Raw genomic sequence first — 269,279 nt, 5'->3', positions numbered from 1 at the left:
AAACTAGAAAAGAAGAGAAAAATTGGGTTCATCCTATCAACGTGAGACAAATGACAATCAATCACATTTGTGTTCATGATCAATAAAATCAATGGACCCAGTTATGCCATGTGTCACGCTACCTGAGGGAGATAGTCTTTTTAGCATTTTTTGAAATAAAAAATATAAATCAGTAAGATATAGTTTTTTTTTTTCATTTTCCATTTATTTTTAGTTTTTTAGGTCATAGATGAAGAAGAAAACGTTGTGGATGCAGGTTTGAATTTCTAACATGCAACTTGGATGAACTTAACAAGTGTGAGCCCTTTCACATTCACAAGGTATAGGTGAACATGAGGGCGTTAGAAAAGTCCATATTCGACTCAAGGTGCACGTTAGAATACCCTGATCCCCCCTCCCTCCCTCCCTCCCTCCCTCCCTCCCTCAAATGTTTGATATGAAGAAGAAGGGTATAGTAAGAAGGAGTGTGAGCTACCTCTCTATAGATAGTACCATCGTCTAGGACGTTCCAACCGGCCTCTTCACAGAGGGCCTTGAGCAAGTCATTGTGGTCAGGATGCTTTGGCAGAGAGTAATTTCCATGAGCACGGAGCCCCACAAAGATGTTAGCCGCTATAGCTCTACGGTTGCGCTCACGCTGTCTGTTATTCTCCCTCTCCCTCTGAGATGGCCTTCGCCATGAACTCCCCACCACGCCTTTCGCATTGCAACGCCTCACCACCCACGGCCCCGTACTCGTCTTTATGCACCCTCTCACCTTCCTCTTCTTCTCTCCATCCCCCACTCTTTTGCCTATCTCCATCGAGTGATTTGAGTCTCTCTCAGCTTGATTGTTTGTGATATGTAGATCCCAAGTTATATATAGAGTGGGAAAGAAGAGCATTCAAACACAGATGCCCATGCTTTCTAGATGATATACCTAAATGCCATTGAATTTCTCATGGGTATCGTAAGTATTTTGTTGGCATTCTTTGTTTTTTGGTTGGATTCCTAATTATTTCAACGATAAAAATCTCTGAAAAAGCCTCCATGGGGTTATTTTTGTCTTTTTGAACTTTCTATTTTTTCATATGCAGTCAAAACCGTAGGATGTTTTGTACAGAGGATTGCCTCGGAAGCAATCGGTACTGAACGGTCAAAAAACAAGCTTTTTCCAAAATAACTACTATATTGTTTCCCTCTCGTACACTGTACATGACTTCCATTTACAACAAGTTAAATGGGTATTTTCGTAATTTAGTGAGCATAGAAGGTTACATACATGGCACACTCTTCCCTTTGAAAGGGAGAATCTCATATCAAATCTCTTCACATGTGTGAAGGAAAACAACGAGGAGAGAGTCGAAATCTCCAGTGCATTAAAAAACCAATAGCTAAAAATACATCTTATGGGATGTTTTTTTCATCGTGCTTGATTAAAGGTCTAGAATCATCCGACTGAGGGTGGGACCGAGGTAAAAAGAGAAGGAATTTCACTGTTAAAAAATGGGTGCTGATACTTTTCCATTTCAGAACTGTGATACAGTAAAAGGGCCTCTAATTTAAACTAAATAAGCAAGCAAAAGTATGGCAAAAGCCCACCAATTAAATAAGAATGCTACCCAAATGTAATTCGTATTTGACTAATAAAACCATCTAATTTATGGAGATTTCCCCGGTTGAGATAGGAGAGTCCCTTTTTACTTTCAAACCAATGAATGAAATGTAGGGCTGCAACTTGGGTTGGGTAAAGGTGTAGTGTTTTACCCGATTCACATCATCAACACGATCTTAAAAAACCATGGGCCGGGTTTAGGAATCTCGGGTTTTTTTAAAAATAAACCGCCCCTGTGCATGATAAACAATTTTACAAAAAAAGAAAAAAAAAAAAGAGAAAAATGATGAGCAACACAAATGGCACAATATAGCATCAGGCTGTAAATTTCTTATCTCCTGAGAGCCTACAATGTGACTAGTTGGAGGGTGTAAATGAACAGAGCTCGAAACAAAATGAGAATGTTGATATTCAAGAATGACATCATCTATACCTTACATGCAATATTACGCTGCACAGAGTAATACCTAATAAGTCTCTGCAGGATCTTATTATTGTTAATCTCACTTTGAAATTATGAATTTCTAACAATGCATCTCACTTGGACAAATTAAAGGCATTCCAACAATGTGTTAATGGCATTCCAAAAAATATATATTTCTTTACAACTTTGCAAGCAAAGGTATTAGAATCTCTCCAAACAGTATCCCATTGTCTTAAGAATTGTGGACTGATACGTGCCAGACTGAAAAAAACAGAGTAATCCCTGAGTAAGAAATATCATGGACCCCAGTACGGAAGGAAGAAAAGGCAACATCATTCGTTATGAAGGCAAAATGAGTAATTTAATAGCATCATTCACACTATCAAATAAGCCCGCATATCTGATGAAATACAAACATTTCAGCAATTTCCCTAGGCTGATGTTTGAAACAATTCCCAAGTACAATATTTTATATGACCTAAATCAACAAGCTAAATCGCAGCAGCTCCCCAGGTAGGAGTTGAATTCAGTGTCAATGACATAAAATAGATGTCTTCAGGAGGTACGCAACATGGTTGAGAAAAGAGTAAGGTTACTGCCCACCTGCTCCAATGAGTGGGATTTCAAGAGAAGAAACATAGGAGCTCCCTATGCACTGGAAATGTCTACATGTTTGTCGCCATTCACATATTGGAACATACAATGAAGTATCAATACTTGAATAAACAATTCCAAGACCTCCCCAAGCAAGGGAAATGTTTACATGTTTGTTACCATTCATATAATGGAACATAGTCGTTGTGATTAACAATGAGGTTAAAAAAAAAAAACTGAATAAATAATTCCATCTACATGATTTGCAAGCTTTTTCTACAGCCAAAGGCTCAAGAAATATGGGTCTCCACTCGAGGTCAGACTGCAACAATATTGGCACGTCTCGGTTTTTTGAGTGGTAAACAGAATTCATTTATGGGCCGTTTGGATACACGGGTTTAAGAATCTTGGATTTCCCTCAAAATTGTAGATGGGAGACGAGAGAAGAAAGAGACAAGCCATCATTTTCTGATTTCTCCCCCTTCTTCCTGACAGCAAGGAAGAAGGAGATCGTCCCATGTTTCCAGGTTTTAAAAATCTCAGGATGGGGGGGATATTTCTATAACCTGGATTTCTTAAAATCCCAGAAGCGCTGTCAGGACAGCATGCAGCAGCTTGATCATGAACCCTCTTTTACGCTGTTTTTAAACTAAAACCTGGATTCTAAAATCCGCATATCCAAACAGCCCCTTAATGAAGGGGCAAACCTCAGTGAACGAGGTGGACAGGTACACCAATAACAATAAAAAAGAAGGAAATACAAAAAGAGAATCAAGGCACAAACTAGCCAGATGTGGGGCCTGGCAATCTTGAGCTCAAAGATGGTCAAGCAAAATAAAGTGACTCCTAGGAGACCCCACTCGCGCTAGAGCATCTGCATCTAAGTTTGTTGATCGCCAGACATGTCAGAAGTCTATGTAGTGGCCCAGGGATATTCTTAATCTCCTTTATAGAATCAGCTAATCTCCAAGTGTGAATAGAATCATCTCTCAAGCCATCTAATCACATTGTGGGAATCACCCTCAATAATAAGTTTGATCCAACACTTTAATACCATAAAGAAGCGTCAATTTCTCCACCTCAGTAGTAGTCTCTAACATAACTAGACCCTACCTAGTAGGCCAAAATCAAACTTCTATCAGCCGTCCTCAGCAAGCCTCGGATAGCAACTGGTCCAAGCTTGCCGAGGCTCAAGCCATCAAATTTCAGCTTCAGCTTCTCCAGAGGCCAGTGATTCCCATTTTGGGTGAGGGGCCTCTGCACATCTTGATCTCCTCCCAAAACATGTAGAAGGATGTCACTGATATTTCTTTGAAAGCAAGACGAACTGAAAGCCCACTGAACAACTAATGAAAATATCTGCCTCCAAAACCTATCCACACTCTTAGATACACCTTTGAAGACTCTGTTTTCTTTCCTTCCAAATCTGCCAGAGAAAAGTTGAAAAGAGAAGACTCCATAGCATCTTGCCTCAGTGAGACCATGGGGCGAATACCCACGACTCTACTAGGTCTGCAATGTGACTAGGAAGAACTCAGGAGACTCCAAAAAACTTGAACACAAAGTACCAGAGCTTATTAAGTGTAGCCATATAGTGGATGAGAAAATGATCAACAGACTAGGTATCAGCAAGGCAAAGGGCACAATGATTGGCAATGATTTTATGGAGACTGTAAATGATCGACAATAAGAATTCTCTTGAAACAGACAATCCAACAAAACATATTCACTCTCATCAGGGCAGGGATAAACCAACAAACCTAGCCAGGCAATTGGCACACCGAGAGGGCCAAGATTTTGAAAGATAAGCCGTGAAGGAGCCAATGGGAGACCATTTCCAGAGTCTCTTGTCCTTGCCTTGTCTTTTATATTTTCCTATCTAAAATATTTATACAAAAATCTTCATTCCATTCCACTTTCCCATTGGTCCTATAGTTATTTGCTACGCTAATCTCTTTGAGCGGAGCCCCTCTAAAGAGCATAGGGAAATCCTCTTTTAGAGATCAAATCCCAAACCCGTTATTTAGCCACACCCGTGATTCGTTTCTCCCTTTCCCACTTCGAACCATATACCTTTCGAAAATAAAGCCTTTACTTTCATGATACCTGTAAAAATTGTTGTCCCCTTCAATCTATATCTGTCCAATGGTTCCCAGCCTTAGAAACCAGAACCATATTTGGTGTCCATGGTCTTTCTCCACAAGTATTCTCTGCCTTCTCTGTATTTTCACAGCCATTTTCCCAACAATGCTTTATTCATCAAACTTAGTTTCCTCAAGTTGAGGCCTCCCTCCTGGATAAGCTCCCATACCTCATCCCAACTTACTATGTGATATTTTCTATTGTCCACTTTATCATTCCATAGAAAGATCCTTCCTAATTGTTCCATTCTGCGAAGCCGGACAAAGAACTAAGGACACGAAATAGAGAGGGAAATTTGCTAGGATAGTCTTGATCAACGTGATTCTGCCGCCTCAAGAAAGCAGTGACTTTTTCCAAGGGGCTAATTTCAATCCCCTCAACGACAGAGTCCCAAAGGGTTCTGTTTGGATGCCTGGAGAGGAACCCGAAACTGAAAATATAACTTCGCTGAAAAGGAAATGAAAGGATAGGAGTTGCTGTTTGGTGGACATAGAAAGGGAAGGTAAGAATCAAGCCGTTGTCAGGTTTTCTTATGCAACTATCATGTAAAAATGAATTACTTAGGGATCAGATTTCTAGGCTATTCCGATAGTTCGACCGTGGAATTCCGTTGTTTCGGTATTTCCAGAATATGAGTGTGAAAGAGAATTGTAGAGGGTTTCAGGAGATAAACCGGAAGATTTCAATTGGATGAAGCAAAAGATTTCGAGTTGATTAGGTAGAAGATGAAACAGAAGAACCATGGAGGGAAGAAGATTTCGCCGGAGTGGGGAGGTGTCTTCGACGGTGGCTACGAGCAGCGACCGTTAAGGCTGGGCACAGATCATGACTGGTTCGTCGGCAACCAACTGCTGGTTCGCCTCCTGCAACTGACCATTGTATGTTGGTTCACCTCTTGTTTCCGGTGTAATTTTTAAGGAAGCAAAACAGGATGCTTTTATAAGGAAGCAAAATGGGGGGAGAGAGAGGGGGAGGGAGGGAGGGCGGAAATGAAAGATGGCATCCTTTTTCAGGGCGATGGGAGATCCTCTCTTAGTGATTTTTAGGGCTAAAAAATAGGAAAAGATTGTTATGTACGTGATACAGCCTCTTTAGGAAAAGTTTATTGTTAAGAAGACAAGTGGATAAAGAACTAAATGCATCTATTTGAATATGAAAAACTAAGCCTGAGATTAGGTTTAAGATTTAGGTAAGAGATGTTATTACCATTTCAACATTCCCAAGGCCCTCTTTGACAGCTTTTGCAAGGCGAGCTTTTGCAAGGCGCAAGAGATTGGTTTTTGTCATCTGTTCAGTTGGGGATTTAGGTACTTGGATAGACCAGCGCAGAGGAGGGACAACCGGCAGTGGGGAAGGGAGGTGAGGTTTGGGAGTACTGAGCGCATCATCTTCTTCTTCCTAATCGAGCTTACATGAACAGTGGGCAACACGGAAGGTGGTATTACAAAACAGAAGCTGGTTTTAGAAATAAGCTGGTATTACAAAACAGAAGCGGGTTTTAAACAGATGTAGGGCAGCCAGCGTGGGTTAAATATTAGAAAAAATGTACTTGCCCACACAATACCTGACGCAACACAGGCGCCAACTGTAAAATCCCTAATGCTCTTCCCTTAAATGTTCGAAGAATATTCTCCTCGTCAAGTGTCAGTTTATCCTGTGAGCGTATATAAAACATGCATTTCAGGTGATATGATCCATTGTCTGATATCAGTTGCGCAAGGGGATGATTATCATCGGCATACTGCTCTTCTAGGAATGGGATCAAAGGTTGAGCTGTAGATTGGATAGTGGGCTAGGCTAGTATGGCTTCCCACTTCTGTTTTGTAAAACCAGCTTCTTTCCAAAATTAGCTTTTGTTTTGTAATACCACCCTCCGTGTTGCCCACTGTTCACGTAGGCTCGATTAGGAAGAAGATGATGATGCGCTCAGCACCCCCAAACCTCACCTCCCTTCCCCACCACCGGTTCTCCCTCCTCTGCGCCGGTCTATCCAATGTACCTAAATCCCCAATTAAACAGATGACAGAAACCAATCTCTTGCGCCTTGCAAAAGCTGTCAAAGAGGGCCTTGGAAATTTTGAAATGGTAATAACATCTCTTACCTAAATCCTAAACCTAATCTCAGGCTTAGTTTTTCATATTCATATAGATACATTTAGTCTTTATCCACTTGTCTTCTTAACAATAAGCTTTTCCTAAAGAGGCTGTATCCCGTACATGACGATCTTTTCCTATTTTTTAGCCCTAAAAATCACTAATAGAGGATCTCCCATCGCCCTGAAAAAGCAGAAGAGCCATTGTCTGTTGGTTCACCTCTTGTCTTCTACAATCATTGACACACTGCTGCTGGGTGTCACTGATGATGAAAAGGGGCGCATTTATCATTTCCCATATCCTTAGACCCATGCATCATCTTGGATCAACATCATTAGCTCATAATTATTGAAAAGGATACCATCTTTTTATTTTATTATAAGTAATAACCTTCCTAAAACCATTTCTAGCGAATTGAATCAAAGGCGGCTTCTGGAATTTCCCGCTCTCCTGGGAATATATTCTAAACTAGCTTGGTTTTTCACAGCTCAATTCCTAGTAACTGGAATCTTGATCCTCCCAATCTCCGCATCATTTTACATGGCAACCATGCAGATCATTGCAACCTTACCCTTTTTCTCCTTTGTAGACTAACTCAGCTACCACCTCAGATATTTCAACTCTCAGAAATTAGAAAATTCCAATAAAATCTTAAAAAATCTATCTGTCGAACTAAAAGTAACAATTGGTGACCATATTTTCTCCAGCAGAGGAATTCTAGAGAAGTGAATTATACAGTTGGCATCTTCAATTTTTGGAGTTCATATCTGGTATCAGCTTGACCAAGACATTGCTAATCAGCTAAAGAATTCTTGTAATATCATTTCTTATACATTTCAAAAAATATATATCATTTCTTGTAGATCTATCAGATTTTTCCAGTAGCAGCTATTGCATTGCAGAACTATTAGCAGGCCACATAAATCTACCACCGAATCCTACAGGAAAAAGTTTGAGCTTCAACTGGTCTTCCATGGATAATTTTCAGTCTCTCAAATATTTTTATTTTCTTCAGTTGTCACAAGCCATGGATAATTTTCAGTCTCTTAAATAATTTTTTTTTCTTCACTTGTCACAGCTATTCCAGCATCAACTGACAATTTTCAGTCCTCAGTTGTTAGACAGTTAACTCCAACTAGTTCCCTCACCAAGTAGGCTAACTCAAGCCAATTTAACTGAAAATTAGACAGTTAAAAGTCCCAGGTAGTTCTTGCTGGTTCCTCCACTTTTCTTTTCTTTTTTTGAAATGGTAATGATTTATCAATATCGAGGAAGACTCACGACTCACAACCAAGAGGGTTGAAAGCACAAGGAGAACATAAACATAAGGATCAACAAAAGAGACCAAGCAGAGTCAAGGAAATAAAAAAATCGAATATCTCTAGAGAGGGACGATTGACTCCGACATGAGCGAGCCTGTCAGCCTCCCCGCATTTGCCATTTGCTGACCTCCGAGTATGCTGAAACCGAACCAAGTGACCCTCCAATGTCCAAAATATCATTTACCAATTCAAAAAACCTCCAAGGGGAGTGTGCCTCCCATATAGCCACCTTCTATGATGGAATTATTTAGATCTCCTCTAGCCAACAATATGATGCCTTGGAGCACAGTTCTCACTTCTGCTTCACTAGAGTCCTTAATCCCATGAGGCCCAGAGAGAACCCACTTGGTGGCACCAGACTCATCTCTGGTAAGGCCTCCAATGCAGGCCGGACCCGGGTTGCCAATGCTAGAGCCATCGAAATTTAGCTTCACGCACCCAGGTTCAAGGGGGCTCCATCTAGGGACTATCCCCACTTCAAGATCGAAATTCATACAGATCTGACTCCAACACGGCCTAATCTCTGACAGCGGGTACACTTGAAACAAGGGTGGATTCTAGCTCAATAAATAGTTAACGACATAATTCTCTCAGATGAATAGGGAGCGTTTCTGACTAAATTTTTGAAGGTGCGAACATTCTGCTCCTTCTATAAAACCCAAACTGTAGGCTAAAGGATGAGCCTCAATAAAATAAAGCCTCTCCAAGTCCAAGGTGCAAAAAACCAATGATCAAGGAGATTGACAATATGAGCTGCGAATAGCCAAGAGATTCTGAATCTGTCAAGAATTTTAGCCCAAGCCGCTCTAGCGTACTTACAATGAAGCAGCAAATGGTCCACAGACTCCCCCGCCTCCACGCAGAGGGTACAACGATCTACTATGAGCATATAGCCACGATGAAGATGATCGATGGTCTGGATTTTGACCTGTAAGGCTGTCCAACCAAACGAGCAGACTCGTAGGGGGCTAGAGCACTCTATACTCTGGATAGCTGCGACGAAAGGGCAGGAAGCGAGGTGAGAGTAGAACAACTTCACAATGAAGGCAACAGATGAGTTGAGGATACAAACCCTTTTGTCTCTCCCAGCCTTCCCAATGTAAAAATTGAGCAAAATGTTCATCATGGGAGCGACTATCGATTTATCAATCAAAAAAGTTTCGCCTGAAATCCACTTTCCACAACACAGTTTCCTTCTTTTGAAAAATAATCTTGAACAGGCACATCTTTCCTTGATGCCACTCTAAACAGATCAAGAAATATTTCCAAAAGGTGTCATTCTGAAGATTCTAAACACCATTTATCTCGCCAAAAATGAACTCTCACCAGAGGAAACCCTGAATCTAACACCTTCTATAAACTCATGCATCTATCTAAGGATGTCCCTCCATACGGTCAAAGCTTCAGATCTGTAATTGCCATTAGAAATCCAATCACCAAAGCAAGAAACATATTTAGAAGTGTTGGTCTTTCTTCCCCATACCTCCACAGTCATTTACCAAGCAGAGCTTTATTGACATTTCTGAGATTACGGGTCCCGATACCTCCAGCTTTTTTTTTTCTTTTGCACACTTGCTCCCAAGCAACCAGGTGCATCATTTTCTTGTCCTCAAGACCGCCCCACAGGAAATTCCTTTGGATTTGTTCAATTCTTTTAACAACACCAATGGGACACCTGAATAAGGATAGGTGGTTGTTGAACTCGAAATTTTACAAAAAAGGGATAAAGGTAAAGTCCCTTAGGACCCTTAGTAAAAAAGAAGAAGAAAAGAGATGTGGTGGTTACGCATTGTGTTATTCCTAAAAAGCAAAAGAAATGAACACAAAGTTAAGATACTTTAATAGAAAGGAGAAAAACCTCGACTAAGGGAAAAGAAATACCCAGATTTAAGGAAATAAAATAACTCTCGCAAAAGAAGAAAACAAGTCACCCACCTTTCAAAAAGGGAAGTTACATAACTCCTCACAAAAGGAGAAGTTGTGATCGTGGAATCTTGGATAAGGGATGAGGTGGCACCCACAAAAACTCCAAGGAGAAAAACCTGAGATCGTGAAATGAAAGATAAGGGGTGAGGTGGCAATTGCCAACCACCCAAGGAACCTCTATAAATAAGAGGAAAGATCCCTTGGAAAGGGATCCTGATCGGATCTTGGCGAGAGAAGGGAAAAAGCTACATGAAGGAAATGAGGAGAAAGGAAGGTGAAAAGAGATTACTGGCAAACAGTGTTTTCCTTCTTTTTTTCTTTGCAGGCTTCTCCCAAAAGTTCGGGAAAGGAGATAAGAAGAAGAACATTTCTCCTTCGAAAAGGAGGGAAATCCCTTTAGAGAATTCCTCTCTAAAGGTCCCTTTAGGATCTTTCCAGAGACTCCCTAAAAGGAGAAGACCTTTCTCCTCTAGGAGAAGGATAATAAAGATGAAGGCTCCAAAAAAGAAAGACGGAGGAAAATCTCTTTTGAGAATCTCTCTCTAAAGGTCCCTTTAGGATCTCTTCCCAGAAACTCCCTAAAGGGAGAAGACCTTTCTCCTCCAGGGGAAGGATGATAAAAATGAAGGCTCCCAAAAAGAAAGACGGAGGAAAATCCTTTTAGAGAATCTCTCTCTAAAGGTCTCTTTAGGATCTCTTCCCAGAGACTCCCTAAAGGGAGGAGACCTTTCTCCTCTAGGAGAAGGATGATAAAGATGAAGGCTCCCAAAAAGAAAGACGGAGAAAAATCCCTTTAGATAATCTCTCTCTAAAGGTCCCTTTAAAATCTCTTCCCAGAGACTCACTAAAGGGAGAAAACATTTCTCCTCCAAGAGAAGGATGATAAAGATGAAGGCTCCCAAAAAGGAAGACGGATGAAAATTCCCTTTAGAGAGTCTCTCTCTGAAAATTCCCTTTAGAGAGTCTAAAGGTCCCTTTAGGATCTCTTCCCAGAGACTCCCTAAAGGGAGAAGACCTTTCTCCTTCAGGAGGAAGATAATAAAGATAACATTTCCCCAAAAAAATTAATTATAGAGGATCTGTTCTCAAAAATCAGATCTTCAAAAAATCACTCTTTCTGGAGGACAATTAACAAAAGTTGTATTTAGATAAGAAACCTCTTGATGGATAATAAGAGGTGTTTTCTTCTTCAAGAAATGTAATTAACGACCAATAGAGCCGTAAGTGTATGATCCTTACCAAAATTAATAAAACCTCGTCTCGCAAGAGGGAAATTTGATCCCAATTTATTTTATGTGTGTGATTTACCTTTTCATGCATGTGAAAGTTGTTGCAAAGAGTGTAGATCGGGATATTGGCTAAGACAACTTTTATGAGAGTGATTCTACCTTCCCCCAGAGACGAGGCTCCTCTTCCAATTTGATAGTCTTCTCTCTACCCTTTCCACTATCGGATCTCATGTGTTCTTTTTAAGGTGTCCAATTCCTGAGGGAGGACCCAAATAAGTAGTTGGTAAATCCTCAATAGAGCCTTGAACATCTCAATACATTAGATCCTTGCCCAGTAAAAGCTTGGACTTTCTCATCATCTTCCAAGAGGATACCTAAAAGCTTGGACTTTCTGTAATTAAATCTTTGCCCAGTAACTACCTCATAACATCTCAAGGCAGCTTTGAGGTTTAGGATCTTCTCATCCTCTGCTTTTCTAAAAATTAGGGTGTCATCTGCGAGCTGTAGATGGGAGACTTCCATACTTTGAGGGTCAATCTTAAAACCTTCAATCGGGCCGCTGCGTTTACTTTTCTCTAGCATTCTACTCAAGATTTCAGCTATGATCACAAACTGAAGAAAGAAAGTGGGTCACCTTGCCTCAACCTGTGAGTTGACTTAAAAAAACCTTTAGGAGAACCGTTTACCAAGATGAAGAACCAGGCTGATGATACAAATCTCACAATCCAAGATCGCCACCTAAGGCCAAAACCCATTTCGCCCCAGGAAGTAGTCAAACTCAAAACAGTCCAACTCAACTCCGTCGTAGGCTTTTTCCATATCCATTTTGCAAATCACCCCTTTAATTCAAGCTTTAGCATAGGATTCTACCACCTCATTGACTATAAGAGCACTGTCTAAGATCTACCTTCCTAGAACAAAAGCTGATTGGTTGGTGGATACTACTAATGAAGAACTTTCTTTTAACCTGACAGCCGCCAGTAACTTGTATAGACATTAAGCCAAACTAATGGGCCTAAAATCAGCAATTTTGTTGGGCTCTTTGATTTTGAGAATGAGGACAATGAACGTGGCACATGTGCTCTTATCCAAAGCTAGACCCTCATAGAACACCTTAAAGAAAACATAGATACAACCTTGACAGTATCCTAGCAACTATGGTAGAAAGCCAAACAAAAACTGTCTTCGACCCGTGGCACGGTCTTTGCTCATGGAGAATAATGCCATTCTGATTTCTTCTTTGTCAAAAAGCTTTTCTAATGCCAATCTATCATGCTCTTCAATGGCTCCAAAAGACACTCCCTCCGGTCTAGGAGGATTTCCAGTTTCCAGTGAATAAAGCTCTCCATAGAAATTGGCAATTTCTTGAAGTTTTGAGTCTTTATCTTCACATCTGATGCCATTCACGTGAATCGAGCTGATCTGATTCTGTGTTATTCTAGAACTAGCAATTCCATGGAAGTAAGTTGTGTTCTTATCTCCCTCTTTTAGCCATTTGTCCCAAGATCTTTGCTTATAGTGGATCTCCTCCTAGATTAATATACGATTATATTCGTGCTTAATGGCTCCCATCCTCTGAACTTCATCCTGCTCAATCAAACCATTGTCCTCCCTCTTATTCAAAATCTTGAGTTGATCTAATAACCTAGCTTTTTTTTAACGGTAACGGATTGAATTAATCAGGAGGCAAGAACCCCGTGACCGAGATGGTCAATACAAAGAGAAAAGCAAAGGAATATACAAGGTAAAGTACAATACCATCAAGAGGGAGAAAGTTGAAAAACTCCAAAGAAGCCCTATCCACACCATCTCTGGCAAGCCTATAAGGATCACTATTTGCCATTCTTCTAACATCCTGAAATGTAATCAAAGATCCAGCTACACGGTTTGAAATCTCATCCATTGAAGAACCCAAATTTTCTTAATCACCTTCCACATAAACAGCCGTTGATTGTGAGGGGACTGAAGAATGTTAAAGATTTTCTTCTATACTCTTAGAGAGGGGTTATTATTTTTCGGTGCATGTGAGGATATGCGCATGAAGGTTACAACGACTGTTCTATAATATTGAGCATAAAACTGGACAGTTTATATTGCAATTCACATTCAAGGTCTCAATTTATTCACCCAGACAAAACATGTTGCGGAAAATCACATCTAATGTTGTGAAAGACCATTCTCGTCCTATTTCTTGGGTCACGAAAGATACACATCCACACTTCTCCCATCACTCCCGTTTTCATGTTTGTTTCTCCACCATCCATAAACTAACTATAGGGTTGAACCCAATGTTACTGGGGTCGCCATCCCGCCTTTTTACCGGTGATTCGGAGTTGTATGATCCCAAGCATGGTTCGTCCGCACCCTGTATAGCCAAAAATGGCGAGCCTTGGAAGAGAAAGAGAAAGATGCACATACACTGAGAGAGAGAGAGAGAGAGTAAAAGGAGAGCATCAATTTGTAAGGGCATACCTTCGGCACTGTTCTTGGAGAGGAAGGGGTTTACGACGACCAAGATGTTGTTGGCGAGGACAGATTTCCCTTCTCCTCATGTTCTTTGCATTGCTGATTTCGTTGATTTAATTGTTTGCTAAGCTTTTTTATGCTAGTTGGTTTTCTTAATCTTCGCTTTCTTTTTTCGTACAGGTTTTTTACTGATAACTTTCTCTTCATCTTTTATTCATATAGGGTTTTTGGGTTGAATTGGAATTAGAACTTTCTTTTTGAATAAATAGTATGGCATACATGAGGTATTTTTATTTTATTTATAAAATTTATGTGGTATGGACTATGGAATGACATTCTTGTAAAATTATATGAAATTATATATATATATATATATATATATATATAGAGAGAGAGAGAGAGAGAGTGTACCAGAACGCCCCGAATCAGCACTCCAAACCAACTCGTAACTCCAAATAGCGAACCAACTTCATACCGCATAACGGGCTCCCATCGTACCCCGTACCCATTCCCGTACCACATACCGGAACGAACCGCGTTCCAGGTAACATTGGTTGAACACAATCCTCAAGATTCTTCAAAGCATGCCATGCAAGAAGAGTACAATGCCTTCCCAATATCACAGAGGGAACCAAACCATTATCTCCTATAAACTAGGAATAAGGTCAACAGATGCAGTTGGATCAATGGGATTAAACTTGGATGTCACTTTTAAGAAATACAATGAGCACCTTATTAGGTGTCGTCAAAGATTGTAATAGAGGTATCTGGTACAAGAAGACCCTTAGCCAGCCATTAAAAATGCAATCATCCAGTCACTCTTTCAGTGTCACCATCAATGTCTGTTGGCCTATTTTACAAATGGGTCTCGTTAACAAATAGCTTACGGTCTCAAACATGTCCCTCACATTTGACTTGAAATGTTTCGAGAATCCAAATCATCCCTCTTTATTGACACCTCTAACGGCATTGTATTCAAGATCACTAGCGGTAAATTTGACCACAACAATCGTCACTACTTTAAATTTCAGTAAGAACTTTACATGAGATCTTGGCCCAACTCAAGTCTTATTGTGACATCCAAAGCACAAAAATCCACATGGCAACATACTTTTTCAACAGATGTTCACGCAAGATCGGACTACTTAAATGTATCGAAATAATTCACGCAAGACCGGGCTACTCGAATGCATCGAGACAATGGAACAAGCCTATAAACTCAATGATGAATGTTCCACCTTATCAGGGAATCTCCCATCATACTCTAACATTGAGTCAACAAGTAATAGTAGTCTTCTATATCAAAATCACATTATCTGATTATTCGTGTGTTCAGACCATTCATTGTAACTCAGAAGATTAGTATATTACGAGTAAAAAAGAAGATTAGTATATTATGAGTAAAAAAGTAATCAACTTATAAAATCAGTCTTCAGATTGACTAGACCAGGGCAATGAAACTGCTCGGCAAAATGGCTAAGATAATATTAAAATGTTAGAAGGAGAAGAAAAGATAGGAGGACGTTCTAGTTGTTGGATCGGAAAGAACTAAGAAGAAGAGATTAAAAATGATTTATTTGGATTTAAAAAGGATGAAAGGGTTCGAATGGCTAGAGTAGTGGACCAAAATTGCTGTTTAAGACCACTAGAACACACCTAAGTTGCAGACAATTTAAAATATACTGCAATCATCCATTTTGCAACCAATGATATTCCTAAATCCTATATATTTCCTAAATCCTATATATTGTTTTAGGAATGTCTAATAACTTCCAAGACACCTGTACAAGATAAATATATAGATCTAGGTCCTTCATGGAATGTTGTCTTTTCAAGTACCTAATGAACAAGCTAAACACATCATATAAAAACTCAAAAAATTCAAAGATGGCAGAAATTTTCAGGAAATACACTACTATACTTGCAAGCATACATGGGCTACACGCATTAACTCGGTAACACACAAACATAATATGTTAATAAATTTCATTTTAACAAATAAAAAATATCCCTCCAAAATATGGAATATCAAAGCCCAACCTTGTCAAAAATAATAACTCCTCACAGATGCACACAAGTACGACAAAAATTTCAAAATTTGATACAAAATGGTCTATGGAATCTTAGATTTGAACCTGATGCACAAAGGGCATGTTAAAGGTGAAGTGTATATACAGAAGACAGGGTATACAAGTTTCCAACCCCCATAATTAATCATAATCAGGCTACACACTGTCCCAACTCACGAAAATTATCAAAATCATATGAACATATGGGTCACCTTATGCAGAAGACAAACGGAGGCGCAAGGTCCATAACATAAAGCTTAGGATAGATTATTATGGGGTGAAAACAAGCTGAAAGAAAAATATCCAACAAACTATAGGCTTAACTTGGGGTTAGGCCTATAGCTCAGTTGGTTAAGTCTTCGTATCTCAACCTTGAGGTCGTAGGTTCAATCCCAGCGTACCTATAAAAAAAACTATAAGCTTAACAAACAATCAATTTAACAACCACTATATTTATCAGCGGTTGGAGTAAAAGGAACCCTCCAATAACATAGAGCTAACAATATGGACATGAAAAGTAATAAATATATGTTTAGCAAATGGAAAAAAACTTTAGCCACAATTGCATTGACTGCCTATACAATACTGGTGACAGTAATTGTCACATGGGATTTACCTTTGTCCTTACAGTTAGAATCCAGCAAATACAGTCATATAGCCACTGCATGTTGACCATTCCCTAACATCCAGTGTGACAGTACTCTAGAATCCAAAAGAACATTCAAATGTAGCACTTTGAAATGAAGTGAACTATAAATAGTGACCCCTGGAACATGAGAAATGTGTTGGCCTAATGCTATCCAAGAAAAGAAATAAGTGTTGATTTGTCAGAAATTTGCAGCCAGTCAGATGTTGCTTGAGGGTGAAATGCATCAGATAGTGTGACACTAACGATGAAGTGCTGCCTGCTTCCATGTGGTTCCCAAGTCTCCTCATCTATGTTCCATAATAGTCATTCAAGCTCTCAACAAAATAACTGTAGGGAACACTTGCTCCATAACCAACATTTGCATTTATAGGAGCTGACTGATTTGGAGCTGCATAACCCCGTCCGGCACTACTCTTTAGATTAACTTTTGTCCTTCCCTTAACAGACCTTTTGTTATCTGTAGGAAACTCGGCACTGAGCCTTCCCATCTGATGCTGCAGATCGACAAGAGAATCACTTGATGTTTTACCTTTAGGGCCCTTTTTTGCGTCAATGAGCTTGAGTTCCAGCCTATATAAAGCGTACGCATCACAGTTGTTTATCTCATATTCATAGAGATGCCATTCATAATGGTTTGAGGGTTGTGGATCCATGTAGTACGACCTCTTAAGCCCCCCAAACTCCTTCATTACTTGCTTCCTTGATTCGTGCCAACCACGCCCACTGTAATCAGGCAATGATCTTTGCTTTCTGTTGCCACTCTCAAAGGCTCTCCGAGGCTTATCAAAAAAGAGCCATTCCCGAATATACTCACCCTTGAGAACAGAAAGATCAAAGAGCTCTGCATCATTAGAAGAAAAAACACGGGTCAGACCAAGCCCACAAATATGCAGCCCTGCCAAAGTGTCTGTAAGAAGCAAGTGCATAACACAAACCAAAGATCAAACTAATTCTGAGAAACTGAACAATCACATGAAGCCAAAAGAATATAAAGGACTCATACCAGGAGCATTCCATGGAGACTTTGTAGTTGCAGCCCCCTCACATTCTGGAATACCAACATCTTTTCCTTGTGTTTTTGCAGTGAGAGCAGCAAAGAGTGGTCCATCCTTCAGATCAATGCCCCCAGGTCGCAAAACTGGAGTCATACCTGGAGGACCTTCATTCACAGCCAGAGTAGCGTGAAAGGTACTGCAATAGTCTTGATACCATTCTGATCCCCGTGCAGGCCTGGGACAATCCCAAAGCGCGCATTTTGGCCCTAAAAAGGCAGAAGGTGGAAGGCATATTGTCGGAAGTATGCCGGAAATATGCGGCAAAGCATCCTCTCCACATTGCCCAGTACCATCAAAACCAAGAAAAATGTTATGGGGGAATTCTTGTTGCAAATCAAACTGACAATAATCCAACTGACTTGTTAGTTCCAAGTTATTCAAAATTGGGTGGTGCAACCCCACAGAGTGGTTGCCTTTGCAGTGACCAACTTCTTGAAATCCATGCCCATTCGGTGCCTGACTCGCGTAGTAATCCTGAAAGAAAGCCGATTCCATAGCCATCAGTAAGTATCAATCATCCTTCTATCCAAACAGAATGGCCAATAGAAAATAACGGGAATCTGTTACAGAAAATAATTATCATCAGAGTATCAGACTACAGAAAAAACATGCCTATGTTCTGCCTTATTAAAGTGTATTTCAATGATGTTTTGCATTTAACATATAAAGTCATGACAATTTGGAAAGACATTATGCGTTGCATGGTCCACTTTGCCCCAGGCATAAGTTTTAGAGTACACTCCGGGGATAGAATTCGCTTCTGGCTAGACAAATGGTGCTCTAACCAATCTTTTCAAGAGCTATTTTCGGATTTGTATGCCATTTCTCTGTCTAAGAACAGATTTGTGAAAGAGAATACGGGTAGAGAAAATGGGAACGTGGTTTGGATGCCTCAGTTTAGAAGGAATTTCTTTGAGAGGGAGCTCACATCCGTGGCTAGATTGTTGGAATTGTTGACAGAGGTTTACATCAAGCAAGATGGGGAAAGATAAAAGGGTTTGGATCTGGGATATTTGGTGAATTCTCTATTAAATCTTTTCAACATCACCTAGTGGCTAGTCCTGTATCTTCCAAGGTAGCTAGAGTGTGGGCATTTCAAGCTCCTCCAAGAGTGAGTATTTTTTATTGGGCGGCATTGAAGGAAAGGGTTCAAACTGTGGACTTCTTGAGAGAAAGAAAGATCCTTATAGTAGATCATTGTGCCTTATGTATAGAAGATGGGGAATCGGTAGATCATTTCTTTTTGTTCTTGCACCGTAAAACCGCCAGGGTCGTTTGGGGCAAGCTGTTATGTAGGTTTGGGATAGAGTGGGTCTTTCCTTCAAGCCTCGTGGATCTTTTCCAAGGTTGGTCCCACGTACCATGGAAGAAAGAAGGTAAAATTCTGTTTTTCCAATATCCGCAGGTTCATCAATTTTCTTTCTCCCTCATAGAGGAAATAAGGTGGTGAGGTGGTATACTATATGCATCTGCTTGTTAGAACTCCTTCTAACGACCTATGCCGGAACATGTCTCTACCAGAAATCTTGTGGGTTCTTTGGAAAGAAAGAAATGCAAGAATCCCCTTCAAAAAAAAAGAAAAAGAAATGCAAGAATCTTTAAAGGGGTGTCCAAGAGCCCATCCTTCCTTTTCTTTAAAGCAAAGGCTTTAACAATTGCTTGGGTCAATAACTTTCCAAAAAAAAATTGCTTGGGTCAAGACCCTTCCTCGTTATAGATTTTTTTTTTGAATGGCTTGTTATAGATTTGTTTACGCTTACGATTTATGGGAAGGGTGGAAAGAAGTCTGTTTTAGAGTGAAGCCAAGGCAAAAAGTGATGCAAGAGTGGTCGCCCCCTCCTCCCGGCTATCTCAAGTTGAACTTTGATGGTTCAAGTTTTGGGAAATCAGGGCCGACAAGCATTAGAAGTGTCCTGAAGAATGATTTAGCGGAGGTAATTTGGGCCTATGCAGGGCCATTGGAGAAGCGGATGCGTCGAAAGCAACAGTACGCGCAGTTCATCAATGGCTTAAACTAGTGGAGCAAAGTCAATTGGCTTCCTTAGTGGTAGAAGGAGACTCCTTAAATGTGATTCGGTGGTTAAAAGGATCACAGAACCATCCATGGATATTTGATAGGTTTTTTGATGGATTGTTCGACAGGATTGGTTCATCTCCCATAGTATTTCAACACGTGAGAAGATCCGCTAATTCGGTAGCAGACAGTCTTGCAAGGGAAGGATTTTCTAAAGAGTTTTTAGCACTATTTGATTCCCTTCCTCAATGAGTTCATGTATTTTGGGGGCCTAGCTTTTTCTTCTTATTGATCTTTTGTGCTTTGACCATCTCGGTCTCTTTTTATAAAAAAATTTGTTTTTTTTTAAAAAAAATTATAAAAAGAGACCGAGATGGTCAAAGCACAAAAGAATCCACGATTGAAATTATTCAAACAAAATGCACAATAGAAGGGACTCTCTCAATGTAATAAGGTTGTTTAGTGGAACCATCCATGCCCGTGGAGATTAACACATATGATGGATGAGATCTTTGATCAAGTGGAGAATCCTCTGGTGATTCACCAGCATGTGCGGAGATTGGCCAATTCTGACGCTGATCAGTTAGCCCAATTGGGCATAGAAAGGGATAGCGTTGCCATGTTTTATTTTCTACCTCCGTGAGGGGTCTACATATTGTTGATCTTGCCTAATTCATAATAAGTTATGGTAAGGTGGCACGGGAGACTGCGAACTGAAACCTACATTCTCATATGCTACGCTCAGAGCACTCTCAACAAAAAAATTGTAAAAAGTAAAAACTGTTAAATTCAGGAGCTACGGCATGGAGAGACACGTGAGTGGTTAAGGGGGAGAAGGATAGTAGCTTGGTTTTATTTATTTCTTTCTGAATGGCAGATAGTAGCTTGCTCTTACGAAGTTTGAATTTCCATTTAATATTGATGTCAATTTTTATTAATGTTTCACATTCTGTGGACTTCCCTTCTCCACTCTTTCATAGTCTTCTTTTAATTGGATGAAATCAAATTCCATGACTAGAACTCAGTCTACAAGAATCAATTCAAACTACAACAAAATGAAAGCATCAAGCAGAGTTGCAATTTTGAAAGGAGCAAACCTCTTGATAGACAGTATTATCTCCTGTTTGAAGGCCATGAACTTCGGGTTCAGGCTCAGGTTTTGGGTTAGTTGGTGCAGCTAATGCACTCGTCGCATCGTCTTCCTCCTCGTAAATCTGCAACAGACGACAGATATCCAGGGAAAGGTTCGAAGAACCAAGGCTATTCCCCTGCATGAAAAAAAATCTCTATCAAGCACCAGTTCAAATAAACAGAAATAACCCAATAAAATTTGGATTGAATAAAGGGATTTACGCGCAATGAAGGAGCCGGAGAAGCCTCGTTGAGCTCTGCCTGCCACTCGCGCAGCATCTGGTGGACTTGCTCCTCCAAGACAGCAACATCGCTCGATCGACTCTCCTTTCGTGCGAACTGAAGATCTGTAAACATGCCTTGCAGATCGTCCACTCGGTTCTTGGCTTTGTCCTTGAATAGCTGGTGAGACGCGGACTTGCAGCCCATCTTCGAACCCTTCCCCATCCAATCTAAATCCCCTACAAAACCTAAAAAAGCGTAAAAAGCGAGCCCTAATTTCACTCACAAACCAGTAAAATCAACACTGAGTTTGCATATATAGTACAAAAAAAAAAAGAAGGAAAAATCGTTGGATCGAATAATCAAACAAAAAAAAGGATTGAAATCAAGAGCAAAACCGTGCCTGAAAAATCTCCATCCTGAAACCCTAATTTATGTTAGGAACGACAGAGCAGGCAAAACCAAAGAAGGACAGAAAGAGTAAAAAGTATGCCCTAATTTCTCTCACAAAACCGGATGCCCTAATTTCTCTCACAAACCAGTAAGATCAACACTGAGTTTGCATAGAAAGTACCAAAAAAAACCAAAAATCGGTGAATCGGAGAATCAAACAAAAAAAAGAGCGATTGGAATCAAGAGCAAAACCGCGCCTGAAAAATCTCCATCCTGAAACCCTAATTTATGTTAGGAACGACAGAACAAGCAAGACCCAAGAGGGAAAAAAAGAGTAAAAAAGTATGCCCTAATTTCTCTCACACAACCGCATGCCGTAATCTCACTCACATACCAGTAAAATCAACACTGAGTTTCCATAGATAATTTTTATTTTTTATTTTTAAAAAGAAAAAAAGGAACGATCGTCGAATCACAGAATCGAAGAATAAAATCGATTGAAATCAAGAGCAAAACTGCGCCTGAAAAAACTCAATCCGGAAACCCTAATTGGAACAACAGAACTAAAGAGGAAAAAAAGGAAAGAAAACACAATAAATTGAAGAATTGAAGAAAAGAAAGTGCTCCAAAACCCTAATAGGATTGAAAAAGATGGCTTACTGGTGAAATGAATGGAAATGGTATCGGTTGAGATGGAGGAGGAGAACGACCGGGTAGATGAATTGCCTTTTCTAGCCTTCGAAATCTCCCTCCATGAAGAGAATAACCCAAAAGCCAAGGGAATTATACTGATAATTGACAAGGTTCATGTCGGTGAAAAATACCATCTACTAGTCCCTTCTATTTCTTAATGACGGATTTACCCTCGGTAAATGCTTAGGACCATCCAACTGCCGCAGTGCCTTTCGACGATCTTCACCCCCTAAAGTATTTCAAATAATTCACCCCCTTCTGGGATGAATTCACCCGTATTTTTTAAAATGGATTGTACAGCCCAACCCACACCTTAGGATGATCCAAACCGTCCATTCGATGGGCCGGGTTGTGCCCCAAATTTCATTACCATACGATGATTCTAACCCTCCGAACTAAAGAACGATTCACATTAATGATGGATTTACCCTCGGTAAATTCTTAGAACCATCACTTTATAATGACTATATCAACGGTCATTTTCACCATCATCTCTATTTTCTAAATGGGATCCCGTTTTAGAAGTATTTTCCTAATTTTTTAAACACATAATTACTTTCTTCTATTTAATTAATTATTTACCCAAGATGTATACTCATTGTATAATTAATTTTGTCTAATTCATTTAATTCATCCAAGGTGATTGCTCTCACATGCAACAGACAGTCATGAAATGCCCCCCCGGCAAATCCCTTGTTTTTTAAAATAGGTTATATCACCCTCAAACATGGAATAAGTTTATTTTCTAAATGATAGTGTGTATAGGCATATAAATTAGAAAGTAAACTAAAACAATAATTCATGTCACCGTTGATAATCACACGTGAGCATACGTTCTTATGCTAATCTTTAGTTGTATTTAGAAAAAGGGATTTCCTAGCGTCCATAGCAGAAGGGTTTTCGCGGATGGTCTTAGAAAAATCATTCGTTAATATTCTCAAACCCTTACATACATGCAAGGTGAGAAGTAAACACTAAAAAAGTGGTAAGTTGGGATCAAACCACCGACCTCTAGGTTGAAGAATAGAGCCTTGACTATTGAGCTAGAAGCTAAACACCAAGAAGAAGGCGGGGATAAAATTTGGGCATTGATCTTTTATGCATGTTCTTATTTCACTAGTTTTGCTTTATTTGTTAAAACCCTATTAGAAACTAATTCACATGTAACGATCTGTGATGCAATCCAAAAATTAGTAGCAAATATTGAGGATGGTTATTTTATGAAGATTCACAAATGGAAGTTTCATACGGGAAAATACGAAAGTTTTCGTGAATAATGAACTATTTTTGGAAGAAACTTGCAAGTTTATATGGTGGAGTTATTGGAAATGTGTGTTATTGGAAACTTGCAAGATCCTGCAATCTTGAAGATTTGGAAAAATGCTATTTCCTATTCTCTTAATATTTTGTTTCCTAAAGCTGAGTTACAATTTTCTTATTTAGTTTGTTTTCTAGATTTGATAAGCTATAGTTGCTTTTCTTATTTATAGTTAGTTTTTAACCTAGGAAAAGTTTAGTGTTTTAGGTAGATATGCCAATATAATTTTAGCTTCTTTTTAGATTTTGGACATCTTTTTAAAATGTAATAAAAGAGATAGAGGATTGGAATTGGGGAGTTTTTGAGATTGAATTAAATTTTATCTTCACGGCATACGTGAGATTTCGTACAAGTTCTTATTGTTATTTGTTCTTTCTTGGTTTTGTTTGATCTTGGTTTTTGGGCTGCGCCAGATTGGTATCAAAGCTGCTTCGTTCCTGCGATTGGCGACGGATCGATCATGCCACCGAAAAGAAGAGGCACTCGCACTGTTCCGATGGCGGAAATTCAGACACGAGACGAACTTGCCATGTTTCGAAGACAAGTTGAAGACTTGACGGCCCGGATTCTTCACTTGGAAACTTCTTGCCAAGATGAAGAAACCAAAGAGGAAGATGAAACCCGCCTGAGCCCTTTCTATGACAGTGTGCAAATGGAGGCTCCAGTGAACCCGCATGAAAGAGACAGCCGTAGTTGGGAATCCGGACTGAAAATAGAGATGCCCGAGTTCCATGGTGGATTGTTCGCGGAAGAGTTCTTGGATTGGTTATGCACGCTGGAAAGAATATTCGAGTTCAAAGGGGTTCCAAACCACAAGCAAGTCCAACTTGTGGCTTTGAAGCTGAGGGGACGAGCCTTGGCATGGTGGACACAAGTGGAACTGACATGATTCTTTCATGGAAAATCCAAAATCAGCACTTGGGAGAAGCTGAAGAAGAAATTGAAAGAAGATTTTCTTCCTTTTAACTGCCTTCAGTTTCCTTATCAACAACCACAAAATCGAGAAGGTAAGGAATTGCTTATTGATTTAGACAAGGAAAGTCAAGATGAACCCATCTACGACGAGTACGATGATGAAGATGAAATAGTATAACTATAACCCGTTTATGATGAGTACGGGGATGATGATAAAATATTTGAACTACATGGTGACGTTGGGGAAGCCTTTGTCATTCAAAAGGAAATGATTTCACTTCAAGATATTTTTCTCGACTATCTTAGAGACAATAATGTCCATTCTACATGTACGGTGTTTGAAAAAAATTTCCTCGTTGGTTATTGACGGCAAGAGTTGTGAGAACATCCTATCAGAGTCTACCACAACCAAGTTACAGATTAACTTCACAGATCATCCAAATCCTCACAAGATTGTATGGTTGAAACGAGAAAGTGAAGAAGATTTGTTGGATGATAATGTATCGAATTCGAGGGCGAATTTTTCTCAACAGGGGGTGACTGATGCAATCCAAAAATTAGTAGCAAATTTTGATGATGGTTATTTTAGGAAGATTCACAAATAGAAGTTTCATAAGTGGAAAATACGAAATTTTCCGTGAATAAGGAACTATTTTTTGAAGAAACTTCCAAGTTTATATGGTGGAGTTATTGGAAACTTGCAAGATCCTGCAATCTTGAAGATTTGGAAAAATGCTATTTCCTATTCTCTTAATATTTTGTTTCCTAAAGCTGAGTTGCCATTTTTTTATTTAGTTTGTTTTCTATATTTGATAAGCTATAGTTGCTTTTCTTATTTATAGTTAGTTTTTAGCCTAGGGAAAGTTTAGTGTTTTAGGTAGATATGCCAATATAATTTTAGCTTCTTTTTAGATTTTGGACATCTTTTTGAAATGTAATAAAAGAGATGGATGATTGGAATTGGGGAGTTTTTGAGATTGAATAAAATTTTATCTTCACGGTATATGTGAGATTTCGTACGAGTTCTTCTTTTTACTTGTTCTTTCTTGGTTTTGTTTGATCTTGGTTTTTGGGCTGCGCCAATCTAAAATATTACAACGTGGCATTGAGCATTGTTACTTTTATCTGTGCAGGCATTTTTTTTTTTTTTGGGAGATGATATTTTCACCCCTCTGACGTGAAAATATGACGTGAACAGTTGGCAACTTTAACGATTTTTGACTTCATATCACGTTAAAAGGGGGGAATGCCTACTGAAGAGGGGTGAAAATATCATCACCCTTTTTTTTTAATTGCAAATCGATGTTTAGATTCTCTTGGTTTTATAATGGTACTCTTTCCTAAGACTCTTTTTTTCTAATTGACTATTGATACCTTAATTTTCGTGAGGTGTAGGCTTATAGCAACCTTTCATGTAATTTTAAATGTGAAATAAAAGAGAATGAATATCTTATACAATTTTAATTCCATTCGGACAATGCTCATATAGTGTATTAAGACCAGGTAAACGTTACTAGTATTTTTATTTTGGAAGAATAACATAATACGGTAGGGAAGACATTTTATTCCCAGTTAAAATGCCCATTGATTCCCCCCCCCCCCCTCCCCTCCCTACATAGTTACATTTTCAAGTCGTGGTTGGAGAGTTAGCTTTGTTTGGATTGTAGGAATTTTCTGGAAAAGTTTGGAAAGAAAAATATTTCCAAAATGACCTACTTTAACTTGAACTAATCCTATTCAATTTTTACTGAGAGGGAGCTTCAATTTATTATAATATCCCTCTAAAGTAACCATTATCATATTATTTCCCCCTAAATTGTTAAAAGAAAAAAGTTCCAATTTTAGGAAGGGGGGATTTTGGGTCATTGTGGGGTCTAGCAAATCAACAGACCTGATAACTTAGAGGCTACTCTCCACCTGTACTTTTGCTTTTTCAGGTTATTCCTTGAATTACTATTGGCATTATATCATTCCTTTTGCTTTTGTTGAAAAATATTCCCACTTGTCATGTGAAAAATTCGATTGATGTGTAGAAAGTGAGCATGAGAGGAAGGGAAAAAGAATATGATCTACACGGTTTACTACTCTTCTTTCTTCGTGCTTGCCTTATCTCTCTATTCCTTAATGATGCTCGTTTCTTCTTTATGCAAACATTATTTACCCCACCCATTAGGTTTAATTACTCGTAAACTATTTTATTCCCAAAATAACCTCAACCATTCGATGCGAATTTTAGGGTGCAACTTGGGTCGGGTTGGATCGGGTTGAGGCCTACCCTCGCCCCACCCGAAATAGCATTCCCTCAACCCTAACCCGACCCAACCCAAGCCTCGGGTTGAGGATTGTCAACCCTAACCCAATCCATCCCACTTGTTTTTTCCAAATTGGATTGAGTAGGGTTGGGTTTGGGTTCACCTTAGGCTAAAAAAAGCAAAGGTTGGGTTCAAGTTAGGTCGGGTTGACAAGGCCTCAACCCTAACACAACCCGAAATTAAATCGGGTTAGCTTTTCCCAACCCAAGGAAATGCCAACCTAACCCGAGCCAAAATCGGGTCGAACAAGTCGGGTTTGGGTTGCACCCCTAGGGAATTTGCAACCATATTTATAACATTCCTAATGCACCCGGTGAATACAGAAGGGTACTTTGGGGATTTTACCGCACACAGTGTTAAAAACTTCCATGGAGAAAGAAAGAAGAAGCATATTGTCCTCCTAGCTATTACGATGGCAAAAGGGGTTAACTTAGTGAAGAAGGAAGTTTCTGAGGCTGAGCATATGTCCCCTTTTTGGGCGAGATACGTGAAGAAGCTTGGTGACGAAAGGTATAAAGCGCCCCTCCACTATCACCCACTACAAACACGCATCTATTTAGATTCCTCTGACTGATAACATTTGCCATAAATCATTTTTTATTTTTTACGGACATGAAATGATATTTCCACCCATTTTAATTAACTTTTTCCTAAGAATGAGAGTATTTCTGTGCCGAGTTTTTATATGATGCCCGACCGTCAAGTAGCGTCAAAAAGCTTACGCCCTTGATATTTGATCCAACAGCAGCCCATTTTTAAGTATCGATGAATTGGACTTTAACAAGGTTACTTGTGCCTCATCTTCTTGATTGAAATAAACAAGAAATGAGAGTATTTCTATGCCATGCCTTTTGTTAGTCTTTTCTTGAACGTAAAGTCACTTTCAGGGGAAAAAAATAAACAAAAGGCCAAAAGGGGTGAACATGTTAGATGGAAATATAATTTCCCATTGTATCACACTTATACAAAAAATAAAAGCATAAAAAATTATTACACGTATAATTGTTAGTATTTTAATTTTGTGAATAAAAGCATACGGTGTTAAAAAAAATTAGCATATAATTGATAATATTTGAATTTAGGGAAATAACAAAATAAATGTTTTTATTTCCTGATCATAACTTATAATTGTTGAATTTTGGAAAATAACGCACACTAAACATTCTTAGTTTTAGCTCATAATTAATAAGGGAAATGTTATTAGCACTACCGTATTTTGATGAGGGCACTGCGAACTTTATTAAAAGTACGGTATGGCCCGCACCATAGGATGATCCAGAGAGTTCATTAGATGGGCCATAGCCTAAATAGGTTGTGGCCCAAAAATCATTTCCATAGGTTGATTCTAACCCTCTGATCTATAGAGGGTTAGGATCAACAATCTAACATTCAGATCGGAGGGTTAGGATCAACCTATGGAAATGATTTTTTAACATTCAGATCGGAGGGTTAGGATCAGACTATGGGAATGATTTTTGAGGCACAACCTATTTAGGTTGTGGCCCATCTAATGGACTGTTTGGATCATCCTATGGTGCGGGGCCATACTGTACTTTTAATAAATTGAGGAGTGCCCTCATCAAAATACAGTAATGCTGATGACATTTCCCGTTAATAATTATCAAATTACATAAGATAACATATTAAATGCATTTCTGTCCGGTTGCTAATTGGTAATCTTTAAGTTTTAGGGAAAATATACTATAAAAGGCTATATGATTAGAGTTTAATGGATAATTTTGAAACTTGGGGTAATAAACACACTTAATCATTATATGCCCATTTTCAATTAAATTCATGTTCCTCTGATCTTTTTTTTACGAGGTATAAAATAGCCAAAATACCCTTTCGTGTAAGATATATAAGAGAAAACCCCTATTACGAAGTACTGAAATAGGCTATTACTAAATGGCATTCCAGTAACTTGAATGGATGAGAAGAGTTTCCCTCAAAGGTTTCTTCCCCCTACTCAAGCTCGAATCAATAATTTTATCCTGCATACTGTTATAGCATCATTTATGCTTTTGATAAGAATGGAAGAAAATATCAGAGGAATAAAGACACAGAGTAAAACTTAGATGGAAAAAGGAGTAAGGTTCCACTAAAACTTGCCAATCGTGTAATTGAAAGAAAGAAATGTCATAGCTCCAAACTAGGAAAGAAAAAGAAAATGTCTAACATTTACCCATTTACACTGAGCATCAACAAGGCCCCGATTTGAGAACTACCATCCTAGTCACCACTCAAAACTATTCTCCCTGATCATCAAAGAAGCCAATAAATAAAAGTATAAAACCTCGGTGTGAGGATTGAAACCTAAATTCTCTCTTAATGAGCAAAAGAATTGTGGGAAAATCCCAAAGCCCACAAAAATCGACCCAATCAAGCCCCATGTTTGTCATTCATCTTTGTAATTTGCTCTCTTAAGACCTATAATACCTAGGTATATGACCCGCAGGAAACTAACAATCCCACTAGTAATAACCCCCTTTTTTTTTTTGTTAATCACAAGGAATCAGAAAAAGAATAAAGGACCGGAGGATTCAGCCCCGGCGATCTAGATGATCAATTTACAACCTGAGAAGGAAAAGGAAAAAACAAAAAAGAACAGCAGATTCCAAATCAAGGTGGAAGGAAAGTCGAATAATTCCAAAGCCGGGGCTAGAGGCTCCATCCCTTGCTAGCCTATCCGCCTCATTGTTCGCCAATCTTCTTACGCGATGGAAGGAGATAGAAGATCTCTCTATTCAATTCCCAATATCATCAAACTAATGAGCAAATCGCTGAGGATGGGGGAGAGACCCCTTCATCCATTTTATCGCATTCAGTAAATCCCCTTCAACGAGTATCTTATCAAGGATATCATGGTCTATGTGAGAGTCCACATCTGAAAGGGAGGGAAAGTTTCTGGGTTATATATGTGGATTCTCCCTCTCCCTATGTAGATGCGTTATCAGCATCTCCAAGGGATAGACCCCGTTGTGTGGGTCGGACACGGTTAGTATTGCTGGAAAACAAAATCGGGAAGGGTGAGAAAATCCATAACATAACACTATTTACACAGGGGGTTGAGTCGTCACAAGATGGTATTAGAGCGAAACCTCCCTCCCGTATGTGTTCCAGCGAGGACATTGTCCCCCAAGGTGGGTGGATCATGAGATCCCACATCGGAAAGGGAGGGAAAGTTTATGGGCTATATATGTGAATTCTCCCTCCCCCCATGTAGACGTATTTTCAGCATCTCCAAGGGGCGGGCCCCGCGGAGTGGGTCGGGCACAGTTAGTGCTACTGGAAAACAAAACCGGGGAGGGTGAGAAAACCCACAACTCGATAATATTTACACACAGGGGCCGAGGCGTCACATAATAGTATCAGAACGGGACCTCCCTCCAATATGTGTGCCAGTGAGGACGCTAGGCCCCAAGATGGGTGGATTTTGAGATCCCACATCAGAAAGGGAGGAAAAGTTTATGGGCTGTATATGTGAATTCTCCCGGTCCCAATATAGACATGCTTTCAACATCTCCAAGGGGTGAGTCTCGCAGAGTTTGTCGGACATGGTTAATGCTGTAGGAAAACAAAATTGGGGAGGGTAGAAGACCTAGAACAGGACAATATCTACAAAGTGGGGTCGAGGCGTGACATTATGGTACCAGAGCCGCATCTCCCACGGTACGATGTGCTAGGTGGATTGTAAGATCCCACACCGGAAAGGGAGAGAAGGCTCCTATGCTATGTATGTGAACTCCTACTCTCCCTATGTAAATAGGTTTTTAGCATCTCCAAGGGGCGGGCCCTGCGGAGTGGGTCGGGCACGGATAGTGCTGCTAGAAATCAAAACTAGGGAGGGTGGGAAAACCCAGAACATGACAATTTACATAGGGCGTTGGGGCGTCACAGTGTATCGGCATAATTCCTTGATAAACGGGTCTTACTTCTACCTCACGACAATTGGTCCGGAGAATGCCCAACAAGTTCAACCAACATGATCACGAAGAAGACCTCCTACTACTGTCAGCCCATGATTCCCTAGGTTAGAACCATCAAAGTTTATTACACTAGTAATAACTCATTATTTTTCACAAGATTGATCATCTGTTCTTGGACATTATTACCTCAACATCTTCGACCGTTATTGTTGTAATGATCGCTTTAAGGATTATTCGAATGAATCTTTGACGGGTTGACTTGTGAATGAGCTAATAGAGGAAGAAGATGTTGGGACTTTTTAAATTTTCCAAGGTGATGCTATGGGCATGCTTGGATCTATGGATTCTATGTTTTGAAAAAAAAAAAAATATTTTATGGGAAATGAGTTTTCCAATGTTTGGTTAACCCAAAGTGTAGAAAAAATTTAAGAAAATCTATGAAAGAACTTTTCAAGAAAAAACTTTTTGCACATCCATACCCTTCATTTCTCCTCTGTAGGAATTCCATGTGGGCCTCAAAGACTTTTCCTTCTCTTCCCCCTTTTCCCCCAAAAGAGAATCAAAATTTGATATATGCATGTTCGTGGTGTATATGAGGTTAATTAGTATGTAATTATTATGTAATTGTGGGTATCTGTTTTAGAGTTATGTGTAATGTAAGCGGGTTAATAGAGTAGTGACGTGCCAAACATTTATGATTGTATTTAAGAAGTTATCTCAACAGAAAATGAGGAGAATTATGGTGTATTCGGCAAGGCTTCTCATTCTCGCCTGAATAAACAGGTGGGGATCAGGTAGATGAGAATCCGTAGAAACGACTAATAGCCGCTCTTTAGAATCCTAGGTTTAAGTCGTGCAAAACGCAATAATATTAGAAGCTGACTTTCTGGGCTAGAGACACAGAATGACACAGAATGAGATTTTCTAGATTCTCCACACATCTCATTCTTGTCACCTAAAAAGTGGCGGAAACCATTGTCTAAATGGTTGCCGAACACACCCTTAGTAACCAAAAATGGAAACTTTCTTTTCAAAAGAGTCATGGTCCATCTTTAATTGAGCTGTTATGAGGTCCGGTTGCCTTGAATCAAACTATCTCCCCTCATTTTCTTTCTTTATTTGTATTACTGACAATCAATTATTAATTTGAGATTGATCTTATACAGAGGTTGAGCCTCTAGCTCAACAGTAGAGGCTCTTGTAACTCAACCTTCATTTCGCAGGTTCAATCTCAGAGTACTTTTCTGCGATTTGCTAGGGAACATCACACATAAGGCATTTCGCAGACAGACCAATGCCTTATGTGAGATGAATTAAATGAATAAGACAAAATCTGAGCCTAAGTGGCTGCTCTCTGTTGCAACAGCTGCTCCGCTAAATGCCTTGTGCGACGATGGTCCCTAGCAAATCCCTACTTTTCGTATTGTTCTTATGATGCTTATTCTTTTCTTTTTGATATAACTACTTCTCAAGGGCTGCCTCCCTAGCAATCAATCCTTGTTGGCACTTCCAAATCCTTTGGGGCACGTAACAAAATTGGGCTATCACTACAAATAAAAATGTGGGAGAGAGAGAGAGAGAGAGAGAGAGAGAGAGATTAGGTGATTCAGTCCTTGCCTATGGAAGCCAATAATTGATTGGCTGGCTTAGATCATCCAAAAGGATAACCTCCGGGTTCAAAACAAATCTAGGGAGATGATTTTTTTCGCCCCATACAGGATAATGCACCCCACTGTCAACGTGAATTGTGGGCAGACTTTAACGCTTTTTGACGTCAAATAACGTTAACAGTGGAGCGCATTATCCTACAGAAGGGCGGAAAAATCATCGCCCCAAATCTATTGGAAAAAAAAGAGACCTAAACGCGGGCCACGAGTACATGGTTTAGAAAGAACTCGTATGGATGCAAAACAGACACAACATCCTCCCCATTTCCACTTCTCCAAACAAAAAACTCTCTTTCCTTCATTCGGTAGCCTAGATGCGTCATTTGCCATTTCCGTCGTCTTCCAAGGCGTCGTTTCCAACTTGTACCAGGGTTTAAGCCGTCAAAAACCTCTAATTAAGGGGAAAAAATGCGGGTGTGGAGATCATTACGTGGCTCCTCCATTCCATCGCTAGGGGCGTCGAAGCTAAGAGGAATCCGGTTCAACTCCAGCAGTTGCAGAGCCATCGTCTTACCTCGATTCGGTGGGCCCCACGTCCTCGAAGTGCGTCCCAACGTCCAAATTCCAGATCTCAACCCTCGTGATGTTCTCGTCCGCGCTCGTGCCGTTTCCATCAATCCACTCGATACTCGCGTCAGTCTTCTTCCAATCTATATCTCTTCTTTTGATAGATACACCTCTCTCTCTCTCTCTCTCATAAGAGATGGATTTACTCATTTTTTTTTTCTTCAAATGTTCAGATGAGATCTGGTTATGGGCGTTCCATATTTGAACCGCTTTTGCCGCTGATTTTGGGTCGTGATATTAGTGGTGAAGTTGCAGCTGTTGGAGCTTCGGTTGGGGCATTCAGCGTGGGCCAACAAGTTTTCGGGGCGCTCCATCCCACCGCCCTCAGAGGTACTTACGCTGATTATGCCGTTCTTTCCGAAGATGAGCTTACGCAGAAACCAAATTCGTTAACACATGTGGTATGTTAATTCTTTAGGAATTTTTTTATATTTTATTATTATTTTTTTTTTTTTGTAGTTTCAAACTCATCAACTACACCTCCTGACTTTTCAATGCTTATGACGTAGACCCCCTCATTTACGGTCCGTCCACAAATCGAAAGGTTAGGATGATCCTATGGAGCTGATTTTTTGGGCTCACCCTATCTATGTCAGGGCCCATCAAATGAATGCGTTGGATTATCCAAACAATGCGGTCCCACTGTGTTTTTGGTCGGCGGACTATAGAAGGTTCTCTAGTCGACCGACTAGAGACGAGATCTTAATTAGCATTGATAGTGTTTCAAAAGAAGGTGTCTACCTTATACACATTGAAAAGTCAGGGGTTGTAGCTGATGAGTTTGAAACTAAAGGGTCATCGTTGAATGTGTCACAAAGTTGAGAGGGGGTAGCTGTATTTTTCCCTTTTTTTTTTTTTGCAATTGCTCTTTTCTTCGTAAGTACTTAATATCGTGTTGTTAATTTCATACTGGCACACTTTTTAGGGTAACATTTCCTTAATTATTTGGAATATGATAGTTAATTTTGCTTAATTTTACTGTGTGATATTGTAGGAAGCAAGCGCCATCCCTTTCGCTGCATTGACTGCTTGGCGTGCTCTAAAGAGTACTGCCAGGATTGTTGAAGGGTATGTCTATGAATACTTGCTTGTCGATGTAGGAGCTGATTTTTTATTACTATGCATATACATATAGAGCATTCTGTATAACAAATCTATCACACATTTTTATTTTGGTTTTTTATGTCATTTTTTTTTTCATTCAAATCACATCTATATACGTGCTAAATTTTGTAGACAACCCTTTTTGCAATTGATATCCATGATAGTACTTTCAGCTTCTATATTTGATTGAGGTTGGAGCTAGCTATATTGATGTATCTGGAACTAAGCTGTTCACCACAATGAAATGATGAGTGTCTTTACAGATTTACAACAGGGCATTTTACCCATCATGAACTCATTCACTTTACAATTTTAGTGTCTTGGGTTTTTTCTTTATTGTTATGGGTGATGAATGATGCGATGATGCTTCCTAGTGTATGATGTGAGGTACATTGTCTTTTTTTTTTTGAAAGGGCAAATAGATAATTTACTAATAAACGAGACCGAGGAAGTCCCGGTTTCTTGATATCTGTAGAGTTTATGTTTATGTGAGGTACATTGTCAAAAATGTTTGTCTTGATTGACCATGTCGGCTCCTTCCTAGGATAGCTCCACTTTAGTGTTGTTTTGTTTTGGGGGTTGTGGATGGTATAGGGGATGTATCTAGTATTGTTTTCCATAACATGACATAGGGAAGACCAAAAAAGAATAAACTTGAATCAGCAAAATAAACAAAGAAAGATAAAAAAGAAAACAAACAAACAAAGAACAGAAGAGAATAACAATAGGTGGAGGAGGTGGTGGCAGTCATGTGTGCCCTTTGCTTTCTTTTTCATATTGGTGAATGGTTCACCAGAAGGATTCTTCAAAAGCTCAAGGGTTTTTTGTTAGAGTGATTCTTTTTCCTTTTTTCTTCCTGATTATTTCTGAGACTAGTAGCAAGATGATGATAAGGGCTAAAGCTGGAGGGAATATTCATGGTTTCGTTATCTCCTCATCTGGCTAGATATCTCTCACTTGCATTTTGCGAATGCCACACTTTTATCAAGTGAAGTTAGTGAAGAGAAAGTGAGAAACATGAAAGCAGTTTTACACTTTTTTGAGGCAACTACTTGGTATTATGTTATTATGAACAACTTTCATAAGAATCTGTTATGGGGTTTGGATGGATCGAGGAATGGTGGACCGATTTGTGTTATTGTTGGGATGTAGATCTGCTTCTATTCCCAATGCATATTTGGGTCTCCCATTACATGTGGACCTAGTTAGTGTAAGAGTGGAGAGGCAGCTGTCTTTGTGAAAGAAGAGCATGCTATCTCGAGGTGGAAGAATCACTTCGATAAAGGTGGTACTTGTGAATATGCTTTTGTATTTCATGTCATTATTCTAAAGCTTGATTAGTTTGATTGAGAAAATGAGCAATTGGACAAGAATTTTATGTAGAATGATAAAGTGGAATGTAGGAAGTACCATCATGTTAGGCGGGACGTTGTTTGCAACTCAAGAAGGAAGATGGGCTTAGTTTTCGTAGACTGAGAGTTATGAACACATTGTTATTAGAAGATGAGCACATCATCTTCCAAAAAGATGTACTACCATGGCTATGCAGAAAAGAAATTCACTAAATTCGGACTTTCACATGTTTTCATACATTTGACACGAGGCTGCATCTAGTTTCTGTTTCTATAATAGTTTTTTTATTGTACTGATCTCATTCTTTTGTTTCCTCATTTTTATCTTACAAAATCCACATCCTCATTTTGCTTGCCTAGTAAACCAATTCATACCTAGCTATGGATTGCACCCATGGAAAGAAAGTGCTTCCCTGCAGATGAAAAGCAATGCATCCACACCCTAAAAGAGCGTAGAAAGAATATCAGCCAATCAATCGGGATACCATTTTTTGGGTACGTAAGCGGACTAGAAGCCACAAACTCGTGTTTGCAACACTGTTCAACTGAGATATCGGTCTAAGCCTAATGTGGATAGAATTTCACGAGAGAATAGAAATTGAAACGATTTGAAGTGGAAGTGGTCTCACTGAGAGTCGGACTCGGGCTATTGGATTCAAAGTCCAATGTCATGACCATGAGACCATGAAACCCATTTTTCTAATTGGGATACCATTTTGTTCTATTTTTTCCCTACTGGTAATGAATTCTCTCAAGGTGATAGCGCTTATGGATTAAACTTTAGCGATGATGATACCCTTATTATTATTATTTTTTTGTTTTTTGTTTATCTAGGCTATGGTTTCTCTGTGTTTTGTTTCATACTAATAACAGCAGCTCTACCACTACCACCAAAGCTTTATATTTATTCAGTATAGACTATAGAACCAATCTTTTGATAAAAAAGCACCACCCTACCAATAATGTTTATGATCAGCTGCTTTATTGGTTTACAAACCTTCTATATCACATGTCCATGTATCCCAAAAAAATATGAAATGCTTTTGCAGCCATAGTTAAATGGTTTCTTTTACTCTTGGCATATTCTTGTTTCATGCTATAGTAATGTGGCCGCCAAGGCTGCAGTCTGCTTTTCCCCTTCCAGTCCCCACATTATTAGTCTCTTCAGCATCATTTCTTTTATTTGTTACTAACCCACCTTTTTAGCATGTGGGCTCTATCAAAGCAAATAACTTAATCAGCTACACCAAACTGTAGGGAAAGTAGAGTATCTTCTTGTTGGTGCCTTGACTGTGAGTAAGCTTCAGTAGCTATGAGCATAGTTCATGGTGTGGAGCACCATAGGGCAGAGCCTTAAGAAACTTATCTCAGGTGCAGGAACTTTTGGGTTTTGTTTACTTAATAACCCTCAGTTGAGTACATATTGGTGTTATAAGGGCTATATGGAGTCTAGGATTTTCCAACTGGTCCTTTGTAGGATTTTTTTTTAAAATTTTTGGTGGGGAGGCTGGGGTTTGGTGGGACCCTTACCAGTACATACACTTTTCCATTACAATCAGAACTAACCAAAGAGAGAGAAGAGGGGAAATTACTAGGATTAATCTCTTCAACATGTATTTTCAAATGGAACTTTGACAGCATGTCAGCTGCTTCATTGACTTCTCTCCGTGTGTCAGGTTTCTCGGAAGCTAAAAGTACATTCTAGGAGTTATTCTCTTATTATTATTTTTATCTTCTCTCATGAACTTCCATAAGATACTTATTTTCATTTCATTTTTTTGTACTGGATACTTATTTTCTTTTCATTCATAGTGGATATTGTTAATGGGAGTGCAATTCAAATGTATGTAGCCACTTCTCTTGAAAAACTTTGGTATGTCTTTCTCTGTCATTCTGAGGTTTCCTATGTCACTCCCTAGACAAAGGGTGTTGGTGCTGGGTGGAGGAGGTGCAGTTGGACTAGCTGCAATTCAGCTCGCAGTTGCTGCAGGGTGCAAAGTGTCAACTACATGTGGGCCAAAAAGTATTAATTATGTTTTGGAAGTGGGTGCTGAGCAAGCTATTGATTATACCGCAGAGGTAATGATGTTGAGTTTCAGTTTTGATTTATTTTCATTGCGTAGTTCCTCTGCTTAATTAATAACTGCAAAGATTACCTTATGTTGGTGATTAGCTTTGTCCCTATACTGTTGTATGTGGTAAAATCTCACACTGCACAAGTGAAACCTCCATCGTTTAGTCATGAGTTGTTTTCACCTAGTTTTGTCCCTTTACCTCTGAAAAATCTCACACTGCACACGTGAAACCGCCATCGTTTAGTCACTGGATATTCATGCCAAATCTTTTCAGTAGGCTCTGTCATTATTATTTTTACTTAATTCACTTTATCTAAGCTGATCAATCCTGCATTCATGCATAAACAGTGATCTTGCGCATCCTTTTATGCATATACATAGAAAACCTTACTTGTAAGTAGATGAGAAGTGCAAGTGTTGTTCAATCATTAGTTCCCAACCATAAGGCGAGTGGAATCTGATACATAAATCAGTTAATAAAAGAATGGAAAAAGCTTTTATCGTGTCACTTAAGTTATAGAGGAATTCCTGAACCCAAAAATTAAAAATGATATTTCGAGTTTGTTCTAAATTCTTCATTTTATAATATCTGGAATAATCATTTCTAATTTGTGTACTTTGATTTACAGGATATTGTACTAGCAATCCAAGGGCAATTTGATGCCGTTTTAGACACTATAGGAGCGCCAGAAACAGAAAGAATAGGCATCAACTTTCTTAAGAGAGGTGGCCACTATATGACCTTGCAGGTAAAAGAAGGGAATTTTTATGAGAGCAGGAATTTCAAATACTTATTTTTTGAATGCATTTTATTGTCATTTATATTGTAGGGGGAGGCTGCAACTCTTGCAGATAGGTATGGATTGGCTGTTGGGATTCCTGCAGCTACAGCCATTTTGCTGAAGAAACAAATTCTATACCGTTATTCTCATGGAATAGGTACAAAAGGAATGATCATCCGAGTTTATCATATTAATACTGGATCTTTTGTTGTCTAGAGCTCTTTTGTCTTTGTTTCATTTTTAGTTGATGAAGATACTTATTAGCTACAAACTGCATACATCAGATAAAACACTTGTTTCTCCAATTTTGAAATATGAACCTAAACCCAGGATTTTAAGTAGTGATTTAGTGTTTCTAGATTTCTGGAAGGTATCTTTGGTCATCTCAGAATATGCCATTTCCATATTATACGGTACATAAACTGATGTTCCAAAAGGAATTTCTAAATATTGGAATGAGGAAGCCTAACTTTTATTTTAGTTTAGATGCGGAACCTACTAGAGGCTGTTTATTTAAGTGCGTGAGGAATGACACAACCTAAAGGATGAAACATTTTCTATTCTTGATGTTTGTGTGAAGAAGACTAAATTTGGAAGTTGTAAGAGGGTCTCCAATTTTAGTTAACATACAAATGAGGAGAATGCAGACACTTTTTAGGACTCAACAAAATAACAAATAAGGCCTCAGATTTTGGCACTGACCTTTGATTGAGGAGATCGCACAGTACTTGTTTGTTTTTTCCTTTTCATGTAAGACAGATGCTGTGCCTTGAATTGGATTTTATGTACAAATAGTACCATATAGTGCTTCAAAGTGTAGTGTCTTCTTGTATGTGTGTTTGAACCAAGGCACTTCTGCTAAAACAAATGGATATCTGGTCTGTTGGTGTGCAAAAAAATGAGTTTGCCACAAGGTTTCCTTGCGACACTGAAAAGATAACATTTTATATCCAGTTATGCAATGCATTTTTATCCGATGCCTACCAAACTTATCGGCACACTTATCGTTACAAACATATTTATTTTACAAGGATAGTTCATTATTTGGAAAATTGTGATATTCAACATGCACATCGAGCACACATATCCCACATGCTACTAGGATAATCCTGATCACATTTATATCCAGTTACGTGACACATTGCATGCAACACTTACCGGCAGCCTTTTTTAATCCAACCAGGCATAGAGAACGAACACTTGCTTAAAGCCAAACATGTTGATCAGTTGATATATTCATGGGCACAAGCATATTCTATGTACTATCTTTTCTTTGGTGGTAGGATTACTTTAATCAAGGCCGCTCTTGCGAATTTCCCTGAATATTTAATGTTCTTATTTAAGATTCCTAAGTCTGTTGCCAAAAGGATTGAGAAGCTTCAAAGAGATTTTCTTTGGGAATGCCATTAAAAAAAAGAGAGTTTCTTTGGGAAGCAGGGGAAGAAGATGAACATATTGTGAAGTGGCATATTGTGTGTCGTCCAAGGTTGGAAGGAGGCCTTGGTCTTTGGGAATTGAAGCATTGTAAGTATGGAGATTGGGAGAGCTCTCTTTGGAGGTTAAATATAGAGAGGGTTGGGAAGGATGGGAGGGAAGAGAGAGTTAGCGGTCGAGGCTTGGGTGTCTAGCGGGATGTCTGCTGCGTCAAAGAGGCGTGTGCTTCGTTTATTAGGTTTAGGGTAGGGAAGGGGAGGGGGATAGAGTTCGGTTGTGGGAGGAAGTGTGGTTGGGTCATAGTCCACTTTATCTTGAGGTTATGAGCCTCTATAGAATTGTTTGTGAGAAGAGAGTTTTTTTTTACTGTTTTGAAAAGGTTGGATGGGAGGCTAAAAAAATAGAACCCATCACATTGGGATTTATAGATAGAATCTTACTTCTAAGCAATACCAATCCTTGGTAGGAAAAGGATCAGAGCTATCATGTGGGATCATGGAATATCCATCTTAACAATAAATTCTCTTGATGTTAAGATATTTATGCCAAGGGCTATAGCTCAATTAGGTAGAGCATCTCGTTTACACGTGCGCACATGTATAGGATGTACTCAATGTGTACGAGCCTGCCCCACAGATGTATTGGAAATGATACCTTGGGATGGATGTAAAGCTAAGCAAATTGCTCCTGCTCCAAGAACAGAAGACTGTGTAGGTTGTAAGAGATGTGGATCATCCAAGGCACATTAGCATGGCGTACTCCTCCTGTTCGAACCGGAGTTCGAAACCACCACATCTCCGGGTCAGGCGTTGATGAGCATAAACTATCCATGTGGCTGAGAGCCCTCACAGCCCATGCACAACGACGCAATTATCAGGGGCACGCTCTACCAGTGAGCTAATAGTCCTGCGTGGGAGGCCCACTATGCCAAAAGCAAGAGAAAGCCCGTGGGGTTGGGAGTATCGTCATCTCAAGGACGATGAGCTCATTACCATCATGGTTTTAAATTTCCCCGAAACGACCGAAATTTTTCCATTTCATTTCCAGTGAATCGAAATCTCAATTAATTCCTTCCGTGTCATTATTTCCGTCTGAAATTTCTGAAATATGACCGAAAATTCGATCGAAATTCTCGAAATTTGACCGAAATGGCCAGAACAACAAAAAATGGAAATATGTTATGATTTTCATCTTATTCTATCTCATTAATGTAGAGAATGATATTTGGTAGGAAGCGTCATTGAACCTGACAACAAAGTAACCGTATCTTATGCATGTGATGTTAGATCGGCATGGGACCAATAATACCTCATGACTATGCGGTATTGACATAGAGTTGGGGTCATTGGAGGGGAGACGGTCATTGTACTTTCTTATACTTCATTACATTGTACCTATTTATTGACTTTATTGTTTCAGACATGTGCGACAATGCATGTCACTAGGTATTTGACGTGATTAAGCTATTATGGATGACTTTCTTGATTATGTTTCCGTTTCGTGCCGACCGAAACCAAAACCGAAATTTAAAACCTTGATTACTGTATTCGATATCCTTGGGTGCCTTGATATCGTGGTAATTGCATCTTGCCTTGAGGATCGTAGAATTTGGGCTTCAGATCCTAAAGGTGTGTTCTCGATTCGGTTGTTTGTCTCTTGTTTGATTAGGGGCCCACGTCAGACTAGTATTTGATCCAAATTATGATTGGTGTGCATTCATCCTAAGGTTCAGTGCTTCGGATGGACGTCGCCCATGACAAGATTAATACATTGTCCTTAGAAGCAAGTGTTGCTTCTTGGCAAATATGTGCGTTGTCTGCAAGGTCGACGAGTGGAGTGGTAATCATCTCTTTATCCATTGCTCGATTGCTAGAATCGTGTGGGGCCATATCCTTAGGTGGTTTAGCATGTTGTGTGTGTCTCTCAGAGGGGTGGATTTGTGACACCTCGGTCAGAAAGGGAGAATCCTTGGAGCATGAGTCCATTCATGGTGATTTGGTGCCTCTGGTCATAATGGAACCTTGGGAGTTCGAAGGATAAAGTGAAGAGTGTTAAGAGGGATTGTGTGTCAAGCAAGGCGGCTTATCGTTTTGTGGGCACGCGGGCAGGAGTAGTTTTTTTGGCTATTCTGTTTGTGAGATTACTCGTAATTGGCCTACTACTGTCTTGGAGAGAGTGCCTAAAGGGAAGTGCCTCCCTAAATGGACTCCACCATCCCTCAACTATATTAACCTTAACTTTGATGGAACATCTTTGTGCAATCCGGACCCTGCTAGAGTGGGTGGTGCGTTTAGGGACCATTTGGGGGGCGTGGTGGTTGCCTTCTCGGGACCTATTGGAGGAGTTATTCTAATGAGGCCGAGGTTCATGCTATTCTCACTGGTATCAGATTGTACTAGATTCTTTTTTACAGACAATGAATGCTAGCGGAGGATCTGAAGTGATTGCATGGGTTGGAGGTTCTTCTTTGGGTCTGTGGCATTTCTCCAATTTTATCAATGAAATGAGAAACGTTACTAAACTATATGACTATTTTTTTGGATTTTTTCATTCACTCCGCAGTGCAAAGGTATTGGCACTCTTTAGCCAAGAAGGGTGTCTGATGTCTCTAATGATTCATTGTATGTGGGGCAATCTTTGTCCCCTTTGTAATTGGTGCTAATGTTTCTGTTTATTTATTTTTTGAATGATAAGTTTTTGTTTATGTTACCTATCAAAAAAAAAAAAGGGTTTTTGTTTATGTTGTCTAACTTTTCTCAGGAAGAAAGTATTCTATGTAACAAGTATAGGTGATCATTATTTGAAGAGTTGGTATGCCCATTTTTTGAATGATGACATAAAAAAGGAAGAAGAGGAAAAGATGATCTTGGAAAATAGTAACTATACTCTCAGTTCCGACATTTCCTACATGTCATTAATGTTCTGTCATTAATTTGGGAATTACATAAAATATTCAGCCACATACATTTAAAGTTTCACTACTAAATCGAGAATCATGCATGGTTCCCAGACAGGTGATGAATATGTTACATGTTGGTCATTGTTGACTTGTGCAAGGCTGAAGTTTGTCAGTCTCGTCAATCATGTTCTTCCTAAACTGGGAATTCAAATACCAAGTTTGATGATATAATTAACCTTTTGAGGGATTAAATGATAGGCCATTTGAATTGCTTCTATGGGTTTTAATACCGATGAGGGTTAACATGAATGAAACATTGAAGAATTGCATGCATTGTTTTTTTGGATGTATGTAGGAATTCTCCCATGTTTTCTTCTAGTTATTCAAATGTCAAAGCAGCAGGTAGAGCCTTCTTACAACATGTCAACTCGATTTTTTGATGTGCAGAGTATTGGTGGACGTACATGAGGGCTGATTCTGAAGGGTTAGATGAGATTGGGAGGCTCTCAGAAGCTGGGAAGTTGAAGATACCTGTGGATAAGACATTCCCCATCACACAAGCAAGGGAGGCCCATGAGGCAAAAGAAAAGAGGCTTGTTCCTGGTAAGGTGGTGCTAGAGGTTGACTGACTGACTGAGGAAATTAAGCATGCATGAGCTCCATCAATACCATCATTTGTAAGTAGGACTAGGAGTCATTATATCCCTCTGTAAATGCAGCAGTTCCTCCTAGAAGAGTCATTACATCTCTTTCTTTATAAACAACAGAAGAAGATTTGCTTCTGTATAATAAATCAGGATTGTTATTCTTTTTTTAATGATGGGTAGGTGCTCCAAGGAATTCAATAAATTCATGTGTCGGATTAGACACTTTTATGGTTGCTTCGTCTGTAACTTGGCAGTATAAACTTGTTAAAAGGTCCCAAGTGAGATGTGGAAGTGCTGCTTGTATATTTCTTCTACTGTTTGGTTGTACAACTTCTGGAGTTTACTAGGCGTTTTGGCCTGTTTTTTTTTTTTTTTTGGGGTGGGGGGGCACATCAGCTACCAGTAGGGTATGTTTTGATTCAAATTACTAGAAAACTACATGCCTTGTATCCTCATGTGGCATTACTTTTGTGCCCCCCTGCCAAACTACTTGAAGCAAGGGTTTTTTGGTTTTTTTCAAAGTCACCATTTTATTCATAACCCAAAGAAAGATACAACAGTAACTTAGGGACAAGGTGCCCCGTATAGAAATTCCAGCAATAATCTCAATCCTCCTAGGCTCTACATTCCATACACCTCTAGCTCTGCACTAAAGTCAGGTCTCTACTTACTCCCCCATTGCATCCTTTGCTAATTTATCAGCCTTTTCATTTGCTGATCTCAGTATATGCTGAAATTTTGGATTAGTTATCCCCGCTAAATCTCTAATGTCTTCTCGCATCTTGTTAGCTTTCAAGCCATTTACTTTGTTTGAAGCCCAAGCCCCAAAACATGACATTTGATGACTCAACCTCAATTAGTAGGTTTGATGTAGATCCACCAAAGTTCTTGACTATAATTTAGAGCCTTTCAGACCGTTTTATCAATAATCAGAATCCTCAATTTGTCGATCTAGCTCAAGTGAAGGACTAATCATGCCACTTGAATATCTAAATCCTTTGATCTTCAAGGGATCAAGATATTTGGGGAAATCAACGGGTCGTTACATTGGGGGCCTAGTCCCTCTATAATACACCATTTTAAACCCCAAAGTAAAAGCTATAAAGCTCTAGGCTCAGCTTCGTTTGCATGCACGTGCCTGCAGATCATTTGGATTTAAGGTGGTTTTCCGCTTAAATTGCCTTCCATTTGAATCCTGAACTACTTGAAAAAAAAAATGTGGTTTTCCACTAGTAGATCCTTTGGATTTAGCACTTTTCCCTCTTTTTCTCACCTATATATTGGTACTGACACCCCTATTGCCCCCTTTAATTTAGTAAAAACACTCCGCATCAGGAAACTACACTGCTTACTACTACTCTATGAGTCTATTACACGTGTTGAGTACTTCACTTCCAATTCATCCTTACTCAATACAGGGCAACTACGTACAACCAAATTGACCCCCTAGTGAACTAATTTTGATAAGATAATACTACCACTCTCAATCGTTAATTATTACTTTGATAAGATTGACCATGGTAAGAGTTTTGCCTTGTTTGTCCCACAACAACCAATGATTTGAGTTTTTTTTTATAAAGAGAACTAATCAATGATTGAGTTTTATCCCAGAAAAAATTGAGGATTAGTGTAACTCCTACCAGAGGTGACATTTCACTTGTAAACATTTTTTTAAAAAAATATAAAGTATTTTTCAAGGATAAAAATCATATGTATAGAGCTTATCCAAGACAACCTATCTTTGAATACAAGGTAGCCCAGGATAAAGCCTGAAAACCTATCCTGCATTCAAGAGACCATTTGCAAACTCTTCATCTTAGAGTGTGTAGACATGTCCAGAGGGGGTTTCAATCCACGGGCAATCAAATTTGGATTCACCAGGCAGGTGGGAACACTTAGATTGACATTGATTCTCCCTGTCAAAGCCCATTTCTTTTAACAGTGATTCCAGTCTTCTTAGATGAACTGAAGTTTCTGACTAAATTGCAAGCAGAAATGAACACCACACCGATATTTTACTAGCTGAGTTACAATCACTAGTTGCATTAACAAAAAGGAGAGTCTGAAATTACAAAAAAAAATAAAAATAAATCAACCCAAGGCAAATAAAGAATACCTTCTTCACTAACAAATCAGGTGACATGTGGTGTAATAAGAGACTTGTTGGAATCATTTGAACAAGTTTCTTCTCTTCAAGAAGGTGTAGCCGACGACTTGCTTTCTTTGGTTGCGACATGCCTGAAATTGAGAATTCCCGAAAGCCCTCCTCGTCCCCTGGCAACCTGCTCTATTTCGTCCAGCTTATGCCTAAGATGCTCCACTTCACGCTTTAGCTCTTCATCTCTCTGCTTCATTGTCTAAATTAACACAAGGCTCAGTCATATACTACTTGCTAACTGGATTGGATTTCCTTACTTGAGGAAAAGGACGAACCTTTTGAGGAAAAATGGATTCATAATATATGCAATGTCTTTATATCCTGACTAAAAAAGAAATAAGAGTTGCCTCTGCGGCCTGTGACACTCTGATAGAAGAATCTCATATTTCGGGTTTCAAGGCAAGATGCAAAATGAGATGGGGTCATATTATCACCGGGTCCAACATACCCATCATATGCCCCTGAACCTCCCTCCAAAAGCATGCTCAGGCATTTAATTATCCAAAGAGCTTTTTTTTTTTTTTTTTGAATTGTATCGAAAGAGCTAATTATAACTGATTAAATTTCTTTTCAATAAAATGCAATAGTAAGTTTGAAATATGATGGCAAGTGCCATCAGTTTAAATTTTCTCTGCTGTTCTGAATTGAGGTACCAGACGCTTAGAAATGCTTCTTCTGTTGACATATGCTTGTTCTTTACTCTTAGGTAGCTGAATTGAGGTACGTCAAAGAATGGGCTTGTGACTGTTTGAAACTTCTAATCTATGCACACAATGCCTTCAAAATTCTTTGGAACCAAAGGTGCTCCCTCAACCAGTCTGATGAAGAAAGATAGCCCGACCACCTCAAAACAAGAAAGCCAACCACAATCTGGCACTCTCCTGATCAACACCACCACGACATCAATTATCTCAGACTTGCAGGCCTCGTTCCTTTCCAAGTAAGCCCTAAGCTTCATGATGACCACAGCCACAAAATCCAGTAACTCCCCTTTGAATGCCTCATTATTCCTTCCCATGAAAATTAGCTATTCTTCAAGCGCCCTTTTTAAAAAAAAAAAATGAATGGTAACCTAGCCTTCATCTAGACATGAATGTTAATACAGAAATTATCCAATATGATTGAAAATAAGCAATGCCTTCAAGTAATATCAATCGAGTCTTCCAAGAAAGATCGAGATGGTGAGGAAGGACTCTCCTTGACATCAAAGACTTCCCCAGATGGTGGGGAAGGACCCTCACACAACTTTGCACTCTTGATGACAAAATGACTTCCCCAGATTCGCCCCACAATCCGAGGCCACTCTTTATCAAGGAAAACTCCCGTCAACGGAAAATCACCACACCAGAGGTCATGCTAGAACTAGACACATGAACCTAAGTAAACTTTGTGCCTAATCCTTATATTAAACGAACGACTCTGTCAAGCTCATGATATCCCTCCAGACAATAATGCACTAGAATTAGTAGATGCTCGCCATCATCTACCTGCCATAACCGATCATGTACTTCTCCGCAATCACCATCGGCCAAAACTGATCGCTCAAATCTATTTGCTAAGCAGCGTTCTATTCATCTGTCTCAGATTTCTTATCCCTAGACCCCCCCTTCTGCCTTGGGCCTACAAACCATATCCCAACTCAGTAAATGGTACTTCTTGTTCTCTTCCTTGTCATTCCGAAGGAAATTCTTATAAAAATGATCCTTTCAATAACACTATATAGGCATCTAAAGACAGGTGTAGGACAAAGGCATATTGGCAAGTGCTGCCTTAATGAGAGTAATCCTTCCTCCCGAAGATAACAAACTTTTCTTTCACAGTTGGATCCCACAAACACTTGGGTGGACGACCATCGCATAACAGCTACTCCAAATAAAAGTTTGTGATAAATGCAGCAATCCAACCCAAGAAAAGACCAAACCTATCCACCTTCCCTCTCCAGCTGAACTCCCATAACAGAATAACTGGAGAGCTTTATCCTCTTATCTGACACAGCTTACCCAGGAAAAGAGCAAACCTATACACCTTCCCTCTCCAGCTGAACTCCCATAAAAGAAGACCTGGAAAAGTTTAGGCTCAACCCCGACACAGCTTCATAATATCTCAAGAGAGAGAGGCACTGCTGAAAAGGAGAGTATAGCGTACTGCAAGTGGGTGATGTGCATGGCTGATGGTTCCATTCTGATTCTGAATGCTTGATGAATCCATCATCCCTCTGATGGTAATGTTTAACAGCGAATGTGCTCTATGCTTACAAGCAGAGGAGGGGGGGGGAACAGTGAATCACTTATTGATACATTGCAATGTAGCAAGAAGGTTGTGGAGTAGATTGTTGTCAAGATTTGGTGTAGTGTGGGTCTTCCCAGCCAAACTAGTAGAACTGCTAGAAAATTGATAACTGACTCCGTGGAAGGGAAAAGGAAAGATTTTATGGAAGGTAGAATTTCGTGCTACTTTATGGGTTCTATGGATGGAAAGAAATGCACGGGTTTTCAAAGGAGTATCAAAGAGACCACTTTTCCTATTTAATAAGATGATTGCAATCACAATATCTTGGGTGAGAACCATCCATAGCTTTGCATTTGTATCCGCATATGATCTATGGTATGGTTGGAGAGTGATTTGCAATGGAGCTAGCGAAGAGCCCAAAGTGGATCAAGTGTGGGAGCCACCCGCCCAAGGACTGTTGAAATTTAATTTTGACGGCTCAAGTATGGGAAATCCGGGTCCATCCGGAATAGGGGGAGTACTAAGAGATGACCAAGGAAATGTCATTTGGGCTTATTCGGGCCCAATAGGTATCTCAGATGCAAATGAGGCGGAAGTGCGGGCCATACACCATGTAATTAAACTTCTAAGCAATGTTGAATTGGAAAAGGTGGAGATAGAAGGAGGCTCAAAGAATGTAATTAGATGGTTTAATGGAACTCACTCATTTCCTTGGAGATTTGTGGCTTTTTTTGAGGAAATTCAGGATAATATATGAGGTTCACAAATAGATGCTTATCATGTCAAGCGAAGCGCAAATGGGGTAGCGGATAAGCTAGCTAAAGTTGGGGTATCCAGAGAAAGATTGGAGCGATTTGATTATCTCCCCCCTTGATATTTTTCTTTTGTTTCCTTATTTGATCTTGTATTATCTGTATTGACCATCTCGGTCTCCTTTCGCTATTATTAATACTATCTACCATTCAAAAAAAGAAAAGAAAAGGGAATGTATGCAATATGAGCCATTGCTGGTAGAGGGTTCATATTTGAACCCCCCACCCACCCACCCACCCCATTTTTTTTGAGATGGAATCTGGATTTTTCTTAAAGGTGATATTGGTTTGTTTATGCTGTCAAACCTTGGATTTTTGGAAAAAAATTGTATCCATAACTACATAGGGAGAGCTTCAACATATGTTCCCAGAATGCCATATTTCAGTTTCAAATGGAATACTGAAAATAACAGCACTTACAAATCACTAGAAAAAGGAAAAGCTATAAACAGACAACCAGCTAAACCGGAGGGAGAATTTTGATATCTTACCTCCAGTTCCTGCCTGCGTAACTCCTCCTTTCTAGCTTCTGATCTGGCACCTCTTTGCACCTCAAAGATCACAGCAGCTACTGCGACATATTCAATCCAGTTGAACATATTAGTTGCAGTTGCCTAAATAATTATGAAAGCAAGATAGAATTGAAAAAAAAAAAATGTAAAGAAGAAGAAGACTTGTAATTCCAAGGGAAAAATCCACACAATTCAAAATTTTGTAACATTCTATGTGCACAATGACACGTATATGTGCATAGACAGACGCAATACACAAGCACACATGTGTTCAGTCCTAAGTAACACACCCAACCACAACTTGCATCACATCCACATCCACATCCACATCCACACCCATCCCCACCCCCAACCCAACCTCGCCACTGAAGCTCATATCTACAGTCCATATCAATTTGAGTGAGCGGATGAAAACATGTGCAAAAACATATATGTATATATATGCATAAACCAAAGTAATCAATAACAAATGCAATTTTAAAAGGAAATAAAAAAAGTAAGTCTAGCTGGGAACAAATAGTACCGAGAATACAAAGAGTTCCTCGATAAGATCTGCTGCAGCTTGAACGGCTTTCTCCTCATTTAAAGGGTGGATCTCAACGTTAGTTGCATGACCATAAACTCGTCTTTGTATGGTTGTGCTGAGTCGGTGGTTTGTCTGATTTTTCAATCACACAACATTATCAGAAAGAACAAAGAGTTGCAGTGCAGAAAGTCATAAAGGTTGTGTTTCAGATACAACCAAGGATGATACATGAAATTTCAGAACAAACAGAAATACACAAAACAATCGGTATTTATCATTGAAAAGAATAAATAGCAGAGCCAACTCTGCTTGTGAAAGTACAACATGATAAGAGAAACTCACAGTTGGTGGATTTTATTGTTAAACAAGTTTGACAGAATTAACCCGTATGGGTGTGGCTCTTTGGCTTAATGTCATGGGTATGCTCCCCATTGACCCGAGTTCGAATCCCCCCGATGCATTTGGTTTACGGGTGATTGCGCGCATCCATAGGGAATAGTCCCGCCCTAAAAATTGGGTGGGGATACCCTATGTCATAAAAAAAAGTCTGATAGAATTAGTCTGTGACGGTTCATTGAAAAGGCTGAAGCAAGTGGCTTAGCCCTGGATATTATGTAGGAACCCATCCATTGGATTTATCACTATAGTTTTTTCGTGGGTAATTCCACCACACATTGTTACAAAATTAGAATGAACAGCATCTCACATATTTGATTTCGCAGTTCCTGCTTAAATTCCAATTTACGTTAAGGCTCCGTTTCTTTCGACGTAAAAATGGATGTAAAATTTGTTTTATGTTGTAAAAATGAACATAAAACAAATTTTACGTCGAAAGAAACAGAGCCTAAAGTCCTAAAAAAGTAACAAAATGTGTTTCCAATTTACTTAAGTACAAAAAAACTAAACTTGCCAGGAAAAATGCAGTTGAAACTTCAAACATCTCTAATACAGAGAGACAGGGAAGGCTGAATGAAGGTCGAAAAGACAGGTACGAAAGCAAATCACTCAAGGGATTGTACACAAAAAAATAGCATTCAATGTAGTGAATTAAGTCAATAGAGATGTACAAGACATACCATAATTTATATAACTTGAATACAATTCTCAGTATAGATTTGCTATAAAATTTAAGAAATCCCACCACTCAAAGTTGATGGAAATGGAATTTTTGGGCAGTGCATAATCCTACAAATACATTAATGATATTCATGATCAACAAAGAAAAGGTAAAGTCATAGTCTAAATCTCCACAATAGATGTTAAACTCACATCTAGGATGATTACAGAAGAAGATAAGATTCAAAGAGCCTAAATCTCCATAATACCCAAATACCCAAATCGTAGAATCAAACATGATTTGGGAGAGAAGAGGAGAAAACAAAGAAAAAGAGAGAAAAGGAAACCTGGGCTATGTTGATGATGAAGTGCCGAAACCGGGAGTGCAAGCCTGCCTGTTTCTTGAGCCTAGAAGCGATGGGTTTGGAGAGTGTTTTGAGGGCGAGCGTTCCTAGCTTCACCACTGGAAGAATCATAATAATGAGAGCTTTCTTCCTTGTAGCTCCAATACCCTTTTTTCCAAGAAAAGAGAACCACGGGTATAGTTTTTGCTCCTCAGAGGGATTTGCACTATCAGTATAAACTCAGCTTGTCTTTTGCTTTTTGATCGACTTTTGGGAGCTTTGATGGGTGTTTAAATAATAAAAGACAAGCTGAGTTAGTGCAATTATAGAAAGGGAAATGATAAATGCGCCCCTTTTCATCATTTGTGATACCCAGCCGCATTGTACGTGGCAATCAGGTCACTTCACTCCTTTAAATAAAAGGTGCTCATTTTTCATTTTCCTTATAAAAACTTGGTATTGCCGAGCATTAACATCACTAGCCTAAAAATATACGAAGTGTGAATGGACAATAATAGTAAAAGGTTAAGGCTGGGGGTGCAACTTGGGTCGAGCTCAACCCAAACTTGACGGCTTCAACCCAATTTCGAATTTCGAATTTTGATTTAACTTCAGATTGGGTTAGGGTTGAGGCTTTTGGGCCACCTGACCTGACCTGAAGCCAACCTCAATTTAATTTTATTGCGATTTTCAAAGTCTTAGGTTTATGTTTTTTGGTATGGTTTTTGTTTTGTTTTGCCCCAGGCTAACTTGAACCCAGGTGAATCCGATTTGGAAAAAAATGGGTTAGGTTAGGGTTGAGAGATTTTGAGGCAGGTAAGTTGGGTTGACCATCCTCAACCTGAGGCTTGGGTTGGGTTGGGGTCTGGGTAATGCTATCTTGCTTGGGCTAGGGTTGGATTCCACCCGAACCAACCCGGCCCACATTGAAACCCAAAATTAAGGTGAGTATTTTTATTTATTTATAGTTATCTCAGAAAAAAAATTTAAAAAAATTTCTTATTCTAGGAATTGCATTTGTTGTGAGTTCCTAAAGTTTTTTTTGGGAATATTGTATATCTCCTGCCCAAAATTCACTCCAATTGCCAAAAACAAACATCCAATAATGTGTGTTATTACTAATTAGTGGTTGAATGTGAATAGTTGCCCTCAATATAGTTTTTGACAGTCTATGTCCAGACAAAATATAGATTATTCGATGATTTGTGTGCTTTTTTGCCATAGAAGATCTAAGGTAAGGATCATCAACCAAGCTATGAAGATTAATCAATTATGGGACCCATATGTAATAGTGAACTCCCTGTTATATTTTACTAAGGTCATTGCCTATGGAATCATACCTCCTTAGAAAAATCCATTAAACAAAGCCAAAAGAGGAAAATAGACAACTCTCTTTATTGGGAAAATATCATTGAAATGAATTTGTGGGGGAGGGACTTAAAGAAAATTGGAAAATTGGTGTGAGGAGCACGTTCTTAGTCGTGGAATTTAAAGAAATTTGGTGTTATGAGCACATTTTGTCTATCGAATGGGTAAGAACACAACTCTCTTTACAGGAAAAAGAAAGGCAAAGGCAAAGTTGATTGTTCGGGTAATTTAAAGAAAATTTGCGTAAGAACACGTTTTGTATCTCAAAATGGATAAGAACCCAACTCTATTTATGGAAAAAGAAGGACAAAAATAAGAGTGTGAGGAATTTAAAGAAACTCTGGTGCTAGACAGCACGTTTAGTATCTGGAGGGGGCAAGAACATAAGTCTCTTTATAGGAAAAGAAAAGGACAAAAATGAGTGTTGGGGGAATTTAAAGAATATAAGTGTGAGGAGCGCATTTTGTATCTCAAGCAGGCAAGATCACAACTATCTTTCTGGGAAAATGAAGGTTGAAAATAACAGTTGGGTGAATTTAAAGAAATTGGTTGCATAGCACATTTTGTATCTCAAGTGGGCACAATTGTATTAATTCCCTGCCTATCATATAAATGTATGTGGGATTATGAAGGAGTAGGAATTGAAAAGAGTTTCAGTAATGGAGGTGAGTGAAAGGGAGGAAGTTCATGAATTGTTGCATGCTCAAGCTCATGTATGGAGTCATATATTTAGCTTTATAAGCTCTATGTCCCTCAAGTGCGCCGTTCAACTAGGCATCCCAGACATCGTCCACAACCATGGTCACCCAATCGCCTTCTCCGACTTGATCACTGCACTTCCCATTGCATCAAACAAAACAGCTTGCTTGCGCCGCCTCATGCGTCTATTGGTACACTCGGGATTCTTCACCACTGAAAACAATGGAGTTGAAGAGTGCTATATGCTGACCCCATCTTCCAGGCTCCTTCTCAAGGATAAGAAAATGGATTTGACACCATTTTTGCTAATGATTCTAGATCCTCTTCTACAAAAACCTTGGCAATTTTTGAGTGATTGGTTCCAAGAGGATGAACCCATTGTTGCCCCATTTGAGATGGCACATGGGATGAAACTTTGGAACTATGCGAGCCAGTACCCTAAGCTTAACAACTTTTTCAATAAGGCCATGGCTAGTGATGCCCAATTTTTGATGAACATTGTTGTTAGAGAGTGTGGTTCCATTTTCCAAGGGTTGGAATCATTGGTTGATGTTGGCGGTGGAACTGGAATGGCCTCCAGGGTCATCGCCGATGCATTTCCGAACGTGAAGTGCACTGTGTTTGACCTCCCACATGTGGTCAAAAGCTCGCCTACGTGCAGCAATGTGGATTTCATCGGAGGGGATATGTTCGAATCCATCCCTCCTGCAAACGCAATTCTTCTCAAGGTACTTCAATTGCACTTTTCTTTTCAACCGGGAATTGTGTTAACCAAATTTTTGGTGTAGGGAATCTGGAATTTGGAGTGGACAACCATTTATAATTTGTATGAAAGGGAGATAGTCACATATAGGATCACCACATTAATATAATCTAATCATGCATTAAATCTAGAATACAAAAGGAGGATTAAAACTTATCTCGATCATCCATGACGGTTGATTGATTTAGGTTGGATCTTCTACTGCCTCTTAGTGTTCCACCCATAATTTAACTCTAATAATTTAATTAACTTTTTTTTGAATGGCAACAATTTAATTAACCAGTAATCTCGATGAGGTTAAATGTAGGGTTACACTGAATGTCTTAATATATAGGATAAGATGCACTGCTTACACTGGGATGCCTTCCCTTTAAAAATATTGGGTCATTGCTGTATGACACATAAGGAAAGATGAAAGAGCAGGCCAAAATCATCTTAGAAGAAAATGACGAAAAGAACTCTTAAACTAAGGCGCAATTCCTTTCAAATATTGAGAATTGATTTTGAGTCCAAAACTGATTATTGGACTCAAACTTGCATTTAAATATTTAAATGATTCAGAAATAGAAAGGTGATTGTTAATTTTGAATTCATTGGCAGTAGATACTGCATGATTGGAGTGATGAGGAATGTGTGAAGATACTGCATCGGTGCAAGGAAGCGATTCCATGTAGAGAGGATGGAGGGAAGGTGATTATAGTGGACATAGTGGTAAGCAACAACAACAACAACAACAAGGGTGATCAAATGTTGACAGAAACACAACTTTTGTTTGATATGTTGATGATGGTGCTTGTAGTGGGAAAGGAGAGGGACGAACGGGAATGGGGCAAGATATTCATGGATGCAGGTTTTCCTCACTACAAAATAATGCCTGTGTTGGGTGTGCGCTCTGTTATTGAACTCTATCCCTGATATTGTTATCTCATCATGCATTTACATAACATTGGTGTGGGTGGAGATGATGCAGGGAATTGATTAAGAATAGCATGCCCTTCGATTAATTATGTAAAATTATATGTCCTATCCGTTTGAGTTTGGGAGAGATGGGCTTCCCTTCTTTCTATATTTTGCAGGAGTGATTCTATGGAATGAACTCACTTGTATCTCTTTAATCTAAAAATAATAATATGATCTATGGAATTGATGTTCTCTTCTCATTGTTTTGATATTCGCAACTAAATATGATCTAGGACCAGCATAAGCACATTCACTACTAAATATATTTTTAAAACAATATGTGCAACTACATGGTAACACACTATAAAGTGTACTTTTTCAAAAAGCTAATTTGTGTCCGCCTTTTAAAAGATCCAAACCGTTCATTTGTTGGGCCCCAACATAAATAGGCCTTGTCCATAAAATCATTTTCATAGGATGATCCTAGCATGCTGATTTGTAGATGGACAACACTATATACAAACCCATCACGTAGTCTGGCTTGTGTCAGCTATGTGACTCTTTGAATTGGGGTTGAACAAGACTCCGATTGGATAAACCTTCGCCTCCACGAAGAGATATTCTTCGAATCCCCGAAGAACAAGAATAACCAGCTTTCAATAAAGAAGAAAGAGGAAAATTCTCTATAATTTCATAACAAGAGAGAAACGTGCAACAACCTTTTACACGGTTTTATAAAAAACAACAACTTCTTCTCCAAGTAAAACTCTACTTTCTAATTTTTAAAATTATTGACTCAAATATAAAAAAAAAATCAATAAACTATATTCATCTAAAACTTACTAATAGCTAGAATAAAAAAAAGATCTCTAACTCCTACAAGAAGGAAGCAAATAAACTAAAATAACAAACTCTCTCTAGCTTGAGTCTGACGATCTATTCAGCAATTAAGTAACCAAACCGAATTTAACTCTACTTTCAAAATAGCAACATGGACTATTTGAAAAATATCATCGTGTAACAAGAAGACGTGGGCTACATGGAGATGTGACCACTTCTTCACTTTGATCCTCAGCAATGTCTTTGGAAAGCAACCTCTATTGGCTATAGATCTTATTGACCATATTTGTATATATCTGTCATGTTCTCCAAGTATATTATATTCTTACCCACCGTAAAATGGGATCATTTTTTTTTAATTAAAAAAATCATGGTCAAATGGTTTGTGGGGAAGTGAATTAGTGGCTCACCACATGATCGATTGTCATTATCAATCATCGAATAAGAAAAGGGCATTTTCATCATTCTTTAGATAGGAATTCATATTTATAGATATAGTGACAGTTTTTCTATGAATTGGAGTGCAAGGAACCGAACCCAACCATGTTGATACCAATGAGGTGAGCACCTCTTACTTGCAAGCTTGCCCATAACTTCATCAACAACCAAAATTACAGGAGACAAGCGACCTTTTAAACAAACAACAATAACAATAAACTCTCATGACTTAGAAATTATACAAGCAGAGGGTCACGGCTAGGGAGGAATAGGATGGAGTTGCATAAGGAATACCTGGACATTGTGTTGGTTCCATCTGGGCTCCTAGCCATGTTTGGTTACCATCTTCTTCTCCTTTATAAAATCATAAGGTTTCCCCACACCACTGTAGTTGGCTATGAGAACCACAACAAGAGGGCTTGGGTTGAGAGAATGTTGCAGGTTTGAATTTTTTCTCCTCCCCCATTCTTTTATCTTCATGATTTCCTTTCCTTTCTGCATATTCATCCTTTCTATTGCAATTGCTCACATACCCGATAGAGATTTGAAGGAGTTCATTTGAAGAAATCACAGGATTTTTCCTTGGTTATTTCGGATCTTGAAGATACCCTTCAATACACTATCTGGATTAATGATAAGAGTATACCCCAACCAAATGGTGTATATGCAACAAACAAAATACCATCTGACAGCAATCAGATGGTGAGTAGATGGTTGGACCCAACAACTGCTCACTTGAGGTCCACGCATCCGTAGTGGTACTGAGCCCCGCCCATGATTCAGACAAGTTCCATTGTCGTTTTGGTAGCGCGGCATAGACTCTGTAATGGAATAAGTAGTCAACAGGGAGGAGACAAGCATTGTATTTGCCTGGAACTTACCTTAGAGAATAGTGGTTGTAGTGTTTGGTTGTCAACCTCGTAGAGTACTGGTAGGTGGTGTCATTTCCAATATGGAGAGAGGTATCATTCCCAATAAATCCAGGTAAAATTCCACCTTTTTTTGTGGATTTTGGCTTGGAAATCATATGGAGGGAACAAGGGTGACACATCACCATACATGCAATTATTAGCCAGGAGACCTCCCCAGGAGTCTCCTGGGATGTCAATGCTACATTGGCAACCAACAAGGAAAGGGTTTTGCTGATGTGCATCCAAATGACACGCAAAACTCCTAAGCCAACCCAGCTTTTGTGTAACCAAACACACCCTTAACTACTTGAATTTGCAGAGATCAGTACTTAGTTTTCAAAAATTTTGATTTCATTTGCAGGGTGCCCCAAGCGATACAGCACTGGCTCTGCAAGTGATTTCGAGCAACATAACAGCATCAACCTACCTGGCTACCCTCTCCATCACACTAAGCTCTCTCATTGGGACATGGGTGGGAAATTCTTCCTCCAAAGCAATGATGGATAGTGTAATCTACGGAGACAGGAGTGCATCGACGTCTTCCGTCAAGTACATAACTCTCCTCTCTTTTTTCTTTGTGGCCTTCACATCCTTCATTCAATCAGCAAGGTACTTCATCCATGCTAATTTCCTGATGAGCACACTCGATTCTGACATACCCGTGAGCTACGTTCAAACTGCAGTGATAAGAGGAAGTAATTTCTGGTCACTTGGGCTTAGAGCACTCTACTTCGCAACCACCTTATTGCTGTGGATCTTTGGCCCCATTCCAATGTTCATTTCCTCATTGTCTATGGTGATAGCCCTGCATATTCTTGATACCAATTCAACCCCACTGCATAAGTTTCGGTTTCACTCTAACCAAGCTCTGGAAAGAAGGGTGAGCAGACAATAGGATATTGTAATTCAGATGGTCGAGATCATGTTCATAATACCATCATCAGATACGAGCTGAGGTTGTACGTTTCTTAGATGTACCATTTCCTCAATGTTCAACCTATTGGGAAGAAATTAACTTCTTACCGGGGGTACAGGCAAGTGTCTATGTTTGATAACTGTCAGTGTTCTCCTAATTATGGTTATTGATTGCTAAATTTTACAGTGGACTAGAGAGTGGTCATAAAGGAACTTGTAATTAGAGTACAGGCTCATTTGTTTAAATGACTAGAATGCCCCTCTCATCCTCTGCTTCTATCTGGTCTCATCTCGAAAACTTGAGATCATCGAGATGTTCTAAATTAATTTCCAATGTTCTAAATTTAGTAGAACTACAGACAGTAATAGTCACAGTGGCCTTTTTTTATGAACCAACATTAATAGGGTTTTGCAAGGGAGCTAAATTTGAGAAGCACATCAAAGTCTGATTGATGAGCACAAAATAGGTCCTTGTATCGAAATTTATGGAGTCCATGAGAGGCTTTGATGTACATAATGATCAAGTAGTAGATGATATCTCTGAAGGAAATATTCCATTGAGCCAAAGTTATGAAGTCAAGGAAATGCATTTTCTCCGAAAGTTAAAGGCTGTTTGGCTAACGTCATTTGTCATTTTAAAATCTAGGATTGAAGAAAGCTTGATTATTCAATTTAGGATTTTAAAATAGGATGTTTGGATAACATACTGTAATTTCCAAGGTTTCGAAAACAAGATGGAGGGAGGAGACAGTTGTAATTTTTTTTCGAATCCCGGATTTAGAAATCTCGGGTTGCGAGAGGTTTTCAAAACCTCGTTTTAGGGAATCTACAATGGCACAATGAATCGTTTCCTCCCACCATCTTGTTTCTTCCATATGAAATGTAGGCAGAGATTGAAGATTTCAACCTAGCACCTCTAAACCAATTGAGAATGGCAACAATGAATTGAGACGCATCAATTACGTTAACAGTCATTTACCCTGTTTGTTTTAGATTATGACCAACTGATTATAGGACTCAAATTTAGTCCAATTTTCAGTTGGGGACACCACAATCGGTTGTCATAATCTAAAACAAACAGGCCCCAAGTATTGAATGCTTTACGCCAGTTTGTTGGGAACTGCTCTAGAAAAATAACTGCAAAAAGAGTTTGTTCTCAAGTAGAGCTTGACAAGTCATTCTGACTACAGACGTTGCATAACCAACAAGAATCTGAATGATCAAGGAAAATTTTGAATTTAAAACTGATCACGGCGTGTTTTCAAATCCTTTATGAGAGCTTGCAGAACTTGTATCTGAGTAACGGATATCAACTCCAGAGATGCATGTAACTGAGCAGAACTTCCAGGTTTACCACATGACTTTGGAAATATCTGAATGCAGACCCGATTGCCATTTTCACATTGAAATTCGGCTATTAACTTAAATAAACTTGTAGTTGAGACTTGAGAAAAATGGAAAACGCTGGGATATTAGAATAATTAAGGTAGAGGAAATATTGATAATACAGGTACCAGCAATAATAGCCATTCAAAGGCACATGAGGCTCCTACAAAATTAAATTAGAAACATAAATAATCATTTAAATTAATTGTAATGTATAGATCCACTTACTACACACTATAACATAGCCACGGTGAGGAATATACCCTATTGAGGCACCATGTTTCTGCTTTCCATGCTTTGTTGAATAACTTACCATCTCATGTAACGTAAAATCTGAAACTGCATTATTTTTTCTGCAGCACCCATCTTTTGAACATTTTGGCCGAAGTCGTCTGAGGCAACATGGATTCATGATGAAACCCATGCACATTAACTTTTAGCTCTCTGATCGGATTCATCTGCAGGTAAGCTGGATCACTAAATAATGGCCAATACAAAGTGAAAAGATAAAATTAAAAAAAAAAGATAAAAAGTTAATTTTTGTGTTTTCTATTCTGTTTCCCTTTTCAGCTTCTAATCACTTATAATTTTGCTTTTCAGAGAGTAGTTCCACCAATCATTTGATGGAGAAGAGGCATCAAAGAATTTCTTTAAAAACATGGTGATCAGAAGAATACAGTTTTCAATAAATCCAAAACCTAACTTAAGCAGCAACCTTATCTTTCACTTTTCTTAATTTCAGCAGCCCAGTAATCACATGAATCAGTCTTTTACATCTATATTTCGGTTAAAGCAGCTATAGATGACTACAAAGCAAGGATGAATTGGATGGGCACCCCTAAAAGGTATTAAACTGATTACATATAAAATCATGACGCCCCTCGACATTGGTGTTGATAAATACAAAAGGAAACACTGCTAAGAATGAAATCAATTGGAAAAAAAATGTGAAAGAGACGAATGACTAACAAGCACCAAAACAGAGTACATAAAAAGCCAACAGACATTCAGTTCTCAGAATGGTAACGGTTAGTAGTGTGGTAAGGCTCACTAGCCCTCAGAATGGTATTGATGAGTAGTAGTGTGGTAAAGCTCATCTGAAAAAATATTTTCACAATAAGACCGGGGGGGAATCCAAGAATTCATCATCTCAGAGGAGTTTCCAAGTGTCCTAAAATGAATGTATTTATTACGGTGCAGATATAGACAAGGCCTCTAATGTGGAAATGGACCTTTGGGAACCTAGCAAGTGGATTTTCGGATAAGAGAATGTCCATGTGTGGAACTTGCCAATCACTTTTCCCAGAAATGTTGCAAGTTCAGTCCAGATTCCATTAAGCCACAGTTCGATGGTATCTGTAGAATTTTGATACAGGCCAAGGAAAAATTCCACTGTAGACAGACGGTATTAGAGGTTTTATGTTGTATATACAGGGCTAGAATAGTTATATCACTTTATATTCCTTTTGAAAGTATATTTACACCAAAAGGGTGTTTCTGTTATTTAGGGTGAATGACTCATTATATATTAAAGGAAAACAGCTGAAGGCTGACTCCAACTGTCCTCAAAATCATGAAGCTTCACTCCTGTCTAACAACTCAACCTACACTATTTCGTGGAATTGGAAGTCAACCCAATTGCAAGGCACTCTTATGCAGGACGATCAAAGGACTAATACTTCACATTGATAACAAACTGATGAACGATGGATCTATGGAAAGGATACTAGAGCTAAAAAAGGATGGGTGAAAACTTGGGTTTAGAATCCTAAAATATATGATTAGCTTGAACAAAGATTTCTACGAGGTTTAGGGTAAGTTCAGAGGGTACAGGAATATGCATGGGACATGCAAGCATGCTGGGAAAGTGTTCTAGGAAGGTGCAGGCTATGGTTTTTGGTGAGAATAAGGGGATCACAATGAACAAAGAATAATATGAAGAAATCAAGAACTGAAAACAAAGAGGAATAAAGCAAGAGAAAGTGATCTCCCCCTCACTGGGGGATTGAGTTGGGGGTTACGGAGAGATGAAGATGAGAATGAGGAAGGGGTTAGGGAGAGATAAAGATGAGGATGAGGAAAGGGGTTAGGGTTAGGGTTGAGGAATGGAGAAGATGGAGGCTAAGGGGTTCCCTAGGGATCAAAAACCCTAGGGCTCTGATATCATGTTGAGAGAAAGAATTAGAGAAGAGAGTGAGTTAGAGAGATGATCTCTCCCTCACTAATATATTTATTAATAATGGAGAAGCATAATTACATCTATGCCCTCAGGCTTATTACATATATCCAACTATATCCAATAAAATTAAATAGAAAGATTAGACTTGGAATCACTCCAGACCTTGCCTAGGCATCACACAAGGTTTTCAATGATTTGCACACTGACGAAGGTTATTGATGGAGCCCATCCTTAGGTCCAAATTTTAACTTTTAGGTGCCTTTTAAGTGCTTTGAGTTATAGTAGGGGCACCACAGTCTTTTCCCATAAAAATCACTGAAGTTTTTTGAGATATGAGTGGTTTAAACAGGCCCTCACACATGTATCGTGGGAATTTCAAGTGGAGAGCAAGTTTTTACGTCATTAGAGCGTAAGTGCTAGGATTTGTTTGGGGTTTTTGAACTTCCTAGTTATCTTTTTTTCTTATTTATTATAAGCCTCTAAGAGCATTACATTAATAATAATGATGATGGAATGATGACGAAGGAATAAAGATTTGAAGTTTTTTCTCTTGTGTGGAAGTGATGTCTACTCCTTGCAAAGGTGCGATGCCTTGATCTTCCTAAGGTGTGAAGCCTCGGGATTGCAAGTGTGATTCTAACAGTCTTCTTCATCTTTGGTGAGATGCCTTGAGATAAGTATCGTGTTCCCCTAGCAATCTGTATTTCTCTTCTTTCTTCTATTCTTTTCTTGGTTTCTTTCACACAGACAATCTGTTCAGGAACTAAAGATATTCCATTTTCTTCCTAGAACCTCAAAATCCTATTTTTTCCCTTCTTGTTTTAGTGTTTTACCCATCCCATCTCAGCCCGAACTCTGTATCCCTTAATTTTTCCGAAAACCCTTGCCCACATCTTCCCAGCATACGTCTGAAGCGTCCAGGCATACGTTCGCAGCTTCCCGGCATATGTCTGTACCTTTCCAACATATAACTGCACCCTTCTAAATCATCCCGAAACCTAGTAGAAATATTTTTCCAATCTAATCACATAATTTAGGACCTAAAACCCTAATTTCAACCATCCTTTTGTCCCCTATTCTTAAACATATTTTCACATATTCCTAAATTATCCATATTTTCTAACTTTTTATGAAACTCAAAACGCCTTCAAGAACCTGCCCTAAACTCCTCAATCCATGGTTAGAATCACCACACATAATCCCTTCATAGATTCATCCTACATCAGATTTGGTATCAGAGCAAAGTATTAATCTTTCTGTTGATCGTCCTGCATCAGTAGTGCTAGAATCCCACTAACAAGCTTGAGTCATCACACCAAAGGAATCATAGGCATCGGACTAAGGGGTGAAGGTCTCACACCTTGGGAAGGTAGACTTCGCATCCATGATTTGCAAGAAAGCAAGAAGAACTAATTTTCATCCATAGCATCCATCAAAGAAAAATGCCATGAGGCTTACAATATATAAGAAAAAGAAGAAAACTAGAAAGTTAGGAAAGCATAAATAAAAACGCAACACTTTTGGACTAAAATACCCTCTAATGACTTAATAACTATCTCCTCACTAAAAATTTTCGTAATACATGTGCAGGGCAGGGCCTATTCAAAATACTCATAACTCAAAAAAGCCAAGTGATTGGTGGGAACCTACAACTTACGTGAATTAAATGACATCTAAATAACAAATAAAATTTAGAATATGGGCTCTAGGATAGTCCCCATCATACTCCCCCACTTGAAAAGATTCGACCCCGTTGAATACAATGATTTGCACAACGGGTGACAGTTTGTTAGCTCTAGTCCTCGAACAATTTGCAAACAGTTGGCCCTTTCAGCGGACTAAGGATTTCCATCGAAATAAGTATGTCACATGGAATCTTCTAATGAGCATAATTTCAATATAGTCTTTAAGCTTAACGACTATTGGGGAACAAATGACGTCGTGTCTTCTTTTGCAACACCATCCACATCTTTTGGCACTAACTGAACCTCTTGCAGACTCGGTCGAACTAGTCTTCTTTTTCAGCTCTATTGAATAAAGATTGTCACAATCTTTATCCTCATATAGTGCATTTTTTTAAAAGCACCCTCGTGTAATACATATGAGCTAAGCATTATTGGAACCAGCTTTGTATGACGATGGTGGCTCTGGTCCACTGCTCTAATTTCGTATTCTCTATAGAAGGTATCGGCAATAATTGTTCCAGTACGAACTTCCAATTCAGTGCAGCATGTAGAGTCTCCAAGCCTAGAAGATGTGCATGAAAATTGTAAGAACCGGTAAAATATATATATATATAAATATAAAAATGGCCTCATAGGTGGGTAATCATCGGCCATTACTCATTTTCCCCAAGTTAATCGGGCATGAGGACATCTGGCATAATGGGGCGTACACGATTCGAACCCAAGTCTAAGCTAAGATTGAACGGCTTCCTACCACTAAGCCACCGCCCCAGATGTCAACAAAAACGGAATAGATATATATATATGTTAAAAATTTCCAATAGTCACTATTCACAATTACTATTCACAAAAGTCACTATGCGAGATTACTATGCAGAAATACTATGCAAGTTCACTATTGAGATACACTATTTAAAAGTATTATTCACAGTAGGACCCACCGAGTACTATTCATAAGCGGGTCCCACATCAGCGGGCCCCATACAAGCAGGCCCCACATAAGCGGATCCAACACCAGTGGGTCCCACATCAGCGGGTCCCACACGAGCGGGCCCCACGACCAGCGGGTCCTACCACCAGCGGGACCCATCCCTAGTGGAAACGAAAATATCATCGCACCGACGAAAATAATAATAAAAAAATGCAAAAATACTATTGACCGACAAAATTAATAATAAAAAAATATTATTAACTATGCAAAATACTGTTAACCGACGAAAATAATAATTTAAAATAGTAAATAGTTTTTACTATGCAAAAGTACTATGCAAAAATACTATTGACCGACAGAAATAATAATTTAAAATAGTAAATAGTCTTTACTATGCAAAAAGTACTATGCAAAAAAATGTCTATAAATAGAGGAGGAGGAGGAGAAGAAAAGGAGAAGAGAAGAGAAGAGAAGAGAAGAGAAGAGAAGAGAGAGAGAGAGAGGAAGAGAAGAGAAGAAAGAGGAAGAGAGAGAGAGAAGAAGGAAAAAGAAAATCCACTACCAAGTAAGTCTTTTATAATAGTCTCTCTTTCATGGTTGGTTCTACCACCTAAAATTATTTGAAAGCAATGATCTCTTTCAATGGTTGGTTCTACCACCTAAATTATTTAATGATCTCTTTCATGGTTGGTTCTACCACCTACCTATATTTTATTTGAAGTAATGGTTGGTTTTACCACCTATATGGATAAAGTAATGGTTGGTTCTACCACCTATATACTTAACGGTGAAATACTAGCATAGTAACCGTAAAGTAAACTTTATCAACTTATGGTGAAATGAATAGTGACATGATGGGGCCCACATAAATAGCGACATGATGGGGCCCACATAAATAGTGACATGCAGGGCCCACATAAATAGTGACATGATGGGGCCCACATGAATAGTGACATGCGGGGCCCACATAAATAGTGACATGATGGGGCCCACATGAATAGTAGCATGTGGGGCCCACATGAATAGTGAACACAGGGAACCTTATTTTAGGACATAAATGGACACAGAAAGGACAAGTGTTGTCTGTGTGATATTAAAAGGACCTAGACTAAAATAAGTTGACCTATTTCACTTATTTGCCTACAGGAGCCATCTCGTCCTACTGCGACTATAAGAAAAGGCAGGTGACAGCTAGACCTTGTCTTGTAATGGTGTTCAATATAATTGTCTATGCAATGTAGCTCTGCTTATAAATTGCCTGATAAATACCTGCTTAGTGAATTTATACTCGCTTGCCTGGAATCAAATGAAATTATTGTCATTCCTTTTATTTATATTGCCATGGGCATTGTAATCTTTATTATATTGTTTCTAGACATTATTGAGGATGTGGATTATATTGTATGCACTGTTATTATTGTCTCTTTTACTTTGCTCGGTCTTTGGATGACCCTGCTTTGACGTTGATTCCTCCACCACAGGGGTTGAGGCATTAGATGGCGGAGCATTTGCAAATGAAGGAACCATGGGATAAGGGACTGTGTGATCAGAGAGTTCGTTCCTGGAGTCCTTGCATTTTGACGTCTTACGTTATGTATCATTTTTAAGTTGTAATAAGATTCTATCGGGATCGTCGTTGATGCTTGTATAAAAAAAAAAAAAAAAAAAAAAAAATATTTCCATGATTTTTACTTTCTTTTGCTCGTAGCGACACGACGGAAATCGGGTCGTTACAGTTGTGGTATCAGAGCTCTGGGTTTTTGTGAAATACCTGGACTTCGTGAGAGTGGGTAGATTATAGGATTGGGGTAGACAATTAAGACTTGTCGACCAAATTATATGCACTCTGATTTCTATATCCTTAATAACCTTAAAGGGAAGACACAGTACTAAATTTTAATATTACTCCATTAATGGCAACAAAGTCTTTTATTAGTTTGGTACTTCCTAGCAATGAAAAGATTATGTATTGTTCATTTTTGAAGATGTATCAGAGGAGGGGAGCTGCTAACCAGGCGAATGTCCCTACTAATGATGGACATGAACCATCTCAGCTCGTTACGCATGGCCACGTTCAACCTAATCAGGATAGTCTGCAAATGCTTGCAGAAATTCTTAGACAGAATCAGATAGCTAATCAGACCGCCCTTCAGGCCATCGCAGCCAATCTCGGGAATCGTCAGGAGTCGAGGCCTCGTAAGGATGCCTCTCAGATGCATCGTCAGTTCCGAGACTACCATCCATCTGAGTTTACTGGTTCAGGTGATCCCTTAGCGGCAGATCATTGGATTACAGAGATAGAGGGGATCTTTGCAGTAATGGAGTGCTCAAGTATTCAGAAGATGCGTTTTGCTTCCTTCTTACTGAAGGGAGAAGCGGGTGTCTGGTGGCGGACTATGATTCAGAACTATCCCGCAGTCTTGTCAGGGACTTGGGGACAGTTCAAGTCTCGCTTCAATGAGCAGTTCTTTCCGGAGCGCATAAGAGATCAATTGGCGGGGCAGTTCGCAGAACTAAAGCAGGGGGCTTTGACTGTGGCTCAGTATGGAGCCAAGTTCAGAGAGCTGTCTCGTTTTGCACCTGGATACGCAGCAACAGAGGCAGATCGGGTTCGGAAATTTGTTAGCGGTCTTCGCCCTTCCATTAAGGCGAGTATCGTTAACCTTGGTTCTAGGACCTTGGCAGAAGCCTGTGAGAAGGCCGAGGTGGCAGAAGACTGTGAGAAGTCAGTACAGGCAGCTAGATCTCAATCTATTGTTAGCAGGAATCAGGGACCTCCACCCAAAAAGCAGAGGACGGATGGTGGTTCGCAATCCAAGACCTTGTGCCCCCACTGTGGAAAGATTCACGTTGGGCAATGCTGGAGAACCATGGCAGTATGTTTTAACTGCGGAGACCCTAACCACAAAAGAAGGGATTGCCCTAAGGCACCAGCCTTCATCCAAAACCGCCCACCTTCGCCACAATATCAACCAATGCAAACAAATCAGCAGAACCAGGGAAGAAGAAATCAGTACCGCCCTCTTACCCAAGATAAGAACGCACAGCCAGGAACTGAAAAGCGTTTCTTCGCCCTAATCAACGATGACAACGAGGTACAGGATGGGGCAACAGAAGGTCAGAAAACTTATTTATAAATTTTGGATTATGGGAAACAAGGGAATTCATAGGAGTAAAATGTCTGCCTAGAGTAGAAGATTAGTAGTATTTAAGAGGCAGTGCAGATTATGATGGATTTCACAAGACGTTAATTTCTAATCAAAATTAAGATTTACAAAGTAAAGGAGATGATCTTAAATTATCATGTGTCGAGATTCTGATTATCAAGATATCTAGGTTATGGGCGTAGGAATTTCGGGGACGAAATTTTTTTTTAAGGGGGGTAGAATGTAAGAACCGGTAAAATATATATATATATAAATATAAAAATGGCCTCATAGGTGGGTAATCATCGGCCATTACTCATTTTCCCCAAGTTAATCGGGCATGAGGACATCTGGCATAATGGGGCGTACACGATTCGAACCCAAGTCTAAGCTAAGATTGAACGGCTTCCTACCACTAAGCCACCGCCCCAGATGTCAACAAAAACGGAATAGATATATATATATGTTAAAAATTTCCAATAGTCACTATTCACAATTACTATTCACAAAAGTCACTATGCGAGATTACTATGCAGAAATACTATGCAAGTTCACTATTGAGATACACTATTTAAAAGTATTATTCACAGTAGGACCCACCGAGTACTATTCATAAGCGGGTCCCACATCAGCGGGCCCCATACAAGCAGGCCCCACATAAGCGGATCCAACACCAGTGGGTCCCACATCAGCGGGTCCCACACGAGCGGGCCCCACGACCAGCGGGTCCTACCACCAGCGGGACCCATCCCTAGTGGAAACGAAAATATCATCGCACCGACGAAAATAATAATAAAAAAATGCAAAAATACTATTGACCGACAAAATTAATAATAAAAAAATATTATTAACTATGCAAAATACTGTTAACCGACGAAAATAATAATTTAAAATAGTAAATAGTTTTTACTATGCAAAAGTACTATGCAAAAATACTATTGACCGACAGAAATAATAATTTAAAATAGTAAATAGTCTTTACTATGCAAAAAGTACTATGCAAAAAAATGTCTATAAATAGAGGAGGAGGAGGAGAAGAAAAGGAGAAGAGAAGAGAAGAGAAGAGAAGAGAAGAGAAGAGAAGAGAGAGAGAGGAAGAGAAGAGAAGAAAGAGGAAGAGAGAGAGAGAAGAAGGAAAAAGAAAATCCACTACCAAGTAAGTCTTTTATAATAGTCTCTCTTTCATGGTTGGTTCTACCACCTAAAATTATTTGAAAGCAATGATCTCTTTCAATGGTTGGTTCTACCACCTAAATTATTTAATGATCTCTTTCATGGTTGGTTCTACCACCTACCTATATTTTATTTGAAGTAATGGTTGGTTTTACCACCTATATGGATAAAGTAATGGTTGGTTCTACCACCTATATACTTAACGGTGAAATACTAGCATAGTAACCGTAAAGTAAACTTTATCAACTTATGGTGAAATGAATAGTGACATGATGGGGCCCACATAAATAGCGACATGATGGGGCCCACATAAATAGTGACATGCAGGGCCCACATAAATAGTGACATGATGGGGCCCACATGAATAGTGACATGCGGGGCCCACATAAATAGTGACATGATGGGGCCCACATGAATAGTAGCATGTGGGGCCCACATGAATAGTGAACACAGGGAACCTTATTTTAGGACATAAATGGACACAGAAAGGACAAGTGTTGTCTGTGTGATATTAAAAGGACCTAGACTAAAATAAGTTGACCTATTTCACTTATTTGCCTACAGGAGCCATCTCGTCCTACTGCGACTATAAGAAAAGGCAGGTGACAGCTAGACCTTGTCTTGTAATGGTGTTCAATATAATTGTCTATGCAATGTAGCTCTGCTTATAAATTGCCTGATAAATACCTGCTTAGTGAATTTATACTCGCTTGCCTGGAATCAAATGAATTGAAATGAATGCTGGAATCAAATGAATTGAAATGAATGCAGGAAGAAAGGCAAAGGTAAGTAATTGCATACATGTTGCATACATGGGGGAAAGTGAAGGGGAACTTAAGGGTGTGGTGGAATCATCCTGGGACCTAAGGTCCAAAGGCCAACGCGAGAAGCGTGTACTGCCTTTCGTTGGCAAACCAACCAAAAAGGGAAAGTATCCCCGAGGGATAGTATCCCCGGCTCGGCAAAATGCGAGACCGTAATCCAAGTCCATAACGTCACTACCTTCAGACAGGGGTAGTGGTTAGCCGTGCGGCAAGGACACCGGCAGAAAAAAATAAAATAAAATGAAAAAGTCAGAAAAGAACTGACAGAAAAATAATTGGGGGAAAAGCCGGATGTACCTGGGGAATGTGCTGTCTCATAATTATTGCATGCATAGCATACATTGAAATTATTGTCATTCCTTTTATTTATATTGCCATGGGCATTGTAATCTTTATTATATTGTTTCTAGACATTATTGAGGATGTGGATTATATTGTATGCACTGTTATTATTGTCTCTTTTACTTTGCTCGGTCTTTGGATGACCCTGCTTTGACGTTGATTCCTCCACCACAGGGGTTGAGGCATTAGATGGCGGAGCATTTGCAAATGAAGGAACCATGGGATAAGGGACTGTGTGATCAGAGAGTTCGTTCCTGGAGTCCTTGCATTTTGACGTCTTACGTTATGTATCATTTTTAAGTTGTAATAAGATTCTATCGGGATCGTCGTTGATGCTTGTATAAAAAAAAAAAAAAAAAAAAAAATATTTCCATGATTTTTACTTTCTTTTGCTCGTAGCGACACGACGGAAATCGGGTCGTTACAAAAATATTAGTAAGTATGATTCACGCGATCCAAGTGGGACGGTAATCGTTCAAATTTGGCGTTCATACCTTCCAACAACTCAGTTATTTGATCAGAACTGCATCTACGCAACATGTTTCCAACCTGAACTTTGATACCAAATCTAATGCAGGGCGCCTAAAGGATAGATACTTCGAATAAGAAAAAAAAAGTATAGGGATAGAAAACTGGCCTGGAGTCACACAGAGTTCACCTAGACATCACACCTTAGGATATGAAGCATAATCATCAATTTCCGTTCACATTCTACTGTTTTCAGGGTCAATAGGCCCTTGTAGGGCTATCATAAGTTCATAACAGCTTACCTGCTATCAGAGCATTTTCTGTCTTTAATGTATTGGCGTGAGAAAGATGACTTATAGCTGATCCTTATGAGGAAAGCAGCTCCAATGGTAGAGAACTACAGATGAAAAGAATTCAGGATAAGCCTTGATAGATACGCAGGAAAACCCATGATACCAAAAGGTAGGATATACAAGGAACTTCTTAGGTTCAAGCAGAACTTTCTTGCCATGCAATTGAAAAATCCTAACCAGGCAATGTGCACATTTTGTCTCAATTAGAGGCCCTTATCAATTACGGAACTCATAATCACACTCCATTGACAAAAAACAATCATAAAAAGTTACCACTACCTTTTCTTAAAAGTCTGGTTCTAGGTAAAGTTTAAGAGTCGCATGTTAGTTTACTGTAAATATATACATATTGCATAGCGTTTCCCATTATTTTCCATGTTTTAAAATAAATTTTAAGGTTCTAGATTGTTTTATTCCAGGGCTGGTTTTGTGCTTTTAATTTTTCAGTTACCACTTTTTATCAAAAGTTTGGCCCTTGTAGTAACTTTCCTATCACATTAGTTTACAGGAAACAAGTGCACAATGCATAGATTTCCTGTTAATTTCCATTTTTAAATGTCTGTGCCAGGTTCTAGGTTGCTTAATTCAGCTGTTTTGTTGACTCAACCCTAGACTGAACAGATTTGATTACAACACTCGGATGTCTGAATTTCCTGAGAAAGATATCACAATAAAATACCAGATGATAATAAGCAAGAAAAAAGAAGATCAATAGCTTGCAATGCCGGATAAAATGGTTAGCACAAACAAAGGAATATTTTCTAACCTCCATTGGCAAATGCTATATCATAAACTCTTTAGATTTTGCTCATACAAGGGGCGATATTTTGCAGGCATATAATCCTTGAATCTGTGAATAATGAAATTCCAAAACTTCAGACAATGCAACTCTGTAATTAAGTTTAAGTATCTTCTTTGAACAAAAATGTAAATGCAGCAGAGTCAAGGCGATAACAGACATCTCAAGAAACTGTCATCCACGAAGCTTATCAAAATGTCCAAGAGACTTGTAATCAAATCAATTCATGTCTCAATAATGACGAATGATTTATTTCAAGAGTTGGTATAATTGGAAGGAATTAAAACAAGAGACCGAAAATTTAAAGAGCTCACTTGCTTCCATTACATTTGGAAGCTGAAAAATTAACTAAAGATGATTGATCATTAGAATAATTTTTTGGTTTCAAAAGTACACAAAATTTGGCACAAATTCCAACAAGCATGGAAGTCGAAAATTCAACCAAAAGCTATGCCATAACATAAAGCTTTAAAAATGAATGGACAGTTAGGATCAACGTTACATGATTTCTGAACATTTACATCAGACAGGTAATCAATAAAATATTACTGAATAGCAATATAAATGGTGGAATGATTAATACATGTATAATATAAGCTTACATTTGCTTTGCCTATATCCTTACTTAATATTAATAACTCAGCCAACATTTTAAATTTCTCTAGAACAATCTGGAGTAAATTGGGAATCCAATTACTTTTCATCACTAATTCTTGAAAGACAATCATTTTAAGACAAAATTGGCAGCTTCACTAGCTTTTCACCCAGAAGAAAACAAAAATATCCAATCAGGTACATAAAAAGAAGTGAGTGAATAAAGCTCCAGAATTGTTTGCGCAGTCCCCAGCAGAGAAAGGATACATGGAATATGGATGTCTTAAAATAGTGACACATACAGTACTTAAATAATAATCTAAGAAAAGGTTCCAATTTTAATTGCTAAAACCCCAAGTGAAATGATATCCCCACTCCTTTGTATTGATAATGGCACTCCGTACATGACCACTATTCTTGTTGGTGGTTGAAATCATCTAGGAAATTGTAAGAACCTTCAAAATATAATTAGAAAAAAGTACAAATTATGGACTATAGTTCCATTATTGAAACAAAGGAACATGGATATCAATTCTCAAACCATAATTACAGCCTTATAATCAAAGAGTCTTACCAATTTTAGAAACAATGGCCAGCTAAAAACAGGCTTCTAAAACTGAAAATTTAGTAACCATTTGATCCCAGTATAGAAATAGACACAAAATAGTATGTTTCTGCCCAAATAATTTATCCGTAATTTACCAATGATGATTTCTAAGCAACATGTATCTTTCTAGGGATTTTCTCGAAAATAGAAAATCTCAGGATATGTTAATTTCTTTGGGTTTAAATAGGGAAAAACGATAAAGACAAAAATATTTAAGAATATATAATTTAAGAAAGGGGACCGATATTTGCACTACCATTGTTTAATAATTGTACAAATTCAGCTTGTAATTTATTTTTTAATTGGATTCTGAGAGCTTTTTGGAACTGTAACAACCATTGACAAAGGTTTAATAAAAGGCAAGATGAGCTAGTGCAATTATCAAAACATATTGTATTCAAGACAACATGTAACATACTTTCTAATTAGGTTTTTTTTAGATTGATGTAAGAGCTGCAATTGATCATATACCAATGGTTAGTATTAAACTATAGTTTAAGATATTTTTGGTGCACACACACACACATGGGAAAAAGGTTTATGAGCTCGAGCTCTCTATCCTCGAGTGCTGATAAATTATGTGGGCCCACATTTATGGGGTGATCCAAAGCATCCATTTGGAAGGCACTTCCATAGATAGGGTGTGTACCAAAAATCAGATCCATAGGATCATCCTAACCCATCCAATAGCGGAGGGGAAAATAGACAGACACTGTTTGTCCACAAATCTGCCCATTTTCCCCCTCCACAAATGGAAGGCTTAGGATGATCCAATGGAGCTGATTTTTTTGTGGACACCCTATCTATGATAGGGCCTTCCAAATGAATGTTTTGGATCACCCCAACAATGTGGGCCCACCCTGTTTCTGCACTAGAGCGCAGCTAAGTTTATCTAAGCTCGAGCGCAGGAACAGTAAGTCCTATATATATATATATATATATATATATATATATATATATATATATATATATATATATGTATGAGGAAATAGTTTGTGATGGAAGGCCCCATCATGGATGGGGTGTATACCAAAAATCAGCTCCGTTGGATCACCCCCTCACAAACCATTTCCTAATATATATATTTCTGAAATCGAATTGTAGATATCTTCACGAATGGACACCGTAGATCACCACATACACTTGGCAAGCAGGCTGATTCTGCTCGAATTAACACAGTTGCTTGAGGTGAAGTGTAAGAAATAACTAAGTAATTTATATATTTGTGTGCACTTGGCCGAACATGGTTTTTGAACATTTTATAACACAATACAACCCGGATTATGAGTAATGCAATGAAAATTCAGGCCACTCTTCTCTCCATAGATTTCAACCTTCCTCCTTCAATCTCGTCATTTCAAGGTAATTTCTGCACCAGTTACATTATATTGATATGTTGAACACATTGATTTAACTAAATACTCCATGGCAGCTATTTGAAGATTAGCTGTTCATTATGTTGATATGTTGAACAAGTTGATTTAACTAAACACTATACTCCATGGCAGCTATTTCAAGATTACTACATCTAAATTTTGAGCCAAATATTACTTATAAAATATTTAATACCTTCTAAGAAGCACAAGCCTTTCTGGAGAAGAGAATAATCTTGCAATTGATTCTAGCACAGGAATTATCTTCATAGTTTTGGACTTTAATGCCTTCATGAGACCCACAAATTCCTTGTATTCTTCAGTAGTAAGTTTTTCTTGAACCTGTAAGGTCAACATATAACAAAACTAGTTCCTCAATAGTACTCTAATGTCATGTTCAAAGGTTAACCACTAAAACATTTGTAAAGTAGAAAAAAATGAAGATCAACTAATGCAAAGGAAAAATTCGATACAAATACAACAAATAAGATTCTTAGAAATCTTATACACACATACATATAATCATGGGAAAACCTAATGTCCCGAAAAGGAAAATATGAATTAAGACTAAATATTTATTACACAATCATTTCATCGCAGCTAGGGCCTACCATCATCCCCAAATCAAGAATAATGAACTGATTCTTTGGAGAGAAATGATGATGAATGACATACCCATCCCCTCTTTTGTTTCCAAACTATGAAGGTTGAGTCAATGGACCATGATGTCAGATCATATATAATAGAAACTTAAAACATGATGAAGTTATGAGTCACAACCACAAGTGATATGGCTTGCCAAGTAATTCAAGTCTAGAAGAACTAATGTCCCATTAACACTGTGATAGATAAAAAAAGATCGAACGAGGGTAGTGGCAGCAGGTTGGAACAGTATCCAGCAATTGTGCCTGAGCATTTGAAAATTTAATGCGTAGGATCCAAAGGTTAAGTTAATGTACCATGTCAGAGGCAGTGGATTACATTAGTTGCTTAAGATAGATACTAGATCAGGAGTCAGAATCTTTACGTTGGACTACATAAATACTACGAACTGAGATAATTGTATGGGCCAAACATACAATGCTCGATAATATACAATAGCCATATCGATATGAATGTCAACTCTTGCACATAAACTTTTTATCAAATTAATTATCCACATATTTGCAACTAAAATTATGAGAATGCAAATGCAATAATTAATATAGTATTCAATCCTTCTTCTAAGTTAAGCTACTTATGTCTCATAACTTCTTTATGTATACATGTATCACGTCTTATATCTGAAAGAAAGGGAGGAAGAATAAGATATAGAATGAAAGATAAAGTCATCAAACTTCTCATTATTGACCTATTATATAGCCGGCATTTTGAATTTACAGCGGACGCATGTCGACATGTATCAACACTCCTTTTAACACTTGTAAAATACTGCAAGAAGTGTCAAACTTAATGTTGACTACAAGGAAACCATTGCTCCCGTGGCTAAGATGAACTCGATTAGAGTCTTGATCTCTCTTGCAACAAACTATTTTTGCCCATTGTATCAACTGAATGTGACAATCCTTTTCTGGATGGGGATCTACAGGAAGAAGTCTACATGGAGCCTCCTTCAGATTTTAGACACTAAGAGAGCCAAGGTAAGGTGTGTCAACTAAAGAATTTCGTTTACGGAATAAAAAAAAGAGGGTTTGGTTCAAGAGATTCAGCAATGTGGTGAAAATGAGTGGGTATAGACAAAGTTATGCTAAACACACATTGTTTATGCAGAGAATGGGAAAGTTACTTGCATGCCTCATTGTGTATGTTGATGATTTACTGGTGAGAAGGAATCATCTATTAGAAATCAAGAGATTGAAGGATTCTTTGGTTAAGAAATTCAAAATAAAAGACTTGGGAGATTAAAAGTATTTCTCGGAATAGAAGCAGAAAGTTCGAAAAAGGGTATTATCATATCATTGCATAAATATGTTCCAAATCTTAAAAAAATACACGGGAAAGTCGGGAGAAAAAACCAGTAGATAATCGAACTGAACCCAACCACAAACTCAGTGAGTGAAGGAGAGCTACATGGCTATAAGAGTACGTACCAAATGCCGGTTGGCAGGCTACTTTATTTATCTCTTACTCTGTCTCATATAGCCTATGCAATTATTCGAACATCGGGTTTAGACCCGACTTCAGTCCCAACGGAACTGACAGTACTTCGTGCAAGTTTAAAGAATTCCAAAAGTCATGGAAGTTTATAAAAAAGTTCATGGCAATGATGGAACTTTAAGATTGAAATTCAAGAAATGCGAGAACAAGCACAAATAAACTGTAAGAAAGTTTATAGAATTCCATGCAAATCTTGTAAAAATCATGGAGCATTATGAAATTTTCATGGAAATGACGGATATTTAAGAAGCAATTTTAAGAAATGCTAGAATTAGTACAAATACACACTTAGAAACCCTCACATAAGCAAGAAAACCATCTATAATGCTTTAACAAGATCAAACACCTAAAGAAATATCGTGATCGTGCCATTTCTTTTACTTTTCAAATTACACATCTTATTATTGAAAGCGCATGAATATTACCTATTATATGGGGTTCATTGGTTATGTGGGGTGCATGTAATGAATCAAACTATGAGTGGTGAGGGTTGAAATAGGGTGTGTTATGCGATTTGTCATGAAGCAGTGTGCGGTCGAGCATTTAGCGTTTGGTCATTGGTCTAATGCTGGCTATGTTCTTCTCATATTCTATGTGGATGACACTATCATTATAAAAAGTGATACACTGGGCATACATGAATTGAAGACCTTCTGCAAAAAGAATTCTCCACCAAAGATCTAGCGTGTCTAAGATATTTTATGGGGATTGAAGTAGCTTAGTCTCGCAGTGGCCTTTCCCTTTCCCTTTCCCAAAGGAAATATGTAATGGATCTATTGGATGAGACAGGTCCTCCGGGTCTTAAACCAGCTGTTGTTCCTATTGATCCAAATACAAAGCTGCTTCTAGATGAGTGAGATTTGTTAGATGACCTTGACAGTACAGGCGGTTAGTTGGAAAGCTTATCTACCTCACAGTCACTCGCACAAATATCTAATTTGCAGTGGGGGTAGTTAGCCAGTTCATAAGCGCACCATGTACCTCTCACTGGGCAGCAGTGATTCAGATTCTTCAATATTTGAAAAGCGCGCCAGGGAAAGGCTTGATGTTCGAGATTCGGTCGACCATTTAGCATTTGGTCATAGGTCTAATGCTAGCTATGTTCTTCTCAGTCTATGTGGAAAACATTATCTTTATAGGAAGTGATACACTGGGCATACAGAAATTGAAGACCTTCTACAAAAAGAATTATCCACCAAAGATCTAGGGCATCTAAGATATTTTATGGGGATTGAGGTAGCCTACTCTCGCAGTGCCCTTTCCCTTTCCCAAAGGAAATATGTACTGGATCTATTGGATGAGACAGGTTCTCTGGTTCTTAAACCAGCTGTTGTTCCTATTGATCCAAATACAAAGTTGCTTTTAGATGAGGGAGATTTGTTAGATGACCTTGACAGTACAGGCGGTTGGTTGGAAAGCTTATCTACCTCACAGTCACTCGGCCAAATATCTGATTTGTAGTAGGGGTAGTTAGCCGGTTCATAAGCGCATCATGTACCTCCCACTGGGCAACAATGATTCAGATTCTTCAATATTTGAAAAGCGTGCCAGGGAAAAGGCCTGATGTTCAAGAGACATGGACATGAGAAGTTAAAAGGATTTAATGATGCAAACTGGGCAGGATCTCCAACAAATAGGAGATCATGGTTTTCAATTTCGACCGAAACCGAAATTTCCCGAAATTCAATTTCTCGCCATTTACCAAATTTTGGACCGAAATTTCGGTAATTTCGGTCTGAACTTTCAATTAAATGCCATTATTTATTTTTAAAAAAAAGTGTTACAAAATTTTGGCTGAAATTTCGGACCGAATTTTCGACCATTCGGTCCGGAATTACGAACCAAATTACAAAATTTCGGTTTTCGGTGGGGTCCGAAACGGTTACCGAAACCGAAATTTTAAACCAAGTAGGAGATCAACCACGGGATATTACACCTTCTATGGGGGTAACTTAGTGTCGTGGCGAAGCAAGAAGCAAGACATAATAGCCAAATCAAGTGCAGAAGCCGAATACCGGGCCATGTCACATACAAGTGAAGAACTCTCCTATATGAGATTGATTTCTCTTCCTCATCCCCAGCTCAACTATATTGCGACAATAAGGCTGCTATCCAAATTGCTACCAACCCAATTTTCATGAGCAAACCAAGCATATCGAAGTAGACTGTCATTTCATTTGTCAGAGAATTCAAAAGGGCGAGATAAGCACAATGTTCACTCGATCAGTGGACTAACTAGCTAATGTATCTACTAAGTCACTGAGTAAGACTAAGTTGGGCGACATTTGTAACAAGCTAGGAATTTATGATATATAGTGTTCGAAGAGGTAGGTGTGTGTGTGTGTGTGTGTGTCACTCTCTCCAACTCACTTTTCTCTCATTCCCTTCTCTCCTCACAACAATAATAAATTGAAGGAATGTGTTCAATGGAATATGCTAGTATAGTGGCACCCACACAAACAAAACGCAGGATCTTAAGACGAAAATCAGAAACAGATTATATAAGTAGTATACAAATAAATCTGTGGCAGATTGTGGGTCAACACTCAGAAGTATGCTAGACACATTGGCATCTCCTTAACATAATAAATAGAAGGAATGCGTTCAATGGAATATGGAATATGGAATATGGAATATGCTAGTATAGTGGTGATCACACACACAAAAAAAAAAAAAAAGCAGGATCTCAAGACTCTTGCACTAAATGAAAATATAATTATTAATCAGGACAAGAAAGCGGAGCTACAAGATTAGAGTACAAACATTCATTCTTGCAGATAAAAATATGCTATATACAACATTTCTGATACAAATAAATTAAAATAGGTCAATTACTGTGCTTCTCAATATATAAATAGAGATTTGTTTGAAGCTTCCATGAGAAATCAAAAAAGAGATTTCCTTGTCTACTGGGCACTGCATTTTTAGAGCACAACAGGGGCATCGAAGGATAGTACAATTTGATTTCTCAGAATCCAATGAAACACAATAAAGTTGCATTTGTGTAATCCAAATTAACAATGTCATTTTATGAGAATAGAATCAAAACTCTTTACCTGCATCAGGAAAGCAGAACCCCTTGTTTCATCATCCCCACAAGGAATCTCGTTTCGAACTAAACACCCAACAGCAGCCTTCTGACTGCTAATCCCTGAATTATGTTCAGGATTTGCTGTCATTCTGTCATTGTCGTTGACACTAATCGGTGTTGCCCCATATGGTGGAAGTTGAGATACCTCTTTACAATGTTTATGTGCCGTACTCAAGAAAGAAATATTGCTTTGTAAATGTGCTGATTCCACATTACATAAATGTTCATAAGAGGCATAATTTTCGGAATATTGTGTCGCTTCAGGATCTGATTTCAACATTTTATATTTCTTTGAAGAGCAAGATTTTATCGTATCTTCTGTGATTGGCTGCTCCTCCAAAGGAGAATTACCAGTTAAGTCAACCACTTCAAAGACTCGGTGTTGAGGATCTTTTTTCTTTCCATTGAGAGTTTCCAATCTATTCTTACCAGAAAATATATCTCTGGAGTGCTTCAGGGTATGATTTTGCCTGTTAGAAGAAAGAGTTGAGAGATTGGCAGGAACAATTTCCCCAAGCAGAGTACAGGTTTTGTCTCTATTGTACGCGAGCATAGTAGACAATGGCGTTTTTGAGATATCTTCAGCCTCAGCAGTCTGGCAAACATATTCAGTAAAGTAAGAAAACGAAGATTCCATTTGACAACAATAATAATTAAAAAGAAAACACTGAGAAAAAAAGCTGATATACATGAGCAATAGAGGAAAGTTACCATATGGTTGCAGGCTTTAGCTGAGAACATCTTTTTATGAAGCTCGCCGATCTTGAGCTCACGATCATTCTCTATTCAATAGTACTCAGCATTAGTTCTTCACATAAATCAGTTTTACGCAGTTAGCTGCAAGTTAGAAATTAAATAATAACAAGAAGTACCCACATCTTCTTCAGACATGAAGTATATGTACGGATATATTCATACATGTACATGCATGCTATACAATATGCATATGGATATGTATACTGACTTGTGTGTATGTGAGTGAGAGCGCACGCGCATGCGCACACACACGCACGCGCACATGCACACACACACACACACACACACACACACACACACACACACACACATATATATATATATATATATATATATATATATAGAGAGAGAGAGAGAGAGAGAGAGAGAGAGAGAGAGAGAGAGAGAGAGAGAGAGAGAGAGAGAGAGAGAGAGAGAGAGAACTAGCATTCTTTGCTTATGTGATGCATGGGTGTAAAATAGTGGGCTCCGCCCCATCAAAACATGAAGTAAAGTGGAGGGCCCCACCCAATGCATGGACTTGAGTGGAGTTGGCATGCTATCCGATGCATGGGCTTGAGTGGAGTTGGCAGGCCCCATCCGATGCAAGGGCTTGAGTGGAGATGGTGAGACCAACCACATCAAAACATGATGTAAAATGATCGACACCCTATGCATGGATTTGTGTGGAGATGGTGGGGCCACCCATGGGTGTAAAATGGCAGGCTCTGCCATATGCATGGGTTTGGTTGAAGATGGTGGGCCCAACATTGTAAATACCATTCCGTTTCGGCCGAAACATACCGATTTCGTTAGAAAACTGGAACGAAACAACAAAAAATCGTTTCATTCCTCTAATTTCAGACTAAATTTTCTGGAATCCTGAATTTCGTCCGAAATTCTCGAAATTCTGGGTTTCGGCTGAAATTTGTTCATGCAGTTGTTTTTGTTCTACTCTCCTTGTCTCTTGTTGGTTCTTCTCTCTTCTTCTGGTCTCTTCTTAGTATTTACATGTCAAGTCGTTTAAGTAAATGTCTTTACTTAAGATTTACATGTAAATAACGGAATACCCCCATTTGGATCTATTAAAAATAGTTTCAAGACCAAAATCTAAAAGGATCAAAAGTCAACTCTCCAGTTCTAGTACAAAATTCGAAAAAACGGGCCGGGCATCTTAACTTCCAAATGGTGTGGTATTTTTCCAATTTTATAAATTCATAAATTCTATCATGTCCAGACATTATCAAATCCCAAAAGTCCAGTAAAAAAATCTCATAATTTGGTGTCCGAAACAACTGACTGATAGCGATTTTCCATTAGTAATTGTTGGATCTTTTACATATTTGGTTCATTTAGTTGTTTCTTATATTTTCTAACAATTTTTGATTTTTTGGGATTTTTCCCATATTTACTATTAAAAAACAATTTCCATTGTCGTAGCAAATGAAAAGTTTAGAACGAAATGCCCAAGATGACCGAAACGTACTGTCCCGGTGACCAAAAAGAAATGGTCACCGGAACAAAATTTACAACTGCATGGCATAAAATGGCGGACCCACCATATGGGGAAAATGACTGTGCGCTGGGTCCCACATTTTTTGTGGTGATCCAAACCATTAATTTGCAAGGCCCCATCATAGATAGGGTCTGTACCAAAAATCAGGTCCATTGGATCATCCTAACCCCTCCAAAAGTGGAGGGCAAAATGGGCAGATTTGTGGACAAACAGTGTCTGTCCATTTTGCCCTCCACTTTTGGATGGGTTAGGATGATCCTATGGAGCTGATTTTTTGTACACACCCTATCTATGTAAGGGCCTTTCAAATGAATGCTTTGGATCATCCTAACAATGTGGGCCCACATGAGTTTTGTCCCCTCGAGTGCATATAAGCTATCCACGCTTGAGCGCATATAAGCTAAGAAGCACGGGTACTCTCCGGAGGCCCACGTACCCGTGTCGGGTGCGGGTCCTCTTGGGTACTCTTTGGGTGCGTACAGGGTACGCACCCGAGTTTGTGTACGTATCGGGTGGGCACCCGGTTCAAATTAAATCGAAAATTTCAGATTTATGTCTATGTATATTTATGTGTGTGTATACATATGGCTACTGATATTCGCACTACCAAGTTGTGATAATGGGCGAATTCGCCTTGTCTTTTATGTTTTAACCAGGTGTTAGAAGCTATTAGAATGCCCAAAACACTCTCAACAGCCAATTAAAACATAAATGGCAAGGTAAGTTCACCCCATAATCAAAACATGGTAGTAAAAGCATCAGTAGCCTATACATATTCATATATGCATATATATAAATATGTGTGTATGCATACATTCTAATATACGTGAAGAAAAAAAATATCTTGATGTAATCAACCAAGACGTATAAAAAGAACAAGAGAAAAGAGAAGAATAAGAAATGAGAAATAAAAAGTTTGATGTTCAAATGACTTACAACGCTTACATATATCATTCATGACTAATTACGAAAATCCCATTATCTGATGGGCCATGTCATCACACCATAAATGTCAAGAAATAGTTGTCCTGTTTTTTAACACTTCCGGAAAAGCTAGAGCAAATATATCATCCATGACACTCTTGGAGCAAATTATAATAAACTAATTTTGACCATGAGTCTTTGTATATATGTCAGTCAATTGATCTTTTGACCATAGACATAAGGTAGATGTTAGCTTGCTAGTAACCTTATCACAAACAAAATGTGACCATTTATTTCAATATGCTTAATTCTCTCATGGAACACAGGATTACTAGTTATGTAGTTGGCTGTATGATTATCACAAAACATCAACACATGCTTGCCATTTATTAAAGCTAATCTCTTCTATAAGAATCTTGAAGTAAAACATATGCAGTATGAGTCATCGCACAATACCAAACCCCTGCACTAGAACGTGCAACTACACTATGTTTCTTTTCCAAGTAACAATAATCCATATGCACTAGTGTGTCAATCTATAGTATAGAAGTGGCCAATAATATAATGTTTAGATGTGAGATAATTTGTAAATTTGATATGGAGAAGGCATATGAATGCATAGAACCGATTTCTCGACTACTGAGAGCCCCATGAAGTGGACGAGAACATATATCTCATCAACATGGTTTTTTTTCCAAGTACAAAAGGACATTTTCAAAGCTTAAGAACATTAGAGTGAGGTGATAAACTATCCCAATTCATAATTCCCCCTAGATGTGAAGGCTTTGAGTAGGCTGGTGGTGAAAGCTAATTAGTTAGTTTTAACAAGAGGTTCATAGTTGATCAGTTTAAATTTAAAAGATTAAATTTGTGGACGTGATGATGCACTATTGCATTGTGGGGCATATACTGATCAAGTGTTATATCTAAAGGCTATTTTTAGATGTTTGACGTAGTCCTTGATCACAGGGTGAGTTGGAGGAAAACTAGTGAGCTAACAATGAATGTGGAGGAAAATGTATTGCAAGTAATAGCATATAGGATCGCAAACTTCTCGTGTCTCCTACAATGCGCAATTAACTACTCAAAGCTTCATAGGTCATGTAGTGAAACGCCTTGAGAAGCATAGTTCTAAATTTCCACAAAAAACGTCACAAAAACAATCGAAATGCTTCCACTTCCATTCCCACCAAAACACATATCGAAACTGAAACGCATAGCAGAAACAAAGGTGCAAGTGTACTAGTGGTATACCAGGATGCGCTACATAATTCTGTTCATATAAATTGCACGAAATGTGGTCTATGTATTATGTATAAATACTTATATGAATTACATGTGAAATCATAACACAAGTATGTACAGAATTATCGAACATGAGTGAGTGTTTAAAAACGCGGATGTGATGCGGAATGCGACCAAGAAAAATCCTTGCCGACTGGGCGCAAACCCGCCAAGAACGCGGTTGACGCGGTCATAACTCGGGAGAGTCAAAGGAGTTTTTATTGACTCTGTAGGGCAAAATGTAGAATGCGGATGCGATGCAACACGGAATGTGGCCAAGGTAAAAGGGAGTCGACTCGGGCGAGTTCCGAGTTGAATCGACGAGTTTTTAAACACTGTGCATGACAGACCATGTCACTAGGTTTTTTACACGCTTAAACCATTATGGGCGGTTTATTTGCTTGTGTGATATTTTTTTAGTATGTCTTTGAGCATATTCTAGCAATTCATGAAGTTTTATCTTAACTATCCACCATTTGATTATTTCCATACATTTTCGTAATTTTACAAGATGTCCACCAAAATTTCCAACCAAAACTGAAACGTTTCCCTTTCCATGTCAACCGAAATCAAAACCAAAACTGAATATTAAAAGCTCATTGACAAGAAGCTTGCTCTATGGAAACAATAGGAGCTTGAATTGCTTTGATGAAACAACTACTCAGCAAATAGTTGATACACACACACACACACACACACAGAGAGAGAGAGAGAGAGAGAGAGAGAGAGAGAGAGAGAGAGAGAGAGAGAGAGAGAGAGAGAGAGATGTTGTATCCCAATATATGTGCAATTGCTCACTTTGATAAGGTATAGGAGCTTTGTGGAAGGGAGATGCGGATAAATTGCGATATCACTTTGAAAAGGTGGGATTGAAGACAATCTTGTAACTAATGAAGATTGGTGGACTCATGGTTTTAAATTTCAAAGGAAACCGTCACAAAACGAACAAATGTTTCCGTTTCTATCCTCACAAACATGAAATCTCAATGGATTCATTCCAATTCATTATTTTGGTCGAAATTTTGAAATTCAACCGAAATTCGACCGAAATGGTTGAAATGACAAAAAGGCTATGATTTGTGGACACGAACACGAGTGTCACGTGTCGACACAGACACAGAATGTCAGACACAGCAAACCACCAAAATTTAGAAACGGGGACATGGCTAAAATAGAAAGTATATATATGATACAACAATAAATATTAGTTAAAGAAGAGCTAAAAAAGAGTTTATAATAAAAGAATAGTTAATAATAAAAGAGGTAAATGCAATATGCAATAATAAAACAGAATGTCACACTTGACACGACACAAAAACGTGTCCACCCACCCACACTAAGTCTAACACTTATAGCAGATTATTTAAAAGTGTCCAAAGAAGTGTCGACACGGGTGGATATGAGTGTTGTGTCGGACACGGCAGGACACATGTGTCGGCAATAAATTCTAAGTGTCGGCCAAATCATAGCAAAAAGGGGGAAATGTTTCGATTTAAAGGGTAGAAAGCTGTTTTCTGAAAAGAAAAGAAAATCTTTTGTTAATCTGTTGTAAATTGAAAAGACCCTACAAATCAAAGAAAAATATTTTCCTGCTTTTCCATAGATTTTTTTCTGAAAAAACCTAAAAAGTTTGTATTTTTTTCTGGAAAACCCTGTTTTGGAAAACAATAAAAATTTGGAATTTGTTCCTTAAAATGTGCTACTCTAATTTGTTTTTACTAAGGCCCAATTTTTAGTTTGCACTTTGACAATTTTTACTAAGGCCCTATTTTTCAACCTTTGATTTGTTCCTTTTACTTATAAATCTCCATTCAAATGTAAATGATGCAAATAGCGGTGCCAACACCAATTGTAAATGTTAACAAGATATAAGATTTTTTATCTTTGTCAAGATGCTTTGTGGGACCATCGCCCCATCCTAGCTGAATCGAAAATGAATTTATAATGTCCAATTGCTAATTTATAATGTCTAATTGCTAATTGGACATTATAAATATGTATTTTATCTTTTTCACAGACTGGATTAAAATGCATGTAACCACATATTGAAATAAAACAAGTCTTACGTATCTTGCTTGCAACAAAGATTATCAACAACTTGTTGCCATTATCTCAATTCGCAAAAGAAGATGAAGCGGTTAGTAAATCATAGCACAGAGCTGTCAGAGATTTATATTTGATTTTTTTTTTGAATGGCTGCTTTATATTTAATATTAGATATTTTTGAATGGTTGCTGCTTCTTTTTTTCTTTTTTTTTGAATAATAGCTTTATATTTGATATTAGTGCAGCTACAGATCAAAAGAACGAAAGAAAGGCGGTGGATAGTAAAACAGATATAGAGACATGAGTGGAGAAAGAAATCTTGGATGCTGAAAAGACTGCAGGGTATCTAGTGATGTAGAACTACAGCTTCCTTGCACAGCAAATGTAAGAGGATGCACGTAGATCCAAACTCAACATATAGAGAGCCATAATGCCTTCTAGAGCTTAAACAAATACTCTCGTCAGCTATCATAATTTCAAACCAAGAGGATCACCTAGTTTGGATGCCAACCATCGATGGTGAATGAGGAAAGCAATATTTGAAAGACCTCATATTCGATACTGGGTTACCCTTAGGGTATTACGCATGCTGGTCTCTCTTTTCACTATCTCACCATGTTCTGGTGTGGTGGTGTGCAGAATAGGTGTATCCACGAAGAAAGTTGACTTCCTATGCGATTTTGTGGGGGATGTAGTTTTCTTGCGAAAAAGGAAAGAGGATTGAATGGATTGTTTTAGAGCCGTAATGCCTTCTAGAGCTTAAAGCCTTAAACAAATACTGAAATCTCAATAAGCAAACCAAGAGAGGGGGTGAATTGGGTCTCATTAAAAATCTCTACAATTTGCAATTTGTTTAAGCCCTAGAAATTTAAAGTGCGACTAGCCCTTGTTGATTAATGAATGAACAAGTAAAAGATATTACCACAATCTTTCCGTCTAAAAAAGATATTACCACAATCTTGCACAAAGGAGAGAAGAGAGAATGAGACAATGTACACGAGATTTATAGTTGTTTGGTCTATCACAAGACCTACTCCACTCTTCACGTCCACTTGCGAGTTCCACTATCTCGATCCTCCTTCAAATGGCAGGATTAATGAACCAATTACAATGATCAAGCTTCTCCTTTCGTGGGCCGAAGCGTAGAACCCTTTACAACCAAGCTTTTCTTTTCTCAAGGGCGAAAGTGTAAAACCCCTCTCACAAGCTTCTCCTTTCTCAAGGGCCGAAGCGTGAAACCCTCTCCTCAAACAAGCTTCTTCTTCTATAGGGTTGAAGCGTAGCAACCCTCTTTACAAAAATTGGAAGAAAGAAAGAAATGAAAGCTCTCAAGCCTCTTAAAGGTAAATAATAACAATCAAAGCTCACAAACACTCCAAGGAATAGATACAAATGTAAAGCCGATGGAGATCCTCTTGATATAATGTAAAAATACAAGTTCAAAGAGATTTAAACTTTCATATAAAAGTTTAGGTTCAAGAAGATAGGATTTGATCTTTCCAAAAGGTTATTTAGAAAAGTTTAGATAGTGTATATATAGCTCACAAGGAAAATATGACCGTTTGGGGATAAAACTGTAAATTACAAGGTTGAAAAAGTCAACCAGTGAAAGCCTCAATGGATCTATTTCCAAGCCGCAGCGGTCGACCGAGGCACGACGGTCGCCCCCCTTATCGGGCTCTTCTTTCGAAATTCAAAATTCATACCAGCGCGGTCGACCAGCCCAAGAGCGGTCGCTCGGCAAGGGCTTCCTATTTGAATTAAATTTTTCGCTCAAAACACTAGCGCGGTCGACCGGACCAATGGCGGTCGACCTCCAAGACCAACCTGGATTGTTTCTGTTTCAAACAGAAACATATCCGTGGTTGTCCGGCCTATCCCGGTCGACCGGCCCGCTAAATTTCGAGATACCTTGGAATTCCAGGTTCCATCTCGCGGTCGCCCGGTCGACCGGCCCTGAGTGAAATTCCATTTTTAACTTAAAAAATCAGGGACTTTGGGCTTTGGTCTTTGGGCTTTGGTCTTTGGGCTTTAGTCCTAGGTTTTCAAACACATTTTTGGGTGTGTTGTTGGTTTTCAAAGATGTAAAAACTAAAGTATGAAAACCATTTTGAAAACCTATTGAAAGTGCATTTAAAACATAAAATGAAGAGGACTCCAAATACATTCTAAAAATAAGAACCTTGAGTCATCTTAGAATGTCTTGGCTCCTTTGCACTTTCTTGGACTTCTTCGGCTTGAGTGAACTTCTTGAACTTCGTTTGACTCTTGTGACTCCTCCAATCTTCAATGCATGTTGAAAGGTGCATGAGGTGTCACCAATGACTTGTTCAACTCCAAGCTTCTTTTTAACACTTGTTGGGAACTTGTAGGATCTCTATGTTGAGCTTCTTGATTTGAACATCTTCAAGTGAGGATGCCTCCAATGTAGGTGCAAGCTCTTGGTTCCTTTACTTTCTTGATCCATAAACTATGTGCTGAGAATAGTTGTGTAATGACGATTATGACATGAAAATCCTGTATATACCACAACACCTCAAAGCAACACATCAGTCCATAAATGCTAATCAATTTAGTTTGCTAGCATCAAAACAAGAAGGTAAAATGAATGATTAACCCATGGGAACCCTTGGGCTTACAAATACTCTCATCAGTTATCATAATTTCAGACCAAGAGGATCACCTGGTTTGGATGCCAAGCATCGATGGTGAATTCACATTCAAGAGCGCCTGGAACCAGCTGAGGCATCACAACCCAAAAATTCCATAGCATACTACTTTCTCCAAAAATTGCTTGACACACTACTGTCTGGTACCGTGGCCACATTCCAAGACAGAGTTTCATAGCCTGGCAGGCCATGCAGAATCGTATAAGCACGAGAGATAGACTCAACTTCCTTGGCGGTACATAGTCTGTCCATTCTGCAACACAGATCGGGAAACCGTCGATCATCTGTTCTTCGCATGCCCCTATTCAGCTTGGATTTGGAGATCAATCTTATGGCAATTAACCCATTGAAGAAACGGAAGAAAAAAGTCCAAGAGGAAGAAGAATAGCTCCGGCATACATTCAATGGGAAGGGCAAAACCACAATGCCATTAAAGTGGCCTTCTGTGCAACCATCTACTCTGTTCGGATAGAAAGGCTTAAATGGATCCACGACCAAGACTTCAAACACAAGGAAACCATTCTCCAATCCTTTCCTGCAACTGTAAGGGATTGCCTCCTACACTTAGGAGTTAGGACCATAATTGCCAGAAACTCCTTGGGCGGGTGGGAAACCCATTTCCCCTAAAACGAGTTTCTCGAGGGTGGGAAACTCGTTTCCCCTTAAACGTGTAGGAAACATGTGTGGAACTCATGAAAATCATTTTTGAAAAAACACATAAAAAATTGTGGAATAGATATTAAAAAAGAAAACAATAGCATATATTGTAAAAAAAGAAGAAGAAAAATTTAGGTAGAAATTTGAAATTAACAAAATGTAAGTCTAAAAAACCACATATTTCAAGTTTTCCTCGTGTTTCATGTGTTTTTTACTTTTTTCTATCGTTTAGGAAGGTAGCTTGCTTCCAAGTGCTAGCGAAGGAAGCGCTCCCATATAAAACCGATACCTTATCAGATCGGTCAGATACGTCAACTTCTACTTCTACTGTGGAGCGACTGAATGAGGGAGGGGCAGATCGACTGAGACCACGCTTCTAATGCATTTCCTAAGACCGTTCTCATATGATTTTCTATCGTTTTCCTGTTTTTGGTTTTCCATATTTTTTTTTCATGTGTTTCCCGTTTCCGTTTCATGTTTCGTTTCCCACCCTGGAAACTATGGTCAGGACTCTCGGACAGCTCAAATGAAATTTAGCCTCCAATATGTGTCTTCCCTACAGGATCAATAAAAATGCCCCAAATTAATGTAGCTGGACACGTCCAGAAGAAGGAACAATAAAGATAACACGGATGCTTCGTTAGTGGGAGACGTGGCTTCAAATGGCGATCTTCTCCATGACTCCAAAGAAAAGATCATAGAATGTTTTTCCCTCAACATAGAACCCGAGAGCATCCAAGACCTGGAAATAGAAGCCAGTCTAAAGGGATTTCTCCTTGCAGCTGACAAAAAGCCAAGAATATATGGGTCGAATCAGATTCGATGATGGCGGTTAAGGTTATTCAAGGTACTTTCAAGTGTCCCCGGAAGAAGGCCACGCTAGCAAGGATTAATGATATCCTAAGCAAATTCCCTTAATGGAAATATCCCATACATGGGATGAAGCAAATGAAGCGGCAGACTACCCTTCAAAACCAGACTGCGCTTGTAAAGGGGAGGCATCCCTCTTCACCTCTCCCTTCTCCCTTTTTTCGATATTATATCAAATGATCTTAGGAGTCCTTTAATCCTGAATGTAATTCATATTCATGTTAATCCACTGGTAGGGGTCAGCCAAACCAGAGCTTACCCATCCAAAAAACAGAGAGACGTAATGTTGCAAATTTTATGTAACTAAACTGAAACTGAAATAAAGACAATATAATTATGTGGTGCAATCAAGAACAATTTAAGAAAATAGTGAATAATTTAAGAGTTGAACTTGATTATTTTTAATAATTATCTTCTTTGAAGGACATCATATTTCCAATAAATACATAGATGAATATATAATCCTATTATTAGAATAAAACCTTCACCAGCACTTAAAACATCATTCCTATGAACAACAAGCAACAGTAGATCACCAAATACACACATCAGACAATGTGACACAGTTTCAAATATATATATATATGAGGAAAGTGTTATATATTATATATTATCCAAGCTTATGGTGCGCTCGAGTGCCCAATCACATGTGGGCCCACTTTGTTATGATGATCCAAAGCATTCATTTGAAAGGCCCTTACATAGATGGGGTGTGTACAAAAAATCAGCTCCATAGGATCATCCTAACCCATCCATTTGTGGAGGTCAAAATGGACAGACACTGTTTGTCCACAAATCTGCCCATTTTTGCCCTCCACTTTTGGAGGGTTTAGGATGATTCAATAGACCTGATTTTGGTACACACCCTATCTATGATAGGGCCTTGAAAATGAATGGTTTGGATCACCACAAAAAATGTAGGATCCATGTGATTGGGCACTTTTACATATATATATATATATATATATATATATATATATATATATATATATATATATATAGCAAAACGCAGTTTCCAATAAATTAATGATGTGAACCAGAAAGCAGAAACATGTACCATGGAATTTTGGTAATGCTGATACAGATTGTGGACTACTTCCCAGAGGTTCATGCATCCCTTCATTTTCAGATGGTTCCAAAGCACGTATTGAATCTGAACCCTCTGAAAAGCATCAACCAAGGCAAATGACATAGCATTGAAACCAACAAAAGTCAATATGAAGAGTTCTGTAATGATAGCTAAGCTAGTGAATGCAAGGGTAAGTGGGACTCACTTTAATACATATATCAAAAGTTAGGTTTGACTTTGGGGTTGACAAAATTAGAGAGAATTTCTGGCCATGCATTTTTTATATTACAACAGAGGTGTTTACATAGTAACCTGAAAGCAATAATTATATCGTTGTGAAGTGTATGATATGGGGCTTGGTGATATCTCTAGGAACTGTAATGAGGGTTCCATTTTAATTGGCCTTTGATAATATGTACAACAAGAAGAAAATCTGATTATTTACAATGATCAACATTTTCTTTGACAGGCAAAGCAAAGAGCATGTGATGTAGCACAAAGACCAAACAGACTATAGGTTTAATTTCAGCTTTATCTGAGAAAGCAAATAGAGTATTTCTATGACTCTCTGAATACTCCTCCAATATGAGCAATATCAGTAGTTAATGAGGCATTACTATTGACTTTTATTGGGCTTTTAACTGGCCTTTTCAATAATAAATGACTCATCGTGATGCGATTGAATAATCATTGCAGACCTGCCATTGACTTGCTAGCTAAAATTCAAGAAAAAACGGTTGCTATTGTATGTCATCTAATAGACTAATATTTATTTGCGAACAATCCACTTATGCTTTTCCTCTTTATCAAGATAAAAGTATTCCTTTCCAGCCATACGAGACAAGATGGCCGTGAGACTCCGTAGACACCGAGACGCCCCAGGTAGCAACCCAAGAGGGGGTGAATTGGGTTTTAAAACTTTTTTGCTCTTTTTAAAGATTGATTATAAAATTAAACCAAAGATCATTTCACAATAAAAAACTAGAAGATAAAAACCGAGTGCAATATATATATATATATATATATATATATATATATATATATATATATATATATATATATATATATATATATATGGAGAGAGAGAGAGAGAGAGAGAGAGAGAGAGAGAGAGAGAGAGAGAGAGAGAGAGAGAGAGAGAGAGAGAGAGAGAGAGAGAGATGGTACTGAGGTTTTTATAGTGGTTCAGTCCAAACACTGACCTACATTCACTCCACCAAGATCCCCTTGATGACTTCACTAATCCGGACTCCTTAAGGGCGTAGTCCAAGCCATTTACAATCCCTCGAGACAGCCCCACACCTCGTAATTCGCCAATCTTCTTCCCAAGGTGGCTCCGCGCCTCGTACACTTGTCAAGCTTCCTTCAAGAGTCTTCCAGGACCCTCCGACGTATACAATGATTGAAAGAAAGAAAAGAAGCCTTCTTTAAAGGCAAATTACAACAAGAAGCTCTCTCAAGAACAATGAAAAGATTTACAAGTGGAAACCTAGATCCAATCCCTCAAACAAGGCTTTTAAGACACTCAATAATATCTCAAAATATGTTTAAGAGTGTGTGTTAGTTGATTGAGGGGGTAGAACCCCTATTTATAGATGAACAAGGCTAAAACTAGCCGCATTTCCTTCCTACCGGCTAGTTTTCAACTAGTCGAGAGAGATGGCATCGAGGTTTCTATAGTGGTTCGGTCCAAACTCGGACCTACATCCACTCCGCCAAGATCCCCTTGGTGGTTTCACTAATCCGGACACCTTAAGGGCGTTGTCCAAGCCGTTCACAATACCCCGACGTGGCTCCGCGCCTCATACACTCACCTATCTTCTTCCCGAGGTGAGATCCACTACTCGTGCACTTGCCAAGCTTCTTTCAAGGGTCTTCGGGGCGCCCTCTGAGGCATACAATGATTGAAAGAAAGAACATAAGCCTTCTCCAAAGGCAAATTACAACAAGAAGCTCTCTCAAGAACAATGAAAAGATTTACAAGTGGAAACCTAGATCCAATCCCTAAAAGATTATCCACCAGAGCGACAAGGGGTTTTAAGACACTCAATAATATCTCAAAATCAATAATATCTTAAAACATGTTTAAGAGTATGTCTTAGTTGATTAAGGGGGTAGAACCCCTATTTATAGATGAACAAGGCTAAAACTCGCACTCTGTCCCTTATATTTAGTTTTTGACTGTCTTTGGGGCTTGGAGTGTTCTTTCCTATTCTCTTCTCTTTTACGTTTTGGGCTTGTGTGGGCTGGAGGTATTGGTGGTTGGTTTCCTTCCAAATAAAATTTTACTTGCTCAAAGAGAAAAATAATATGCATGGAGCCCATGACCTCCCCTACAAGAGGGATGACAATAATCCCTCAAACATTGTGTGTGTTGGTGCAAATTGGCATTCTAATATTAATATCAACTACGTATATTTATCCCCTTTAAATATAATATACCCGCACTTTCCATCATTGTGGGAATACTCTGGCAATTCCTTATTCTTCACAATCATGAAAATGTCTTCCCAAACCCCCAGAATATGAACCCGGAAAAAAAAGAAAGAGAAAGAAACGAGAACACTACTTAGTTCTAGGGAAACACATGTGCTAGAATTTATTGAAAAAGCATAAAAAAATAAAAGGTCAAAAAACAATTTAAGCTTGAAGATACTTAACCTATGTGTACACTTTCTGTCATTTTTGTCTTTATAGGACATGCTCCTCTTTCTCGAAAAAATCTAGTCAACGTAAATACTACATCCCCGAATTTAGGGTAGCTCTGCAAGAGCAGCTGTGAAGTTAGTGAAAAGGCATTTAAGACGAACCAAGACGAAACAAATCCGCCAAACAACCTTAACATGAGGCCTAAGCCAAAGCGACATCTGGCTCTGACGATTATCAAACCTGTATAAAACAAAAAAGATGAAATCTGTTATTAAAGATATATACAATGCCAAACATTAAGGGTTCTATGATGAATTAGTCCATAGATCAATTCATGAGAACAAAGGTATATAATGATCATTAAAATAATATGACCATATCGTATGTCATGAAATGTTTATGAGATCAACTGATGCAGGGTCTTTCATGAACAATTGAACAGAAGTTGGAAGCACCAACAATGCATAGACCACTTAAGGCAGCGTAATTATTTTACCTTTTAAAATCCAAATTAAGAATGACATGAATATCAAAGATTAATGTATGCAAACATTACAAGGATTCGAAATGATTGCCCTGCCACTGCCATAGACAAAAAGCTCATCACCTTGATATATTAATCATAGTAGACCTTTTATAGTGTGATGTCAAATCATGGAAACCAAATTGAAATAATTAAACTACATGCATTCATGCAAGTTTCATTTAATGCAAGCTAATTCCAGCCAATAAACAAGGGAAAACCAAAAGGAAGGAGCCCAATCAAACTTTAAAAGAACAACTCCATCCTTGGAACTTCATTTGGTTTAATGCCTTCAACTCATATCAGGAAGAATAATTTCTAAGGCACCACAATTCCCTCAAACATTTCATCAAACAGTTCGTGGGCACTTTTTCATATCAACACAACGATTAGGATCGTTTGTTTGTGTGTGTGTGTGGTGTGTGTGTGTGGGTGTGTGGGGTGGGGGTGGGGGGGGGGGGGGGGGGGGGGGGGGTGGTGTCAAACCATAAAGGAAGGGGTTTAGAAAAGATAACCTTCGTCAGAGTTCTCATCACCATTGTTGTTAACCGTGGTTGGCCCCTTTATCAGTTCGATGTTAAAAATGTGTTTCTTCATGGCGATCTCACTGAGGAGGTGTATATGGAGCAACCTCCTGGGTATGTTGCTCAGGGGGAGATGGGTTCGTCAGTTTGTCGCCTTAGAAAAGCAATTTAAGGGCTAAAGCAGTCTCCGAGGGCATGGTTCGGACAGTTTAGTGATGCAGTCTTGCGCTTTGGCATGAAGCAGTGTGTTGTTGATCACTCTGTTTTCGTCTACCGGTCCACTACTGGTTATATATTCTTAATTGTTTATGTGGATGATATTGTGATAACTGGAAATGACAAAGGTGTAGTACATAGATTGAAGACTTTCCTCCAAGGGGAATTCTCAACAAAAGACTTGGGCCTTCTCTAATATTTCATTGGCATTGAGGTAGCACACTCTTGTTATGGCCTTTCTCTGTCACAGAGGAAGTATACTTTGGATATTCTAGAGGAGCAGATCCATTGGGATAAAACCAGCGTCTATGCCTATGGATCCGAATGTAAAATTCCTTCCAGATCAAGGAGGTTTGTTGGATGATCCAGGTCGATACAAGAGACTAGTTGGGAAATTAATTTATTTGACAGTCACTCGCCCCGATATCTCATATATCGTAGGAGTGGCCAGTCAATTTATGAGTTCTCCTCACACCTCTCATTGGGTAGCAGTGATTCAAATTACCAGATACTTGAAGGGCACATCAGGAAAAGGCTTATATTTTAGGAAAAATGGTCATGAGAGAATAGAGGGATTTACTGATGCAAATTGGGCAGGATCTCCAGTAGACAGGAGTTCCACAACTGGTTACTGTACATTTATCGGAGGAAGTATGGTGTCCTAGAAAAGTAAAAAGCAGGACATTGTATCTAAATCCAGTGCAGAAGCAGAATACAGAGCTATGTCATACATGAGTGGAGAGTTGCTTTGGTTATCTTCTTTCCTATCATAGATTGGTTCTCCATCTTCAGGACCAGCATGATTGTATTGTGATAATAGATCTGCAATTCATATCGCCAACAACCCAGTCTTCCATGAGCGAACTAAACACATTGAAGTGGACTGCCATTTCATTCGTCAGAGAATTCAGAGAGGAGAAATATTCACCACGTTCACTCGATTGGCAGACCATCTTGCAGATGTGTTTACTAAACCATTAGGGCTTGCTAAGTTAAAGGGTGCTTGTAACAAGTTTGGAATGTATGATATACACATTCCAGATTGAGGGGGAGTGTTGGTCGCATTCAAGCCCATTAGGGCATTTTGGTCTTTTTGTATGTATTACATTAATAATAATATATGTCGAGTGGGAGGGAGAATACGCAAGTCCCCCTCTTGACTCTTTCACGCCCTTTTATTCTCTCTTTCTCTCATCAACTCTCTTCTTCTCTTTCAACCATGTAATCATCTAACAGAAACATAATGAATGAAAGATGCAAATACTGATATGGAGATCCCCTACTAAAGATTAAAGATAATTCTCTAAATGCATGATCCTTTATATGGGTTACGATAGAATCTGATTCTGACGGTCCTTACTGTTCTAGCAAATTATTTATACTTTTTAAATCTATAGCTTTCTTGTGAAGTCGAGGAATAGATCATATCAGTGGCAAAGTAAACAAATTCGATGACTAAATTACCATAGTTTGGCGCCAAGTGAAAAAAAAAAAGTAATTTTAGAGGCATTACAAGAAGAAATTTAGGGTTTGTGTCCTGAAGAAGAGAGAAAAATTGAGAAGAGACAAAAAGGGAAGGGAGAAAGGAACTCGTATGAGCCAATTTCTCAACCACAGAAACCCAGGAACTTTATTAATTAAAACCTCACCAAAATTATAGAACTGGCACTGCTAAGTGATTTAAGAGGATAGGCCACATCTATATAATGAAATAACAAATAAAGAGCTAACAAAGCTGATTAATGAATAGAGCCCATTACAACAACACCCCGCACTCCACCCATAATTTCGTGTAAGTGAGCTCTTGAAACACCATTTGTTAATAAACCAGTGATCATCTTATTTGTTTCAACATAAGGTGTGCAAATTTGGCCGTGTTCAACCCTCCTTAATGAAGTGTTTTCCCAGTTCAATATGCTCCATCCTATCATTTTACCACTAATCCTTTACAAGGGAAGGCTTTCAGATTCCTGAGAATCTTGTATACAGCATTTAGATAAATAGTTCGAGGATAATGAATGAACTGGCTGATTATACTAACTGCATAGACGATGTCTGGTCTAGTAAGAGAAAGATAGATCAACCTACCAAAAGGTCTCTGAAACTCCCCAGCATCAATAAGAGGATGCAAGTTTTTAAATGTCGGTTTCAGTTTGCATGTCGATTGTTACAGAAATGGAAACATGTAGATTTCGGTCATACAACTTTTGTGGAAATCATGTAAATTGACAAAAGTTAACAGAAATGCATGCAAATGATGGAATTTAAATAAAACTTCAAGAAATACTCAAATAAGAACAAATACCCACTTAGAAAAATTCTACAAGAATGTGGAAATGCTTTGAAAAAAAAAAACGAAGTGAAAAATTGAAGAATTGAGCTTCTAGTGGACATTGAACCCGGTTTGGGAGTGATAGTGCAAGTAATGAGGGGATGGATAGTGGGGACCCTTGTTGATGGTGATGCTTCTCATTGATCAATTTCCACTTCCGAAACAAGACAGTTTACCCTAAAATCTGTGGAAGAAGGAAGAAAGAATAAAGTTTGTAAGACGATAGGGCTATTTGTCTTTAGAAATGCCCTCCCATTTTATATTGTGAGTAGTTCACATTTCACAACTAGATTGAGGCGATTGGAGTGTTTGTGGTTGGCATGAAATCCACTTCTATGCACGAAATGCGGACATGATCCTAAAGGAGGAAGTTAAGAATATAAATGGCATGATGGAAAACCACACGAAGACATGGACAAATCTGGGTATAGTAGAGCATGTCAGATGGGCGGTTTGATTAATTTTCTTGTAAATAATCCAATAATGACATGATTTTTGAAATCAATTGATGTTTCAGGTTCCATCAAAGAGGGAGATATGTTGTCTAACCTTATTGATGATGTCATATAGAAGATTGGAGAAGAGAAGGTGATGTATGATATCATTAATAACCTCTAGCTATATTAGCAGGAGGATTTAGTTAATGGAGAAGAGGAAGAAATTGTATTGGACTCCATACACTTCTCACTACATTGACTTGATTCTAGAGAACACAACTAAGTTGAAGGTATACGCGGAGACCATTGAGAAGGCTAAGCAATTAACAAAATTTATTTATGGGCATGTGTGGGGTCTTATCTTGATGAGAACCCATAGAAAGAACAACGAGCTACTCCGTCCTGCAAGTATTAAAATTTTTCATGGCCTAACTCGCATTGCATAGCTAGTATATGAAGAACTCATATCCTTGTTTTCCTCCGAGGCTTTTACGAGCATTGCTTAAGCCAAGAAAGTTGAGGGCATAATGGCATGCGCAGCAGTATTATTTGATCCTTTGTTTTGGGTACAGGTCATGAAGAATATGTGGCAACTTCGGTGAAGAAGAAAAAAAATCCAGCACAAAAATAGTTTTCACATGTCACATTATTACAGTCACCTATCAAATATAGACTATGAAGTCTGCATTGCCATTTTTGCAAAAAGATAGCACTATTTGATAAAAACTTCCAGCACAGGACCATTCAGATAAAAAAAAAAAAAAAAAAAAAACTCCACCACAGATGCATTGTCAGAAGACTAATGTTTATACAGCTCCATATAAATGCATTTTCATAATCGTCTAATAAACAATGGTTGTATTCAAGTATTCATATGTGAGAACCAGAGAGATATGCTAATATAAGAGAAACCATACTAAAACTCACAACTTGACACTTTGCTACAATTAAACTTCAAAATTTGGATGCTATCACTGGTTATTACATCGAAAGTTCATTCAAGATCAAACCTTTCATCACAGAAAATTATTGCACCATAATCATGACGATGGCGGATGACACGCCCAACAGCCTGATTCACAGCCCGAGCTGCTTGCTGGCTATACCACTCCTCTCCAGTCAGAACCTGCATATGCTAAATAACATAAAATTGTTGAAATAATAAAAGACGACAAAATTTCAAATCCATGCTTTAGAGTCTTATGAGGTTGAATTACTAATAACAAGCTTTTCATGTCTCTAAAGCAAGATCCCAAGGCCAAAAAAGAGCTACAGAATCTCTGGGTCTCTCTAAAGCAAGCTTTTCATGTCTAGTGATTTCCACATTACCTTACATTCTTTTTTCTGCGATAGAGCCTGCTGATCCAAGTATTCGCGTTTCAAACGAATCTGCCACACATTCAGGTAGAAAGTCACACACACAGAGAGAGAGAGAGAGAGAGAGAGAGAGAGAGAGAGAGAGAGGGAGAGAGAGAGAGGGAGAGAGAGAGAGAGAGAGACGTAACACAAGAAAAAGCCTGACTGTACAATATATCACAGAGATTTGGGAAGCACGGGGCATTTAATAGCAGTGTGTACGGGTGAACATGTTAGACTGTACAATATTTCACAAAGATTAGGGAAGCACAGGGCATTTAATAGCAGTGTCAGTTAGTGAACAAGCTCAAAATATAAATAAATCCAGAACATAGCATGGCATGTATTAAAAAAAATGCAAATGTCACTAGTAAAATCAAAAGAGCATAAGAAGCACGGAAGATGAGTTAGTGTTATGCAAACTGGCATTTGTTAGACAGTAAAAAAATCAGTAATGGCAGGAATGCGGTGCAAGCAGAGCTAGAATTAGGGTTTTTCAAAGGGAGACCCATCAGTGAAACGAAGGAACCAACTCAGTACATATGGGTTGGGACCGTTGGATAGTGTCGATCATTTCTGTAGCTTCTCTCCAAAGATGTCCAACTGGAGATGTTGAAGAAGTGGTGTAATTAGTGTACCCAATTAGGGGTATTCTCCACATTTCACATGTAACCTTAGTGATGCATATATAATATATTTTATGAGAGGGAGAGCCTCTTTTCATCTTCTTCTTCTCCAATGGAACTCCGTATACATCGAACATGGCATCAGAGCAATAGGTTCCGATCCCTAGGGATTTAGGTAGCGACGGAGTGAAGCAACAAAAAAAATTGAAAACCCATACTTGGGTTTTCTATGTGGAACACCCGCCCCTCCCCACACCATTTCAAAACCCTTTTAGGGTTTTCTATTAACCGCCCGCCACCCCCCTCCTTTCCCCTTTTGTCTGAAACCCAGTTTTTTGGGTTTTCTTTCGCGCGCTCCACCGTCCTGATCTTTCAGGTTTACTTGCTTCTTCTCTCCTTTGTCTGGGGATATTGTGCTTGTTGTGCTTCTTCTCTAATCGTGATCCATGGCTGATTTCTCTGCATTGATGTTTCTTTCATTGTGTGCGGTGTGTGCCGATGGGGCTTGGATTGATGTGTGGTCTGCTCCTTATGGCTACATGGTTTGCATCTACATCTTCCCAGATGTTTCGTCCGATCGTTGTGGTTGTCATTGTTATGGATTGATTCGACTGTCTGTTGGTGGTTATTGGAGTAGCTTATGTTATGGCTCTCCCCTCGAGTTCTACGGATCTTCTAACCATCCAAATGACCTCTATCAAGCTGGATCCGCCTTGGCGAATGGTGGTTGAAACCTTTTTCTTGATTGTGGAAAGGTTGAATTTATCAAGCGCGATCCTCCTCCTACTGATGATAGTCCTAGGCCAAGTGGCGAAAGGAAGGATGGAATAGTATGGAGACAAAAGTGGGGTGTCCAATGATGTACCTCAAGTTCTCTAAGCACATCTGTCAGCGGGCAGAGACTCTTTATTCTTGCGTCAACAATATGACCCGTATTTCTGACGTCTATTCTGAGCTGTTGCATCTGAAGCGTTGTGACAAGTCGGTCTCCGATTTCTAATATGAGTTTGCGGCCATGTGTGACCAGCTTGATCTGTAAATGCCCTTCACCACGGATCCTACAGTCCTAGCCAAGCGTCATGAAGACTTGCGAGTTGTTCAATTCTTTGATGCTTTAGGAAATGATTTTTTGCCGATTTGACAGTAGATGTTGGTTTGGGGTCCCTTCAATCCCTCAATGAAGCCTTTTCACGTGTCCAGCGCTCAATGCGGGTTGAGGGGCCGACTGACTCTTGAGCGTTCTGCTCCTGCTACTCAGTTTGGATGTGATCATAGTGGTAGAGGTGGCCGATCTGGCCGTGGCAGAAGCCGTCGTGGCCATGGCGGCGATCGTGATTCAAGGGGAGGCCAAGGCACTGGAAGACGTGGATCCCCCTTTGCACACACTGTGGTATGGATGGTCACTCTGTTGACTTTTTCTATGATATTCACCCAGAGTTGAGGCTGCCCAGATATGCTAATCATTCCTCGGTTAATATGTCCGAGAGTTCTGCAACTTCTTCCTCTGCCCCGATTGAGTACTCAGTCGCCCTGGTTGTCTCTCTTGTGGAATATGATGAGTTTCTGAAATTCAAGGATAAAGGCAAACAACCCACTGCAACTTTCACTCAGCAAGGTAACAATTCCTCTAGTTTTCTTACTACCTATCAGTCTTGGCTCATGGATTCTGGAGCGTACAATCATATGAGAGGTAAATCTGATTTACTTAGTTCATTTCTGTCAGATTCTTCTTCAGTTCATAGTGTTACCTTGGCTGACGGGACTACATCTCCTGTGTCCGGAGTGGGTGTAGCCTCCCCCCATTCAAGTCTTTCTTTATCATCTATTCTCAGTGTACCAAAGTTTCCGTTTAATTTGCTTTCCGTTAGCCAGTTGAGTAAACATCTTAATTGCTCTGTGTCCTTTTTTCCCTCTTATTTTTTTTCCAAGATCTGAAGATTAGGAGGAAGATTAGTTCGGGTCGTGAGGTGGACGGGCTCTCTCGATCACGTTACAACTGCTGCAAGATTACGGAGCTCGGTCGATTCCTTTCAGTCAAGGTTTAAAATTTCGGTTTCAGTACCGGTTTAGGACCTTGAAATTTCGAAATTTCGGTCGAAATCTGGTACAAAACCCGAAACCAATATTTTATTTAATATTAAATTTCGGTGAAATATTAAATTAATATTAAAAAAAACAGATTTTTTGGGTCAAATTTCGGAAAAACAGAAATTTCGACCGAAATTCCGAAATTTCGGCCGAAATAAATGACTGTTTCGATTTTGATCGATTTCGGTGTCGGTCTCCACCGAAATTTCGGATTTCGGTCGAAATTTAAAACCATGCTTTCAGTGGCATTGTCGCATGGGCCACCCTTCAATGGAAAAGCTTCAAAAGTCTACTTTGGTCTTTAGTCCTATTAATTCTTTTCGGTGAGTCTTGTGAGTTAGGAAAACACCTCCTTCTAGAGTCTCGTCCATTTGAGTTGGTTCACTCCTATGTATGAGGCCCTTCTCGGACTATGTCATTTGGTATCAGATATTACATTGCTTTTGTTGATGATTTTTCAAGAATGACATGGCTGTTTTTTTATAAAAGATCATTCTGACATGTTTGCTTCCTTTAGTATATCTTATGCTGTTGAAGTATAAAAGATAAATAACGCCTTTCTCCAACAGCTTAAGCTTTTGGAGAAGTTAGTAAGTTAACATGGTATCAGAGCCAAAGATCTCGAGTTCAAACCTCCCGGATAGCAAAAATCCACATGCGCTGGTCGGCCCAAAGTGGGACCACATGTGCCATGTGTTTGCCAAGTGGGCCACACGTGAGGGGGAGTGTTAAAAGTATAAAAGATAAATACCGCCTTTCTCCAACAGCTTAAGCTTTTGGAGAAGTTGGTAAGTTAACATATGCAAAGACTAGAAATCAATATCATTGTACTCTTGGGTGCTTGCGTATATTTTATGCCAACCACGGTTTTCTGAAAACCACATCCACAAACATGAGAAACCCCTTTGCGCTGAAACAACAAAAAAAGAACTAAACCCTCCGGGATCTCCGAGACCACCAGCTCAGCTCCTCTTCTTCAACTCAAAAAGATCAGACACACAAAGTCACCGTTAATGACTGGCGATGCGATTGAGGGTGGTGGGATTGAGGAGAGGGGGAGAGGAAGGACGGTTTAGGGTTTGGATGGAATGGGAGAGGGGGAAGTGGTAGGTGAAGGATGGTGCGCTGTTGGTGCTGTGGAGGTGGGGAAGAAGAGGAAGGAGATGAGACGGGAGAATAGGAAGTCATGAAACCGTGAAAGCGGGAGAGATTCGGGTGGCAAGAAAGAGAGAGAGCTCCGAAATCCCCAAATACCACATCTTGGATGGGCTACTGGTTCCACCTGATATAACAGTGTTTTTTCCGCCCGGCATCTTCCATTACGCCGTAAAAGTAAAACCAATCGCCGGAATCGGTGGAAATGGGATCAGACCCGGATTCTAGTTTCGGATTCCGGCAATCCAAACGCACTCTAAATGTTATGAGGGAACATTGCATATGCCATTTTATGTATGAGTAAGTCAAACAGTAACCATAATGGAAAATCTATAGCAATTGATGACTGAAAAATCAAAAGGCATCTTCAGGACTGTCCAACAGAATTGAAAATATGGTCCCTAAAGAAAAAATCTGAAAACAGTTCTCTAAACAAGGGATACAAAGAACTATGGGCAACAAGAAACCAAACCTTGGGATCAGTCTTCATGGCAAATGGCATACCAGTGATCACCACGGCTCTCCCAGCATGGTCGGCAAAATCCAAACCCTCACTTACCTGAGAACCTTAAGATAATTAACAGAAATAGTAACATGCGACATAAAGTTCAGAAAAGTGACAGACTCAAAATTCTATAACACAAAACCGCTAAAACTAAAGCCACATGTCAGACTCAATAAGTAAATAAACAGTGAGAATTACGTTGAATAAAAAATATGTTGAAATAGAAAATATAATGGTCCAGTATTAGACTATGGCCATAAGTAAAGTCAAAAGGCTCGAATGTTTCAAAGAATTCTTACGAGTCCTTAAACAAGAGAAATCCTCATATTTCTTGACCAAGGTCCTTGTAGGTTGTACATGTGAATTATTTGAGCAAAATGGTTATACATACAAGAATACCATAGTATAAAGGTTATATAACTGTGCCTATCTTCCAAAAATAGATACAGTTGCATGCATAATCAAGTGGGTTATACAAGTCTAATGTGTCCTTAAACAAGAGAAGTCCTTCTACAATGTTGATCTATTTCTTTTAGGCCAACAGGTATAGTTGACTTAAATGGTTGCCCAAAAAATAGATCCTATTCCTTGAAAGAATGCCATAGTATAAAGTTGATGAGTCCCAATTGAATGACCTGCTCTTACAGGAACAGATGAGAATAAGCTCCACTGAATGGGTAGGTTCACCTCTATTTGGTCATCAGAAAGGGTCATTTCTATGCGCAATTTCTCCTCAAGATTCTAAAGATGTTGCTCTGGCTATTTGTTCCCATGTTCAAAGTGGATCTCAAAAGCCTTTTTTCTTCTTGCACCGCTCCATCTAAGAAGCAAACTAGACTATGCTGACTAAATACTTGTGTAGTTCAAACGTAATGTGTCTGAATACTACAGGGAACTTCTCTGGCCAAAACTACCATGACCCTTCAAATTAACTATAACGTTTTTTCGTATTATTGTTGTATATTTCCAGTTATAATTTGAGTATTTGAGCTTACAGATTCCGTAATCAATACATTAACTCTGGCTATTTGTCTCATGCATGCTTTTAAATTTTCCCCGATTCTGACATGAAATGACCGAAATGGTTTTTTGTTTTTATCCGCACCGAAATGATACCGAAGCTGAAACGCATATCGAAACTAAAATCGGAAGTGCATTAGTGGTATACTACGCCATGATGAGTTAAATAATTATATTTATATGATTTCAGTGCAAAATGTGGTGCATATATCATGTATAAATATTTAAATGAATTACATGTGAAATATGATATGTATTGAATTGTTGGACATGTGTGAGAGCGTATGTCATTAACTATTACGGATGGATGTCTTTCTTATGTGATGGTTTCTAAGTATGTATTTGTGCTTATGCTATCATTTCTTGCAGTTAACATCCATTTCCATGATTTTATAGGATTTCCACTGAAATTTCTAACCAAAATTGAAATGTTCCATTTCCGTGGGACCGAAACCGAAATTTAAAACCTTGTTCCCATAGTCAAACTGTCAAAGTGGATCTCAAAAGATTTTTTCTTGCACCGCTCTATCTAAGAAGCAAACACAACTATGGTACATATACACTTGCATAACGTACCATATCCGACAAATAACCAGACTGATAAACTGAATACTAAATGGAAACTTATGTTAGCCAGTATTACTATAATGCTTCAAAAGCATATGACTCTCTTCGAATTCACCGTAATGCTTTTTGCTTAATTGATTATTAGTGTCGTATATTTGCTATTACAATTTTGAATATATGAGCCTTACTGATTCTGTAATGAATACATTATCTACTAAGTTAAATCTAATTAAGTTTTATTGTGCATTGTTTATACATGTTTTGTGTCTTATCTTATGGTACGGGACACCCATATCGATATCCATATCCAAGATTTTGAAATAACCAAGTCGTACCACCGTTATCATGCTGTTGCGTCCATATATTTACCCATATCTTGCTTTCATAAAAAAACCCCATCGCTTGTTCCTCAAGATACTAGTTCACCCTTGGAATGGTAGTATAAACAAATTAACCTGACTACTATGCGTCTCTTCTAATCAAATATAGCTCTTTCTAGAGGATTTCCAATATAAGTACCCATGGCATATTCGCTCTTTGCTCGGTCAAACTATTTTTCAGGTTAAATTTGCAACTGTTACAACGGTGAATTTGTCCAAACATCAAACCAACCCACACCAGGTCTTAATACATAGAAGATACATAAACCCCAATAAGATTTACCACCTTCGAGGCCTACTTTCCACACTTGTTCTTCCTGTTCTTCTCAGGACAGTAAAACATAAAGGGACATTTGGTCCTTTAAGGAAATAAAGTCTACTAGACATAACTAATGAATGAAAAAAGGTAGGCCTCCTCATAAAAAAAGGGTTACAAATATCATCATGGAAAATGTCAAAAAACAATACCTTAGCTTACATGGTTGTGAGTAATGAAAGCTTGCATGATAATGAGGTGGAAAGGCCTGAAATGTCATTCTAAAAAGAGGGAACAACGAGAAAATGGTGTCAAAAGAGATGGTGGAGAAGCTTTAGCTGCCAATGGTGTCAAAGGAGATGGTGAAGAAACATCATCCACCTACAAAGAAATATTGGCACCCATATATAGTGGCATGGTTTTGAAGAGGTAATGAAGTCAAGTTGTCTAATTGAACTTCCTATGAGAAAAGAGTATGAAGATAAAACTTGGTGTGACGTAGCACCCATGGATGTTTGCGACATCCTATTAGGCAGACAATGGTTATTTGAGCATGACATGACACACCATACCACACATGAATCAATAAGAGATGAGGTAGCAGGTAGAGAATCTCTCACATAGGGGTTTAATAGGATCGCTCGCCACATCCTATTGGGCAGACCATGGTTATTTGAGCATACCACACATGCATCAATAAGAGATGAGGAAGCAGGTGGAGAATCTCTTACATAGGGGTTTCATAGGATCTCTTACATTGGAGGATATGTTGAACATGCTAGCAGGATTTCTTGTGTTTTCTAAGCTTGGCTTAAGGAGTGGTTACCATCAGAAACATATATGACATGGGGATGAATGGAAGACATCCTTCAACACATCAAATCGATTGTATGAATGGATTTTGATGCTGTTTGGATTATTTAATGCCATGAGTACTTTCATATGCCTGATGATGTAGATAATAGGCCGTTTATTGGTACATTTGGGTATATAGTCATTCCAAGAATCAGCATTTGGTGCATTTGCGGCAAGTCATTGAGGTTCTCCTCAAGGAAAAGCTGCACATTAACTTAAATAAGTGCTTTTCCTTTTTTTAGATTAAAAAAAAAATTGTTTTTTCTTGTGCGACAACATAATGTTTCATGGTTATATTTTCTCAACTAAAGAACTAAAGGTAAATCCTGAAAAGGTGAAAGCCATTATTGACAGGATGATCCCATCATCAATCGGTAATGTCTGTAAATTTCATGGCCTTGCTACCTTTTATTGGAGATTTATTAAGGGCTTTAGCACCATTAAGAGTCTTATTACAGAGTGCCTTAAGCGTACCACTTTTACTTGGACTAAGGTGATAGGTCGAGCGCTTGATAAGATCAGGAAGTTGATGATCGAGACACCAATATTACAAGATTTTGAGATGTTTTTGGTTGAGCGTGATGCATTCAATGTGAGAGTTGTTGTTTTGAGGGAAGAGGGCAGGCCTATAGATTTCTTCAATGGGAAGTTTAGTTGAATTGTTTCTATAAGGAGTGTAATGAGTGTAAATTGAATTGTTTCTATAAGGAGTGTAATGACCGGTACCAAGAATGTACAATACTCGATCGTTGTCGAAGGAATTCAAAAAAGGGGCTTAGGTCATGATACATTTTCTCATTAAGGGGTTGAGAAAACAACCTACCGAGAGCACTTGGATAAATAAGGATGAGTTGAAATAATTGGATCCTGATGCATGTGTCCAATAACAGCATGTTTTCTGATCAAGGTCAAGCTCTTTACAATTCTGAGGAATTGGTGTTGAAGCAGCTACTAAATCCATGAGGAGAAGCACTAGAAGTTTCCCCATTTCTATTATCTGTGGGTTTTGGGCTTTTTTATGCTTATGGGGTTTTAATTGTGTTTGTCGGGTTTAATGACTTAAGATGGTGGGGAGCATCCACTTAAGTCATTAAGTGGTGAAGACCATCACTTTAAGTTAGTCTCTTATGTTAGTCACTTAAGAGAGATATGTAGAGCACAGATTACAGTAGTTTCAAACGCTAAGATTATTTACATGGTTGCTGGGGCATACAAGTGGCGATTATGTTGTAAAATAATCAATATTGGAGTTTATTTGAATTCGTGGAGGATTTTCTCCCCAAAAAACAGCACCATCTCGGTGCCTTTCATTCCCATCTCTGCTCTATTTTCTCTGGATTTCATCTCTTATTTATTAAAGATCAGCGCTACTCAGATCTGGCTCTATGCTTGTGAAGTTTAAGATGTGTGTACTCGAGTCTGATGGATGATCATTTATCGGGAAGGGAGATGCAAAGGATGAGAGAAGCACTATAAATATAGTTGTTGGAAACTCTTCAGTTTATGTGACATGAATGTTACGTACAACCAATGATGAGTAAGAACCAATAAATAGAATATGAAGATCTACAAAAGCAGATTTTTTACATTGAAAATTGTGAAAATAAAAAAAATAAAAAACAGCTTGGGAGTGGAGATTTCAACCAATCAGCACGTGCTCCTCTAAAGGGATTGTGAATAATAAGATTGTCATAACAGACATAACCTTCTAAGATCAGACAAAAGCGCACCTTCCCACGACAAACAGCCAAAAAAATTGCACCGGAAGTAGAGGTGTCCTTCAATTTTGTCTGGAAGTCCTGCAAAACTAACACAATTTAGCACCACCAACTCCAAAGAACGAAAATGATAAAAGAAAAATATGGAAGAACATAGGTTGACCTAAATGAAAAGCAAAGGATAATATGAGCGATTGAATTTTTTAACCTCAATTGAGTGAGAGAAAAGTGCAGACTGCTTAGGTTCTACAACAGGCTGCTTATGTTTGCAAATCCTTTCCCAGATTGTGCTTGAATTTGTGGAGCTTGCATGACTCTAAAAGAGATTGTCTCATTTGTCAAGAAAAATAACATACAGGTAATTTGAATCACTTCTCACCTTGACTATTCACTCACCGTATTCTTCCAGCACTCAATGCACTGGTCCAAGAGGTAGTAGGACGGAAAGAAAACAAGTAATCCATCTGGTACAATTCGGGCAAAATTTACTGCAGAACACCAATTAAAGAGCCATACCTCCATCAAATATATCTCTAAAAACAACGTTAAAAAAAAAAAAAAAACTCCGAAAACACAAATTGGTTAATATCAGCTCTTTCAATATCTATTGCACATACCGATAGCATTGCCAAGCTCTTGCTTATATTCTAGGGAATCACGGTTTCGATATGAGGAATTGAAAGAGCAACCTGATGGACCAGTAGGTACAACTCCAACCCAGACTTGATTGGAAGATATTACATGAGGATTCTCCAACCGAATTGGAAATTCTCTGTGGAAGGAAACAAGAAATTCTGTTTGAGCATTGATGAAAATTGTTTCATGAGAATTGCAAAAGACAAAGTGCTCAGGACAAAATTGACCAACAAGTTCAGTTCCAGCGCAAATGAGTCCAAGGGTGATAATGTTCCAGAGGTCAAAATGATAGAGCAGACACCCAATCGGAGAAATTCTCTCATAGCAATTCCTGGGCTGAAACACCACCAGCTGAGCATTCTAGACACCTTACCTGAAAAATTCAATGTCAAAAAGCAATAGAACTCAATCATAAAAAAGATAAGGCTTATCCTCACTTTATAAGAAGTGTGTCAAAAAGGCTAGTTCATCAATATTCTGAGAGGGAACAACATTATTATTTTAGAATATCCGTCGAGCTTATTCAAGAAAATAGAAGTCATGTTGATGCAGGACAATACCTAATTTAGGGAGAATCCTACACTCCTAATGGGATTAAGACTTTAGGACAGTTTAGGGCTTACGTGGAAACTAAAAGAACACTTAACAACTAACCTAGGGCTGAATTAACGCCTAATTAATCTACGGACATCAACAATAATGAGACCTAAATAGCATAAATAATTGAAAAGATCATAATTAAGCATGAACTAAACCTTATACAAATCAATCAAAGTGATAAAGATTCTTAAGATGAATTGATAATAGAAGGATTAGTTCGAAACTAGCCCTACGCATGCAACCAATTAAAAGAACTAAAAGATAATGTAAGACCTCTCAATTAGATGTAACAAAAGCATGAGAAATTAATAACAATCAATGAAGAAAAACAAAAAAATGTCCAACAGCAGGAATTGAGTCAAAACAGTCCAGATTTAGGCCGTATGGATATTTTGGTAATTTCTGCAAATCTGAAAATTGAAGGAAACTACTGTCCAGATCTTAGGTGAGGGTTTAGGTAGGTAAAAGAAAGGTAATTCTAGGGTTTAGGTTCTGACTTGATGGTAGGTTTAGGCTATGTATCTTTACAAAGGATTTTCAGGCTTGAAAAGGGTAAGAACTTGCAATAGGGCTCAAAAAGGTTCAAAGTTGAGATTCTTGTGAGTTTTAGGTGAGGTTTAATCACTAAAAAAATCCCCCAAGATCTTAAAACAAGATCTTGAAGAACAAGGGTGATCTATGGATTTTGGGTTTTTCTATTTTTAGGATTCAAGAACAAAGGAAATAGAAAATATGATTTACTAACCTTGTTTGTGCTGATTTGATTGAAGAAATAGAAGAGAATAGGTGAGAGGAGATGGGAGAAGATGGTTCCAAACCACAAGAAGAAGAGAGAAGAAGAAGCCCGAATTTCTGGCTTCAAGCAAAACACCAATTGTATTCAATATTTAAAAAGTCCCTTACATTGCTTACATAAGATGTATTTATAAGAAAAGAAACCATAGAAGATAACTTAAAACCTAAGCAACTAATCTCAACCATTCATCTAATCCAAAGTAAACTAAATAAAGTTAAAAACTTACTAAAAATAGTAAATCCCTTAATAAACCTATGCCACTTCCTAAAAACACTCATAACTTGCTCAAAACACATCCAAATCAAGTGGTCTTGGGCTCATTAGATATACAATTGAAAAATCTTTCTAATAATACTAAAAACACGCCAAACGGATGAGATTTGATGCCTAAAAAGTACGCTACAAATAAAATAACGAAAATAGAAAGTAAATAATAAAAAAGGAAGCCAATGTATGTGGCCCATGCCAGAGTCTTCGCCATCAGTCTCGTCCACATGTGCGCTTTTAAACCTTGAATCCACACCCATTGTTGATGTCCCCCTCACATATACATAAACATGCTATGCTAGAATCTGAAAGGTAAGAACCACTTCGGAGTTACCATTCAAAGAAAAAAAAGAACCACTTCGGAGTTACCATTCAAAGAAAAAAAAGAACCACTTCAGAGCAATGAACAAAAAAATGCAACAGCTCAACTGCATTATTGGACTTCAGGTGAGTGGCAAAAAGTGGGAACTGAAATACAAGTTCTAATAACTCTATATTCCGCCATGCACAAATGCCTGAATGCCAAGAAATCTGCACACTTCTACATCATTCCAGAAACAAAATCTCTAGGGTACAAACTGATCTATTAATTTGAGGATCTTAGTCTGTGCAAACATAAATAAACTGTTTATGGAATTTTAACTATTTTTCATTTGCTAATTACATGAGGGAGGCGTCATAATTTGAGATTTAATTTAGAAATTGTTTCCACCCATTGATGTTTCAACTTTCAATGGAGGCTCACTTGCAAGCAAACGAAACAGCGAAACCATACTATGGCAGCTTACGAAGGCCAAAAGTTTACAAAAGATATTAACTTCTCAAATCTACTGTTCATGTCTATACTTGGAAGAATCTGATAGAAAGACAAAATAGAAACATTTTTAATTGTTCGGCCAGCATTTTCCTGTAGCAAATTCCTATAAATAATTATTTTCACTTCAGTTACATCAGGATCCAAAGAAGGTACTAATTGATCAAGGTAGGGCAATGATACTATTATCAAACATTCCATAATTTAGAATATCAAGTGTTTACTCTTAATCCAAAGCTCAAGTAAAATAATAATAGCAGATGAGAAAGCAAAAGAACACAATCTATCGTCCTTTCTTTGTTTTTACTTTTCGTCTTTTCTCTTCAGAAGTGTAGCAAAGATCAGACCAAATACATGATAAACAGTCGAGAACAAAGAAAACTAGGTCATCCATACCTTTAAAAGCATCATTGAACTTTTCCTGGGATTCTTGGACATGAACCTTCAAACAACCAATGATATAACATCAATATAATGTGTTCATAATACTAACCATGGTAGATATCGCATCATCATCATGCGGTACAGAGGAAAATCAGATGAGGAACGAACTCCTACAACAATTCTATTGACTTATGTGACATAAAAGTTGCATCCAGAGTTCCCAAACTTACACGATAGAATTTTGCATGCCCTTTATCACCGCCTCCGAAGATTATCCTGAGAACATCCCGCATGGTTTCCAGCCTACACACAGTGCCCTTTTTCTTGTGTGGTAACCGATTCTCAATTGCATTTGCAGCTAAATATGAGAAAAATCCATCACTCCTATGCTATGTTCTCGCATAACAAGCTTCAATATTTCTCAGCTCTATCAAATATAAACTCGTTTGCAGGAACTAAAAATACTTATAAATAAAGGGTCAGCATGTCTTTTCATATGGTCTATCTGATCTTAACAACTGGGCATGTCCAATAATGTGTTACGGTACAATAGAGTAAGAACCCAAATAGCAGAAAATTAACAGGAACGTCAAGGCATCAACACCGGCCTTACCATCCTCAAGAAGTAACGCAGCATGGTCAATCGTATCAATAAGCATATTGGCTGTTTCATGTGTGATGTGTAAATCAGCAAATAATTCATAAATGTAAGGTCCTGGTCGAGTAAATCCCAACTCTTTGGATTCAACAGGCACTTCAGCAATCCGCTTCTCAAGCTTTTGTAGAAGAGCTGCAAGATTACAATATTACCCATAAACATATGGTCGTTTATAAAGTTAAATAAAAACACTGAATCATTTACCATAGTAGCATATAACAAACACCAGCATGACCATAGTAACATATAACAAACACCAGTATGACCAACGTTTTAAATTTTGGTTTCTAAATTTCGGTTTCGGTCGACAAAAATATTTAAACGTTTTGGTTTCAGTTGGAAATTTAGGTGGAAATTATGTAAAATTATGGAAACATATGAAAGAATATGAAAAGGATAGAATTTCAAGATGAAACTTCAAGAAATGCTAGAATAATCACAAATACACACTTAAAAACCATCCCATAAGCAAGACGGTCATCCATAATGGTTTAATAATATTAAACACCTAGTGAGATGCGTTGTCGCGCATGTCCGATAATTCAATACATACCACATTTCACATATAATTCATATACATATTTATACATAATACACATACCACATTTCACATGCCATGCATATAAATATAATTATGTAACACATAATGATATAGTATACAACTAACGCACTCACAATTTTGGTTTCAGATTTCGGTGGAAATTTAAAACCATGAGTATGACTAAGTTACTAAGTTACTTAGAGAAACTCATTGTTATCTTTACCGCACCAAGAAGCATCCTCAATCTGCTTCACAAAACACTCACTATTATTTCTATACACAGCAAAAATTGATAGCACTTGCACTCACCCCTCAGAACTCACTTCTACCAGTTTTAATAATACATGCATACCTAACATATTCATACACAATTAAAAGCATCCAGTCATGCATTAAGCACTAGAATGCTTCAAACCATTTACGCACATGGTCAGTATATTTAAATGCATGGATGTAATGTGCATGTGCTTATGTTGAGGATAGAGTACTATCCCCTTCCACATTTGTGTTCTATTTTCCTTTTCTGCCCTTTTAAGCGCATTCTGAGTAGCGATGATATGCTATGCATTACCAACTTGGTAAGATTTCCACAGCATGCACATGTTCAATTATTGGCCCAAAATCTTGCTCTCCGCAATCCATATTGGCCCATATTGCAAACCCTTGCATCCCCGTAGCTTAGAGAATGAGATGCATTCACTGTTAAATAGAAATTTACCTTTGAGAATAGCAAAATTATCAGGGTCAAGTGATCTATCATCAGATTTTTCTATGGCCCTCCTTGCAAGAGAAAGGCCTACACATTGATTCGCTTCAGAAATGCAAGCCGCAAGATGGCTAGCAGGCAAGTCAAACGACGCTGCATCTGCACATATGCTTTCCTGCATATGTCGTAACATAAAGAGTGTCTTATCCTTCAGAAATAGATAAAACATCATTAAATACTACTAAAGGCCAGTCATGAAAACTCCGTGAAATTCAAAAATGACACTTATGCCACTTGATTTTATAATAATTGATAAAATAAGCTTTGAGAGTGAGGGGGATAGATTTTACAACGAGTGGCTGTGAAGTATGTCAAAAGGAAAAAGTTAAAAGATGGATAAAAATCAAAACTAATGATGCAAATTAAGAATGTGCAAGAAAAGACAAGTGATTTCTTCCAAGGGAGATTTCCATCCTTGAAATAAAAACAAGGGTGCAACTTGGGTCGGGCTCAACCCGAACCCGATGGGTTCAAATTGATTTCGGCCCGGGTTGCATTGGGTTAGGGTTGGAAAAAGCCAAGCAGATTTAATTTCGGGTTGGGCTAGGGTTATTGGCAACCCGATCCGACCTGACCGTGTTCCTTTTCGAAATCTTATGCGGTTATGTATTTTGGTTAGGATTGAGAGATTTGGAGGCAAGTTGGGTTAGGGTTGACACATTGACTCGAAGCTCAGGTTGAGGTTGACGGGCTAGTGTTGGCCTCAACCCGACCCAACCTTACCTGAGTTGCAATCCTAATAAAAACCTATGAAGAATAAACCATTTCTCCTAACCCTATCAACGTAGAAGTTTAAAACACGGTAAGTAGACAACATTGAATGCCGCACTTACCAAGTTGTGTGCTTCATCAAATATGAGTACAGTATTCTCCCACTGAATACCAGAAAGAGAACCACGGTTCCCTGGATCAATAAGATAGTTGTAAGGAGCAAATAAAATATCAACCACCTTGTGAAGCTCTCTTGAGACATAATAAGGACATCTGCAAGTGAGTTAGTTTTCAATAAAAAAACAAACAAAGACCATTCATGGATATAATAACATAATGCATATGAAACTAGAGAAGAAAATTAAACCGTTTAGAGGAAACTATATAATTAACTTACGGCCCCTTGGTTCTTCCAATATTGACCAAGTCTTCAATGTCAAAAGGATCATTTCCCAGATCGGGATTATTCTTTATGTAATCTACATAAAAGACGCACAAAAACACAAGTCACGGAATATCCAAAAGGATTATGCGTTCAAGAATCTACAGAAATGCTCAATTTTCAGAAATCTACAGTATAAATAAATTTACAATGTTCCAAACTCAGATGACTTCAAAAAACTGAGAAATTTCAATTTTCCAAAACAAAAAAAAAAGAATACCATGATTTCTTGATTCTATGCATATGGTACGAAATTAGGCCAATTGGAGCAAAAGAACCAATCAGAAAGGGAAAAAGTTACCAATAATGCCAAAAAATTAGTGTAGAAAATTTTTCATAGATAAAAATACACACAAGTTAAGAAGCCAAAGCCAAAGCCTGAGAACCATTTCTCGATAATATTTTACTGATCAATTTCTTTTTCTAGTATTTCTAAGATTACAGCAGTTGAAGTTTTTATTAGTTCTTTTCAAACATACAATTGTCAATTTCCTCGTTAGAAAGAATTGGTAACTTTTTGGCTGAACGACTTCAGTAAGCAATATAAACTTCTGGTCAAAACACCACTCATCAAATAAATCCAAAGCTTATATAGCTAATTGAAACATGCTAATTGGAGAAAGGACCATCCTTCAACAGATGTAAGTCATGGAAAGGAGACATGACGCGCTACAAAAGCTGAGTACTTCAATTCTGAACCAATACTAAAAAATGAAGACATAAAGCAATGTCTCTCTCTTGAAAAATGAATATATCTAAAGGTATTTTGGTTAGCAAGTGAGTTGCATATAAAAGGGGGGTACGGTAGTCTATGATCATGCTTGATGGAGAGCGTTAAAAATGATGTGTTATGGCTTGCTAATAGCATACTCTGTTGTTCATCATTGTTAGAATATTATATAATAAAGTGATGGGAGTTGTGGATTGGTCTTTCAATCCCCATGAATTCCTTTCTTCTCTTCTTCTCTGCTTCTCCTCTTCTCCGACATCTAGATTGATTGCTCCTAAGTTCTTTACTTTTTATTTGACAATACCTTCTGAAGTTCCATTGATGTGTGAACTATCTCTTTTGACAAGGGTTCGTCGGTTGGCCACAAATTGAGTACTTGTTTGTGCATATCGACCTCAGAAGAATGAATGATTTCCAACCATTATTGATTTGAAATTGTCAAGATTGATATATACCCTAGATTTCTTATAGTTTCTAGACATGGAAGGGGACAAATCATAGTTGCCAGAGGGGAAGTGAGTGTGAGAAGCGATGCGGGAAGCGAGGGGTTTAGAAAAAAGAATGCGGGAAGCGAAAACTCTAAAGAAAATAAAGAGAAAATGTGTAGGAACTAGGAAGTGTCATTGAAAGTCAACATGAAGCAAGTAAAAAGCCCCTTTAGAATCAAATAAAAGCACATAGAAAGAATAGGATTATACTAGAGAGAAATGATTCATATAGGTAAGGATTACAAGTAGAAAAAAGGCTTAGTCGACTATTAAAATTACAAATTTTAGGAATTTACAATTTAACATGTTTCATTCATGTATTTGTCAAGCTTTTGGAAAAAAAAGTTCCATCTAATTTTCATTTGAGACTTAAGATGAGTTTTCAAGTTTTAAATGCACTCTTTTCTTAAATAGGAAGTAATTTAATGAAGAGGAAATATATAGGAAGCATCAAGAGAAGTTCCCCTAAATTTGGGAAGTGAGAAGAACTTAGTTTCGAAGTGAGTTTATGGGGAAGTGAGAAGAACTTAGCTTCCGAAGTGAGCTTTCCATCCAACTAGGAAGTTTCCTGCAACTATGGTACAAAATACTTGTGTCAGAGATGCAATGTTGAGCCTTATCTGGTTGTCGACATCTCTGTGAGACAGTGATGGACATGTAAGTGTCCACCGTATATGATCCCCAATCTGATCCAAAATTGTGAAAGTGACATGGGAACAAACAACATGTTGTGACTTGTGTGAACAAAGAATTTTTGCATGATAAATGTTTCATGTATTCTGTGAAAGAATTTTGGAACCATCTCAAAACTTTTTGTTCAAGAAATAATGTGCCAAGATTCTCTAAGTGGGGTTAAAGAAAAAAGATCTTTGACAGGGAAACATGTTAATAAGAGAGTAATTCCAATAAGCTAAAGTCTAGGTTCGACGAGATGGCACACCACAAGCTCTCTCCAGATTTAGAAGTCCTTGCATTTGTGGGTTTCAGATATATGGTGATGACTAGTGATACTAAAGATATTTCTCGAGCTATCACTTGTCCACAATGAGGAGGACCAATAGCGTTTGATGGTTCCTAGTCCCACTATTGATGTTCCTAATACATTTGCATTTGTCATTGAAGGCAGAGATATGGGTGGTGTTCATCGATGTGGCCATGGACGTAATCATGAGACACTAGAAAATGTTCATATTATAACTAGATTGGACATCTTAAGGAGACATGTAAGAATTTTCATGATAGAAATAGACACTAGTGATTTTAGCCTGCCAATACAGCTTCAGCTTCAGATAATTCCCTCAGAGTGAATGAGAAGATTCTCCTCTGGTCATATGATTGAATCTCCTCAATATCAATACTATCATTTATTTAAGTGCGGAGAAACTTTTGGAGGGTTACTACTTCCAAAGTTTCTACACAAGGATGTAACAGCAAGAAATTGTTTCATGCCACTCTTTATTCTTCATCCTCTTGGAAATATGACGCAGGACCTATAAATCATATTCAGTCTAACCTTTTGATATAGGCTCGAGACTGTTCGTATAGAAGATGCCAATATGATATTCTTGCCCTATTCATGAGTAGGAAATGTTACAACTTACAAGCTACATTCAACTTTCTATGTCTTCAGTGTCGTTATTCCAAGTTTCACTTCTACGGTGCAGGATGTCTGTATCTCAGCAAGAATATCAAGAATCAACCGTAACTTGACTTTATATATCCCATTTTTCATAAGTAGGAAATGTTACAATCTCCTTAGACTTTCTTTGTTATGGGTCTTGTTATTCCAAGTTTCACTTCTAATGTGCAGTATGTCCGTAGTCTCATCAAGATTATCAAGTATCAACTCTAACTTGACTTTATATCTGCAATGCCCGATCCCGCCAAGAGTCCGAGATGTGAGTAATCTTGATTAATCCTGACCGTAGATTCCGAAATCGATGGATCTGATCGCATTGATCTCTTTAAATTAGATATTAACGATCTAGATCTATGATCCAGCATCCTTAGGAACCTCGGATCGATCGGCTAGCCCAAGCCGGTGGCCGATCTCCTCAAAGTTGTACCATTCAAAAAAAAAAAAATCTCCTCAAAGTTGTCCATGTCGCATCCAACTGCTGTGCAGCAGGCGTTGGTGTTCATTTGTATAGAGTCGGGTTTCTCGATTTCTGCTCCCACATAACCCGGGCTGTATCATGATCCCGCTCATTAAGATATGGATCTTTATAGAGAGATAACTACTGAGCATGGTGAAGGTACAAGAAGGCCCGGCGGTGTGTGTGGTGCTTAAACAGATAGAAGGAACCCAGCGAAAATAAGCTGGTGCTCAAACTGTATCAACTGTTGATACAATCATTAATGGACGGATCGGCCTATGTGGTGGTCGGCGCTGAACTAAAGACTTCTTTTGGGATATGAATCCTCACCTTTGTCCAAAAAATATATTAAAAAAAAAGGGCGGCCCAGTGCACGAGGCTCCCGCCATTGCGGGGTCTGGGGAGGGCTAGATGTACGCAGCCTTACCCCTGCTTTGCAGAAAGGCTGTTTCCGTGACTCGAACCCGTGACCACCAGGTCACAATGGAGCAACCTTACCATTGCGCCACTTCAATTGAGGGGGAGTACAGCTCTACCATTCCATCTACTTCAAGGTATTCAGGATCAATGCAAGGGTTCGAGGGATTCAAGAGCTTGGTTAACAGCCTGTCGCCCTTAAGGCTATCATTAGCCCTCAATCCACGGATGAGACTTCAAGTACATTAGCATATACTTTTGCCCACCACACTTCTGCCCAGTCTAATTGCTCCACCTCCAAGATTAGTAATTCAGGAGCTTCTGATCATATGACTGGTGAGCAAGGTAATTTTTTATCTATTGTTTCTATTTCGAGCAAGGTAAAATTGGCAGATGGATCACTTTCTAGTATCTCTAGAAATGGTGTTTATCGTCTTTCTTGCACCTTGTCCTACGATCAGTTGTTCGTTTTACTGCATTCCTTAGATTCCTTACTAATATGATGTCTGTCAGTAGCCTTACGAAACAACGTAAGTGCAACGCAACTTTATATCCCACTTACTTTGCCTTTCAGAAGCTGGCAACAAAGATGATTGGTTGTGGTCATGAGAAAAATAGATTTTACTTACTAGATTTTATGAAAATTTATAATAAAATGTACCTATGACATTGTCGTCTACGAAATCATCCTTTGAAGTCTCTTCAGATATTGTTTCCTGGTAAATTTAGTCAAGGTTTCAAGTTTCAATCTTGTTATGTGTTTCGGTTATGACGAAAATAAAAACGCGTCAGTTTTTTATAGAAATGTTGGTGGAAATCCTGTAAAATCATGGAAACGTATCACCTTTTAAGATGAAACTTCAGGAAGTGTAAGAATAAAAACAAATACACACTTCAAAATCCTCGCATGAGCAAAAAAAATACTCGTAATGGCTTAAACTCCTAACACCTAGTGACATGTGTTGTCAAGCATGTTTGATAATTCAGTATATATAAGATTTCAAATATAATTCGTATAAATATTTATACATAATACATATACCACATTCTCAATTCATATAAATATAATTGTGTAACACATAAAGGTACCCTGTATTTGAAGACATCCGTAAAAAGGTGGGGGTGGCACCAATTGAGGAGGAGATGAGAGAGCACCGCTTAAGATGGTTTGGGCATATCCAACGTAGGCCTTGGGATGTTCCAATGAGAAGAAGTGACTCATGCCAAGTTGATGGAGTAAAAAGAGGTAGGGGCAGACCGAAAACAACTTGGGTAGGAACAGTGAGGAAAGACTTGAGGGCTAGGAATATAACAAAGAACATGACGTTGGATAGGATAGAATGGAAGAAAATGATCCATATAGACAAACCCAACTAGTGACAAGATTAGACTTAGTCAATTTGAGAAGGGTAGATCCTTTCACCTTCTTCATGAAAATTTTCTAAAGGATTCATTAGCCGACCCCAACTAGTTTGGGACAAAGGCTTAGTTGAGTTGAGTTGAGTTGAGTATAAAGGCACCCTATACCGCCAATACACTTATGGCTTTGGTTTCAGTATGTGCTTCAGTTTCGATATGTGTTTCGGGTGGGGATGGAAAAGAAAGCATTCCAGTCATTTTGTGTTGATTTCAATGAAAATTTAAAATCATGAATTTAGGTTGAATAAAGAGTCTAGGTTTAGTTGTGACAGTTGCAAGTTTGATAACTATTTATTTTCTCAATTTACATAAAAGTTCATTTCCTTTCCAGTTATTTCATTCTAATGTGTAGGGGCCTATCCTTGTAATTTCTACTTTTGGATTTCGATATTTTCATTCATTTATTGATGATTATCTGTACGCCATAGATATAAATAATGAAAAGTAGAGATGAAGATACTAACAATGTAAAACATTTTATAAAATGCCTTATACTCAATTTGATGCTAAAATTAAAGTTTTTTGTTTCGTTTAGGGAGGGGAGTATCGATATCATGGCTTAAAGGAATCTTTCCTCAAACATGGCTCGTACACCTGAACAAAATGGTGTTGTTGAAGGGAAGAATAGGCATCTTCTTAAAGTGAAGAATAGGCATCTTCTTAATAGATCTATTCGTATTAGACTCAAAGTTGCAAATATCTATTGGGATGACGTAGTGTTAATTGCTTCATAAAAGATCAATCTTATGCCCACTCCTATTTTGTAAGGGAAAATCCCTCTTCATCTCTTATCTCTCAGTGGTCCTTTGCTTTCTCTCCCACGATAGGTATTTGGTTCTGTTTCTTTTGTTCATATTGTTGGTCCTACTAGCGATTGGTTGGGAAGCTTATTTATTTGACCATCACATGTCTAGACATTACTTATGATGTGACTGTGGTAAGACATTTCATGCATAAACCATACAAAACACATTCTAAGGTATTTGAAATGATCACCATGTAAAGGCATTTTGTATAAGAATCATGATTGCTCAGATGTTTGAGGTATAGTGATGATTAGATTGGCTTGGCAGATAATAGATCCAGTGTTTACAAATGTGGATGTGGGTCAAAACATGGCCAAAGCAAATCCTAGTCGACTCGACGCGATGCAGCCAGTAATCAGTTAACGCGATCGAGTACTTGATTGATGCGGGGTTGACACGGTCAAGTACTCAGGAGAGCCGAAGAAGTTTGAATTAACTTTTTGCAGGGAAAAATGTGGACTTGGACAAGAATGCAGTCGAGCTAAAAAGGAGTCAACTCGGGTGAGTCAACGATGATGCGGCGGAGTTTTTAAACTACTAATAGATCTACCAGTGGGTATTGCATGTTTGTTAGTGGTAATTTGGTGACCTGAAAAGTAAGAAATAATCTGTCTCTGCTCATTCTTCAACTGAAGTTGAATGAATATCGATCAATGGCTTATGCTACACTAAGCTAATGTGGCTTTGTTCTCTTTTCATAGATATGGGCTTTGAGATCTCTACTCTCTACTCCTGTGAAGCTTCATTGTGAAAATCAAATCATACATATTGCCTCTAAGCTTGTCTTCCATCAGTGGACTACGCACATAGAGGTGGATTGTCACATTGTTCATGAGAAAGTGTCTTCCCCACCATCTCCACTCTATTTGTTCACTTTGCATCTCAGTTAACTAATATATTCACTAAGGCTACAGTTCACGTTCATCTACATGATATTATAAGCAAGTTAGGTAGGTGTGATATTTATGCTCCACCTTGAGGGGGAGTGTAGAATAAAATAAGGGTTTTATGCGATTGGGTCATAGGGCAAACACCTTTAAGATGTCATGTGAGAGTGTGATTTTGTATTTTATTAATCTCTAGAGTAGAGGGGTTAATATAGTGAGTGAGTGACTGTGTGTGTGTGTGTGTCAATTTTATTAATCACTTAAGGGGAAGGATTAATATTGGCACTTCGTGTTCTTCCTGAACACTTACATCACTATAGTTACATAACTTAAATTTGTAACTTATGTTTTTCCACACGAAATGAATAAAACAAGATTTGTGGGTTGGGTTTCTCCCAACCATACAAGAAAATGCAGCAAGCTAATCAAAATTAAGATATAACAACAGTAGAAGGGAAGTACCAGAAACGCGAGTGTAATGGGAGCAAGAGCGTTTCTTGCAAAGGGAATGGCAAGCATTGTTTTGTGCTCTTCCACGAAGATTCCGCACTTCGTCATTAATGCACATTTGCTCCCGAGAACCTAGTACTACCATCTTGGGCCTGCATGTTCTCTAATAGTAAATAAGTGAAAAGGCAAAGAACTTTAAGGCCATATGAAGCAACATTGTTGTTTAATACCAGGTAAAACTTCACCAATTAATGGCCCGTGAAAAGAGGCATAAAAGCAAGCTTAAGAGTCATAATGGTAAACCCATAAACTAATGACTTTGAACCATAAAGCACTCAGATAAAGTGTGGAACAAGGAACTTAATTATGTATAGCCAGCATAAACAAAGCCATTATCTTGATCCAAAATAAAGTAATCATATTCACAATTAGAAAAGCTATAAAGATCAGAATAATGCCTCCAGTCTATATTAGCCTAACTAGACAAGCAACGTCAATGCCAATATATCGGAATATGCCAAAACCATTGATGCCAAAGTAAGGTGTAGAACCTATATGTTCAATGTCAATACGTATTTATTTTTGAACTCAAGAATTTGGTTTTGTTGTAAAGAAAATCATGCACTGCACTAACATCAGCGATAGATTGGAAAAAAACAGAGGGGGGGGGGGGGGTAATAACTTCGTTTTAAAGCCAAATTAAGCTATAATCAATCCAGTTAAGAGCATTGGATACTTAAGCACAACAAAACAGTCTTTGTGCTTTTGCGACTTGTGTGGCTACTCTAGTCTCGAACAATCACCACCTGAGTGATAGTCTAAAGTGTCAAAGCTTTAGCAGATAATGATTAACACGGTGACAAGCATGCCTAGGTCAAAAGGGAATTAATATTGTTTATCGTGTCTCTTTATTGGAAATTATACGTGCATCTTATATACTTTTTACGTCTGTTTAGGCAATGATTCCAGTCATGTCTTTTGTTACCTTGCCTTATTCAGCATGTCTTGGCTGTAAGCAAATGACATGGGAAACAATTGCCAAGCCAAGCATACATCCATTTGCGGACATGCAAAGTGATGCAGAAAGGTATCAAGATAAGCAGTTCTATAATTCAAGAAAAGGACAAGATGGAGAAGTCAAGCAACCAAATAAGATGCTCTAGCCATGTCGTACGAGAACATGTGAAGGGAACATCTCTGAACAAGAAATATTACAAACAGCTTACTAAGCTAGTAAACAAGTTATACATCCAATAAAAGTATAGAAACAATGGAAAACTCTGACCAATAGATTGTGGGATAAGTCACTCAACAATGGTGTTCCCCTTTTCAATATCAACCTTCAATATAACAAAGAAACACCGCATTGCCATACAAGAACGAGCACTTCTTTAAGTTAATGTAGAGTTTCTCCTTGAGGTTCTCCTCCATGATTTGCCGCAAATGCCATAAGGTGGATTTTTAGTTCTAATTTTTTTTTTTCTTTTAAGAATGTACATCTATGATTCCCATGTGATTAAAAAGACTCAGAAGTTGGCATTTTGACTTGAGATTTACCCCAAAAGATGCAATCAGTAGGAAATAAGGAGAGAATCTCCCATATCTAGCAACACAACTCAAAAAAAAATCCAGGAAATGGAGAAAAACCTAGCGAAATACTAAAGTTGGATAGGTTTTGGAAGATAAATAGAAAACAAAAGAATCAATTCTGGTTTATGACAAATTCAACTTTCCTCTACACAAATCACGTACATAATAGCGGCTTAGAAATAATAGAAATTCTGGAAATGAGATATGGGAGGAGAAATTTAGTCAAACCTGTAATTACTAGTTTTCAATTCTCGGATTACTTGTCGGAGTTGGCTGTGAGTACGAGAAGTGTATATTATGGTAGGGAGATTATTCTCAGTGGGTGAAGTATTATCAATGTGCTCGGTGCCGAAATTTCGACCCTTTGATTGGGTTGAGAAATTGCCCAAACTCTTTCTCCACGCCAATGTGGCACAGAGCAGACACAGAGTCTTCCCCGTTCCAGTAGGACTCTCCAACAAAGCATTGCATTTCTAGCACAGTTACAAAAACATCAGAAGAAGTAGAAGAAAATAGAGGGTGGGTGAAAAAGGAGATATGGTTGTATATAGGCATGGGGGAAATGATAAGATTTTGTCACCTCTTGTAAGGATCGGATAACTTTCTCCATGTAAACGATCTGGCATTCGTAAGCTTCGAACGGGAAATCGACATCGATTCCCCTGATCTTGTAGATCGGCATTTGGTCGAGATCTGTTCAGAAATTAGGGTTCGAGAGATTTTATTCGCGAGGAGAGAAGTATTGTAGTAACTAGCAAGAAAACCCTAACCGAGAGAATAAACTTGTGAAGAAAACGAAGGAACAAATGAGAGACAACTAACATGACGATGGGAGCCTTCCCGCCCTTTGGTATTCTTCATTGTGACCGCCTCCTATTTTGATAATGGCACTCCCACAATTCTATTATGCCCCCATTCAAACCAGCTGTAAACGTCCTATAGGATAATTTACAAACAATTACGTTTTAATTTTGATCAGCTGTATGATCGTCATTGTTCTATGGAACACTCTAACACTTATGATTGAGTCCAATGAGGCAGGGTGGTGCCATGTCCACACGGTTTTCATGATACAATGTGCAGTCATCCCCAGGTAGCAGCATGTACGGTGCAGGCCCACTATTTCCTCTCCTACAATAGTTATGATGTTTTGTGATAAACACTGCACATGGCACCGACCGGCCCCATTGGACGCATGTACTCCATAACCAAAGATAATTTAGTATGGTATGAGGAAGACCCGCACTTCCTATTCTTTCTAATTTTATCACAATTGATCAGTTAACAAACCAGCCCGTCACATGCATAATGAAAGTTTAACTGTCATTCTCATTATCAGAACTTCCCCCCAGTCAGAAAGTAGCTGTTGCTATTCATTCCAAAAATCAATTCACCACTCTATATATTTAGCTAAGGAATGCAATAACATTTCTTTGTGCGCCAAAAAGAGTTTGTGTATATTACTTCCAAACTTAGATTGGAAGCATTTTTTTCACTTTTTCGATCTATAAGAGATCTTCAATTTACCATTCTTTACATTTAGCTACAGAAAAAGCATTTCTTTAGTCACTGAAGAGAATGTTTCTTATCACTTCCCGAACTTCTACTGGAAGCATTTTCACTGCTCTTCCAATCTATAGGAGCTCTTCAGTTCGTGCCACAGGCAAAGTAATGTATCAGATGCATCTTCATTTATACTGGAGTCGCTGATCTGTGAAATAGCCAACAAGGTTTTCAGCCATTCCTCATGAAGAGTGGAAAACTCTGATCTCCCTTCACTCAACCTGAAATTTTCTCCAATTGTCATTTTCATTACTTGGCTGGCATTTGATGCAACCTCGACCACGTGTTTTGGGATCCCAGCCATGAGTGCCACTTGCAGCCCATAGCTCTCTGGACATGCTCCTGAAGTGAGCTGGTACAGAAAAACCAGCTCCTGATCACTATTGAAGTTGCTTCCGGTTCTCATCTTAAAAGAGCAAGCCATGTGTTGCAGGCTCACATGAGGGTGAGAGCTAAATTCCTTTGTGAGAGGGTGATAGTGAGTGGCAAACAACAAACGACAGTGGACCTTTTCAACAAGATGGCGAAACACCTGGATAATTATTCAAAAAAGAGAGAGGATTTAGAACAAGATTATAAAGAGAAGTTGTAACGTGCAAAATGGTTTCTCAAAGCTCAAACATGACCAACCCTTCATTTGGGAGATGCTAATCTGCAATGCAATGTTTTTGTCAGAAAAAGAACAGCAGGCTACAACTTTTAATAAAGAGGATACTGGATAGAAGGGAAGTTTTATGGAGTTGGATATGCTTCTTCTGAACACCAGCACTATATCAATAAATGTTGAACAGGAATTTGGAAAGGCACAAGTATCGTAATTCTCCTGATCTTTTGGCTTTCTACAACCAGAACATGCGCACACAAGCACGATAAACACCCTCATTTGCATATATATATATATATAGGTGTGTGTGTGTGCAGAGTTGCTGCGCTCGAGCACAGAAATAGGGGTGGGCCACATTTTTGGTGGGATCCAAAGCATTCATTTGATGGGCCCTTTCATGGGTAGGGTGTCCACCAAAAATCAGCTCCATTGGATCACCTTAGGGTATCCATTTGTGGGGCCAAAAATGGACAGATTGTGGACGAACAGTATCTGTCCATTTTTAGCCCCACAAATGGACACCCATTGGTGATCCAATGGAGTTGATTTTTGGTAGGCCCCCCATCCATAATGTTTCTGTGCTCGAGCACAGCTAGGCCTAGCTGCGCTCGAGCACAGCAACCCTTCTCTCTCTCTCTCTCTCTCTCTCTCTCTCTCTCTCTCTCTCTCTCTCTCTCTATATATATATATATATATATATATATATATATATATATATATATATATATATATATATATATATATATATATTTTACTGGTCAACCACAATGATAGATGATTATCTCCTCTTATCTGCTGTTTTTCACCTATTCACGTGTCATTTTTTTTTGTAGGTAAGCTGGGATTGAACCTGAGACCTCAAGGTACAGAAACCAAGCCTCAACCATCGAGCTACAGGCCCAACCCCTCCTCATGTCTTCTTCATCTTAGTCTTAACAAGTGTAAATGATTTAACAAGGAATCAAAGCCTGTTGCAAGCATGTAGAAGGTTGGAGATAATACAAACGGTACTTTCTCCTCTCGAATTCCTTTCATTTCTCCCTTTGATCCTCTCTTCATTTTAAATGCTTCTTATTTCTCCTAGAACCTTCTCAACTCCCAAAACTCAATTTTATTTTATTTCCCCCTCATTTTGACATTTTCTTCTCATTTTAAAACCCTACCATCACACATGCTATTCTTTCTTTTTATTTACTGTGAGTACAAGGTAATTCCCCTTTACATTAGAATGATAAAACAAGAACTGCAAACTTACATGGCCCATGCTAATCTTTGTTGGTGGAAATCCTGCTAAAATAAACATATTTTTAGTTAAGATATGCTAGAAAACATAAGTTAGTTCACATTAGAGCATGACCCACTTAAGTTCGTGCATGTTAGCATCATAACCTAAAACTACATGAAATTTAGCTTCTTAATCAATTAAATAGTTGCCAATTTGATGTGAAGCGGGTTTGAGGCAATGGCTACAGGGAGAAGGATGTGCAAATCATGTGTCACGGGTCTTCAATTTGATGACGAGGTCCGTGCGGCACTTGCGATGTTTCGGGAAAAAAAAGTTAGCCAAGCAAGATTAACTCTACTCAACTAAGCCTTTGTCCCAAACTAGTTGGAGTAGGCTACTGAATCCTATAGAAAATTTTCATGAAGGTGAAAGAATCTACCCAGTTCAAATTGACTAAGTCTAATCCTGACACTACTTGGGTTCGTCTACGTGGATCATTTTCTTCCATTCTATCCTATCAATGGTCGTGTTCTTTGTTATGTTCCTGGCCCTCAAGTCTTTCCTCACTATTTCTACCCAAGTTGTTTTCGGTCTACCCCTACCTCTTTTTACTCCACCAACTTGGCATGAGTCACTTCTTTTCACTGGAGCATCCAAAAGCCTCTGTTGGATATGCCCAAACCATCTTAAGCGGTGCTCTCTCATCTTCTCTTCAATTGGTGCCACCCCCACCTTTTTACGGATGTCTTCATTTTTAATTTGATCTAACCTTGTGTAGCCGCACATCCATCTAAGCATTCGCATCTCCGCTACACTCATCTTATGCACATGCTGCTTCTTAGTGGCCTAACATTCTGAGACGTACAACATGGCTGGCCTCACAACTGTCTTATAAGACTTACCCTTCAACTTGGTAGGTATTTTACGATCGCACAAAACTCCTGAAGCATGCTTCCACTTCAACCAACCTGCTCTTATTCAGTGGTTAACATCCTCTTCAATATCTCCTTCCTTGTGTAGGAGTGAACCAAGATAACAAAAGATATCCCTCATAGGTACCTCTTGTCCAGTCATATTTACTACATCCTCGCCCTGCCTCCTAACATTACTAAAGTTGCACTCCATGTACTATCTTAGTACCGCTCAGTCTAAAACTTTTGGATTCCAAAGTAGTTCTCCATAACTCTAACTTAGTATTAAATCCTCCTTTGGTTTTTTCAATTAATATTATATCATCTGCAAATAACATACACCATGTACCTCGTCCTGGATACCCACCGTAAGTTTATCCATAACTACGGGTATCATCAAAAGCGTTATCAAGTTCTCCCAAATTCGCTACGGGTTCTCCGTTAAACAACTTATTGAAGCAACTTCACCACCTCTCCTTAACCTCGTTTTCTTTTACTAACAATCTTTGATTTTCATCTTTGATGCATTTTATACGATTCAAGCCCCTACTCTTCCCTTCTCTCATCTTAGCAAGCTTGTAAGCATCTTTTTCACCTTCTCTCGTCCCTAACCTGTGGTACAAATTCTCATAGGCCTTGCCTCTAGCTTCTCTTACTGCCTTCATAGATATTTTTTTAACCAATTTATACTTCTCAATGTTCTCCTTATTTCTACACTCATGCAAACATTTATAACACTCCATTTTCGACCTAATCGCCTTTTAGACCTCCTCATTCCACCACTACATATCATTAGACGGCGGCCTACTCCCTCTAGATTCTCCAAGTACCTCTCTAGCCACTTTCCTGATATAACTAGACATCTCATTCCACATAATATTAGTCCCTTCATCACGACTTCATGGTCCTTCTTTAAGCAGTCTATCTTTAAACATATATAGTTTTTCCCCTTTAAGAGTCCACCACCTAGTCCTCGAATGTCTAACATCTCTATCTTTTCTCTTCCAACGTTTAATGCATATATCCAACACCACCAACCTATGTTGTGAGACTAAACACTCCCCGGGCATGACTTTACAATCTTTACACGCAGCTTTGTCCTCTCTCCTAGATGGGGACCTTTGATTGAAAAAGAACAAGAGAGGGCACGGGAGCACAAGAGGTGTCAGGTTTTTCCATGTCTTTTTCATTGTTTTCCATTAGTTATAACTGTCGGGGTATAAATTTTACTTTAGGAGATTTATTTTTTAAGTTCCTAGATCCATACAAATAAGAAAAGGAGATGGTGTTAGTTATTAGCTTCAATTAGGAGTCCAATTCCCAATGTTTTACTTTTTCCTTTTGTTAGTTTTATAGTAGTGTTGGTTTGGTTTATAAAATATAACGACCAAGGTTGGTACAGAGCGAAGCAAAAGCGGAAAGTAGGAAGAAGGAAGTGAGGGTTATCTGGAAAGTGAACATAAAGCGTAGTAAATGAAAATTACATAAACAATTGTGAAAATTTTGTAAAAATTACAATTAAATTGAAATAATTTATTTTAAATGTTTGTCAAATATAAAAAAGGAAATCAAATCCAACCAAAATAAATAAATCCAAAACCATGCTCAAGATTAGAAGCCAGTGCAACAATAATTCCTAAAGACATTTAAGTACTGAACACAATATCAGAGCCAAAAAATAGTTAAATATCATATTGATTCTTATGATCAAGTGTGGCACCAACTGTGCTGCATGGATTCAGATTCGCGTGTCGGGATCCGACACGAATTCGAGGTGTTGGATTCGGCAAACATCAAAAAATAGGATTCGTTGATTCGGCAATTTTTATGAAATAAAATAATATTGAAAAAATTAAAAAATTTATATATATATATATATATATATATATATATATATATTCATGAAAATTTTGAGGGTGAGGTTCGAAGCGTTAAGAGTTTTTATTAAGAGAGTCGAAGAGAGGGGTGGGAGGGGGGTCGATGTTCAAGGGTGGAGGGTCAATTCGTTAGAGTTTTATTTAAAAAGTACTGGTTGTGCTTTTATATAAAAAAAGTTAAGAAGAAAACACGTTTAAAGGGGAAAATATACAGGATTCGCATTTTAAAACAGACAATGATGCGCCGGATTCGCCTGAAAAAAGAGGATTCGTGTGGGACATGGCTACAACAAGAATCCGGGTGTGTCCCACGCGAATCCATGTCCGATTTGCATGTGGAGATGTGTCGACACGGATTCGGCATAGGGGGGCAACGAATCCATGCAACACAAGGCACCAAGAACAAGTCAACAAACAAACATAAATTCAATTGTACAAGAAAGAAAATTAAATTCAATTAACTTTAAGTCTTAAAACTCGGGGTTTAAAAATAAAATAGAGGGAATGGGGAAACATAATAAACTCAATATGTTATGTCTTGTCTTCTTCTTGTTGTAAGCAGTAACAAAGCAATTACAAAAAAAAATGTACAACAAATTAACAGTTAAACAAAAACTATGAAACTGAAAAAAAAAGTCAAGTAGGTAAAACCACACTTCGTTTTCTTCTTTTTGGGACTAAGCACAAAAAGCCTATGTAAGAGCAGTTCTAGAAGTCCAAAAAAGGAGTAACATTTGAAGTTAGGGCTGACTATCACATTCAAAAACCTGTTCGCTGTTACCGAGCACCAAGTGCTAGTGCAAGGATAATAAAGTAAAAGTACAAATGTCATATACTCACAGAATAGGCAATAGCATATCCATCAAATGTGCTTGTTCCTCGACCAAGTTCGTCAAGCAGAACTAGAGAATCTTGAGTGGCATTTTGAAGGACTGATGCTGTTTCTGTGCATTCAACAAAAAAAGTACCTACAAAAGAAAATTCACGCTGTTCATTATCTAAGACACTACTTCAAAGAACAATATGTTGAATGACACCATACACCATTGGGCTCAACCATGAAAAATATCTAGTTCTTTTTACTTGTATGAGGATCTACAACATAGACAAGCATTGCCTTCTATTCAAGGATAATAATAAACAAACTAAAATCACATAAGGATTATAAGTAATGACAGCATATAGTTTAGGGAGCCATTAGGGGTGTAAACGAGCCGAGCCGAGCCGAGCTTGGCCCAGCTCAGCTCGGCTCGGCTCGGCCAGGCTCGACAAGGCTCGCGAGCCTTACCGAGCTCGTTAATGGGGTTTGAGAAGAGGGTTTTTGAAGTGGGAAGGCTTGGAAGTAGTAACTGGAGTTAGATCGGAGCTGGGGATGTATTGGATTAGGTGAGGGTTGCCGGAGACGAGGGTTTTGGCCGGAGAAATGGATGGTAACAACGGTGATGGGGGTGCTTGGGTCTGAATATTGAAGGAGATGGAAGTGATGAGGTGGTGGTGATGCTTGGGTGAAGAAGATGATGGGGGAGAGGTAAGATGATCGGATCTCCGGAGGAACCACCGGAGAAGACGACCGGTACCCTTTGTTCTCTCTCTTTCTTTGTTCGCTTGTAGCTCCAAGCCTCTAAGAAACCCTAAACAAACAAAAAAAAGAGCCCTTCTTCCAAGAAACCCTAACAATCCTCTTTTATAGAGAAGTAACATTTTTTTGCCACCCCCTCCCTTTCTGGACAGCCCCTCTTTAGTGTATTGTGTGACTACTCTTTATGCACAGGAAGGTGGTCCAGGGTAAAAAGGGAGCCTTAACAAGCCGAGCCGAGCCGAGCCTGGCCTAGCTCGGGCTCAGCTCGTTAAGCTTAACAAGCCGGCTCGGCTCGGCTCGTTAAGGATTCGAGCCAAGCCCTTACCGAGCCGAGCTCGAGCGAGCTTCCGAGCCCAAGCCCAAGCCCAAATTGACACCCCTAGGAGCCATTAAATGTCCAAGGGTAAAACCTCAAAAGTCCTTTGTCCAAGAGTGGACAGTATGTGACACTACATATGGAGCTCTAGTGACTTATAGCTATCGTAATTTTTTCTTTCAAGTTTCGGAGCCTCGGGCACACATGCACAAAATTAAGGCAAGCCTCCGTTTTTAGGCTGCCAACTATGGTTATTGTACTCAAGGTAGGGCTGCAACAGGGTCGGGTTGGGTCGGGTTTTTCAAAACCCTAGCCCAACCCTGGATCCCATTATCTCGGCCCTGACCCGCCCTGACCCTGAGTCAGGCCGAAAAACCTCAACCCATTACCCGCCCTACAAGGCTCAGCATAGCCCTGGCCCGCCCTGATTGGCCTGGGCCAGGCCGGGTTGGCCCTGATTGACCCTAGTGAAAATACCTGTTAAGGATGCCAAAAATAAAGCAACTACATATCATATAGAACAAAATGATCAATAAACAGAGAAAGGGAACAAAATAAGACAATATGAATTCAACAACATGATGGGCAGCAGAGACAATCAATTAATAATAATAATCTAAAGAAACATCAATTCAAGATAATAGAAAACATTACCAAAAGAAACATGCACAAATGGTTCAATTCTATAATAGAAAACTTAGAGTCGGGTCGAGCCTGGTCGGGCCGACCCGAGGTATTAACCCTAAACCCGACCAGACCCGACCCTGACTCGGGGCCTAGAAAATGAACCCTGACGCGCCCTCAGGGCTGGAAACCCAGACCCTGTTCGGGCTCAGGGCGGGCCAGGGCTGACAGGGCCAAACTTGCACCCCTAACTCAAGGTTTTAAATTTCGACCGAAACGCATTCCGAAACCAAAAAAGGACCGAAACGCATTCCGAAACCGAAATTTAAAACCTTGATTGTACTATTGTGATATGAGCAGAAACAATTAATAGTATCAATACTAGGCATTTTAGTAATTTTTGCAAGGAATATGATGTTTACCACCCCACCCTCCTTCCTTTATTTAATAGCTACCCACCTCTTTGTTATCTTAGAAAAAATATTCCTTGGTTATTATAAACAAGTGGCTATCTTACTTATGTGATAGTTTCTACTAGTGTATTTGTGCATATTCTAGCATTTTCTGAAGTTCCACCTAAAAATTCTATTATTTGCATATGTTTTCATATGTTTCTGTGATTTTATAGGATTTCCATCGAAATTTCCAACTGAAACAAAAACATCTATTTCCAAGGTGACCGAAATAGAAACCGAGTACGATGAAAGTGATGCCAAAGATTGAGAGAAAAGTAGGAGGCCAGATCATCTCGCTAGATTTTGATAGCAGGAAATCTTTTAGGAACATAAATCAATCAATTGTTGAACAACGCACATCAGGGCACGTTGTGTTAGTTTTAACTGGAACGAACAGGTATTTAAAGCACAATGGAGGCGGTTTGAATCAATAAATAACAAAAGCTTTCTCCCTTGTTCGATTTTCCAGGAAGCCTAGTTACTAGTTATAGTTGGTGATTAAAGGAAAAACACGAAGATATAATAAACTATACCAATTTGATTACCTGTCCGGTAATCTCTGCTTGATTCACTCCTCGCTCGGCTTTTGGTCTTCACAAGATTGAACACCTTGGAAGTTGGAGTGATGGCTCCTTCTTTACTGCTTGGACTTGTGAAGGAAGTTGAAGAAGAACTTTTCTTCTTTGTCGATGGAGGAAGAAGACAAAAAATCCTTCTTAGAGAATACTTGAGATAGAGAGAGATTTCTAGAGAAGTAGAGAGAGGAAGTGAGAGTGAAAAACGCCCAACCTTTGTTTCCTTCTCTATTATCTCTTTAAATAGATGGCACCTAGGGTTGGATGTCCAAGCTTGCTTGGGTGCCCATCACACGTGGGTTGCCATTTCCATAAAGCTGCTATATTACATTTAGAAACTATTTTCATAAGCTTGTAAATTTGTTCCCAAAACATAAATAGTTTCTCTTATCTTGAAGAAACAAGTTTCTTTTTTCCAAAAATTACTTTCAAGAATAAACAAAACTCTTTCCTTTTCTTAAAATATGTTTCCAAAACCAACAACTTAAATAAGGAAACCATTTCCTTTTAAAATTTGTTTCTAAAATAAGCAAGGAAACACTTTCCTTTTTAATTCTCTCTCTTTTCTCAAAACAAAACTCCAACTTTTCATTTCAATTAACTAATCTAATTAATTAATCAAGCAACTTTCTAAATATAGAATTCTAAAACTAGAAAGTTTCTTCTCCATCAAAATTGGAAATTCCAAGTTCCCATTTTCGAATTAATTAATCTAATAAATTAATTCTCCATGCAAATTAATTAAATAATCTAAGTAATCAATAACATGCATACATCACCACCATCGTATATGCGTCCAAGCGCATACACCGTAGTATGGTGTAATTCCTCCCTATATCCAAATACAATTGATCCTATCCGTCCGAGCAAGCAACCGATGAATTCCAAGACACATATTCTCCAAGAATCCATAAAGGTCAAGCGAGTTAAGAGTGGGATCGATGCAGGGATCTGACAATCTATCCTACAAGACTCAAAGAGCCCCACTGCGACCTCGCCCTATAGTCATTCCACGATCACATTAGATAAGTGGCCCCCAACAGGACATTACCATGAAGATGACCGTCCGATCATCCAAATACCCCTAATCACATCCTATGCGTATGTCCTATCTCCAATCCCCATCTACCAGGCTGGGTCCTACGAGGGGTGGACATTTATTACCCCCTAGGCCCACTCAATGATATAACTTTCCATCTATCAACCTGGGCCCACAAAAGTACTTGTAAAATCCTTTGAAACCAACAACTTCTGTTTGCTATCTAAAGGGAGAATATTGTCGTGATACTAGAGCTATACATCAAAAGTCCCATTTTTAAAACCTAGGTTTGAAATTTTATATATATATATATATATATATATATATATATATATGAGGAAACTGTTGGTGCGCTTAAGCTCACCAAACTTATGGTGAGCTTAAGCGCCCAATCACATGGCGGCCCACTTTGTTAGGATGATCCAAAGCATTCATTTGAAAGTCCCTTACATAGATGGGGGGTGTACCAAAAATCAGCTCCATAGGATCATCCTAACCCCTCCATTTGTGGAGGACAAAAATGGACAGACACAAATCTGCCCCATTTTTTTCCTCCACAAATGGAGGGGTTAGGATGATCCTATGGAGCTGATTTTTGGTACACCCCCTATCTACGATAAGGCCTTGCAAATGAATGGTTTGGATCACTCCCCAAAATGTGGGACCCATGTGATTGGGGAGCTTAAGCGCACCATAAGTTTGGTGCGCTTAAGCTCACCAACAGTTTCCTCATATGAGGAAACTTATATATATATATATATATATATATATATATATATATATATATATATATATATATATAAGTTTGGTGCACTTAAGCTCACCAACAGTTTCCTCTATATATATATATATATATATATAATTTTCTTATTTAACTTCCGTTTGTTATCTAAAAGGAGAATATTGTCGTGATTTAAATTCTATTACCTATTAACTTATGAAGTTAATATGAAAAAAAAAACTTATGAAGTTAATGAATTATATCATGTTACCCTATGGAGTTTTGTGTCAAGAGACTCACACCTATATTTGTACATGTTCTATTTATTATAACGAGGCGTGCTCGTATGGGGATTCCGTGTGAGCGAGTGCGGCTATTTAGTTGGGGCTGAGTCGTTTATTGGATTTATTTTGACTATGTTTATTAGGATTTCATGGATCCACTAATTTATTTGCTTACTCCTCAATTTATAATTAGAAGAAAAAAATTTATGGTATTTTAATACTATGCGGTTATTGTTTCCCTTCAGTTGGGATAGCGGTTCGAGTTTCGGATTCCTCAAAAATTCCGGGTCGTTATAGATTAGATGGCTCCCACCTCTCATACATGCCTCCTTCATACCGTGCTCTATTTTCTATGTCCATTGCTTGACGTGAGATTATCTTATCCAAGATTTTAAATTTTGGTTTTGGTTTTGGTTGCCACAGGAACAGAAATATTTCGATTTCGGTTGGATATTTCAGTGGAAATCATGTAAAATCATTAAAACATATTGAAACATATGCAAATGAGAGAATTTAAAGATTGAACTTCAGGAATGTTAGAATAAGCACAAATACACATTACAAAGCATTACATAAGTAAGACAACCATCTATGATGGTTTAAAAACATCGAACACAAAGTGACATGTATTATCACGCTTGTCTGCTAATTTAGTACATACCAAACTTCGCATGTAATTCATATAAATATTTATACGTGATACATATACCACATTTTACATCCAATTTATATAAATATAATCATGCAATAGATATGTGTATGATATCCCACTAATACACACATGATTTTGGTTTATGCATTATCATCATTTTGGTTTCGGTGGGATAAAAATGGAAACATTTTGGTCATTTTGTGACGGTTTAAATGGAAATTTAAAACCATGATCTTAGCCTTCCAATTTGAAAAATTATCACCAGTTAAGAACAGAATATGAGTGACTTCACTATTTAGTACAACAGATCATGAAACTACAAAATTAATAAAAAATAACATGCTTAATAATCCTGTCCGATTTTAATTACAAACATAAACCAGGTCATCAACTCATGACGATGACACTGGCATCAAATACAGTTCGTAATTGCAACACTCCTATGGGCAAAAATTGCAATATGCTATTAATTTGCCTGATTCCTTAATTATGAGACCAATCAATTTGCAAAATTCACTCTGGAGAGATTTGTAGACCTGTGGGCATCTAGATATATCCCAAGCTTTGACTTCCAATTGATTATCTCATTCCGATCGATCAGTGAACCAGGATCACTTCCTATGCAGCTTAGTAATCATGTTTCATAGTTTGGGGTCACAATGCCGGATGTCACTTGATATGGAACAAACGTCTTTATGTGACTCAGTGCACTTTGCAGTTGCACTTTATCACCTAAGCCATGTCATGACCCAAGATGTTGCAGCCACTCTCAAGTTGCCTTGACATTTTCCCTTATGTGATATGACCGGAGGGGTCACAATGCCGGATGTCGCTTGATATGGATCAAACGTCTTTATGTGACTCAGTGCACTTTGCAGTTGCACTTTATCACCTAAGCCATGTCATGACCCAAGATGTTGCAGCCACTCTCAAGTTGCCTTGACGTTTTCCCTTATGTGATATGACCGGAGGGTCAGAACCGACTCACCGACTAAAACCGTATGCCGATGGCTCAGTTCTGATTCTTACAGGCTCTCAACAAAAGGAGGTATAGTGTATAGTATGTGTTTAGGGTTAAGAGGCTCTATTTAGTAGTTGATATGTGCATTAGGTTCTCAATAGTTTGTAATTTTCGATCACGGGACTCATCCAAACCATTTGCATAACCATTCATTCAACCATATACGTAAGCATTCCACATACAAAAGCCAATACACATTCATATCCTTAAGAGGGCCTCCAACAAAAATTACAATTGTACACATTTAGGTCCCCAAAAGTAACTTTAACAATTACAGCCCATGAATAAAACCAGCTTCAAAATTTCGCACCGCACAAAATCATTTATGGGCCTTAATACTGTATTCTGGGCTTTAACACTGGGTTCAGAACTTTAATTACTAGTTGTGGGCTTTTATTTAATAGTTTTGGGCTGAGGGACTGGATCCTGGGCTACGATCCTGGATTTTGGGCTCAAGAACAGGGTCCTAGGCTCAAAATCTGGAGCCTTGCCTATGTGCTCTACAAAGTCCATCTTTTAAAGGACAAGCCCGAAAGGGCGGGCAAATTACCAGAATGCCCACAAAGCCCTAAAGGTTAGCAATTTGTAAAAATGCATTTAAGAATGCAAAGGACAACCATGTCCTTATCAAACGCAATGAGAGAAGTAGGCTGGTTTGCTTTATCAAGGTTTTGCAGGGGTATGGCCACGACTTCGACTGGATCCAGGGCTACGATCCCGGCTTTTGGGCTCAAGTACTGGATCCTAGGCTCAAAATCTGGATCCTTGCCTATGTGCTCTACAAAGTCCATCTTTTAAAGGACAAACCCGAAAAGGGGGGCAAATTACCAGAATGCCCACAAAGCCCTAAAAGTTAGCAATTTGTAAAAATGAATTTAAGAATGCAAAGGACAACCATGTCCTTATCCAATGCATCGAGAGAAGGTAGGCTGGTTTGCTTTATCAAGGTTTTGCAGGGGGGCATGAACACGATCTCGAGTCTCGACTGCTGCCAGCCGGAACCTTGACACCCTGGCAAGCCGTAACCGGACGGAGGGCTGGCCATCCCGGTGTGAAGTAGTGGCAGCAAACAAGGGGGCATGCGTCAACGGTTTCCAAGAAGGGGTGACATAGCATTTTCCAAAGGGGGCGGCAACGGTTTTGAAGCAGTGCAAGGTCACGACCTTAGCCGCGCCCAAGCGGGTCGAAGGCCCCACGACCGGACCATGCACGGCGACACACTGGAACGAAAATGGTGGCGGGCCTCCAAAAATGCCAAAAAACCATTAAAATTTTCAAAATACCTACCCTTGGATCGTTTTTGCTATGATGGGGCCCACGACCTCCAACAATTAGGCCACCTGACCCCCCATAGTTGCTCAATGTCGACGGCATCACGATCACTACCATCGATCCTCAATCAACTCCAAACCCTTGACATCGATTAATCATGGTTAATCGACAGTCAAGATCAAACAAGACGAAATATGGTAAATCCTTAAAAATATCCAAGATCAAAATACAGTATTTTCTGATAAAAGCATCAAGCTCTTCGATGATCATGGATCAAAGGGTGCTCTGATAGCAATTCTCAGTTTATTAATAAAACATTTATGCAAAAATTGATTGTACCTCCAGCCATTTTGATCAATCCATCATGTTGTGTGATCCGTGCGAAACAACAGTTGAATATGCTCCTGATGAATACCATCCATCGATTACTAGAGAGATCTTCCAATCTAACCAAGTCCAGATGCTTAGATCAATGGAATCTTGGGCTTGGCCTTGGTAGATCAAGGGCCACCGAGAGAAAAACCTAAATCACTCTTGGTGTCTTATTGTACGTCGCTCCCATGAAGCCACCACATATATTTATAATTAGAAATTCGAGTTAGGTCTCCACATGCACCACATCTCTTTCTAATTATTGACCTCCATTAGGCATTAGCTTAACTGCCTTAAACTCTTTGAGGATTTCGTCTCACACGATTCAAAAAAATACCGGATTTCGCTGGATTTGCCAAATTTAGGGATTTCGTTGATGCTTCAGTCAAACTATGTGAAACATGCAATTTTCGAAAGAAAAAAAAAAGCAACGTTTCTGTAGAAATGTCAACATTTCGACTCTGACAAAAATCAACTTTACTTTCAGATAAGAGAACAATGAAGTTCCTTTAAGATATTTCTAAAATAAAGCGAAAAACCAGTGGCGAAGAATCTTACTTGGATTTTGGCCGTGTTTTCATACCAAAATGTTTCTGTGATTTTACAAGATTTTGGCCGAAATTTCGTACTGAAACTGAAATGTTTCCATTTCGCTGACGACCGAAACCGAAATTTAAAACCTTGGTGCTAGGTTGTCAATGTGAGCCACCTTATGAAAATGTTTATAATAGAAAAGAGGTTGCAAGCAAAGAAAAATTGACTCCATATGACATATTATAACTTAAATTGAGACACGTTTCATAAATCAATTGGTCTTGACTCAATTTACTCTTGTCGATGAGCTGGGCATGATGGACATTTGGGCACTGGCTTGAGGGAGTTTGATGATAGCTACATTTTAGTGAGGCTATTGTAGGCTTCCCTTTGATCCTTACTTTCCATTCTTTTCTCCTTTTATTCCATATCTAACTTTACCTTCTTCACCTTATTTATTCAACTTATTACTTATCAAATGCATTTTTGCTCCTATCTCGGGTCCTGTCCAATTTACCATATTTTCAATTTAACACAGAAATTCAGGAATTTCCAAAGTAGCCCATATAATAAAGTTTAGTTGTTATAGGCTTTCAGCAGCATCTAAATCTATATACCAAAGCAAACTATCCTCGAGTCCTGATGTAATCTCAAAGAGAGAATATTTTTGGAGGTAATAACATAAAAATTGAAAAAAAAATAACCAAAACAGTACTAACACCGAGTGTGCAACTAGAAGCAACAAGAGCAGAAAATAGAAACCTCAAACAAAAACTGAAAATCGCCTTCAATAATCCAATAACAAAAGAAATTCATCCACCCACTATATAAAGGAGAGCCCCCTAACCCTTACTAGACTCAAACCCTATGGTACTTGGCATAACAAAACTAAATAATTTTTTTAAATACAGTTGATAACAAATTTCTGTCAAGATTCCTAAAACAGAGAAGGAAAAACTCTATTTCATATCACTAACCCCAGTATTGAACTTTGGCTACTTTTTGTGGCCTTAAACGATGAAATCCAACAAAATAAGTAGAAATAGCATTTTTAGTGTTGAAGTGATCTTCGAACAAGATACAAAGTCACTGAAAATGGGTACTACTTATGCAGAAAGTGATGCCTTCTAGAAGGCCAGGATGCTCGGACTTGGACCCACTAGGATTTTTCAATGCATCAAGTTCCAATTTTAACAGTTCATGTATAATTTAATAAATACAAGCAACTCAGCTAATTCAATGAATTTTTAATGTGAAAGGGAGAACTCACTCTCGCCTGACATGATTCGATCAGTTGCACCAAGCCGTGTGAAGATAATGTCGACGGGTGATAGAACACACATTTCACAAGGCACATACGAGCCCAACTGTAAACAATAGTAGAATAAATAATAAATGAAAAGTTCAATATTACAACTAATACAAATGCTTCAAGTTAGTCCAGGTAGTACATCAATTAATAGTCCCAGCCTTACGGCCATTATCAATTGATAGAAGTAATGGTGCAAGTTCCAAACACAAACAAACCTGGGCTAGTATAACAGCTATACATGTAGCACGCAGAAGGGTCGATTTTCCACCCATATTTGGTCCAGTCAATAGCAACGTACGAGGGTGGTACCCTGTTGTGTCTTCACCAAGATAAATGTCATTTGGGACAAGTGCACCACCATTCTCTCCAACAGCATATGGATGCCAGAGACCCTTACACTTTAGTATAGGCCCTCTAGTCTCTTGACTTAAAATCATCGAACTGGCATCAGAAGACACAAAAGAAGGTCTACAAATAGACCCAGCCGATGAATTTGCAAGGATTGTGAAGGATTGTAGTACATCGACACAGTTGAGAGCATGAATGACTTGAGACCATTGACCAACATTTCGAGCAAATGATTCAACAAGAATAGATAACTTTTCAGCATCTGAATCTTCCAAATCATGGTCCTGCTAGCATGAGATTAGTAATATGTTCTGAATTGTGGTATTGGCCTCGCCACCTTTTACTTAGAACATGTAAAATTGTAAATCGTAGAGCTCTATATCAAGGACATATGCCACTTCAATTTCAGAGAAACTAGAACAAGAAAAATGAAAGAAAACAAATAAAAACAGAATGTTGAGAAGGGTTTTGCAAGTATGTGTTGTAGGTCGAGAGAGTGAGAAGTTAATTTTAAACCGAAACATTTTCAGCTCTTGTGCAGAAACGTTGATACAACATCCCTTTGCCAAATCCAACTCAATTTTATAGTACACAACCAATGCAATAAGGGATGCTATAAACCAATCTATATCACAGATAATAAATTATGATAACCCAGAAAGTCATTCATTTAAAATGTTACGTCAACAAGATGGACTGAGGCTCTCTGTGAGAGCAGGAATTTCACCTCATACATCGCCATTAATGTTACATTACACCTTGGAATCTCTAGCAATGAAAATTCATGCATAGTGAAAGGTACCTGCAGATCCTAAAAATATATAGAAATATCTAACTAGAGTGAAGATGTTATAAGTTTCTGAAAACCCAGAGCACCAAATTATAAGTTTGCACTAAATTTAACGATTCATATCAAACGCATTGCCTCATTGCAATGGGTGGACGAGACACTTTCACATAAAATGACAGAAATAAAGTGGACCTGTCATTTAGATATATCCCGAGCTTTGACTTCCAAATGGTTCAGGATACTTATTTGTTAAATCTATCGATTTATTGTCCAAACGATAATCTGAAAACCCAATCATCATATTAAGCACTAATATGTAGATGTGAATACAGTTTTTAATAATCAATCAATCCGGTTAAAATAGAGTTCTGCAAGAAGTGCAAATTCCATGATCATAACAAGGAGTGGTTGTGCATACAATGCTAATGGATCACCTGGCAATGTCTAGTGTTGAAAATAATAGAAGATAATTCTCCACCATATTTATGGCAACTGAGAAAAAGAAAGAGCATATACAGTTTGACATGGAAAAACAATAGTATTACATAAAAAATGATAGGTATTAGCAAACCTTGTAATTCGGGAAGTCACCGTTCACAGCGACTTCAAGTTGGGTAAGAAGTTCATCAAGCCCATTATTACCGCTTAGCAATGGAAGATTCAAAACTTTCGACAATGATAAGATTCTCTGTTCTTCTTTGTGTAAAATCATTAACAAATCAACTCCAATCCTCAGTCCTTTAACAAGAAGGCCAAATATTCTCACCTGAAATATGGCAAAAAAAATTATAGATTCAAAGATCTTGATAACCAAGTGTTCGAAGCTTGTCAAAATAGTATTTTCATCTTTGTAAACATATTTTTATGATTCAAAATACTTTTTCAAAGATCTTGATAACCAAGTGTTTGAAGCTTGTCAAAAAAGTATTTTCATCTTTGTAAACATATTTTTATGATTTAAAATATTTCATCACTAACAGAGGTGTTGGTGTTCTAGTACCTGTCATGGTAGGACTTCTACAAAAAGCCCAGGAAAACAATTGTAGACAAGTTACCCTCTTGAATTACTAAAGCGTTATCGGATCTCTGCCCCATTATGGAGAAAAAATTAACCATCACAAGGCTACCCAGGAATTCATAATGTCCAAAAGCATGCATTGCAAATGGTATACCGTAGCAAAAGTATCGATATATGCAACACTATAAATGAACAAATGAACCTCATATTATAAACTGCACCGATGTAGTACAAAAAGTAAAGAGAATCTTGCATTTGTAAAATCTTAAGTTCCTATACAAAAAATGTCTACAGCTACCAATGCAGATTAGTACCAAAGCAAGATGATGGACTAAAGTTTCACCACCCTTCTTTCTATCCGGAATTAAGCGGAGCACTTCACTTGGCACATCATGTAAGTGTCCTTGTGCATTCAGTTGCATTACAATTGTTCATATGGGTAATATAGTAGACCTTAGTAAGACACAGGTATTCTTGTTTTTCAATGTATTACAAGTACAACTAATCCATAACAAAAAAAAATTTGAAAAGAATGAGGTATATGATGGATATTTTCTGTCCAGGAGGAATCAGAAAGCTCAAGAGTTTACAGCTAATGTTGTTTTGTAAGTCGAGGACAAACATTCAACAGATGTGTTTTGTAACTGTCAAACAGAAAAACTCAGTCCACTTTAATACACCCACAGTCCACCCCAACCATGGATCTTGGCTCTGATAACATGTTATTGTAAAGAGAAGAAGAAGGTCTTGGACAGAATCAACCAAGACGTAGACCAGGAAGAAATGACAAAAGAAGAAATTAAATAAGATAAGCAGAATAAGAGAGAAGAAAGAATTCCTTTGGGGGTTACAAGTTCAACCCTACAACTTCCAAGGCTTCATATAGTCTTTATAATGAGAAATTACAATAGATGCCATTACTAGTGATGGGTTTACCGTTACCCAGAACATTTATTCTATTCTTAACACCAATATTATTCAAGAATGCAATCAGCCAAGTCAACTCACAAACTGCAAACACTGAACTCAGCCTCTAGACAAGATCTTAACACCACAATCTACTAATTACTTTGGAATCAAAGTTCACCAAAAAGAGTGCAGAAAATATGATTCAGATTGGTTGTCTCTAGGAGATCCATCCTGTGCATCTTAGCAAGCTAACATAATAGGATGTCTCTGTGGGGAATAACAATATTTCATGCCCCCGTGAGGACTTGAGATGCAAAGAATATTCTTCACCCGGTCGAGCATAATCTAACACATCATGTACATATTTATGACATATCATATGGCTAATCTAACTATGGTTGAGTCAAATGACTTGACTTGCTAGATACTGCATCCTCCAATAACTGGCCCTGTTCTAGTTTAACATGGCTATATATATTTCTCCAACAGTTTGTTGCGATAAAGTACTTCATATATCAAAAAAATTAAGTAGGGATGTATTTCAACTCTTCATTGTATATCCTCTCATTTTCTTTGTAACTTTGAAATTTTAAGTTTGATGTATTATACGTGTTTAGAGCGCTGACTATTTCCTTTGTCCCACAATTTAGAACATTGTTTCTCTTCTGGAATGTAATGATCAGCTAGATTTGTAAGATCAGACATGATGGATTTCCAAGATGGAAGAAACAGACAAACTTAATTAGAATATCCTCTATTTATTGGTTTTTGGTTTACATGCCCTAAACAGATTTAGGACTGGACATGCTTTTAACACAGAGAACACAGAAGTGGATTGTTTAGAACTAACGGAACAAACAAATGAAATGGATTGGGCAGATTGCTCATTCAGTCTTTTATTTTTCTAATTAGCAGATATCAATGGAAAACCCATGGGAAGATGGAGTGTTTACAGGCTCCTATGGATGTTTCAGATATTAGAGGGCAGATCGCTCATTCAGTCTTTTATTTTTCTAATTAGCAGATATCAGTGGAAAACCCATGGGAAGATGGAGTGTTTACAGGCTCCTATAGATGTTTCAGATATTAGATGGTCCACTTTCCATCCCACCTTGATCCCAATGTGACTGATTATATGACTCATAATGTGAAGCTATATCATCCTCTGTGTCATCTTCTCGGTTTGATAATGTTAGATTATTTGATGTCTCCCTAATTCTAGTTACTTTTTTTTTTTTTTGAATGGTAACTGAATATAATAAAAAGGGAGAGACCGAAAAAGTCCCCCCACACACCCCACTATGACAGAATTACAGAAAGGAAAAAGGAAAACAATACAATAAGACATTAAGGGGGCGAAAGTCGTAAAGCTCCAGAGTCTGCTTGACCGCATCTGCTTTAGCCAACTTGTCAGCGACTTCATTAACTGATCTCCTTACATTTTGGAACGCCATAGAGCACCCAGCCGTTATATCCTTTATTTCATCGAAAAAACGAAGAAATCTCCAAAAAGGTACCACTGAACCCTTAAGCCACCTAATGACATTTAACGAGTCTCCTTCCACGATAGTGTTCGCCACCCTCTCGTTCCCTAACAGCAGAATGCCTTGATATGCGGCTCTAACTTCAGCTTCGTTTGAATCTGCAACGCCGATAGGCCTGGAATAAGCCTGCACAACTTCCCCATCTGAATTCCTTAAGACACCCCCGATCCCGGCTAGACCGGGGTTGCCCAAGCTTGATCCGTCAAAGTTCAACTTGGAAAAGCCAACAGGAGGATTGACCCATTTCTGAGAAATTTTAGGATCAGGGACTTGACTGTTGCACACCATCTGAATTCCTTAAGACACCCCCTAATTCTAGTTACTACAACTCTAAAGTTTCTCCATCCTCTTCATTATTATCAATTCATTTCCTTCTCAGTTTGTTTACTTCGCAAGTTTGCATTAATAGTTTCTGAGAAAATCTTAATTGTATGTGCCCTTCAACCCTTCTTCCTGGGTTAGAGGACCCGAATATCAAGAGGACAATTGAGGGAGCAATGAAGCTACATACAATTATATGCATTTCATCCCTGTCATAATAAAAGGAAAACTTCCTTTCGCACTAACAGTAGGCATACACCATGGTTTGTTCACTGTACATCATCTATATCAATCAAACTTATGTTCGTTTTTATGATCATAGGGGCATTTTAGGTTTGAAATTTGCTAGTGTGCTAAATGCAATCATCTTGTGAGTCCAACAAGTGTGATGTAAAGATGATCTTGGTGTTATCCTGATTTTTGGGGACCATCTCCCATTATTTTTCAAGTCTATTTTGTTAAAATAGTTCTAAAATTTCCATAGGATAATCAAAACCTAATATGAAAGTGATGTGTGTCACTGTCAATGCCCAAAATGCCTGAGGGCATACCTCCTGAGATGATGTTCTTGCAGGATGACCATGGTATTTGATAACTTACCAACTTCTCCAAAAGCTTAAGCTGTTGGAGAAAGGCGTTATTTATCTTTTATACTTTAACACTCCCCCGCACGTGTGGCCCACTTGGCAAACACGTGGCACATGTGGTCCCACTTTGGGTCGACTCTCTCATGTGGATTTTTGCTATCTGGGAGGTTTGAACTTGAGACCTTTGGCTTTGATACCATGATAACTTACCAACTTCTCCAAAAGCTTAAGCTGTTGGAGAAAGGCGTTATTTATCTTTTATACTTTAACAGTATTGAACCTCAAAACTCATGTCCTACAGTCTTTAGCTAAAGAACTTCTCATCAGATAGCAGGTGCCTAAGGTTAATTGGTCAAATCTAATGTACCTTGTGTGTTTGGCTATATCAATTTTCTGGGGGATATAAATCCTTCAACAAACTCAATAAATGATTTCTGAAGTTCATCTGCCTAGAGTATATGATCACCAAAAAATCTAGTAAGTTCTGCATTCATAAGCGAGTTGCCCCTGCATCTTCAAATGAAGCTTCCTTGGGTGAATTCCATAATCTCCTGTTGAGTACGAACAACTATGTGATGTCTCCTTACCACAAATGGAAATTGGAGTTAGCAGGTAAGCACATCACAAGTTGTTCTCCAAACTTTAAATGAAGACTCATATTTTTCCAATAATTGTGCCTGAAGAGGGAGAGGAATTTGTTAAATTGCGATGAATGACCTCAACATGTAGAGAGTTAGACAGATTTTGGCAGAAGGTTCCAACTGAACCTTCTTCGACTCCACCCATCTACCAAGAAACATTGTAAAAAAATAGGTCATCCTCCCTCTGATACTATAATATTTTATAGTTGTTTCCTCCAACTGTAATATCCTTTTGCACTTCTTTCACCTCCTTCCCCATCTTCTGCCACCCAAATAAGCAAAAACTCACTATTTCAAAGCATGCCTGTCTCCGTGGGGACCCCTTCTGCCCAATTACCAAACATTGACCAGATAAAATAAATTGGAAATTTCCTATGCTGACAACACAAAACCCGGCATGCATCAAAGTTGACTGTAATATATGGATTCTAGAAAGTTGATTTAAAAAAACTATGTTACAGAAACAATGAATACTTACAAGATTAGAAGAGCTAAAAGGCCAACATTAGCTAACAATGACGGTGGAGCGGCAATGGTTGCAAACGATGCCACTCCTAGATGATGTATGATAAATAAATAAGTTGGTAAGGGAAAATGAAGACAATATCAGTGATTAATATAACACATACAAGTTAGAAGACAAAGCATATAAGAACAATATTTTCAGTTTTTCATCCAAAATAAATGGACAATTCTCAAAAGGCATGTAGCCACAAATACCATCTAAGCAGACCACAACAAAAAAACCAAACGATGCCCAGAATATCAAACAATACTTGAAAATATGAAAACACAAAAGTATTATAAAGGAGGAAACCAAACATACACGTTGTTTCAATTCCTTTTCTCCAACAAAGGGCAATAAAAGTGCAGCAGATGACCCAACACTAGCCTTAACCCGTCCCAGAAGTCTTTCGAGATCAGGAAGTCTCCGAAGATATTGTGTTATCACTAATGTTATTTCTGGATGCCTCATTAGTCCCTCAACCATATTGAGTCTGTCATTGATTTCTCCAACATTTTTCAGTGGATGGCAGATCCAGCTCCGTAAAAGCCGTTTACCAGATGATGTGACACAGCTATCAAGATATTTATATAGTGTGCCTGACAACAACATAACATGCAACATACAGCTTATAAGGATCATCAAGTCCATGGATAGAAGTCAGATTTTGAAACTGCGAAGATAGGTATATAGCTAAACTTCTGCGACACTTGCCTGATGACCCACCATCAGAGTTATTACTGAAGATCTCAAGATTAACTAGAGTTTGACCATCCATCCTCAGGCAACTTTTATAGACTTCATAAGGAAAAATGTCTCCATTGTGCAAAGCATCATCTAGCTGATTTTATAATATGAAAATTAGTGAAGATTAAAATCTGAGAAAATTATTGAAGGACTAATATGAAAAAAACCTTACCATCAATCTAGATAGGTGATCAATAAGACCACCAAGGGCGCATGTAGCAAGATCAGTGTGGATGACACCATCAAGGGCAGAAGCCCAAGATTTGCAAGACCCTTTAAAATATTCTTTGGACTGTATCAGTTTTCTAACTTCAGAAGCATCCACGAAATATGTACCTGGCAGCACAGGATTCATTTGGAATGCAGCAGAACCTGCAGTAAACACAGAATATAGCTTGGCTTTCTAGATATCATCTTTGAACAATAGAAGAACAAACAAGAAAATTGAAAACATGTTCTGACAAACTGTAATGGAACAACAGCTAGATGACTCACTTAACCAGCAACCTCAGTTGTTTTGAGGCAGCCATAATAGTTATTTTTGCATGCAATGTCTGAAGATCAAAATGTAGCTGATTCAAGAGGGAAATCTGGTGCTACATAATTTCCTTCATTGTTAAGATGCAAAAGCTGAAGAACTAAAAGACAAAGTTAAACATTTTACAGTTGCCACTGTTTGAGAAGCTTGCATTATGTTATAAGAAGTGTCTAGACTCTCGTGACTAAGTGAATCTACACAATATTAAAGCTCGTATAGATGTATTCAAATTGAACAGGTAATGGTCTAAGCAGATAGCTATGTGTTTGGAAAATTAGTCACTCATTAACTAGTAGTGCAATGCAACTCTTCGTCACGCACTCACGCTCCCATCCTATAACTTGAAAAAGAAATGAATTCATAGAGGTTTGCAAACCAAACCATAGACGAATGGTAATAAAGATTATAAAAGGTTTACAAGTTAGCCAGATAGATACCTTCGTGGGAACTAGAAATGTCAGTACAATAAAACTTCCGTTTCACTAGGGATAATGTCATGCTGGAAAAAAAAGGTTGTTAGATACCCAAATTAATATCAAAACAAGGATAATGCGTGTCATGACCAAAAATATGTAAAAGACTCCGCATGTGATAAAGAAACCAGTACCGTAAATGTTAGAGAGAGAGAGTATTACAGATGAAAAGAGAGCCGCCAGATCTCCGACCTCTCAAGGAGCAAGACTAAAATACACTTAAATGGGTATTATTACTTAGCCCTTCTAACACCCCACCCCCTCAAGCTGGAGTGTACATGTCATACAACCCCAGTTTGTTATAAATATCACTCAACTTAGAGAGCATGTCACACTTCTCTGCCTGGGAGCTCCCTAAGGAGACTCTCTTTCTCTACCTCATTTCTTCTTGTTGTTGTCCTCCTCCTTGAGACCATGTCACACTTAACACCTTCAATTTTGCACACAACCAATCTTTCCTCACCTTATTCGATTCTTCCAACATTACTCACACACACCCTCACTATACTACACATGTAACACACCATCACAAACTCAAGTCCCTTTTTTGGGATGTTTCTCTCACAGCTACATCAAACATTCACACCATACACCAATAACTCACTACACTAAACCACACACACCAAGCATTACATACCCATTACCCTCTTACTTCATGGAAAAAGAAAAAAAAAAAAAAAAAAGCTAACCTACACGAATTGAGGCCCGTGCTCCTAGGCCATACGCCCATGTCAACATCATGGGTCTTTTTTCAAGGTTGAAAAATAAGATTGCTCGTGGGTTGGGTTTTTATCCACATGAACAACTTCCCCACTTTTCCATGGTTTCCGTCACTCTCTTCCTCTTCTTCTCGCTTCCTCTTCATCTTCTCTACTCCTCTAGTTCTTTTTTAGATTTTCTCATAGTTAACTTAAACCCAATGTTCTAGATTTATAACAATAGTAAACAAAATTGCTTATAGGATGTTTAGTTACTGAGGGTTTGCAAATCAGATCTGGGAACTTGAGAACTAATTCAATTAGGGCAACAAAAATACATCCCCAAACAATTTAAACATCACATGTTAATATTCCATAACTAGAGTATGGATAGAAAAAGTTATGACTGTGAGCTTGTTGATCAATAAAGTAAAATTTATTCAAGCACTGTTCCCTACATTAAATCTGTGATAAAATCACACCAACTATGAAAGAAACCAGACCACAAAGTGTATGTAGCAAAATAACAGGTATAAAATAACACTAAAAAAGGCTCGGATCAATCCCTAAATTGTGGCAAAGGCAATGGTAATAATGGTAACTGAATGATATGATGGTGATCAGTAACAAGGGTTAGGGTAATAGTTGGGGAAAAGTGGGTGCATGGTCACTAATCAGGAAATGTTTATCACCTGCTGAAGCATACTTTTTGAGTGCCTTGTGAGCTTCATTGGAGAGCCCTGCACCAATTAAAATAATAAGATGCAAAAATTTCAAGGAATAATCATTGCAAAACATCTAACAGAAATCTATGCAGCAAATATGCACCTCTGATTTCATATATAACCTCTTTTGGTGACACCTGTGAAAAAATTAAGTAAGAAAATATGCAGGTCCAAGAACTTAGAAACAGAGAATTGGAGGATGGCATACTTGCATCAGCAAGGCCCCCAAACCCGCAGAAGCAGCATCATCACGGATAGAGCCAACCCAAAATTTTAAAGTAGCACAATCCAAAAATGCAAATCCATACACAGTTGACCCTTTCTCCAATCCACAGTTTCCCTAAACATAGAAATAAATACATCATATTAACAATAAATAAGATTATATCTTGCAATCCAGGTATTCATCCCGCACAAAAATGGGAATGAGATAGATTTCGGCATAGCATGTACACAAAATTTTACTGGTAAATTAAAATGGGAAGATGAACTAGTAATTTTAATACATGACAAACATATCCAAGCAGCACAACTCTAAACAAAAAATATTTACGTCCTTAAAACTTGCTCAAATTTATCAAATGATGGAATTTGGACGAAGAAATATCAAGGACTTGCATGATCCCTAGACCGGCATAAAAGATGTAGGTCTGGCCTTCCCGTCTCTGTACATAATATATAGATACATATACATAATACACACACACACACACACACACACATACATATGAGGAATGCTAAGCTGAATGGCACCCTTGCAAAAACCTAATCAAGAAGCCACGCCATTGGATCCACATCACCCACCAAATTTATAATGGCACTGAAAAATCAAAATTAAAAGGAATGATTTGATGTGGTTGTGTGACTCGGATCCAATGGGGCGCCCTAGCAGATGGGTTATTTCAAGGGCGCCCAGAAGCTCCCTCCCTCCCTCCCCACATATGGGTTTGGGTGGAAACAGAGGCCCCACCCCCATCAAAACTTGAGCTGTAAATTGGTGGACCTCGCCCCATCAAAACATTGAGGGTTACAATGTTGGGAACACTAACCATGTTATGTGTGGGTGTAAAATGGTGGGCCCCACCCATGCCATGGGTGTAAAAATAAAAGGCAAATGATATTCCATCACAAAAAAAATCCCAGGTCTAGTAGGTTTGCAATTTTCATTGGAAATTGGGAAAAAAAAATTTAGAAAACAATTTCCATGGGAAATGAGTTTACAAAATGCTGGAAAATTTATTTTTCTCTGGAAAATATCCAATAAAAATTTTCCATGGAAAACAAATGACAACAGACAACTAGTGTTTAGTATTCATTATATATAGATAGTATAGTTGTGTGTGTATGAGAATAACTATGGATAATCACTATCAAGATCAATGCTACCAGGCAATGTTTGGGTCCATCCACAACTTTCAAATGTGGGACATGTGTATCAAGCTAAGTTATAAATTCCGTTTTGTTCGCCGTTTCATTTTGGCGACCGGAACGGAACGTTTAGGTTTTTCCTCCGTTTCGTTCGGTGTTTCGTTCGAAACTTTTTGTTCCGCTACGACAAGGTAATTTTATTTTTAATAGTTAAAACTATGAAAAAAATCCAAAAAATAGAAATTGTTAGAAAAATATAAGAAACAATTAAATGAACAAAATATGTAAAACATCCAACTATTAATAGATCCAAATGGGGGGTATTCCCTTATTTACATGTAAATATTAAGTAAATGGACAATAAAAATAGTAAAGAGAAAAAAAAAACAAAATTATTGGGGAATTCCGGACGAACGGGCAGAAACAGGGCACTCTGCCTGTTTCGTCCGGAATTCCAGTCTCCACCAGAACAGCCCGGAATGAACGGAATGGACTGGAATTCCGGCTGGAACGGAAAATATGCCCAAACTGTTCCGGATTCTGGACCGAAACCGGAAGATTTTATAACTTAGGTATCAAGAAAGAAACAGCATCCAATGTGAACAAAGACGATCAAAGATAACAAAATAAACCTCTTTCAATGCAAGAAGGTGAACAGCATCAGGACCCATATTGCCATCAATTGTAGTGGATGGCGTCAATACATTAACTAGTTTCCTCTGAATCACCTGGAAACACAATTAATCAGAAATAAGATGCTATATAACCATCCATCACAACATGTCTCATAGATCACGACATGTTGACCAGGCTTATCTTACGTTCAAAAACAGAAGTGCATGAAAGCACCATCTAGAAAGGAATAATAAAGACAGCCAAAGAACCAAACAAGTATAAAACTACGTGGCAAAGCACAACAGCATATAAAAAAGAATTTATGTTGCAACCAGTGCCAAGCATTTTTATATTGGTTAATCATGTAACAAAGATTAATAGAAAGCAACCAACTGAGGACCAACAATTACGTAGCATAAGAAATAAGTAAAGTGTCACCAATCTAGCCATTATGGTTTCATTATAACTCTTCTCTTTCTAAAAGACAAACATTAAAGCACGATAGGATAAGAACTTGACACTTGGCTTCTTGTACTGATAATGTCCAATATTTCCATTTTAATTCCTCTTGGCATGTCAATTTTTTTAGTTTCACCCTAAAATAGTAATCAGCGTCTCAGACCATCAGCAGAAAAAGAAAACCCACAAGGCTGGAAAAAATCAAGGAATGAGTACAGAGGAGTATTGCATTTGGAGCAAGTCATTTGAGGAATTGTATACATAATAGGCTATCGAATTTGAGGGATCATTTCAAATAGATGTTTATTCATTGAGAATGTTTTCGTATCTGTAAGACATGAAGAATGAAACAAGCATGTACGGAAGAAAGGGAGTGAGAGATGAAAGTCGTTTAACTTCATTATGATCCAATAGGTCAAAACCTCCTTTTAAAAATGATACAAATTAGATCTCTTGGGGACACACCCGTAAAAATATCACTAGTTCTAACACTCCATGAGCAACCACATGAAGATGATGGTTTTTAATTTTGACTACACCACTTTATCGAGGCGTATTGGCATGATGTCTGATGACTCTGATCATCATACCATGAAAAACAATAAACTCACAAAATAAATGGGAAGTATATTGCTTGGCATAATCATATTATCAAGTACAAATAGAAATACCAAGCTGAGTTTTGATCTCCATGTAGAATGATCTAATAATTAGAAACAATCCAAAGAGATCTTTTAGTAAATATAAATATCTCAGTCAAGAATAATCGTCCACATAGGTAAAAAATACTTAAACCCCAAGTAAGGGTGACATGAATAGGACCCCATATATTTGAATGAAATGAACCAATGAAAATGACTAAAAATGTGATTATTGACTCCGGACAAAAAAGACACGATGGTGTTTCCCAAACTGACAAGCTTCACACACTCTAAAGAATACAACTGACTCAAAGATGAGATTAATAGCTTCAATTTATGTAAAGATGGGTGGCCGAGACAAAAGTGCCACAAAAGCAAACCAGATGATGATTTTTAGGGATATAGTGAGCTAATTCAAGCTACACTAAACTCTTAATATCGAATTGAAAGCTAGCTTATATGTCTTCTTATCAAAGATGAATATGGAAGACTGCAAGACAGAGAAGGTTGTAATATCGTGTGCTCGACGCCACTGTCAAAATAGCAGGGACCTCCAGTCTTGTCCTACGCAACCTCTTGGAGGCAAGAAATGACCACATGGCCCTCATTCATTAAAATGGAAATGTGAATCATAAAGATGCATTGACAAACCCACCTCCAGTCTTTTCCTATCCCATTTTTCTATGAAGTCTACATCAAGAGAGGCCACTCAACCTTGATCAAGCTTTAGAAGCATATCACACCACCCATATTATTTGGTTGAATCAACAACTTCATGGGTGATGACAATACTAATAAGAAGAATTTGTCCACCTTCAACAAAATTGGATTGGTTTTTGGCAACCAGGAGAGGTATGATCTTTTTTATTCACATGGCCAAAATCCTTAAAATTGACCGCAGCTCTTGATTTGGAAATTTAAATGCACAAATTAGAATCATGGCAGAAGAAAAATTCTTCTACGATCTGCAGTATGTCGGGCTCAAAAGATGCCCAAAATTTCTTGCAAAGAACAAATGAGGAACCATCAAGACCATGTTTTGTCCCTATAAAAACTAATGACAGCCTTTAAACTTCTTCATTAGAGACTTTTGCGTCCAAACTGTCATTATTAGCATCAGGAAGGTAGCGTAGAACTTTATAGATCCAAGTTCTTGAGCCATAATTAGACTTGAATATTGAAAAGAAATTTAGTGTTTCTTCCTCTAAACCAATTTTAGCTTTAAATTATACATCAGTAACTTTTAGTTTGCTAACAAGTCTCTTTCCTATTGCATGCGAAATGCCAAAGAGCCCTAGATCTCTATCTCCAAAAATTCCTCATGTTCATTAATTTTAATCCATTCATTTTTAAGGCAAATCCTAGTTACAGGGTTTAATTACACAAAATGTTCAAATTCTTCCTTATCGCCTCCATGACCCCTTCAATAACCCATTTCCAAAAGGCAAGATAACCAAAAAATTTCGCCCCAATCTCCTCTTCAATAATACATTTCCAAGATTTTTTTTGAATGATGCCAAATTGGTCTTTGTTCTACCTATACAAAGCCATTTTCGGGGCTCTAAGCTTGTGGCACAAGCGAACCTGGGTTTCCTCTAACGTGATCTGAAGGCCACCAGTTGGTCATAGAAGGTGAGTGTGTTGACCACATTTGTTCGCATCTAAGAGGAGATGAACTTTTCAGGTTATCCTCATAATCAAATAGAATTGGAGCATGATAAAAAAAAGGTGGGGGAAGGATCAGTCTGAAGGATCTAGAAAATGAATCTTCCCACTGAGAAGATAAAAGGAAACGATATATGTGGGATACAAGTAGGAATAACCTCACCAATGGACCAGGTATAGTTACATCACTGGAGGGTAAGGTTGATGAGTGTGGCTAGAAATAAAGTCCGAGAATCTAGTCATTGGAGGGCTTAAGAGGGATGTGTTGGACTTTTCTTCACATTAGCGAAAAACATTACGCACCATGGCTCAGTATAGAACAAAAATTTTAGAAAATTCAGCACATATGAGAATTATCTCTGAATCACCACAGGGAGCATAAGTATTGTCATGAGCCAGGATAACAAATTACAAGACAAGTGGGAAGAGTTTGAGTACGTCTGAGTCTCTATTTGGCTGCAAAACTAATAGGTAGCGGGAGTGCTTTAAAAGGTGTTAGATGTATTTATAAATCATAGGAGCATAGTTGTCATTTCATATGTAACTTTGTTAGATGTATGTGTGTGATGTAGATGCCTAAGGGCATAGTGGTCATTGGAGGATAAGATTGATGAGTGTGGCTAGAAATAAAGTCGAGAATCTAGTCATTGGAGGACTTAAGAGGGATGTGTTGGATTTTTCTACACATTAGCGAAAAACATTCCGCACCATGGCTCAGTATAGAACAAAAATTTTAGAAAATTCAGCACATATGAGAATTATCTCTGAATCACCACAGGGGGCATAAATATCGTCATGAGCCAGGATAACAAATTACAAGACAAGTGGGAAGAGTTTGAGTACGTCTGAGTCTCTATTTGGCTGCAAAACTAATAGGTAGAGGGAGTGCTTTAAAAAGTGTTAGATGTATTTACAAATCATAGGAGCATACTTGTCATTTCATATGTAACTTTGTTAGATGTATGTGTGTGATGTAGATGCCTAAGGGCATAGTGGTCATTGTTATGTTCTCTCTTTTATATAAATACATAAGTGAGGGGGAGCATACCCTAACTCACTTTTTTCTCCTCTTTCTTCTCCTCAACAAGAAGATCAACATGGTATCGGAGCCCTAGAGTTGTGGTGCCCTAGGGACCACCATAGAACACCATCTTCTTCTTCTTCCTAATGTTGCAAGCTACATTCCAACAAACCAGGATTCAGATATGACTCCCTTTCAAAATATGATGATGAACATCCTAAATCCGAACCAAGGTTACCTGGAATGCGGTTCGTTCCGGTACGCGGTACGGGAACGAGTACGGGGTACGATGGTAGTCCGGTACGCGGTACGATGAGCGTATATATATATATATATATATATATATATATATATATATATATATATATATATATATATATATATATAATTTCATATATTTTTACAAGAATGTCATTCCATAGTACACACTACACACATTTAATACACAAAATATAAAAACCTCGTGTATGTCATACATATTTTTTCAAAAAGAAAGTTTCCGTTGGAATATATGAATATCCTTCCATAGTCCATACTACATCCATTTTATAAAAAAATAAAAAAACCACATGTATGCCCTACATTTTTTTCTCAAAATAAAGCTCTAGTTCCAATTCAACCCAAAATATATAAAATTTGTAGCTCTCTCCATCTCTCTTCTAGTCTATATGCATCTCTCTCTCTTTCTCTCCCGCGGGTCGCCGCGGTTCGTCATTTTTGGTGATCCGGGTCGTTAGTGAACCACGTTTCGGATCGTGCAACCCCGGATCGCGGATCGGAGGGCAGATGGTGAATCCGGTAACTATGATCCGAACACAAAGGTTCTTTAATCCCACTGACAAAAGTCTATGACATTTTTTGTCCTGATGCGTCTCTTCTATCCTTCCATGAGCCGATCTATGTAGATCTTTGTCCCAGGAGTTCCATGGGCGGTCCATTAGCAGAAGATAGGTAGTAAAAGATATAAGGATCCTCAATTCAACCCTCTATCAGTTGTATTTGACGGAAGAGGTCATTTTCATCGACTCAATGATTATCAGAGGGGTGTACATGAGATTTTGAACAGAGAGCGTCAAGCTGGAGTGCAACCAATTGCCAGCCTCGATCTGAAATCAGGGGAAAATTGTTACCCAAAAGATAAAGAAACAAGAAAATCTTTCACTATGTACCTAACGACAATCTCCAAAAGTTGAGAAAAAGAGAATGCTCTATCCACCCCAAGCTAGGCTCCATCCAAGTGTAAGAGGGGATCCTCAGGAGAATCTTTATCAGCCCTCTAGCCTTCCTCATCAAGGTTGTGACCACAGAGATGGACTAGCAAGGGAGAGGGAGAGGATTCATCCATCTTAGGTAGAGGCGCTACTTTCTTTGACAGAGTTCCATAGAGTTGTCAGACATACATAATTTCCTACCTGAGGACATTTTTGACATTTTTCTGCAGTTAACTTTATGTCGTATTGGACAATCAGTCGTATTGGATCATACTTGTAATTTCATTGCATCAAGAGTTGAGCATTAAAAAATGTCATATCAATAACACATACGGTTCTATCACAAACATCCCCTTTGTCAATCAATTCCTATCTCTGCAATATCACATCTGAAACATCCCATGAAAACAGATATGAGGAAACAATTTCCAACAATTATTAAGTCTAAACTCAAAAGTTAGCCAATGCGTCGTACCAGTTCTTACCCATTATATCAAGGGACAAATATAAAACAAATGATCTTTGGAAAAGTATCAATGCACATCAATAGAAAAGAGAATCTGCTATACCTTTCACAATTAAAAATAATTTTAAAAATTGACATTGATTAAAGTGAAAATTGAATATCAATGTCAATGACGTTGAGAGCATGCAATGTAAAATATGTTTGCCCTGGACAATTTTCATAATATTAATCCCAAGCAATGATTTTTACAATTTTCATAATATTAATCCCAAGCAATGACTTGTATCCAGATAAAATATGTGGAAGAAAATGAAAGAATCTCAGCCTTTATAGAGCCCAATGAAATACTCACAGCAGTTGACCCTCTGGCTTTCGCTTGAACTGATGTCTCAACTTGTTCCATTCGGCCAACTTTATACCTTCCAAAAGTGGGATCAATAGGTATGGACATGTAAAAAGATCATTTCATAATTAACATGTGGAAAGCCTTTTATGAGCAAGGCAAACTTCAAAAGTGAAATGTGATGATTGAGAATACTCTAACATGGCAGCCTGATTTACACAACCCAAACACCGAAAAAGATATGAATATGAGAGCAAAGATGGAACTTGGCGTTTTCAGAAATCTATGATGCGAATAAGGGTCTCCCATGGGAGCCATACCATGAGAGAAGATGCAGCGCATAAATAAACAAAAAGATCTTTGTACTTTTGTATTTCTATTTAGCTCTCTGTTTGTACTGGTGGGGTGGACCCACTCGGTCTTCCCTTTTTAATAAAACTTGCTACCATTCAAAAAAAAAAAAAAAAACGATAGAAGACTCAAGAGACCAAGAATATATTGATTATTTCATCTAAAAGACTTAATAAATGAAACAATAACCAAAAAAAAAATATGAAATCCAAACAAAATAAAAGCATAAGTTATCGTGCTACTACGAAAACTGGCTGCCTAACCAAGAGTGTAACCGAGCAAAATCCCTACACATCACATGGCACAGCGAGGGATAGTTTTTCCATTATAAAATAAAAACCAAAAAAATGGACCTAAGATAAAGCAAGTAGTTGTTAACGTGTGAAGAAGCTATTTGCTGGTTCCCAACTCGATTCCCATATCATTATTCTAATAGTTAAAATAAAAAGGATTTCATTTATTTGAAGTTGACAGCAACTAGTGTTAGGATTAGACTTAGTAAATTTGAGCCGGGTAGATACTTTCACCTTCTTCATGAAAATTTTCTACAAGATTCATTAGCCGGCCCCAACAAGTTTGGGACAAAGGCTTAGTTGAGTTGAGTTGAGTTGAGTTGTATATTGAGAGAAAGCTTATCTTCAATGAGCTAGTGCAGTATGTATTCGAATTCATTATTTAAAAATATCTCCAGTAAAACAGGCAAATTATATATCAAAAAAATAAAAGGGCCATGCAATGTGCTCCTTTTCACAGGTTGCAATTCAAAGAAGCATTGTAAGACAGTTCCTCATAAAAACAACAAATAGAATTCCAATAAGGGTTTGCTTGTAAGCCAGAAAATACAATGCCAGATGAACCACTAACCCTCGAGCTATTAGCTTCTGAACAGCATCATCAATTCCACTCTCAGAAATACCAACCTGACAAAAGCAGAGAATAGTAACACAACGAAGCAATATTCCTTATAAATGCTAAAAAATTAAGTTGTGAAATAAAAGCCACCAATTATCAACCTCTAACATTCAGCAGATATTCATCAAAAGAAACAGATATAGGATTAAACAAGTGGAGGAAATGAGAATCTAGAAGTTCAATACATTTGACACGGATTTCACTCAGGCAAAACTGTAACAAATGCAACAAGCGAGTGAACAGTTTTAGAGAGAGAAAGAGAAAAGAATTTGACATGGACCTTGTGCAGAGTGGGCGCATTACATACCCACTCATATGGGGCATTTCTGTCTTTTCAATGTAACCATATTCTCATATATATATATGAGAAAACGGTTCCTACACATATGTGTAGAGAGTTCTCTACACACTAGCTTAAAATACAGTGGGGGCCCACATTGTTTGGGTGATCCAAGCCATCCATTTTAAAGGCCCTCACATAGATAGGGTGTCTACAAAAAATCAGATCCATAGGATCATCCCAACCCTACGATTTGTGGAGGTAAAATGGATGTCTTTAAATCTTCACAAATTAGTCCATTTTTTGCCTCCACAGTTCGAATGGTTAGGATGATCCTATGGATCTGATTTTTTATGGACACCCTATCTATGTGAGGGCCTTAAAAATGAATGGTTTGGATCACCCAAACAATGTGGGGCCCCACTGTTTTTTAAGCTAGTGTGTAGATAACTTATCTACACATATGTGTAGGAACCGTTCTATCTATCTCTCTCTCTCTCTCTCTCTCTCTCTCTCTCTCTCTCTCTCTCTCTCTCTCTCTCTCTCTCTCTCTCTCTCTCTCTCTCTCTCTCTCTCTCTCTCTCTCTCTCTCTCTCTCTCTCTCTCTCTCTCTCTCTCTCTCTCTCTCTCTCTCTCTCTCTCTCTCTCTCTCTCTCTCTCTCTCTCTCTCTCTCTCTCTCTCTCTCTCTCTCTCTCTCTCTCTCTCTCTCTCTCTCTATATATATATATATATATATGTGTGTGTGTGTGTGTGTGTGTGTGTGTGTGTGTGTGTGTGTGTGTGTGTATGTATATATTATTTTTGTGTGGGAGAGAGTAACATATAACTCTCTTCCATCTCTTCTCCATCTTCTCTTCTCTTCCTCTCATCTCTCTCTCTCTCATGGAAGATAGGATAACATTAACATAGTATCAGCGCTAAAGGATTAATGTGCACACATCAACATTGAACAACAAAATCATCTTCTTCTCTCTTTCTTTTATTTTCTTTTTGATTTTTTTGGGGGTTATTTCATCAACCCAAACCCAAGTCCCTAACCCTAGCCGTCCCTCCCAAACCCTCATTTTTTTTGTTTCCATCCACAACCATCATTTTCCTTGTTAGTGGATGGTTCATTGCCTTGTTGATTACATCATTGATGTTGGTTGCTCTTCATGCCGTATGGTTGGTTGCTTTGTTGATACCATGTTGGTAGGTAGTTGGTGCCTCTTATGTTGATGTTTGTTGGTGGCATATGGTTGGTAGTGGCGTAGTGCATTGCTGTTGGCGATTTGTTAGTGTTCATGGTGCCTTGTTGGTGTTGGTTGTTGCTAATTGTGTGTAGGTGTGGTGCGTGGTGTTTGGTATTTTCTCGTGGTTGATCGCGGTTGATTGTTTGTATCCTACATATTCAGTATGACTACTCCAGCACTCTCCAGTACGGTTGCTGGGTCTTCTACGACCCTACCTATGGTTCCGATGACCTATGTTAAATTAAATGGTACAAATTATCATGTGTGGCCTCGGTCTGTTCAGATTTACCTTCGTGCATAGGGGAAGACTTCTTATCGTACGTCGAATCCACCTTCGCCTGAGAGCAAGGAATATGTTCAGTAGTGTCAAGAGGATGCGCACATTCAGACTCTTATGTTTCATAGCATGGAGCCGAAGGTTCGGTAACCAAAAGAAAGAATTGGAAGTGCCACATTCAACCTCACAGACTCACAGTTATGGAAGACTTCAATTCATGTATAAACTCCTGTGCTCTTGCGAACCTGAGAGCAATTGGAAAGATATTCTCTTGGGACAATCGCCCAAGCAAAGGGGCAAAAAATAGGCAAGGCTGGTCGGCCTTTGGTTAACGATTGCTGGCTTCAGGACATCCCTCTATCTTATGCAAATCAGCCCAATAACTATTACTCTTCAGGAGCACAATAGCACTGGACCGAAACCGTTTGGATTCCTGAACATGTGGCTAGATGATGAATCTCTCTTCCCAATAGTTGAAAGAGCCTGGACTACCAAAGTCAAAGGAAACCCGACGCAGTCTGCCAGAAGCTCAAGGGAGTTTGAAAAAAAGATTAATCAATGGAATAAGGACATCTTTGAGAGAATTGACATACATCTTCCCAGGATCAGAAATAGGCTTAAGTCTTGAACACATCCAACAGAATCTAGCCGCCAACCCATCATGCAAAAATCTCATTGAAGAAGAAGCAAATGCTAGGGAAGATCTTTTTAGGGTGTCAAGGATGGAGAAATCAATTCTGAAACAAGAATCAAGACTCAATTTCTCAAACTCGAAGACCATCTTAAAGCGGTAGACAAGAGAGATCTGGAAACCAGATTCTCGTTCTGATCTTGGACGCAGTACACTGGAATCCTGAAGCACCACCACGAACGCTGCCACGCGTCCGCCTGATTGGCTCAGCCTAGGAGAAACAAACTCTAAGTTCTTCTACACTGCAATCAAGGCTAGAAGAAATTCAAATAATATAATGGGTATGAGGAAGGGGGGAGAAGATATCACCACAAATCAAAAGGAAATCTCAGATATTGTAGTATCCATTTTCACTCAGCTCCTTTACAACCAGAGAACTCCAAAGGAAGAACCCCCAGACCCTATCAGAATGCTATCCCCGGAAGAATCTGCCTCCATCTCCCAACCGGTTAGCAAAGAAGAAATTGAATAAGTTGTTCTAAAAGCAAATGGAAATAAGGCCCCGAGGCTTGACGGATTCAACAGAGAATTTTTCAAAAGATTTTGGTACCTCATAGGGGATGAGTTTGTAACAGCTATTCAAAACTTCTTTAGGAAAGGAAAAATGCTCAGACAAGTGAACTTAACCTTCATTCACTTATCCCTGAAAGCAAGGATTCCTCCTCACCAGATAAGTACAGACCAATTCCTTTTTGCAATTTTCTATACAAACTATAAAAAAAGACCGTGGACAACAGATTAAAAAAGGTCTCGAATAGCTGATCGAGAAGGAGGGGCTTGGAATCAGAAAGATAGGAGATTAACAAAGCCTCCGATCTGAAATTGTTTTGGAGGACCATCAACAACAAGCAGTCCCTTTGGGCCGAACGGGTGGGAAAGAAATACATAAAGAAGGGGGACATTTGGTCCATCAACACCCCATCAAGACCATCTTGGGGATTAAGCAGCCTTCTCAAAGCAAGAAATGTAGCAAAAATAACATGTCTGCTACCTAATAGGAGAGACATAGGGGTGGATTTCTGGGAGCAACCTTGGCACCCAGAACAACCCTTAAGCAACCAAATCTCAAGGCAATGCACAGATAACTGCCTCTCCTGGATCAAATCTCTCGACGAAATTCTCTCTGAAAAGCAGCGGGATTCTCAAACAAGTCATCCATGCAACAAGAGACGAATATAATCTTGAAGGCTCTGTTCAAAACAAGCAGTGAAAATGTAATGATCTAGAAACCAACAGTCGATGGGGAATTCACTATGAAAAGCACCTGGGAGCACATCAGAATTCAACACCAAAAGAAACCATGAGCGAACATCATTCGGTTTAAAAGAACATGTCCCCAGACATGCACTGGTTGTCTGGCAAGCAGTTCAAAGAAAATTAAGCACGGTGGACAGAATTCTCCAACTGGGAGAAGCTTTGAGCCAAATTGCCGCCTATGCAAAAACATCCCAAAAACCATTGATCATCTTCTTTTTTTCAACACAGTTTAGCCGCCTGGATATGGAGATCGCTGTTATGGAGGTTCGGTCACAAAAGGACATGCCTAAAAAGTTTTGAAGATGATGCCTAAAAAGTTTTGAAGATGAGGCTCGCTTTTTCCATCTATGCAATATGGCAAAAGAGAAATCCTAGAACTTTTGAAAACAGGGAAACTCATAAACAGAGGATTCTGCAAGAGACCCTGCACTCCATCAAACACAAGCTAAACTTTGTGAATTTAGATGATGATCCAAACGAACTTAACAGACAGACAGCTGAAAACTATGGATACAAGTATAGCCCGAGGCAAATTTGCCCACAAATCCTGGAGAATTCAAATTAAATACTGATGTCTCCCTTTAGCTGACAATGGTGGGATTGGAAGGATTATTAGGAATTATAAAATATATATATATATGCATGGGATGTTCTCCCTAGAAGCAGGCAAAGAAGAGAGATATATGCTCTTGAGCTTAACGCCTTTCATGCCCGTGTCCAGCTAGCTCAATGGTTAAAGATTTCAAAACAGTGGATCGAGTCTGATTCCCTCCTCGCTGTAAACGTTATCAAAGGTAAATGCAGGGTTCCATGGAGGAAGACCACCCTCCTAGCAAGCTTAAAGGATATCCTCCAACCGTTCGAATCATGGAAAATCTCCCAAGTTGGGTGGGAGGCAAACCAAGCCGCATACTTTCATTCGAAAAGAAACTGCCCGTGTAAAGGAGACTCCATTCCCTTACCACTCACCCCACCAAATCTATTGGATATCATCAAAAAAGATCAAAGGAGACAAAGTTTCACCTGACTGAAGTTGTATTTTTTCTTATTCACATTCCTGTACTTAATTCTTTCCTTAATGAACTGGTAGGGGTCAGGCCAAAACCCCAGCTTACCCATAAAAAAAATGATCTCTCACCAATATAGAGATGGCAATCGGGCGGCATATGCTATTGCAAATTATGCGTGTGGGAGGAAATAGTTTCTGGAATTGGAAAGATATCCCTGCTATTGTTAGATGGCATGTTAGATGTGATCTATTCGGCATTCCTAATTTTCTTCATGAGTAAGGTTGTGATGGGTATTTGTTTCTTATTCATCATTCTTTTTGCAAAATCAAAAAGGCAAACATAATAAAAAAAAATTAAAAAAATCATCCCGCACAATTGTAAGATATATTCCATGCTCGGGTTGGTCCTGTAGCTCAACGGTTGTGGCTTTGTTTCTCATCCTTGAGGTCACAGGTTCGATCCCAGCTTACCTACCCCCCAAAAAAAAAAAATATATTCCATGTCTGCAAAACAATACTAAGTTACAGATCAACATTCACCCACACCACTATGCCGTTTACCAGCCATTAGATATAAAACCACTCACAGAGATGGATGTTCATATCAATATGATAAACAAATATTGTAAAATCATAAAGGCAGACATAAAAGAAATACTTTAAAATAAATAAATAAATAAAGAAAATTAAATCGCAGAATTATGAGTTTCATTTCATGCTTGCAAAGCAATCCAACAAAACAATGCCTAGTTACCTGTCTACATTTACCCACACCACTATGTGTCATTTTCCAATCAAGTTCTTTATGGCCAATTTCAGCGTCTAGTTCATAGAGCTCATAAAATTTCCCCTGGTTTTGCAAAGTTAAGATCATACGTTAGGTAGTTGTTTCAAAAATCAAGGAATTCCAGAGAGTATAAACTCTGCCACATATAACTCATAAAACAGGAAGCCTTTGGCCCATGGCAAATAGCTACCATAATAAAATAAACTAACATATTTGAACAAGGAAATTGAATAATGTCCAGAAGTTAAAGAAATGCAGAGCTACAAAGGTAAGGACTATAAAAAAGGACGTCCATGAGTGAAAGTGGTGAAAATATAAGATTTAACGGGAACATAGAAGTACAATTATGATGGCAAACACAAGTATTCAGAGCATGTATGTGTTTTGCACTCTACAAATGAGAAAAGACGATTAACTTTCAACTAGTAACATTATATAGAAGTGTCAATTTATATGATAGAACCAATGTCAAATTTGGAAGCACCTTACATGAAATGAATGAGACATTGAAAATAGCAATGAGTCCAAAAAAGGGCTAAACATAGATAGCCTAACATAAATGACAGCATATAAATAGTAACAAGTCAGCATCATCAACATCATTAACAAGGTTTACATTACACACATTGAACATTATGAACTAAACCGAAGACAAGATATCAAACCCACTCAAATATTTTCAACACTTAGCAAGCCCACCGAACAATGCCCAATGATGGTGAAATTAATGAATAGAAATGCACACACACGCACGATCACTGAGCTAAGGTCCATAACAAACAACCACTTACCACCCCCCCCCCCCACCCAGCCCCCCACCCCTCGCAATCCCAAAAAGAGAGACTCCTGCCGCATATCCTCAAGGTATAGCTTTAACCACATTAATGGTCCAATAATATTGGTTGATGGATCAAAGTTTATGTACCAATCAGTCATGAGATACTGAGATTCCTACATCCTACTAAGTTTTATCAGCCTATGGAGAGATGCTTCTCAAGCTCAAGCTTCAGGCAGCAAGGGCTCTGCTTAAGGACTTATTAGTTTAGGCAAGCAAGGGTTGTGCTCAAGGACTTAGGAGAGACATGCTTCTCAAACCTGTAAGCCTGTAATAAGCAGATTACCATTCACAAACGAATAGGAAATTGAACACAACTCCTTTAAACATCACAAACCAAGGAAACCAGAGAAGTGAGCTTCCCATCCAACTAGGAAGTTTCCGGTAACTAAGGTCTAGACAGCGTGGGACAAGACATTCTGTATCAGCTAATGGTGCCAAGAAAATAAAATATGGGGCCCACGGTCACCACAACCACATGACACTTATATGGTAGGTCCTCAACTACAAAAACAAAATCTAACCATGCAACTAGGCTTCTCTCCTTGTAAAAAATTTACTTATCAATTACTAAGGTATGCGGTTAAACGGGGTTGAGCTTCTAGGTCAATTGGTAAAGATATCGCATGTTGTCTATTCCACCAAGGAAAAGAATAATTGGTGAGTTTTTCGTATTTGGAATAATTTCGCAAATATCATGAAGTTAAACCATGACAACCATACAAGCATGACACCTGCACAGAGAAACATAAAAGACACAATCTAAATGGGAATAAAAAACAAGATATGTGAGACAAAGTATCAAATCCCGATGGACAAAAGATCAAGGACTAGATAATACGGGAGGAGAACTAAATGGGAAGGTTACCACTTTGAAGAAGAGCACAACATCCATATACTGACATTTTACGCTCCAGTACTGCTTTTGGGATGCTGTCATTTTCTTCAAATCATCAGGTGGTATGTAAAGAGTCTTCTTGTCATAAAGGACATCACTCGGCCTTCTTCCGTCAGCATCTCTTATCAATGAAGGTTTCAGCCATTCAAATTTACTGTTTACAGTTTCAGGCAAATCCTCGTGGGTGTTGTTCCTTGTCCTGGAATCTTGAACTTTTACTTTTTTATTAATATCTGGAAATAGAGAATCACGCCTATCCCCAACGTAACAATCCTCTTGAATCCGTTTCAAACGGGAGACAAGAGGCCTCATAGCCGGTGTTTCGGGCACAAATTTATCAGGGCTGCTTTCAGAATGTAAAGGATCCCATTGATCATAGTTTCCATTGAACTTGGAAGCAATGTCCTTTGAGGATTGTCGAGAGGGTGTTCCCTGTTCCGGTAATCCTTGACTGCCATCGACCTTATTTGAGATTGAGTAACAACTAAAGGAACCATTGTTGCTTTGGTTCCTGAAATTGAAAATAAAAAAATAAAAAAAAATTTGTGAGACGTGTCCAAAATGCAAGCAAACATGTTTACACATGATTGGCATTAGATATGGATAGAAGATAAAAGAATCAAACAAACTACTGCACAAGCAGCATATTGCATTACTACTTTCATTGTAACACTCATAAACATAATTGTTTTATGGTAGAGACAAATAGCAAATAAGCCCTCCCATTCACTTTCCCGACATAAGACAGAAGCCACAATATCATAAAAAGGCCTTCTTTGGGACATTTTCTGGACGTCTTCAATCATTTTGCCAACTTTGCTTCTGTTCTTCAACTGAGAATACATCACTTTGATTCAACTTATTTTTAGATTCTGGCAATTACACATATAAGAAGGTTACAAGCAGGTTTATGAAGTCTCCAATATCTCATTTTCTACCAACAAATTGAACCTTATCCTAGTCACCAAGTAAGATACTAGAGCTTGTTCAGTTCATCATACAGAAAGTGACCAGACAAGGGATGTTGGAAAGTGGCGGAATCAGTGTTTCAAAACTCGTTGACTCGGCTCGGAACTCGGCCGAGTCGACTCGGAATAGCGGCAGCCGCATTTTGGAGTCACAGACTCGGCGAGTCCGGGCCGAGTGAGCCGAGTCTGGTGGGCGTAACAAGCTTTTTTTCCCATATTTAAGGATTAAAATGGATAAAAAAGCAAGATCTGTTCAACTACCAAATACCTATAAATTTGGGTTGAGTTGTGGTTCTCCTTCATAGCCATGAAAAGCTTGGTTGCTCGCACAAAGCCCTTCTGCAGCTGGATGCATCGCAGAAAATCCGTCGGCCAGGAAAAACGTCTTCTTAAAAGTAACTAAGTGTTGGTGATGGAAGATAATATATTTGCCCTTCTTTTACTTGGGACAGCACCCAGTAGTGTAAAAGAGTAGTCAAAGATATACAAGGGGTTGTCCCAAGTAAAAACAAGGAGTGAAGACATCACTTCCCTGTTTCCTTCCTCTATACGCTATTTATTCCTCAATAAATGTGATCCTTGTCTTCCTCTGTAAGCCTCAGTAGAGTAGGAAGAATAGGGTGAGCACACTTGGCATGTTTTGTCTCATCATATCCCTTACCTGCTATTTTTAACATCCATTAAATATTAAATAATGGGATGTGTGTATTTGTCCCCTTTTCTTTCCTGAGCCAGCCACTTTTAGAGTATTTATGACTATCCTTTTACACTACAAGGAGGTGGCCCGGAGAAGGAAAAGGGGAGAATATATCATTTCCCTAAAAAAATTATTAATTGTTTATTATTTTTGGCTTATGATATTTATAGCACAAGCTCACACATAATATTTTGTGGTTCAATGTACATCATTTCCAACATATATTTTTCACCGTCTATGTTCATTGATAGAGGTAGGAAAGTGATATACTGGCCTCCTTTTCTTCCTTGGGACAGCCACCTCTAGTGCATTTATGATTACTCTTTTACACTACAAGGGGGTGGCTTTATAAAAATTAAGACTCATCTAACTTGGCCGCGTCAACCGCGTTCTTGCCCGCGTCCGCACCGAGTGGACGAGGATTTTCTTCATCCGCATTCGGTGTCGCATCCGCGTTTTTAAACACTGGGCGGAATACTTTCCAAGTACATGTTTCATCGTGGATCAGGTATATGTTCATGAGAATATAAGAAGCAACACGTTTTCTCCCCTTCTATAGCTCAACAGAATAAAACAAGGCTATTTACAACACTTCTGAGCCTCATGGCTATGATGAAAAATGCTTAGTTAAATTACAAGCAGGAAAATCTAATAAAAGATTCTATGTATTAGCATGCCACCATTTGTATTAACAAAGAAAACAGTTCTTATATGAATGAAACAAGAATATCAATGGAAAACACCATTGCATTTGAGACCTCGTGAAAGGCAATTACATAGACTTTTGCAAGTTCAAATATCAGAAGTATCAAAGGGCTGCTATATTCAGAAAGCCGTTAAGCACAAGGGTTTAAAAAGTTTGAAAAAGATGGTGGGCATGGTAAACTTAGAAAAAACTTGATTGCTAGAGTAATGTTTGATCCATATATCCACTTGGATGGCCATAGGATTTTATTCAGGTTAATCTGTGAGTTGGTCACAGGGTTTCTCATTCTAGAGATCTTTCATGCAGATATATTATTTAAAAGTAAGTTGAAACTGAAAACTACCCAAAAATGTTGAATTTGAACTATGAAGGTGCTTCAGACAGTTGTAAGTCAGTGTATTAATTAAAGAGTAAGTTTAATAAATGCTTTCGAATGGGCTTTTGTCACAGACAATTTCCTCTTGTGTTCTTCAGATGCACCATCGTACATAGATTATTTTTCTTCTCTAGATTAAACCTAATTGGTAGTATTTATGTTCTGTTTCTCGCCATGTGTAGTTGAGCAATGTTTTTGAGAACTGCTCCAGTTCATTCATATGATATTACTTTATCTACCTGTTTCCAAAGTTCTGATTAAAGGATTAGATTTTTAACATAGAGATATACACATGTGTTGCGCAATACATGTGATGTAGCACACTTTCTAATTTTATGTAGATTTTTTACTAAGCTATAATTTCTAATTCTAGATAAGCTAGAATCCTTATTAGATTAGGATTAGTTACTATAAATATTGGACGCTTGTGTATGTAAAAATCAGATCCTTACAAAACATTCAGAAACCCTAAAAAGTACATCTTACACATAGAAACCCTAAAACCTCGAAAATGTAAATCGGAGAAGCAAAAAAGTGTACCGGTGGTTGAAGCTTTCGGGATCTTCTTTCTTGACTAATTTGTGCATTATATTGGAGAATGGTGAGGGTATGGTGTTATCGTCAGCCAAAAATCTGACCTGACGAGGTAATTTTTCAGGCGGAGTCTCAGTTCCAGTAATTTCTTCTGTCTTAACATCTTTCAGAATGGGAAAGAGGGAAGTCTCGTCTCGAGAGGAGGAGTTGGGGTTGTGTTGCCTCGTAGGTAAAGGTGCCAAACGGGAGCGTTGGAGCATTTCCGTGTAGGAGGTGGAGGAGCTTTGGTCATCCTGCGAGGGTTTTCTGAAGAAGGAGAGTATCGATTTTTGGCGTTGCATTTTTCAGCAGAGGGAGAGGGAGAGAGAGAGGGATTTGAAACGACGCGATGGAAGTCTTAAAGGAGATGGGTTCCTACAGGGGGTTTGGGGGTCGGGGGGATTTGGCGCCATTTAACTTTGTCTGATCAATGACAAAAATACCACTGGTAGAGGCTTTCAATGACGGAAATGGCATTTCTTCAGATTCCAAGGAAACCCCATTACTTGGGTTTTTGGTGTCACATCGTAAAAACCTATGGTTGGTTGGCATTAGACGGATGAAATCCTTTGGGTTGCATATTTATTTGAGTAATGATAGGATGAAGGGCGCCCTTGCAAAAATCGGCTTCAAGGGCGCCCCTATTGGATGATTTCTGTAAAGTCAACACGTTTTCCACTTTTTTAGGTTAGGCGCCATCCACCTTTTCCGGCGCCGCGCTTTGCGGAAATCAGCCAACATGGGCGCCCTTGAAGCCTAATTTTGCAATGGACGTCCTTCATTCTATCGTTCCTCTATTTATTTATAATCTTAATATTTCCACTCCATGTACTTGACTTCGACGAAAATTTGCTTTTTGTTTTGAGTTCTTTAAAAATGTTTGAGAATTTTCCAGTTTCGCTCTGAGAAACTCAACTTCGACGAGATCAAAGTAAACCTCATCCCCTACGACGGCAATCGATGATCCCTTCTCTTATTTATTTTATCTATTTTGCCACCGTTACTTGAAAGCGAAACCTCCAGGTTTTTGGAGCACAACTCATTTAGGCTGTGGCCCATCTAATGAACAGTTTGGATCATCCTATGGTCTAGGCCATACCGTACTTTTAATAAAGTGAGGAGTGCCCTCATCAAAATACAGTAGTGCTGATAACATTTCCCTTAATTTATATGAAATTTATAAAGTACATATGAGTTAACATAGTCTGTCGTCTTGCTTTTCACAAATTTGGACAAAGTAAGAAGATAGAAACATGTATTTTATTTCAAATATTCAAGCCATAGGACCAGCCTATGGAAATAATTTTTGGGGCACAACTTATTTAGGCCGTGGCCCATCTAATGGACTGTTTGGATCATCTTATGCTGGAGGCCATACCGTACTTTTAATAAAATGAGGAGCACCCTCATCAAAATACAGTAGGGCTGATAACATTTCCCTTAATTTATATGAAATTTATAAAGTATATATGAGTTTACATCGTCTGTCGTCTTGCTTTTCACAATTTTGGACAAGTAAGAAATTTAAGATAGAAACATGTTCTTTATTTCAAATATTCAAGCCATATATATATATATATATATATATATATATATATATATATATATATATATATATATATATATATATATATATGTGTGTGTGTGTGCTGTTAGGAGATACATGTGATGTGACTGTTGCCATATCTTCCCTAATTACATGGCTGCTTAATCATACACAATATTATTTGCTAGGGTCCATCACAAAAGGCATTTCGCGGCTGGTCTGTCGCAGGTCAGACCAGCCACCTGTGAATGAAGACAACAACTTTTGTCTCCATTCAAGAGGTGGCTGGCCCGACCTGCGACAGACAGCCATGAAATGGCTTCTGCGATGGAAGCTAGCAATTCCCATATAATATTGATTTAGTTTTTTTATTATTTAAATATGAAAATTTTACTAACTAAATATAGAAAGTTGTTGTAATTATCAAATAAGGTTGATTTTAAACATACTAACCAATTAGAGATGTCATACATGAAAAAGGATGAACATAATCACCCCCCCCCCCCCCCCCCCCCCCCCCCCCCCTCTCTCTCTCTCTCTTCTGAGGGTAAGCTGGGTAGTTGGTCTTTTGAGGGCCTCATGTTGTGTAGAAAATATGCATGTTATCCATCACATATGGAACCCACTTTAGTTGAGGGTCCATTATTTTGATGGTCCATGTGTGGGTTCTACAACATGTGTGGATCCTACAAGAAGTTAAAATGGTTTCTTGTGGTTCATAAATCATGTATGTGGTCCGTCACATGTGAGACCCACTTGATGGCCCATTATTTTGTTCCCACATTACTTATGGGTGTAGAGGACGAGCCTTGGCGCAACGGTAAGGTTGATCCATTGTGACCTGATGGTCGCAGGTTCGAGTAACGACCTCTCTGCAAAGCAGGGGTTATCCAGCCCTCCCTAAACCCACAATGACGGGAACCTCATGCACTGGGCCGCCCTTTATTAGTTATGGGTGTATCATACATATACTTCACAATGGGCCTTTGCAGGGTCTCAAATGGGACATTAATGACAAATATGTTGTCTACCAAACATAAAAGCTCCCACGTAATAAACCCTCTAAGTGGGCCACACATACATCGGACCATGCATAGACATTACATAATTTAAACTCATAATTTGTTTTACCCCAACGCGTAAAATAATTTATCCTGACTTTTAACAAAAGCAGTCTAATTTATAACATGATTTACTCAGACTTGTAAGAAGATTTACTCATCATGGCTCAACTTCCTAAATGACTGACCCCATCTCTTACATATTTTAGTCCAACTCTTGACACAGTTTGCCCGAACCACATGATTTATAGCCTACTATATAAAACTGCTACTGTGATTTATTTTGGCTCCCTTCATAATTGACACCCTTTATAATTCATCATCCTGACTCTTAAAAATAACTACCGGTCTACCGTACTACTTGGTTTACCCGTTTTGTTACACAAATAGGCACACGAAACGGCCAAATAGAGAGTCAATGTAACACAATTCATCTTTGACGAATAAATATAGGGAAATCATATCATCGCAGCAATGTTTTAATAAGACGGGCAAAGGTTCATATCATCACTGCAATGTTCTAATAAGATGAGCAAAGGTTGATATCATTTCGCTAAATATATTTTCCAGACTTTTTATAGGGGCGTCTATCTATCTTTTTCCACGTAACGAAATTGAATGGTCCCATATGAAATCAGTCTCCGAACAAGTGTGGAATCAAACATGAAATGAAAGATCTGAGTCCCGATTTGGATCTATACCCAAATCTTGGACGTGTGAATCCAACCCAAATACGGTCTGTAGACACAAGTGGCACTGTGGCACGAATTCACAGAGAAACACACAAAACCTTGCTAAGAATGCCTCAACAACGGTTACATTCCAAACAAAATCCTAGTATATAATATATAACAGCATAATGTACTCCTGAACCCTCTCCAAAACCGGACTTTCGAGACCCTCTTATCATATAAAAGAGGGAAAACGACTAAAAAAGCAGCAGCTACAAACATTTAAACACATATGCATTTCACTTACGGAGTAATCCCATTGACGCTCTTAGCCCTTCTCAGCTGCAGTAGGCTAAAACACAATAACAGTACAGCAGGTGATTCCGTAGTGGCGATCAAAATGAATTCACGTATATATAACACTCAATCAGGTGCTCTCCTCCGATTTCTCAGTCTCCATTGGCTCAGTTGTAGCCGGAGGTGCCTCAACATCATCACCAACTGGGGTATTTTCATCACTGTGAGATTGGGGCTGTGACTTATTAGCTGGGGCTGGCCTTGGTTTCGTCATTATTGGCCTACAAAACCTGTTTAAATGCCAACTTGTTTCAACATTTTTGACCAGTAATATATAGACGGCAAAATACAGGCATAACCATGATTTGAGAAAAATCTAGAACATGACAACTTCGTTGACAACAGAGAAGTTCTAACCAGCAGCTATCAGTGCCAGATGATCCATTAGGGGCTTCACCCATAAACAAAATAAATAATCAAACGACGATTACCACTTTCGGATAAAAGTTTTTTCAAGTTTTTGTTTTAGGATCCTCAGAGTTATTGCTGTTTGGCAAAATCTAACAAAGAAAAATAACTCAGAAGTATCACCTAATCCAATAACTAAAACCGTGCCCACTAAATAAGGAAAAGTGCACCTCCATATCAAATTACATTAGTTTTGATGACTCATTTGACTTTGTAAGGAATGGAATTAACCGAGGGGCACAGGATCATCTCATGATCAAGATTGGTGCAAGGAGATCCACAACTGTTTACAAACAGAGTCATGCAGGGCTACCCCCGAGGGCCTAAAAGTGAAATGAAGATTTTCTGAATAAGTAGTCTTAGGGCCCCACATCTGCTTATGCAACCCCAACACCACATAAAAAATTATGTACAAAAGTGTCTTTTTTGTTTGGCATATCACAAGAAAAAGGAACTACAAAAACAAGAATAAAAATTAAACAATTCGAAAAAACTAGGCAAAAGTAAAACTAAGGGAACTAATATCTGCAACACCATGTTTTGATAATGGGACGAACTCAGCCTGTTTTATATTATTTTAACCCACTATCAAAGGCTATTACAATTCCCAAAGAGCACTAAGCAGCCAATCTGAGAAGTATAAAACAAAGTGAGACGGGCCATTATCAAACCATTGTGAAATCAGAAGCCAAAACTAAATATGTATCATTTAATAATGGCAGAAGTGCACACGCATAAACATGGATTTGTAAGGCATCAAACATTTGGGGCCTCGTTGGATGCCACAAAAATTGGTTCTTATTTGGAAAAAAGATTATTTTAAAGAGCTTCTGCAAAAGAAGCCCTCAGCTTCGCTTTATTTGCAAAAACAGTGTTCTAGCTTGACAATTTGCAAACATAGTCATCATGTTTGAGAGAATTATGGAAATCAGGTCATGCCATCACATGGTACCAAAATACCCATGGTAGATATTTTTTACTAACAAAAGACCAAAATGTCCTAATACGTGAAAAGACAGAAAATTACCTCGTAAAAAGACCAAAATACCCATGACTATATATACTAGCTTTCTTATACATGGGAGTAAAAAAATGGGCCCACCCTAACAAAACATAACATAAAAAATTGTGGTCCCACCATACGCATGGGCTCGAGTGGAGATCGAGGGACCTACGCATCAAAACATAAGGCAAAATGGTTAGCCCCAGCAAATGCATGGGTTTGAATTGAGTTGCTGGGACCCACCCTATCAAAACATATCACTGAGCGTCAAAGGTATTTTTGTCTTTTTACGAGGTAATTGTTTTTCTTTTCATAAAATAGGTCATTTTGGTCTTTTTCAATGAATAAAAAAAAAATCTACGATGGGTATTTTGGTCACAAATTGATGGCATGGCCTGATTTGCAGATTCAATCAAACGGGATGACTTTGGTTGGAAATTGTCGAACTAGAACTCTCTTTCAAAAAATGCAAAGTAGAAGACTTCTTTTGCAAAAAAGACCCTTACTTTAATCTAGTCTTATTTGCAAATATAAGAATAATGGTTCTTTGAAAGCCATTACCTTTAACAATTCTAGAACTAGTACAACCATCATTATTTAGAAATAATCATATTTAACTTTGAAACCAGTTGATATAAGATCATATTAAAATAATTTTTAGATGTTATCCAAAAAGGGGGCACCTTGGCCTCTTGAGGGATTCCCAAATATTTGAACTAGCAAAATATTGGCATAGATAAAAAAGAATAACATGCTAAAGTTTTCAATGGAAGTTCAAAATTTTATACCTGTCGATCATCTCAGCCTTCCTTTTCACATCAGCTGACAATAGTAGTGGAGTGGCATACTTGGGCAATAAGTCCTGCTGCTGCTTTTTCTCTCTCAGCCATGCCTCTGCCTCCCCGCACTCATTTATAACCTAACACACAAAAAAGTGATAAAAAGAGAGGGAAGAAAAACCTATTACATTTGCATGACTGTCTCTTGTTAACGATGTCCATTATCTCCCAATATAAAGTGCATTACAAACTGTTTAGTGTTCAAAAACTAGTCAACTGAAGCTGAAGTACGAGCTCTCCTTAACGGGCTCAAATGTACGCTCAAAACAATCGTGGCCCCTCATCATTGAGGGTGACTCCTCCAACACAATTGCATGGGCTGCAGTTAACTCTAAAGGTCCTTGGAGGCTTCAATAATATATCACAGAAATTAGAGATCTGGTGCGTACAATCTGTCCAAGAATTGAACATCGAAGACAATCGGCCAATGAAATGGCGGATCGACTGGCCAGCACTGTTGGATTCTATTTCAATTACAGTCCCCTCTAATGGGGTTGGAATGGGGTAGAAATGCGCCAATAGGCAATTGATACTGTTGTAATCTTTTTTCTTATTGATGTAAGCATTGGGTAGTCCTAAAGGCTATCTTGGGGAAATCTTGTCGCCCTGATTGTACTATCTTTTTGGTAATGGAAGTCAATTTTCCAAAAAAAAAGAGAAGTTTTAATTGGTTTTGGACAGAAAAGATATCACATATACTATCTGCCAAATATAAAGTGTTTCGGAGAAATAGTAAATACAAGAAAAACGAATGAATATATAAATTACAAAATAACGAGACAAGTAAGAAAGCAAGTATTTAAGAAATGTTTAATAGATAATTTGAAAGTTTTATATGTTTTTAGATAATTGCAATAAAATGAAATATCATTGTCTATAGAAGTACAACCATATATGCTTTTTTCCTTTGAATGGTATAGAACCACATGCTTATCATTCAAAACAGAAAAAAAAAGAACCACATATGCTATCAACTGCAACAATCAATCCATGATAAGCATGTGGTATAGAACCACATGGTTATCATTCAAAAAAGAAAAAAAAAAGAACCACATATGCTATCAACTGCAACAATCACATAAACCAACTGAATATTTTCAACAAAACCAATCCTAGAGATCACAATTTTAAATGCTAAAGAAGATGAGATGTTTAGATCATCCCTGATCTTCGTATATGCCATTATGATTATTAAAGATGAGCTTTTGTAAACAAATGTAGTAAGTGTGGTGGTGACCCTCGGGGTCCTTTACGCAAAGATTGAGATAAGATGCCAAGGATGAATGTGCTGGTCAAAGTGAGGAATTTGTAAAACGAGAGTTGATGGCTAATGAGTAATGGAGTATTCTAGAATAATTGACGATCTTTTTGGTTTGTAGAGTGACTGCTCCAATGATATTTTTTTCCTACCAATAGAAGTGGAATGGAATAGAACATTGTAAGAGCTTCCTATTTGATCTTCAGGTGTTTTAAAACATGTAGGTAAATATTTAAAGATTTAAGAATATTTTCTTTAGACGTATTTAGTTATTTTTATCTAAACTCTAATTGAATAGTCATATATTTATATTTATATGTAGCAGATTGATATTCCCGCATGAAAAAAGTACTAAGGAGAAAGGACATACCAAAGTTTGTCATTTCGTAGAAATTAACAGATTGGGACAATAAGAGGTTGCCAAATTGGTCCGCACCCCTAGAAAACAATGATGGCATGCTCACCGTCATCTTCTATTAATGTTTTGCACAATCAGAATCCCTATCTGATTGAGATCCACATAGGTTATTCCATTTGAGATCCCATATAGCTTATTCCAGCATACATTCGTTGTGTCCTCCACCTCTCCCAAATTGGGCTTCCATCACTACACTCCTCCCTCTCCAACTTGCAAACTTTAGGTTTCTATCCTTGAGATATTGCCTCATCCTACAGTCTCTCCTATTTATAGAATCTCCAAATACTTTGGTGTGCTCCAATAACAGTATTATGGCGAAGTTACCCTGTGAATACTTCTTGGAGGGAGTTCACAACCTTCTACTCCTTCCAATGCCTAATACTGCCTCTGCGACTAAGGTGAACAAATGGAATTTTTCCACTGACTTTGCCTAGTCGAACTCAAAACTCAAAAATGACTTCCAAGTTGAGTCTGAAATTTTCAACACGCTATTTGTTCACGGCCATTTGGGACACTATCAGCTACAATAACAAAGTAGCCCTTCTTTCCACTTTCAAATCATTTGTATTGGGACAATGAATTTATAAATGCTTCATTATGATAACACTTAATGCAGCGACAACTGCAATTAAGATAGTGGTTTCATTTCAAAAAAAAAAAAAAGACAAAAAAACCGCAGTTAAGATAACATGTAACTTCAAAAAAAAAGGATAACATGTAACTTCGTACCTTGTGTTTGTCTGCTATATCAATGTGATCAAATTTAGGATCTTTTGACATTGCAGCCTCTCTAAAGCTGTTGATGCAATAGAGAAGTTGATCAATCACTGGGCCACGCTCCAAATACTCCTTGTAACGCCCCTCAATGGGGTCACCTTGCTGCAATATAATCGAAGCTGTCAAATACGTAATTTTTTTCCAAAATCAGAGCCTAATCCAAACAATAACAAAATGCAATTACCTTTTTGAGCTCCTCAAGCTTAGCAATATAGACACCCTTGGTTTCATCTTCACCATCTTCGTATAACCAATCCTCCACATCCTGAAGTTTGAGGGTCAACTCCTCCCTCTCCGGAGCAGTTACAAAATCCTGATACTTGTCATGGAGCTAGAAGGCAAAAAAAAGTCATTAGATAAGATACCACAAGGGCAATGTAATAGAAACTAATCATTTTCGTGGAGTTACAGGCTTTACCTTGTTTCTCATGTCATAAACATATGCCTCGACGGCATTCTTCTTATCCTTGGTTTCTTCCATGACTCTGTCTTGCAGAGCCATCTCAAATTCCTTCTCCACTGCTTTCTGCACATCCTCAGGCACCATCCCGCCATATATCGTCTCAGTGACTGGGATGACTATTTTCTTTACTTTCTTCTTTGGAACCTCAACCTGAAAACCGAGAAGTCAAGAGATTAAACTTTTCTGAAGTTGAGTACCAACAATTTTCTCCAATAAAAACAGTTGTTCCTGAACCAGAACTGAATATTATATATCAGAAACAAATTGATTTCCTTTGGCCATTCAATATGTGTGTGCGTGTAATTTGCTAGTGTCCATCGCAAAAGGCATTTCGTGGATGGTCTGTTGGATGTGAGACCAGCCACACATGCTCTATCCATTTTAACCTCCACAGATCGAAGGGTTGGGATGATCCTATGGAGCTGATTTTTTGGGCAAACCCTATCTATGTCAGGGCCCATCAAATGAATGGTTTGCATCACCCAAACAATGTGGGCCCACTGTATTTTTGCCCGGCCGAGCAGATAACGTTATCTGCTTGACTAGAAACGTTATTCCTTACACACACACACACACACACACACACACACACACACACACACACACACAGATATATATATATTAGAAACAGGACATGCATGCTAGATCCACAAAACTAGTTTCAATCTACATCAAGTCACAGCATAATACGCTTGAATCCCAAATTATGTTTTATGGCAAACCAAAAAATGAGTAGTGAGTATATTTACACTTTTTTTTGAATGGTAGTGAGTATATTTACACTTGGAAAATTTACAGACATAATATGTCCCTCCCATTCAACACCACGTTTAATCATGCTCACTTCTTTTGTGCCTTGATTCCAACAAGAAGCAAGATTCATAGCCCTTGCTCCATCTGCGGCTAACAGCTTGATGCAAGAGTTCATACAACTATAAAAGATAACATGTCAAGATATGAAATACGATAAGGCATCACGTGCCAACCACTGTCTGTCTGAATAATATAATCAAAAGCATACAATTATAGATTTGAAACTAAATGAACGCCCAAGCTTGTTTTCCAAATGCAAATGCATGGAAAATCAGGTTCTCATTCTGCCACCCAAATTAATAAATGAGCAAAAGAAAATTGACAAGGCATGCATGATGCAAAATGCCAAGCCCACTTATTAACCCATCCAAATTCTATTAGTACAGATGCTTGCGTATCTAGCCACTCTGTCAAGCTAAAGCAAGCAAAGAGAGAGTGCTTTATCGGGTTGCCAGCAGAGAGAGTGCTTTACACTCCTTGTTTTACTACACTCTTCTATTTTAAGCTTCTCTGTTTAGTCAAGTCCAAAACACGAATGGGCACATAGATTCGTACCTACACGAGTCATGCTAAAAACATGCAGATCGAGCTAACAATTAAAAATAGTATATACTGTGTAAAAATATAAATTAAAAATTAAAATAAATAAATTATATACAAAAAATAAACATAGTACATGAAATGAAGAAAATAAACACAGAGTTCAAAACTTTTGTTGGTAAATGCTGGTTTTAGAGCTTTTATTGTTGTGAAGCTACATACCCTAAGCATAAGCAAGGGATTTGAAAAAACAATTTTAAATTCAGCTCATCAACTATGTTTGTCCATATTATACCTTGAGCACCTATAGCATGCTGTTTTCTGCATAGATAGGTTGAGCTATTGAAAGCCACATCCTAGATGTGGAAGCCTCACAAGCAAGTTGTGTGCAATACTGATAGTTCTATACTATTATATATGTAATTTTTTATAAATGTAAATATCTTTATAGAAATGGGAGGATTGGGAATATTGGCATTTAGATGAAGGAAAAAAGAAAATTTAAACATCCCATAGTAAATTAAATATCTTACAAATGTAAATGGGACACTTGGGCATGCAGATGAAAGGAAAAAAACGAAACATTAACTATAACATGGTCTAAGGGCTTCTTTCGATACCTCTAAATTTATTTATTTGCATACAATCTTAAAAGCAAATGGTTTCGAAGCTAATACAATTATTTGCCAATAAATTATTATAATAGTTTGGAAATAAAATAAAAAAATTTACCAGCTTTGAAATGAAATGTTAATGGCTTCCAGAGAGCCCTTCATATCCCATTTGCAAAAACTAAAATAATTACAAGAATCAATTTTGGTGGCATCCAAGATATTTGGAGACAAACACACAGACAAACATGCACATACATAAAGAGGTAGACAAACACGACAGAGACAAAAATAGGCACAGATGCATGCGCGTGCGCGCGCACCCAAAAAAATGGAAAGAAATAAACATGGATCTAGACAACACGCATGCCACACATACATATTGTTGAATGGGTGACCAAATACAAGTCTAGCCCATTACATCTGGTCCCACTATAATTGGATGGTCCTACATCCTTGATCAAATAAGGCATCTTTAGGAGCCGCTAAAAGAAGAAAAACTCCTAGTTCAGCTAATAATGATATCACAGTTACAGATTGGATGGAGATCCACCAACTCAATGGTCTTGATTACACATGTATGCTGTAAGGGACCCCAGGTTGATAATTAGGAATATATCTTGACAATGATCGCTTGGGTAGTGAACTAGAAAATTTAAGCTCTCAGTTCTTACTGGCTCTATCTTTAGTTTTTTACCTCATAAGAAGTTAGTCATAAAAGCACATTTTCTGCGGGGACCCTCTTTGCGCAAAGTGAGTGTTGTTCTCTCGTGTCCCATTTGCAAAAACTAAAATAATTACAAATAAGGATCAATTATGGTGGCATCCAAGGATGCTGGGACATGCACAAACGCATACTAGAGCACGGACACACACACACACACACACACACACACGTAGGGTTTGTTTGGTAGCTATGAAAAGCAAGAGAGTAAAAGGGAAATAATGGTTTTTTCTGTCAAAAGCAGTTTAAAGCATGTTTGGTTGACAGGATAAGTGAAAATTTGATGTTTGTGCCAATCCTTGTCGAACTGTTGTCGGTCGACCTGGCAACGAAAATAGATGCTAAAATTATCCGCATAAATCTGTTATATTTAGGCGGAAAACGAGTCTCTCTCACTCTCTCTCTCTCGTGTCACAGATTGAAACTGTAATAATGAAGAAAAAATCGACAAGAAAAGAGAAGTTCGGGAAGAAGAAGAAAACCCAGGGAGGGAAGAGATGATTACCCCAAAACTCCATCAACGAAAAACTAAAATGGGAAGAGAGAGGAGTTGGGGTTTTCTGAAATGGGAAAAGGGAATGTTCTAGGAGGGTATTGAAATGCTCCCTCTCATGTGTGTAAAGCTTCCTCGGTCTTGACGGAAAAACCTCTCTCCCAAACCTCGCACAGAAGTAAAAGAACCAAAGAAAGGGAAGAGGAGAAGAAGAAGAAGAGAAGAAGAAGAGGCGAAGAAGAAGAGAGTATGCAGGGTTTAGAAGGAGAATCATAACAAATGGTTGTTTTGTGGGTTTAAAAGGCCATCTGCTAGTTGAAGGAGCAGTAGAGGTCCGTAGGGTTTAGAAGGAGCAGCAAAGCAGTAGAGCAGAGAGTTGTTTTCTGGAGCAATATACCAAAGAAAGGGTTATTTGCCAGTTGCTCTAACGAAGAAAATGGCAAAGATGCAGATCCAGAAGACATTGCATCTTCAATGAAATTAGATATCATCTTCTTCATCAATGATCCCATGGTTGTTTTGTGGGTTGAAAGAAGCCTCTATTCTCTATCAAATAATCACTTGATTTTCTTGACACAATGCATTAAGCCTCCATTCTCTATCTATCGCCTGAGAGATGGTAAAACCAGCACATGCTCAAGCTTCAGACTCCACTTATTCCCATTCCTTCCCTTTCCCTATCGACCGCGTCATTACATTCCGTTCCCGTTCCTCTCCCGACATCCAAACGGACCTATAGAGAGACAGACAAACACAAACACAAACACAGATAGATGGACACACATAGACATGGATGAGTGCAAGAGCATGCACTCGCAAAACAACAAACAAAATGAAAAAATAAAAAAGGCAACAAATAAATGTGGCGCTGGTCAACACACAATCCACACGTACATATTGTTGAATTGGTGACCAATTACAAGTAACACATTACATATGGTCTCCCTATAATTGGATGGTCCTATACCATTGATAAAAAAGGCATCTTTAGAAGCCGCCAAAAGGAGAAAACTACTATTTTTGCTAATAACGAACTTACAGATGGGGAGGGGATCTACCAATTCATGATTACACATGCATAGACCCAACCCAAAAATAACCCGGGTGGGTTTAGAAATCATGGGTCTTGGGTTGGGTAGGGTTTTAGGTTGAAAAACCCGACTCGACTCTTATAGATCTACTATGACTTTCTTAAATATCTCTTGAATAACATGGCAAATTATTTTATAATATATTGATATAATTGTTTTCATTGGGCTGATCATGTCTAGAATGTGAAAAAAAATAGTTTCTTAAATTTTTGCACTTGATGATATAAATTTAGAGATTTTAGGCTTGAAATTTTGTCGTTTTCTACAATCTTTGACATTAGTCATTATCCTATGCTAAATAATAAAAACCTGACCGGACCCGAACCAACCCGAGAAACTATCTTGGGTAGTAGGGTCGGGTTTATGAATCTAGGGTTTTCTCAAAGAAAACTAAACCCGACCCAACCCAAAAAAAATTCTCCGGTAGGGTAGGGTTCTAGAAAACCCGACCCACACGACCCGAGTTACAGCCCTACGCATGCATGCTAGGATCCACAAATTCAATGGTCTTGATTACACATGTATGCTTTATAGGACCCTTGTTGATATTTAAGAACATATATTGGCAATGATCGCTTGGCTAGTAAAAAACAAGGGCGGCCCAGTGCACGAGGCTCCCGCCATTGCGGCTCCCGCCATTGCGGCCCAGTACATCACTCGGCCCCATCCTGTTTAATGTAGTTCCCATCAAGTCGGTCCAACAGACTAGCAATGGATACAAGCTCTCTATCAAAGAAATTCCTTCTAAATTGGGGCTTCCAAATTACACTTCCATTCCTTCTCTCCATATTGTCCTTAACAAAGCTATCCTTGAGCACTGCCATAACAAACCTTTCAGAGTTTGATTCCCACACCATTTATCTAGCCAGAATCGAATTCTTTCCTTTGTATCTAATAGCATCAGCAAATAAGTGACTAAATCTCATAAAATCTTGCAAGGTCGTTATCCCTTTGCATTTAAAGTTGTATTCTGACACCCAATGCCTTAGCACTGCCCCGTATTTGCTTTCAATGACTTTTACCCAAAGGCGAGACTCCTCATTGCCAAATCTCCACAACCATTTGCCAAGCAATGCTATGTTATTCTCCGTTATCCTTCAGATTTCCAATCCTCCAATTTTAACTGACCTACAAATTGCTTCCCACTTAACCAGCAGAAAACCCCGCTTAACATCCGAAGCGCCCCCCCCCCCCCCCCCTTTTTTTTTTCTCGCAACTGCTTTAATAAGGATGATTCTGCCTCCCTGGGCACTTATAGATGATTTATGTATGTTCCTTACATATTTATTTTTTAACAAAATTTTTAATTATTTTTATTTTCTGTGTTTCACATATGTTCATGTGTTTCCCATACGTTTTTTGTTCGTTTTACATGTTTCACATAAGTTTCCCATATATTTTCCATGAGTTTTCAAGGCGTCTCGCCCAATCTTTTTTTCATGTTTCAGAAACATTTCCGAAATGCGTTTTCGACCCCAAGGAGTTTCCGCCAACTATGGTTTAAGTATGTGCAACAAAAGAAGCTAAAATCTGGTTCTGATTCGTAGATACAACTCGTCCTTGCAAATTATCATTTCTCAAAAAAGAAAAGAAAAGAAGAAGCTAAAATATGTATAAGAACAAAGATTTTCTTTTTCTTGGAAATGATATCTGCATTACTTTGTTTTGACAAGGACACTCCCCAATAGACAAGTATTAATTGTTAATGAGAGTGCCATTATCAAAACAAGGAAGGATATCATCTCCCTTCTTTTCACTGTTTATTGAAAAAATATCGATAGCAAATAAGCTAACAAATAAATTGAATTTATTGAGTGCCGAGCACTGCAAACCTTGGCATCTGTTTCCATCTGCATGGGCTTGTCTCCAGACTCGGGAACACCATTTTCAACCCCATAACTGGAAGCAGCAGAGGTGCCTTTGGCATCCTGCAAATTTACATCACTTTCACCTGTACCAGCTGGACCAGCATCATCCATAACCTCATCAGTTTCCATCTTTGTAGATTCCTTTTTTGGCTCCTTTGCAGCTGATACCGAAACCTCAATTTCTTCTTCTTCCAAGAGCTGAAATAAGCACAATAAGGAAGTTGCGCACAATAGCCAGAAAATATGAAACTTAACAACAAAGACATTCACTTATAAACACTTCCCTAACTTACAGTTGCTGACTCTGCACACACAATGCCATGCAGATTCAGTCGAACTTTTACTTTCACTTTGGCACATTCATCATTAGTGGATTGGAAAGGAACAATCTGTCCAAAAACATTTAAAATACAACAGACTATCAATAATATGGGGTACAAAAGCATAAAACTACATAATGGAGGATACGTTAAAACCATGGTTTAAATTTTGGCCGAAATTTCGGATTTCGGTTGGGGCCGAAACCGAAATTTTGTGAAATTCGGCCGAAATTTTCGGATTTCAGTTGGGACCGAAACCGAAATTTTGTGAAATCCGAAATTTTGGCCGAAATTTCGAGAAATGGAATTTTTTTTAAAAAAATATTTATTATCCTGAAATTTCGGCCGAAATTTCAGGATTTCAGCCAAGGCTGAAACCAAAACCAAAATTTAAATCCATGGTTAAAACATAATGTTCAAGACCTAATGCTTATTGCTGATTCATTACCGTGTATGTGCTAATCTTTGTTGGTGCTTGCAATTCATCAGCATAAAGAACATCAACTGTAAATGTCCCTGATCTATAAAATGTCAAAGCCTTGACACTGGGTATCGGATTTCCCTTGGGGAATACAATCTGCTGTTGATCCCCTGCCCCGTTCTGGGAATCAGGGGTAGAACTTTTCCAGGACAAGGCAATTGAGAAGGGAAAGATGTCATTGACCTTCAAAAAAGAACATATAACAGTTAAATACGAGTATACTGAAGCCGTAGACAAGGTGTCACGCTATAGACATGCTAAACAGCAAAAAAGACCGAGCAAATACACAATATTCAGAATTTCACATCCAGTTACTCTCCACTGTATGATGACATGACAGTAACCAACATGGAAACAATAGTTTGGCTTGTGATAATGCTGCATTCCTGTTAGCTTAGCTGCCAAAGGGATAATAGAGCAATGAAAGCAAGGAGTAGGTTCTAATTTCAAGGTGCCAAGAAAACACACATACAAAACAGTACCCGTAAGGCCGTAACAGTAGTGTAAGTAAGCATTGCAAGAACAAGGATAAAAAAACCCAGTATTAATATATAAGTCTTCAATGAACAACATTGATGAATTCATAAATCGGTATCATCTGTTTTAAAACTACGAAAACAGAACCCAAAAATGCCCAAAAGGAAACTTATCAGAATTGAAATCGACGTCCAATACAGATACACAGAAAAATGACACTTCTATCATCAGATCTATCAAAAAATAAAAAGAACAACCAAATTTACAGGATCCTACTGCCATAATTGGTTCCAATGTTATTATCAAGGTAATATATAAGAAAAGGTGGACTACTTTCAAGTTCCATGTACTGATTACCAGCAAGTGAGAAAGCAATAGCGATCAGTTGACAGTGCCACTTATTAAATGAGTTCCTATGAGTCCAATTAATATAATAAATAAGATAAATCGATCGTGGGCAGGATTCCCATGACAAATAAGAAGGTTAGATGAAGATGATGTGTTCCAAAAGCTAGAAAAATACCGCAAGTGACGGGCAGTACATAAAAAGTAGGGCATCTGCAGAGCTTCTAAACAGAAACAATATGTATGGATCAAACAAAGTAAAAAAAAAAATCCTCATATTGCTTAGTAATAAAACTCACCTGGGCAACCCCAAAAGGGACTGCCTGGGTACCTAGACAGCTGCCAGATGAATATGATAGAAAAAAAATTTGGCCAAAAGAATAGATACATGAGAAGAGTAATTTATAACATGTAAATAATGTAGTATAACAAATAAATTATGTAACTAAAGAACTAAAGCTTCAGAATCTAGCCTCTTGCAGTGATTTCCACCTCAGGCCACAAGCATGACTGAACAGTACAGTTCTTGCAGTTACTTCTACGTAAATAATCTAATATGAAATATAAAAAATGGGACCTATAAACTATAGTATACATAGTCTTGTCTCTTGCATCATGGGTGATACAGCAAAATCATGGGTGAGGATTTCCTTGGATGCTAATAGCTAAGCAGCTTTGGCCTAGGTCACAATCCAATTCTGTTTATGTATGTGTCCTATACAACAGTGAGAGCCCAGAATTCATCTCATAAATTCCAGAGACAGCATAATACCTGAAATTCCCGCACTTTGAAAGTGGGGCTCAGCATAGCGCATTGAAGAGCACATCCTCGGGCAACAGACTCACTCGCATTCATGGTGCGCCTTGGCTCCTTCCCAAAAAACTCGGTCAGTATCCTGATGATTGCAGGAACACGAGAACCCGACCCAACAACTTCAACTGAGTGAATGTTATCAACACTGAGCCCGGCTACTACAAGAGCCTTCTCCAATGGTCTCTTCACCCTTTCCAAAATAGGGATGCTGATCTGCTCAAACTCATCCCTCTTGATAAACCCCCTCACATCCTTCTCATCCATCAAGCACTCAATATTCAAGGGTGCCTCAGGATTTGCGCTCAATATTTTCTTCAACTTCTCGCACGAAGCCCTTAATCTCTGGCAAGCTCGGGCATTCTGGAACACATCAATCTTGTATTCCTCCTTAAACTTCACCGCAAAATGCCGGAACAGAGCCTCATCAAAATCCCTCCCACCAAGTGATCGATCAAATGCATGAGCCAAAACTTTCAGCTGACCCTTCTTGAAACCGACAATGCAGACTTGCATACTTGCATGGCCAACATCGACAAAAGCAACATTTACTTGATCATTCTCAGGCAAGTCTGTTTTGTAAATACCGTATGCCAAAGCCGTCGCTGTAGTTTCATGCATCAAACGCAAAGGGTGCAAACCGGCAATTGTAGCAGCATCCAAAACAGCTCTTCTTTGAAGATCTGTGAAATAAACTGGAATTCCGATACAGCAATCTACAACAGCTGTATTCAGATTCTTCTCCGCTATACTCTTCAGATCCGAAAGGATCATACCTAGAACTTGTGTTGGTGTGAATGAACTCATTTCTCCAAGGTACCGTGTATGAATCAAGGGGTACCCATTAGGCCCTTCCGTGACAGAAAAGGGCATGGATTGGAGATCCTGTTGGAGATCGGGATCAGAGAATTTGCGGCCAATCAAGCGTTTTATCTGAGACACGGCATTTTTAGGGTTCATCAGAGATGATGAAGCTCCGGCCGTCCCAATGAACCGCTGCTTTTCACCAAAGCATACGATAGCCGGAGTCTCCCGCTTAGATTCATCATTGAGAACAACATCAATCCCACGTTGTCGCGCAACAGCAACAACGCAACTCTCGTTACCAAGATCGAAACCAACAACACTCATCTTTGCTAGAATACTCAGGAAAACAGTTTATCCCCAGTAAAAGAACTCACTGAACATAAATGCAGCAAAAATAAAATATTAGAAGAATCACAATTCACATAAATCTATAGAAAAACAACTATCTGTACATCAATGCAGCTAAAATAAAATGTAAGAAGAATCACAATTCACATAAATCTAGGGTTTCGTTGGCATGAAGAGAAAATTAAAAGGAAATAATTCGGAATTTTGATGGGAAAAAATCAAGAAATATAATCTGAGCACAAAATTTTCTAGCAAAAAAAAATAAAATACCTCACAAAAAACCATACGGTTTCATTGATGTGGCCAAATTAACAAAAAAAAATGTAGAAGTTCAAAATTTTTAAAAAAGAAAATAGTCCAAAAAATAAAGTTTCAATCGTAGAAAGATACTTGAAAATTTAAATTAAAAAAAAAATCTACGTGGAGAAATTAACAAAAAAAATACAGAAGTTCAAATTTTTGGAAAAAATAAAATAGTACAGAAAATAAAGTTTAAAATTGTAGAAAGATACTTGAAAAAAATCTAGGGTTTCAGTAAAATATAAAAGAAACCATAGAGAAAACCAAGAGCAGTGATAAAAAAGCGTTAATGTGGAAATAACGCATCCGAGCTCTCAATTAAATGTTCCTCACTTCATTTTTTGCCATTCAAGAAAAAAAAAACATAGATGATAGTGTAAGGATTCTCCTCAGAAGCTAAAAAAAAAGGTTAAAGAATACGTAGAATGAAAAAATTAGGGCTTCATGGGAAGAAAAATATCAGATCTACAGAGCTTTCAAAATAATGAATAGATTCATGGACGAGTAATAGAATAACAAGTGAAGTTATGTAAGCAATGAGGAGTTAGGGTTTTATGGAACGTACCTTGTGTGATTGAGGGAGAGCTTTGATAACCCTTTTTTTTTTATCGACGGTTTCGTCCTGGAACCCTCGTTTATATATGTTTGGGTGTTTGGGTCTGAAGAGGGCTCCAGAGACTTGTCGAGTGGCGTTCTAGAAAGATCTACAAGGTTGGTGGTCGCTTTGGAGGGTAATACCACGAACAATATTCTTTTCAGTATGGGCATTTATTTTTTAACCGCAGTGTAGGATTATGCGCCCCCTTTGTATCGTGATTTGAGTTCAAAAAGCGTGTCTGCCCACAATTCACTCTTTTTGACGTCAAATCAAGCTAAATTGGGGGTGCATAATCCGACAACAGGGCGGAAAAATCATCTCCCTTTCAGTATTGTTTTACATCGCGGTCTTTTGAGGGCTCTTAAATTTTCCAAATACAAGCCTTTTCTTTTCCTCTGAAAAGGGAAAGGAAATGAGAATGTGTTTTTCCTTTCCTCTTGATCTCCAAAATGTTCTCAACTCAACTCAACTTAACTCAACTCAACTCAACTCAATTCAAGAAAGCCTTTGTCTCAAACGAGCTGGGGTCGGCTAAATGAATTATTTAGAAAAAATTCATAAAGAAAGTAAAAGGAATCTACCCAGCTCTAATCCTAGTTCAAGTTGGAATTTACATCCAAACTGTTAAAAACTCTATTTCCATGCAGTGATCATATATACCATACCCTCTGAATTAGAAACTCTCTAGTGGGGCAGTGTAGTTGTGATAAAATCCTAATCATTGATCTATCAGGCTCACTACAGAAGGTTTTGTCACAAGCATCACCTTAGTAGGCAATTTGTAAACGTCAGTCCCTAGAGATTTTCTCAAGGTGTGGACGGCTAGAAATCTTGGCCCACAGGCCAGGCACGAATAGATCATGGGCAGCGCTGGCAGAGCCGATATTGTGATTTTAGAAACCGATCTTGCGAAAAAACAACCTTATCTATTCTCTTGGTAATCAGGTGTATGTTCTGGATATGGGTTCTTTTCTTTACTTATTGGAATTGTCCTTTTTTTGGTTATGTATGTCTTTTCTTTTGTTTCTAAATTCCTGTCATTCAAGCAATGACATGAGTGCCCACTTGGAATCCATGCCTATAGTTAGTTCCCGAGGCCCCTGTTGCCAAAGCGAGCAGTCCCCCCTAAAATGCATCTATTAGTTAAGGGGGTTAGGGTATGAGACGCAGAAGTGCTGCCTTTCGTTTTAGTAAACTAATAAAGAGAAATATGAGTTTGGGTATTACGGATTGAGAGAGGGGATCTCCACGATCCTATATGGTCCACCTATCTGTATCACGTCCCCCTTTTTCCCTCTTTTAGCAATAGGGGCATTTATCCTGCAATAAAGGCTTCCACAGAATGAGGCTTATAGCAAAAGGAAAGATGATTATATCCAATCAAAACCTCGCCAAGTCTCTAATCAGGGGCTCCATCACGTTAGCCAATACGAGGAGTGGTTGTTCTGTCAATATAGTAATAAGCTGGGGTCAGGCATGCCCACTTGAGTCAGGTTTTTCCATAAAAATTTTGTGAAATGAGATATCCGCGCCGATTTCTTACTTGGCACAGCCCCTTCCAGTGTAAATGAGTCGTGGCACCATGCCGTGCCCGCGTCGTGACAGCACGTTTGACACTTTGATGTAAAGGGTAGATGGCATTGTCAACCAATAAACACTAGGAAAGGAAAACACGTCAGTTAGGACAACAGGAATGTTCAGTTTCCATTGCCTGACCCAAACTTACCCATCAAACAAAAAAAGCTCACTTTACATTGTCGAAGGAAAGTGAAGTGAAGAACATCGATTTGTGATAATTTAATCTAGAACAAAATCATGTAGTTGATTCTAAGTCCTCGTAAGTCGTAAGAACATAAATTGATTGGCAAAATCATGTAGAATTGATGACCCTTGGGAATTGAATTGATTGGCAAAAGCTTATTGAAATGATGCCCTTTGGTAGATGGACCTTGTGAACTTGGTGGGTCTTGACCATGGAAGAGATTTGGCACGGTTGGTGAATGAGATGCCTCTGGTATGAAATAGATTTTGAGAAATGTTTTCCCCTTGGGAATGGGATAGATAAAGGGTATTTGATGAGAGCGATGTCCCTTGGGATATAATAAATTTAGGCTACTGATATTGGCTCTACCATGTTTTAATAACTGCACAAACTCAGCTTCTCTTTCCTTTTTTAATTGGCTTTTGAGAGCTATTTGGAAAGGGAAATGTTATCAGCCCTACTGTATTTTGATGAGGGCACTCCTCACTTTATTAAAAGTATGGTATGGCCCGCACCATAGGGTGATCAAACCGTCCATTAGATGGGCCACAGCCTAAATAGGTTGCCTTAAAAATCATTTCCATAGGTTGATCCTAACCCTCTATAGATCGGAGGGTTAGGATCAACCTATGGAAATAATTTTTGGGGTACAACCTACTTAGGCTGTGGCCCATCTAATGGACGGTTTGGATCATCCTACGGTGTGGCCATACCGTACTTTTAATAAAGTGAGGAGTGCCCTCATCAAATGATAACATGGTAATTGTAATAATCTCTGGCAACTGTTTAAATAATAAATAAAGGATGAGTTAGTACAACTATCAAAATATGGTAGTGCCAATATCATTAGCCTTAGAAAAGCTTTTATCAAAATAAAAGTAACCAACGTTGCTTGAATCATTGACTCCAAAGAGTTGCGAATTCTAAGCTAATATCATACAGTTCCTGCAAAATCCTTATTGAATACCCACATTAAGGAACAACACATAACTTGGGTACAGCCCTATTATCAAGTCTTTCCCACAATAAATGTGGTACTTCACAGGGATGGTCACAACACCTTAATTCAGAAGGCATCCTTTTAGAATTATCATCAAAGCTATCTTACCCTTTCAACAGTGGGAGATATGCTTCCCAAAGTAGCCTGAATTCAGGAACAAAACATTCAACTGCATAGAAAAACTGGAATATCCATGGGTGATATCCAAATATGAAAATGTTCGACATAGTAATAATTCATGCAGTAAAGGAGCCTGTTTGGTAGTAAAGTATGTCAAAAAATACTAACTGCACTTTGCTTTTCCTTGTTATAATACAAAATTCAAGGAAATCATGTCATATGTGCACCTGTTATGTAATGATTCTCTGCATCATTTCTATCCAGAGTTTGCTATACACTATTCTCTTCACTGTTCACCTTCATTTTCAGTAGCCGAATCCACTTCGTATCGGCCGTTGGATTGCTCATCATCTGTATTTTTTGACGGGTTGCCATCGTCAGAGTCAGAAATGATTTGAATGTGATTATGAGTAGGTTTTTGCCTCAGTCTCTTCTTCATACCATCATGAGTTTTAGTAATCATATCAGACACATTGTGTTCCTGGTGACCATTGTTGGCTGCTGTTCTCCTACTACGACGCAAACCCAGAGCCCCTATGGCCTGAGTATCTTTCTGTTTCTCGGCACCTTCCGAGCTTCTTGTCGGCTCAGGATTGTCGTTGTCCTCATCAGAATTGCTTAAGTAATCATCATCGAGATCATTTTCATCATCATTTTTTACATCATAATCCATATCTTCATCATCACCATCATTTTCATCATCATTTTTTACAGCATGCTCAATATTTTTACCTTCATTTTTTTGCTCTTGGGTTGTCTTCCCTTCCCTAATTCACAGTTTAAATCAGTGTCAGTTATGAAGCTTCAAGTACCTAAACAAAAATTAACGGAATCAAGGAATCCCATACAATCTTATTCTTTGAAAACTTTTCTACACTAATAACAGCATGAGTTCAGAATAACCCTGGAGAATTAAAACAGCAAAAAAGGGAAAAAAATATGAAAGGTACCGGGAGATATTTTTTGTGGTTTCTAGTACAAAATGCAGAGATTTCAGCACATTAATAGTAGTATAAGATAATTCTGTTCATCTCAAAACTATGAAAGTGATTTAGTTTCATTTATGAAATACAAGGATGATTGTGACTTTCCAATCTGTGAAGTTAAGAGCAAGTTCTTCGACCCTTAACATGCAGAAAGAAAATCTAAGGAACACAGTTAAGAGACTTGGAAGTATCTAGCCCTCTCTAAAATAAAGAACATGAGATGAACACTTGTCTCTAGCAGTGGACCATTTAACAATATGCCTCACGATTGTTTAGCTTCATTTTTCAAATACAAGGATGTTTGTGACTTTCCAATCTGTGAAGTTAAGAGCAAGTTCTTCTGCCCTTAGCATGCAGAAAGAAAATCTACTTAAAGAGACTTGGGAATATCTCTCTATTTTTTTTTGAAAGACAGGAGTATCTTGTCCACTCTAAAATAAAGAACAAGAGAAAAACCCTTCTCTATAGTTGTGGATCATTTAACAATATGCCCACATTTATTCATGTAGAACTTCAATTTTTCATGGAAGTGCCTTCTGTCATCTCTTTCTGAAGCGTCGACTACTTCATAATGCTTGAAAGATATTGCTCACCTAGCCATTTTTGCCTCAGCCATATAAATACTTTAAAATGCTTCCATTCCTAGTTCAGATACTTAAGTAAACACGAAAGGAAGAACAGATGCTATAAATGTCGCACAGCCCTCAAAAAATAGAATTATCTTTAGCTCTTAAAGGGGAAAAAAGAACAAACTTAGGGGATAAATCAGGAGAGTATGTATATTTATGAAAAAAACCCTACTGTATTTTGATGATTAAGATCAATATTCTGGAGATCTTTTAAGCTTCTTTCAGATATTTTCGGGAACATCTCAATCTGGCAACAAAAATAAGGAAAATCAAACAAACCCAAAGTGGCAAAAATGGAAAGAAATGCCTTGCATTGCTGCAGAACTTACTTGATAAGCTGTATTGCCTCATCAATAGAACGGTCATATTCATCTGTAAATAAAATTCAATTATTGAGAATCATTCTTACAAAACTTCAAAGGAAAAATAAGACAAATGAAAGTTGTTACTTGTTAGAAAGTTACTATTATACAGCCAATATCATTCAGTAGATTCTGCGCAATAATCAAACAACGATAGAAGGGATAACTTTCTGTTAATAATTTGTTTAAAAAGGTGATCTCTAACTTGCATGCGATGATGCAATGTTGAGTGATGACTACAGAAGCCTGACCATTATAATAACAACCATGAGTTTTGATAGCATATATAAGATCCTACATCGGAAAGGGAGAAAAGATTTCTGGGCCTTATATGTGGATTCTCCCTCTCCCTGTGAAGACATGTTTTCAGCATCTCCAAGGGGCGAGCCCCTGCAGAGTGGGTCGGGCATAGTAGCGTTGTGGGAAAACAAAACTGGGGAGGGTAGAAGACCCAGAACCGGACAATATTTACACAGTGGGGTCGGGGCGTGACATAATGGTATCATAGTAGGACCTCCCACAGTACGGTGTGCCAACGAGGATGCTGACCCCAAGGGGGGGGTGTGAGGGCATTGGCATTGGCCTCAAGGGGGTGGATTGTAAGACCCAACATTGGAATGGGAGAAAAGATTTCTGGGCTATATATGTGGATTCTCCCTCCCCCTGTCTAGATGCTTTTTAAGGGGCCGCCTCTCTACATCCGTCAGCAAGGAGTTCAGGAATTTTCCTGCAGCTGACAGCCCCATCTTACATTTCCCTTCTTTCCTCCCCTCCCCTGTTGATCGGCCTTATCCGGCACTCAATGCAACCAACGGCTCCTCTTTTCCTCTCCTGCAGTTTCCGAATAGCAACCTGATGTTCGCAGGTTTTTCTCAGCATTTTCCTTCCTTTCTTCCCCTCATTTATCTCTTATCCTCGACAAACAACCAGATGTTATAGCTGTTTTTCAAGCTCAATTTGATTACTGAATTCCTATCAGATATGTTGTTCTGCAACCCTTTATAGCAAATCCAGCCATCACTTTCCTCTCTCGGCTGTCTTTGATGTTCCCTGCTGATTTATGCCCAGTTCTACCATTTTCCTATCATTTTATTCATCACCGGTGGCTAGTAAGTAGAGCCATTGGATGTACCGTGGTTGTTGCTACCCCTCCATCCCCTCTTGGGAGCTTCTCCTCACAGAGTTCAAGGTCGAGGCACACGATAAGGTGTGATCTGACCTTTAATATCCCTCGCCCCATATACAATTCCATTTACAGCCCTATTTTTTTACCTGTCCCTTTTCCAACCATACCTTATACTTTTAGGCCCTAACTTTATTTATTGGGAAAAATACAGATACACCCCCTCAACTATTTGACATTTTCACTTCTAACCCTATAGTTTCGAAGCCACCAACGACACCCGTGAACTTTATGACAAATTTAAGTGGACCCCCTCCGTTGACGGTCAGTCACTTTAACCTGACGGAATGACTCAAACTAACCTGGGTTAATATTTTGAGGACAGAAATACCCTCCTTACTGGTTTTAAGCCATTTGCAAAGGGCTTAGGGTTACGCCATTTCCTTCCAAGCTTATTTCTTCCTAGTTGACAGTTCCTCCTCCTCAATGGCAACAAGTGGCACTCTTCTTCAAGACATCCCCCACCACAGACAATGAAACCCCGCTCCATGGCTACATAAAACCCCACATTTCAAGAAAAAAACAATGATAAAAGACAAAAAAAGCCCTAAAATCTTAGGGTTTATGTGCAAAGCATGATAATGATATGGATGAAGACAAACAAAACCCCTACATCAAGGGTTTGTGCTGATAAATAAATGAGGGTTTGAATCAAACCCTAATTTTCAGTTTTCAAGTATGGAAACCCTAATTTTTAGTTGGGGAAGACGAGGGCATTATAGTTGCTTCCTGCTCTCCGTCACATTAAAAAAACCCAACAAAATCGTTGGTGACTTCGAAACCATAGGGTTAGAAGTGAAAATGTCAGATAGTTGAGGGGTTCTATCAGTATTTTTCCTTTATTTATTTTCCATCTTTTCAGCATTGTGGATAGTATGTTATTGATAAATCTTAGTTACATATCTGATTTATTTGCCACGAATATTTATGTGTTAGCAACCTATGTTTGGACTAAATTTAATCTGTTGGTGAATTAACTCAAAAAGCTCTAAATCTTTGCATAACCTTGTTGCTAGTTGATTAATTTAGGATGTTTAAATCTATTCATAGAATGATTTGTTGTTTTAAGTGACGTTTAGACACTTTTATGCTCCTGAAGTTCTCTAAAAGAACCTGTAAACCCTAGGTTTGCACCAAAGAAGTACCAGAGCCAAGGTTTGCATCACATCAACACAAAACTAGACTTCTAGAATGTTCTATAATCGCCTGTCTGAACCTTCTTTACGCCAATAAAATGGGATTAAGTGAAACCAACTCTGATCCTATGACAATGGGCAATAAGTCAATCAATCATCGTTTTTGTTGATGGCTAGTTCATGAACTAGCCGACATAGTGTATACTAGCAAAACATAAACGAGGCCACTACAATGTAGCAGTTAGTGATGATCATCCTAGTAAATAAATCTTACTCCGGAAGAAATTAAAACCTATTCCCCTTCCAACATTCGCCAATACAATATTTTTATTATGTGCCAGAGATATATAATACTTTACCAGGTATTTCAGAACAAGAAGCATAAGGTATGGAGTTGGCTCAACCAAGACAAGCCAAATCCCTTTGTAGAGAGTGCACCAAGAAACATATGGATGCTATGGGGATCAAAATTAGCAACTAGTGGAATTCGGTACAGATATCGGTACTTCCTGTATTGCACTAAAAAGCAAGTTTTGACATGAACACAAATGTAATATCAACATGTATCGGGATTGAGCCTCTAGCCTCCAGCCTCCAACCTAGAGGTTGGAGGTTCAATCCCAGCTTACCTACCAAAAAACATGTATCTATTTAAAACATTTCTGATTTGTGTAGCTTACAAGATGCTAACAGATCCGGTTCACTATCTTTGGCAGTATTATTAATCTCACTATTTTATAAGCAGTATTGCGGTATGCAAACTCAACAAGTTTGGTCATCTCATGAACAGCAAGAAGGCTCCAGTATAGATGGATTGCCAAAGATACTTTATCACATTCAGGGTATATAAATGAGTATGAGTGACTTCAATGCCACTTTTTATATATTATACAACTGGAACAATAAATACCCCATGGTTTTTTATGCAACTAAGAAGCTTCCGGTAAAGGTTTTAAATTTCAGTTTCGGTTTCGGTCACTATGGAAATGGAAACATTTTGGTTTATGTTGGAAATTTAGGTGGAAATCCTGTAAAATCAAGGAAACATATGAAAATGATAGAATTTGAAAATGAAACTTCAGAAAATGATAGAATAAGCACAAATACATACTTAGAAACCATCACATAAGCAAGAATACGATCCATAATGGTTTAAAAATATCGAAATAACATGCACTGTCGCGCATGTCTAGTAATTTATTACATACAAAATTTCACATGTAATTCATATAAATATTTGTAAATAATACATGCACCACATTTTGCACACAATTCACATACATATAATTATGTACTCCATAGTAATATAGTATACTGCTATTACTCTAACGATTTTGATTTATGCATTTTGGTTTCGGTTTCGGCGGGGATGGAAATGGAAACATGCCGGTCATTTCGTGTCGGTTTCGGTGGAAATTTAAATTCATGCCGGTAACTATGCTAAAAAGCTCCAAGTCCATCATTTATCAGTATCCTAAAGCTTTTCTGATATTTGCAGAGCGGATATTTTGTCCCCGTCTCCATTTAGAGAATTCTAACTCCGAGGCTCAACGAACAGTTGACTGCCGAAAGAGAACCACCAAAACATAAGGACGAATTGAACCAGTTTTTCCAGCAAAATTAAATCAACTGCCCATCTCCAGGATTTTCCAATTCTCCTTGTCACTGTTTCTCTCATTGAAAAGAAAAGAATGAGCTATCATCTTTGTATAAGAAAATAGTAGTTGGGCACATCAGCATACTTTGTCTAAGTTCCTCATTAGTGACACCATATTGACATTTCTATCATAGCTAAGCAAGCATAAAAGCTAATCGGTACAAATATGAAAAATGGTCATACCAAATGTGTAACTGACAGGTCCGCGACCACGACGGGAGCGACTATTCCCACTTCCATAAGAAGTAAGAAAACTATCCAGAAGCATAGCTTGTCTTTGTTTTCGTTTCAGTGCCCTTTCTTTCTTCTGTTATGATAAAATAAACTAAATGGCTGAGTACAACAAGGATAAACTTATAGCCCAGCAAAGCATGAGAATATAGGACAAGTATAAATAAGAAAATCAGTTATAGCCCAGCAAAGCATGAGAATATAGGACATGTATAAATAAGTAAATCGGATTTATTTCTAAACATCCCATGGCTACTCAAAAAAAAATTAGCAATGCTTTATGAAGCTAAATGGGAATGTTAAGAGGTTCAATGTAGGTTAAAGCAAGATAAATTCACCTTTTGAAGCTCCTCAATAACAGGAATAATATCATTTTTAAGTATTTTCCCAACCTCAGCTTCAACTATGATTTTGCTACATGAAAGTTTATCCTGCACCCAAAAATAAAAGGGTAAATATGGTCAATTGCCCACCATAAGGGCACAGCAATGTGATCTTACTGATATTTCCTGAAACTCTCCGAGATTAGTGGCAAGTGTCTGCCACTCAATACTGACTGCAGGTTGTCCTAAGCGGCCCTTCCCCTTCAACTTCGGATTGAATTCAACCTTCTTTGTTTCCACGTATAACCTATGTCCAAGAATCGAATCCCCATCATACCTTAAGAGAAAAATACAGAAGATATTAGCAGAATGTACTACCAATTATTCAAATATCAGAAGAACTGGCCTAATTTATATATGACCAGAAAGGAATTCCGCTAGACATGAGCTCTTCAAAGCAATGAAACAATGTACTGAAACAAAAAGTAGATTCACATTCATAAAAAGTACCAGTAAGAAGTTCCGTGCTCGTCTCCCGCTATCCTATCTTTACGAAAAGTAGAAATTTGTATTTTGTTTTTCAGTGCATCATCAATATACCTCAATGTATCATCTTGCTGTGAATAAAAAATTGAGTTACTCTCAAAATTGCATAAAATTATAGAAACAGATACTAGGTGGCACTGTATACTTCCCCCGAGAAGGCCAAAACTCCATTATTTCAAGATGACGAAAGAACGGTCCACTGGATCTGACCAGTGAAAGAAGTATACAGAAAATCATTTCCAAACAGAACTAAGAAACGCAAAGACAGGTTGCTTTACATCTGCGCGGATTTCACAAAGTGCTTTAAGAATCAGTAGACGAATTGCCGGATCAAGTTCTTTGTATCTTGATACCTCCTCACTGCACAAAGCAAGGATCCGTTCATTATGGCCTCCAGCAGAAGTAAACTTATAGAGGAGAAAAAACAAAAACAACAATCAACCATGGAAGTGATCTGTGCATACCCATGAGCCACAATGAGTGGAAACTCCCCTTCAGCAACCTGCGCTAAGATTACTTTATATCAGCAAATAATACTATTTTTAATTTTTTTTACAATGAAACAAATTTATTTGATTTGATAGAAATAATAATGTTAGAATGACCTACCCACGACCACCACTCAGAAAGTTTTTTACAAAGTACTGTCACCCATACATCAGAGTCTGTCAAGCTTTTGCTTACAGGCGGTATCCCCTGGTAAACATTCAAATCATCCCAGATAATGTAATGGGTCATAACATGCACAACAAAGTAGATATATTGACTCTCATTAGAAGAAGAATACATGTGATTGAGTTTCTGAAATAATATTTATGATCTTCAAGATTACAAGGTAATAATGCATTACATGATACATACCGCTAATAATATTCAGAAACCTAAATAATAGATTCTTCAATAGAAAGTCTTCAAAAATAAGAGGTAATGAATACGAGCGCTTGGTATCGTCACCGGTGTCAATATAAAACATGTCATTTCTTGACATAAAATAGATGCAAGGAAAACAGACAAAATAGGGTCTTTCTATCCCATGTTATATGGGTTCTTCTGAACATCATAATTGTTTTAAAAATAATCGTAGCCTATAGGTTCTTTCTATCCCATGTTACATGGGTTCTTCTGAACATCATAATTGTTTTAAAAATAATCGTAGCCTATAGGTTCTTTCTATCCCATGTTACATGGGTTCTTCTGAACATCATAATTTTTTTTTAAATAATCGTAGCCGACATGAACAGCATGCAATCAACATAGAATGCTCCGAAATATAGATAGAAAATAAAAATCATTATCATAACCATTTCATACATATGCTGCTATAATATTAAAAGAATCACTAGAGCAATTGAAGATGGATGGAGAGGGTAACTAAAGGGTGTGATAGTCCGTAAGGTAAGAAGGGGGTTTGGAAGTGCGAGTAGATGATCCTATAGGGCTGATTTTTGGTACACACCCTATCCATGGAAGGGCCTTCCAAATGAATGCTTTAGATCCCCCCAAAAATGTGGCCCCCGCTATGGTTTATAAGCTCGGCTCAGATAAGCTTATCTGAGCAGCTGCTCACAAACCATTTCCTCATATTATAAAACAAATATATATATATATATATATATATATATATATATATAGAGAGAGAGAGAGAGAGAGAGACTCATAAGGGAAAGACCAAAAAAGAAAACCTTATAAAATGCATTCAAGAAAGCATCTCTTTAAAGTGTTCCAGACAAAAAAAATTCTTTATGGAAGCATCAAGTTTGATTTCAAAGTGCATGTATTGATGAAACAGAACAATTCCAAAGAGACATCATAAAGCTTCACAATTACTTGCATTGGAGTGTTGCATGCCAGGAAGCATCCATGGTTTTAAATTTCCACCAAAACCGAAATGAAACGACTCAGATGTTTCTGTTTCATTGATACTGAAACACATCGAATCCGAAACTCATACTATCAATGGTAAAATATATCAGTATGTGGTACATAATTATACTTATATGAATTGTATATGAAATGTAGTGTATGTATTATATATAAATACTAATATGAATTACATGTGAAATGTGGAATGTACTTAATTAACGGACATGTGTGACAACGCATGTCACTATGTGTTTGACGTTGTTAAACCATAAGAGATTTCGATCTTGCTTATGTGGTGGTTTCCAAGCGTGTATTTGTGCTTATTCTAGCATTTCCTAAATTTCATATTAAAATTTTAACATTTGTTTTGTTTTCATACATTCCCATGATTTTACAGGATTTTCATTGAAATGTCCAACCAAAATTGAAACATTTCTATTTTTGGAGAAATTATATTGTGAACCGTGTATGTGCTTACAGGCACATAATGGGAGTACAAGAGAGGCGGCCCCTTGATATTTCATCTTACAACAACAACATCCATTGTTGGATCAAATATCAAGGGCTTCAATTTGACTATGCGCAAGTCTTATTTTTGGTAGGTAAGCAGGGATCGAACCTTCGCCTCTAGGTTGAAGAAAAAAGCCTTGACCATTGAGTTAGAGGCTCAATTCCTAAAGGACTACGCACAAGTCTTCCCAGACACCAAATAAGAACTCTTTGTTTTTTGTAGCGACTGACACTGAAACCGAAATTTAAAACCTGGAAAACATCAAATTGATCCTACTGTTAGGGATCATATTATTGGCATTGGTAGGCCTCAAGATGGAACCCTCTAGCTAATAGAGAAACAATAGTATCCAAAAATCAAAATGACTTGGGTCAAGGACGGGTGTCGCCTCATGGAAGAGGCCTTTAAGGCTATTATCGTGTGTGTGTGTGTGTGTGTGTGTGTGAGGGAGAGAGGGGGCAGCAAGTTGTGGCCCTGTGTATGACTGCAAGAGCTTTTTCGTATTGGAGGATGACTAATGCATGGTCACAACCTCCACCTAGATCAATTTGTGTGGTCAATTTTTTTTTTAAACTTTGTAATTGTTGTAATAATAGAAAACCTGGAGAAAGGTTCAAGGCAAGGCAGCAGACTAATTATAGTTTCCAAATTTTATGGAAAATTAAGGGCAACTAGGAGTCTGTCAAGTTGGCTTACAACCCATTTCAGTTGTTCAAAAGCATGGCACCAACATAATCCGAGTCACTAAATTGAACTGAAATCGCTTCTCCCTCTTGTGTCCAATGAGAGAAAGACAAGTTGGGCCCCTAACTGAGAAGTAATTTTCCAACGGGGAACAGCTTGAAGATTTCTAAGTTATATTCTTGCCTTTGAAAAGATAAAGAAGGAAAAGGGAAGAAGCAGACAAGCAAAAGTCTTGTTTTCCATTTGAATTGAAATTGAAGATACTTTAACACTATAAAATCGTAAAACATATTCGCATCAAACTCTTCAAGTGAATATAGAAAGAACAAAAAAATCACTTAGGGCACGTTTGGCTACCATGAATTTTTTTTTTCTTGGAATATTAGCTTATCTAATGGTAAGGGACAGTGGGAAAGGGACTGTGTTAAGTGACTACATGGGTCCCACTAGAGTGGAATAAATTAGTTTGGATTTAGAATAGAAGATATGATCATTAGATTACTTGGATGTAGATTAGGCAGGTAGGATAAATTAAACAATTGGCATTAATTTGGATACTAGTCAAGATTAGGTTAATCTTTATTTCGTTATTTCCATTCTTAACATTAGATCTTTCTATGTTTATCTATTGAATGTTTCATATAAACACGCACTAGCTTCTCTGTGATGGAATGAAGAAATTATCTCAGAAATTGTCTTTGAGCACAAAGAGGACTGAACCTTCCCTCGAAGCGGGTCAAGAGGCCGATATTCCCTCTAAGAAGATCAATTCTATTGCAAAGAATTTTATATGCAGGGAAAGATGTCACTTAAGGCGTAAGATGGGAAAGTCTTGTTGGGATGATAAGTTTAGAAGGTTGCTGCTTTGATTGGTTGTTACAATTAGGAGAATAAAGTTAGTGGATTGCTACTATTAATTAGGAGAATAAAATTTGTAGGTTGCTACTAGGATTGATTGTTGTTATTATTAGGAGTGCTCTTATTTAAGAGGTCAAGGACATGAAAAGTCTTTCCTATTTGGTAGAATTGTTTCCTGTTTTATTGATAGTTAAGAGTCCTCTATAGATTGCTTGATTGTAATTGAAAGAAGATTACTGAATGAAGAATTTTATCCCAAAAATTGTGTCTTTGCACAAGGAGGACCGACCCTTCCCTCGAAGTGGGTCAAGAGGCCGATCTTCTCTCCAAGAAGATCAATCATATTGCAAACCGAATTTGGTTTGTAACATTTGGTATCATAGCCATCGAGAAGATACTCGCCCACAACCATCTGAGCCTCAACATCCAAATCACTGTAAAAAACAGCGAAGGAGTTGTTAACTTACCAACTTCTCCGAAAGCTTAAGCTGTTGGAGAAAGGCGTTATTTATCTTTTATACTTTAACACTCCCCCGCACGTGTGACCCACTTGGCAAACACGTGGCACATGTGGTCCCACTTTGGGCTGACCATTGCATGTGGATTTTCGCTATCCGGGAGGTTTGAACTCGAGACCTTTGGCTTTGATACCATGTTAACTTACCAACTTCTCCAAAAGCTTAAGCTATCGGAGAAGTTGGTAAGTTAACAGGAGTTTTGATGAACGACACGATAAGATTGATTTGAAAATGGAGTTCCCTCAACCATTGATGACAAAATACGAAATGGTGACTAACTGCAAGTAAAAAAAAAGAAGTAAATGAACGAGAAAAAAGAAGACAAGTGGGAAGAATTTCGAAAAGTCCAATGCAAGATCTTATTTTTCACCAACTGGCCAGTGCTTAGATGGGTGGAATGTTAAGTGCCTGGATGGGTCCCACTAGAGTGGAGTAAATTAGTTTGGATTTAGAATAAAAGATCTGATCATTGGATTACTTGGATGGTAAATTGGACAGGTAGGGTAAATTAAGCAACTAGGATTAATTTGGATACTATATAAGATTAGGTTAATCTTTACTTAGTCATTCCATTCTTATCACTAGATCTTTATATATCTTTCTGTGTTTATCTATTGAATGTTTTAGATAAACACTCATTAGGTTCTCTGCGATGGAATGAAGAAATCAACCCGGAAATTGTATCTTTGTGCACAAATAGGACTGACCCTTCCCTCTAAGATAATCAATTCCGTTGCGAACCGATTCGGGTCCGTAACAGACTAAGTGGGGAGAGGGCAAAAAAAAGCCTACAAAACTAGGAAACAAAAAACTCCACTCAAAATCTAATCAACTTTTTACTGATTTTTTAGCCACTTCTCAACCTCAACCTATTCGTGCCCTCTCAAGTCTCTACTACTATCCCACCTGACCTACCCCTCTCTTACCATTTGGAAGCACTAATTCATCATGAAAAAAAAAAAAAATCTGGCTGCGAGAGATGACCTTAGTTTCATACTTATTTTCATCAAATGCAAGGTTATTATACTCACATTCATGGCTAAATCAACAGGAACCCTTGGCAAAAAAAAACATTATGTGAATGTATGGAAAGAAGCAATAGATGACCGAAAGTATGTGTGCACTGAAACTAAAACTACATTTTGTTAATCAAATATCTTCAAAAAGAAAATACAGAAATCAGTTGATTCAATATGCCAATCAAATCACCTTCAAGAGGGCAATGTGGAGCTGAGCCAAAGTAGTGTTAGGCAAAATAAGAGCTGTTTCGATCTCTTCCGCTGAAATCTCCAAACGGGTCTGAATCACTGGCTGAAATACCTGAAATAAAAGATTTAAAGAGGCAATGACCTATTGAAAATCCATCAACCTATATTTACAAGAGAAGGAAAAAAAAAAAAAACTCTAAACTTACATGTAGGAAGTTAAGAACAGAAGCCAACTCCCAGCGTGCGCGAAGCCGAGAAATCTGAACTGAAATCATTGATCCATTTTCATCGGAGAGACATTTCACAAAACCCTCTTCTCCCTTTGGCTTCCCTCTCCCGCGCTTTTCAGCCATGTTGCAGAAAGCGCGGTGAATGGAATTTTGAAAAGAGAATAATAGGCAAAAGAGTAGGGTAAAGAAAATGAAGATAAAAGTGGGAAAGAAAGATCTCTCCAGGTGAAGAATGTGAATGTGAAAAGGAGAATATCTACCGAGAGAAAGGCTCTCCCGCCTGAAATCCTGAAATCATTTTTCCGATCTAATGGCTAGGATCCTCCTATAGGAAGTGATATATTTATTACTGCTCTTTTTACTTTTTACTTTTTACAATACAAGGCGTAGTGACAGGGAAGAAAATGGGGAGAATATATTATTTCCCTTTGCACAATGGGCCATCAAACGACTCAGCATTTGCCACGTGTTCGATGGTGATGGGGGACATTTAGTGGGCCTCACTTTTTCTAATCTTGGTAAGAAATTGAAACGTGGCATTCTTTTTCCCCCAATAATAGGAAGGGTGACAGTTTTAAAAAAGGTCTTCCCTCTAACGACCTATATTATTTTGGTGGTGGAATGGCATTTGGATGCCGATATAGCAGAAAGAAGAAACAAAAGGAGAGGACAGGAAAGGGGTGAGAGAGAGAACCCCTCCTCAATGTGAAGGAAAAAATGGCATTACTCCGGGTTCTTCTCTTCTTCGTCTTCCTCATCCTTGTCTCAGGCCAAACTCTTCCATTTTCTCCGGCCGATAATTACCTCATCGACTGTGGTGCACCCAACACCATCGATCTCCCCGACGGAAGAATCTTCAAATCTGATCCACAGTCACTCCCCCTCCTCTCCGCCCGCGACAATATCCAAGTCTCTATCCCTGCCGGCGGCAATGTCAACGTCCCTTCCCCTCTCTACCTCACCGCCCGAATATTCGTCCAACCTTCCACCTACAAATTCAAAGTTACCAAACCAGGGTTACATTGGATCCGCCTCCATTTCTTCCCATTCAACAACACCGAGTTCGACCTCACTACCGCCTCCTTCTCCGTTACAACAGATGACTACGTCCTCCTTCACACCTTCACCTTTGATGAAGACCCCTCCAAGTGGCTTCTTAAAGAATACCTCCTCAATGTCACCTCTCAAACTCTGTCCCTCAATTTCTCCCCCATGCGAAACTCCGCTGCCTTCATCAATGCCATAGAGTTCGTCTCCGCTCCGGACGTCCTTCTCTACGGTAGTGATCTCACCGGTGATTTTGCGTTCCAGACCTCTTACCGTCTCAACGTCGGTGGTCCCACCATCACCTCCCAGAACGACACTCTCGACAGGCGTTGGGATCCAGACAGGATGTTCCTCTATAAAGCCGCCGCCGCAAAGCCCACATCCGTCTCTCCGACGGTTATAACCTACCCAGAAGGTTTGTCCCCTCTTGTAGCTCCCAACTGGGTATACGCATCTGCGGTACAAATGGCCGATGTACGCGTTAGTAAGCCCAATTTTAATATCACATGGAAGTTGGGTGTGGACCCTGCGTTTGGATATCTCATCCGCCTCCATTTTTGTGACATTGTAAGCCAATCGCTCAACGATCTATACTTCAACGTATACATCAATGGGAAGATGGCAATTTCAGGGCTTGATTTGTCGTCCCTCACGTCGGGCCTCGGCGTGCCTTACTACAAAGATTTCCTTCTCAATGCATCCATGGTGTCAGACCAGGTGTCCGTCGAGGTGGGCCCTATGAAGGATGACTCCAGCAAGCCCAACGCCATCTTGAATGGGTTAGAGATTCTCAAGATGAGTAACTCGGTGGGAAGTCTCGACGGAGAGTTTGGTGTCGATGGGTCGAGGTCCAAGGGCAATGGCGGGTCGAACCGCCGTGTGGTGGTTGCAGTGGGGTTCGCAATGATGTTCGGGGCGTTTGTTGGACTGGGGGCGATGGTGGTAAAGTGGTCCAAGAGGCCAAAGGACTGGGAAAAGAGGAATAGCTTCTCATCCTGGCTTCTCCCTCTCCATGCTGGGCATTCTAGCTTTATGAACAGCAAGAATTCTTATAACCTCGGCTCTCATAAGAGTGGATACATGGGAAATAATTTTTACTCCTCCACCCTAGGGTTAGGGCGTTACTTCTCCTTCTCAGAGTTACAGGATGCGACCAAGAATTTCGATCAGAATGCCGTCATCGGCGTCGGAGGGTTTGGGAACGTCTACCTCGGCGATCTGGAAGATGGCACCAGGGTCGCAGTGAAGCGTGGGAACCCACAATCTGAACAAGGCCTAACAGAATTCCAAACAGAAATTCAGATGTTGTCAAAGCTCAGGCACAGGCATTTAGTCTCGCTCATCGGGTATTGTTAAACAACCAATTACTCTAGAATCTGAGTGTCCTAAGGCCCCTCATTTATGCTTCTATACTCCCCTTCATGCATGTGTGGCATTCAATATGGGTTTTGCCACCTGAGTGTCCTAAGTGTTAAGGTGCATTGGAAACATAATTCTACACATGTTACTAATGAAAAAGCCTTAAAACAGTTTGAAAACGTGTGTAAAATTATGCTTCCAATGCACCTTGTGGCACTCGTTAAGAAAAACCTTCTAATACTAAGGAGTTGTTGGCCGGTGAAGCAATAGCTGTGATACCAAGTTAAACAACCAATTACTCTAGAAGCTTAAGCGTTGGTGTTATTTAATCATTTATAGTTGTACAGGTATTGTGACGAGAACTCGGAGATGATTCTGGTATATGAATACATGTCGAACGGGCCACTGAGAGATCATTTGTACGGAAAGAACCTTTCTCCACTGTCATGGAAACAAAGGCTGGAGATCTGCATTGGCGCCGCCCGCGGGCTACATTACCTCCACACGGGCGCTGCACAGGGAATTATACATCGCGACGTGAAGACAACCAATATCCTGTTGGACGAGAATTTTATTGCAAAAGTGGCGGATTTCGGGCTGTCGAAGAACGCACCAACGATGGAGCAGGGCCATGTGAGCACTGCTGTGAAAGGGAGTTTCGGGTATTTGGATCCAGAGTATTTCCGGAGGCAGCAACTTACCGACAAATCGGACGTCTACTCTTTCGGCGTGGTCTTGCTAGAAGCACTTTGCGCGAGGCCCGCTATTAATCCTGCGCTCCCGAGGGAGCAGGTGAATCTTGCAGATTGGGCGATGCAGTTGAAGAAGAAGGGATTGTTGGAGAAGATCGTAGACTCCCATCTTGTCTCTGAAATAAACCCGGAATCCATGAAGAAATTTGCGGAGGCCGCCGAGAAATGCTTGGCAGAGCACGGTTCCGACAGGCCTTCGATGGGAGACGTGTTGTGGAATTTGGAGTATGCGTTGCAGTTGCACGAGGCTGCTTCGCAAGGTAAGGTAGAGGAAGAGGAAGTGCCTGAAAATTATCCCATGGGTTCTGTGGAAGAGCCAAAGACGGAAATTTCTCAGGCAGTTGCTGCTGGTGAGGTACATGTGGTTGAGAATTCAGGCACTGCGGAGCTGTTCGCTCAACTTGCAGGGATTCAAGGAAGATAAAATTTGTTGATAGTGTGCATCATGGGTTTGATTTCTTGGGTGGTGTACTGATTCGTTGATGCTTAACTTATGATACAAGGATATGTAAGGTTGATGAAGGTGTAAGTTACATGTATTTGTAGTAGAGACTGCAGATGCCTTCGTCGTTGGATTTTATATATGGTTTTTGCATTGGTAAATCTGTAAATGTAAGGGTGTGACTTATAATATAGAATTATATTATATGTGAAAGACTATTGAGATATCTGCTGACATCTAATTGGGAGCCCCATGTGGGGGCGTTTAAGGACTTCAGTCATCCTTGGAGTACCCGAGAAGGTAAGGGTCCTAAGTGGACCTCTCCCTCTCAGTTTTGAAAAAGTAAAACTGTGTTTACCCTCTTCTTATGCAAAAGAACAAACAAAATACCAAAAAGAAAATGGAAACATCTCTCGTGTCTCCCTCCTTGTATTTTCTTTTCTTTTTTCCCTGTCCCCGTGTATCTGCAATATCTGCGTACCCTCATGTCATGCATACACCTACCTTTGAGATATCGTAGTGTGACTTAATTTCTGGTTAACGCCCACCAGGGCTTAATTCCTCCAAGGAGAGGCAAAGACAGTTGACGATCAGGGATCAAGGTTTTGCAGATTCTTTTCATTGCATAAAAAGGTAAACTTTATGGTTAGTGTATATTTTCATTCATCATCTAATCCAATGACTGATTTCCAATACTGGTATTTCATTTATTATTCTTCATTTTTTGGTCAAAACGATCCCGATCGAGCAGACAGCGCACGCCGACGAACCCATAGACATGATCGCTTTCTCCGCAACCATTCTCGCTCGTCCCCCTTCGGAGGTTTAATCTCTCCACACCCCAGACCACCATACTTGAAGAACTCACCTGAAGAGACAAGAACTTGCTCCACTAGCCCTCGAGGCAGGGACCTGGGAGAAAAAACCCAAATCAAACCTCGTACAGCCAGTTCCACCACGGCCTCGGGTACGACACTGAAGATTAAAGGACTGATAAGTTGCCTTGAGTATTGTGATATATACAGGTTATACACGAGTTGATTTATCATAGTACAATCACAACAGCTGGCCAAAGCTTGAGGCTGGAACATACATGGATTCATCATCCCTTAATCAAGGTGGAGCTCAATCACAAGCATCCCAATCAAGTCAACACACAAGGGAAGATCTTTGAAGGTCAAAAGCAAAGAGAAGAGACAGAGAGAGAGAGAGAACATATAGTATGTATATCCTTCTCTTTTACTCTGAACAATATCAAGGCACACGTTTACAATTCCCAAAATGCTTTTAAAAGGAACCCAAAACCATGTTTCAAAACTCAGAAAACATCAAAAATGATTTTAAAATAAACATTGGGAAAACCGGGTGGCTGTCGACCGGCAAAAGGGCAACATACCAAGTGAAATAGCATGTCTAGCCCGGGCAGCCGGACCCACTCAGGCGACCGCACCAATCGACCACAAGACACCAGCTGACCGAGCGGTGCACGCTATTGAAAAATAAATGGGAGCATACTCCACAAAGATTTTGTTTCTTTTTGTTCTCTTGTATCTTCTTTTCATTCAATTGTTTCTAGTAGTCCTTCTAGGTCGGCTTTGTATATTCTTCTTCTTCTATTAATGATATATGGCCATTCAAAAACAAAAAAATGGTCCTGCAACAATCACGAATTGCAACAATGATATTTGACAACTTCCAAGGACCCGGAGTCATACTGCTAGCTCAAGCTAAGACATTGGATGAATCACCGTCATCTATGAAGGGGGGGAGAGATGCGCATTGAACCACCGTAGACCCCACAAAAGGGCTCTAGCCTCCGCCTTATTAGAGTTGCAAATCCCGATTGATCGAGAAAAAGACATCAAAGGGTGGCCATTAGAATCGCGAATCAACCCTTCTATCCCAGCTGGACCTTATTTTCCTTTACCACTCCCATCAAAGTTTAGCTTTAACCATCCGCTCGGGAGGGGGGGATCCCAACAGGGTGAAGGGCAATTTTTTCTTTTTTAGGACTATCTTTCTCAAATAAGCGACTGTCAATTACGAATGATATCCATCGTGGAATATGGAGATAGAACATCCTCCGTCTTGACCCAACTAATCAAGTCAACCTTGATTTCCGACACTATTCTCCATTTCTCTTTTTCTTCAAAGATTCTCTTGTTCCACTCTTTCCTGTCATATAGTTGCATAGGGAACAAGCAACCATAGAGAGGGGCCCATCTTTTCAAAAGGACTAAGGCACCAGTTTAATATAGTTTTCTTGATTGATCTGTGGAACACCCCTGAATAACCAAAGCTTCTTACAATGACCCGCCAAATATCAAAGGGGAAGGGCAAAGTAATAACACATGATCAATGGTTTCTTCCACTGCCTTAAACAGTATGCACAGACTGACCAAGGTGATATGACTGGATTTTGAGTCTGTTACATGTGTTAATCCTTCTGTTGGCTACTGTCCATGCAAAAGCTGCGACTCTCGATGGGGCCGCCGACCGCCGAATGCTTGAGAAGCTAGTTCTAGATCCATCCCCACTAACCAACCTGCGAAAAAAGAGCAAACAGAGAATATTACTGAGGTATCAGGACACCAAATTCTCTGATCCGCAGAGAAGGGAAACCAATACTGTGTCTCCAAAAGAGAGAGAAGATTGGAGAGACTGGAACTCGTTTCTCCGAAAGAGATAGAAGACTGGCACTACAAAAGAGCCAGAGACGGAGCCAAATTGCTTTCGGTTTGAGAATGACTGAAGTAATGGAACTATAATGGTCCAAAAAATACCATTAAATATTTCGATCACTAGACATAATGACAGACTGTCTTTAAAGTTTGATAATTATGGGGACACAATTCATCCATAATGAGACAAAAAAGTAATCTAATCTGCAAGAAAAATATTTTCAAGGCAGCCAAAATGTGCAATTTGATGGAAGTTTTGGTAAATACAACAAAATATATTAGAAGGTCTGGGCCTAAAGATACATGAGAAAACCAAAAATTGTGTTTTGGTGTATCTTGTTGGTCAAGAAAGTCTAATTCTTGTCTTCATCAGTTGCATCAACCTTGAATACATGTGTACTAGTACCGTGTCCCTTTGCGGGTTTGTTTCAGCTTTTCGAATGTCTTTCCTCTGGTTTGGATTGACTCACCACAAGATTTGATCTTTAGTCTCCATCCCTTCTCTGCCGGCAACCCCAGCCCTTTCTCTGATGGATTCAGTCTTCTTTTCAAGCTCCCATTTGTAGCCACATTCTCTGCTACAGAATTCTCCACTGCTGCATAAGCAAAACGCCATTAAGACTTCAAAAAGTATGACTTATCAAAATAATGTAAGATCTGAAATTGGAAAAAGAACTCCATTAGGAATGTCATTTGGCCAGACTCAATCAGAAAGATGGCAAAAACAATGAATTGCCTGGTCATGCATGCAAAAATTGGATGTTATAAATCCAAATGTAAATAGAAACAAAATGATATACCATCAAGAGGACTTGATGCAGGGTTAATCTCTCGTCCATTTTGGACCACTTCTAAAATTGGGGTTCCAGGATGAGTACTGTCCTCTAACTTTGCTGGGCTTCCAACATATGTGTCTTGCTCTTCGGGAACATCTAGAAAAAGAATTGGGGTTCCAGGATGAGTACTGTCCTCTAACTTTGCTGGGCTTCCAACATATGTGTCTTGCTCTTCAGGAACATCTGGAAAAAGAGTTGCGGTTCCAGGATGAGTACTGTCCTCTAATTTTGCTGGGCTTCCAACATATTTGTCTTGCTCTTCAGGAACAACTGGAAAAAGAGTTGGGGTTCCAGAATGAGGACTGTCCTCTAACTTTGCTGGGCTTCAAACATATGAGTCTTGCTCTTCAGAAACATCTGGAAAAATAGTTGGGGTTCCAGAATGAGTAGTGTCCTCTAACTTTGCAGTGCTTCCAACATTTTTTAGCTCTTCAGGAACATCTGGAAAAAGAATTGTGGGCAAGAAACAGAGTTCTTCCTGTGACATATCTGAATCACTAAAAGCTGAATCTTTCTCCACTGTTACGACATCAACTTCCTCATCTTCATTAACATCCAATTCTTTTGCCTGCATAAATGCATTTTAGAACAAGCAAACCAACAAAATTAAAGAGAAAAATGAGCAAATATAATTTGTCAAGTTCTTTCTTACATTTTCATTTTCAGGCATCAAATCAAATTCGTCTTCTTTCTCTATATGGTCTACATTATCCTCGAGCTCTTTATAATGAGGAGCAAATGCACTCCAGCTCTCTATATAATCTTTGGCCCATATATAGACTAAGCCACATGGAAACAGAGACCACGATAGGGTAGACCGGATGCCAAGCGAGATGTGTTAAAGCTTCTTTAGGACCATCTAGGATCTTTACGAGATGCCCAATCCTGTTCCATATACATATCTTGTGCTCTCCTTTGCTAGCAGAACCACAAGCCACCCACTCACCATCACCACTGAAACATGGTGCTTTCCAGTTGATCTGAGCAACAGAACCCTGAAATTCACGGAAAAGAACTAAGCACTTGGACCCAACTGCCTTCAACTTCTCTACACCTTGCAACTCATTAAAAGTGTTACTCGGTTCATCAAGAGCCTTCAGTCCATCTTTCTTGCGTAGAAGATTTTCATAAATTCTAATCGTACAGTCATTTGAATTTGTAAGAAGGTAGTGACCATTCCTACCGAAAACAATATTCTTAACAAGAGCACCCCCCGATATGGGAACTATTGCATATACGTTATTCTTTAAATCCATTATAAGTATTTCCACTTTGGAGTTCCCCACGTATATTAGATCACCATGTTTGTTAAAACTCACGGCGGTTGGAGTGTAAGGCGGAGAACCATCAGCAAATTTGTGGCGTGAACGAGAAGTAGTGTCAATGCCTTCTTCAGACACTGAAACTGGCAGCACATTAGTGGTTCCACTGTTCAAGTCAACAAGTATAGGGGCGGAAAAAAGCGGACATGCTAAACATATGGATGGAGTGGATGAACCTGGATGGAGATGAGCATGCAGGGGGATTTGTTGTAGAGTTGTACGGGCTATTTTTTTCCCACTGATAACATTCCAAAGTGTCAAGGACTAATTGGCCGCCGAAGCAAGTAAATGGTGACCACTCTTTGACCAACAGACACTTGTTATGGCATGAACACAATCCTTATCAAAAAGCTTTTTAGCAATCCCCCTGGTTACAAAATCCCAGATAACACAGCTCCCATCAGAGCACCCAGCTGAACACAAGACCCAAAACCAAAGAGTCAGTCACCATATCAAATGAATAAATGAGAATATGACATTCCAAGCCCCAGAAATTTCTGTTGATGAAAAGATACAAAACTGTGCATATAATGTGGCATGAAAGAATGGTAACAAAATTTAATGTATGTATCACAAAACTCTTCATATGAGAAGCAGAAGCTCAGAAACATTGGATTAAACAATTTCGTCAAACATTTAAGTTCAACGGAAAATATCCAGTGTTAGACAAATCTGGTCAAGCTCACCGAGGGTGGCCGATGACAAGTAGAAGGTCCAACAGTAGCAGATATTGATCCAACAGTTGCTATTGTTGTCCAACACTGGATCATTCCCAGTATAAATTTCGGACATCTTAACATCAATATGTTAGTGCTATATATCCAGACAAAAGTTGATGCAGAATTGGTGCAGGACAGGTAGGAGAAGTTAAAATCAAAAGTTCATCTGAAGGCTGAAACTAAGAACGGATCTCTATCCAGTCTCGGAAGTATTCCCTTGCAAGCCAAGCGGTCTTGAATTGTCAAAATTCAATAGAAAAGCCATAGGTTCAGATTATCAAAACAGTGATAGTCCCTCAAAAGGCAACCCCAGGAGATTCCAGGAAATCTGGGAGTGGAGGTATAATTCGGCTAGTTGTTACTTTGCATTTTTATATTTTATGAACTAACATGCAGGTCGAATGCAGGGCCATTTTTGATGGGTTGAGGTATTGTAAATTTTGAATCTCTATAATGTGAGAATTGAATCGGATAGCCATTTTCTATTTTCTTGTAGATCGCATCAAAGGTCTAGGAAATATGCCTTGGACGATCTTCAACGGACGCCCAAAAATAGAAAACTAGTTCAACATAAGATAGAGGGGATGGTCAAATAATGTTGAGACTATCCATGTGTTCGACAGGACAGCACGTGAGCTTCCTTTTAAAGAGTATGATTTAAAATTTTGATCTTCAAAGGACGCCCAATTGGCCACTGACTGTTCATATTGTTCTCAGCACAAAAAATGGAAAGTAAAATGAAAAGGATATCATGATAATTCAAAGTGTGCAGAAAATTTAATTATCAGGAAGCTTAAGAAGCCTCAGGAGAGTAAATCAACAATATCTCCTCCAAAATATGGCTAGAAACAAATAATCCAACCCAAATTGATAAAATTTTCTCAAATGTGGTCAAAATTGATTCTTATTTTCTCTTGAGATCTAAATTATTTAGGGGTTAATAAGATAGAGAAAATGAAAAAAATAAAAGAAAAAAAGATAAAGATATATGGGAGAAACGAAAATTTAGTTACCTGCAAGGAGAGTTCCACGCCGATTAAATGCTATGCATTTCATGACCCCATGCTGCAAATATTCCTCCATTACTTCAGGAAAACCTCCCTGCAACGGATCTTCACATTAAAAAAAACAGAGAGAGAGAGGGAGAGAGAGATGCATAATTCGTCTAAAACACTTAGGGGCTGTTTGGATACGCGAATTTTAGAATCCACGTCTTGAGTTTGAAAACAGTGTAAAAGAGGGTTCGTGATCAAGCTGATGTGTGCTGTCCTGACAGCGTTTCTAGTGATAAATTCAGGTTCTAAAAATCTCTCCTGCATCCTGAGATTTCTAAAACCAGGAAATATGGGAGGATCTGCTACTCTCTTGATGACGGACAGAAGCGAGAAGTCAAAAACAATGGCTGGTCTGCTTCTTCTCTTGTCTCTTAGCTATGATTTTGAAGAAATCCCAGATCTTAAAATCCGCGTATCCAAACGGCTCCTGAAAAGTGATGGAAAAAAGAGAAGCAGAAAATCCCGGTCGATCTGGAGCTGAAAATAATGAAAAAAATGCGAACACGCAAGCAAAAGCAAACAAAAACGTATATCATTATAGAGCAATCTAATCAGAGGAAATGGTAGAGAAAAGATCGAACAAATTCAACACTTCAATCACATTCAAGAGAGGAAAAGAGAACTTGAATTCAATTACATACGACATCAGTGATATTAACCTAAATAAGAAGCAGAAAATGCAAAAGAAAAAAAACCCCAACGTTATGGTAGAAAACCTAAGAAGAAGGAGGTAAATAAGAAAAAGATGAAATCAACATAGAAAATCTAGAAAGAATACCGAAAATAAGAGAGGGAGAAATACCATACCTTTAGATCTTCCATCTCTGATTCAGATGGAGTGAAGGGGTAAAGAGGGTCAAAATCGAGATCGAGAGAGAGAGAGAGAGAGAGCGGGGTTTCAGTGTTTAGGAATTCAATTTCGTGAGAGCGGGAGGGCGGGAATGGTTTGTGGGACTGTGGGAGAAATTATCTACTGTGCGCGCGTGAAGTCCAGTATTTTTCATACTGTGCGGCGGCCCACTCTCTAGTTTAATCCAACGGTTCATTTGTTAGGTGACAATGTAAATAGTTTGTGAGAAATTACATGATGTGCAGCCGTACAAACCCAGCAAATCATGGATGATCCTAAGCCACCGATCTGTAGATGGACTGCACAGTATAGATCGCGGGGTTGGGAACATCCTGTGGAGATGATTTATGAATGTACTTTGTGGCCGAATAAATGAACGGTTTGGATCATACTATGGAGTGGCCCTCACAGTACTGTTTGAAAACCACAAAAAATATGGGATTTGCTGGGGACCGGCTACTGCATGGGAGAGCAGTCACATAGCTCAGATTTTGTCTGGTTCATTTAATTGTAGCGGAGTGCATACGGTGAGACGGTATTGGTTTAAAAATTTAAGTAATGCCGGTGGTATCACTAGAAGACACCACCGTATTCCCTCTCGACCTTCAAGAATATTACTTAAACATCGATTGGTTGAACCCTTAGGCTAACACATATCATGCGGTACATGGCTTTGTGCCAGAGAAATCAATCCCACATAGAACAAAGAATTAGAACATCGTACAAGATAATCTTTTGTCGTACATAGTTGGTTCCAATAGTATATAGCACATATACATAGCACAAGGATAAAGAAGGCAAGAATCATGATTCAACATGGTTTTTGACAAGATAGAAGAGAATCTGAGGTCGTTCAACTCATGGAAAATCTCTCACATACAGAGAGATGTAAATGTAACCGTAGAATATTTCTCCAATATCTAATAGTAGTGTAAATGGGATAACATCCCCTTTCAATTGGTCCTCCCAAACTGTTAAATATTGTACTTCAAGACTCCTCTGGGAGTGCCTCTATAAAATTGTAATGTTACGTTTTCTTATAATTAACTGGTAGGGGTTTGCCAAACCCCAGCTTACTTGCCAAAAAAGGCAAAAAAAATATAGTGCACTGCTAGGAAAACGGGAATCCGTTTTGGGAAAAAAAGGGGCATCAATCAACTGAACCACGTCCCCAAAAAAAGAAGGGGTTCAAATCCCCATAAAATCAATAAATACACCATTAAAAAGGTCAAATCAACAGCCATGTCCATCCCTCTTTTATTTTCAACACAGAATCCGTTTTCAAAGTGTTTTCCATTCCAAAAATCTAGGATAAGAAACAAAGTATACAAACAATTAAACTAAGGTAGATGACATCACCACAACCATGTTTTAATAATTGCACTGATCCATCTTGTCTTCTATTTTTTAAAGAGCTGTCAAAGATTTTTTACATTTCCCAAAAGGGGAGTGATAAATCGACTCCCCATGTGTCTTTCTCTCTCCTCTGGGTTAGAGAGAGAAAGAGGAGAGCGATAGACACATGAGGAGTCAATTTATCACTTTAGGGGGTCGATTTATCACTGTCCTTCCCATAAAGGTTGCACATGCCAATTGGAAATGAAAAGACAAGATGGATTAGTACAATTACTAAAACACTTGGGGTTGAGCCTCTAGCTTAATTGGTAAAGATTAGGTTCGTCGACCCTAAGATCGGAGGTTCAATCCCAGCTTACCTACCAAAAACAAAATTATTTTTAGGGCCCATTTGTTTTAGATTATGAGAACCAATTGCGGAGTCCCCAATGGATTATTGGAATCAAATTTAGTGCAATTTCCGATCCAATAACTGGTTGAAGACTCCACAATTGGTTGTCGCAATCTAAAACAAACTGGGCCCAAAACATGGTTTTGCTGATATCATTTCCCGAATTATTTTCAGGACAAGCTATCCATAAAACCAGGTGAGTTAGGTCCAAGGTTTTAAATTTCGAAAGAAATAGAAATGCGTAATACTCGAAATGTTGCTTATCCCGAAATTTTGTATGAAATTTAAGGGATTTCACCCCAAAATCTTGATTCTTGATAATTAATATTATCTCGAATTCGGTTGATACGAGATAAGATTTGGTCGGATTTTAGCTGAAATTTTAGTTTCAGTCTATTTGGAAACCAAAATTTGAAACTTTACTCGGGACAAGGTCTTATTCAAGATCATACTATCCTACTGTCAAAAAGTTGTTATAAGTAGGCTCTGTTCACTTGTTTTCCCGGGAAAGGAAAAGAAAAGGTTTCCCGGGAATCTGACGTGGCATTAGGAAAAGAAATCCAGTAATATGTGCAGGAAAAGGTTTTCCTAGACTGTTCACCTGCACAGGAAAAGGTTTCCCGAGAAAATGCTTGCCCACCTTTTTTAACTAGTTTTCATGGGAAAGCAAATCCCACCAAAGTAGCAGGGAAAAGGAGTCCCACAAGAGAGAGGGGGGGGGGGGGGGGGGGGGAGGAATGGGCTTTTCCACGTCAATTTTTGTTGTTTTTCAAATATTCCACATGTGTATTTTTTTTTTCCTGTAAAGCAAGTGAACATCATAATTTTAGCTTTTCAGGAAAAAAAGAAGCTGTTTTCCAGGGAACGCAAGCGAACAGAGCCTATTTTCCCGGGAAAGGAAAAGAAAATGTTTCCCGGGAATCTGATGTGGTATTAGGAAAAGAAATCTAGGGAATCTGTGCAGGAAAAAATTTCTCTGAACTGTTTCTGGATTGTTCACTTGCGCAGGAAAAGGTTTACAAGGAAACTGCTTGCCCTTCTTTTTACACTAGTTTTCCAGGAAAACGAAATCCACGTGTTTTTGGTTGGAAATGAAATCTCTAGAGGAGGGGAAAATGGGTTTTTCCATGTCATTTTTTAACTTATTGCAGAAATTCCACATGTGTAATTCTATTCTCTCTGGAAAGTATGTGAACACCAGAATTCTGTCCTGTCAAGGAAAAAATGAGGCTGTTTTTCGGGGATTTTTTCAGGGAATGCAAGTGAACAGAACCTAAGGGGTAGCATCGGTAATGTAGGTTGACCCCACGACTAAAGGTGCGCGGATGTACCTCTCGGCGCAAGTTAGGGTCTCCGCTCTAGTCACACCCGATTTGGAGTTCAAAACCGAAGCGACTTTTCGTTCCCGCTTAAACACACACACTCTCTGACTCTCTCTTTCTTTTTGGTGTTTTTCTCTTTTGCCCTAGTCTTCTCCATTTCTAATTTATCCGATATTTTCTCGATTGGGATGGCCATGGAGTTCGACACAGTTGCTCCCACAGATCCCGAGAGCGAGTCTGGACTTAGAAAACCGAGACTCTTCATCAAGGAAATGGTGATGAGGAATTTCAAGTCTTATGCCGGAGAACAAAGGGTGGGTCCTTTCCATAAGGTTAGACTCTTCTCCCTTCAAAACTCATTCTCATCTTCGATTTTCCTTCCGATTGCTAAATGCTAACAACCTATCTGTCCTTTCTGATTTCTCATGTTTCAGGGTTCTTATTTATACTTTATTTGATTTCTATGTTTCCTTACAGGCTTCGTTGTTCTTAAATTTGTAATTTCTCATGATTTCTGCCATTATTGTTTGGATTTTTCCCTTTTCCCCTCTTTGGAGTTTTTGTTGATAATCGTCTCGAGTTAATCTTAGGGAGATGATTTTTTCATCCCCCCCTGTAGGATTATGTGCCCCCTTGTAACATGATTCTACATAAAAAGCGTTAAAATCTACCACAATTCACTTTAAAGGAGGGGGGGGGGGGGCGCATAATCATACAGGGGTGTGAAAAATCATCTCTAACCTTAATGTTATTTTTCTTGTCATATTGTGTTCTTACTTGGGATATAATTTTTCATTACATTTATTGCTTTCGGAACGATCATATGAAGAACTGTGAAGAAATGACAAATATTTTGCCTTGAATAAATATGTTCGTTGCTCCTGTCTGAAACTAATTTTCCTATAAATGGCAGCATTTCACTGTTTATTTGAATGTCAGAAGCGATTTTGATTTTAGTACTCTAAGACCAGCTGAATGTGCACTTTCATTTACTCGCAATGTACAGAGTTTTACAGCAGTTGTTGGTCCAAATGGAAGTGGGAAAAGTAATGTGATTGATGCCATGCTCTTTGTGTTCGGGAAGCGAGCAAAACAGGTAATTTGGCTGGTTTGTGTTGAGTTGAGGGGTTATATCGAATTTTTAGAAACTGATGAAGTCTTCTGAAATCATGAGAGATCAAACTAAGACACGAGCGTTTTAGACTTGAGAAAGACATTCATTCAGTTCATTGTGTCTTGATTGGACTTGGACGTTGGCCTCATTGAGTCCATTTTAAGGTTTGAGTTTTTAAAACTGGCTATTGACTACGATTTTGTTCTTTTTGTTTGTGATTTGTGAAGATGCGCCTGAATAAAGTATCAGAATTGATCCATAATTCCACCAATCACCAGAACTTGGACAGTGCAGGTGTTTCTGTTCATTTCCAGGAGATCATAGATCTGGTAATGCTTTTTTTTTCCCCTCCCTTGCTTTGGGTTTCACTGTATTACGTTCGCTCATGCTTGGGTCTTTAGTTTTTAATCTATATTCTGACTGTTTTTATCTGATCTGCGGGCATTGCTCGTTTACAGGAAGATGGAACATATAAAGCTGTTACTGCAAGTGACTTTGTCATTACTAGAGTTGCATTTCGAGACAACTCTTCGAATTACTATATAAATGACCGTAGGAGTAATTTTACGGAGGTCACCAAGAAATTGAAAGGAAAAGGAGTGGACTTGGATAATAATCGTTTTTTGATTCTTCAAGTATGTCATTGTTGATAAGGCTTATTCAATTGTAAAAAGTTCATACCGGTATAATTCATCTCTCTCTTTTAATTTTTGTGATTGCAATTCAGGGTGAAGTTGAGCAAATTTCTTTGATGAAGCCGAAGGCACAAGGGCCTCATGATGAAGGGTTTCTGGAATATCTCGAGGATATTATTGGAACTAACCAATATGTTGAAAAGATTGAAGAATCCTATAAGCAGTGAGTTTGAATTCTTCCTAGTTATTGTCTATTGAAAATCAAGTCGGAAACCAAGTGGATTTATTTTTTTCCCCATATCATATTTATCCCGATCTCTCTCTCTCTCTCTCTCTCTATATATATATATATATATATATATATATATAGGAGAAGAGAAAAGGAAAGGATTTTTTGAATTATTTGAAAGTTCTATGAGAAATACACATCACTTTTTTTGACTTTTTTTAACAAAGGCACCCATTCAACCCACATATTTTCGATCCTACCCCCTCCTTTATACTTTTTAACAAAGGCACCCATTAAAGCCACATAATTTCAATCTTACCCCCCTCCTTTATGCTTTTTTAATAAAAAATCTATAAGGTGATCTTAACCATCCGATTTAAGAGGAACAACATATTATGGAAACCTCTATAGATTGGAGGGCTAGGATTAGCCTATGGAAATGATTTTTGGGGCACAACCTATTTATGTTGTGCTCCATCACATGGATGGTTTGGATCAACCTATGATGCGGTCCGTACAGTTCTTTGTCGTCCCGTGCATGGCACGGGGTTTTTTTTACTATATATATATATATATATATATATATATATATATGAGGAAATTTTTTCTAGTCGGCCGACTAGAGAACCTTCTCTAGTCTGCCGACCAAAAACACAGTGGTCCTACATTATTTGGATAATCCAAAACATTCATTTGATAGGCCCTAGCATAGATAGGGTGTGCTCAAAAAATCAGCTGCATAGGATCATCCTAACCTTTTGATTTGTGGAGGTTAAAAATGGACAGATTTGTGGAGTTTATAAGCGTCCATTTTAACCTCCATAAATCGAAGGGTTAGGATGATCCTATGGAGATAATTTTTAGGCACATCCTATCTATGTCAGGGCCCATCAAATGAATGCTTTGGATCATCAAAACAACGTGGGCTCACTGTGTTTTTAACCTCCACTGTCCATTTTTAACCTCCAGAAAACGAAGAGCTAGGATGATCCCATGGAGCTGATTTTTTGGGCACACCCTATCTATGCTAGGGCCCATCAAATAATTGCTTTGGATCATCCAAACAACATGGGCCCACTGTGTTTTTGGTCGGCAGACTAGAGAAGGTTCTCTAGTCGGCCGACTAGAAAAACTTTCCTCATATATATATATATATATATATTCCAATTCGGAAACCTCTGTTTTTTATCAGGTAATGTTTGGCTTGTTAATTTTCTATATTGAAAGACACACTTATCTGTGATACATGTTGATCATGTGTTTATTGTTTTTAAACCCTATGATTTGATATCCTGATCAAGAGTCTACAACTTGTCATCTTTGTTATGAAGGAGAGAACAAAAATAGCCGTTAGAAGGACAAATCTGGAATTTTTCCAAAAATTCGATCGGTTCCGACTTGAACAGGGCATTTCTCCTTATATTGCATGGTCAAAACAGAACAAAACAGGGCGGAACATGTGTTTTTTGTTTTAATTGATGGTTATGAATGGACTTGCAATTTACATTGTTCTACTTCTTTCCCATTTCTAATTGGTCTTGAATGTTGTGGATTTACTGAAATGTAATGTTGGTTATATTGTTGCGAGGATAGGGCCCATCACTTAAGTGTCTAGGATGTTACTCATGTGTATCTAGGATAGGGCCCATCTTTTTCTATGTAATTAATGACATGCGTATAAATAGAGAAGTTAGTAATATATATGTGTGTGTGTGTGTGGGCGCGCGCGCGTATGTGTGTGTATTGTTGTATTTTGATTAACTAAGGGGTAGAATTTCCTCACATGATGACCAAAAAAGGCACTTCTCGATATATCTATAATGTGATTGGCTAGGCAATTTCCCGAAAAGCCATTTCGCGGCTCACTTTTGTAGGGGAGAACACCCACACTGTCTCACTTTTTAGCAGATTTTGTCTTATTCATGTAATTCATCTGAGGTGACTGTTCTCTCCTGTAAAAGTAAAAGTGAGCCGCGAAATGGCTTTGTGCGAATTTGCCTAGCAAATCGCATCTATGTATAATATATACTATGCATGTTTCTTTCGTTTGTCATTCATTTTCTTTCCATGGAAAAATTTTATTGGAAAACTTTTCAATGGAAAATTTTTACCGGACTTTATTTATGATGGATTTTTTTACACCTCGTGCATAGCATGTTTGGGGCTCATCATGTTCAACACATGTTTTGATAAGGTGAGGCCCATTATTTTATACCTATGCATATGTTGAGGCCTACCATTTTAGAGTACACCCATGAGTGGGCACCATCTCCACCCGAATCCCTCTCCACTTCGGTTTCTTGTTTCAATTCTATATTTTCTATATTTTATGTATGCATCAATTGGTGTATCAAAGCAAGTTTGTTGTGCTGAAGATACACTTTCTAAACTGTGGTGGAGTCTTTATTGTCCTCATGGTGTCGGTGATTCAGTGGTGGGAAGACAAAGTTGCCTTCTTGGATGAAAGAACTCACAAGAGGACTGATCAGTTCGCATAAATCATCAGGCATTGTGAGACACATGATTGAATGAGAAATGGTGAAAACAACACAAGATTGATAAAAATGATTTCGAATCTAGACCATTTCATTGTTAAGGTGATTCTATGCTGTTTCGAAGAGCGGGGGAGGGGGTTGTATCTCAAAGAGAGATCAAGACTGAAATTGAATCAAACTCGATATCTCAGGATTCCATGGTAAGCTACACCTAGCGGAATTCTCAGAGAAATTGAGTGGATTAGAAAATTTCTTTGAGTGGAAGGAACTCCCTGGGAAGAAGGTCATGCTAGTCGCCATGAAATTGGAGGAATATGCCCCGACTTGGTGGGACCAAGAACAATCTACTTGGGAGAAAAAGGGACAGGCGAAGATTGCTACACGGGTAAGATGAAGGTGCGTTTGAGGTAGAATTTTCCATCAAATTATTTCCCGACCAGCTTTTAAATAATTTAGAACTTACATCAATTGAAAAAGGAATGTGCACGAAAGAGTTCTATTAGCTTTTTATTTGTATTAGTTTATAAGAAAGTGATGAGCAAAAGATGGCTTGATATGTTATTGTTATACGTATCCAAATACGAAATGAAATCTTTATGGGTAGGATACTGATTCATGGGGATGCTTTTCAACTCAGATTGAAGGTTGTAGAAAAGTTGTGACAAGAAACCACAAAAATGATGATTCGATCAAGGGTACAGCTAGCACTATAGGAAACATAACTAGTGTTGGGCATGGATGGTGACTGTGATCAAAATATTAGAATGTCGAGCAATCAAATCCTCCCACCATTTGTGTTAATTGTTGTAATGGGGTCCTTAGTCATCAAATTCTAACATCAAATGCAGAGACAGAAGCAACATTTAATTGCTTTAAGTTTGACGCGCGGAGATATTGTTCTTTCGAATGTCTAAAATGCAACTTTGATGCTCAAGCTCATCTTTTTGAGCTTAATGTGGATGAAATTAGTGAAAGTTATGAAGGAGAGTTGGGTGATCCAATTTATGACAGCATGGCAATGCTGTGGAAGAAGTTGAAGTTGATCATGATGAAAGTTTAGTGATTGAATGGCTATGATCACTGGCTGAATCTAAAGACATTAGCTAAGGAACAACATCTTTCAGACCACACACATCCAGTGACAAGGTCTGTGACATTATTGTAGATGGTGGAAGCTCTAAAACTGTTGTGTCGAAAAATGGGGGACAAGCTAAGTTTGAAGAATGAGGGACATTCACATCCATGCAAGTTTTCTTGTTCCAAGCCTTCAAGGTCAACGAGGCAAGATCAATTTTTTGTTTCTTGTTTCATATTCCATTAGTAGAACATACGAGGATTCTGTTTGGTGTGACTGGTGCCGACTGGTGCCTACTGCCTATTGATGCTTACCATCTCTTGCTTATCTTTGTCCATGGCTGTAAGATCATAAAACTATAAAGAATTGCTTTTATAGTAGAAAAGTATGCTTACCATCTCTTGCTTATCTTGTCCACGGTGAGAAATCCACATACATTTTGGAAGGATGGTACTAAAAATAGCTTTTTGTCGTCAAAAAAAGAATTGCTTTCCAATATTCAAGAAAAGAAGGGAGGGAATATCTTCTGAGTGTTAAAGTTTGTGGGAGAAAATACAGAGATGGGTAATATTGACGCAAAGCTGGAAGGTGAAAAGGACAAAGAAGACCAGCTTGAGGCTGAATATTTGCAGCAGAAGGGACACCCAAAGCAAGTAAGAAGGCCTGAAAGACTTAGGAGACCTATGATTTGTGGACACAGACATGAGTGTCACGTGTCGACACAAACACGGCAAACCCCAAATTTTAGAAACGGGGACATTGCTAAAATAGGAAGTATGCATAATCATAATTTGTTGATATGGATTCGTGTGTCGAGTTTCGACACGGATATGAGTTGTCCGACATAGCAACATCTAAAAATCTAGAAACAGTGAAACATGCGTACACATAAGATTATTGATTATTACACACATACGTGTCTACACACCCAAGCAATACATATAAAAGTGTCCAAAGGAGTATCGACATATGTGGACACGCTTGTCGTGTCGGACACAGCAGGACACGTGTGCCAGCAATAAATTAAAAAAAAAGGGTGGCCTACTACACGAGGCTCCTGCCATTGCGGGGTATGCGGAGGGCTGTATGCCTGTATGTATGCAGCCTTACCCCTGCATTGCAGAGAGGCTGTTTCCGTGACTCAAACCCGTGTCCACCAGGTCATAATGGAGCAACCTTACCATTGCGCCAAGGCTCGACAGCAATAAATACAACGTGTTGGCTAAATTATAGCTTAAGACTCAAAACTCGGTGTTGCTTAGTGAATCACATACTTTTCTCCTTGAACCAGAGGAACCAGTTAAACTGAACCAACCCATGTTATTATAGAACCCTCCATATCAACTGTAAATCAGTTAGTAGGATACTTTCTTGGTTCATTTTATATGAGAGTTTGAGGGTTATTTTTTTCATTTCATTCGCTAGGGGTGGTATATAAACCACCAGCTCCTTCATTCGAAGATCGGAACAAGAATTTTGAATTGTTTTTAGCTGAGAATTGCAGCAGTGAAGTGCTGTTTCTTCTGTTCACGAATGCCCGTGCATTCTATTTTCTGAAGATTATTAGCTCAGATATTCGAGTAAAAAATCTGCTTCCAATTCTTCTTGTTTCCCTTCTTGTATGCAAGACTTTGCATTTTGAAAGCATAGAGAACTGTCCATTCGTCCCCTCAATAGGGTTCTACTACTGTTTTCTTCGGAGGAGGGAAAAAAGAGACTCAACTTTTTCTTATAGAGCATGCAGAGGGATGGTTCTGCAAAACTTCTTGGTCATTTTGTGTTCGTTTTGACGGATATTTAGAACCATGATGAGAATATGCGGGAGGAGATAAAAGATGGTATCATGAAGGTTATAGAGGAATTTCATAATAGGGTTTGATTAATCAAAAGCATCAATGCTATGTTCCTAAGAAAGAAGGAATGAAAGAAATGAAAGATTGTAAGCCTATTAGTCTTGTGGGCAGTCTTTGGAAAGTAGTTATCCCGTTTTTTTGACTCTATTCGGTTTGTTTTATGTCAGGACATAAGGGGACATTTTGATTAACTTCTGGTTAGAGTTATCCTTCATCTCCTCTCGTAACTACTCACTTTAAGACCTGAAACTGCACTTTAGGATTGCTTTGTTTTGTCATGTAGAAATGTGATTTGCAATCCAGATACCCTAGAAAAGCCTTTGCTTTGCTCATGGTGCTCCTATATAAAAGCAAGCTTTTAAATTTCGGTTTCGGTTTCAGTCGCCATGGAAACGAAAACATTTCTGTTTTGGTAGGAAAATTAGGTAGAAATCCTATAAAATCACAGAAACTTATGAGAACATATGCAAATGATATTATTTAAAGATTTTTCAGGAAATGCTAGGAAAAGTACACATACACACTTTGAAATTATCCCATAAGCAAGACAACCATCCATAATGGTTTAAAACATTGAACACCTATTGACATGTGCAGTCGCGTATCTCTCATAATCTAATACATACCAAATTTCACATGCAATTCATATAAATACTTATGCATAATACATGTACCACATTGGCATACAATTCATATAAATATAATTATATAATACATACTGACAATGTTTTGAAAATCGGAATCGAATCGTAAATCGTAATAGGGGCCGAATCGTATCGGATCGTAAATCGTATCGTAAATCGTAAGATTCATTCAGAAATATAAAAATATATATAATAAAAATTAATAAACAAATTAAAGAATAAAAATAGCCAATTATTCATTTTTCATCCAAATTCATTAATTCAAATACAAACTACCATGATTAGCATTCAATATCGTAATATGAATTGTTTGCTGACAAACTTGACACATACTGATCATCTAATTCTCATCCAAACCCATGCATCATATCAATTCTCAAAGTCTCAAACATCAAAGGACAAATATCAATCATAAAAGACGGAAGTCGATATTGTCCTCATTATGGTAGTCTCCCACCTCGATGTGAGTAATGCCCTCAAGCAAATGCTTTGTGCTTGACTGGTTCGATTCGTTCGAACTCCTAGACCTCTGTCTTCTTCCTTCTGATGAGAGGGATTTCGAAGGCTTCTTGTAATGTAGAAAGTAAATGAGGTCTTTTGAAAGAAGTCATATTTTCTTTTATACAAAACTTAATTTGGATAAATCGCATGAATCGTACGATTTACAATCGAATCGTAATATTCAATAAAAAATCGTAAGATTCGTACAAATTAAGATTCAATCATGGGATTCAAATCGTTTTGCCTAAGAATCGTTAATCGAATCGTAAATCGTAAGATTTTCAAAACAATGCATACTGATATAGTATACCGTGATTACGCTTACCGTGGTTGATGCATTTTGGTCGTTTCGATTTCGGTGGGGATGGAACCGGAAACCTTTCAGTCATTTCATTTTGGGGTCAATGGAATTTTAAAACCATGCATATAATTTGGTAATGCTCCCTTCCTCTCTCCCCACTCTCGCCTTCCCTTCTCTTTCTCCTCTGATATTCATGTGAAACGTTCACCTACTGGAGCACTTTTTTTCAAACTTTTGGGTCTTACCTCTCTCTGGCATCAATTGTTGATTTTGATGTATTTTATTTTCGTTTGTCATCTTTGATTTTTGCTGGTTAGAATTATTTTTAATAATAATCAATTAAAACTAGGACATGCAATTTGTAGTGCAATCAATTTCTGGTTTGTGGAGTGCTGCATTCCTTTAGCGTAGCATGGCCACGTTGGAGGTCTTGTTTCTTTTCTTCTTCTCTTTTGTCTTTAGAAGTAAAAAAGGAAACAAATCTTCTGCATGATGGTTTAAATTTAGTCGGCATGATATTTAACATGGGTTAGCTAATGAGTTATCTCTTTTTGTACTGTTCCCATTTTGTTTGAAACATTCCTACGTGAATATTCAAGATTGAATGAGTAGATAACCAAGAAGCATGCTGTTCTTGTTGGTTTGTAGGCTGGAAACCCTTAACGAAAAAAGATCTGGTGTGGTGCAAATGGTGAAATTAGCAGAGAAGGAAAGAGACAGCTTGGAGGTACATGTGAACTTCTGAATCAAATACTTGTCTTTTGCTAGTTGCTAACCATAGGTGCACTGATATCTACATAATTCTGCCCTGCAGAATGTCAAGAATGAAGCAGAGGCTTATATGCTGAGGGAGCTTACACTCTTGAAATGGCAGGAAAAAGCCACCAAATTGGCTTCTGACGATGCAGCTTCTCATACTGTTGAATTGCATGAAAATCTGTCTAGCTTGGAAGAAAATCTGAAGGATGAAAGGTAGCTTTCGGGAATCTTGAAGAATCAAACTTTTTGAAGCTTTGCAAATTTGAAACATATTATGGTAGTATTTTGGAATCATTTTTAGGGAGAAGATCCGGGAATATTCTAAAACATTGAAGGATCTTGAGACAGTGCACAACCAGTATTTAAAAAGACAAGAGGTGAGTATTTGCTTGCTCGTAATGCTCTTAATCATTGTGTCTTGTTATGTTATACACACACATACTTATAATACTTAATATTCTTGCTCGCTTTTGCATGGATCTGTCAGCATATGATTATGTGTTGAATTTCTCGATCTGGAATTGTTATGAGATTATAGAGAAAGCTTAGGTCCTGTTCGTTTGAGATTATGCCCACCGATTGTGAGTCCAAAACCAATTATTGGACTCAAAATTAAACGTAAATTTGAGTCCAATAATTGGTTTGGCACTCACAATCGGTTGGCATAATCTTAAACGAATAGGGCCTTAATCTTCTGAATAATATAACGACTTGTATAAACTATTGACAGTACAGATCTGAGATGAAATATTTACTTTGCCTTGCATCTGTCTGTGATCTGGTAGCCCAATATTTTCATTTAGCTTGAGACCTTATTTGGATGCAAGTATTTATAGTGCAACTGTTCTAGTGAGAATCACATTATGATTTTAGGGCATGAGGATTATTTTCAATTCAGAAAGTGACAATATCATGCTAAATTCAATAATATAGTTGGTAAATAAAAAATGAAACCTTCATGTGCAGAAAAATTCAGCCTTTGAACTTAGCGGTGTTATTCTTGCATTACAAGCACATATTTCTTAATAGCCACTGATACTGCATTAAAGTTTAACATTCCAAACAACAATTTTCAACAATACATGCAAGCAAAAACATGATGGCGCTTCTTTGTATTATTAAGTTTCAGCAACAAATATCTGATGCAACCCAAATCACCCCCAATTTCGAGAAGCATCAAAGTAGAAAAGCAACAATAAGAGTCCATCGTTATGGCCGAAATGGGAGGCTGCTGTTATTTTTGTCTATTATGATTTTATTTGATTTATTTTTAAATATTTGGGTTTAAGTTTAAATAGTTTTCAGTTGTGATCTGTGGACGTGGACATGAGTGTTGTGTATTATGGACACACCAGACATCCAAAATCAGTGGAGACATACCAATTATGAATTTAAGCCAAGAAAATAGGACCACTGAAACTTTAAACTAGGAAATTTATTAAATGCTGACTTTTATTTTTTGTACACTAGTCGCTAACTATAAAACACCACTTCGGGACCAACCGACATTTATTAGACCCAAGATTTGTTCGTTGTTAGCTTTTTCTGCGGGCATGAAAGTTGTCCTTATTCTATTGTAGCTAGACCACCTTTAATCCTACAAATTGTTCTCGCATGTATATTTGGTAATTTGCCTAATACTGTATCCATAACTCCCAATAATGTAGTTCCAATTAAATTATAATGACGAGCAATCAAATGGCTTAGCTTGGCATGTGTATCTACCTTAAAACATTAGCCAATCTTTCTTCCCCTCTTCTTTTTTGCTCCATTTTCAAATGTAGACAAAGGAATATTAATCATACCACCGGATGAATGTAATTTTCTTTTTCTAGTTTCCATATGTCCCATCATCTCGTTAATGATATTGATAATTATTAATCCTATTATTTTTTCTTAATTCCTTCTACAGAAATTTGAAGCACGTAAGACTTAACTCTAGTATGCCAATTATTGAAACCACCTCTTTTCAACTTCTTAAACTTTTAACCAAAATTCCACAAGGTGTCTCCCAATCTTCATCTTGATTGCCTGTGATGCTGTTTTAGTACTAGTAGGTCAATAGGTGATCCACTTGCCAATGTCACATATTACGAAAAGCAAACAAGCACAATAAAAACTAGTGGGTCAATAGGTGATCCAGTTGCAGTCCGTCAATTGGTCAATTAATTTGAGGAAGAATATTTATATTGCAGCCATTAGAAGGATGCAAAAAATAAAGAATGCTTTTCCACAAAATGAAAATTGTAAAAAATAAAATAATACATAATGTAGCAATCAAAGGGGAAAAACAATTACATAATTAGTGAATTACAAATAAGAAAACATAATTCAGCCCATTAGAATTTAGAAATGAAGAAAGTGGACTAAGAAGAGAACTGTTTGCTTGTTAAAAACAGAAATGTTTGGCGAAGAGAAGTGAGCTCTTTGAATGTTTATTGTTTGAAAATTAAATAGTTCACTTTGTACAGGCAAACAGATTGCAAAAGCAAATAGTTCACACTCCGTACATGCAAATAGCAAACAGGTTGAAGCAGTCTCTTCAGTTTGAAACAGATTGAAACACTCCATTTCTTCACTATGCAAGAAGTGGATTGCCATGCAAGAGGCAAACAGTTCAGTTTGTACCTGCACTTGAAACAATCTATAGGTGAAGAAGAAGAAAGAAAGGAAAGAGGGGGGGGGGGGGGGGGGGGGCGCTGTAAAAGCAGCCCATTGGAGAAGAGGAAGAAGAAGAAGAAGGAAAGAAAGAAAGAAAAAGAAAAAAATATATAGAAAAAAGGGAGAAAATCAAAGAAAAGGAAAGGAAAAATAAAAAAAAAGTACAACCTGGAAAAAGGAAACAATGAAGTGAAGTATGTATGTAAAAAAAAGGTAAAAGTCAGTCCATTAGAGGACGAAGGAGGAGAAAAATGAAGAGGAGGAAGAATAAAAAGGATAATAAATACAAAATGAAGAAAGAGGAAATACAGGCAAGAAGAAGAAGAAGATTAAACAATAAAAAATATAGAAAAAGGAAGGTGGAAAATAAGAGAAGAAAAAGAAGAACAGAGAAGAAAGTAGAAGAAGAAAGAATGATGAATATTTTATTTTGGAGACCTTCTTACCGAACATACCGGATAGCATAAAATTAATATATGAGGAATTCTTGGGAAGGGTGGTTGGTTTGGTCTCGATCGAAGTTCTACAAGTCCTTGAACCATTCCGAAATGGGGTTTAATTCATGCATTGTTGACTTTGCCATTTAAGAATTTTGTTGTGGCACAACTTCGGGTTATTTTTGCCACATTTGTTCCATGGCAATGGCAGTTAGCCCCCACTTTTTTTGGGATTCTTGAGCTGACCAATGGTGACGTACAATCCCTTGTGAAGATACTAAACAATATTCATGCAAGAAAAGCCCTAACGGGTAAAGGCCTAAAACAAAGTAATATAATAAAAAAGGCAAGTCAAATACTAAATAAATATAAGATTATTTCATTACTTATGTCTTCTTAAAAATACAAAGCCAAATACTGTAAAAAATAAAGACATGTCTTTACTTGCGTGAATGGATTGACCTGTATAAGTTCGTGTTGACATGTATCCACAACTGTGTTTGTGTTCACACATGTTGACACCGTTTTAGTCTTTGTGTAGCGTGTATAAAAAAACCTAGGTAAAAGCTCAAAAAGTACTGATCGTTTACGAAGTTATTATATTAGCTGATCGAAATCTAATTTAAGGATCTTCTTTTCTTGATTTATTCCTACTTTCTATGTTGGAAGTTGATTAGGATTTTTAACTTCGGGCTCTTAGTAGTGTTACCAAGCTAATTACCTAGCCAACTTTCTGAGGTCACTAAGTTTAAAAGTTGATCCATAGGGTTAATTATTTTACTTGGCTAGAAATTTTAATATCAAAGTTCATGCGATTCAACCTTTTCTTTTCTTCTAACTGTCTAATTGTAGAAAATTTGTGTTACTAAGTTAATTATGAAGTATAGGTCATACTGATTTCAACTAAATAAATTAATTAATATAAATCGATAAGTTACCAACATGCTCAACTTAACATTGCCCGTATTTGTTTTGTTTTGTTTTTCTATTTTTTTTATTTTTTCTTTGATTTTTAAAATTTAATCATTAATTTATTAATGGCAGCTCAATGCTGAATGAATTCATGAAAATTTTCTAAAGGATTCATTAGCCCCAACTAGTTTGGGACAAAGGCTTAGTTGAGTTGAGTTGAGTAGAGCTCAATGCTGATTGACCTGTGGTTGGGCAGTTCATATCAAACCGAGACCTTTTCCTTGTCAATCGTTGATTTGGTTTTCTAAACGTTTGTTTTGACAACTGGCATGTCTCGTATCATAAATGCCCACAATATTTGATGTTAGATTGTTAGGAAAGAACTGGTGAAGACAAAGACACATGCTCAAGTGGGGAATGCCATACTACGATGTAGTTCTCTAGTAGGATTACTTATGAAAGATTAGAAAAAGATGATGGAACATGTAGAACAACGGGTAAAATCGAGGAAGGAAACACCATATTGGTGTCCTTCCTTGAAACAAAAGGAAATGAACCATCAACGATTTTCATAGTATTGTTATTGGATTATGACAAGGAAGAGATAAAACTGTATTTTACCAGTCACATGACAGGAAAAAGATAAAGCTATCTATTTTACCAGTCATGATATGAGGCTCCTAAACTAATTATACAAGAGGTAGAAAGGTATTATAGATGATGAGCAACAGCCGACAACATGAGTACATGACTGTTCCGCAGTGGTTCTTGAGCTCTAAGAGACTTCTAATGCAGCAAGATGCTTATGAGGGTCATCAATGACTTGATCCTTGGAATCCATAGATGAGTTTCCTGAGGTCAACTATAGATGAGCTTCATGAGTTCGTCTATTATTATAAATTGAATTCTTTCCCTGAGTTGGATTTTCTATGTCCTAATGCAATTCAAAGACCCTAGCAACATCATCCTTTTGGGAGTATGTCTTGGGCACAATTTCCAAATATCCTTTATTGTTTGTAGAAATTTTAGCTCCCTGCTAATGTTGGGCTGGATCAAATGCAATAACCATTACATGAGGGAGGTTCTCAGATTCCTATTTTTCATAATCGGGATCATCATCCTCCAGACCTTTCATTTGTTCACTAATGAATATAGTTGCTAATTCGGACCATTCCTGATTGTTCCATCTAGCTTGTTAGTCATGATTTGAACTCTAGCGCGGTCCACGTGACTACTTCTTTGAGTCCGATATGGACTTGAGCTAGCCGAAAAACTATTAGATGATACGTCTTTGGATATGATAATCCAAAATCAAATCATAAAAGGTCACCACTAATTTGCTTGATTTTTCTAACCTTGTTTCAAACAGATTTTCATTAGAAGATGAAAAAAACAGGGCGCTTGCATGACCAAAATGGCCTTAAAGATGTATGTCCATCGCATTCAAATGATACGAGACTACTTCTTTGTTCGCATAGCAAAAAATGATAGAATGCCTTAAGTTTTTCCTTGAAATTTTTTGTCCTAGAGAGGACAGTTGAAAATACTCCATAACTAGGCCTTCATATTTGAAAATTTTAAAATCTCTAGATCTTCATAAAGTCCTTTCAAAATCAGTTAAGAAATTGATTAAAATTCTTAGAAAATACATGTAAGACATCATCTATTCAAATCCCACCATTCCTTCAGTTCAGCTCACAGATGATATGTACAACTGGTAGCGTCAACAGTAAGGCTAAGATCTGCGTTGAAAAGATGATCCAAACCATATATATTAGACGGGGGATATTTTGTTGAGATATCCTGTAGGATCAAGAGTTCTAGACTCTCTTGGTTCTAAATCGGCTTTGTTACTATTTAGAAAAGCAGATGGAAAACAGGTGAGAAGAGACATTTCACGAGAATGGAAATCACTCAAATCAAGCGGTCTCCCTTCTTTTATTAAGTGATATTATGTAAAGGACCAAAATAGAATAATCTCTAATGCACAAAAATAAAACCTCGAAGGCACCTTTATTTCAACTATATATTGATTACCTCTATGTGATGCTTAGGAGGTTTCTAAGTATTTGTATCATAGGTTCTTTGATTCTTGCAGTTTAAAATCACAACAGCTTTTGCATATGTTAATATCAAAATCTTAATGTTGTTTTTTGGATTTCTTTCTATAGTTTAGTACCTTTGGAACTGATGTTACCTAATGTAATTGGCATTGTTGGGTTGAATTGGTTTTAATCCTTCTGTTTGATGCGATATTCAGGAACTTGATAATGACCTCAGAACCTGTAAAGATGAATTTAAAGAGTTTGAAAGGCAGGATGTGAAATATCGAGAGGACTTCAAGCACATGAAGCAAAAAATCAAGAAATTAGACGAAAAGATTGAAAAGGCATGCATCGGGTACTTCTTTATCTTCTAATGAACATGTGCATTATTCTTAATCTTGTTTGCATTGCAGGATTCACGTAAGTTTCAGGAAGTTTTGAAGGAGAATGAGGCTTCAACAAATCTGATACCAAAACTAGAGGAAGAGATACCCAAACTTCAACAGTGTCTGTTTGATGAAGAGAAAGTCCTAGAGGAAGTTAAGGACTGGTCTAAAGGTGATCCTGTTTGTTTCTATATTTACTACTAATTCTGGAGTTTCTTGTGCAGGGTTGTTAGTTTTGATGATGATAATTATCTGGTTTAGTAAATGTTGGCTATAATATTTACACCCTTTCAATGTTACTATTTTATTTGTATGAATATTTTGATCAGGTGGGCCCAACATCTCCATCAAGCGCACGCATTGGGAGGGGCCCACCATTTACACCTAATATTTTGATGCAGTGGTGCCCACAATTTTGCACCTCATGTTTTGTTGGGTTGGGGCCCATTAATTTACACCCATGTATTGCACGGGCCAAGAATATTAGTACCTGTTATCGACACATATTCTACAAAAATAAAAAAAAGACAACAAATTGGCCCTTGTATAAAAAAAATTCCTTTTAGACATCAGTTCACTTAATTACTCTGAAATATGATACAGCATACATATTAAAAGAAATTACTAAACGATATTTATATATACATATATAGTAATAACGATAAAACGATAAGCTAAAAAAGCACATTTAGGCTCCTATCTAGATCACTGTCTCTGTGTGTCCAATAGTGCTGTTGTTTAACAGGTGGAGTTTCCTTGTCACACAGATGGACTCACTAGGACTACGAGAAACCTTGTTGAATATTGCTTGTGCCTTTTGGAACTATAGTTAGTTGAATATTGGCTGTGCTTTTATCTTTAAATAAAAATAAAAATAAATTGGCTGTGCTTTTGGAACTATAGTTAGCTACGAAAAAATTGAAATATCCACTGAAATGATGTAACGACCCGATTTCCATGACCGGATCGCTACAAGCGAACCTGCCAAAATACCCATAGTATTTTTTTTTTTAACAAACCATCTATGAAACTTAAACAACTGCCATTCTTATTCCATAACTAAAATGTTCCTTACAATAACATCGACATTTCAATAACATGTTCTACTAAATAAAATCCAAACTAGAAATTTCTTAAATAAAACCGAGACGTCGACGAAGGTATCGTCATTTCAATTATTTCTCCCATCGCTCTATGCTCCTAAACGTCCTTGTGCGCAAACGCACCCTCGTGGGCATCCTCTAATCCTGGGGAGAAAACAACGTCAAGCAGAGTGATAGAAACCTGGCAGGTATGATAGTTCAATCTAAACAACAGATCAAGATCCATATTTATTTATCAATTCAAATAAACTGAACAAATACTTTTCCAACATGATAATTTATAGAGATTTTCTAAACCAGAATAAGAGAATTCATTTTAAAGAAATACAACTACTTGCAAATTTAAATATAAGAAGATCATTTTTAAAGTGAACAACTTACTTGAACGAGAATAATTAACTAACAACCAGAATAATTACAAATCCGTTACGTTCTCATTATAACGATTTAATTTAATTCCCAGGGCACTCCAGCTCCCACTAGCTTGTTGCCCTTGCCAACACGGTCGATTCCGCGGGGACTTATTACGATAGATCATACCGCCTAGGGACTCTTGGTCTCCGTAGGATTCCGACATCAACTTGGAGTTGCACGGTTCTCCCAAGTTGTATACCTTTGTTTACGGGGATAGCTCAATGGCTTCCCATCACCCTTTCCCATTTCTTCTTTGGGTATTTCTTAAGTGTACATACGGCTCCCACGTTATTTCATATGATTAACAAGAAATACAATTTAAACTGAATATTTTTATCAGAATTCAGAATCCATTTCAACATATAATATAAAAGACATAGTTTCATTTATTTATAGAATAACTTAGAATCAATATAAATCAAATACTTCACCATTCTTTGTTGGATAAATTAAAAGCCATACGAGCAAAGTTAGGTATCACCTGTGTAATGACTGCGATTAACTTTTCTTTAATAACCCTAAGATTTAGGCTTTGGATCGATGGATCTAAATTTCAAGACTGAATTGTTAGAATTTTTAAACAAAATAATAAAAAGATTTGAAAAGTCAAAGATGCTTTTTCTTTTTTTGTTTAAAAAAATTTTGGAGGGAAGATTCAAATTACGTTTCCCTCTCTTGTTTTAAAGCAAAAGACTTGCATATGTGGGGACTTGAACCCAAGACCTTGGTGAATGTGCTTGTGGTGTGTTTTCAAAACCAAAACCGTTTTTTTTCTTTTAATGGTAATTAAGAGAAAAACGTTTTTGTCTTTTAATGGTAATTAAGAGAGAAACGTTTATGTCTTTTAATGGTAATTAAGAGAGAAATGTTTATGTCTTTTAATGGTAATTAAGAGAGAAACGTTTTTGTCTTTTAATGGTAATTAAGAGAGAAACGTTTTTGTCTTTTAATGGTGATTAAAAGAGAAACGTTTTTGTCTTTTAATGGTGATTAAGAGAGAAACGTTTTTTATCTTTTAATGGTGATTAAAAGAGAAACGTTTTAGTCTTTTAATGGTGATTAATTATCCTCCAACAGTCATATTCTCATCTATAAAAAGAAGAGAACAGCACCATTGGAGATATAGTTTTTACAGAAAACATCAAAGTTTCTGCTTGTCTTCTTCCTTTCCTCCGTTCTGATCTGAGCACAGTTCTACGGTGATTCTGGGTGGACCAGTCAGCGAGTGCACGTGGACTGGAGCCAACTTTGGCTGTTTTATCTTGGAGCGTCACACAAAGTTAAATTATTTCATCAATTCAAAACCCTTGTGTGCGTTGAGACTTTTCAACCCCTTATCAATTCTTTACATCGACTTAAAAGAACATGGATATGATTTTATCTTCAGGCTGAATCCCCTCACACTCTCACTTAGAGGCCGTCCCAATATATACATCCGAGGTCTTTACAAGGCAGGTGATACCTAACTTTGCTCGTATGGCTTTTAATTTATCCAACAAAGAATGGTGAAGTATTTGATTTATATTGATTCTAAGTTATTCTATAAATAAATGAAATTATGTCTTTTATATTATATGTTGAAATGGATTCTGAATTCTGATAAAAATATTCAGTTTAAATTGTATTTCTTGTTAATCATATGAAATAACGTGGGAGCCGTATGTACACTTAAGAAATACCCAAAGAAGAAATGGGAAAGGGTGATGGGAAGCCATTGAGCTATCCCCGTAAACAAAGGTATACAACTTGGGAGAACCGTGCAACTCCAAGTTGATGTCGGAATCCTACGGAGACCAAGAGTCCCTAGGCGGTATGATCTATCGTAATAAGTCCCCGCGGAATCGACCGTGTTGGCAAGGGCAACAAGCTAGTGGGAGCTGGAGTGCCCTGGGAATTAAATTAAATCGTTATAATGAGAACGTAACGGATTTGTAATTATTCTGGTTGTTAGTTAATTATTCTCGTTCAAGTAAGTTGTTCACTTTAAAAATGATCTTCTTATATTTAAATTTGCAAGTAGTTGTATTTCTTTAAAATGAATTCTCTTATTCTGGTTTAGAAAATCTCTATAAATTATCATGTTGGAAAAGTATTTGTTCAGTTTATTTGAATTGATAAATAAATATGGATCTTGATCTGTTGTTTAGATTGAACTATCATACCTGCCAGGTTACTATCACTCTGCTTGACGTTGTTTTCTCCCCAGGATTAGAGGATGCCCACGAGGGTGCGTTTGCGCACAAGGACGTTTAGGAGCATAGAGCGATGGGAGAAATAATTGAAATGACGATACCTTCGTCGACGTCTCGGTTTTATTTAAGAAATTTCTAGTTTGGATTTTATTTAGTAGAACATGTTATTGAAATGTCGATGTTATTGTAAGGAACATTTTAGTTATGGAATAAGAATGACAGTTGTTTAAGTTTCATAGATGGTTTGTTAAAAATAAAATAAAAAATACTATGGGTATTTTGGCAGGTTCGCTTGTAGCGATCCGGTCATGGAAATCGGGTCGTTACAACCTGCCTTGTAAAGACCTCGGATGTATATATTGGGACGGCCTCTAAGTGAGAGTGTGAGGGGATTCAGCCTGAAGATAAAATCATATCCATGTTCTTTTAAGTCGATGCAAAGAATTGATAAGGGGTTGAAAAGTCTCAACGCACACAAGGGTTTTGAATTGATGAAATAATTTAACTTTGTGTGACGCTCCAAGATAAAACAGCCAAAGTTGGCTCCAGTCCACGTGCACTCGCTGACTGGTCCACCCAGAATCACCGTAGAACTGTGCTCAGATCAGAACGGAGGAAAGGAAGAAGACAAGCAGAAACTTTGATGTTTTCTGTAAAAACTATATCTCCAATGGTGCTGTTCTCTTCTTTTTATAGATGAGAATATGACTGTTGGAGGATAATTAATCACCATTAAAAGACTAAAACGTTTCTCTTTTAATCACCATTAAAAGATAAAAAACGTTTCTCTCTTAATCACCATTAAAAGACAAAAACGTTTCTCTTTTAATCACCATTAAAAGACAAAAACGTCTCTCTCTTAATTACCATTAAAAGACAAAAACGTTTCTCTCTTAATTACCATTAAAAGACATAAACGTTTCTCTCTTAATTACCATTAAAATACATAAACGTTTCTCTCTTAATTACTATTAAAAGACAAAAATGTTTTTCTCTTAATTACCATTAAAAGAAAAAAAACGGTTTTGGTTTTGAAAACACACCACAAGCACATTCACCAAGGTCTTGGGTTCAAGTCCCCACATATGCAAGTCTTTTGCTTTAAAACAAGAGAGGGAAACATAATTTGAATCTTCCCTCCAAAAATTTTTTAAACAAAAAAAGAAAAAGCATCTTTGACTTTTCAAATCTTTTTATTATTTTGTTTAAAAATTCTAACAATTCAGTCTTGAAATTTAGATCCATCGATCCAAAGCCTAAATCTTAGGGTTATTAAAGAAAAGTTAATCGCAGTCATTACAAATGATGTCCTGCACTGAGCTTTATTTTTTTATATTTGATTTAGAAAATTATGCATGTCAGTCAGAAAAGCATTGTTTGCAAACTGAGACTAGAAATCGATAGGTATTGGCAGCAACTCCCAAGTTTGCTACATGTCTCACAAAAAGAGTGGACAATATAATAGTTTTTGGCTTCACAAATTATAGATAAAATTTCCTTTTTTCGTCTTCCTATCCTCTGACTGAGAAACAAACATTGCTATCTTACATAAATCATACTATGAAACGACCATTTATTATGATCTACTTGCAAATACATTCATTAATTGTGATTGTTTCTTTTGCATTTGATGATGTTAACGAGTATCGTGGAATGATGTGCAGCTAATGTCATTCCTTTGTACAAAATCAATGTATTCCATTCCTCTATTCTGTTGTTAAATCCCCTCAAGTCTTCTTATGTTTCATGCATGATCTTGTTTATACTTTTTCAGTGCATTTTGATTTATAGACTCCTCAAATGATCCATTTGTGACTATTGTTACTCACGGGGATTCTAAAAGAATGGCTTCTTTTTTTGCCAAAAGTATTGAATTTCTGTAGCAAAATCTTGCCGTATTTTTACTTGCCTATGTTTTCTTCATGCCCTACTAATACTGGCTCTCTGTGATTTATGTGTTACTATGGGTTTTTGGTATTTTTTTTGTATAGACATATTTCTTGTTTTGTTTCTATGAATAGACACAGTCCTTTGATCGACAAAGTATTACTTTTTTGACTGCTGTTTTACTATCTATGGATGGAATGTAGATGAAACTGAGAGGTATCGCTCTGAACTTGTGGAGGTCCGTGCTGAGTTAGAACCTCAGGAAGCTCAACTGATTGAGCATAAGGGGAAACTTGATGTTGCATGCAATGAAAGAAAGCTTTTAAAAAAAAAGGTGCGACTCTAATATTATTTTGTCACGCTAAATTAAACTTTCATAGAGGAATCTGTGACAATTATTCCGCCGCTTCATTTTGGGTGGGTACTTTTTTCAGGACCTCTACCACTTCTTGAAAAAAACAAACTGAGTGATGTCAACAGTTCAAATTTTAGAGATTTTGTTAGTTTGTGTAACATCTATTTCCACGGGAGTGAAGTTTGCGTGCAAATTTGCTAAATGGGACTTTGGTTCTTTTTCAGCATGATGATTGTCGGGTAGCTTTTGAGACTGCCCAGAGTGACATTACCAACATAGTGGATAGAATCAAAGAAAAAAATGCAGACATTGAGAAATTTCAAATAGATTTGGAGAAAAGAAAAAATGAAGTGTCAGAAGCTCACATAGTGGAACAGGTAATTATTTATATCATACACTTCTGCATTTCTATGGTTTTTATGTCATTTTTGCTTTTTAAACTTGGATATAGTAATAAAACTGCTGTGGTCCCCAACAGGAATGTATCAACCGCCAAGAATCACTTATTCCTCTTGAACAAGCTGCTAGACAAAAGGTCACTGAGCTTTTGTCTGTTCTAGAATCGGAAAAGGGTCAAGGTTCTGTTTTGAAAGCAATATTGCAAGCTAAAGAGTCAAAGGAAATAGAGGGTATTTATGGTCGTTTAGGGGACCTAGGTGCAATTGATGGTAATGATATATTCTCTTCTTAACTGAATTTTTGTAAATGATACACGCTGTCATTTAAAAAAAAATAAAAAAATGATACATGCTCCGCTAGGTGCAGTTTATGGTAATGATATATTCTCTGCTTGACTGAATTTTTGTAAGTGATACATGCTGTCATTTTTTTAAGAAAAGATACATGCTGTCAAGTATGGATAAAAATAGTCTTTCGACTCCAACATCGTATTCGAGAATGTCTTTGAGAAAGTAAACCGTTCGATCTAATTATTTTGAGTGGATATTTATGGAGTCTTTTACTTCTTTCTGATATTGGATTCTCTTTCGTTATTCTTTGGTGATGTTTCAATGCGTTTCTTGTTAAGTATGTTACTGTTCAATTTGTGAACTACTTATCCCTTTAATATCTATCATTCTATCTAAATTACTCTCTCATTCTCAAACTTTTTTTTCCCGGAGCTTAATTGCTAAAATTTCAGGCAATTGAGAGGTATAAGCCGGTTGAAACTTTATACAAGTGACGAGATTATACTAGAAGATAAACTGGGAAGAAAGTTGAAGAAAAATTTCAGGAGGTAGTAAAAAATGTAGTGTAATTGAAACACTGGAAAAGTTTGATCACTTATTTCCATGCATTACACCATCGCTATCCATCATAAACTTAGTTAGGCAGCTGGTTGTACAATTCCAATGATAGATCTCACAATAGTCACATGGCAATGGATGTTGATGGACACACATCTGTAACAGGTTGAGACTTAACTAGTCACAGACTAATAATGACGACAGTCACAGCAGTCGCTAATTGAAACTTAAACACAAATCTGGCATATGGAAAATGATGATACATCATATAAACTGAGGTGATGAGGTACTCTAGAAACAATAAAAATACCTTTACTCATTTCCAGCATAAAAACCTATCTCATGGTTGTCTAGATTAGAACTGCTATATTGTATGTTAATATATGAACCTGAGCTGTTATTGTTCCAACTGGTGAGAGATGGTCATGAAAGGAGTGACAAAATTTTCACTTGGATTTTAATGCTCTTTTAGGGGCTGATCTGTAGAAATTTTTTCTTGAATTTAACTTAGGGGCATTATTGTTAGATTTCTACATGGTGGAGTAAGTGGTGAAAGCGAAGCTGAAAAGAGAGAAGATGAGAGATAGAAAATGGCGTGAAATTGAGAAAACAAAAGTCACGCCTCTCCCCCCACGATTATATATATCAGAAAAGTGTTCCTACTTGGTCGGGTAGATAAGCTTATCTACTCAGTCGGGTTAAAAACAGTGGGGGCCCATATTGTTTGGGTGATCCAAACCATTCATTTGAAAGGCCCTTATCTACATAGGGTGCCCACAAAAAATCAGATCAATAGGATCATCATAACCCATTCAAATGTGGAGGGAAAAATGGATAGACACAATTTGTCCACAAAACTGCCCATTTTCCCTCCATTGTTGGATGGGTTAGGATGATCCTATGGGGCTGATTTTCTGTGGACACCCTATCTAGGTCAGGACCTTTCAAATGAATGGTTTGGATCACCCAAAAAATGTGGGCCCCCATTGTTTTTAGCCGACCGAGTAGATAAGCTTATCTACTCGACCGAGTACACTCACTTTTCCCTATATATATATATATATATAGTGAAGTTACAATGCAAATGACTAAATTGCCCTTAAGTGACAAGAATACATCCAACACTCCCCCTCAAGATAGAATGTATATATCATACATTCCTAGCTTGTTACAAGCATCCCTTAACATAGCAGACCCTAATTGCTTAGTGAACACATCTGCAAGCTGGTCTGCGGATCGAGTGAACGTGGTGGATATTTCTCCTTCCTGAATTCTCTGACGAATGAGATGGCAGTCCACTTCAACGTGTTTTGTTCGCTCATGGAAGACTGAGTTGTTGGCGATTTGAATTGCAGATCTGTTATCACAATACAGTCATGGTGGTCTTGAAGGTGGAAAACCAATCTCTGATTGGAAAGACCGTAAGTAGAGCAACTCTCCACCCATGTATGATATAGCTCTGTATTCCGCTTCCGCATTGGATTTGGATACAATATCCTGCTTTTTACCTCTCCAGGACACCATATTACTTCCAACAAATGTACAATAACTTGGAGACCCTGCCCCCTGGAGACCCTACCCAATCTTCATCAGTAAATCCCCCTACTCTCTCATGAGTCATGACCATGTTTCCTCAAACATAAGCCTTTTTCCTGGTGTGCCCTTCAAGTATCTGACAATCTGAATCATTACTGCCCAACTAGAGGTGTGAGGAGAGCTCATAAACTGACTGCCCACTCCTACGGCATATGAGATATTAGGACGAGTGACTGTCAAATAAATTAGCTTACCAACTAATCTCCTGTAACGACCTGGATCATCCAACAAGTTGCCTTGATCTGGAAAGAGTTTTACGTTCGGATCCATAGGCATAGATGCTAGTTTTATTCCCATGAAACCAGTATCCTCTAGAATATCTAACGTATACTTCCTCTGTGATAGAGAAAGACCATAATGAGAGTGTGCTACCTCTATGCCGTGGAAATATTTGAGAAGGCCCAAGTCTTTTGTTGAGAATTCTCCCTAAAGGAAAGTTGTCAATCTATTTATTCCACCTTTGTCATTTCCAGTGATCACAACATCATTCACGAAAACAACCAAGAATATATAACTAGCAGTGTACTGGTAGCTGAAAACAGAATGATCAACCACACACTGCTTCATACCAAAGAGCAAGACTGCATCATTGAACCGGCCAAACCATGGCCTCAGAGACTACTTTAGCCCATAAATCGCTTTCCTAAGGCGACAAATTGACGAACTCATCTGCACATGAGCAACATAACCAGGAGGTGCCTCCATGTATACCTCCTCGGAGGTCGCCATGAAGGAATGCATTTTTAACATTCAACTGATAAAGGGGCCACCCACGGTTCACAACAATAGAGATCAAAACCCAGACAGAAGGTATCTTGGCCATAGGTGAGACTGTCTCCTGATAGCCACTCCAGATGCTTGAGTATAACCTTTGGCTACAAGACACACTTTGAGACGCTCAACCGTCCCATCTGGTAGGTACTTAATATTAAATACCCATTGACACGCAACAGGCTGTGCTCCGGTGCAAAGAGGAAAAAGTTGCCACGTTTTATTAGAATGAAGGATAGCCATCTCAGCCTCCATGGCAGCTCGCCACCCAGGATGAACAAACGCCTCTAAACTTGTCTTAGGCACAGAAAAAGTAGACACACTAGAGACAAAAGAGCGAAACGAGGGTAAAAGATGCTCATATGAAACAAACTGAGAAATATGATGTAAAGTAGTGCGAGAGAGAGTGCGAGAAGCAATAGGAGAAGTACTTGATGGAGAATCATCCGATTGAGGAAGAGGATTAGCGGGCAGAGGTGATGGCCTAGCAGTGGGAAGAACAACCTGATGGGCTCAACGTGTGTAGACTTCTCAGATATAAGACGCCCTACAGTCGTCACGGGAATAATGTGCTGAGGAGTCTCTAGAGGACTAGACAGGAGTGGAATGAGCAGACTGGGCATCTCAACAAGAGCTGTAGGAGGATCAGAAGAATTGGGAGTATCCTCGAAGAAAGTGACATCTGTAGAAACAAAGGTTTTCCGCAGCTTAGGACTATAACACTTGTATCATTTTTTAGTACAAGAGTAACCGAAAAAGATATATTTCTCAGCTCGAGGATCCAGTTTGTCAAGTCCAGGAGCTAATTTGTGAACAAAACAGGTAATGCAAGGACATGTGGGATCAAGGGAAAGGGATCACCTACTGGATATACGACAGGAAACGGTGTCTATCCAGACAGAACAGAAGAATGGAGACGATTCCCTAAGAAGCTTGCCGTGAGGGCTGCATCACCCCAATAAACCTTGGGTATTCGCATCTGGAACATGATAGTGCAAGTCATATCCTATAAGTATCATATCTTCCTCTCAGCGACACCATTCTGTAGTGAAGTATAAGCACAGAATGAATCATGAATGATGCGACGGGATTCAAGAAATTGCTGAATACCATTACAGGTAGAGAAATACTCTTTGGCATTATTAGAGCGTAAGCAAGAAATAGAGCATTTAAATGATTGCATGTTCAAAGTAAAAGTGAAGAAATGCATTAAAAACTTCAGAACGATCTTTAAGTAAAAACAACCATGTAGCATGCGAGAAATCATCCACAAATATAACAAAGTATCAAGAACCATATAAAGAGACAATTCGTGAAGAACCATGGACGTCTGAATGAATAAGTTCAATAGGACTCGACGAATGGCGAACACCACATGAAGGAAACGACACTTGATGATGTTTGCTCAACTCACAAGACTCACAAGAAAATGACTCAATAGAACTAGTAATAGGGGGAGATTTACGAAGCTTCTCAGCAGGAGGGTGGCCCAAACGACTGTGCCACTGGTAAGCATCAACAGAAGTATGAAGAGCAGCACCAACAGGTCTCAAATCAAGATAATATAGGCCACCAATCTCACGACCCAAACCAATCCTCGTCCTAGTCTTCAGATCCTGAAAGGTGCAGTAAGAGGGAAGGAAAGAAACAGAACAATTAAGAGTTTCTGTCAATTGACGCGTAGATAATAGACTAACAGGAAAAGAAGGAACATACAAAATAGAAGATAAGCAAAGGTCACTAGAGATGGAGACTACACCAACCCCAGAAACATGTGATGTAGTTTCATCTGCTAAGATAAGTATGAGGTGCACTCGGAGAGGCTGACTGGAAATAAGTAAGGAGATTAAATTACAAGTCATGTGATGAGATGCTCCTGAACCAATGAGCCATGATCCAGAAAGAAAACAAGACAAGCTACCTGGCTGGGAAATGTGGAAATGGGCGACTTGCCTCTATCACGTAGGCGCACAAGTTCCTCATATTCAGCATGATTCACAAGCATTGAGTCTGGAGAGGCTGATGTAATAGGAGCAGTAGTAGGACGGTAGAGGCGAGGCTCTTTATGTAAAGCATAACAGTAGTCAACACTATGGCCATCCATACGACAATGGGTATAATATCGAAACCCACGACCACGACCTCCCCCTGAATCACGGGCAGGATCACTGCCAGCATGTGAAGACAAAACGATTGGATCCATGACAAGATTCACAACAATCAACAACAGGTCGGCAACCACAAGAATAATGTCGAGAGCAACTAACAACAAATAACCTCCAATACACACGAAGGAAACACTATCAACCCAATATCAATCCACAAACAGGAATGTCATAAAAACACCAAGTCACAAAGAACATCATCAAACAACTAATAATCACCAACAATAATCATAACCACGCAACAATCACAAAGAACCAACACCACTATCAACAATGATTAACCAATCCACCATTGACAACAACCACTGAGCACCACCAACAACCAAGCGTAGAAGCAACGAACCACCAAGACCATGAAATCAAATTATTAACAACCGATCATTACCAAAGCTAAGAAAAAATTTTCTCAGAAATTTCATTAAACAGTTGGCGTGCAATTATATCACCAAAAAAGGAATCACTAATAATTCCACCATCGACACTACCAACAAGAATCACCACGAACCAACAATTAGCAACCTACAAGAAACCAGCAACAAAGCATCCAACACTACCAACAACCCACGAACAACAAGGCAATCAACAACGCAACGAACCATCCACTATAAAACCACCAATAACCAATCATAAACACCACCACCGAATCACCACCCACAACAAACTACTAGCAAAGCACAAAGAAATCACCAAAGAAATCGGCAACATACATGATCGAACACACCAATACACGGTTCCGGGATAATGCAAATCGATTACACCACGCAAAAGGCATGCCTCTCCCTCCACGATTATACATACATACATACATACATACATACATATATATATATATATATATATATATATATTAAAGTTACAATGCAAATGACTAAATTGCCCTTAAGTGACAAGAATACATCCAATAATTATATTGTATCCCATTCACGACTAGCATGACTAACCTAACATTCCCATTTGAGTTCAGCACAATGCTACACATATATTTCAGTAGTGTTGGTTGTAACTTAGTTTTGCATGTATGTAGTATTTAATGGCCCCATACACTTGGGCAGTCTTTTTTATTTTCTTTTTCCTTCATTTCTTTCTTTTTCCTTTTTGGATTAAGTGTAAAGCACACAGTTATAAATTAAAAGTAAGAGATTCACAGATGATCCAATAAAGTGGAGGTATCTCGGAACTACTGAGTCGAACTATTTCTTAACCCACCTACTCCGGCACTTGAAGATTGGCTGCGTGCTGATACCGTATGGGACTCTACTACGTCTTTTCCATTTTTTTCCTCAATTATTAGCAATAAAGATTGCATAATACTTTTGCTGTGGCTTTTTTTCTTCTGTTCTGCTTTACATGATATTTGCAAGTCCCTATCTACTGTTTCGTTTATAATTCACATACCTATTGTCCTTTTCATCTATAACTACTATATTGAGTTGGTTTTTCTATTTCATTTGCCTCTTTTTTCGATATTTGTTTCTTTCTTTGACAAGCTTGCCACTGTACAGCAAAATATGATGTTGCTATATCAACTGCGTGTCGTGGGCTTGATTATATTGTGGTTGAAACAACGGCTGCGGCACAAGCATGTGTTGAGCTACTTCGGAGGAAGAACCTTAGTGTTGCGACTTTCATGATATTGGTAATAACTCCCATGTTATTGTAGTTCTTATAGTTACTCCATCTGTATCGTTTTGATTGAATTATTATACAAACCTCTCCTACGCACCAAATAGAAGGGACCATAGGAATTGAATTTTTTTGTACTATATCCTTTACATGGTCAGTTTTTTTTCAGATGTGAAGGCGTAAATCCTGTGTAACTCCACAGAATTGCTCATGATTTAGATGAGCATAAGAGGGAAAGCCCCATATATAGGAAATTCCTAAGAATTAGAGAACGGAATTCGTTTTCTCTTTCTTAGTAAAGCGGATTTCTCCCTTGACTGTCAAATTTTTTCATATAGAATTCTCTCCCAGGGTTGTAGAACTCATGACTCTATTAGAAAGGGCATTTGCTACTATGAATCTTGATATATTATAAAACAAAAGTTTGATGAAGATTCATTTTTTATGGTGGTCTCGGTTTCAAAATTTTAGTATACGAGTGGAGCGAGATCGACTAGAGTGCATTTAATGAATAGGAGTTGTTTATGTAGTTGCTTGGAGGTTTCTTTGATTTTGATCGAGTTGTGTGTATGTATGTATGTATGTGTACTCAACTCAACTCAATTTGTCCCAAACTGGTTGGGGTCGGGTAAATGAATCCTTTAGAAAAATTTCATGAAGAAGGTGAAAGGAATCTACCCGGCTCTAATCCTGGCTCTAGTTGGGTTCGTCTACTTAAATTTGGGGCATCTGCTCACTGTTCTTAATCACAAACAAATCAAAGACCTATACCTTCACTTTGATGATACAAGTCAACCGAAAGCGACGAGTGTTGATCCAGTTGAATGGTTTGGGAGAAATCACCAAAACAAAATCTTGGGAAAAGAACTCCCTAAAACCTAAAAACTCTACGGTTTGGGAGAAATCAACAAAACAAAATCTTGGGAAAAGAACTCCCTAAAACCTAAAACTCTCTGATGATTTTAGGTTACGAAAAAGTCTTATAAGAAACCCCTCAATTAAAACATTATAAATGGTTTTAGTTAAGAAACAACAAGGAAAAAAACCCGAAAAAAATAAAATAAAATTGTGTTCAGTTTGCAAAAATGTCATATTGTTGCAATTTACTTATGAGGGTTATGCCTTTCATCGGAGGCGTACACCTCGAGTGAAGGCCGTTTGCCTTGATGCGCCTTTTTATGCCCTTGCCCCCCTCTTGTGCACCTTTGCTGTGTTACGTTTTCCATGTGCGCCTTGGGGAGTTTTTTATGAGCTTTTCCCGGAGGTGTGCCTTAAGGCTTATGCCTTGGATGCCTTAGAAAACACTGGACACAATTGCATGTGCATATACAATTTAGGAATCCTTTTAGATGATCCTTGATAGGTTCAAGAAAAATATGACTTCAAATACTTCTACTTCAACTGTAGAAGTTTTGATTCCTTTAACTACACTTACACCTTTGTTTACTCGTGATATAAAGATTTAAATTATGGCATGCCATGTCTCTGTCAGTTAAAAATCTTTGTAAACATTACTTGCAAAAGCAAACGATGCAATATATTATGGAATGCTTGTGTCAGTTAATTTTTTTTCTCCATAGCTATAAATTACTGAGATCAATACAATCTAAGTTGGGCCATCTGTAAAGTTTGTACTTTAAAGAATATACAACCTTATATAAAGTGACTACTGTGATTATGAACTTCATTAGCTAGTATTTACATTGTATTTGTTGTATATTGTTTCTGAATTAGGAGTCTTTTTTCAACTATCCTTGCAGGAGAAACATGAATGGCATTTGCAAAGGTCGAAGGAGAATGTCATCACCCCAGAAGGAGTTCCACGCCTTTTTGATCTGGTTACTGTTGCTGATGAAAGGATGAAGCTGGCATTTTTCTCCTTACTGCAGAGCACTGTTGTTGCAAATGACCTCGATCAGGTAAGATATTCCATTCCTTTACTCCATATTTACTTCATCTTCCTTGTTATTTCTATAGACATTATTTATGCAGGTAAAAATATCCTTTCAGGGTGAGATTGGAAATATTTCAGTTGTTCACAGTAAAGGTTATCCAACTCCACTCCCTTTTTTCCTTTGGGAGAATATGGATCTGATATCCTGTGAAGGATAACTAAGATGTTACTGCAGTCTTGGACTTATTGTGGGGTTGGGGACCTTTTAGCTATCCGGTAAGTAATACTTTGTAATATCTAATGTAAAATGCAGCCCCAACAATATTAATTATTAGAGCTCCAACTCTTGAATGACGAAAATAAATTTTGAAAACCACAAATTGTGTCCTAACCGAAAATCAACCGAAGAAATAAAACCGAATGCGGACGATGGAGCTCGCTTATCAAAGTTGAGAAAAATAATTGTCCACACTTGTACCCCAACATGTCACCTTCCCCGTACTTAGGTCCTTTATGGCGCATCAATCAATGAAAGTGAGATTGGGAATTATTTTCAACTAAATGCCCTACCGAAAGTAAATTTGCAGACAGATTGGGGCAAATAAAAACACTGTTAAAGTATAAAAGATTAAATAACACCTTCTCCAACAGCTTAAGCTTTTGGAGTAACTGGTAGTTTCACATGGTATCCGAGCAAAAGTCCTGAGTTCAAACCTCCTTGATGTCAAAAAATCCACATGCGATGGTCAACCCAAAAAGTGGGGCCACATGTGCCACTTGTAGGCCAACCCAAAGAAAGAGGGGCCACACGTGAGGGGGAGTGTTAAAGTATAAAAGATTAAATAACGCCTTCTTCAACAGCTTAAGCTTTTAGAGTAACTGGTAGTTTCACAAACATAATTAAGAAGTAAGGATAAACAAATGTGAAATAGATAGAGTAACAAAACCAAGAACCAGAAATTTGTAAGAGGTCACCGTTTGCACTGACAATTTTTTAACGACCAGTGTGCCTCTTATCAGTAAGAGTCACTAGAATCTTAATACAATATTGATGAAGGAGAAGAAATTAAGGACCAAGGATACCTGAAAAGCCACTGTCAGGGAGAACCGTCAAAGTGACATTGCTGATAGCTATTTGTTAGCCCAAGGGTTCATTGGTTTCCCAACTTGGAGTTTCACTATTGCAATGGTCTATTGAACATCTTCTAAATCATATTTGGAGAAAGATTAGTCGTATGTGTAGTATGATCTGTGCTGTTAGTTGTAGTAGTAGCTTGACATGCCTGTTGGACTCCACCACCACCACCTCACCTCAAGTAACTTAGACATGGCCGACTACAAATCCACAAGTTCTCCACGACTAATAATATTAGCCAAATCTGTGCAGAAATCTGGACGAATTCTTAAAATTAAATGCATAACATTGCTTCCCTCTTGTTGTTGCATGAACTGCTGGCATTTACATCAGAAGCCCATTAATGAGATAACATGTTCCGCTCAGTCCAAAGTGCTCGGCTGTACATGTTACCCTGTACAAATATTGAGATATGTCCTACTCAACCCTAAATAATTGTGCTCGGCTGGTTTGCTGATATATTGTTTGTAGGTAATCTTGCATCTCTTCACATGTCTGATATGGGTGGTCCTTCAGAGCAATAAAAAGGCTCAGCCGAGTTTGGAACCTATGTCCATTGTTCATTCTCCATTGAATCATCCCTTTCTTAGATGAGGTTTTCAAATTAGACCCATCTAACATCTCCATCATTCATTTTCCTTCAATAAATATCTGGAAATCGAGTTCATATAGGGAGTAGTTGGAATCATCAAATGACATCGACTTAGAATCAGATTTATTATGCATAGCAGGCCATAATAAGTCACTTAAAATGCACAGAACAGCTCTCAAAGTGTATTGAAAAGTCACAAACAAATATGCCAAAGAAATTTCTCATGCATTAATGTCAGAAATCTCAAAACAGTCCACCAGTGTCTAATTAATCATAAATCACAAAACTACCATACCAAAAATGTGATGAGAATTAGGGCTTCCTCAATCAAGATTTTTTTAGAGACTGGGGAACTGCCCTACGATCGCAATGGATTTAGAAAACCAATGGCCATAATTTAGTATCTTAAAAAGAATTAGCTTACGTCAACCTAATCCCCTATGCTAAAAAAACCAGTCTAAGCCACACAAATTCTCAAATTAGGCTCCAAAAAGAGAAACACAAAATACAGACCAAATTACATCCAAGAAATGAACACCAAGATGGATAGAAGCTTCTTCCTCCACTAAATTTCTGCACGATAATTTTCTCTTCCCAAAATAATATCATAGATCTTCCTTCACTCTGATACCATGCCAATTGATATTTGATAAAAGAAGATAAATTGATGGAAGGAGGAGTTCACGTCATACCTCACGTCTTATCTCCTCTATTTTATATTGCTAAAAAAAGCCAATTACTATGACCTTGAAATATACATAAGTCAAAGGGAAAACAAGTAAACTAGTGATGTGTATGTCTTACATAACGTCAATGGTGTATTTAAGTGATAAATATAACTATTTTCCTCAGGTAGACATCTACATAAGTTACCTCTTTCTTCTATATGAAGTATATCCGCATTCCAAGTGACGTTCACTCCAACATATTGGTTTCTAAAATGTTTATGCTCTTTACATGTCTTCTTTTCTGTATCTTTCTATTAAAAGTTAATGGCAGTTATAAAAGTTCTTCTAACAGTGGTTTTCTGTTTCATTCTGTTAGGCTACAAGGATTGCATATGGTAAGAAAAAGGAATTTGGGCGTGTAGTTACTCTTGATGGTTCGCTTTTTGAGAAGTCCGGTACAATGAGTGGTGGTGGTGGCAAGCCACGTGGTGGTAAGATGGGGACGTCTATTCGAGCCAGTGTCTCCGGAGAAGCGGTTTCAGATGCTGAGAGAGAGCTTGCTGACCTCGTCAATGAGCTCAGCAGTTTACGACAGAGGATTGGCAATGCGGTGCGGCATTATCATGGCTCTGAAAAAGCTGCAGAGCATCTCGAAATGGAACTTGCCAAATGTCAAAAGGAGGTAGATATACACGCATAAATCCTCCTATGTTACTTTTAACTGTTATTTTATGGACCATTTTTACATTTCATTCATTGTGTAGTGTGAGGGCAAGCCTTGGCGCAACGGTAAGGTTGCTCCATTGTGAGCCTCGTGCACTGGGCTCGTGCACTGGGCCGCCCTTTATTCATTGTGTAGCCTAAACATACTCATGGGTTCTTGATGCTTCTGAATATCCTTTTTGAGCAGATAGACAGTTTAAATGCACAACTCAGAGATAAAGAAAAACAGCTTGATTCTTTGAAAGCTGGAGCACGGCCTAGAAAGGATGAACTGGATAGACTGAAGGAGCTTGAGAAGATAATATCTTTTGAAGAAAAGGAGCTTGAGAGCCTTTCTAATGGCTCCAAAACACTTAAAGAGAAGGTGTGCGATTGCAGGGGAATCTTTGCTCAAACTGTCTTATAAGTTTGATTATTCTGCGACCAATCTTCCGAATGAATATAATTCATACTTTCTAACTTCAAGCATGGTTTTAAATTTTGTCCGAAATACCAGAATTTCCACCAATTTTCGGACTTCATCTGGGACCGTAATTTCCACCGAAATTTCGGATTTCGTCCGGGACCAAAACTGTAATTTATACCGAACTTTTAAGATTTACACTGAAATTACCTAAATTTCCACCGAAACTGAAATTTCAAACCTTGCGTTCAAGTATATTTGCATAAGCATGGACGCATAAAATGTTGCATCCTTATTTTTATGATATCAGTCAGGATTTTGTGATTTTGTCCAATAATATCATTGACTTCCGTGTTTTAAATTCTTTTAGGCTTCAGAGCTTCAGGCTAGAATTGAAAATGCAGGTGGTGAAAGGCTGAAAACTCAAATGTTAAAAGTCAATAAGATTCAATCTGTAAGTACACACTGCATCAAATTATGGTGAAGCCATGGAAGGGTGCTTTTATTAATGTCTAAGTCTCTCTCATCAGGATATCGATAATAATGGCACAGAGATAAACCGTCATAAAGTTCAAATAGCTACAGGAGAAAAAATGATAAAGAAATTGACAAAAGCAATTGAGGAATCGAAGAAAGAGAAAGAAAAAGCTGCCAGTGAGAAGGAGACGATGGCGGCTGTCTTCAAAGAGATAGAACAGAAAGCATTTGCAGTCCAAGAGAATTACAAGAAAACACAAGAGGTTTTTCAGCGATTAACATGCTAAATTAAATACTGTACTTGCACGCATGAATATATTTTCTTCTATTAACTGCGCACACACACACGTGTGTGTGTATATTCACAAAAATGCATTTTATGATATATGATATGTTTTACAGCTCATCGATAAACATAAGGCTGTACTGGATGAAGCTAAGGCGGACTATAACAAACTGAAGAAAATCATGGACGACTCACGGGCTGCTGAGGTTTTGTGCAAATAAAGAAAACTCACTGTTTTTTTTTTCATTGTCACCAGTTCTTAACCTACCAACCTTTTTTCTATTACTCCGCAGTAAAAGATTTTCTGATACTATAGGTTGATGCGGAGTATAAATTACAAGATATAAAGAAGCTTTCCAAGGAATGGGAAATGAAGAGAAAGTCTTACAACAAAAGGCTTGATGATATAAAGATGTCTTTATCAAAGCAATTGGAACAGTAAGCCCTGCTAATAAATCATCTCTTTCAATTTAAGCAAGTCGATAGTAATTTCCTAAACCGATCTTTTGACAAAAATTGTGACTGAAGAATTGCAAAGGATGGGATAGAGCCTGAAAAGCTTGAAGTGACCTTGACCAATGAAGCATTAACTGAAGCTTGCGATCTGAAAAGAGCACTGGAAATGGTTGCATTGCTTGAAGCACAGCTGAAAGACATGAATCCGAACCTAGACTCAATTTCAGAGTATAGATTCCCTTTACAAGCTTTTCTAGATGGTGTATATTTTGCATGTCAACTTATATAGCAATACGTATGACAAGCATTTAATTGTTACAGATATCGGAGAAAGGCTTCCTTGTATAATGAACGTGTTGAAGAATTGAATGGGGTGACTACAGATTGTGACAATCTAAAGAAGCAATCTGATGAATTGAAAAAGAAACGGTAAGTGCATTCTCTCCAAGTTTCTCTAAGTTTTGCACATCGGGTCGTGATTATTGTTGACTCCATTCAAATGTTATAAAATGTTGGCTCTTTTTAATTTTGCAAAATACTCAAATGACTGGATAAGTTCTTAACTAATTTCTTAGCCAGTCAATGAGGTTTTGAACTTTGACCCAACCTTTAGGGCGCGTTCGGCTGCCAGAAATTGTTTTCCATGATAAATCAGGCATCCCCAAGTGGAGATGAGGTAGAAATCGCTAAAAATCAGGAAACACAATCCCGGAAATTATTGTCTTCCGGTGATAGAAGTTGCCAAGAATCCGGAAACAAAAAGCTCTACTCAAAACATGCCCTTAATGTCTTTTATTATCCGTTTCATTTTATTGGTGTGATGATATCTCTTAATATTGTTTCAGGTTAGATGAGTTCATGGAGGGATTTAACACAATATCTCTGAAGTTGAAGGAAATGTATCAGGTTTGTCAAATGGATGCTTTACGCAGTTAATCTATAATATAGTTCCAGGAGTCCTTTGCTGCTCTTGTTTCACAAGATCTTGATTCCTAGATGCATTGATGATTACACTAAATTGGTATATCATTTTTGGTTTGTTATTGCAGCTCCCTCTTCATGCCACTTTTAATAACAAAAATCTCAATCATACTAGTGACAATTCTACTTATTTTCTGGAAAAATTTCAGTTGGTATTCTACTCATGATTCTGATTGTTGAAATTGGTTATTATGTCGCAGATGATCACACTAGGGGGTGATGCAGAGTTGGAGCTAGTTGACTCTCTGGATCCTTTCTCTGAAGGTGTGGTTTTTAGTGTCAGACCCCCAAAGAAGAGCTGGAAAAACATCGCGAACTTATCTGGCGGTGAGAAGGTAAATTTTGGATGCTAGCATTGCATGCATAGGCACGAAAATAAGAAGCTAAAATCATTTTCTTGTGAAATTTTGGCTCTATTTATTCAGTTTTACTATTATCTTGACTTCAAGACTTGTTAATATTCCATCTGCATAGTTTGTTCTTTTCTTTGTTTTTATTTTTATGTAATCTAAAATTTTGCATTGGAAATATGTGAGTAATTCTCATCAATCTGATTAATAGGAGAAAATCAGGGGGAAATACACAAAAATAATACTGAATGTCTTACCATGGATGGTGAAGAAGTGATAAGAAGAATGGTGTCTTCTTACCGTGGAGCATTCTTAAAAGGCAAACAAATCCCTGATAAATTTTTGATTGCAAAAGAGTGTGCCTAGACTCACTGGAAACAAAGGAAAAACCGGGATATTCTATAAGATTGATATGGAGAAGGCACGCAGGCACATTGAGTGGAAGTTTTTAGTTTAAAATCAAACAATAGTGGGCTTTTGGTATAGACAGAGCATGGAGATGCTGTATTTGTAAATGTTGTTCAATGGCCTTTGTGCTTATTAACTGCTCACCATTGGGGTTGCTTTTGGAACCTTTGCCCTGATTGTGTTTATAGTCTTTTTATTTAGCAAAGGATAGTCCCTTGCTTGATGTAGGCATCGAGACATATAACTGACACAATAAGAGTCCTTCGCATGTGATTATGGTTCCGGGATTGAGCCTCTAGCTCAATGGTCAATTCCTAGTTCATCAACCTAGAGATTGGAGGTTCAATTCAAGCTTACCTACCAAAAAAAATTATGGTTCCGACTGCCTCGGCCAAAGGCGATTGGTCCTTCATGCTTTGTAGCTAATAATTTTATCATTTCTCAAATTTTCATTTTGTCAAAAATAAAAAAATAATTATATGTTAAGTTGCAATCATGTCCACCTGATTCCATCAAATAAAGCAAGTTTTAAGCATGAAAACAATGAAAACTCATGAACTGTTCCCTCATCTCATTTTTAATAGATCCTTTGATTCTTCAGTGCTATATGTCGAACATGGCGTCTTTATATTATGTCAGATTTTTTTATATAGCTTTTTAATTGAATTCTAGATTTTTAATAACACTGACCCCAATTTATATTTTTATTGCTTTCAGACACTGAGTTCATTAGCACTAGTTTTTGCACTCCATCACTACAAACCTACTCCACTCTATGTAATGGATGAGATTGATGCCGCTCTTGGTACTTGACTTCAAATTAACCTATTCTTTTTCGTTTACCGCATTCTTTTTCACCTTTTAGATGCACTGACTCTGGTTTCATATGTTCCTGTAGATTTCAAGAATGTTTCCATTGTAGGCCATTATGTGAAAGACCGCACGAAAGATGCACAGTTCATAATCATAAGGTACATATAGTAGGATTTATGTGCATCCTTCCCTTGGGGGCATTATTATAATTTCTATTTTGACTCCTTGGCAGTTGTGTTCTCTTTTGTTCTTGACAGTTGTTTATATATTTAGTTTCTAGGCCGTGTTTGGATATCTTTCTGGTCATGTTTGGCAACAGGGAATTTTTTTCCTTAGAATATTAGCTTATCTAATGGTGAGGGAGGGCAGGAAAGGGAGAGACTTAAGAGGGACGGAGTGCGGAGGGTGCGAAAAGGCTGAAAAAAGAAGGAAAAATACTCCACTCCAAATATAACTTTTCCCCCCTGCCTTTAGGTACTTCTGTGACTCTCCTCACTCATGCACTCTCAAGTCTCTCCTCCCACCCTCTCTACCTACTTGATCAACTAATATTCCATGGAAACAAAATTTCATGCTTGCCAAACATGCCGTCTACCTTTGTTCAAACTAGTGGTTTAGTCCTTATTGTAGGAACTGTGAATTTTGTTCAAATTATTGATTTAGTCCTGATTGTGGAAACTGTGAATTTTGTTCAAACTACTTGTGTAGGCCTTATTGTAGGAACTGTGAATTTTGTTCGAACTACTTGTACAGGCCTTAATGTAGGAACTGTGAATTAGTAGCTTTTCACTATATTTTCTAGTCACGATTTCACTCTTGTTCTTTATACACTAATTTCTTTTATTGATTGTTTGTTTATAATCATTCTGGTTACTTGCAGCCTGAGAAATAACATGTTTGAGTTATCGGATCGACTGGTAGGCATTTACAAAACTGATAACTGCAGTAAGAGCATTGCTGTTGACCCAAGGTGTTCTATCACCTCCGCCTAAGCAGCATAAAATGTTACGAGGAGGGTCGCACTTGTATCATATCATGAATTCTACCACAATTTGTCTATGTAAAGGAATCTCAATCTTAAGTTACTGGAAAAATGTTTAATCATGAGCCTATATACAATCGAATCACAAACTGCCTAATTGGAAGTAACTTATAATGATGCATATATTTAAAAGCATGTGTGGGATCATTTACAATTTGAATCAGGGGATCCATTTTCTGACCGGTCTCAAAATGTGTACTGAAGTAATTTAATTATGCCTTACCCTTAATCCAGAAAAAAGGCATTGTTGTGAAATGTTAGCTGGGATAAGTAAATTTGAATTGCTTCCCAAGTTCTTTGATCTTGCTATTGGATCATATGCTTCTTCTGCCAAGTCTTGACTAGGCTTGAGCATGTTTTTGCTTCATTTTTTACTGTTTCTGTTGCATTTGCCCTTTTTGTACCTGGGTAGAAGCAAGAGCTGGGAGGCATCAGCATGAAATTTTTTTCAATTGTATATTATCATGAAATAATTTTTTTCAAGGGCGGTAATATTTTCACCCCCCCCCCCCCCCCCCCCTCCGCAGTATGCATTCGCCCCCCTTTTAACGTGATTTGACCAAGGTTTTAAATTTCGGATTTCGGTCAACTACGAATCCGAACGGACGGAAACCGAAATTTCTGAAACGTACCAAATTCGGATTTCGGTCAACAACGAAACCAAAACGGACCGAAACCAAAATTTCCGAAACGTACCAAATGGTGGAAATTTCAGAGAAATTCTGGCTAAAATATTAATTTTTTCTTCTTTTACCAAATTTCAGCCGAAATTACTGAAATTTTGGTAATTTTGGCCGAAATTTTGGGAGAAAAATCCTCTGTTTCAGTACTTCGGCTGTAATTTGGGTTTCGGCGAAGCCTGAAATTATAGCCGAAGCTGAAATTTTAAACTTTGGATTTGGTGTCAAAAAGCGTTAGAGTTGCTCGCTGTTCACGTTATAGATGGGGTGAATGTGTACTGAGCGGGTGAAAATATCTCCCTCTTTTCAATTGTATAATATACAATTATTACATCTAGCTAGGGCTGCAACTCGAGCCGGGTTTTACCCGACCCGCATCGACCCGACCCGAAAATAGCTTGGGTCGGGTTCAGGTTTCATGGGTTACGGGTCGAGCCGGGTTCAACATTCAAAAGCCCGCATGAATCTCGGGTCGAGCCGGGTTTGAAGGGGCCCTACCCGACCCGAGTTACATAAGTTACAGTATGTACATTTTTTTCTATTGTTAGTTAAAAGTTAAAGGGATAATTACATTTACACCCCCTCTAGTTTCTGACACGTCCACTTCCACCCCTATAGTTTAAAACGTGACAAATACACCCTTGTAGTTTCAATTTGTTTAAGGTAGGCCCCCTCAGCCGAAGGTTCGTCCATAGATTGAAGGGTTAGGATGATCCGATGGAGCTGATTTTTTGGGCACACCCTATCTATGTCAGGACCCATCAAATGAACGCTTTGGATCATCCAAACAATGTGGGCCCGCATTATTTGGATGATTTTTTGGTAGTGTTTGGATTCAGGTAGGGGCCCACATTATTTGGATGATCCAAAGCGTTCATTTGATGGGTCCTGACATAGATATGGTGTGCCCAAAAAATCAGCTCCATCGGATCATCCTAACCCTTCAATCTATGGATGAACCTTCAGCTGAGGGGGCAAACCTTAAACAAATTGAAACTACAGGGGTGTATTTGTCACGTTTTAAACTATATGGGTAGAAGTGGATGTGTCAGAAACTAGAGGGGGTGTAAATGTAATTATCCCAAAGTTAAAAGTGAAAACCCACGCACCCACTGTTATTGTATGTGAGTGTAATTACTGCTTCTATGAGTTGAGTTGATTAAAATGTTTGATTCAGCATTGTTTGATTGTAATTACAACATTGTTTGATTACAGCATTGTTTGATTCAAGTGTGATGTGAGTGTAATTACATCATTGTTTGATTCAAGTGTAATGTGAGTGTAATTTCTGCTACTATGAGTTGAGTTGCTTTGCCAAACAAGAATTTTCCTTAAAAATTTGCGTCAACGTGAAAAAACCCTACCCGACCTGAACCGACCCGAGATTTATCATGGGTGGGGCCGGGTTTGGGAATCGTGGGTTTTCCGAAAAAAAACCCGACCCGACCCGACCCGAGATATTTCTCGGGTAGGGTTGGGTTCTCCAAAACCTGACCTGCCCGACCCGAGTTGCAGCCCTACATCTAGCCCTCCCCGGACTCTGTAACGGCGGGAGAGAATACGTAAATGTCAACATTACATTTTTTTCGCCTTTCATTTCAACATTGTGTCATTTCCCTTTATTTATTTATTTATAAATGTTTATAAGGAGTTTTTCCATAACATTTAAAAATTGGGCAAATGATGAGAAAAATGCAATGTTTATTCGAAATTATGAAAAAATGGTAGTAATTTGTAAATTATTAAAAAAGGGTGTGAGGTGAGAGAAAAAATGTATAAAGACAAAAATACCCTTACTTTAGGTTTTTACCTTTTACACTGTTTATACTTTTGTTTTGTACTTTTCACACAGTTTTTTTTTACCTTTCTCTTCTCCGACGAGAACTCTCACCGCCGGTGGAGAAACGACCGTTGTCACCGTCGTACGTCCCCGTGAATCTCGGTGACGCACCACCTACTCGCCGGAAAACATCCCCTCTCGCCGGAAATCTGCTTCGTCCACTATTCAAAGGTAATTTTTAAACATTTGATGTAGGGTTTTCTTAAATTTGGGTTTTTTTTCGTGATGGGTTGGATCTCACGTATCTGAAGCTGTTTTAAGTACCTCTTTGGTAGTTTGTGAGAGGGATTTGCATGAGTATGTAGTTTTGAAGCCTTTGAAATGCTTTGCAAGGGGTTTCATTTGTATGGATTTTGAAAATTTTGGATTTTAATGGGTTTTGATATAGAGTTTATATCAAAGGGTTTCGTTGGGCTTTGATTTTGTGTTTGAAAGGGTTTCGTTGAGGGCTTAAAATGTGAATAATGAGTAGATAAATCATAGGAGATCTAGATCCCAAGGGGCATTGCGAATCTTCCGCCATTTTTCCTTCGCTAACGATTTGGGAGTATTTTTGAGAAGCAATTGCATTTTGAATCTGTGTCCTTGTATGTTCCTTCTCTTTTGGTAAATGAACTCAACACTAGTTATCTACAAAGCACCTACATGCAAATACACAGATATGTTAAATCAATGGGTTCTGGTTTTTCTATTATTTATACCCAGTTGCTATCTGATATTCTGTAACTTGGGATGGTTTAAGGTTCTCTACAGAAGCACATACATGCAAAAAAAAATTTGCTTTTAGAGTTTCATATTGGAAATGTTATTTTTAAAATGTTAAATCATGAAAGCCCAATATTTAATTGTAGGGATTTATAAGTCAATACAACTTTCCCAGACCTACTTACTTTTAGAAGCATTTACCAAAACTTTCTTGAGAGAGATGTCTTCACTTAATATCAATTCCAATATTAGCTTACGCTTCAAGTAAATATAAGAAAAAAAGGAATATTTTCCATCTCAAACTTATGACAACCTATGCAACAATTTAGCACTCTAGCAAATGGAAACTGAAGTAGACAAGAACCATCTCAAAGTTGTTCTATATTACCCCCTCTCAAACTTGTTCTGTATTACCCCCTTCAATTCCATTAAATGTTTAATCCATGCCATAGTTTCAAAACTCCCCCACATCATCATGGACTCACCCAAGTGAACTCTTTTTAACTTGGCTGTGTTCTTGGCCGAGTCCGCGTTTTGTCCTACAAAGTCCATCAAAGCTCCTCTGATTCTCCTGATTTATGTGGGGGAGTCAACCGATTACTCAGTCTCATCAACCAAGTACTCAGCCGCATCAACCAAGTCGACTAGGATTCACTTTCGCTGCATTTTCACCCCATCGGCATTTTGAAAAACTGATCCATACTGAGTTACAGAACAACCTGGTAATCATGGAGCAACTTTGCCTGTATTTTTTCTCTTTTAAGATTCCCTCCTGTTCTTGAATTTCTTTTTGTTGGTTAAGGTAATGCTAGCCTCGAACAAAGTTGATGATTTGAAGTTCTAATTGGCATTGTTATGAATATTTGTTGTCCCTTTTGTTCTTCAACATCTATAATGAAACTTTCATGTAGTTAATGTATTTTTTTTTAAAAAGGGAAAAATACAGATACACCCCTTGTGGTTTGGCCATTTTCCACTTTTAACCCTGTGGTTTGGAAGTTAGCAATGACACCCCCTCAACTTTATGACATTTTTTAGTAGACCCCCGCTGTTGACAGTCCGTTAGTTTAACCTGACGGAATGAGTAAAACTAAACATGGTTAATATATTGAGGACAGAAATACCCTTATCACTGGTTTGAAGCCATTTGCAGAGGAATTAGGGTTACGCCATTTGCCACCGCCACCTCCTTCCACCGCCACCTTCGCCATCTCCGGCCACCGCCGTCACCTCCACCACAGACAATGAAACCCCACCCCATGGGTACATTAAACCCACATTTTAAGAAAGAGAACATTGATAAAAACAGAAAAAGCCCTAAAATATTAGGGTTTTTGTGGAAATCATGATATTTGGACGTGCTCATTAACGGGAAGACCACGAGGCTTCAGTGTACATATGCATAACTCGCAACTTCGTATTGGAGGATGCTATGCCGTTAGGCCTACAATTTACAAATGACTTTACACCCGTGAAGGTCGTAAACTTGGAGGCCCACCCTAGGGTGGAAAAGGTGTGGAAGTAAAGTTCGTAGAGTTCCATCAACCTCACGACAATGCCCTTGTACGACTACCAGGTGATACAAGGAATGGAGTTCTCATGTGCAGCAAAGGTAGGTAGTTCCCATACCTCATCTTGTAGTGGTAAGTACCATGGGCGAGTGGTTCCCAAACATGTTCCCCATTGTACATACGAAGAATGGCAAGGATGGGAGAGTCTCAACCTTACAATTAGTTGAAGGCCCTATGATGGAAAGAGCAATATGGGCAAGAAGGAATGGGCGCTTGGAGTGTCCCAGTCGGTCGAAGACTCAATGGGAGGATCGAGCTCCTCATCGGAAGAATTGATGGAGGAATCGTTGAAGGAGGTGGTATGCTGAAGGAAAGAAAAGGACGTCAACGAGATTTGGTAGGGGAGGATTGTCCTGCGATGACAATTGATCTCCCTTCATATCATTTTATAGGCCTAAACGAGGCTCAACCAAGGTTTTGAACTTCAGTTTTGAATTCGGTTTCAGTTGTGAGAGAAACAGAAATGTTTCGGTTCGGAATTTTGCTGGAAATCCTGATAAAATCATGAAAACCTATGGAAATGCTGGACATGTAAGAACCACTACGGAACCACATTTTATACCCCGGAACCACTACGGAACCTGATTTTATACCCCACAACCACTATGGAACCACATTTTATAGCCCACAACAACTATGGAACCACAATTTATACCTCATAACCACTACGGAACCACATTTCTACCCCGGAACCACTACGGAACCACATTTTATACCCGGGAACCACTACGGAACCACATTTTATACCCGGGAACCACTACGGAACCACATTTTATACCCCACAACCACTATGGAACCACATTTTATACCACGTAACCTCTACGGAACCACATTTTATACCCCGGAACCACTACGGAACCACATTTCCTACCCCGGAAGCACTAGGGAACCACATTTTATACCCCGGAACCACTACGGAACCACATTTTATACCCCACAACCACTATGGAACCACATTTTATACCACGTAACCACTACGGAACCACATTTTATACCTCGGAACCACTACGGAACCACATTTCCTACCCCGGAAGCACTAGGGAACCACATTTTATACCCTGGAACCACTACGGAACCACATTTTATACCCCACAACCACTATGGAACCACATTTTATACCACGTAACATCTACGGAACCACATTTTATACCTCGGAACCACTACGGAACCACATTTTCTACTCTGGAACCACTACGGAACCACATTTTATACCTCGGAACCACTACGGAACCACATTTTCTACCCCGGAACCACTAGGGAACCACATTTTATACCCCGGAACCAGTACAGAACCACATTTTATACCCCACAACCACTATGGAACCACATTTTATACCACGTAACCTCTACGGAACCACATTTTATACCCCACAACCACTACGGAACCACATTTTATACCTCGGAACCACTTGGGAACCACATTTTATACGCCAGACCCAGTAGGGAACCACATTTCATACCCTAGAACCACCACGGAACCACATTTTATACCCCTGAACCTAGTATAGAACAACATTTTATACTCCGGAACCACTTGGGAACCACATTTTATTCACCGGAACCAGTACGGAACCACATTTCATACCCCGGAACCACTACGAAACCATATTTTATACCCCTGAAGCACTACGGAACCATATTTTACACCTCTGAACCACTCGGTAACCACATTTTATACCCCGGAACCACTAGGGAACCATATTTTATACCCCGGAATCACTAGGGAACCACATGTTATACTCCAGAACCATTACGGAACCACATTTTATACCTCGTAACCACTAGGGAACGACATTTTATACCCTCGAACCACTAGGGAACCACATTTTCAACCCTGGAACCACTTCGGGACCACATTTTATATACTGGAACCACTAGGGAACCACATTTCATACCCCAGAACCACTAGGGAACCACATTTTTTACCCTTGAACCTAGTACGAAACCAAATTTTATACCTCGGAACCACTTGAGAACCAGATTTATACGCCGGAACCAGTACGAAGCGACATTTTCTACCCCAGAACCACTACGGGACCACATTTGGTAGAAATAAGTAATGGTATTTTTCCAACAGAGAAAATAGTGGTTCTGACTTTCTTTTAAAACCCAAGAAAAGAATGACAACAATTATACAACCTACAACAACTTCGGTAATATCTCTGTTTTTTTCAACACAAAACAATTGGGCTTTTCTACTCCGGAACCCCTTTCGAACCACATTTTATACCCCGGAACCACTACATTCTAACATGTAACCAAACATGATTGTATGCATAGAGAGAGATAGAGAGAGGTCAAGATAAACATTGCAACCAAACAAAGAGTCTCATAAATAGGGTGAAAAAACCTAACCACAAAAAACATGAAAACATTAACAGAAGATGTTAAACCTAACCGAAGCTATGTTGACCACCCAAATAAGCAATGGGGATTTTTTTCCCAAACTACAATGGCGCCATTGGAGCTATATCACGTTGGCAATGGCCTTCTTTCGAAAAGTACAATGGCAATGGACCTTTATCACGTTCCAAATGGAGTTTCTATTTCAACACTAAAATGCTACTGGAGCTTGGAAACATTGGCAATGGAGCTTGGAAACGTTGGCAATGGAGTTTTTTTTCCAAAACTTCAATGGCAATGGCAAGCTTCAAAAACCTTCCATCAAGCCTTGAGGAAGAAGAAGGTGGTAGGTAAATGGCAACATTCAAAACCCTCTCATGGAGTTTTGCACGTTACAAATGCCTTGACGAAGAAAAAACCCTCCCATGGAGTTTTCCACGTTACAGATGGGTTGAGGGAGAAGACGGTAGGTGAGAACGTATAGGGATAGGGGAAATAGTGGAGGGAAAAAAGAGGAAGAGGGGTATATTTGTCCTACATCCCATCTTCTCTCACCTCACTACACGTTTTTTCTAATTTTCAAATTACTACCCTCTATTCACAATTTCAAATAAACTTTGCATTTTTTTCATTATTTGTGGTCTCAATATGTGTATCTTTTGCACTACTTTTAGTTTGTGATTGATATTTGCAGGAGTTTGGCATCAAATGGTTTTTCAGGAACATTCTCACATTCAATTACCAAACTAAAGTTCTTGGTTAGCTTGTAAGTTATCATCTTCGTACTGTATCATTTGTTTTGTACTCAGGATTTATTTCTGTAAAATTAATGTGTATCAAATTAAGATGCTCACCTTAATTGAGTGAACGATGTGGCATGAGGGTTAACTGACATGAATTTACGATGATTTCAGCTTTTATTACTGATTTATGCTTTATACCTTTATCTGTTAGGAATGACTGTTATACAGATTGAAAAAATGTTCTTCCTAACTGTTTCGTTTCTTTTTTATTGGTATCTAACATGAATTTACGGTGATTTCCACTCGTACTACAGATTTATGCTCTATATCTTAACTGTTACGAATGAGAATGTTGTATAGATTGAAAAAGTTCTTCCAAATATGTTGGTTCTTTTTATTGGTCTGTGTGATGAAATTAAAGAAAGCTACTCATATAATAACATTTAACAACTAACCAGCAGTCGGAACTTGGAATGCCTTTTGCATTGTTGTACCTTTTATATTTAAAACTTAAACTTAATCAATGTTCACTTAATATGCTAGCATTATTTGGCTTTCTTATTGTTTGGTTTGTATTTTCAGCATGATATCCTTCACATTTGGAAAGTTATGTTGGTTGTGGTTATGCGCTTTTCTTGGATTGTATTTGTATCTACTGGAGCCATTACTTCCCTTATCTGTGGGATGCTTTGACAGTGCTATGACTGACATATGTCAACCTGCTTGTAGCATTTTTTTAGAAAAATAAAATTTCAAGACCATGAATTATGTGGTTAATGGATATTTTTATGGGTTTATTTGAATAAAATTCATGCATGAATTCTTCTGTATCACTCTATGAGTCTGTCATGTATGTATGGCATAATATGGCAAGGTTTTAAAGAACAAGAGCACAGAAAAACAGAGCATGCTGTTAAAAACATACATTTCTTTTCTTTATCAAAGTAGAACATGTAATTGTCCATGTCCATTGAAGTTCAAGAAACTGATACTGATAGCAAATAAAAGCATTGCAAAGCAGAAAAAAAAAGACTAAAAAAGATTGACACTAGATCTTATATTGTCCGAAATCAAGTTCCCAAGCATACATATTCAACTTCAAAACATTACAACCCAAAATAGTGAAGAAGTGGTCACAATCTCAAATAAACTCCACAAAAACACCAATAGGTAACCTAGATACAATCTGAATGTTACAAGGAATATATGATACCCATATGCGGCCACAATCCATTCAATGATTGAAACATTATGAGATAAAAGAAGGGAACAAACCTAGTCAAGAGAAAGGGATTCTGTCACCTTGTATTTTAAAGATGTTGCAGAGGTGCTGTTTCTATGGCAAGAGAAAGCAAATATGGAGTCGAAAGGAACGAATTCTCCCGCATAATATTTTTTCTTGTAAAGAAATTTGTTTGTTTTCCATCAGCTGTAGCTAGGGAGTCATTAATTGGTGAGAGTGAGTTTCCTGAAACTTTATTTTACAAAAGAGGTTATATACTAGGGGATGTCTGCAATGCGATGGTTCCTGGATGGGGAATTTGTTCAATGGGGTGAGGACGAGAGAGAGAGGGAGGGAGGGAGATTTTCGTCTCACCTCACACCCTTTTTTTAAACAGTGTAAAAGGTAAAAACCTAAACTAAGGGTAATTTTGTCTGTATACATTTTTTCTCTCACCTCACACCCCAAATGTCCCGTACAAAACAGCTACAGAAACATGCATGCTTTTCAAAGTTCTTGATGTTCTTAGTTCTTACACTTCTTCGGCCAGATCACAAAAGAATAATGGTTAACAACGTTCTTGACCGGACATTGCAAATTTCTCAGACGGCAATCCAGGAAGAATCATTTTTCAGTTTTTTTGTAAAGAGCTGAGCTATCTAAGCATATTTTTTTAATCTCGACCCTAAAGTGAAGGCCGAGTTGTTACACAACCTCACAAAATTTATAACTGTTACCAAAATGAGTTCCTAATCTTTTTTTCAATAACCTCTCTCCTATCCTGTTTCTAGTAACAGCTATCTTGCTCTCCTCTACTGTTTCTTATTTCTAGCAGTGAATTATTAAAATCATATATGAGAATATCAAATTGTATTTGACCAAATAAACTCATAATACCCATATACTTACCGATGCTAATATAAGTATAGGTCTTTGGGCTTTTTCAGTTTCTGCCAATATCAAGTCTTCAAGGAACTCTTAGCATGTAAAATTCCTTTCAAAAGAAATAAAATAGAAGATTAAAAAGCAATGCTAGAAAAAATTGCTTATTGAATTATAAATTACTCTTTTTTAAAACGTTAAAGATGATACCTCTTCCTCTTGCACTCGCAAAATCTGAGGAGGTGAGGAAGAAGAAAGAAAAACGTGGGGACTAGAGCTTCCAAAGGATGACAATGGCTGCACTGGTATTTTTCACCTTGGCTGGGTGAGGAGAGGAAGAAGAAAGAAAACCGTGGGGATTAGACCTTCCAAAGGATGGGAATGGCTCTGCTATTTTTGACGTTCCCTGGGTAAGGTGAGGAAGAAGAAAGAAAAAGAGCTTAAGAAATGGTGGGAAAATGAATGAAAGTGAGGGTATATTTGTCATTAAACTGATACTCTCTCACCTCACAGCCCTTTTTTAATAATTTTTAAATATCTACCCTTTATTAACAATTTAGCATAATATTTGCATTTTTTTAATCATTTGCCCTTAAAAATTTATTCAAAATAGCAGACATTATTACATTGTTTCGCCTTTCATTTGGATGGCGACAAGATGGCTATTTTTAATAAATTTCAACACTGATCGCAATTCAAATGAAAGGCGAAAAAATTCACCCGCTTATATGCATGAATTCAACCCCTAATTTTCAAAATGGACTATACAGTCCACACCATAGGATGTTCCAAACCGTCAATTTGATGG

General features: G+C 38.2%; 11 protein-coding genes and 1 pseudogene across 19 annotated transcripts; 5 read left to right on the top strand and 7 right to left on the bottom strand.

The window, feature by feature from the left end:
• Positions 1-16,365: 16,365 nt before the first annotated feature.
• Positions 16,366-22,136, bottom strand: LOC143847474 (transcription factor VOZ1-like). Of its 3 annotated transcripts, none has more exons than XM_077356298.1 (5): positions 21,985-22,136; positions 20,932-21,179; positions 20,676-20,846; positions 17,513-18,038; positions 16,366-17,350 (listed from the first exon to the last, which is right to left on the bottom strand). In XM_077356298.1, exons 2-5 carry the CDS (start codon positions 21,154-21,156, stop codon positions 16,797-16,799), a joined length of 1,476 nt encoding a protein of 491 aa, XP_077212413.1. In that variant the 5' UTR covers positions 21,157-21,179; positions 21,985-22,136; the 3' UTR covers positions 16,366-16,796. The 3 variants fall into 3 exon arrangements, with proteins under 3 accessions (XP_077212413.1, XP_077212414.1, XP_077212415.1); XM_077356299.1 differs by having other exon boundaries at positions 20,932-21,170; XM_077356300.1 differs by lacking the exon at positions 21,985-22,136 and adding an exon at positions 21,335-21,935 and having other exon boundaries at positions 20,932-21,170.
• A 10,244-nt stretch (positions 22,137-32,380) lies between these two features.
• LOC143847473 (GroES-like zinc-binding alcohol dehydrogenase family protein) lies at positions 32,381-43,251 on the top strand. Its single transcript, XM_077356296.1, has 7 exons — positions 32,381-32,791; positions 32,899-33,126; positions 33,720-33,793; positions 37,101-37,260; positions 37,886-38,005; positions 38,087-38,195; positions 42,819-43,251. Exons 1-7 carry the CDS (start codon positions 32,567-32,569, stop codon positions 42,998-43,000), a joined length of 1,098 nt encoding a protein of 365 aa, XP_077212411.1. The 5' UTR covers positions 32,381-32,566; the 3' UTR covers positions 43,001-43,251.
• Positions 43,252-45,041: 1,790 nt separating this feature from the next.
• LOC143847472 (OPA3-like protein) lies at positions 45,042-51,037 on the bottom strand. The gene is made up of 4 exons (XM_077356295.1): positions 50,659-51,037; positions 49,237-49,387; positions 48,709-48,785; positions 45,042-45,375 (listed from the first exon to the last, which is right to left on the bottom strand). Exons 1-4 carry the CDS (start codon positions 50,785-50,787, stop codon positions 45,211-45,213), a joined length of 522 nt encoding a protein of 173 aa, XP_077212410.1. The 5' UTR covers positions 50,788-51,037; the 3' UTR covers positions 45,042-45,210.
• A 1,588-nt stretch (positions 51,038-52,625) lies between these two features.
• On the top strand, positions 52,626-54,638 carry LOC143847471 (trans-resveratrol di-O-methyltransferase-like). The gene is made up of 2 exons (XM_077356294.1): positions 52,626-53,450; positions 54,089-54,638. The coding sequence occupies exons 1-2, from the start codon at positions 52,683-52,685 to the stop codon at positions 54,398-54,400; spliced, it is 1,080 nt and encodes a 359-aa protein (XP_077212409.1). The 5' UTR covers positions 52,626-52,682; the 3' UTR covers positions 54,401-54,638.
• Positions 54,639-55,936: 1,298 nt separating this feature from the next.
• LOC143892015 (uncharacterized) lies at positions 55,937-57,469 on the top strand. The gene is made up of 3 exons (XM_077396492.1): positions 55,937-56,104; positions 56,204-56,365; positions 56,936-57,469. Exons 1-3 carry the CDS (start codon positions 55,937-55,939, stop codon positions 57,467-57,469), a joined length of 864 nt encoding a protein of 287 aa, XP_077252607.1.
• A 1,475-nt stretch (positions 57,470-58,944) lies between these two features.
• LOC143847470 (regulator of telomere elongation helicase 1 homolog) lies at positions 58,945-123,888 on the bottom strand. 3 transcript variants are annotated; one of them, XR_013235060.1, is made up of 26 exons: positions 123,652-123,888; positions 123,300-123,544; positions 121,494-121,633; positions 114,144-114,225; positions 113,869-114,019; positions 112,988-113,150; positions 111,684-111,860; positions 111,301-111,428; positions 111,083-111,128; positions 108,441-108,582; positions 108,191-108,345; positions 107,970-108,061; positions 107,782-107,889; positions 107,586-107,654; positions 102,745-102,831; positions 98,377-98,436; positions 98,058-98,173; positions 93,204-93,255; positions 93,028-93,130; positions 90,355-90,459; positions 79,309-79,379; positions 78,563-79,192; positions 73,546-73,691; positions 70,743-70,826; positions 59,139-59,333; positions 58,945-59,038 (listed from the first exon to the last, which is right to left on the bottom strand). XR_013235060.1 is itself a non-coding variant. In XM_077356291.1 (25 exons), the coding sequence occupies exons 1-24, from the start codon at positions 123,751-123,753 to the stop codon at positions 70,763-70,765; spliced, it is 3,234 nt and encodes a 1,077-aa protein (XP_077212406.1). In that variant the 5' UTR covers positions 123,754-123,888; the 3' UTR covers positions 58,945-59,333; positions 70,743-70,762. The 3 variants fall into 3 exon arrangements, 2 of the variants coding, with proteins under 2 accessions (XP_077212406.1, XP_077212407.1); XM_077356291.1 differs by having other exon boundaries at positions 58,945-59,333; XM_077356292.1 differs by lacking the exons at positions 123,300-123,544; positions 123,652-123,888 and having other exon boundaries at positions 58,945-59,333; positions 113,869-113,939; positions 121,494-121,632.
• Positions 123,889-124,382: 494 nt separating this feature from the next.
• MSH7 (MUTS homolog 7) lies at positions 124,383-170,093 on the bottom strand. Of its 3 annotated transcripts, none has more exons than XM_077356289.1 (17): positions 169,458-170,093; positions 166,141-166,681; positions 164,405-164,500; positions 158,856-158,911; positions 157,650-157,716; positions 151,852-151,947; positions 150,060-150,191; positions 149,955-149,988; positions 149,819-149,866; positions 147,590-147,789; positions 147,397-147,511; positions 146,992-147,269; positions 141,717-141,911; positions 140,223-140,642; positions 139,966-140,062; positions 130,092-130,219; positions 124,383-125,166 (listed from the first exon to the last, which is right to left on the bottom strand). In XM_077356289.1, the coding sequence occupies exons 1-17, from the start codon at positions 169,790-169,792 to the stop codon at positions 124,690-124,692; spliced, it is 3,315 nt and encodes a 1,104-aa protein (XP_077212404.1). In that variant the 5' UTR covers positions 169,793-170,093; the 3' UTR covers positions 124,383-124,689. The 3 variants fall into 3 exon arrangements, with proteins under 3 accessions (XP_077212404.1, XP_077212402.1, XP_077212403.1); XM_077356287.1 differs by having other exon boundaries at positions 147,385-147,511; positions 169,458-170,090; XM_077356288.1 differs by having other exon boundaries at positions 140,223-140,639; positions 147,385-147,511; positions 169,458-170,086.
• Positions 170,094-172,865: 2,772 nt separating this feature from the next.
• On the bottom strand, positions 172,866-189,044 carry LOC143847464 (heat shock 70 kDa protein 15-like). Its single transcript, XM_077356286.1, has 10 exons — positions 188,886-189,044; positions 186,827-188,045; positions 185,200-185,415; positions 184,725-184,820; positions 184,396-184,629; positions 178,247-178,441; positions 178,013-178,159; positions 177,781-177,930; positions 175,325-175,455; positions 172,866-173,355 (listed from the first exon to the last, which is right to left on the bottom strand). The coding sequence occupies exons 2-10, from the start codon at positions 187,994-187,996 to the stop codon at positions 173,196-173,198; spliced, it is 2,499 nt and encodes an 832-aa protein (XP_077212401.1). The 5' UTR covers positions 187,997-188,045; positions 188,886-189,044; the 3' UTR covers positions 172,866-173,195.
• A 2,790-nt stretch (positions 189,045-191,834) lies between these two features.
• On the bottom strand, positions 191,835-204,994 carry LOC143847462 (DDT domain-containing protein DDR4). Of its 2 annotated transcripts, XM_077356285.1 has the most exons (12): positions 204,702-204,994; positions 204,497-204,607; positions 199,463-199,549; positions 199,318-199,355; positions 199,132-199,213; positions 198,818-198,924; positions 198,485-198,644; positions 198,323-198,415; positions 197,937-198,060; positions 193,745-193,787; positions 193,588-193,662; positions 192,442-192,567 (listed from the first exon to the last, which is right to left on the bottom strand). In XM_077356285.1, the coding sequence occupies exons 1-11, from the start codon at positions 204,846-204,848 to the stop codon at positions 193,626-193,628; spliced, it is 1,029 nt and encodes a 342-aa protein (XP_077212400.1). In that variant the 5' UTR covers positions 204,849-204,994; the 3' UTR covers positions 192,442-192,567; positions 193,588-193,625. The 2 variants fall into 2 exon arrangements, with proteins under 2 accessions (XP_077212399.1, XP_077212400.1); XM_077356284.1 differs by lacking the exon at positions 193,588-193,662 and having other exon boundaries at positions 191,835-192,567; positions 204,702-204,991.
• A 333-nt stretch (positions 204,995-205,327) lies between these two features.
• Positions 205,328-208,655, top strand: LOC143847461 (putative receptor-like protein kinase At2g21480). Its single transcript, XM_077356283.1, has 2 exons — positions 205,328-207,118; positions 207,479-208,655. Exons 1-2 carry the CDS (start codon positions 205,443-205,445, stop codon positions 208,305-208,307), a joined length of 2,505 nt encoding a protein of 834 aa, XP_077212398.1. The 5' UTR covers positions 205,328-205,442; the 3' UTR covers positions 208,308-208,655.
• Positions 208,656-209,598: 943 nt separating this feature from the next.
• LOC143847463 (protein RBL-like) lies at positions 209,599-214,543 on the bottom strand (annotated as a pseudogene). The gene is made up of 4 exons (XR_013235053.1): positions 212,495-214,543; positions 211,807-212,410; positions 211,477-211,602; positions 209,599-210,870 (listed from the first exon to the last, which is right to left on the bottom strand). The product of XR_013235053.1 is annotated as a protein RBL-like (transcript).
• Positions 214,544-218,899: 4,356 nt separating this feature from the next.
• Positions 218,900-258,667, top strand: SMC3 (structural maintenance of chromosome 3). Its single transcript, XM_077353985.1, has 28 exons — positions 218,900-219,189; positions 219,864-219,953; positions 220,199-220,300; positions 220,430-220,606; positions 220,699-220,829; positions 228,353-228,431; positions 228,519-228,676; positions 228,765-228,840; positions 234,734-234,862; positions 234,932-235,076; positions 240,704-240,834; positions 241,080-241,232; positions 241,334-241,523; positions 248,137-248,270; positions 250,018-250,176; positions 252,923-253,228; positions 253,457-253,633; positions 254,043-254,126; positions 254,203-254,412; positions 254,552-254,641; positions 254,752-254,873; positions 254,964-255,119; positions 255,213-255,320; positions 255,737-255,797; positions 256,073-256,207; positions 257,348-257,435; positions 257,529-257,601; positions 258,324-258,667. The coding sequence occupies exons 1-28, from the start codon at positions 219,046-219,048 to the stop codon at positions 258,433-258,435; spliced, it is 3,720 nt and encodes a 1,239-aa protein (XP_077210100.1). The 5' UTR covers positions 218,900-219,045; the 3' UTR covers positions 258,436-258,667.
• Positions 258,668-269,279: the final 10,612 nt, after the last annotated feature.

The sequence above is a fragment of the Tasmannia lanceolata genome, unplaced genomic scaffold, assembly GCF_043159265.1.
Source record: "Tasmannia lanceolata isolate RefF3 unplaced genomic scaffold, GAP_Taslan_0.1 ptg000015l, whole genome shotgun sequence".
Classification (NCBI taxonomy): domain Eukaryota; kingdom Viridiplantae; phylum Streptophyta; class Magnoliopsida; order Canellales; family Winteraceae; genus Tasmannia; species Tasmannia lanceolata.
Note: the sequence above shows the minus strand (reverse complement) of the source record. Positions and strands in the feature narration are given on the sequence as shown.

Bases quoted from the DNA above. Each gene is read 5' to 3' on its own strand.
- LOC143847461 (XM_077356283.1), top strand. From the start codon at position 205,443: ATGGCATTACTCCGGGTTCTTCTCTTCTTCGTCTTCCTCATCCTTGTC. The intron at 207,119-207,478 runs GTATTGTTAAAC...ATAGTTGTACAG, and splicing joins CATTTAGTCTCGCTCATCGG to GTATTGTGACGAGAACTCGG.
- LOC143847471 (XM_077356294.1), top strand. From the start codon at position 52,683: ATGGAGGTGAGTGAAAGGGAGGAAGTTCATGAATTGTTGCATGCTCAA. The intron at 53,451-54,088 runs GTACTTCAATTG...CATTGGCAGTAG, and splicing joins CAAACGCAATTCTTCTCAAG to ATACTGCATGATTGGAGTGA.
- LOC143847473 (XM_077356296.1), top strand. From the start codon at position 32,567: ATGCGGGTGTGGAGATCATTACGTGGCTCCTCCATTCCATCGCTAGGG. The intron at 32,792-32,898 runs GTCAGTCTTCTT...TCAAATGTTCAG, and splicing joins TCAATCCACTCGATACTCGC to ATGAGATCTGGTTATGGGCG. The intron at 33,794-37,100 runs GTATGTCTATGA...GTCACTCCCTAG, and splicing joins ACTGCCAGGATTGTTGAAGG to ACAAAGGGTGTTGGTGCTGG.
- LOC143847474 (XM_077356298.1), bottom strand. From the start codon at position 21,156: ATGGGGAAGGGTTCGAAGATGGGCTGCAAGTCCGCGTCTCACCAGCTA. The intron at 18,039-20,675 runs GTTTGCTCCTTT...GCTTTCTTTCAG, and splicing joins ATAATACTGTCTATCAAGAG to GATTACTACGCGAGTCAGGC. The intron at 17,351-17,512 runs GTATGAGTCCTT...CTAATGATGCAG, and splicing joins GTCTCCATGGAATGCTCCTG to AGCTCTTTGATCTTTCTGTT.
- MSH7 (XM_077356287.1), bottom strand. From the start codon at position 169,792: ATGCAACGCCAAAAATCGATACTCTCCTTCTTCAGAAAACCCTCGCAG. The intron at 130,220-139,965 runs GTGAGTTCTCCC...TTTCTTTTGTAG, and splicing joins TCGAATCATGTCAGGCGAGA to GTACTTTTTTTGTTGAATGC. The intron at 125,167-130,091 runs GTGAGTATATGA...ATAATTATCCAG, and splicing joins GATATGCTATTGCCTATTCT to GTGTTTCGCCATCTTGTTGA.
- LOC143847464 (XM_077356286.1), bottom strand. From the start codon at position 187,996: ATGAGTGTTGTTGGTTTCGATCTTGGTAACGAGAGTTGCGTTGTTGCT. The intron at 184,821-185,199 runs GTAATGAATCAG...GTTTTTGGACAG, and splicing joins CAAAGATTAGCACATACACG to ATTGTTCCTTTCCAATCCAC. The intron at 178,160-178,246 runs GTAAAGCCTGTA...TTTGCCTTCTAG, and splicing joins TTTATGACATGAGAAACAAG to CTCCATGACAAGTATCAGGA.
- LOC143892015 (XM_077396492.1), top strand. From the start codon at position 55,937: ATGGAGTTGCATAAGGAATACCTGGACATTGTGTTGGTTCCATCTGGG. The intron at 56,105-56,203 runs GTTTGAATTTTT...CATACCCGATAG, and splicing joins GGGTTGAGAGAATGTTGCAG to AGATTTGAAGGAGTTCATTT. The intron at 56,366-56,935 runs GTGAGTAGATGG...TTTCATTTGCAG, and splicing joins CATCTGACAGCAATCAGATG to GGTGCCCCAAGCGATACAGC.
- LOC143847462 (XM_077356284.1), bottom strand. From the start codon at position 204,848: ATGGCTGAAAAGCGCGGGAGAGGGAAGCCAAAGGGAGAAGAGGGTTTT. The intron at 199,550-204,496 runs GTGATTTGATTG...AATGTTTACCAG, and splicing joins TCCACATTGCCCTCTTGAAG to GGGATACCGCCTGTAAGCAA. The intron at 198,645-198,817 runs GTACTTTTTATG...TTTTCTCTTAAG, and splicing joins GAGCACGGAACTTCTTACTG to GTATGATGGGGATTCGATTC.
- LOC143847472 (XM_077356295.1), bottom strand. From the start codon at position 50,787: ATGATTCTTCCAGTGGTGAAGCTAGGAACGCTCGCCCTCAAAACACTC. The intron at 48,786-49,236 runs GCTAGACTTACT...ATGTCGCAGTAG, and splicing joins CTCGGTACTATTTGTTCCCA to CTGCTGTGATCTTTGAGGTG. The intron at 45,376-48,708 runs GTAAGATATCAA...GTGTTAATTTAG, and splicing joins TACGCAGGCAGGAACTGGAG to ACAATGAAGCAGAGAGATGA.
- LOC143847470 (XM_077356291.1), bottom strand. From the start codon at position 123,753: ATGCCGATCTACAAGATCAGGGGAATCGATGTCGATTTCCCGTTCGAA. The intron at 90,460-93,027 runs GTTAAGTATCTT...GATGCTTTTCAG, and splicing joins GACAGAAAGTGTACACATAG to AGGGTTCAGATTCAATACGT. The intron at 73,692-78,562 runs GTAAAGAGTTTT...TTGACCTTACAG, and splicing joins GTTCTGCTTTCCTGATGCAG to GTTCAAGAAAAACTTACTAC.
- SMC3 (XM_077353985.1), top strand. From the start codon at position 219,046: ATGGCCATGGAGTTCGACACAGTTGCTCCCACAGATCCCGAGAGCGAG. The intron at 219,190-219,863 runs GTTAGACTCTTC...CGCAATGTACAG, and splicing joins GGGTGGGTCCTTTCCATAAG to AGTTTTACAGCAGTTGTTGG. The intron at 228,432-228,518 runs GTACATGTGAAC...TCTGCCCTGCAG, and splicing joins AGGAAAGAGACAGCTTGGAG to AATGTCAAGAATGAAGCAGA.